The sequence below is a fragment of the Topomyia yanbarensis genome, chromosome 1 (assembly GCF_030247195.1).
Source record: "Topomyia yanbarensis strain Yona2022 chromosome 1, ASM3024719v1, whole genome shotgun sequence".
Taxonomy (NCBI): domain Eukaryota; kingdom Metazoa; phylum Arthropoda; class Insecta; order Diptera; family Culicidae; genus Topomyia; species Topomyia yanbarensis.
In genome coordinates this window covers 200,278,986-200,508,152 of record NC_080670.1, presented here as the reverse complement: position 1 = coordinate 200,508,152, position 229,167 = coordinate 200,278,986, and the positions used below count along the sequence as shown (strand labels likewise).

At 40.0% G+C, this 229,167-nt stretch overlaps 2 protein-coding genes across 3 annotated transcripts; both read right to left on the bottom strand.

The window, feature by feature from the left end:
• Positions 1-11,554: 11,554 nt before the first annotated feature.
• LOC131687645 (neurobeachin) lies at positions 11,555-198,317 on the bottom strand. Of its 2 annotated transcripts, XM_058971732.1 has the most exons (24): positions 197,321-198,317; positions 92,016-92,247; positions 91,458-91,654; positions 91,262-91,383; positions 90,917-91,163; positions 90,696-90,842; positions 90,246-90,629; positions 89,708-89,848; positions 89,500-89,636; positions 89,365-89,434; positions 89,157-89,300; positions 66,359-66,945; positions 64,067-66,290; positions 63,554-63,979; positions 63,101-63,272; positions 43,547-44,272; positions 42,862-42,971; positions 33,218-33,418; positions 30,198-32,961; positions 29,795-30,135; positions 29,643-29,739; positions 29,391-29,587; positions 29,173-29,324; positions 11,555-14,895 (listed from the first exon to the last, which is right to left on the bottom strand). In XM_058971732.1, the coding sequence occupies exons 1-24, from the start codon at positions 197,477-197,479 to the stop codon at positions 14,805-14,807; spliced, it is 10,068 nt and encodes a 3,355-aa protein (XP_058827715.1). In that variant the 5' UTR covers positions 197,480-198,317; the 3' UTR covers positions 11,555-14,804. The 2 variants fall into 2 exon arrangements, with proteins under 2 accessions (XP_058827715.1, XP_058827723.1); XM_058971740.1 differs by lacking the exon at positions 33,218-33,418 and having other exon boundaries at positions 197,321-198,316.
• A 7,899-nt stretch (positions 198,318-206,216) lies between these two features.
• LOC131687639 (protein peste-like) lies at positions 206,217-217,953 on the bottom strand. Its single transcript, XM_058971729.1, has 4 exons — positions 217,565-217,953; positions 207,636-207,801; positions 206,617-207,562; positions 206,217-206,554 (listed from the first exon to the last, which is right to left on the bottom strand). The coding sequence occupies exons 1-4, from the start codon at positions 217,673-217,675 to the stop codon at positions 206,239-206,241; spliced, it is 1,539 nt and encodes a 512-aa protein (XP_058827712.1). The 5' UTR covers positions 217,676-217,953; the 3' UTR covers positions 206,217-206,238.
• Between the last annotated feature and the right edge of the window lie 11,214 nt (positions 217,954-229,167).

Sequence of the window (229,167 nt, the reverse complement as noted above, 5' to 3'; positions counted from 1 at the left end):
TCTCATCAGAATCCGACACTAACTTAGTGACAGGACTAACGCCTAGTCCTACGTGATGTCCCGCAAGAAAGCCAAACCAAGTTTCGATTTGCTTAATTTTCATCAGCTTCATCAGGGGCCCTATTCTCACAGTCACGTCACTTAGTGACTAGAGCAAAATTTCCTTCTACTCACTAAGTGACGTGACTGTGAGAATAGGGCCCCAGAGCTCCTTTTCTTACGGAACATCACACAGGACTAGGAGTTAGTGTCCTGTCACTAGGTTAGTGTCGAATTCTGATGAGACGGTTTACACTAGTTTGACCTTGCAAGATCTGAGCTATTTTGTTGAAGCTAATAATGCTGGGTTTGCTGCTCTTGAAAACTATATAAGCACAGTAGCTACACGAATAACCTCCTAATTACCGAATTACGATATGGTAGTCGTTGCTTAGCTGTTCCAACAGAAAATTGCTAGTACAGCTAATTAGTTAATTTTTACATCAACAGCTGACAGAAAAGTGGTTGTATTCGAAACCTGTAAATTACCTGGAAATAAAGACCGCAAATAGGAAACAGCTGATATTCAGTTGATCTCGAATGAAGAAAATGCTTCTGACTACCACTTCTCGAGATGCTCCAAAGTTCACACAACGTGGGTCGTTGTCATTTGTAACGGTGTGCACATTGTCTCCCGAACTATCGCGAAAACTAGTTGAACATTCCGCAGTTAGCAGGTGTCATAGCTACGCTCCAGTTGTGGGTAAAGTGGTTCTTTCTCGTCCTCAGAACATCCTTCATGTAGGCAGTGCACGTGGATGATGCTGTAGTTGAAGAATTGTTCTTTGATCCACTCTACACACATCTTCTCGATGATCGCCTGCCATTTACTTACAAATTGGCGCATTATGCCTAACACTGTAAAGCCGTATGCTATAGTTATTTGTAAGGAAAGAAATGCTTAACTGTAACAAGTCATTGAATTTACAATTCGAGTCTGCCTCTTGGCTTAGGCACCAGATTGGCGATAATTCAAAAGAATGGTACTTGTTGTAGCACGAGAGTTATATGGGTTTCGTGTAATAGAGTTCGAATTAGTACTGAGGTTGATGTTGATAGGGGCTAGTGAGAACAACAGAAGAAAGAGGAGTGGGTATTAAATTTGGATATTATTAGCATTTCAAAAGGGGTAAGATCGCTGATGGCCTGCTGCTCATCTCAAACCCGGAGGTTGGTCTTACGGAAAACGTTAGGCTAAGATCTGGAACCAAACTATTCTGCGCACGACCAGACAACATGCTTGATGTCGCGATAACCGCCATAACAAGCGCAAAGACCGCTTTCCTTAAACTCAGTACGTTGGAGATGCGTACAAGTTCACGTACAATGATTGGAAATGAGCTATGACATCACCCGAATGGAGTCCCGACGCATATTCAACAAAAGTTTCATTGATATCTTTGGGATAGCGAAATGTACCCTTACTTTTTATTGCTTCATTAGGTTTGCCTTAGCCAATGCGTTCACCTTCTCAGTACCCGGAATGGAGCAACGTAAAGGAACTCGAACTTCTCTGATAAAGCACCCATAACACCCGTGCTGTTGTCCAATGTTCTTGCATATGCTTTTCGAACAACAAATTTAGGAAAACAAATATTTTATACTGGTTAAATTGAGTCAAAAGCCTCCCTTATATCCAAGAGTTCAATCGGCCGATACGAGTTGTGATCAAAGGCCTGGTCTCGCTGGTTTTGAAATGGGTCATAGCCTCACTTGCCTCCAGTCATGAGGGACAATATTACCCTCTATTTTGTTCAATAGTTTAGCACGGTGAACCCATTTTTTCGCTGCGATTTGCTCAATCTTTTCTTTTTAAATTTTTAAATCGAAAATCATGCGAAGTGAATTTGGTAAAAGGTAAGGTGCTTGAGGCGACAAACCTTGTCCTTTATGAGAACATCGACAGTTAAACCCGCATTGCTGGTCACACCGTCGATCTCCACGTCACGTGAAGAAATGTAGACACGATACTCAATCGTGAAGTTGATTGGACCTTTTAAACCTCAGCTCCTGCGAAACAATCCTTGTAGTTAATGGCTCATTTGTAGACCAAAAATGTTTCCCGCCCTCCCCCTCCCCCCAAGGTCAAACCGAATCATCCTGGCAGACGAGGGGGGGCATCTTCTATCATCTGATATATTGGTAATCAGACGTTCCTTATTCCCATACACATGTGTTATGGATTTCGTCTTCCGCCGTGAATAAGATTATATCTTAGGAATGATTGATAAGAATCGACAGTTGGACTGTTTTGTGGGCTATGAATTCTCTCATAAAAATCGTCAAACTGTATTTTCTAAGCTAATGCTTCGGTTCGCGAAACGGCCGTCGTTTACGATGATCTCTGCAAAAGATGAGTTGATTTGACTACTAATTGACACGTACAATGAACGTAGCCTTATCATAATTCAGCCTCACCACTCTAATGGTCAAAACCCGGGACCGTAAGCTGTATGACCACCTGACTGACGAAACTCGATGGATGTTTTATGCAGTGGCGGGCTTCAAATTTCACACGGCTTCCGCTACGGGGTGAGCTTTGCTGACCGATTCAAGTTTACTTCCGCTAAAATTTCTGATTTGGCAAGATATCCGTTCCTGTGGAAAGAAAACCAGCTTTTAGCGACGGATAAGATTCTGAATTCGGAGCTGTACAAAAAAGAAGTGTCTCAAAAACGGAGTTTACGCTTCATTTTGACGGTGAAGTGTACGGCAGCAAATTGGTATACTGTGTTGCGTTTCGGCTTCGCCTCATCAGAAACCAACACTAACTTATTGTCGGAATAGATTAGGATTCCGAACCGGTTCCGGAATAGGTTTGACGGTTAGTTGGTGTGGCGGCGCTAGTGTTTTAGCGTATATCGATTCAAATGTTTACACAAGTTTTTTTTTAATATATTTGTTCGATCATGGATGTCCGTTCTCTGTGATACAGTGGACAGTTGAGCTGAAAAGACCAAATGTTCGTGTCAATTGCTATGGGCCGTGTTCGCAGACATTGTTCCACAGTTTAATGGCAGCGTTACTGGACAAGGTTCACAGTAGGGGTAATTGTGCGTCAATTTGTCGACCGACTTCGTCTTCGTGCACAGGTTAATTAACAAAATGTAAAAGTAGAAGCCTATTAGAGGTAGTGTAGTAATAATTGTAGTTTTTATTACTAGTGCACAATTGTTATGTGCCAGTCGTATGTCTATCTGTATATGTGTTCGTCTGAGTATTTGTGATAGCTTGGGCAGGAAATAGATGCAGAACTGGCGTCTATGATGGGCAATTTATTGACTCGCGTGCATTTTTTTTCCTTCCTGGGAATCACTTTTTCCAGTGTTCAATTCGAGCATTCGATTCGATTCAGTCGAAAAGATAGAATTGGATAAATTAAGATACGATTAATTTACCGCGTACCAAAAATAATACTGGTCATTTTATACGCTTTTACTTAATCTCTTTGCATCTTTTTTCGTTCAATCGGGCGTTATTTTTCCTTTCATTACCATATCCTAAATTAGATTCATGCTAACACTCACAATCTCTCCCATTCCAAACGTACAAACGCTCGCGACCTTCACGATAACACAAACCTGGTCACAAGCGTAAACATGCAATTGAAATCATCCACACATGCTTATGGCTGCGATCTCGCCAACTTTAACACACTCCGGTAATTGAGTGAACGTTTGAGTACCTATCAATTGGTCACGTCCGGGGAAGTCTGCAACCACGGTCCTTGCAGCCTGGGTTCATGCCTTCAGTTGGACCAATCAAAAATGACGCTCATGTTCACTAGACAACACGTTCCATGGCGACATGACCGGTGATATGGGGAAACTTACTTTCTTCTAGCATCTGTACCATACACTAAAAATTTCTTTTGTACATAATAAGAGAAAATTAAAGATTTTGATATGATAAGATATGAAAAGTAAAACTTTCATTAATCTTCAGGGCATCAATCGGTTTTTGCTTAATAACTTTTTCCACAAGTATCATATCGTTTCGTGGTCTTCTAGACTTTGTATTCTTGACGAATTTCCTATAAAAATCAGGCATCGATTTATTTTTAGGAGGTAACAGGCGACTCTTGGAAGAATTAATTTGTAAAAGACGTTTTCTCCATGCGAAAGCCTATATAAACTTTAAACCGTGGGCGCAAAAATGTAGTTTCACCGATCGAACTAAAAAGTTGCAGAGTTGTTCTGGGAGCTAAATGGGATCCAAAAAGATACACGGAGCGAAATTTTATTTATTGAACGTACAGTCGGTCGAGCCATCGCGATAATACAAAACAGGCAGCAACTAGCTACGCGAACATGCAAACGAACTCATCCACACATGGCTGCATCCACGGCCTCACAAACAGTTTACCCGGGACCCGTGATCCGGGAAGTTCACGCGACAAGTTACCGACACGAGCATGCATACATACAAAAGCACAGACACGCACACATTCATTAAAATACTCGACTGGCGATCGGGCCAAATAAATTTCAAACGATGAATTTATCATTTCTACGCTGGCCTTGTTTCTGCGTTACCCATGTTCAAGGCACCATAGTCGAGTCCTTCAGGTTAAGAAATGTATGGAACACACTAACCTGCATCCTCGGCTCTAGATGCCTAGAAAGGCAAAAAACTTATTTATTGCATTGAAGGAGCTCACACTATCGCTCCTTGTTAAACGTGTAACCGCTGCAAGCATTCGGCTTCTAGCCTGGTCTTGTGTGAATTCCGCAGACCGCCAGAAAATGATCAGAGTCGACGTTCGGTTCTCAGAAGGTACTGATATCAATGACATCGGCGAAATATTGACCCCCATTCAAATCGTGACCGGTCTACTAGATGATTTGGATTTAAATCATGGTTTGTGCCTGTGATCTTAGTTGGAATTGGATAATGGATTATCGTGTTGGTCGTTTATGGGCACGTAGATGCTGATCAAGCTATAATTGAAGAACTTGCCCATTATCCTCAAAACCCATCATCTCATGTTAGTATAAAAATCTTGAAATGTCAAGCACAAGTATACCTGACCAACCACGAAATTCAGATTTCAATTCGGTATTTTGTTTGGCAATATCTCCAACGGTTGTCGAATCCCCACGGTTGCCGTACGGTAAACGCAGCTCAGATGCAGAATGTAGTTAAATTTTGGTATTTTGTCCTCGGCTGCTTTACGAGCAACCCATTAGCCTCCTGCATCTGTACCACGAAAAGTGAGAATTTTAAGGAATTTCCCTATTTACCCTGACTCAAGATTAATCCATATTTAAAAATATTCCGCGACCAATAAGATTTTTTTTTAGATTTGTTTGGGTATTCACGATGTGGATCATTTACTGAAGGTGAAAATGGAGCTTAGGCTTTCAGAAGTCGCCTCTATCTAGTTCGACCATGTTATGCATTCAGTGCTTGTAACGCTTAGCGCATTGGTCCAGGCGACAACATTCTGTAAGCATAACAACTTAAACACAAGATAGTGTGTGACAGTGCTAAAATCAATATCTCGTGTATATGGACTATGAGAAAATGGAAGTTTGACCACATGGCACCGCCTACTTGTAAAGTGACCATTAAAAAATGCATGTCGCAGGTATTTCAAATGACGTTTATATGGTGACAGTATTTCCCCACTGGGTGAAAAGTCTTCACGGGCAAATGCAAGTAGCACGCACGAGATCTGGCGGATCATAAATACTCAGTCTGGTTTCTCATCTTGCTCAATTCAGAAGCTACAAATCGCTCCGCAGCCAAAGCAGGGCATGCGATCAAATTTACCCGTGCGCAGACATTTTCAAAAGCAGAACATTTTAAAACACGTCGTCAAATGTAATGACATTTTGTACAGAATCCCAGCATATAGAGACAATGACACAATTGAAGTAAAACTACATGACTTTGGTCGGAAATGACTGGGCAGTGCGTAAGCCTCTTGTACCTGAAGGCATAAAATAGACCCCACTTGCGGTCCTTAGCTTCCTGCCTAGTAACTCCTAGCCCTGGCCTCGTCGTGGCGTCGACTGGGATACGAGTAACCTTAGTGAAGAGCGGGTAACCAACCCCGGTGGGAACTTTGGTCGTATGCTGGCAGGGAAGGGGGGGTTACCCTTCTTCGGAAGGTGTAAAGCTGTCCTGGTGCCCAGGTGGGACCTTAAGCAGTCCTGGCACGATGGCCCACCGGCGAGACAGGTGGTTGGCGTAGGCCCAATAAGCCGTCCCTTAAAAAAAACCCACATAACGAACAATACAGAAGAGAATACGACCCAGAACAATCGGCAACGACCCAGGCGACGAATAAAGGATCACGATTGGAAACTCGGAACATGGAACTGCAGATCGCTCGGCTTCGCAGGATGTGACAGGATAATCTACGACGAGCTACACCCCCGCAACTTCGATATCGTGGCGCTGCAGGAACTTTGCTGGACGGGACAGAAGGTGTGGAAAAGCGGGCATCGAGCGGCTACCTTCTACCAGAGCTGTGGTACAACCAACGAGCTGGGAACCGGCTTCATAGTGCTGGGCAAGATGCGCCAACGTGTGATCGGGTGGCAGCTGATCAACGCAAGGATGTGCAAGTTGAGGATCAAAGGCCGTTTCTTCAACTACAGCATCATCAACGTGCACTGCCCAAACGAAGGGAGACCCGACGACGAGAAAAAAGCGTTCTACATGCAGCTGGAGCAGACATACGACGGTTGCCCTCTGCGAGACGTGAAAATTGTCATCGGCGACATAAACGCATAGGTAGGAAGGGAGGCAATGTACAGACCGGTGATCGGGCCTAACAGCCTGCATTCCGTATCAAATGACAACGGCCAACGATGTGTGAACTTCGCAGCCTCCCGTGGAATGGTAATCCGAAGCACCTTCTTCCCTCGCAAAGATATCCACAAAGTCACCTGGAGATCACCGGACCAAGTAACAAAAAACCAAATCGACCACGTTCTAATCGACGGTAGATTCTTCTCGGACATCACAAACGTCCGCACTTATCGCAGTGCGAATATAGATTCGGACCACCACCTGGTTGCAGTATGCTTGCGCTCAAAACTTTCGACAGTGCATAGCTCTCGTCGAAGCCGAACGCCGCGGCTAAACATCGAGCGGCTACAAGATGGCAGAGTGGCTCAAGAATACGCGCAGCAGTTGGAAGTGGCACTACCAACGGAAGAGCAGCTAGGCGCAGTTGCCCTTGAAGATGGCTGGAGAGATATCCGATCTGCCATAGGTAGCACCGCAGCCACTGCACTAGGTACGGTGGGCCCGGACCGAAGAAGCGACTGGTACGACGGCGAATGCGAGCAGTTAGTCGAAGAGAAGAATGCAGCATGGGCGAGAATGCTGCAACACCGCACGAGGGCGAACGAGGCGCAATATAAACAGGCACGGAACAGGCAGAACTCGGTTTTCCGGACCAAAAAGCGCCAGCAGGAAGACCGAGATCGCGAAGCGATGGAGCACCTGTACCGCGCTAAAGACACACGGAAATTCTACGAGAAGTTGCACCGCTCGCGCAGGGGCCACGTACCACAGGCCGACATGTGCAGAGATACAAACGGGAATCTTCTCACGGACCAGTGTGAGGTGATCTAGAGGTGGCGGCAGCACTACGAAGAACACCTGAACGGCGATGCAGCAGACGACGAGGATGGCACGGTAACGCACCTGGGAGCACGCGCGGAAGACATTACACTACCGGCTCCGGATCTCCAAGAAATCCAGGAGGAGATCAGCCGGCTCAAAAACAATAAAGCCGCTGGGGTTGACCAAATACCAAGCGAGCTACTAAAACACGGTGGCGAGCCACTGGCTAAAGCGCTGCACTGGGTGATTACCAAGATTTGGGAGGAGGAGATTTTACCGAAGGAGTGGATGGAAGGTGTCGTGTGTCCTATCTACAAAAAGGGCGACAAGCTGGATTGCTGTAATTACCGAGCAATCACCCTGCTGAACGCCGCCTACAAGGTACTCTCCCAAATACTATGCCGTCGACTAGCACCAATTGCAAGAGAGTTCGTGGGGCAGTACCAGGCGGGTTTCATGAGCGAACGATCTACCACGGACCAGGTGTTCGCTCTTCGTCAAGTACTGCAAAAATGCCGCGAGTACAAAGTGCCCACACATCATTTGTTCATCGACTTCAAAGCCGCATACGACACTATCGATCGAGATCAGCTATGGCAGATTATGCACGAGTACGGATTCCCGGACAAATTGACGCGATTAGTGAAGGCGACGATGGATCGGGTGATGTGCGTAGTACGTGTCTCAGGGACGCTCTCGAGTCCCTTCGAATCACGCAGATGGTTACGGCAAGGCGATGGTCTCTCGTATCTGTTATTCAACATCGTGCTGGAAGGTGTAATAAGAAGAGCAGGGATCGACACGAGTGGTACGATTTTCACAAAGTCCGTTCAGCTACTTGGCTTCGCCGATGACGTTGATATTATTGCACGAAACTTTGAGAAGATGGAGGAAGCCTACATCAGACTGAAAAGAGAAGCCAAGCGCGTCGGACTTGCCATCAACACGTCGAAGACAAAGTACATGATAGGAAGAGGTTCACGAGAAGAGAATGAGAACCGCCCGCTTCGAGTTTGCATCGGTGGCGACGAAATCGAGGTGGTTGAAGAGTTCGTGTACTTGGGCTCACTGGTGACCGCCGACAATGATACCAGCAGAGAGATTCGTAGGCGCATCGTGGCAGGAAATCGTGCTTACTTTGGCCTCCGCAAGACACTTCGGTCGAACAGAGTTCGCCATCGTACGAAGTTGACCATCTACAAGACGCTGATTAGACCGGTAGTTCTCTACGGGCACGAGACCTGGACCATGCTCGTGGAGGACCAACGCGCACTTGGTGTCTTCGAACGGAAAGTGCTGCGTACCATCTACGGTGGAGTGCAGATGGAAGACGGCACATGGAGACGGCGAATGAACCATGAGTTGCATCAGCTGTTGGGGGAGCCGCCCATCTGTCATACCGCGAAAATCGGACGACTACGGTGGGCCGGGCACGTAGCCAGAATGTCGGACAATAGCCCGGTGAAAACGGTTCTCAATTGCAATCCGACCGGTACAAGAAGACGTGGCGCGCAGCGAGCACGATGGATCGACCAGGTGGAAGACGATTTGCGGACCCTTCGCAGACTGCGTGGCTGGCGACGAGCGGCCATGGACCGAGTGGAATGGAGGAATCTTTTGTATACGGCACAGGCCACTTCGGCCTTAATCTGTTAATAAATAAAAAAACATAACCTGGCACCGCGTTTTAATGCTGGCATTATCAAACAACACGAATCAAATTACGGAGAAGTGGATACCGTTAAGAAAGATACTTGGAGTAACTCCTGTCCAGGTCTTCACAATGACATTCGTGTGTGAGGAATGCGTCCGACAAAATCTATTCCCTCCTACCTGACCATACAATGCAAATCAGTTCAAGATGGTGCATATACTCAGTGAACATTGGTCACGCACTCAGGGCAGATTCCTACGTGCCTTGCTCAAAGGCTGCTAAGGAAGTTCCATCTGTTACGACCAAGACCAAGAACGATTACAGTAAAATTCCTCCAAATCAGCAACCAATACCACCAATAAAGAATCAAATGTCGATGAAGACGGATTTACAACAGCGACCCGTAAGCACAACAAATAAATAAAAACATCCGACCATGAGCAACATGATTCCAGTACTAATGACGATATGGACATGAACGAAACAGCGAGAGAAGGCAGATCGAATAACCCCCAAGTTTGCGGCAGACAACGCAACTAATGTTTCACAGCCAAGGAAGACGATCTCAAGACGCAGTAGCGTCAAAAAAATTCCGACGGACAGGAATTTTTAAAGCAAATTTGTATTTTTACATATTGAAAAAGTCATAAAAGACCCACGGCTCAGTTAGATTTCCGTAGAAAATTTCCATATATTTCATCTACGGATCCGTAGATCCGTAGAAAACCTTCTAATCTGTGGATCTACGGAGATTTCCGTAGAGCTGCCATCGCTGCAACTTATTCTCCACAGCGAGAATGGGTAGTGTTTATGGACCCTTGCCTGAAAACGTGAGATGCTTTTTCACGATTAGCATTACCCATTTGATAATTTGGCACTTTTTCACTTTGTAGAGTGCAACGATTATAGTGATAGCAAGCATACTGTCCGATAAAGGCCAAATTTTGAAGCACATTTTGATTCCAATGGAAGCCGCAAGCACGTTTTTCAAACGTTAGTAACTTTCATTGTACTGAATGGAATTACACGATAGAATGCACCCATTGCGTATTAAATTTCAAAGCATGCATGATTTTTAGAAATAAAGCAAAAGCTGTCCGTATTGTACTATTCGTTGTTTGCTTAGCGAACAAGCAACACGTGGACTCTATTTAACATGCAGAAGAAGACAATCTGACTTTTCGTCACCCGTATATAGTTGCGCATGTATTTTTGTGCTTCATTCATCGTTCGCTAGTCGAATGAGAAGCATGTGGTTACGCGGTCATATTTTTGTGAACAAATGTAATTTGCATTCTTAATAATGATAGCTAAATCAAACGGGTGTCAGATTTGATCGATCCACATTCGTTCAAAACATCAGTCCCGCGTAATGCAGAATAAGACTGATTTTTTTTTTTTTGGTGCGCTATTTTAAGATCAAATCCCAATATTTAGTATTCCAAGGGGGTTTGGTAACAAAGTAGTTTTACTGGGTCGATTACCGACGGGTTCGCTGTTCATAGCAAACTAAATCATTAAAACTTAATGTTTAGCTTCGGGCGGGTATTTTATCAATCGCTTTTTACATTATGTCATCAATAATTTGGCAATAGTATTGCTCGTTGAAGGGTGACTATTAACTTCAATTGTCAGCCCTGAGTGCAGTGTCGACGTACCGTTTCTGTCCCAGACATTACATTTTGGATTAAGCAACTATGTGATGATCAAGTCGGCCCGCCCCGATACTGATGAGACAGGGTCAAAACGCAAAATCATAGATCAAATGCCCTTCCCGTTTCAGTTTATCCATTTTCCTAATTTTCAAAAATGGTTTTTTTTTTTCATTTTTCCAACGTTTCGATTTTAAAATATCATTTTTTCATTCCATTTTTAGTTTCATGAATCAGTATTTTTCATTTTCATATTTCATTTTTCTAATCAGTCAATGTTTTTATTGTTTTGTATTCGAGTTTTCAAACTATTATTTTTTTGTTGTTTCTGGATGTCAACTTTTTTATTAATTTTTCAGTCCAACTTTTTCTAATATTTGGTTTGTTGGATTTTTGTATTTCGTTTTCTTTTATTCTCAAAGTTTCAATTTTCAATTAACTTAATTTTGCTGAAATTTAGCAATTTCTAGTTCTAGTAGTTGACTTTCCAAATTTGTCAGTTTCTTTCTGCGTTTCATAAAAGTCACAAAAGATTAAATGTAAGTGGTCGCAGTGCCAAAGTTCCCCTCTATCGTAAAAATACATCCAACTGACAAATCGGAACTTTCGGATAATTGATTTGAAGTTATAATTTAATTTACTTTATTGTACAATAAATTGGGCTTAGTAACAACGCTTCTTTGACTTGCTTTGTTATTTCTCATATCATATTCTCATCTTCTCCCGTGTTGTGTTTTGTTTTTCACTTACTGGTTTAGCTCGATCCCCGTTCTAGTGATTATTTAAATCTTAAGGTAAATTTAACTGTTTAATTTACCCCGCGCTTACTTTTTATGTTTAGCTTTTTTTTTCTTATTTTTTTTTCAACCGGCAAACACGCGCTTAGATTCCAGTAAATTGATGATGTTGCTGTATTAGTTTTCCCACTCACACACTGAGTCTAGCCGATCGATCGATTAAAGGTTAAGTTATGTTAAGGTAGCAATAATAGTTCACAAAATATATCCCCACATATTCTTGACGCGGTAGTAGGTGTGTAATAATAATTGTTAACCACTCCCCCTCTTAAGCAGGCCGCCGTTCCGAGTTAATTTCAAGTTCAGCATTTCACTACTCACTACTGGTTTTTTTTCTCGTCTTTTTTGCTTCGCTCTAATAATGCGCATATACGTGAGAACGGTTGCTTTTTGCAGGGTTTCGTGGCTTTATCTAGTTACGGAATGTTTTTTTAACACTGGCGGTTTACTATTTAGATTTATCGTCTTATTAGAAAAAAAATGTTACAGCTGGTAAACATCGCGGGATTATCTTTTTTTGTTTTGTTTGTTTGTAATTTGTATTGTTTCCTTTGCTGCTAGCGGCTTTGTTTTTAAGCGTTATTTAGGGGATGTTTTTACATTCTCTTTTAGCGATTTTCTTTTATATTTACGATACTTGTGACTGTTGTGTTAAAAATGCGCAGATTAGAAATTATTGTGAGCATATGATGATTTTCCTTCTGTCCGTCTGTGTGATTAAAATTTCAACTTTTTCTTTTAATTTTAAGCTGATAGTTGATAAAATAATGCCATTTTATTTAAAGAGGTGCTTCGGGTTTTACTTATTTTACCTACTAGCTTTTACTCTTTTACTTCTGTTTTTAATATTAACTGTAAAGTTTTATTTTTCTCATTTTGCAACGGTGCGCACTTTCAGCTACATTGCAGGATTTTACTAACGGTAGCGTGTGAAGTGTACAAAACAATCGCAGAAAAATAGCGTGCGTACTTCAAGCCTGTTTTTGATCTTTCTTCCACCATCGTCGTTTTCATCAATAAAACTAGCTAAGTTTCCACATCAAAATTGTTAATTTTTGGGATTTAATCTAAATTCACTCGTCTAAATTTACACCAACACCGACTTAAATTCTAGTGAAGTGACTAACGAATAAAACTAGTAATGCTTATCGAAAATTAAGTACTTGTTTACATGTTTTCGTGTACCACATTTCCAACATTTAACAGAAGAGGAAAAAAAACATTCTCTCTATCTCTCTCTCTATTCAGTCTAGGAAAAAAAACCATAACGTTAAGCCCCAAGAAAAAGCAGGGTGGGATTTTGAATTTTAATTCTATGCAAACCTGTGCGCGGTTATGAGCATTTCGTTTCGTTTTTTTTAATTTTAATTTTCATTCGGGGGCCGGAATGTTTCGAATTAGCACAGTAAAATTTGGACGAAATCTGGTAAAAATTAAGCAATCTTAACAAGAGGGGGGACTAGTAGTCTTTCTTTTAAGTACATAATATAGCTTCCAAGTATAAAAAAGTAAAGTCACCACAGCAGAATGATGTCAGAGCCTGCTTTGCTCGACGTAATCAAACCAACTAGCAAAGGACGATAAATTTTCGCATGGCGGCGCGTACACACAGAGAACACACTTTGAGCAACTATAATAATTGTGGTGGTGGTGGTGTCAGGTTCGTTGATGTTAGTCTTGTGTGTGTGACACAGTGAAAACCAAACTCTAGCAGATTTGGACGGAAGATTATACGCTCCCATAATTTTGAATTAAGAAAAAAACATGGATGCAAAGGCAGGGTAAACAGAAAATTCTCAAAAATGCTTGGCACGTGAATAGTTGTTCCAGGTGCGTCTTGTCTCGCTCCTATCATATGTGTATACTAGTTTATGTTGCTTTCTAGCGTATTTTCAAAAAAAAAAACAAATCCAACGAAAAATTTAGTAGCAGTGGTTTTTAAAAAGTGCTACGGTAAAGTGCTCGATTTATTTTTTGTCGTTAAATATTAAGATTAATGTAAATATTTGCGGACGGATAACCTTCAGAAGTACTTTAAACTGGTTTATTTTAATTATTTTTTTTTTGAATTTACTGTTTACAACACTGGCAAGGCTCTAAACCTCTAAAGTTCCGTTTGTTCGTCCTTTGATTATTATTCCTCCAGTTTTTAAAAATTTTACATTTGGCATACGTGGTTTTTTCAGCACTCTCCCCGTCTCTCCCTCGACTACCCCTCAATCTAGTAAAATTGTGGTGGTTTTAGCTCGATTCTCTTCGAACCGGATAAATGCGTTTAAAAAGGAATGTTCTGTGTTGACCGTCGGACAGCTGACTTTTTGAGCTGTGATCATGAATACATCGAATTTGGCATCGTTTCCAGCGCAATCGCTTCGTTTTAAGCTGTCTCTAACCGTTAAAGTATTTTTTTTTTGCGGCTCACAATGATACATGTATGTGTTTGTTTGCGTGCTCATCTGTGCGAACAATTTTCCGTTTCCGTCGATAAAGTAGATTTTGCTCTTACTGGCTAACATGTTTGCTTTATTATTTACTACTTTGTGTCGAAGCATGCCGTTTTTTTGTAGCCTACTGAACATTTGTTTCCCCTTGCCCCCTATTTATTCTCCTCTCACAACAATGCGAAAAAGCTGAGCATTTTCGCTGATTTTTTTAAACCGTTAAAAGCTTGTCTCTAGCACAATGTTACGCAGTTTGAAGCGTAGATTTTCTTTATAGATAATAAGTAACAATTTTATTCCCTCCCCTTCCCCTCATACTCTCTCTCTCGTTCCACTAACGAGGATTTGGCCACTTTTCCAACTTTGACTGATTGATTAAAAACTCTCTAACTATCTAATAGTACACGTTGTTGACACTTACCACACCGAGGACGCGGAGGCCTACTGTACCTACTTAGTACACCGTCACGTCGGAACTGCTGCTGCCGGCACTACTGCGACGACGATGATGACGAGTGGCCGACGACAAATTTCGATGCGACAACGACGATGACGACGTCGACGACTGTGGCTGTTGTCGGTATTGCAGTTCCGCTTCACCTTCGCGCGTCATCGAAACATACCGGAGGGACGAATTTCAGTAGCGCTGCTGGTACTCGTGGTGCCAGCGGTTAAAGTCGATGTGGAACACGATGATCGAACCGGTGGCTAGTCCGGCCAGAAGGTATCTACAAAACAGTAGGGAATAGTAGTTAGAGCTCGTTGGGTAATTTAGTTTTTTGCGGGGTTGAATTTGTGGTAATGGCCTAAGAATCAAGCAGAGTAGCTCCTCAATGACCAAAGAGTCGAAACCCGTATTGGAAAAACCGTCCAATCTTGTTTTCTGGAGCGAGCTATCGATATAGACCTGACAATTTTGAAGCTTTTCAATTCGGGTCTGGAGCTATGTCAGTGATGGACTGTTTGGCCAGTTCTTCAAAGCTGTAACAAAGTTCGTGGAGTAAGCTAAGTCGATTATCATCAAGAAAATAACGCTATACTGCACCGGGAGAATTGAAGTCTTCGCGGTGCCGGGAGGAGTTCCGTAATATCATAAGGTTTCCCATGTCCAACCCTGAGCCCAAGCTCTGCACTATGTTAGATCTTTGGTTAAAATATCTCACGAGATGTTTGGTGTTCCTTGAAGCACTGGACACGGCTCAAATTTCTACGACTATAGACTGTTTACTTTGGCTTCATATCAGAGGTTTCTCGAGCGGCTTATTTGGCAGCCTCTCAATGGAGAAATTTAACCCTTTAACAAGGAATCTCCTCGTCAGTAACTAACACCAACCTGATGCCAGTTAGAGAAGTCCAAACCGGCATCAAATTGGCATCTGGTAAACACTAAAATCCAAAAAGGTACACGTCTACGTCTACGCACTAAATACAGAAGATCTAGGGCCCTATTCTGCGCGGCGTGTGACGTGAGACGACTAATCTCACCTCACTTTACGTGACTTTTCTCACTCGATTCTGAGAGTCGACTCGGGCGAGGTGAGATTCCCCATTGCAGTTAAATGGGCGTCACTCGAAGTGACTCTTCAGAATTGGGTGAGAAAAGTCACGTAGAGTGAGGTGAGATTAGTCGTCTCACGTCACACGCCGCGCAGAATAGGGCCGCTAGTTTGCTGATGAGGAAGATTGAACCGAAACTATCGGCCCTATTCTGCGCGGCGTGTGACGTGAGACGACTAATCTCACCTCACTCTACGTGACTTTTCTCACCCAATTCTGAAGAGTCACTTCGGGTGACGTGAGACGCCCATTTAACCGCAATGGGGAATCTCACCTCACCCGAGTCGACTCTCAGAATAGGGTGAGAAAAGTCACGTAAAGTGAGGTGAGATTAGTCGTCTCACGTCACACGCCGCGCAGAATAGGGCCGCATGTTTTGGTATGAGAAACAAACGCCTGGAACTATGCAAAAATTCCCAAATGAGAAAATTTTGGGCAACGCCAAGTTTTGTACGTATGAACACAATACCTAACATAAAGTTTGTTTTTTTAGTGTTTAGGATACTCTTCATCAGTAACTAACACCAACTTAATGCTAGTTAGATAAGTCTAAACCAGCTCCGAATTGTCGGGTATTATCCAAAAAAATTGGTCTTGTCTAAAATGTTCACGTTTGGCAATTTTCGCAAAGTAATTTCATCTGCCTAAAATTTTTATTTTCCTATGTGAGGATCGTCATAGAGACACTCTTCTCTTGCCAAGAGAGAATACTAATTTGTGGTTGTGTGTTGCGTAGCTCATTACAGTATTTCTGCAAAAGAGTGCGTCATTTGAGGGAATACTTGAGTCCTCGGGCGCAGGAGTCATCCTACATCCAGGAGCCTTATTGCCACAATGGCACAATTGCTTGCATTTAGTGTAATGTTGTAATGTATGACGCACAGTACGTACATACTAAGCTTGTCGAAGAAGACGTAATTAGGCAAAGCAGTCGCACGCAACGGGCACCTGGAACTAATTTAAAGGGATAAACTATTTTGTCTGGTCCAGTACGACTGAAAATCTTCGCCAACTGGAACAGAGGATCTTTGAAACAGCCAACTCCATGTTTAGTAGATTCACGCATGAAAAACTCGAATCGGTGACCACACCGTCGATCTCGACTTTACGAGTGGGCATGCAGACATGGTAGGTTTCGTAAAAGGTTTATCGCCAGTAATGTCATTCGCTTGCTTTAGAAAGAATATCAGAATTCGGAGCCAATCTGGACGAAATTTCGATATATATGCCACCGAGCCAGGAGATAGTAAAGCAAAAATTTAATCTCCTATTTTCGATCGATGTTGGTTGTAACTGATACGAAGCATGTGTAAAAACTCTTACCAGCAACAGATCTTAACCCTCGAAAAGGCAAGGGGTCTCAGAGGCCCGACAGATTTAAATTGAGCTTGAACGGACTTGTAAATTGAATTGAACTTGAAGCGATCGAGCGGTATCGGGGATTCAATTCTTTCACCGATAAAACGACAAATAAGAAGCCGTCAACTTCACTGGCTCCTAGGGGCAAGACTTCTGGAAGTCACGATTTTAGCCTGTATTTTTTGAGAGATGAAAGTATCTCTGTTTACTGGTAATTCACGCGCCATAATCAATAATCCACCAACTAAACGTTTCGTCCGTCGCTTTCCAACATCTAGCTTCAACTGAATTCACCAATAGTTGTTCGATTCTTGCGAATGGAATTTACATGAAATAAACGACAGTCAAATGAACCTTCTAGTAATTGGGTTTTCAGCGTCATTACAAGCTTCCAACCATCAGAATTAAATGTAACGATTGGCGAAGATACAAATATTCCAACAAATTCCTCGGATTGTTGATGTGATATACAGCCGTTCTACGCATAAATGTCCCATAAATATAGGGAATCCCATAGAACATGGGACAATTAAGCTTGTAACGGCTGTATAGGCGGGTTGAATTTCTTCATAAATATGCTACTCAGAAAACCGGTCTGCACGTAGTCTCCCAGAAAACTTCAAGCTCCCCTAGCGTCAACTGATTTCTCAAAGTTACCGAATTTTTGTAAATGTCACATACTTTTAAATTTAATATAATTTGCTACATTTGGTCCAACTGAAGCTCCGGTATTTTGTTACATATTTTGTTACATTAGTAATCGACGCTCACTGGTCTGATGAACAAAGGTAGAACGTTGTATCTCTAATTACAACTTGATCGTCTGTAAGCAGCACCTCGAAGCACCAGTTGCCGTATGCTAAACGGGATGCAGCAAGCGGCAATTAAACGATTCTACGAAAATCTCTTCGCCTGAAGATTCTTTCGGCTTGCTTTCTAGCTTAAATTAACGCAACGCCCACCTACGGAATAATAAAGGGCGAAAACGAAATTATAATGTTTAAAATCAAACCAAAATTTTAGGGTAGTTTTATACATATAATTTACTTCAAAAAATCAAAAGAAAAGTTAATCGATGGAGCCTTGAGTGTAAAATTGAACGCATTTTCGCTTGGTGCCCTCCATCAAAGTCTTTACAGTGTCATCCGGTACCAGTTTCTCAGTTTTTTCCATTTTCTTAACATGTGCTTCTCGTCTTTGACTGTCTTCTTGCTCTTCCGAAGTTCCCGCTTCATCATTGCCCAGTACTGCTCCACCGGGCGCAGCTCCGGACAGTTTGGCGGATTCACGTCCTTTGGAACAAAATGGACAGAATTGGCCTCATACCACTCCAGGACACTTTTAGAATAGTGGCATGATGCCAAATCTGGCCAAAATAGCGGAGCTTCGTCGTACTGCTGCAAGAACGACAAAAGGCGCGAGATTTGTAGATCTCGCCATTTACTGTGCCCTTTGTCACGAAAGGCTCACTCCTCAGTCCGCAAGAGCAGATGGCCTGCCAAATGAGATATTTGGAGGCGAACTTCGACATTTTCTTCTTCTTAAATTTGTCGTCCACATAGAACTTGCTCTTGCCGGTGAAAAACTCCAACCCCGGAATTTGCTTAAAATCGGATTTTATATACGTTTCGTCGTCCATCACACAGCAGCTATATTTTGTCAGCATCTTCTCGTAGAGCTTCCGTGCCCGAGTTTTAGCCGTCGATTGTTGCCGTTAATCGCGATTTGGGAAGTTCTGTACCTTGTATGTATATAGTCCAGCTCTCTTCTTTGCATTCTGGACGTAGCTCTGCGACATGCCGATTTTTTTGCCAAATCACGGCTTGAGACGTTGGGATTTGCTTTAATCATCCGCTTCACCTTTCCCTCCGTCTTTTTGTTCTCCGGTCCCGGTTTTCTTCCAGCTCCGTTGCCGTGGTCCAACGTCAACCGCTCCTGGAACCGCTTCAACACTCTGGAGACGGTTGAATGGTGAATGTTCAACATTTTTCCCGACTGCCGGTGCGACGCGTCAGGAAATTCCAGGTGTTTGGAAAGAATTTGTTCTCTCAGTATAGGTATTCTTTATTAATGTTGAACATTCGCTTGCATTCCTTTCGTTTCGAACATTATCTATAACGTCGCAATCGTTTAACGAGAGGACTCTGTATCGCTGTACGTGGGTGTCGAAGATCTTGATACTGTTGGCTTCACTAAGATCATGCTGTTCTATGGGATTATCATTTTCAGCAACATGACGAACTACCCTCGTTTTTTACTGTGTCGGAGGACCAACCTTAGTTCGCAGTAATGTTATTCGGTTCTCCAAATATTCCATCCACGTGGGTTTGCGGAACTTGGGGCGAATACAATACACGCCAACTCCTTGCGACTGTATTCCTAGCGTTCATACAATGACCATCACTGCACAATATATAAGAAACTGCGTATTCTCCTGCTTTTCAAAGGTTTCCAAGTACTGTTGCCGAATATTCTCGTTGCAAACGTTTACTACACCTGTTAGCCAAGACTGGCGGTAGTCCGTCATTTAGTTTGTGTCGTGCATGTTGCCCTTGTTTATCCTGGAGCTGCTGGATCCACTACTGGTCTGTCGGACGCCATCGAGTCCCGTTTGTCACTCACAACTGATACAAACTCTCACTCGACATTTCAATCCATTCATCAACTTTCTTTGCACTTCTGACTTGATGCACTCCACACCTCGGCAGATGCGGGCATGTTGTGTGGCATTATCACCGTTCAACAGTTTGGCGAAAAATCTTGCCTGTGAAACTCATAATGGATCAGTACGTGATGAATAATTGTTTATTTTATCGATCAGTTCATCGGACAATTGTTGTAATATTTGAAGACTCGTTGGCGAAAATCGTTGATCCGTTAAAATCCAATAATAGAAATGCTTCGTTGAACCGAAGGCAGATCTACCGAATTATAATCCTAGTGAAGCCTGGACGAGTGTTCGCTGTCCAGGTCCAGAGATAGAATAGTTGATTTGGTTGATCTTACGATGGTAGGAAATAGAGTAACATTTGTCTATGCTTAATGACAGCCAGTTCTACGAACACCACTCAACGATGCGCTGAAGCTCCAAGCAGCACAGCATATTCTTGAATCTCTTGCATAACTTTGTATCGTCGTAAATGGCAGTATCAAAATAACACATTTATTGAAGACTGAAAACAGATTTGACCCAAATTGCTGCCCTGCGCAAATCCAGACAGATTCGAAGAAAGTTCCGAAGTAGATAATCCATTTGTTTACGCAAACAGTGCGGTTCGTTAAGTATGACCTATGTCATGCACAGATAACAGAAGACCAGCCTAATCTCAGGTATAATTCCGTGATCAACTCGAAAGCAGCTTTGAGGTCCAAGTGAGGATGGCATCGATTTTAGTACCGATGTCAAAGTGATATGAATAGTATTAAATTTACTGCGAATGATCATTTCGGGAAGAATTCGTGTTGTTCTAATACATTGATACAATTTTTACATCTCAATGAACTGTCAACTCATATTCGTAGAGAAATTCGCTTAAAGTTTCAGTGGTCGGCTCGAAATTGATTGACATTAGCAGCCTTAACAGTACCTCGGGAACGGAATGATCGGCGTCCAGGTCAATCAATGGTTCGGTTACGGTGGTGACTTATTAGTTACGAGCACGAGGTCCAACAGTCGTGCATTCCGGTTTAAACTGTGCAAGGTCGTTCAGATTAAAGCCATGTAAAAGTACACTGGATCTGGTTGTATTCAGGTTGATTAAAGTCGCCTTGAATCAGGGCACTGCCATCACAGCGCAGATCACTGAAACAATCAGTTCTTTACAGAACCACACCATTGATAATATAATCGAATATTAATGGTTGTCTAAGGCCGATGACAAGCTGAAAAGGAAAACGAAGCGTTTGCGGACGCGTCTGAGCACTTTACAGTGTTTTGCCGCGTTCGCCCTGCTTTTACTATGACAGTATTACGCGTTCTACATGCACACACAAAAGAGATAGGTCAAACGCATTCGCTTCGCTTACCGCTACCGCATCGCAAATCGTCTAAGCATGTCATCGGCCTAAGGCGGTGATAAGAAATCAGCACACGTTTGGGAACGCTTTTGGAAGGCTTATTCCATCCGCACCAATCAACGGTGATTGTCACCGGATAAAAACATCGATGGTTAGCACAGTCAAGTGCAGCTCTTGGTAATTGGCGTTTGTGGATCTACGCCCTAGGGCACGCAACAGATGAGTTTATGAAACACGACGACGTTTTCGACTCAAGCTGGACACAGAGCACTCTGTCTGTCAAATAAGATTTCAACCATTGCTCCGACCAGTAGTTCAATAATTTGTAATTGTTATCCATTTTGTCCTTTTTTCATTTTCATGATTCGCCTTTACGCTATTTTCCATGTGAGAATGTGATTTTGCAAACTGCATTCATCTATTGTTTTAATTTCTTTCCTTTTTTGATTTTCTTACTTTCCAACTCACTGCTGTTTTAACCTGTGAAGTACAATAGAATGTATTCAATGTCATCCCGATAATCAGTTTTACTCACGAATGGCTGCCAGCGACGAATCCACTGTTGATCCTTATCCGGGTTTCCAAATAAACTCTTTCGTTCCAGGATAGAGAAATTTAAATTATTGTTTCTTTTTCAATTCTATTCCTATTTCTTTTTTGACGTATTCGATTGTCTCTCTTTCCAGATCCTCAAATTGCCTGGGTTATTTCACTCGTACATGAAAAAAGAGGAAGAATACATATATTAGTACACATTATAAATTTTGTTTGTTTTCGATTGAAAACTTGGGACGTGAACCTGCTGATCTCACGAGTTCCTTGGATGTAATCGCGTGCTATCTGGCGCATGTTCGACATCGTAGTGCTGCAGGTATTCTGAAAATGATCATTTGCGTACGTTCCGGGATGCCATACACCAGCGGCTGCGGTAAAACACTCGAGCTGGGAACAGCTTTCAACGTAATGGATGAGAGGATAAGAATCAAGAGTCGGTTCTAGAACATCAGCATTGTCAACGTGCATAGCTCTCATTTCGGAAGGAGCGATGCAGGACAAATAAGAATTCTACGCGCACTTGGAGCGTGAGTACGACCGCTGCCTAAACCATGACATCAAGATCATCAATGGGGATATCAGCGATCAGGTTAGCTAGGAGGAGTAACACAAACCAGTGATTACAGTAGCTGATGGCCTTAGACTTATTGAATTCACCGCTTAGAAAAATATGGCGTATATGGATTTGCTTTCTTCAACCAAACGAAATCCAAATCCTCAACGTTTCGGTCCGACGTAAGAACCTATCGAGGCGCCTACAATCATTCGGACCATTTCCTAGTGACGATTAAGGCTCAAGTTACCTCAAGGCTTGGTAGTATGCGTAAGAAAAATTGTGTTCAGCTTTGCCACCAGATTATCCATTTAAACCTTTTCAAAACTCTAAAAGAAGAATATCAGTCGATTTATTAGATCATCACGATTCAATTCATGCAAAATACCTGCTGGAAAAACCATCGGCATAGCTGGATGGTGCTTTTGAAAAAGTGGCTGTGATTTTTTATCGCACTACCACACCGAGCTGGGGTACGCAACACAACTGCGCAATGAAAAAACCACAGCCACTTTTTCAAAAGCACCATTTAGCTAAGCCGATGGTTTTTTCAGCAGGTATTTTGCATGAATTGAATCGTGATGATCTAATAAATCGACTGATATTCTTCTTTTAGAGTTTTAAAAAGGTGTAAATGGATAATCCGGTGGCAAAGCTGAACACAAATTTTCCTACGCACACTACCAAGCGTTCAATTCTAACACATGCTTAAAAAAGGTAACTTGAACCTTAAGATACGCCCGAAATTCTCCGTAGTGAACAACTTCCGATACTGAGGCCCAGCATTGTATAATCTAGACTAAAACCGTAAGCTATGCGTAGTGGCTCGAAACTGCACTGCCGGAAGACGGCGAGCTCGACTAAACCTACCTCGAAGCTTGTTGGAGCATCGCAATAACAGCTATCGACAGCGCAGCGGAGGACTTCTTAAGCAATGTGAAAGGAAGCCGACAGAACTAGTGATTCGACGTGGAATATCAACAGGAGTTAATAGAGAAGAATACAGCACATATATTGATGCTGCGACAAGAAACCTGTCAGAATGTTGAATGATACGGACTGACGTGCTATTCAGTCGGATGTCTCTCCAGAAGATTCTCTAGAAACCGGTGTCCCTAGGATATACCCGAATCTCCCGGTATATTTTTGAAATATCGGATGAGAAAACATACTGATTCACTCGGAATCTCAATGCGATATCGAACAGTTCACTCTGCACAATTAGTACCTCAGCCAGCACGTCGTTAAGGGTTAAATTCGTATGGGATGGTTCCACACTGGCATCGAACAACCCTTTGCATTTCGTGGTTGGGCTCGTTGTCTTCTTGTTCACTTTCTTACAGTGCCCGATTATTTGGTATTCCCGAATGAAATCGGTATATTGGTTTTTGAAGTCGTAGTTTCGAATCCGTACCTACGTTCTACAGTATGTAAAATCGTTTGAATGGTTAAGGACGACAGAATCCACATAGGCGAGATATTTTTTCTCAGCGGGAGTCGAACTACAAATTTGCCGGTCGAATATCGACAATAATTAGATGCAAAATGTTTCTCACATCGTTGTTCCACCGATGTAGTGGATGCTGTGGATTAGAACTTTGATAGATTGAATCGATGCCGCTTGCGAATATTGCACAGATTCGATCTGCTGATCAAATTGGATACTTCTTGCAAACTAGCCAGACTCACGCAGCTCTGATTGGAGTGAGGTGGCCTGGAAGAAAAGAACTGCTTCGATTAGTAAATCAATACTACCCGCTCGGGAGAAGGTTGAATCGGCAGGCTGCATACCTTAAGGAACGTTCCAAATCAACCCGTGACCCCACCCCCATCTCGAACCATATCTTTCACGAAATTATATGTCGTGTCGATGTGTTTAACCTTGCGTTCGGCTCTATCTCCTCGAGTCAACACGATGCAACTCTGGTTGTCCTCATTGACCAGGATCGGGAAAACGAGTTGCTCGCCAACGTCGAACATTAGTTTCTGAATCCACTTTATCTCCTGCAGACACTCGGCAAGGGCGACGTATTCAGCCTCGGTACTAGACAATGCCACGCATTTCTGTTTATGGCAGCCCCATCCGATGAGTCCACCGCCGTACTTAAACACGAACCCAGTCAGCGTCAACAAAACACTCAAGCTTCTGTCCATCACCTCCGAGGTACAGTACCGTGTTCAGTGTACCTTTGAGGTAACGTAGTACACGCTTGGCCTCATTCTAATCCGCCTTGGATGGCTCTTTTACTCTTCTTCCAAGGATTGACGTAGCAATAGATACATCTAGTCTGGTGGTCACGGCGACGTACAACAAAGCACCAATTAGACTTTGGTACGATTTTGGTGAATCCAATCGCATATCACTCTACTCCTTTTGTTTTAAAAAGCCGGGATCCATTGGATATTTGGACGGTTTTGCATTCTGCATCCCGAACCGCTCCAAAACTCTCTTCAAATAGGCCTGCTGGTCAATACAGTATCGTTCATCATCCAGCCGACCACGTATGCCGATCGTGAAGTTTTGCTTCAGTGCTGGTACTATCTTAGCAAACTCCTCTTCCGTATAACAGATGACAATTACATCGTCAACATAGATCAGTACAAAGATAGACTTCCCGCCTTTTGGCGCATGTAAAGGAACGAGTCCGCCTTCGATTGGTAGAAACCCATGTGTTTCAGCACCTCGTCGATCTTTGTGTTCCAAACACGGGCTACCTGTTTGAGTCCGTAAATACTGCGTTTCAACCGACAGACTTCATTCGGATTGCCCGTCTCATACCCGGGAGGTTGGCGCATGAAGATCTTCTCCTGCAGCCGTTCGTGAAGATACGCAGTCTTAATGTCAACATGTTTCGTTAACATATTCCGCTTGCTTGCCACACTCAGCATCGTACGGAATGTGATCTGCTTTATTACGGGAGCGATAACTAGATCGTGATCTGTCCCATATTTTTGGCAGAAGCCTTGTGCGACCAGCCGCGCTTTGAACCGAAAGAGATTGCCATCCTCATCTGACTTACGCTTAAAGATCCATTTTGATCCGATGGCCTTTCGATGTACCGGCAATTCGACGAGTTCCTATGTTCTGTTTTCACGGTGAGATTGCATTTCTTCGTCCATCGCCGATTTCCATTCGACGCATTGTAGACCAGACACAGCTTCTTTTTACGATCTTGGTTCAGCCAAATTTCGCTTCACTGAATTCACTTCCTCGGAATACCTTGCCGGTGGAATACCTGCCGTTTCGCTCTGTGAACGACGAACATGTGGAGGTGGGACAGGCGCTTCATTCTCGGGTACCGGATCTCTAAGGTCATCATCATTCCACAGTCCGCGAAGCCAGTCGTTATCGTTGCAAAAACCTCCTGGCCAGCTACCATCGTCATCGTCCCATCCGTAGAAATCTGCTTCAAAATTTGAGTCATCCGCCACTTGCCATATTATCAAACGACCACTCAACTTCTTCGTTGTCTTTCGATTTCTTCGTTCCCTTCGGCTTGCGATGATCCAGTTGATCCTTGGATCCGTCACCGAGCTCTATAAAACGGACATTACGACTAATTTGAATTGCTCCCGTCTGTGTGTTCAGCATTGTATAAGCTTTATGCTCGGCCGAGTAGTCGACAAATGTCATTTGGACTGCCTTGACTTCCAATTTCTGTCGCCTCGCTGATGGAATCATAACGTAGCCAACGCATCCGAACAATCGTAGGTAGTTCAAATTCGGTTTCCTACCAAACCAAATTTCGTACGGCGTTCGACCCACTGCGGCTGACGGTAAACGGTTTCGCAGGTAAAAAGCAGTATTTACCGCCTCCGCCCAAAAACGCTTGTGCACGCCTGTGTCTAGAATCATACAACGACCCATTTCGCTTAGAGACCGGTTCTTCCGCTCTGAAACCCCGTTCTGTTGTGGTGAATAAGCTGCAGTGTATTCCGCTTTTATCCCTTCGTTCGCATAGAATTTTCGTAGTCTCTGGCGGGAATACTCTCCGCCCTGATCCGAGCAAATAATTCGTGGTTTCCGGCCAAACTGGTTTTGACCTAATCTCACGTATTCGCGAATTTTATTCTCGACCTCCGATTTCTTTTTCAAGAAATAGACGTAAGTGTATCGACTATGATCGTCTATCAAGGTCATATAATAGCGACAACCTAATATCTAGCACCTCAGTAGATGTCTTTTCGGCAACCTGCGGTAACGATGGCCGAGCAATTTTGCCTTCAATACAGCATTCACAGGTCCAGTGGATACCACAGTCGACGATTTTCAATCTCGTTGCCAAATCGTGTCGCTTTATTTTACCAATAACATCTGGATCCCTGTGTCCAAATCGGCGATGCCTTGTATGTTGGCAGTTTTTCGTGTGTTGTTTTGTTTCGGATTTCAACACTCGATCCTTCACATACATATCGGTTACTTTATCCGCGATCGCGACTACTGTATTTCCGTGAATGAACTTGCAACCGGTGTTGTCAAATACCGCATTGACACCTTTTGACGCGAGCTTGCCGATCGAAATCATATTTCCCTCCAATGTTGGGACAAACAATACACCGCGTAGTGTGAGTTCGATTATCTCACCGATATCATTCGCGCACCTAATTAGGCAATCACCAACGCCTTCTACACGACTTTCAGTGCCTTCCGCGACTATGACGCAGGCACGCGTACCGTGTTCAAGTTAAATGAACGCACTTTTGTCACTACAAATATGCGAGGTGGCACCCAAATCGACCAACCACAAATTAGAAACGTCAGAACTGTCATGCCGACGCACCATGAACGTGAACGATTTTGTGTCGTTTTCGCGCACTTGCTTAACTTTTTCTTCCTGCTCCGGTTTATTCTTCTTTTTCTTTTCATCACCGGTGTTCTTCCGGGCCAGAAACTGTTTGCACTCACGTTTTTTATGTCCCGCTTGACCACAGAAGAAACAAACACCTGCCGGTTTAGCTTCACTTTTCGCCTTCAACACGCGCTCCTCCTGAGATTTCCCGGCATACAGTTTCTTACTTTCGTCGATGAGCTTTGCTCGCACAATCTCCATCGTCAAATCCTGATCTGAACGGTTCTACAAAGCGGTGGTAAAATCATGGCCACCTGCATATTCGCAGACAGCTTTTCGCCCGAATTCTCCAACCGAGAATAAAGCTCCTCCATACCGTACAAAAAATCCTCCATATTCTGACCTTCTTGATAGTTTGTGCAGCAAATTTCTTTCAGCAACGAAACCTTTCCGGTGAGAGTAGCTTTATGATGGTGAGATTTAAGGGTACCCCATGTTGCTTTCGCTGTGGCTTTTGACATGATGAGGTTATGTTGGTTGTCTTCCACCACCTTGCGTCCATTCCGACGTGACCGGTGCTAGCGCGACTCCCGGATCCACGTATTTCCACGTACCTTCCCTCATCATCAGCACCTTGAAAGCCCATGCACGATAGTTCCGGTTATTCAGCCGGATGACGCCCATCTTTGAAAAATCCATTTTTGATTCGATAAGTTTTCCGGACTCGCCCACTTTGACGTCGCAAAAAAAAAACTTTTTCAACCGTACCGCGTACTTCACGCACAGAAAGAATGGAATTATTTTTCGAATCGCGTCGTGCACTCCTTCGCCACCACTTGCCCAAACGCTGAGCACATAACCTATTGGGGTTAAGAGAAAACGTGGAAAACGAGGGCTAAATAGAGAATTTAGTACACGTGTGGACGCTAGTACGCTACAGACAAGAATGAATTTTATTGTGTCCAAATTATATCTTCTGACGTAAGCAATGTTGCCTGAATGGCTTTCTGTCAGTTGTTGCGAGTTTCAACATGTTGCTTATGTTTTGTGCATACGTCTAGAAGATATCGTAGATCGTTGTGGAATTCGGACGTCATCTTTAAAATCCAAAAGACCACGTATATGGGCTTCAATAATCACTCATTTGTTCTCGTACCTCCCTGTCCATATCATCCAAGCTCGTTCATACGGAAGCAACTACTTCGATGGGTGTGCTGGCTGTTGGTTTTGAGATACTTTATGCAGCACTGTTCGTTATTGTCAATTGTAGTAGATGGTTTTCTGTAGTGCACTGTCTGGTTACATAACCAGCACGTAGTAAGTGCACAGAGTTGTTTGATAGTAAGTAATGCACTGACATGGGTAATTTGCATTCGAAAATGAGGTGTGGAGGAATATGGATCAACCGCATTCTTGCCTTTGGAAAGTGCCTGGGAACAGATTCTCCCGGTATCATTTGTAACGGATTCCACTTCTCCGCGGGTATTTCCATTATCAATATACACGGGCATCTCAAATTTATTGCTGCCAGATTGTCTTGTTTTGTCCTTACAAAGAAGCTTTCCGCCTCGGTTAAACTATTGAACGTTGTCAGTGCCAAATTATTAGATTTTCACCTGTGATATTTTCCGCACCGTATGTCTCTTCCATTTATCAATGGATACATCCACCACCTATTTTATCACTATCCAAATCCAGGAATACTTTAACACTCTCTTGATTGTCTCTGCTTGCAGTTTATACTTTCCATAATTCATGCCAAGCGGGATCTTAAAGCAAAGCAAAGTACAGGGCGTCCAATGTAGATTTTAATATACCGAAATAACTCCGCTGTTTCGCTAGTGCGATAATTAAGTGTTCCTCTAGGAACTTCATGTCACAGGATGCATTAGAGCGGAGCCTAAAAGCAAGATAACTACGGTGGCGCTTTAATGTACTAGAATTAGTAGACCGTTCGCATTTATCAATTCCAGCAATGATCGGGTGAAAAGTGCTCTGTTGTAGGCGCATTAGCACGACTATTCGGCACCAGATAGCACTTTAGGTGTTCCTTAGAGAATCGAAACAATGGCATCTTTTGCACATAGTTCCTTTAAATTAAATGGCTACAGGTCTGTTCCTCCATTGGACGTTACTAAAAGTAGTGAATCTTCATTAAAACGAACAATACTTACTTCTGATCGTGGGTAAGCGCCAGCGAACGAATTCCGCTATTGCACGCTGGGAAGGCGTACAGCGGAGCCAGATTGAAGGTTCGCCAAACCTCGACGATGCCCTTGTTTCCGGCCGTCATCAGATATTCGCCGTCTCTCGATAGTAGCATACACTAAAATGCAAAAACGAAGATATACTCCAATTTCTAAGTACGGTTCAATAGATTCTTTCACAATACCTGCAGGTTATCGTTGTGTGACTCATGTCGCAACAATTTCCCGTTGATCGTGTACGCAGCCACGTTACCATCGTCATAGTTAACCACGATGAAGCCCTCCCGGGACAGGGTAATATTCTCCGGTGAGATGAAATCTTTCGGTGCCTCCAATGAACGCAGCAAATCCCCGAAGGTGGTGTGTACCAACACAGGACCATCTGTTGGTAAGACCATGGTTATTAAACTAATTGACTTAGAACCATCTAAACTTACTAATCGATCCGGAAACGACCAAACCAAGTTCGGCACTAATCACAACCGAGGTCACCGAGGTCTCATGCCCGGTTAGCGTTGCCCGAGGAGTTGGAATCTGCAAAAAAATCCTTTAAATAGATACCCAAGAACAACCCTCCAAACCAACTCACCTCCCCCTCGCCAACGATGCTCTGCGTGCGCGCGTTCCAGTGCCACAGCAGTATCGTACAATCGGCCGACCCGGACGCGATGTAGCAATCCGAGGTGATGTTACACTCCGACCGGGACAGGCACGTCACCACGTCAAAGTGGCCGAAGATGATCTGCACGATCTTGGCCGTCTCGGTGGAGAACACCCGGAAACTGTTGTCCCAGAAACCGCACGCGATCAGAAACCGGCTGTCGACGGTCGTCACGTAGCAGTTCGATTTGATTCGTAGCTTCTGGCTGAAGTTGTCGCCCAGATGGCGACGGTTCTGCTGCTGGCTGTTGTTGTGGCCGTTGATTTGAGCTGCGAAAGAATTACAATTACTAAAAAATTGCGACGATTGCGGTTAGAAAACAGAAACGTACAAAGCAGCGGATCCATCGCCAGCGGCAGATTGGCATTGACGTTCTGCGACGATTCAGCATAACTCGGACTCTGAATACTAGCAGTGTACTGACAGTTCCAGCGGTTTACCGCGAACTGATGTCCCGCCGTTACAGTCACAACCGAAGGCAACGGCAGCTGGGGGTAGGTGTTGGCCGAGATGTGAATGATCGGCGAGTTCAGGTGGAACTTGAGCGACATGCAAACGTCATCCGGCATGGTGTTGAACATCATCGGCGAGAGATGCATTGCCGAACTCCGCGGCGGATGAGGTTCCATCAGCAGCAGACTTGGAGTTTGACCGAAGTTCTTGATCTGGTTTTCGATCGCTTCCCGGGTGACCGGATCGGTTATTGTGTCCAAATCTACACTACCCTCGTAGGTGAGGTAGTAGAACACGTTGGTGGCACGCATAGCTTCCGGACCACGCTGTTTGTAGCCGAAGATCAGATCGATCCACTGATGCAATTGACACGAAACGAACTCCGACTCCAGAGCCATACGGTTGATACGGACGAACTCTTCTGGGGTTTTTGCCCACGGCGGAAGCTCAACGTCTCCCACGTTACTACCGTCCTCACGTTGCCCCAAGCGGTAGTCCGAGGCGTTGTAGAACATTTCCGGTAGGAAATACCACTCCGGAATAAGTTCTTTCACATCCGACGTATCTCGCTGACAGTTCTTCCAGGAAAGTGCGATTGAAGAGAACAACCGATCCGCGTGATCAAATTTTCCGCCTTGTAACGCTAGGAACATTGCCGTGAACGGCTCGATGCGAATCAGCCAGTTTAGAACGAACGCTGACGTGGAGTAGTGGGTACCATAGTGAAACGGAGGAATGCCTGGAGTGTCCCAGCTTTCATATCGTTCTTCGAAGTATTCTCGTCTCGAAGGATTCAACGCACCGATCGGTTTCGATAGATCCCGATAGTTAGACGGTTGACTAAGATCCAACTCGCGCGATTCGTAGTTGGTGAGTACCCACGGAAACACCGGATACTGGTTCAAGTCATTATACGTCCGACCGGCGATCGTGTTCAGGAACATTAGATACTCAAAGTTGGAGATTTCACGACGTTGCCACTTCTGAGTCATGTTGGAGTTGCGCATCAGCTGCCGCGGGGACATCATCGAAGCTCGACGCGTTTGCGGAATGCCGTACTTGATCCCGACACCAACGCGAGGCAGTGCTTTGATCACCTTCTTAACCGTGTGCTGATCGGGAAAGGCGAACAGAATCGATGTGCGACTGGCGAGGAAAATTTCCAGGGCCACATTCTGCAGCAGGTATCGACGGGAAAAGATTGCACGAATCTCGGAGAAGTACCACTTTCCGTGCAGATGATCACAGTATTTCAGAACCTCCTGATCGACACCTTGAAATTCGGAGTTTTCCTCGTCCACCTCGAAGTACATCTCGGTGGAAGTAATTGACATTGTTCCGGACGCGACCAGCCCGGGGGCGATCAGTTTCGCCTTAGTGCTGATGTTGACTGGCCCCGTTAGGTCCAGGTCGAGTTCTCGGTCCTCGATCAGCAGTTCCGAGTCATCGAGCAGATCGGGTTGCTGTGAGCGTGGCACAGCAATTTGCGAGTAGATTCCATCTCGAGCTGCCTCGCGAGCTTCTTCGTTACCTCCGTTCTCCAGGGATGCCTTCAGAGTTGCCTGCGGATGACTGGAACCTCTCGGGTTCTGAACCATGCGTTTCCGTCTTCTAGCATCATCTTCCCAGGCGTCCAACTTCCAGAATATGTGCTTCTGGTAGCCTAAGCTACTATCACCCCAAGCACCATGCCGATTTCCCATTATGTTTCTAACTTTTTCGAGTAGCCTGCTAGCGATCACGTTATCTCTCCTTCTAGCCGCTGTAATCAGATGATCACACATTCGTTCCTCTTCCCGTCTCTCCAGCAGAGTCTGCGCACACTGTGACTCAAAGTCGGCATGTTTCAACACATCGTCGGCTCGCATCCGATTCAGAATGAACTCCGCTTCGTTGGCAACTCGAACGATGTGATCTTTCATCGCATGCGACAACAGTCGACCCTCGTTGATCAGCTCAATGAACGCCAGTCCGGCGTGCTTCTGCAAACTGTTCTGCCACTCCTGTGAACACAACAGCATAACCAGCTCCACGACCGAGTGGCTATTCTTGAACGTCGTCAGCCCCTTACCCTCCATCAGCAGCTCCTGACCGTGCGAACCGACCAGCGTTTTGGAAAGGAACGGAGCAAAGTCAACCATAATCTCGCGCAGTAGCGGACACACCGGTCCGAGGGCAATCTCCAACTTCTGCGTGAGACTTGCTTCCCGCGAGGGAAGCGCCATCGGTATCTGACCGACGAAGGGCGCTTTCAGGCTAAGATCCTCCGGACGACCCCGTCCAACCGAGGACGACGACGATTGATAGTTATCGGGAACGCGTACCACCGAAATGTCCGATTCGAGTTTGCTCGCGTGATCTCCGACTCCTCCGCTCGGAATGGACGAAGAGGAGGATAGCTGCTGTCCGACGGCAGTAACCACCGAATCGGGAGCTACGCCTCGCATAATCGATTTACTGTTCGGCACGATGACGGACGATTCGGCTGGACCGTCATCGTTTAGATTCACATCCGTCCAGCTTTCGTCGTTCGAGTTGATCGGTTTGTGATCGTCCGGCATGATTTCGCTGGACGTTTCCACCTCCGGGGCGTCATTTTCGGTCGAGTTCAGATTCAGCGAGGCGGCGTCCGAGTCTACGCTCTGGAATTGTAAAGATGTCAGTTAGAATACTGGAACATATGGGGAATGGGATGTTTGTAGGTGTGTTGGAGGAAGTGGTAGTTGGTGATGTGACACGTGGATGATCGTGTAATAGTTGGTTAGTGATATCAGTTACAAACTGCTCTGAACGAACGAATGCGTCTAGGTTAGCATTGGAAAGACTCAAGCAAGCACACAAGAAGCGAATAACACGACGGACAACATGCAAATTCAAAGCACACTTTGATCGGTTTACCTTCGACGGCCATGGCTGCGATTGTCTTCGTTCAATCGTTGACGACGGAGGCTGATCTTGGATCGTACTTATGCTAGTAGTAGTAATAGTGGTAGTTGTAGCAGGATACCTAGTGTTAGTGGTGATGTTAGTGTTGTTCTTGTTGCCACCATTCGGGCTACCGGGCGCGGTCGGTGATGATCCGTAGATGGAGGTTGTTGCCTTCTCGAAGGGAGTTTAAAAATAGTATACATACCGGCGCAACGGTTACAGTTGATATTGAAATCGGAAAAATACATGCAGTTATAGACAGTAACGGAATGTAAATATTAAGAGGGGGAGTAATTACGAAACAAGAACATTATAAAGGGGATGCAAATAAACGTTTGACAAAAAATTAATGTTTATTGTTTTATATTTGCACGGTACGAACTACGTTCGAAACAAATATTCCCACAAAGCTCTGATGATGTGGCAAGGGATCTGCAGTTGTGGCATCCCGGTGCATATTTAGATTTTTTGGGGTTTAAAGGGTAAAAGCTGTCCGCTTCGGACGAGCCAAACTTCACTCAATGTTTTTTAATAAGGCTGTATGGGGTCATTGCCACCTATCACCAGTGGGGCGACTTTCCTATACCTTGCAACACTTTAGATTGATTGGTGAATCGGCTACAGTTATCGATATGGAACCAAAGGTTGACAGCAGTTCAGTATGCGAAAAAATTGAGGGAAATGTTCGACACGACTCTCATCATTTGTGATGCCTTTGGTCACGAATGTGTCACTGTTTGCCACAAATGCATATGGCCTGCCAAATCAGGTGATTCGAAGCGTATTTCGACCGCTTCTTCCATTTCAAACGGTCATCCGAAGTAAACTTGTCTTTACTCGTGGTATATTGCTGTCCTAGCTACGGCTTGAAATTCGCGCTCGTTTTGGCAAGACTCTGGTCCTCTGGACAAAACTTTAAGAGTTGTGCTTGATCGGCGCTCTCTCGGTTTTTTGTTAACTGTTCCCTATTTTCATCCTATTCCTGGCTTGTGATTTACTATCATTGATTCGTGGAACCCTTGAGGACCTTTCCCAAGACGCGACGCGACAATCCAGGATTGTTCATGTTGTCGAGCAAAGTTCTACGGCTTCTTCCGAGTTCCCTGTTGAATGTTGTCTTCACTTGACGCCAGTTCTCACCCGGCATTCGGACCACGTGTCCAGCCCACCGCAGTCTGCCACGTTGTATCAGCTTCACACTATCCGTCCCTTTATATACTTGGTATAACTCATGGTTCATGCGACGCTGCAAGATTCCAATATCCTGCTTACCTGCTTGTTCACTGCAGACTCGAATATCCCGAACGCTCTACAATCGACTTTCTTTAGCGTCTAAGCTTCATGACCGTATAAAGCCGCCGGGAAAATCGAGGTCGTATATAGAGCGAATTTCGTCTTCGTTCGTAGACAGCAGGACTTAAGCTGGCTACGAAGTCCGTAATAAGTCCTGCTTGCAGCTGCAATAAGCCTTTTCAACTCGCGGGTAACCACGTTGTTCACGAGCGACCATGTACTTTGTTTTGCCGATATTAAAAATCAGTCCAATTCTCGCTGTATCCCTCTTAAAAGTCACAAATGCCTCTTCCAGGGATATGTGCGATCGTGTGATGATGGTATCGTTCCTCTGAACACCAGCTCTTCTAATCGATTCCACGAGCGCTATATTGAACAGTAGATTCGACAGTGCATCACCCTGCTTCAATTCATCCAATGCTACGAAGGATGTCGAAATTTCATTCGCAACCCTTACAGTCGATTTCGATCCATCCAGTGTTACACGAATCAGCCGTATTTGCTTCGTCGGAAACCCATGTTCTAGCATAATTTGCCATACTTCATTTCGTTTTACTGAATCGTACGCTGCTTTGAAATCGTGGAACAAATGATGTGTCTGCAAGTTGTACTCGGAATTTATCGAGGATTTGTCTCAGGGTAAACATTTGATCCATCGTTCATCGATCATCACGAAAACCGGCTTGGTATTCGCCGACCAAGGACTCTTCAAGCGGTCTCTATCTGTTGAACCGAATACGGAACCTGATTTTGTACGCCAAATTAAGCAGGGTTTCTCGGTAATTAGCGCTCTGCAGTCTATGCCCTTTCTGAATTCTGAAAAAGATTCGTGATACCATTATTAGATTTATAAATAGCCATTGCCGTTTCTCCTTCCTCTATTGGTCTGGTTGCGTCATCCTTGACATTAAGTACCAAATTAAGTCCTCTGCTGTCGCTTCTTGGATAGCTCCTTGTAGCACTAATGCGTCATTTATTCCATTCCAAGTTGAGAATTTTATTGTGAGGTTTGTAGTTGCTCCTACCACGTGGCGGTGGTTGGCGTACGAGTAACCATAGTGGAGAAATCCGATGGGATCTTTGGCCGTATACTGACAGAGAAGGAGGAAATTGAAGAGCATATGTTCTCCATGTTAGGAGCGGCTCTAACCAGCTTCTGTCCCGGAACGGGCGGCTAAATAAGAAATGCGGTACCTCGTCAGGTATATCCAAGATGGTAGCCCCGTTACGACGATAGTTGTCACAGCACTGGTAAGGTAGCATACCGGTAAACAACAGAACAACCCCGAAAAATGTAACAATAGGAACAGGATGGAACAATCGGCAAAGGACACGGTAATGTTTCACGTAATCTCATCGGAAACTCGATACTTGCAACGTTAGAACTTCGTTGGAACCGGCGAAAGCCGCCCTACTTGCTCGGAAGCTGCAAAAAGTAGAGATCGAAGCTCTTTGGAAGTTCAAGTTGTTCAAATACCACATCCACTACAGCGGCTGCCTCTTCAACTACAGCTGGATCAATGTCTACGCAACAACCAACGACAATCCCGTTGATGTGAGCTTGAGCTTGTGCGACAACCCCTGGCTGCTACTCCATTATCGATCGGGAAGTTGCACAGGGAATCAGTAGATAAATATGCTTGGGAGTAGCGAAACATCTTTCAATGTGCAACTCCTGGTAATCCTAGTGTTTTTAATCAATACCGGCGCCGGCCAGGCCCGAACGTTGATCGCGGAAGGTAAGGAAAGGAATGGTTAGTCCGATACTTGCTTTTGTTAGAGGCCGTATATACTACCGCGCACTCCACAAGTATCACGGGAGGAGGATATTTTTGTTAGTAATAGTATAGAAGTTGGATCTCCTTCTTCTTTACCGACGCCAGAGAGGTGATTCCACTACCTGGACTACGATCCACCAATTTCATGGACCGGGGACCAACGGCTTTACTTCCCTTCCGAAGGAAGACGTGACCACAGACTTCTTCATCTCAGAAAAATCTCAACCACCTCGGCTGGAATTGAACCCAGGCCAACTGGAATGAGTGGCGGTCACTTTGTGGTGAGGGATAGTGCTCAGATCTGTACTCGGAGAAGTTCACTGCGTATAAGGCCATATATTACGAAAGCGAATAAAGAGTTTGATGAAAGCCAAAAAATGCAGCTAATGGTGCCGGTTCGTCGACGTGTTAATGAGAGAAACATCGACGAGTACTCTTTGGGGCACGGTTCGATGTATGCGTAACCGGAACAGTACCAGCGTTCAATATTCCAACCGCTGGATAATTGATTTCGCCAAGAAGATCAGCTCGGACGCTGTCCCGTTGCAGAAAACTCATCACGATACATCGCGAACGGAAATCCCCTTTCGATGGTAATGTTATCATTTGTTCTCTTGCCATGCAACAACAACACCACCGGGTGAAACAGAATCAAATTCAACTTGTTGAAAAATCTGCCCAACGGTGGCAAAAGGCGCTTGTTGCATTTATTCAACAGGTTCCTTGAGGACGACATTGTCCCGCATGACTAGAGGCAAGTAAGGTCAACGCTACTTCAAGACCAGGAAAACCAGCCTCTGATCACAACTCGTATCGGACAATTGCAATGCTTTTCTGTATCCGGAAGCTGTTCGAGAAAATGACCTTGTTCCACGTCGACAATTGGATTGAAGCAAGTGGCTTCGTGCCAGACACACAATTTGGCTTCCGCAAAGGCTTGCGTTGCTCTCAACAGAAAACATGCCTAATATGCTGGCAATGAGCAGATGGCATCAGTTTCCTTGGATATGAAGGGGGCTCTTAAGCCTCTATCAAAGTTTTTTTTCAAAGAAGCTGCACCAGCATGGTTCTTCACCGATTTTAAATAGCTTTTTGGTAAACGTGTGTTGTCTGAAAAGCACATGCATTTTTCGCATGGAGATTTATCGTCATCACGATTGGGTCATTCTCAGGGCTCATGTCCCAACCGCCTTTTCTACATTGACGAATATTTTGTCAATTCCTGCACGCTAATGCAGCTCGCAGATGACGGTCTGACCTTTGTTGCAGGTCCCAAAGCTGTCGATTTACAAAAAAACCATTGCAATATGCCTTGGACAACACTTGGCTACTTGGGCTCTTCAGCAGGGTATCGAGTACTGCACGGAGAAAACTGATAGTCGTATTTTCAATGAAGCGTGAACCAGCGCCACTACAGCTTTTCTATCTAATTCTGATTTAAAGGGGCAACCTTAGATTTGCTACAAAGCGTGTCTACTGCTGTGCCAGTGTTATGGGTAGTACATTATCATTTTTCTAGGATTTTTAAGTGAATTATAATAGTCTTCTTTGTAATATCTTACGTCTCGAAACCAAGCATATTATCTTCATAGACCCCATAGGTATATCCTGTAAAGCCCTGCTCGTACGCTTGAGAGTCCCGTATTACTGATGAACCAGCTTCATCTGGGTTATTAGAAGTGATGATGAAGTACTATTACGAGTATTCTTCAAACGAGTCACGTTCCTATCGTAGCTCTTTCCAAAATCTTGAACTTGCCTAGAGCAAGATTTCTCATGAGTACTGACTTTGCGCCACGTTCGACTCCTTCGTGTGACGTCTAGTGTCCTCTCGTTCTTTTGCTTTTTGTTCGTTTAAGAAATCGAGATCAAGATAATCAGAGGATGGAGGTACAGCTTCAATATCGTCAATACCTGGTAACTGAGACCTTATTGTTCATAGCGTAGCAGCATAATTCCGACGATGTCTTCCCAGTTGTCAAAGGCGGAGTCGTGTATAGTACATAATCAAGTAATCCTTTAAATCCTTTCTCCAGTCTTCCGAACCCGTAGCTGATTTGAAACCTCTTCAAAAGTGACCTATTTTGGGGGTTCTACTAAACCATTCTCTTGTGGTCAATATCCCACGACCTCGTTGGCAATTGCCTGCGTCGCATTGGGGCTGAACGTTCCCACTAGTTGGCATTCTTCCCATTTCGCACAACTTTGACCCTTCTCCTGATCCATTCACGGTCACCACGCACGATCTCGCAATTATTTTCAGAATTGATTCACCCGGGAGTCTGTCGTAAGCAAGCTCTAGAATACGTTATCATAGACGCTTGGAAACAAGTCCATTTTCCCGTGGTCACTCCAATGAATCCCAAAAGATTCCGAATACGTTGAAGTAGTTTTTATAGTGGGCCTAACTGCCAAACTGGAGGCATTCGTATACGACTATTATCTCTGGATCATTGCGGGTTGCATCTTTAATTTCCTTGCGTCAACTGCCACAGATTCCGGTATTGCCAATATCACCTTTCTTGAAATTCTTAGCACCAACAGAACAAACCAATCAGGGTGAAGAGTCTGCTATACTTCCGCTTCCTTTTCGATACTTGACCATGACGTTAAAATATCGAAGAGTCATTATTTGCTGCGATTCTTAATAACGGTGTGCGTTTTTTTTAATTCGTTTATTTGGCACGGCTCAAGGCGTTAACTTCACGGAGCCGTGGGTCTTTTATATATTTACATGATGTAAACAATAAAAATAATAAACAATTAATACTAAGATCGATTCCGTACGCGCGACTTGCCATTGCGCGCAGAGATCCGTTTCCGTGACGGGGAAATATTTGCATCCACGTCAACTGTATCATGTGCGTCATTCATAACTCTGTCGTCGTCGCACATGTCCAGGACATCATCGGGGTTACTGCCTTGATGTTCGCGATCAGGTGTTGTTCCTAACTTCTTTCCCTTTCGGGTGACGAGCGTGAACCCTCCGTCATTACTAGTAGCTCCCTCATTGCTGGAATTAACTGTTGATTTTGTGGTACTTGACGCGGCTTTCGCAGCTGTCATTATTGCTTGAACAGCAGCCACAAATTTGGCAACCGTTTGTGGCTCAGGGAATGTTATTGGAGACTGAGTGTTGGTATTTCTTTCTGTAGATGAGCTTTTCTTAGCGGTTTCTGGGCAGGGTTCTCCGTAATGTGCCGTTTGTTCACAGAACTGGCACGTGTTAGTTTGTCCTTGATATGTACATAGAGTTCGCTGTATAATGGTATCACCCCCTTCTGTTGTGTACTGCAGGGTAAGGTAGCAGGGAATGGGTTGGTCTACCGCATTCTCACCACAAAAACACCATTTGAAATATCTGGAAAGTAGTTCCTCAACGTATCCTCCGTAATGGATTCCACTTCTCCGAAATACGACATGAATCTTTTAGTGGCCACTTTGCAAGTACGTGGTGCTAAATCATGTGATTTGACTTCCACGTTTCCGTTATCCATATACACGTTTGCCTAAAATGTTGTTCAGCAGATCGTGTATGTAGGGTACAGAATAGTGATTAGGCTTCTGTGGTCGCCAACAATCCACCAATTGCCTCTTATCCATGGGGACACGATTGAGCTACTGTTTCACGAACGACAAATCTCAAAACTCCATAATTGATGCGAATTCCAGCTTTGCTACTCGTGATATATCCGGACCCATTCTACAGTATTTGCAGGCTACGAAAGGACCTGGACGTGATGCGTTACGTCTTGAAGAATTTTCAAGCGCATGGTGGAAGGAGTCGTAAAACTCTGCAAGTAAATAACGATATAGATGAACGCTACTGTTGTAACACGAAATCTAGTAAAAAATTTCGTACCTTCGTCGATGAGGTGTTTGTTGCTTAAATCCACTAAAAATTCGACGAGCGCAAGGAAATCGGTACCTATTATCGCCGAAGTAACGTTGGCCAGCGAAAAGTTTCATGATACGCTACGCCGTAACCCGAGGTCGGTTGCTAGCAATCAGTTTTCCGTATGTTCGAAGTTTTGGTCCAATTGCAACGTGAGACCTAGAAGGGCGATGGTCCATGGCTCTTATCGTTTCTAGAGGCTGGATAGGTTAACACATCGGAATCTGCATCGACAATAAAATGGTGTGTTGAAAGGTCAGTCCAAAATCTGTAGCCGGCGGCTACCGTCGGTTTCGAGTAAGCGAGAAACTAGTTTTTAGACTTTCGACACTGACATAGGCTGCGGCATCGTTCGGTGGGGTTTTCGTTATTACGGTGCAACCAACAGGCTTCGATGTTCCGGTTACGAGAAGCTGAGTGCGAATGATTTGTCTCTAGATGTGCCTTGTTGTGTTTTCGGGTGCTTTTACTACGGCCGTAGTTGCTTAGATTAGTTACATTTAAAGATAGACATAAACTGAACTTCATTACTATTTCTCGTCAAGTGGAGGTCAAATACGGTGGCAGCTCTGTTGAAAAATCGGTGAAGTCCAGCAACAGCACTGTGGCGACCGTAGTTCGTTCTCCTGAAAGGTAGTCGCAGGAGAGTTACTACGCAAGGCTCAAATATGGGCTTAAAGATCTGCACGTTTGGGATGCTGAGATTAGCGAGGGGTATTAACTGGCAACGGTATTCGTAGCTCGTCGGTTAACCAATCTACCTCACCATGGGCGATATTGAAGAGCACAGCATATGAAACGTTCCGTAGTATCCGTAGAAAAATTTTCCTGTAGTCGGCGAAGAAAAAGTTTGATAGTAGCCTGTAATGCGAAATTGACGTCCTTGAACTGAAATGAGAGATACTACTGAGCCGAGGTGGTTTCCTTGCGGGGTGCCGAATGTAGCGCTGATTTGAAGTTGTCTTTCAACAAGATAGAAACGAAACCATCAAAGAAGTTATCCATGAATACCGAATTTATCTAGCCGGATGAATCGGGTTTTTGAGTTGCGAGTAAATGCTGTTCACATTTTATACTTTTTTAGACAGGTCGTAGATTAGACTGACTTTCTCACATTCCCAGAAATGTTGAGTGGTATCATGGGCGTCCTGGACGGTAACTTAATGGGCGTACACAGGATGGAATTCCTAGGATGATGGATTATATTCACCGGAAATAATGCAACCAAATAAAGTTTCTCAAAGCTCTGGAAGATGTTTGTATTGCCGGGCACCTAGAACCTCGAGGAGGTGATTAATTGGCTATTCCCAATTTATCAAATCGATGGTTTGTGGATCGTTGAAGATCGTCTAATAATTGTACGGGAGACAATGGATGAACTTGGTATGCCATCTGTTTGCGACGGCGTTTACAATGTTTAATACTGCTCCAAAAATGTTGTTTGCTCGCTGCATTTCCTTTTTTATGGTGTTTTGTCGCTGACACTAGCGATTATTACACTTATGGAGTTAAGCTTCGATACTACCGTTTTGGTATTTAGGATGACAGACTGTGTCTGGTGATTTTTATCCCTATGAGACTCTAAGGTGCAGTAATCGTGCAATTGCGTGTGTGATGTTTTTGATGACATCTCTTACATTTTCGATCAGCTAACACCTTTCTAAATCCGTGAACCAAGTTATTTGCATGAATGTTTAAATACATGCAAACATCTTTTTTCTGTAAATCACTACCAGCTAGTGGGAGATAGGATGGTTAACACACACATACACACATCTCTTACATTTTCGATCGGATAGACAGACCTTCCAACGATGTACCTTTCCGAAGACAGTCGAAGCACATACCTAAAGTGTAGGCCGATAATAGTTTTTCTCAATTTTTTCTACTTCCCAAACATTTTCTTTTCGTCCTTCGCTTTTTCTTTGGTCTTCCGAAGTTCGTGCTTCATCATGAACTAATAGGTTTCGATTGGACGGAGTTCAAGATAATTTGGTGGGCTCATGTCTTTCAGCACAAAATCCACTGAATTAATCCGCTGTGATGTAGGTCTTATCGCAGCACCGGTATTCCTTAAGTATCATCGTAGAGTTCCGAGTGGGCGTTCTGGTAACACTGTTGGCGATCGTCCCGTAACAGTTCTGCACCTTGTACGTTTTCAATCCGAATTTCTTCTTGGCAAGTTACTGCAATAGTTAAACGATCATAAATAATCTCTTCCTAAATTTATATATAGTGGGTCACATCGGTACTGTAACGGGCTAGATTCCCTTCAATATGGGTAGCAAAATTCTTGGTTTATATAAGAGTTTCTTGGACCACTATGAACTCTTTCGATGGTTTCGAAAACTCTAGGGGAATCGGTCAAAATTCAAGAAAAAAAACAAATTAAGAAGGTAAACCACCCCCGAAAAAACCGTGAACCAAACTAGTTGGTAGTACAACATAATCATGCATCTCGAGTTAGCTTAGCAACATCAATTTAATTAATCGCTACGCGGTAACATTACAACACGAAAATAGCTACTTAAGATATCAAAAAGTTAACATTCTGAATAAGAGATAAATGTTAAATTCTAACTAACATCGCGTAACGAGAATTATTATTTTTAATTTCTTAGCACCGAATAGAAATACAACCAACTCACCTTAATCGAGAGGGGTCCACTCGAGTGCGAATCATTATCGGCAATCACCGAGGAGTTGTTCTCGTCCACCACGATCACCTCGTAGTCTCCGTCCTGCAGCGAGCGGTTTCCTACAATGAATTGTCACAAAAATCAAACCATTAGTGGAAAATTGTTTTACTCTTAATCGCTAGAAAGACAGCTCAACAAAAAAAACTACGGGAACTAATAAAACAAGGCATTATCTTGTTCTAACGGAACTTAAAAAAAGAACATTAATCCGTACGGTGCGAGTGTGCATGTGTGCGTCAAGCGTGTATGACGACGGATTGTGGTGGTGTTGGTGATGGGAAGGGTCCGTGTGTTGTGGTGTGCGTGACAAGTTCGAACAAAAGATCCGAACCGAGGGGTCAACCGAACTCAATAAGCCACTGTACGAAAATCATCGAACGCAAAAAAAAACGCAAACGAACGCAAGATGGCGGCGACGGCGGCAGCCAAAAAAAAAGAACCGAAAAATCCAAATGTTGTGCAGTCCATTCGAATATGTTCACGAGCGCGGAAGGATTGGGAACCCGGATCGTGGTGGTGGTGGTGGTACAGGGAGTCACATAAATGTTCAACAACTAACTGAACGAAAACACAGAGAAACAAAACTTGAAGTAGTTCACAAAACAGTGAGAGTGCCCAGAACAGAACACGATACCTGTCATACCGTTACAATGATAAACATGACTATCACCGTTATTGAGTCCTTTGCCGAGCTTGGCCGCCGTCGCCGGGTGGCCAATCAGACCATTGTTCAGTCCACCGGCGCCGACGGTTCGACCGGATGTACGTAGATGACTTTGACCGTATTGACTGCCGACACCGCCACCGGGACTCAACGCCGCCGTAAGTGAATTGTTATTAGTAAGATTGTGCTGCTGCTGTTGCTGTTGATGGTGATGATGACCGGTCGGTCCCGGTCCGTAACAATTAACCATATCGCCTGGATAGCCATTGCCGTTGTAGGCACCGATCGGGATCATTGGCCCGTTCAAAACGGGGGCACTCATCAGCCCATTGTTGTTGCTGTTGTTATTATTGTTGTTGTTGCTGTTGCCACCGTGTATCAGTCCCGATGAGGACGACGACGAAGTCGTCTGCGAGGACGAAGAGGTTATGGTATTGTTGCTACCATGGTGCATCATTTGCAGGTTGGCAGAGTTCTGAACCGATCCGAGGGCTATCGAAGAGGATGAGCTCATCAGTTGCTGCGAGCCTTGGTTGGTGGTGGTGTTACCGGCGGCGGCGGCGGCGGCAGCAGCAGCGGCTGCAGCAACAGCCAGTGACGACGATGGCACCGTCTGGTGGCTCGGGTGGGAACCTGGTAGGAACTGTGGATAGACGTGGTGCGACCATTGCGGGAACAGCGGACGATTGCTGGAGTCTGCGCGGTCGTGTGTGATGGTGGCGGTGAGCATGTGTGTGTGTATGTGCATGTTGATCGTTTGGGTTGGTGGGTGTGTGTGATGGTGTGTTTTCCATTGGAGTTATTTTGTTAGCAATACATACACCACAAAAAACCGGAAGGAGCGTATGATGGTTTCGAGCGGTGTTTACGCGTTGATTAATAACGGTATTTTTTAACGTTTGGCATGTGTTCCCCCGCATTCACGATTACGGTGTTTTTTATTGTGTTGATGGTGAGAGGGAACAAGCGCACGCGCAGCATGAGTGAAAACAATCGGAGTAAACAATAGAGAGAAAAGAAAATGGGAAGAAAAGGTAGTTGCTTTTAATTCGGTCTGCTGGCGGTATGAGTAGCAATGAGCTTTGAGCGTTGGCGGACAGTTTTTTCTAAAGAGAGATAATACAACAACAACAAACAGACAAACACAAATACATTTAGTGTAGTGAGGAAAAACAGAAGTGAAATTAAGCTTGAACAAAGTTGACTGCAAAAACATAACACCGAGAGTGAGAGTGATAATCATTGGTTTGCCTTCGCTGGGAACACTGAAACCTTTCTTAGTCAATCCGTCAGTGCTTGATTAATATGTTTAATATCCATCCATATCCAAAATGCATTCTTCACGTTTCTACTTTTTGTTGGGCTCTTGGCCCGCGTATAAATGTCCGCTTTTGAAAAAGACCCACCTGATGGTGAAATAGATGTCGAACAAGACCTATCCTTAAAGATTCCAATTGCCCGTTTGAAGTTCTACCCATTAAACTCGGTCGTGATCTTTTTTTCCGACCAACGGATAAAGATAAAATCTTCGAAAGATTTCGAAACAGCTGGCGGAACGACATCCGGCCGTGGCCGAAATTTTCGCCCAAACAAACTCAGGGTTGTGGTTTCAATTCTAAAGAATGAAAGGAACATTTCTACAGACAAGATCCGTACGAAGGAGTACCCTGCCTACGTACCCGTCCGCAAAGTAGAGATAAATGGAGTAGTAGAGGAGTTTGACATGCTTGAATCTACGCGAGCACGGGGTTGTCTGCTTCAGTCAGTAGATTTTGGATTGCAAGTGCATCCAGAATCAATCCATTCAGACCTGTATCGGGTGACTCTCGCCATGTCTGTCTGCTTCCCACCGCTTCCAGAGAAATAAAAAAACCTTAAGTGTCTAAACAATTCTGCCAGAGATTCAACCTGGTGACGAAGTTATGAAATTATCTGGCATAATGGACTTCATATTTACATCTTTCGACATTGCTAGTCTCCTTAAAAGAATCAACCTTTCCTTCCTGTAGTGAGAACGTTTCTGCAGCAGTTGACTGCGAAATGGCCCCATGCTCTTATCATCATCATTGTGGACAATCCGGGTATTCCTAATCATGACCGGAAATATTCGGTTTTCCTGCTTACTCGATCTTGAGCCACCATTCTCCAGTTTCCTTGAGCGCCCGCTGCACGCGCATCGATTGCATACAACCGTAACTTTAACTGGTCTCTTCTGGCATTTGCGCTACATGCCCAACCCACTGTAGTCGGCCGTGAATTATAAGCCCCTATTGAACGCAAAGCTAACCGAGTAGTCGATAATCTGATTCCTTCAAGGCCTGTGTCTTATGGCAGTAGAGAACAACAGACAATATCAGCGATTTGTACTGAGCGAAATTTTGCGCGTCTGGCTACAGGACTTTAGTCGGTCACGCTAACCATAAAAACTCCTATTCGTCCTTTTTACTTTGTTATCCCATGTCACCAGTGTTCAAAGATATATGAGTTATTCGACAACATTGTAATACCATTGTACCGTAATCGTCGAACTCCACCTTGAAACTAACACCGTTTCGGCTGCCTCGTTCGCTAAGAGCTACTACCGGTCTTATGGCAATTGGCTGAAACTTTGGCCATAGTCGCTGAAAAGAAAGAACTCTCTAGTTCCCTTATTGATCGCTACGAAATTGTTGATTGCTACGATTGTACGTCACCATGAAATTGTTCGAATAAATCGCTCGTTTCAGGCTCACCAAGAAATTGGTCATTGGACACAGTTGAGGTACGTTACGGCGGTTGACGTTCTTGTGGACGAATGGAACCTTCGAGCGTCCCGTCTCCTCCAGCGACCGCTTCTTGTAATGTGTCAAGGCCAGATCCGACAAGAACATGACATCGTTCTTCGGGTGGAGTTTCATAATAAATGCAGCAACTTTCGGTAAGCACTTCATGCTAAAACACCTCCACATTAATCGCAAGTTGCGAAAAAGGGAAGACTGACTTTGACATTCCCTTCTCACTAGTCGTCAGTCTCCTGAGGACCTTCGACGACGGTTGAAGTAGAAAATGTACTTAACGTCATTGCTCATCTCCTTCCTGAGGGACGTGAAGCAGCAGGTCCCCTGTTAGTCATTACCGTCGGTCCTCAGATATCGTCCATGATCACAACCACGTAGCATTTCGCAGGGAAGACATCATTAACGAGCATCTTCAGCCAATTCCGACACGGCCAGCCTCGGCTTACGCTTCCTCATGGCGATGTCCATGCTGGCCAAATACTTCGGGTTGGTGGCACCGACCTCCCGGTCTAAGGCGCAAAACGGGTTCGCCATCTTGACTGCCGGTTTTTGCTTCAGCTCTTGCTACATCTTCCTGTATATGGGGACTCGACTGTATCCGGTCGACACAAATTGCGCTACGATAATGGACTTCTTCGCTCCGGAGTAGAGCCGATTGTACTTACAAACCATAGAACGTAATTGCTTCACTGCTTTCGCTATGGCTACCATAAACGAACTGATAGAACTGTAATTTTTTTGGATATATCCTGCTTAAATTTTTAGATTAACTAGTCAGAGTATTCAGATGAAAAATCGGTGAACTTTGTCTTTTTTAATGCAAGCGTTATATGAAACGTTTTCGTCAGCTTGATCCGGTTCCGTTTTGAGTTCAGCACAGCACCTCAGGCCGGAACGCCATGCCTTAGTTTTGAGAATGATTCGTACGGAGTGCTCGGCGATAGCCTCCCAGCTGGCCCAGAAGCACACGTTCAACAGCGCTAGATTCCCTTTCCGGAATTCAACTCTACAACAAACCGATCATCTTTCTTTCCACGTAGTTCACCAGCCTGTTGAGGAAAAGCATTTCCAGAAGCTTATCAAGAGCAATAGACATTCATATAGACCGATACGATGCTGGATCTCCTTTAGCTTCGTTAGTTTTGGCAGCAACATCAGCTTTTGGATCTTCCGTCTATTCGGGAAGTAGCCTTCGTCTAGGCATTTCTGTAGCACTATCCCGAATATCTCTTGAAACATCAGGATCGCAGACTTGAGTGCCACGTCGGAAACCGGACCGCTTCGGATCGGAAGCTCTCTTCATTTTGTCCTTTTTACCACTGAAAGGAGCTCGTCGTTGGATACCCGAATGTCTCCAACATTTATACCGTCTACATCGAAATACGGTGTAGCCGGTCATGCGGTTGAGTCGCACTTCGAGAAGAGATGATAGCTTTTTTGTTGGACCCTTGATCTTGGCCTACATAACAGGGTAAGCGTTGGCCTAGGAGTTAGCGTTTAAAAGCGGCCCTGCTCACCCGGAATGTCTTCTCTGACTGCCTCAGATCTTGCTCCCTGAACGTGTCTTCTTGCTTTTATGCAGACAGCAAGGATGGTACTGAGCCTCTCGTTCCACAAATACGCTGGATGTCGTCCCCTGTATCATCGGTATTGTTACGTTAAACACCCTCGATCGCGTTTCCAACAGCTCGGCGGCACTCGGAAATGCTGTCTGCACGAAGTGCTTCAACAAAAAGGTCTTTGTCGAGGTCCGTGCTTTTTCACATCCATTCACCAGTCTTCAATCTACGCGTTACACTACAGATCTGCCGACCAATGGTGTACTGTATTGCCTGGTGGTAGATATGTGTGTACAGCTTACCAACTCGCCAAGTCTTGTCATCCATCAGCGACGTTTTGCATAGTGTTACGTCGATGATGGATTCGCGACCGTCTTTGCGGAATGTTCTTCGTTGCACTGCCTTACATCTAGAGATGACATTGCGTATCTCAAGACGAACAAATTTTTGTAGGGCTTCCAACAAGCTGTTCCCTCTTCCGTTGATCAGCCTGCTTCTCCACTCCACGACCCAAGCGTTAAACGACTAACGAGTCGATTAGTGCGTCCAAAATCCGGTTGTACTGCTCCGGTGTCTACTTCGGGGGTGCATAACAGCTAAACACGAATACACCGGTGATCTTGTACTATCCACCACCACTTGGACAGGGAAACCAACCATGCTTTCGATTGCCGCGGTCCTTGTTACCGCGTTATCGGGAAAAGTAATGCTTTCAAAGTCGTACTTCGTTTCCGTTGTCGACTGCAACAGCAGTTGTTGTGCAATGTCGCACCGATTGAGATGGGTTACGACTTTTTATACACAGGGTTATTTGAAGCCGGTCGTTTCCGTTCTTCGGTTTATAGTACATGCCCTTTCTTCTGCATTTTAGACACAATGTAGACATGTCCGTGCCCTTGCAGTTCCTCGCCTGATGTCCGAAGTCCAAGCACCTGAAGCATCTCTCCATCTACTTGGTAACTAACATAGCAACTCTCCGACATTTTTCTTACCCGTCTTCGCCAATTTGTTGGCAACGTCAACCGATAGTCAAATCGCCGCCTTTGAGTGGTTCCATACGACTTCCTAATCCGGATCGTCGCCAGTACATCTAGGTTGCACTGCTCGGTCAGTGCACCGCTAAGTTCTTCTTCGATCGTGAGCTCGTTCAGATCATTGCCCTCGATCATGACTTCCTGTGATAGAACTCTCCACTGTCTAAAGATTTTGCAATTACCTCGTGGTAGACCGTGCGCTTTGTTTTAACGACGTTCTCTACCAACTTCTTCACCTCCAGGTCTTCTCAAACTCTCTTGAGCAAAGCCGCGTATAACGTTTTATCGTTCGCTTCGACGATCAGTGCATCGTCCTAGTACATCTTCTGGGGAGACTGGCGTTTTTCGTTCTTGTTTCTTCTCCTGTTCTTCCTTCTGCTGCCGTTTTGTTTTCGCTTCGCCTGCTGACTTTCCACGATGCGCCAGCCATGGTTCTTTCCAACGTTCCTCTGATCGTTGATGTCCTCCAGCTCGCTCTGTTGTTTCTTCGGGTTCTCTTGCTCACTCGGCGTGTCCCTCACTGTTTCCTCCGAGCGAGTATTGCGGTGACTTTTCGGTGTCTCTTCGGCCATTGTGTGCTCTGAGACTTCCATTTTTCGGCGGGATTCATCAAGGGCGCTTTGCTCAAGCGGCTGTTACGTTACGGCAGATATAAGGCTCGTCTCATGCTGCTTGATAGTGATATGCATATTGTGCTCGATTTCCCAAGTTTTGAATCATTCTGGGTGGTAGAGCGACTTCTCCTGCGGCTCACTCTTTACCATGCCGTTGCTAGTAATTTCTGCGGGTACCAGCGATCTCTGCAGCTCACCGCGATCGCGTTCCTCTTTACTCCGCTTACTTCCTTAATCAGACTGGAATTCTTGGATGTATCTATGCTAGTGGGTTCCCCCTCCAGGTCGCTCGAATGTAATCGCTTCTTCTGATCCATTGGTTATCTATGCAAGCAGTGAGCCCAATCCTGGGTTGGACACGAAATCATGCCTAGAGCGAGATCAACGTTAATCGAAACAATTACAGACATTAGGTCTGGTTATTAGGCACTAGGTCAGGTGACAAGTTTCGAACGTACCTGGAGGCCTGCCAAGGTTTTATCGGGACAGAGGTGGTCGCACTGTTGACCCACTCGCCCTTCCAAGCCGGTGACACCTTTCTTTGAACAAGAGAACAGAACAGCAGGATTGTCAGTCCGAAGTCGCCTACCAATTGGTGATCGGCACGGGATCAGTTATAGAATGTCACTTGCATCGATTCTGATGTGCCTTGAACTCCAGTTTTGGGGCCTTGAGCGGAAGAGAGACTCGCTACGACAGAGTTGCTTTCGGATTTGTATGACTTTTTATAAAGGTTCAACAGAGCCCACTGCCCAACTCCAACATATCCTACGCCGGCTCCCCAACTCGCAGAAGGTCCGAAGGGGGTAGAATGGTTCGTTGAACCCCTGGACTTCTGTTCCTGATGCCCCTTGAATGTTTTTTTCATCGAGGAGATCTCTTCAAAAGGGACCGAAGCCGACTAAGCACGTGGTACTGTCGGTTCTATACTGTTATTTCTCCAGTACACCTACTGATTAAACCTGAAGCTCTTTTTTCTTCGTATTTTCATCCTCTCGGGACCACCGTTAGGTATTACTTTGGGAGGGATTGTGCTCTTGCACCTCTTTTTCCCTGGAGTTGTTTAGATCCTCTACGTTTCATGCGCATGTTATTTTGTTAATATTTTTTCTTGCTTTTTATCCTTTTTTGCCTTTATATATTTTCCCTGTTCGTAATCGGTTCGTCCACGACCGTCGAAAACGTCGGAATCCGCCGAGATGTGAACCGATCCGGAGATGTCGAAAACTCTAGCTCGCATCTCTCAAGAGTCACCCTCATAGGGTATTTCCCCGATTCGAAACTGCTCAATAGCTACTAACTTTCCTTGTGCCCATTGATAGGGTGACCATAGTTCTTTTTCCAGGACATGTCCTGGTTTTTTACTGACTGTCCTGGTGTCCTAGGAAGTCGAGGAAAAAGTTTGTTTTGTCTGATACAATGATGACCAGAGAGGAAATGCGTAGACAAAAGGTTATTTCATTTTACTGTTCTTCCTGGTACGTCATCATAGCTCACGTATAGCTTTAGGGTTTGTGCATTGGGTCGGAGTCCCAAGGGTTGCAGGTATAAATCCTGCCTCTGGAATGATTTTATTCACATAATTCCTTTCAATTAAGCCATCATTTTGATCAGTTTTCCCCGCTGGGTACCACGAAAAAAGTCTATTTCACTATGCTTTTTGTATACTAGGGGCAGATCACTTTAGAAATGTACATCGAATTTGAAAAATGTCCATTTTTGCATCATATTTACACTTCCTCGCAGACTCCAATCGCGATCCAGTTCGTTCGATGTTTTGTTGGATGTAGAGCTAGTTTCTTGAATGCCGTTGATGTTTTACACGCAACGCAAAACATTTTCTAAATTTCTATTTTGAAGGCAAGAAAATGCATTTAATTTTTGTTGATTTTTCACAAATGCATCCCCAGTGATCTGCCCTTGGACCCAGATCGTAAGAGCTGGTGTACAGGTCTGAGTGTCCATCTAGCATTACCCACCAAATCCGATTCTTTCTGCTACTTGACCATCGATTCAGTTCTTAGCATTTTCCGTATTCCTCCGCTTATAGCCTTCCACTATAATGATGCAGATAGGACTGATTCCAGCAATATACGGACTACCTCCAATGAAATGGAACTGTTCGCTATGTCTCCAATGCCGCAAGCCAGACAGGACATCCGTAGCTCACTGTAGACAATGATACACTAGCCAGAAGATACCTCTTGCTATAGCTTGGCACAGCCTTGTCCAGCATAATTATGGATAAAGCGTTGATAACCGTGACCACCTTCTCGCAGGCATAGTCAACATGGTTCAGTCGATCATTGATCATTACACCGTGGTGCTTCAGCGCACGCTACGAAACTATGACCAAGTCCTCTGATAGTGATTTCTGCCGGCCGCAGAAATTTGAGGTTGCTGACTAGTAACATAGGAGATCAAACGGTAAGGTGCCTGCTTCGGCCATGATGGCTAAGATAGGACTGGTAACGAATGCTCCAGATGCAAATCTTACTATCCTGTTGTAGGTGGGCGCGAGAGTTTTGATGACGGCATCTCTACCCCGACTAACGAGTCCCATTCCATATAATAATCGCGAAGTGACAATGGCGGAGCCGATTTGTAGCAAGGAAGTTCGTTGACCACGTGGTAGCTTTGCTCCGATCATTTCCAGGATAGACAGCCTGGATTTACATCCCTTTTTCGTTAGCTTGCAATGCGCTTTGAAGTTCAGCGATCTGTCGATAGTGATACCAAGGGTTTTCAGTTGATTTTGTGACGGTATAGCTACTGTATCCATCCTGATGGATTGCGTGGGCTCACGGCGGGCATTCGGGCTACAGTAGATCGCGTATCTGCCACTTTCGTAATGTTCGCAGGATGCCGTATCTCCAAATGGTGTCGTACGCCTTGGCCAAGTCAAGCGATACTATCAGACAGTGCTCGTCACGGTCGGGTAATGAGCTCTCCAACTCCGCAAAATATGTGTCAGTACCCGGGCCGGATCGGAAGGCATGTTGTCGAGTGTCTAGCCGCCCGTTCGATTCAAGCTCGGTAGTTAACCGTCGATTCACCATCCGCTCGAATACCTTCGCCATACAGTTCGCTAACGTGATTGGTCGGAAAGCAGATGGACCCGTATCGCTCGAATTCGGCTTTGGGATTGGCACAATAATTCCAGTTCGCCAACAGGATGGAAATACACCACTGCGCCAAACCCTGTTAAAAAGCTCCAATAAAGCAGTTTTCACCGACAATGGTAGTCGTGGTAGCATTGGATGACCGACTGAATCCGGACCCGTAGAATTACTTCGTCCTCTGTCGAGCGCCCATGCAAGCTCATTCAAAGTGAAGTCGGAGTTATTGGTGAAAAGTTGAAACGGTTTCTTTCGGCCTTTTCCTTCTCAATTTGAAACGAAAGATGGTAGCTGCATGTTGCCGATATTGCGCTGTAATGCTCTGCTAGTTCTTCAGCCATTTCTTTTGCATTATCCGTGTAGCCAGCTGAACGTTTAATGACGGCTGGGCGATGCTGACGTTTTCCTATTAACGCGTTCACTGTCTGCCACATTTCCGATGCAGTGGTGTTTGGGGATTCTTTCGCGACGAATTCCTCCAACGATCGTTGTTTGGCATCACGGATTGATTTTCTTGTTGCTGCCTGCGCTTCCTGAAAGCTTTTCCAGTGCTTCAGGTTTTCGTGGGTCCTCCATTTCGATACGCTTGCTTTTTTTCGACTTTTTATGGCTGCTTTTACCTCCGGACACCACCAAAAAACTGCCTTAGGTCCGATCTTTTCGCTAGTTCTGGGTATTGCAGTGTTTGCTGCAAATGATCGACAAAACGGTCGATTGACATTTCGACGCCCGGTTGTATAACGTTGGCGGTCAATCGTTCGTACGCTGTCCAGTCTGCTTGGTCGTAAATCCGTTGTCGCCTTTTTGTTGGAACATGTGAGAACTCGGGGATGGAAACGGTTATGGGCAGCTGGTCACTGTTATAGGTATCGGGAAGTGTTCGCCAGGTGAATTTCGAGGCCACAGTAACGGAGCAGATTGACAGGTCGATAGCTGAAGTAGCACCGGTGGCTGAGTCGACTCGTGTATGCGTCCCATTGTTAAGTATAACTAGGTGTTCTTCCAACGTTTTTTCTGCGATGAATTGACCTAGTGCGGTCGATTTGTTGGATCCCCAGCATATGTGATGAACGTTGAAGTCACCTAGCGCTAAAATAGGACGTGGAAGCTGTTCGAGGAGGTCACATAGTTTTTCTTGGCACTGTTGGGTACTGGGAAGAGCCACGGTCCTTTGCAATGTTCCCCCGGCATGCCTCACTCTTTTCTCCGAGCAAGTATTGCGTTGTCTCCTAAGTTCCAAGTCGGTGACACCTTTCCTTAACCAGGGCACAGAACAGTGCGACTGTCAGTCCGAAATCACCGTTCAGCTCGGATCGATCACGGTATTCACCATGACCAGTATCCCGAAGCAAGTTCTCGTGGGCTCTAACACCATACAGCTTCAAGAACAGGCCATGAATATGTTCCGTGCCAAATTTCACAACCATCGAAGCACCATAAATGGTCTCAATATCCCCTAAATACACTTTATGGGGTCTTTACACGTCTTTATTCGGGATCAACCGGACCATGGTAGTAGTGTTTTCATAGGTTGAACCCATATCAAACACCCATGTCAAGCACCACGAGCATGGGGCTATTCGTTTGCTCGGGATCAGTCATAGGATGTCACTTGCATCAATCCTGATGAGCTGTTTGGCACTTCAGTTAGGCTTTGGTAGTTTAAGTGGAAGCAGTACAGACTCGCATGGACAGAGTTGCTTTACGATTTGTATGGCGTTTTATAGAGGATTAACAGAAATCACTGCCTAACACTACCACATCCTAGCCAGACTGCCTAACTCGCAGAAGGTCCGGAAGAGGGAAGAAGATGATCGTTATACCCCTGAACTCCTATCTCTGCTGCCCCTTTTGTATGTGTTTTTTGTATTGAAGGGGATTATTCTTGTTTCTACTATTCCTGAGCGCGTTGCTTTGTTTATTTTTTCCTTTTTTGCTTTCATCTACTTTTCTTGCCCATAATCGGTATATCCACGACCATCGACGACGTCGGAATCCGTCGAGATGAAAACCAATGCGGAGATGCCGAAAACTCTAACTCGCATCCCTTCATAGCCACCCTCGCAGGGGTTTTCCTCGCCTCGGGGCTGCTCAATATTGCCCATTATTGACTCATTTACATACATTCATTTACATGCGTCGAGACGTAACTCCGCTAGCGAATGACGGATCCCAATAGTAGCATGTCTGTAATAACATACGTACATGGAACTATTGAGAACCAGAGCTACAGGTCCAAAGCCCTGGTAAAGGAGGATGGTTGTGATGATCCGGGCCGAGATCACCACGTAAAGCAAGGTAGGGCATAACCCCAATTCCAAGGCGTGAAGCGACCCGTGCCGAGGGATGAGTGATCGAGGGGGTGAAAAAGATGCTCGATCGTTAACGGAGCCTGTGGGGTACCTGGGCAACCCCCACAGTAAGCGTCCCTTACCACGCTAATGCGGAGCTCTGGCGTGGCGGACATATATTTCTCGCGCTACTCGTGGGACTATACATGGAGGTAAATAAAAATAAAAATAAACAGACGGAGGTGCCAAACCCCTTCGCAAGAGGTGGTTTGGCGAGGTCTCCCCACCGTGGGGAGAGTAGTGGTGCGATGAGTGCTGCATCCGAAAGCACCAGTGACCCCCCAGCAGCGGTAGGCAATATCCCTACCAACGCATCGGAGGGGCCAATAGCTGCGATGCGCAAAGTAGCGAAGCAACTCGATTCTATAATCGACTTCGCTAGCGCAAAGCAGAACATAGCCAAGGAGTTGAAGTTGAGCCTCTTGGAGCTCCGGAAAGCTGTTCGTGTCGCAAGACAGGAACAGCAGGCATATGTTGAGAGGGTGGAATGTCGGGAGAGGCCCGACAGAGAAACCCAGACAGTGGCCTCCAATAGGGAGGAAAGAGAGAAGGTCGATAGAGGTTCACAGACAGTGGCCTTTACCTTCTACGGAGCAGCCACGTCGATCGGAGCGGCGACCGAGTTCCCCTCGAAGGGAAAGGGAAAGGGCAATCGCAAGACGGCATCGAATGCGAAGCGCCCTAGGAAGTCGCCAGGCGAGGGTGCCAAAACCGACACCACTCGGCGTGCAACCGTCAAGGTCAAACGCCGCCTGGGTGAGGTAAGCGAGGGCGAGAGTGACCTCGCTGTGGAGAGCGATGGTACCAGCAACCCGGCACGACCGGGGCAGGGGGGCTCAAACCCCTGGACGCTGGTTACCAAGAAAAAGCCGGCACCGAAACCGGAGGTACCGCGGCCTGCGAGGAAGGCCAAAGACAGAGGCGAAGCCTTGTGGTTAAAAACCGACAAGGACAAATACGCCGATGTCCTTAAATCGATGAAGGCGGCCGAAAGTCTCTCGGCCCTTGGGCAGGATGTGCGTAGCGTAAGACGCACCAACACGGGAGAGATGCTCCTGGTGCTGAAGCGAGGCGCACAATCAAGTGCAGTATATAAGGCCTTGGCCCAAGAGGTCCTTGGTGAGGGCGCTCAAATCAGGTCGCTAGGTGCGGAAACAACTCTCCAGTGCAAGCACTTGGACGAGTTCACGACCGCAGAAAACGTCGTCGCAGCCGTCAAGGAGCACTGCGGCGTCACAATCGAGCGGGCCTCTGTGCGATTGAGGGATGGACCCTCTGGCACCCAAGTAGCCTACCTCAGGCTACTGAATGCGGATGCCAAAAAGGTAACCGAGAAAGGGAAGCTGAAGATCGGCTGGTCGGTATGCCCTATTAGTATACCCCAGCCGCCTTCAGAGGACAGGTGCTATCGGTGCCTAGAATCCGGCCATAAAGCTTACGAGTGCAAAGGCATAGACAGGAGCAAGCTATGTCGTCGATGCGGCGAGGAGGGGCATAAAGAGCGGGGGTGCACTAAGGCATATAAGTGCCTTATCTGCACCGCTAAGAAGCAAGCCCATAAACATGCTATGGGCGGACCTTCGTGTCCCTTCGGCGAGTTAAATAAGAAGCCGTGAGAGTCACACAGCTAAATCTTAACCATTGTGCAGCAGCCCAACAGCTGCTGTGGCAGTCGGTCTCGGAGTCGAGGACAGATGTCGCCCTCTTATCAGACCCGTACAGCATCCCTGCCGGCAACGGCAATTGGGTGTCGGACGGGTCTGGAATGGTGGCAATCTGTACAACGGGAAGGTTCCCGGTTCAAGAGGTAATACACCCCTCCGCCGAGGGTGTGGCGATTGCCAAGATCAATGGTGTGTTCTATTGCAGCTGCTACGCCCCACCAAGGTGGCCAATAGAACAGTTCTACCAGATGATCGACAGGCTCTCGTCGGACCTCGTGGGCCGGAAACCGGTAGTAATAGCGGGAGACTTCAACGCTTGGGCAGCCGCTGTACAAATAGCAGGGGTCAAGCGCTAATGGAAGCGTTTGCGAAACTCGATACTGTGCTAGCTAATGATGGCTCCGCTAGTACATTCCGTAGAAACGGAGTGGAGGCGTGGATTGATTTGACCTTTGCCAGCCCGAGTCTGGCTCCAGGCATGGAATGGAGGGTAGACGAAGGCTACACCCATAGCGATCATCTAGCAATCCGCTTTAAGATCAACTATGGTGTGCAGCATCCGAGGGCGGGAGATCCCTGTCAGGTACGCGGGTGGAAGTCCAATCACTTCGACAGCGAAGCTTTCACCGCGGCCCTGGGACTGGAGGCCAACACCGACAGTCTAAGCGGGGATGCGCTGGTAGCTGTTCTATCACGCGCGTGCGACGCCACTATGCCGAGAAAAACACTGCCAAGAAACGGTAGATGCCCGGTATACTGGTGGAGTGCCGAGATTGCAGCTCTACGGTCAGCCTGTCTCAGAGCTAGACGTAGGATGCAAAGAGCTCGCACCGAGGATGCAAGAGAGAACCGCCGTGAAGCGTTTCGAGCTGCGAAATTAGCCCTTAACAAGGCTATTAAAAGCAGCAAGAGAGCGTGTTTCGACAACCTGTGTGAGAGTGCCAACGCGAATCCGTGGGGTGACGCCTACCGGATTGTGATGGCCAAGACCAAAGGGGGCTCCTCACCCCCAGAACGGTCTCCGGACCGGTTGGCAACGATTATCGAAGTACTCTTCCCGTCTCGAGCCACAAGCCCCTGGCCACCTGCACTACGAGACAGTGCGGGCACGGTCGAAATGGTGGCTCCAGTGACGAATGAAGAACTACTCGCAGTGGCTAAATCCCTAGCAATGAACAAAGCTCCAGGGCCGGATGGAGTTCCAAACAACGCTCTCAAGGCAGCGATCATAGCGAACCCGAACATGTTCAGGCTAGCTATGCAGAGATGCCTTGACGAGTGCCGTTTCCCCGATAGATGGAAAAGGCAGAAACTGGTGCTGTTGCCGAAGCCCGGGAAGCCGCCAGGCGACCCATCGGCGTACAGACCAATCTGTCTGATAGACACGACTGGCAAACTGCTTGAGAGGATCATCCTCAACAGGCTCACCCCGTACGCGGAAGGTACGGACGGTCTGTCAAGCAACCAGTTTGGCTTTCGGAAGGGTAAGTCCACAGTGGACGCTCTCAACTCAGTGATAAATACTGCCGAGATAGCGATCCAACGAAAAAGGCGAGGCATTCGATACTGTGCGTTAGTGACACTTGACGTGAAGAACGCATTCAACAGCGCAAGCTGGGATGCCATCGCGCTCTCGTTACACCGGCTTAGCCTACCGGTGGGTCTGTACCGGATCTTGGAAAGTTACTTCCAGAACCGCGTACTGCTATACGAGACCGATGCCGGTCAGAAAAGGGTTCCGATTACCGCCGGAGTCCCGCAGGGCTCGATTCTAGGCCCGGTTCTGAGACTGAAGTTCCCTCCTGGGGTCAAGATCGTCGGCTTTGCCGACGACGTAACCTTGGAGGTCTACGGGGAGTCAATTCCTGAGGTAGAACTAACCGCAGAACACGCGATTAGCACGGTGGAGGAATGGATGAGCGCGAGAGGCCTGGAGCTCGCTCATCATAAGACGGAGGTAGTTATCGTCAACAACCGCAAGTCGGCACAACCGCAAGTCGGCACAACATGCAGTTATCCATGTGGGAGAAGTCGTGATCACCTCACAGCGGAGTCTGATGTCTCTCGGAGTCATTATAGACGACAAGCTGACCTTCGGCAGCCATGTCGACTATACATGCAAGAGAGTGTCGACTGCTGTTGCGGGTCTATCGAGGATGATGTCCAACAGCTCAAAGGTGTGCGCCAGTAGACGTAGGTTACTGGCAGGCGATGCCGTATCTATCCTCAGGTACGGCGGCCCCGGGCCCGTCATGGTCAAGAGCACTGAGGGTAACCAGTTACCTACAGAAACTGGAGAGCACCTACCGCGTGATGTGCCTCAGAGAGATATCTACCTACCGCACGGTATCACACGATGCATCCTGCGTGATAGCGAGCATGATGCCAGTCGGGTTGGTCATTCGGGAAGATGAGGAGTGCTTCGAGCTACGTGGAAATAGAGGAGCCCGCGAGCGCACCAGGGTGACCTCTGTCGCCAGATGGCAGCGTGGGTGGGATAACTCCTCGAAAGGTAGGTGGACCCACCGGCTGATACCTAACATATTGAGCTGGGTGGGAAGGCCCCGTGGGGAAGTTCACTTCCACCTGACACAATTCCTGTCAGGCCATGGCAGCCTGCCCGGACTGCCCAGGTGTAGACGAAACTGCAGAACACATACTGTTCGTATGTCCTCGGTTCGACGTCGAAAGAAGCGCAATGCTTGACGTCTGTGGCTGGGACACAACCCCTGATACCCTTATTCAGCGGATGTGTCAATCGGTGGAGAAGTGAAACGCAGTCTCGGCTGCTACCATCTAGATTGCCTGTAGGCTAGAGGTAATCTGGCGAACCGAGCAACAGACGACGGGCACGGCTAACTAGCAATTGGTTAGTTGGAGCGAAAAAGGCCGAGCGCAAAAAAGGGAGTGAATGGTCTGTTCATGCTGAGGCAGGTTTGGCGCAGCGACTGGCAACCGCGTAAGGGGTAAACCCAGCCATCCCGAAGCAAGGCAGAAGAGCGAGTATATAGGCGTATAAGTGGACTGCCTCATGCCAAGATGGGAGGGTCGTAGCATAGTATGTTGGGACTTAGCTATCGATGCCTCGTGGCGTGGCAGAGGAGTGAAAGGGTGAGCATCCAAGTCAGTCTCACATGGTATGGGTGGGGCGAGCACAAAAGTAAGCCCAGCAAGGAATGAGTAAGGTGAGCACCCAAGTAAGCCTCATACAGGGCGTATGAATGCGTGAGAGTGAATGAGTATATTAAGTACAGCCATCCCCCAGAAGTAATACCGAGAGGTAGTTCCTGGGGGGAACGATGTCGGAGCCCAATGAAGTTTAGTCGGTATTAATGGCAGCGTCATCATTCGAGCCCGACACGCCCCCAGTACACCCCGTGTGGTAGCTTGGACACCTACCAATACCACGTGTACTGGGCTAGGACGTAAATGTCTTCTCCATCGTAAAAAAAAACACCCAGCTCGAAAGAACCGGTATAAGTCGGTGTGTTCATCTATCATTGAATACCGTCCGCAAATCTTACTCTTGCTGCCACTTGACCATCGAGTCAGCTTTTAATATTTTCCGTGTTCCACCGCTTAAAGCAATCGTTATCAACTACAATGATGCAGATAGGAACCGTTCCAGCGATAACACAGATTACCTCCGATGAAGTTGTGATGTACTCCCTAGCTCAGTATACACTAGGCAGAAGGCGGTTCTAGCTACTGCTTGGCTCAGTTTTGCTCATCATAATCCCGAAAAAAGCGCTAAATAGCCTTGGTAGCCTTCTCGCAAGCCTAGTCGACAAGGGTGTTGAAATTTAGTCGGTCATCCAGCATCACACCGAGTTGTTTCAGCACACGCTACGAAACTGTGATATGCTCCCCGATAGTGATTTCTGTCGGCCGCAGTATTTTGCGGTCGATGACTAGTAGCAAGTCCGTTTTGTGGTGGGCTATCTGCAACTTCTCTCCTTGAGTTCAGTTTTGGATCCTGTCAATGCCTTCGGACGATTCCCCCAACGCTCTTATTACGATGTCGTCCACACAACCGATGATCTCTACACCCGTAGGTAGCTTGATCGTCAGCACGCGGTTATACATTCCAGAGCATTGGAGCTAGTATGGAGCACCGTGGGATTCCTGCCAAAATTCTAACCGATAACTGTCCGGTATCCAGTTCTGGAATAACTCCTGAGCATTCTGCAAAGGTAGCTAGGGACACTCATTTTGTGCAGCGAATCAACAATGGCTTCCCAACACGAACTCGAGCACAAGCGATTCTGAAAAGTCAGGTACATTGGATTAAAATAATTTGAAAATAAGAGACAAAAGTAAGCATTGTTACAAACCAATAACTGCTAATTCAGCTATCAATAAAAGCGCCCAATAGTAGAAATTGACTATATTAAAATTAATTTGTATCTTGCCGCCCTGCACGTTTTTTCAACACACACACATTGGACCTCGAAAAGTTTTTCGCTCCGTCGTTGGGCGGAGCCTGGCGCTTGAGAACGTGATGATGGAAACTTTCACCGGATCCGTGGCGGAACAGGTTTTTTTTCGCTTTCCTCATACATTTTTTTTCTCTTCATCCCTGCACGCAAAACGGTTAATGGGAGTTGGGAAATGGCTTGTTCATTTCCAGACCGGAGCAAATTACACTGACCGGCAAACCGCGCTCTTGTAAGCTATGTGGGTAATCCTTCACATTTGGGGAGTTTTCTGCTGCCACGAATCCCATTAGCTTGAGTTATTTCGTTGTGTTTTTTTTGTTGCACGAGATCTTCAAGTTGGTTGTTCCCATTAGTTTGAGGATGTGGAAAAATAATTGTTCGACTGGCATTAGTTGGAGTGGTCCACACCTTACCGCCAAATGTGACCTACACACTGGTGGGTGGGGGTGTTCGAGTCAAAACAAGATTCAAGTTTAGCTTCGAACTAGTATCGATCCTAGGTTCCTATATCTACCATCCAAGGATACACGTCCCACCGAGAGAACTGTCTAAGGCGAGCAAAACAAATGCGAGCACAATTGCCGCTAATGGCGATTAATCGCCGGGGCTGACAGCAGCAGCAGCATCAGCACCAACAGCAACAACCAGGATTACGATGACGTGGCGGATTAGTGTGGCACGACTCACTTTCTTTCCGGATGGGGAAGGAAAGAAGCAAAAAAAATACATAATCGCATCCGCCGCCTCCACCAAATTAACATCTTTGAGGTTAGGGTGGAGCATCGGGGGAAGATAAACAGGGCTAGGCGTCGATTTTCCCAGCTCTGCAAAAAAAAACTAAAAGACAAGTTGATGGGGTGGGGAGGCGATAGCGGGTGTGTGTGTGGTTCACAGCCTACTATCGCATCGCTCCAGTCGGGCGTTAAAACACCATTAGCGGACGTTATTTGAGTGGGTCTACGACAAAATCAAAGCTACGCAATGTACCTAACCTAAATTGATGAATTGCATAGCAGCTACATAATTGATGGACTGGTTCCTTGTGTTGTTTTGATTTCATTGCTTTGATGTTGGGGAGACGGGCTTGTCGATGTTTGTTCTGTAGCTTACCCGAAACGGCACTCTATTGTGCCGGGTGTTTCGGGATCAGTGGTTCGAGCTTTGAGGGAATCAAAATGGCGTTGTGACCCTCTCCCCCAGAATTTTCGATGAAAGATAGTTCCCACGAGGGGCGTTTATATGTGGTCAACAGCCAACGACAAAGTTTGCGTGAGTCAGAAATTGTAACCCGACATTTCACAAATGATAAAGGATACTGTTTCCGTGTATACAAAAAGGATTAACTTTATAATTTCAATAACTTCGCTTATCTTGATTATTAACCTCTTCCGAATTTACCGGCAGCACAATAGATTTTAATTAATTTAAATTTTTCCTTAAAAATTGGATTTGCAAATGTTCCGTTGTATTAGTTTGTAGAACTTGTGTTTCGACTTCGTCTCATCAGAATCCGACACTAACTTAGTGACAGGGCTAAGCTAATTAGCCTCCTTGCCATATACCACTCTGCGTTTGAGTGAGATCTAGTACAAATTAATTCGATTCACTTTGAATTTAACTCTCAACTCTCGGCTTAGCTAACGGAACAAATAAAAACACAAACCTCAGAACAGGAGAAACAAATGAAAATAACAACACCAACACTACTGTACGGGGGGACCGAAATGCGACATAAAGCGGCTAACAAGGCGGCATGATTGCCATGTTTTCCCCCAACCCATCCCTAGCTTATTTTCTGGGCGTGGAAAGTTTAGCAGAACTCCCAGCAATGGGCCTTAAGAAGACAAAAATGCGGGGGTAGTAGTAGGCTCGGGGGACATAGGCCGCGCTTAGCTTCAAAGGCAGCAGTTGTAGTAGTAGTAGCGATAGTAAGTAGCATTCCAACGACCAGCCCGATGACGACTTACCTTGCGTGGGGGTGGAACGTTGCAAAACCGGCGACGAATTCCGATGAATCTGCAGCTCCGGCGGGGGCTCCAGAATGTCCCGGTACTTGGACACCATCAGCACCGAGATGAAGTACACGATGGCCAGCGAGAGGAACTGGGCCTGCTTGGTTTCCTCCTGGAACAAACGTTTCTTCAGATTAAAAATTAGCGATTCTGCCTCACTGAGGGTGTAGGCTGTTGGGGGAAAGGGGGGTTCTGGTAGGCATGGGAGGCACACAAGATTCAAACGGTACGATTTTTTATTAGCTTAAACATCCAGACTACGAATTCCTTGAGATACCTTGCTGATGTTCCGAAAACCGAAACTTATCCCTCAAAAGCAGCAAAAAAATATTCAAAAAATCCTTCAATAACCCGCCCCTCACCGCGTAACCCCGTCGTTTGAATGTTGTGTGTTTGCGCAGCACTTACCACATCCCGGTAGATAACCGCCCGCAACCGATTGATGTCCATGTCCTGCAGTAACTTCTCCGGATCCTTCACCGGGCTCATCGGCCCCGACAGCGACTCGATGATTGTCTTCGAAGTAGTCTGGGCACCTCGGATCAGAGCCTGTAGATGTGCCCCGCCCGGGATGTCCTTCAGTGACATACCGTTGTAGAGACCACGCGTTCGTTCCTTACACTCGAGACAGTTGCGAACAGCACAGGTGCAGACCAGTCGGAGACACTGACGTAGAATGCCACCGCTGGACATGTTTTTCTCCGCTTCGAGTTCACCGAAGTTTAGCGAGCTGGCGAAGATCAGTACGTCGGCCATGTTGACCAGACGCTGCAGGAAGGATACGGCTACGTCCAGTGGCATACCCTGGGTGGGTTCCAGGACGTCGAGTTCGGACTGTTTTTTTTTGTTGGGGGAGAGAGGGATAAGATAAGATAGAATGTTAGTATTCGATCGAATATGAGAAGAAGTAGGAATACTTACGTTAGGAGACGTCGCACTGGCGAGCAGCGGCAGAAGACCGCCGCAAGCGATGATCAGATTGTCGGCTAGCTGCGAGATTAGATGAACGGTGTTCACAACGAAGATTGCGTTTTCGGCAGAATTTACGAAATCTAGAACACTCTTGGTGGAGTGGGATCTCCACACCTGGATGTCGGTTTCCAGGGAGAACAGCACATCCGACAGTAGACGCTGGTGGATGTAGGACCACTTGAACTCCGGTATCCGGAACGGGGGCCGGGTTGGTCCCGGCGAGAACATTGGACGGTTTGATGTGGATTTAGAGCGGTGCTGTTTTGCGGCAGCTCCAACAACGCCGGATTCGTAGAGAACCGGCGGGGAATCGGTAGTGGTGCTAGTTGAGGCATTCACTGCCGTCTTCTTGGCGGTTGATGGGAGAATGGTTGATTGAATTGCGTTGCTTGACGCGACCGAATCTTGTTCGATTACAGTAGCTACCGTTACCGGAGTATCGGGAACTTCACTTTCCTCGTCGTCCTCTTCATCTTCCGGTTCTTCGTAGTCAAGATCTTGTTTGGGTTCGCTAGAGGATTCCGTTCGGGCGATTTCCGCCGAAACAGTATCTAGCTTCATAATCGAGAGCTGTTTCTCTGGACTGGATTCAGTACTCATCTGTTCGTTTTCGTCGATCGGTTCCGGGGTGGAGATCTGCTCCGCTCTCATCACAGCGTCGGAAATGATTGAATCAACTACCTCCTGGACATGTGCTTCAACATCGCTTCGATCAGTTTCCATCGGTTGGACGTCATTTTCGTTCGAAGCAGTTTCATCACTTCTCAAACAATTATCCACCAGTTCGTTCAATATCTCGGTCACCATTGCCCTAACCTGTTCCTCACTTTGTTCCACTTCTTCGCAACCTTCGCTATTGCTACTTAGATTAGTATTGTTTAAATTGTTGCTATTACCACTAGTTATTGCACTTGACGCTACGCTATCAGTCTTCTGCGGGACACTGTCTTCTGTACTGTTATTGTTGTTCAACGTGTCTTCGCTTTCCGTAGCTGGTGCCATGCTGGAAGTCTTCAGCGATAGCACCCCCTTGACCACTTCGTTCACTGCCAGTTCGATTTCCTCGTCCTTGATCACCGGTGACGATGTCGCCTGCTCCGAACTGGAATCCTGAATTTCCTCCGATTGATTCATCAAATTTTCCGACTTGCTAATGATCTCCTCAACTATCCCTTCCACCACCATCTCCGACACACTTTGACTATCCTTCAACGATCCAATCTCCAGTGCCCTCTTCAGCTCACTCTGCGACAGTTCTTCTTCTTCCTCCTCCAACTCCTCACCTTGTTCTTCTTCCAATTCTTCCTCCTCTTCCTCTAACTCTTCCTCTTCGTCTTCCTCACCCTCGTGACCATTTTCCAACACTCCCCTCAGTTTGCTCTTACCCTCTTCACCAGCTTCCTCCTCCTCCTCCTCCTCCGGTGCACAGATACACTTCTTCGTGGCTGCTTTTATAGCCGCAACTTCCTCCTTTCCCTGCCCTCCACCACCACCATCATCACCCCCTCCTCTATCCCCCGTCCCACCGGCACCCCGCTCCCAACCGCTGATCGTACTGATCGGCCTTTGCTGCCTCAGCGCCGGATCCGTAATGTTATCCGTCCGATGCTTCTCGTAGTGTTCATACATCTGCGCAAACTGCAACTTAAACTCCTCATACGACACCTTCGAGTGAACGATCGCCAACGTATCGACCCAAACCCTCCAACCGCCGTACTCATACTTGATCGCATGATGCAACAGCATCCGAAACAGCGAGTAAACCATATCCGACAGTTTCTGTTCCTCCGAGTTCTTCGGGTGTATGTACGCCATCGCAATCAACCACTCCTGCCAGACGCTCATCTGCAGTACCGTACGACGATTCTCCCGGTTATTGTTACACAGTAGGGTCATATCGGAAAGGAACAGTTTCTTCACCTCCAGCAACTGTTCGCTTTGTTTCGACTGACGGATCAGTGTGGCGACCACCTTCAGGATCATCGGATTTTCCAGCCGGTAGTGACTTTCCGGTTCCGGGTGTTTCGCGTACAGAATCTGCTGTGAGATGTGCTCGGTCATGATTTCGTACAGCACGTTGTAGGTCGGCAGCGAGAGCGATTCCTCGTACAGTAGCAGCCGCTCCGCCAGTAGGGTGTATAGGTTGTGAGGGGACATTACGTCGTATTTTCTTCTGTTTTGGGGAAACGAAAGGAAATTAAATACTTAAGTTGAAAGTGATTTTTATTGGAAGATACTCACTTATGGGTGCTACGGGACAGAAAGAAGCCAAGCAATTTCAGTGCCTGCAGTCGAATCAATTGACTTTCCGCCGCCAGCAACTTAAAAATCGTACGGACACCATGTTTCACATCGAAAGCCGGCACCATCGAGCTCGGGTGTTCGGACATCAGCGATATCAACATCTGCAGTACGTCGTGCAGATTTTCGTCCTCGTGCATTGTCATCAGATAGTTCAGGATACTCTGCAACTCATCATCCTTCACTCCATTACCGATCATGATCAGCTGTTTGAGGAAGAGCAGAATGTACGCCCGAATCGCTAGAATGTCCTTCTGGGCGGGTCGGGGTCCATCCAGTCCCTTCGGCGTAATACCGGACTTGGCCCGGGGGTTTACGACCCAGTAGTAGAATTTGAGCGTGTGAACCGTTTGCAGTACGGTGCTCACCCGTCGCACGTTGCTGTAGATCTGGGTGTCGCTGAGGAACTCCGTCGCCAGGTAGGCGTATAGGCGGGCCTGTACCGTGGCCGGTGTGTAGATCCAGAGCGATGGGTTGAACAGGACGTGATCTAGTAGCTGCCAGGTAAGGAAAGAGAAACAGAAGAGCTTCATTTTAACTTTGATTTTCGTCTGTCCTGCCACAGGCCGATTGTACTCTCTGGCATGCAGCAAGGATTTTGGTTACTTTTTTGTGGATTAACAATAAAACGAGTAAACGAGAAATTTTTTTGGGGGTAGGAGAGGTCGAGAGATTTTTTCGTAGATTTCTTGGGGTAGAGAAGTCAAACGAACGTGCAAAGTGTGGTAGCAGCTAAACTAGAAGCGTATATAAAAAACGAGGCACACACTAAACATGCATAAATCAAAAACCATAAAATTTACTATGCTATATTTCTCCTTCAGTAGAGAACAATTTTGATAAAAACTATTTCTTCTCCATTAAGGAGAAAATTGTTTAAAAAGATCTTTCTGCGTAAAGAGCATAAAACCAACAGTTATAAAATTTGCGTTTCGACTTCGTCTCATCAGAATTCGACATAAACTTAGTGACAGGACTTAACTAACGCCGGATTGACACTAGCTCAAAAAAAAAAACGGAGTAAAAAATTCGTGTTCCACAACATGTGTCTCCGTTTTTTAGAGAAAGCGTCAATCCGGCTTAGCCCTGTCACCAGTCTTCCCATATGCACATTGCACACAATGTTCGCTCTGGTTCTGTGCTGATATTAAACCCACACTTCGTGTACGAACTCAAACACGTTGTTTCGCACCTAAACACGTGCACATGTTCGCCTACACAACTGAACCCCATGTACGTACACGGTGTGCATACACATCGGTTCGTGGTACCAGTTTTCTCTTTCTCACTCTCATCGTCACTAGCGCTGACTCTTTTTGCCATATGCGAGTCGTTCTCGTGTATGCACCCGGTGTACGTACACGGATGTTTGAACTAGAGTTCGCTTGAGTTCGATGTTCGAGGCGAACTTGTACATCGAGACGAAGCATGCTTGAAGTTGAACGCGTGTACGAAATTTTGTACCTGTCACTAAGTTAGTGTCGGATTCTGATGAGACGAAGTCGAAACGCAAATTCCATAACTAATTTCAATAAATTTAAATCAAGGACCCTATTCTCACAGTCACGTCACCTAGTGACTAGAAAGAACTTCCCTTCTAGTCACTAGGCGACGTGACTATGAAAATAGAACCACAAATATACGACATCAATTATTGGTTCACAAATTTTTACATTAGGAGACTATTGTACCATCAAGCGGCGATCACTTTATTTTAAACATTCTATGTTTTGAACAATATTGATTTGGATAAGCTTAAACTTCGGTAGAAAAAAAGCGAAAGGAATGACAAAATGTTGGCACCAATTGATCGAAAATAGTTACAACAATTTTGCAATAAATTTTGACATATAACAATATTGTATTAAATTTCGAAAACTTGTTCGACTTTCTTGAAGTTTGTTGTTGTTACTACTAATACTCTACTAATAGTCCTTCCCAACACGAACCGTCGCTGCAAAGGACTTCTCGAAGACTCGTTGGAATAACTTCTGATAGAATAATTAATGAAGGTGAAAATTGGAGCTTTGTGTTACGTTAACTCACCTACATTCAGTTTCATGTCAGACCAAGGCGAAAGCTTTATTTTGCAGAACAATCACAATTGCATGGTTGAAAGCATTGAAATTAAGATTCCCGTGAATATGGAAAACGACACAATAGAGGTAAGACAACACGATATAGCATCACGCACCCCTCGTGAGCCAATTGCAAAATTTATGTCACAATACGGAGAAATGGGATCTATAACACACGATACTTAGAAAAACTTCTTACCGGATGTTTCTAGCGGTATTCCTGTGGTAAGGATGCGAATCGAAAGACTTATTTTCTTCCACTTCCACTTGACTATAAAATTTAGAACTCACGGAACTAAAACGCCAAACGAATCCAACACACAATCTTCAGAGCTACCAGCAGTGTTCAGAATCCACTAACGGTTGCCAAATTCTTCGCCGGTGTACAGGCCACAATTGCACCTACAAACGCAGCATCCAGCACCCCAGCATCAACTGCCAGCACCATTGGCAAGTAATACTATTGATGACCGATTTACCATGTACTATGTAAAAAAACGTGCAAAAAACCACGTTAATTGCGAAATCCGTGAAAAAACCGCGATTTTCAAAATTCAAGCCCGTTCCAAAAATATCCATATTTATTGGTTTTTCAACAATTCCGCTAAACCGTAAGACGCCACCTTGATTTTGAAAATTGCCTCAAGAATAGTTATATGGCATCTATTCGTTAATCCTGCTTCAAAACTACCTATATTGTAGAAGTGTCAGCCAAATGGATTTTCAAGATCCGCTTTTTCCATTTTTCCAAAAATTTTCTAAGTTCTTGGCATTCAAAGGGACTAGAATAGAAGCAAAACTCCAAAATTGCTCAAGTCTTTTGCCTTAGATTTTTTTTCATTTTCATTTTTTCCGAAACCGTGTGAATTGGCGAAACCGTTCAAAAAACCGTGCTAATTGCGAAAACCGTGTAAAGCCCATGTAACAGTCAACTGTTGTTATTGCAGGAGCCAACCTCACACAGCAGTTCTTTTTACTTAAGCACCATTCCGGTTACTACACCATCAATCTCTACTTCCCGGTTGGGTACGTAGACACGATACTTTTTCGTTAAAAAGCTCGCAGCGAACAATTTTGTCTGTTCAAGGCCGCTCACAGACACCCTGATGTTTACCTGGCCGAAGCTGATGACGTTAAACGGAATTAAGTTTTATTTTTTGTGTTTCGAATTCATCTCGTCAGTAACTAGCACCATCTGGGTGTCTAGTTAGACGATGTATCTAAACTAGTACCCAAATTGGCACTAGTTAGACACACAAAAATTCCAAACAGTTCACACGACACATGTGAACGTTCAAAGCAACTGACTTGTCCCGAGTGATGTCCCGGGAAGCATGCACAGAGGCTCAGGTTTGCTGACGAGAAAGCGAAAACGAACTCTTGTCTTTTGGCTCGGGAGCCAAACGCCTTGCATTATGCAATATTAGTTCCCATAAGGGTGGATTAAACCACTTTGTGCGTTAAGGGTCCAAAAATGGAATATTTTTGATCCGGAAGCCGGTTGAATTCGATGGATATAATTTCTATCGAATAGATGACATATCGGCATTAGTTTTGCTATCGATTGGATCATTCGGGGAAACGCTCGAATCGACCTGTATTGAGCATAAGGGGATGTCTGTCGGTCGGTCATGGGAGATGAATCCTTTGTCGGCGAATACCAAAGCCAGGTTTCGAGAAGGACGCTCAACGATGGATCAGATCAGATGTTTACCCTGTTCTGAACAAATTTCGAGAAAACCACTTGCGGATTCATCATCTACTTGTGAATTTCAAGGCGGTGTACGATTCAGTGAAACGAAACGAACTGTGGCTAATCATGCTTGGACATGGATTTCTGACAAACCTAAATAGGCTGATTCGTACAACGCTGAATGGGTCAAATTTAGGCGCCAAAATGACCCAGGAAACCTCCTACTCGTCTATGCCGTTAGTTAGATAGATTCAAGCAGAGTGCTGCACTTTCTAATCTGTTGTTAAACAAAACACTGCAGGAGGCTCGATACAAAGATCCGATGATTTTTATCTACGCGGATGACATCTCCATCATTGGAGTTGATCGCAGAGCAGGGGAAGAGGCATGAGTGCTTTTTAAAAGGGAGGTCGCGTGAATCGTACTGACGATAAACTCTGACAAGACAATTGGTAATTCATAAAGCTTTGAAACGGATTGAGGACTGATGGTCCAGGATCAAGTTGGAAATCTAAAATACATTCGATCATGATTCGGAGTGCCAAGAATGGTCGACACCGATGATGATCATAATGGAAAATAAACGAAAATAGAAACAAACATTTTTGAGTCTCTATCGGATCTCGTACACGAAACTTGCTATTGCGAGTGGAGACCATCTTTCGCGGCGGAAACATTTTTGTTAGCTTGTCTATTGCCTTAAGAAAACCATAGATGTTAGCTTCCTCGCTGATGGGGCTGGTTGTGGATTTGGAGGTGCTAGACGCTGCTTTTGCGTTGTCATTACGGCTCCTAAAGAACAGCCACAAATTTGGCACCCTTTTGTAGTTCGGATTACGGTATTACTTGTTTTGATCAGGCCCGAAGACCCGTCGTTTTTATCAGCCCCTTTGGTGTATTTTAGTTAGAAAAAAGTGGGGACAATGACCCAATATATTCATTTCTTTCTTATTAACCTTCCGGCTGTCCCGCTTGTGAACTGAGTGCACTCTGCTCTGAAAATCTAACGAAACTGTCCTAGGGCACCAGCGGGTGCTCGTTCAGTGAGCCATTTGCGCGACTTCCGGTGGGTTAAACCTAAGCTGGTAAAATATTCTTCTTTAGTCCCTAGATATGACCTCATAACCCTGGCTGGTTGACAAAACCTGGTCAAAAAGCTGACAAAATCGGGGCCTGATAAAATCGGGTCTTCACTGTATTTCTTATTGAGCTTAGGGTTAGTACGCGGAACCAGATCGTTTAGGCGTACCTCTAATTTATTAACTCTTATATATGAGAATATTAATTCCAACGCTGGCGCTTTGGACAATGTACATATAATTTAAAAATTTGGCTTTTTTCCAAATTCACAAATTTTACAGGTGCTTCATAATTTTGCTACCAATTACTCTGCAAATGAATATTTTTTTCCAACCATTTTTAAGCTTTTCATTTTTTGCTTGGATAACATTGGTATTTGGTTACGGCATTTTGAATGAAATGTTAGTCTGCAAAAAGAACCTTTCAGACTTTGTTTTCTTCACAGATTTTGTAATATGTTAAACAGACTCAGTCCAGCGCTTACTGACCGGCAGTGTTCACTGAAACTAAATGCTTTACTCTTTATTTATTGATAATTAAAAAGACGTTTAGCTCCTGGCGACGGAAGGTAATAGCTCTACTGTACATCCAAGGACTTATTTCCTTGGATGTACAAAAATGCATCATGAGATCGTTCTCATATACTGTAAAGTCTCGCATTAATTTACTTAAGTATCACCTGAATACGTGTAATGTACTAAAACTTCTAAGAATAAAAAATCTTTGATTTCAACACGAATTTCATTAAGCGGAGTTTTCGTTTAATATAATTCTTGAACATCTAACTTCATTCACTTATTTAACTTGTATCCCGTAGAGGGCCGTCTACCCAAGTGAAGCAATAGAGACGATGCTGGATGTTTTCCTCGTCGCAGTTTTGTCACATACTTTGTGCGAGTGAAACAAACCAGGTTTTGTGTCTGTTTCGCTAAAGGTTTTCACGCATTCTCGGTGCCAGCTGAATCGATTGCATCCAGCCTATGTTTGTGCCGAACCCTAGACTCGTGCATCCGCTTTCGAAAAAGACTTACCCGATGGTGTAATGGATAGCTAACGAGAGTACAAGTGTCTGCTCTAAATTCATTGAACTCGGTCAGGCTGCTCCTGATTCTGATTTCTAATTAGGGATTAAGCTCTATATCTTCGGAAGACATCGAAGGAGCTGACGGAGCGATATTTCTGTCATGCCCGAAACTTTAAAAGTTTGCCCAGACAAGCTCCGGGTTGTGATTTCCAGTCTCAAACATTGCTGGAGGTAAGATTTTTACGAAGAAATGCCGTGTCTACGCACCCGCCCACAATGTAGAGATAAATGGAGTAGTCCACGAATCGAGTTTAACATGATTTAATCTACTGGAGCACAAGGTTGTCTGTTTCAAAAACCCCCTGCTCCTAAACGTTTACAGAAACCTGATGGAGCCGACCGTTACCGACATTGCAAAAGTCCACCCAGATGAACTGAGAGGGGTGGTTTCCGGCCTAAAACAGGCAAATTACATTGCTGGAGTCAAAATTCTTACGAAGAAGTACCGAGTCTACGTACCCGCATACAAAGTTGAAATCGACAGTGTGGTCACAGACTAGAGTTGGATTCATAAATCTGCCGGAGGACGATGTTGGCTGTTCTAAATACTCCCTTCCTACAGACTAAAGATTTTAGATTGCAAAAGGTCGCATTCAGCAATAACTACAAGGGACAGAACAAAATTACGGGTGACCTTCGCTGGATCTGTTTTGCCAACTTACGCCCTCTTCAAATAGCTGTAAGTAAATAAACCTATTGGAAATGCTGCTTCAAAGCCGAATCAAGTTGCTCGTGGACTTGGAAATTTTAGAAGCGCTGCATGTCCAGGGACATCAACACTCGTGTTACCTCATCACAAAAGGAGATTCAGCCCAGTATTGGTCTAATAAAATTTTCTGACATCATGGACTTGATTTTTACAGCTTTCAATGTTACCGAATCTCTTAAAAGGAGAATTATGAACTTTTCTTCACGCATCGAAAACGTTTTTAATGCAGTTGAGTTGAGTGATAAATGCCCGCTCCTTTCCAGCGATCGTTTACTTCGATAGCTACTTCAACAAACGAGGTACCGGATTTGATCACAGTTGGATTATATGTGGAAGGTAATCATTGATCTCCACGGTAAAGCCTAAAGGTTCAAGTGTATCAGAAACAAAGACAACCTAGATCTCACTCAAAACCATCGAATCAACTTTTCTGAGAAAAAGTTAACGTCTCTAGCGAGCTTGTTTCTAAACGCCATGATTCAAGCTCAAACGAGACAAACCGTTGTGGGACAAAGAGTGGTCACAAGTGTCCCGGACAAATCCCCGGCGCATAAACCCTTTTTGAACATGGGATCGCCAGAAAATTTCCGGTTATGCACACCGTTAGACACTCAAATGAAAAGCTTGATGAAAGTTAAAAAAACGCGATTACTGGCGCCGGTTCGTTGGCGGATTAACGGGAGAAACATCGATGAACATTCTTTGGAACATGGTCCGGATAAATCGATGCAGTACTAACGAAAGCGTGTAACATTCTAACCGTTGGATATTTGCCAAGAAGGTTAGACTGGATTCTGAGCTGCAGCAAAAATTCCTATCGCGTTGGATTCCCTCAACGATATCGCAAACGAATCACCGTTTTCTATGGTCAAGAATCTACCAGATTCTGCCCAAAAAAAAAACGGTTGTTGAATTCATTTTATATGTTTCCTTACGTCCTTTACGATTGGAGACAAATGAGCGCCATCGTCATCTAAAAACCACGAAAGCCACCCTCCGATCACAACTCGTATTGGCCGATTTCAATACGTTCATGTAACGTCCGGAAATTGTACTTTCTGTAGTCCAGACCATTGAATTCAAGCTTCAATAGTTTCAATTCACATACACTATTTGACCTCCGCAAGGGTGAGGCCCATACGATTGCCGTGTAGCAATGCCTTCTAATGACCTAAACGTGCTCATAAAGAGCAAATAGTATCATTTTTTAAGAACATTAAGGGGTTTTTGATTCAGTATCAACGTTTTTTTCTGAGAACCCCACTAGCGTAGTGTCAGAAAAGTGCGTTACTTGCATGTTTCCTGTGTGTGGGTGGCGGGCCCCGATTTTAAAGTGTGTTGGAGGAGTCTTTGTGGACTTGCTCTATTTGCATGTTTTTTTTCATTTTTTACATTCCACCAATTTTTTTTAAATTGCGGTTTCTTCCATTTTTGCATTTTTACCATTTTGTTTCTACTTTCTATTTTCATAATCCTTAAGTTTTTAAATTTTAATTTTTTTTGCTAAGTTTTAAAAACATTCTAAGATTTTCTTTTATTTTCATTTTAATTCCTTCCTAATTCTAATTATTTTGTTTCACGCTCGGACCTTTTTTTTTGTTCTTACGGATCGGATTCCAATCTTCTTCGACATTTGCTTCTGTGTTGGTGGTGCTGGTTGTTGGTTTGGAAGCACTAGGCGCAATCGTTGTCACGTTGCTGTTGGAATTGTTAGTTTATTTCAAGATAGAACACGAAACTATCGCAAGGTCGTTGGATTGTGTTTTAGAAGCAGATATTAGAGGCCATTTTTTGGTGTTGTTAGTAGTGGATTGTTTTTTCACCGAATTTGGCGCTTGGCTGGCGTAGTAGACATGACATAGTTACAACATTGGCACGAAGGGATCTGACTGCGTTATGTGAGCAGCGTTGTTTGATTATAGATAACGCTTTCTTTAGGAGATTTGCATTCAGTTGTCAGATAAGAAGGAATAGGTTTAGGCTGTCGTATTCTTTCAACACCGTTGGAAATATCTGAAAAAAGTTTCTTCGTTTTTCGACATAATACGTTTAAGGTAGTTAGTCAAGTTTGGTTGCGTGAAGTCATTACATTACATTCCTATGGAGCACCCCAGCAAACGAAATGCCCATAATACCCCCATGCTCATGGGGTTTGACATGGGTGTTTTAAATGGGTTCAACCCATGAAAACACCATCACCATGGTCCGGTAGATCCCATATGCAGTACCATATGTTGGTGTATTTATGGGTTATTGAGGCCATTTTATGGTGTCTTGATGGTTGTGAATTTTGGCACGGACCAGGTTTAAGGTCTTTTCAAGGGGCTATGTGGTGTTTGAACCCATGAGTATTTGCTCGGGCAGTGCTGCCAGAAACAGTGTAAGTTAACGGTGTAATCTTGTCATATCTTCGATGTCTTGAAATACTTTTGAAAACTGGTAAAACCTTTCAATTTCGACTGTTTTCGACTACAATTTCCAATCAACTGAACTATTCTAAAAATTATAGAATTGTATTCAGAATCGGAAGGTAAATATAGGGCAGCTTCTATCACTTCAAGAAAAGTATCTATCTTGATCAGTTTTTGTATATCTTGGCCCAACCCAACATTTTCGAAGAAAAAAATAGTTTTGGAACCATACATAGAAAAAAGTAGGGCATGAAAGGGTTAACATTATCATTATCGACGCCGTGTTGAATATTGTTCTTCCTAAAGAAGCGCTTTGCCTTAGCTAAACTTCTAAACGTTAACAGTACAACATTACGCAAATGGTGAAGCTGTATATGGGGCACTTCCGTAAGCTTAAGCTCCATTTTCACCTTTATTAATTCGCGCACTGTAGGTCGAATGCAAGTTTCCCAGTAGAACCGTAATCTGTCTGTCGAAACAGATTAAGTTCCGCAGCGAAATGTAGTATCAAGTCCGTGCTTTGCTGGGATTGTATGCAATTTTCAGTATTATTTGATTTTTTGTTTGGTTGCACTACTTGGTGACACATTTTTAGTGACTCAAACCGTTTTTCAGCAAATTAGTAAATTTTAAATAATGAAGCTCGTTTTTTCGGTCGAATCTTTTGGGCAATATCGAATGAATTGAAGCGTGATGGAAAGATAACGGGTTCTATTGTTTTCAGTTGAACAAAGCCATCAAATTTTTGCACTACCTCCCCCAGCTTAAACACATTAACGAGTAACGTCATCAATGAAGGCAATATGTCTCACGTGGAAATTTATTTCATCATCAACATTAATACGACCATAAATCAATCCCGCAAAGTGTGTCATTGCAAATAAAATCCACCCCCGAGCCCGGTTATGTTGCTGGATCAACAACTCACAAATTAAATCAAAATAAAATTCCAACAATCTTTTCCGTAGCATATACCCAGTTCCTCTCACTTCCCTGGATGGAACCACCTCAATGGACCAAGCATTTCGCAGCAAATTATTGCCCTGAATATGGGCTTTCATGGGGTGCAGTTATTGAATTAATATGAATTAATAACGCCTCATAATTTTGATCGTGGGCGCAATAAAAACAAATGTTGAGCACGCCTGTATTTCTGAACCCCTCGTCTCCGCCCCGCCCAACCGCTCTATCCTTTTATTTGTGTGTAGCAACTCATAAACAAACTGCACAATTTCCTCACTCACCCTAACCCTAACCCTCACCGACCATCCTCGGATTTATAACTTCACCGGTCGGTTCGAAGCGAGGAAAAACTTGTTTCATTTAGCACCATGACCGTGTTCGTTCGTTGTGCAATCCAACCGGTCCGGTCCAGGGCAACACAGGCGGGGCTAGCGTACGGATGCTGCTACACCTTCCCCCTTCCCATTTTGATTCCTGTCGCTGTACGCTTGCCTAATGGGGGGAAGGTGTAGCTGATGATGAGCTTATATCAACCAATTTTGAACAGTATGCGCTACAGTAGTCGATGCAATTCCGAGTGAGGCAATCGGTAGCGGGATTCTGCTGAGGTATGCATGCAGGTGCATTCACCAACAAATTGCCACGCGAGTGACGACACACTCACGCACACGATCATTTTGTATGATGGCAATGGAGGTCATGGTGCGATACCTGCTTGGACGTTGATTATGATAAGTAATTATGGCGAAATTGTCGTGTAAAGTGCAATTTGGCGCTCGCGGTACAGGCAAATGCGCGAGTTACAATTTGTGCACGTCAAATATTCAGACGGGAGGCTATTAAATTGTGACATTAATTATCGAGAATGGGACGAATATGGGAGACATTTTCTAGTCAGATTATTTGTAGGCATGCGGTTTGACCCGATCGGGTTGGAGATAATTAGGACACCTAGTTTGATGTGAATTATGCACAAGTCGAAAATGAAATGGATTACCAGGGAATAATCCAGTACAGATTTTGTGCTGCTGAATCATGACGGGTAAAACGTCAGTTTCAGGATTTCAGCTTGGAAACCACAAGTTCCAAAATCTCATTTGAATTTCAACTTTAACCATTCAGTGCACTCCATTTGAACTGTAAACAAAAATACTCCTAGCAGACACCCCGAACCCTTTTCATCTTCTAATGAAACCACATTTTCCCCCTTTTTTATGCAAATTGTGTTGAATTTCAAGCATGCTGTATTGGAATTCAAATTCTTTACCCTCGTACCGAACTTGCCGAGAAGACCACTACCAACCAGCGGCCGGTTCTTTTGATGAACCTAGATGAAAATTCTCTATCCTCCATCTGCCCATCCCACGTGCCATCCCTAACCGCCCCTTCCCTGACCGACGAATCTAATAATCCCGTTTGTAAACTGAACTGAACGCCTACCACAAACAAACAAACAAACACACAGAGAGAGACGTCCGACCGTTATTCAAGTTTTGCATTTCTGTGGCTGTTTGTTGGCTATTTTCCTTTGACAAAGGCAAAATAAGAGGATCATTCATCCATCCCGAAGCCGAAGCCGCCGGAACAGGCCAGTCTCCGATGGATGAGAAAAAAAATAGAATAGAATAGTTCGGGCACCAGCGGTACAAAAAAAAAATCCTACGGGAATCCGGTTTATTATGTAACCGACCGACCGACTAGCGCCCGCCGTGCGCATTCGTTTGCCGCCCAATTTACCCATTTTTATCATCATCCGGGGGCGGCTGTCAGTCAGTCTGTGAGAAATCACGTCACTGGGGTTCGCTGGTTGGAAAAAGTACAGCAAGCGAAAAAAAAATCTGCGCCGGGGGGAGGGGGCCGGTATGTTTGCGTAGGATTAATTTTCACTGAAATTGCACGCTTTTTTCGCTCATCCTGTTGTACCACCGACTGTCGCGTCATCATTGAGGACACACTCATGGGAGTCAGTCAGGCGGTTCACGGGAAAAGTGCTTGACAAACAATCAGCTTGCGTTGGTTGATAACAATGCTACATTCATACAGAGACACACACTGGCACGAGAGCAGTGTTGCCAAATGGTGAGATATACAGTTTTAATAGAATGAAAGTAATTCTAGTAACTATTTAACCGAACAAAAAATTCTGTGAATTATGCCTATCGAAAAAAAAACTTCCTACAAACGAAAAGGATAAAACTGGCAACACTGTTCGGTAACGGGGCCGTACCTAATGTAATGTGAATAGCAAAGCGAGATGATTCCATTTGGAACACAATCCGGCCTAACTGGTGGTTGATGTCTTCGCTCTCGAATGGAACCATTATTCGTCCATGTGTAGTGCTCTATCAGGTGACAGGTCTGTTTACAATTCATTTAGCGTCTACCAGCGTCTGTTTTTTTTTCGGGTGTGCCGTATGTCACGAAAAAATGTTTCCCCCAAAGGAGCAATTAGACGTTTCCGTAAAGATTGCATACCCAAAGGAGCACATGCGTTTCAGTCCTTCTAACCGAAAGATGAACACTGTGTGCGGGAAACTGGATACTAGCGTAGTACCCAGCGGGTAGATGTAAACATTACTAGCTAATAGTTGAAAAGAACTCAAACATGACTATTTACTAACCTGTTACGAAAATGAAACAATCCGTACTCAGTTATCTAGGTACAATTTTCCCCAGATTGAAGAGGATAAACTATCTCACGCACCTCCTCCTCTCTTAATAATATTTTCTGTAAGCAGTGCAAAGCACGAGTAAGAAACAAAGACACCTGTGTCAAGGTTGTTAGGTTTGAATCCTGCCTAGTTACGTTTTCGTTATTTTTTCCATTTTTATTACTTTACGCACTCTTAATATTTTTCAATTGTTATATTTGTCAAGCTTTATTATTTTTAATCTTTTACTTTGTTCTTATTTATACTAACAATTTTTTTTATTATTTCCATCTTTACCATTATTTATCATGTCCATATTTTTCATTTTCCTCCAATGTTTTATATTTGTTTATCCCCTTTATTATTCTTTCCATTTGTTTAAATTTTTCCATTACTATTTAGTGCCAACCGATCAAAGTAACGAAAAGTGGAATAAAGGCTATGAACGACTGTGGACTGTGTCTTGTGACTGGGTTCAAACCTAGCATCGTTAGACTCGTTTATTATTTTGCTTCCACTGTCCTAATATGACGACAGGTTTCGACAACTTAAAGCCAGAAAAAAATAACAAAAAAAATTATTTTATTCTGTTCGATAATATACCTTTCTATTGTTTATTTTTTATATTTCATTGATCTTACTATAATTTTTTTTTCTGATTGGCATCCAATTTTTTTCGTTAAGCGTCAGGCTACAAGTTAGTGCCGGACTGTGACGAACGCAAATTCCATAATTATTTTTTATATAAAAATCATTTTTTCTTTCCAGTTTAAATTTCTGTCAATTATTTATGCTTTACGTATTTATCTTATTATTGCTTAGTTCTTTTATATTTTAACTTTGATTATGTTCTCAAAGTTATACATTATTTTATATTTTTCATTACTTTGTTTTGTTTTACAAGACATTTTTGAAAAGTTTCTTCGAGAACTACGATTATTAATTCAATATTATTGTTTTTTTTTTAAATTTCCAATGATTCATTTTTTCATATATTCAATTTTTTTTTTCTATTTTAACTATTTGCTTTTTCTTTGTTTTTTTTTTTTCTATTGTATCATTTCAACCACTTTTAATTAACTATACCCCTAGCCCTTTCAAATGCCGTGTCAAATATTCAGGCTGGAAAAAACAACTTGTTTACATATTTCAGCATTTATTTAATTTATATATTTATCAAAATAATATTTTTCTACTATTTCTGAATTGTAATATAATTTTGCTATTTTTCTATGTTCACCAAAAATTTAATTTTTCCTGCTTTTTGTAAAGGATTGACGTCACTTTAAGTTTACTTTAATGTTCTGTTATTTTAATTATATATTTTCTTTTCACACTAATATTATTTTCTTCTTTATTCAGTAACGTAATTTTCCATTGTTGTGTTTTACTGTTTCTTTTTATTTTTCCGTTATCATTATTTTCCTGTTTTGCCACTATTTATATGAATACTGTTTCTCTACATTTATTAACATGCATTTTTATATTTTTTTATTCTTTCACTCAACTTTTGGTTGATTATGTTGTAATGCAGTGAAGACACGATTTTATCAGCCCCTGACTTTATCAGCCCCCGATTTTGACAGCCTCATAAGAAAATGATGGGCTCTAGCTGACGAACCAAGTTAAATTCGAGTAAATCCATTCTTGAGCATATCTAGGGACTAAGGAAGAATGTTTTAAGAGCTTCGGTTCATTAAAAAGGATGAAAAATAAATGTCCCGATCTTGTCAATGTCCCCGTTTTATTAGTCTAAAATTCAACAAAGGTCTGATAAAAACAGATCTTCACTGTATTACCATTTCCCAAGTCCTGCTTATTTTTCTTATTTTTTATTTTCAATTTATTACATTTTTCCATTTTCTCATCTCTAATTTGCTCCGCTCTGTTAAACTTTTTATTCTCTTCACTTTAATTTCAGAATTCTTTTCTATTTTTGTATATCATGGCATGTCGTTATTTTTCCATTATTACTATACGTATTGTTTCAAATATTCCATTTTTTCATTTTCCCTCTCGCAGGTTGATGGGATTGACGGTATTGTAAACATCATCAAGCCACAATATATTCAATAGAGTTATCTAAATATAAGGACCTTCGCTCTTTTTAGTTTTTATTTGCACCAAGTTCTACTACTAGAGGTTAATTAGTTCTCATGTTAATAATCCACCAAACATTATGACTGCTGAGGATTTGATTTATATAAGAAGCCCGCTTCAAGATGTTGATTACAATACGCCTCGATAGTGGTGTGTCGAGGAGGCCGGGAGGGCTGATATGAGCCTTTTGTCTGTTCTATACCTTTCCTCTATTCACCAGCTCATAACCAACAATCAACCAGTAACAAATAGATAATTGAGAAAGGATGTGCTATGTGTGGTGATTGGCTATTCAAGTATTAGTAGTGTTTGAAGTACTAATGTATGTCTCATGTGATGATCATAACTTCAGCTGTATCTTGTACCTATCTAATCTATTACGTCTCTCATATATTGTCTTTTATTTCTTCTTTTCGAGTCCTATACTGCCATTCTACACCCGCCTTCAGCTGGGTCAACAAAGATGGTGATAGTGAACGTCTTAACACTCACACATTCTCAAACGCGGTCTCAGCGGGAACCTACAAAAATGCCATCGTGCACGCGATTACGAATCGGTCACGTCCGAAAGTCTATCCTTGCTCCTAGAAGCCTAGGTCCATGCCTTCAGCTGGACCAATTAAGAAAATACGCCCATACCTATTAGACAACACGTCTCATGGCGACATGACCGGGAACCCTATCGATATAAACGATCCCACTCTCTGCCAGAATTCAAACCGCGCACTGAAAATTTAATATCAGACTCACGGTTCGCGCAACCATTCAAGAACACACGTTACAAAATCACGTCAGCGCACAAACGTTAGAGCCCCTCGCGATTTTCCAAGCAACATACGAACTCGCAAACATGATTACACCCCGGTGATAAGGTGAAAATCTCAGCACTCATAAACTTACCAACACGATCTCAAGTGTCAACCTACAAACTCCCGCGCTCGCGCCATCATGAATCGGGATCGTCCGGAAGTATCTATCCTCGGTACAAACAATCTAGGTCCTTGTTAATTATTAAAAAAATAATAAAATTGAAAAATAACTACCATATCCACTAGACAAAACGTTCCATGGCGACATGACCGAAAACTCTAGTGATATGGGGTAACTCTCTCCCTGTCAGAATGTGATCCGTACACCGAAAACTAAAGATCAGAATGACGGTCCGCGAATATATGAATTGCCGCAGGGTTTCAAAATCGAATTTATACACGCGAGCACACGCGACAAACACGTCAACATACGAACGCTTAAGCCCTTCGCGATCATCTACGCACACCTATGCCCGCGATCGCGTAAACTTGATAACACTGCGGCAATTGTGTGAACGTTTTAGTACTTACGAAGTTACAAACGCGATCTCAAACGCCAACCCGCAAATGCGCGATCATGAATCGGTCACGTCCGGAAATCTTTAACCTTCATTCTAGCAATTTAGGTCCATACATTCAGTTGGACCAATCAAAAAAAAATAAAGCTCATATCCACTAGACCACGCGTTCTACGACGACATGATTGGGAACTCTAATGATATGGAAGAACCCACTTCCTTCTGGAATCTGAACCGTACACAAAAAATTAAGTATCAGATTCACGATCCGCGCGCGATCATTCTAGAACACACGCGAAAGGCACACGGTTATGAAATAGAATTTATGCACGCGAAGTTACACGTTAGCACACGCGACATGCAAACGCACACGCGATCGAGCACATTAACGTACAAATGTTCGAGACCTTTGCGATGATACACGCGATTCCGAGTCCCTACGCCCGCACATGCCTGAACCGTACAATGAATATCACATTCAGAATCACGGCCCGCTACAATTGGCCTATTGCAGTGTTTTATTGGGCGACATTGCCTGTCTCGTCTGCAAATTGTAGTATGTGATTCTGACGGGGAGCCCTTCCGAGAACCTAGCTCTACAGCTCCAGTAGGACAACTCTCGGAAAAAAAAAAATATTCCATTTTTTCATTTTCATTACATTTTTTCTTCTTCATTTCTTCTTTTATTTTTTTCTATGTTCAGTAATATTATTTTATAATTTTGCTACTAATATTTCTTTCCCCATTATTTATAAATATTTTCATTATTTTTTCCATCCTTCTTACAATTCATTTTCGATATCTTCTCAATTTTGTTATTCGTGAAATGTTCTCACTTTCCCATTTCACGTTGATTTTATTCTTATTATTAATGATTTTTTTCTGGTTTCGACGCATTTTTATCTCTTCAATATTTTGTATTTTTTAGCTTATCATATTTTTCTACTTTTTATTTATTCTATTCTATGAAAATTTTCATTTTCATGGTTTCACGCTCATTATTTTAATTTTTTGTTTTCTTCACTTTCATTCCTATTTTTCTTTTCCTTATTTGCTTTTATTTTTAGTGCATCATTGCCTCTCTTTTTCATATTTCACATTATTTTTTGAATTGTTACCTTTTTGAGCATTTTCGTGTTTTCTTTTTTTATATTCATGTTTTTGTTCATTTTTCAATATTTTTTCCATTGTTTTCATTTTCTCTATTTTGCCACTATTTTCATGTTTCTTAATTTAATAAGGGAAAATGATTTAAATTATATTTGTTTATCACTTCTTACAAATGCAATTTTTTCACCGTTATTTTACTTCTCGATGTTTATTATTTCTTCGTTTCCATTATTTATTTCTACAGTGAAAGCTCGATGTTTATTATTTCTTCGTTTCCATTATTTATTTCTACAGTGAAAGCTCGAGAAAGATTTTATCAGTTCTTAATTTCAATTTAACAATTTATTTCTATTATCATATTACTTAAATATTAAGTATTATGTTGAATTAATGTTTTTTTTTCAATTCCATATCAACTTTTGAATAGGGCCAATAAGATTTGTAAACAAACTTTTGTTTTGCTGATTTCTCTTATTTTGTTATAATTTCAACACAGAAAATATTTGAAATTGATTCTACCAAGGGTAAATATGTTGATTCAAGTGTATTTTTCAAGAAATTCAACTCGGCAGCGGAGTAATGAGCGAAAAAAAAATTGTTTGCAAAAATCTCATTAGCCCTTTTGAAGAATTAATATTGAATTCTTCTTTTTCCATATTTTATTTTCATTTTTATATTTTATTACTGTTCCACTGTTTTATCTGTTATTTTGTTCATTATTCTTATTTTTTGCATTCTTACCATATTTTTTAAGTTCTATTTAGTCCATTCCTATATTATTTTTTCTATCATTATCTTTTTTTTTATTTGCCATTTTTTGAATTTCTCATAAATTCATTTCATTAATTTAAATATATTAACTGTCCCTTATTATTTTTTTATTTTTTCAGCTCGATTTATAAAATTGTCCGTTTTTTGCATTTTTGTTTATTTTTTTTATGAAGCGTCTAAGTGGTGTCAATTCAATGCTAGTGGCTAATTAGAGAAATTCAAAATACTATAAACAGGTCTTCCCAAATGAACATTGCACACATTGTTCGCTCTGGTTCTGGTTTTGCAGGTGAACATCTGCAAAACCGAGCACCATATACGTACACGGTGTGCGTGCACCTGGAGTCTGCTATAAACTATAAACTTTAAATCATTCATTGAATTATTTTCCATTTTTATTTTCTAGTATTGCTTTCCATTATATTATTTTGTCCACTTCTGTATATTTATCCTTTTGTATATTTTTCCACTTTCATAAAAATAGTTCTTCTTTTTTCTGTTTTACTATTTAATGATATTTATGTTCCATTCATTCGTTCTATTCTACTTTATTATTTTATTTCTTGCATTCTTTACATTTTTCATATTCATTTCGTTCGATATTTCTTCCGTTTTCCACATGTATCAATTTCCTTCTATTATTCCTATATATTTTATTTTTATATTTTTTATTATTCATTGTTTCCTTTATTTATATATTTTATTTTTCAATAGCTTAGTTTCTTTAAATTATTTTCTATTTTCCAAAAGAATATTATTGTTATTATTTTATTCCTGCTATTTCTATTGCTTTGTTATTTATTGTTTGTGAGCAATTAGATTCCATTTGCATCATTTTATATATTTTGAACGATTTTTAATTTACAATATTTTTTCCATTTGATCTTTTTTGTTTTTTTAGTAATGATATTTTGTTTATTGTGTCATTGTGAAATTTAAAATTGTTTGGATTCTTTGTTGCTGTTTTATTTTTATAATTTTTCTATTTTATTTTTTATGTGTTATTATTTTCTCGTTATTCAATTTTTTTGTTCATTTTTAATGTTTCTTTCTTATTCTTTCGTGTAATGTTTCATTACCTTCACTGTTCATTTTGTCTTATGCTCTTCATATTTTCCATTTTTTTTAAATTTTTTTCGATTTTTTTCGTTTAATTTGATATTTTTCTATATTTTTCCGGTTTTTTTTTAATTTATTCCAATATTTCCAATTGTAGTACTTTTCATTTTTACTCATGTTTCTAAGCTCACTGGGTCGCCAGTTAGACACTTGATCCAAAAAATGACACAAAACTTATGTGTACAGTAAACGACTGCTCGAGACTGATGTCCCGGTTTGCACAGAAGTTCTTATTTTACTAACGAGGACCAAACTGAATCGAAACTGTGTGTGGCTTACACGCCAATGTGACGAGGAGAATCCGAAACACAAAAAAATGACATAATTTAAGTTAGGTTTTATGCACCTATGTATAAATGCAGCGGTTTATCCCAATTTAAATTCTGCATTAATTTTTTAAGCTTGCGGAAGTCTCCCAAGCCACTACATTTAAGCGATCGTTATAAACTTTTTTGAGATGTGTATCTAGGGTGTGTGCATGGCTGGTACTAGAATGAAGACAAATATAAGTCCTTTTTAAAATGGATTTAAAAAAATCAAGAAGCAAGCTCCCCGCCTCCCCTCATCATAACTGATGCTACAAAAACAAACTACAAATCTCCCTTAATTATTTCTATTTTCATATCTTCTGATTCTATATTTTTCGTATATTTTGTGATTCGTTGAGTTTCATTTTTTATATTTTTTAATGTTATTATTCCTTCTTCTTGCTACTATTTTATTATTTATATTTTTTCCGGTGTGTGTACACATAGGTTTCTCTTTATTTGCTTTAAGATTTCCCATTTCCTTTTTTTTTCATTTTCATATTATTTTTTTTATATTTTAATTATTGTTTTTTTTTGTAAAAATTTTAGCTCCCTTTTTCCATTCTTTTTTATTCCATTATTTAGTTCATCATTTCCACTTTCTATAATTTCTCTTTTTTTTTTAAATTCTATATTATTTTCCTTTACTGAATGTTTTGTTTTCGCATTCTCTATTAGATTATTTCATTACTGTCCATTGTTTTTCATTTAATTGTTTCCATATTCAGTTTTCCCTTTTTCATTCCTATGTCAGTTCTATTAATAGTACCATTTCTGTTAATTCTCCAAACGATATATTTTTTTTCTGCCATTCATAATTATTTTTCGATATTCCATTGCACAATTTTTCCTTTCTTTTTCCATTATTATTATTAATCTGTATTATTTATTATTCATGTTAATAATTTTGTCCATTTTCATTACTATCATTTTTTTATGTTTTTACTCTCCTACATTTTCATTTTTTATTTGCATTTAATTTTTTCATTTCGTCATTTTTTATTTGCTTCTCTGTTTCAACAGATCAATTTTCTTTATTATTGCATTTTTTAGTTTCTCTGTTTCATTTGTTTCTATCTTGTTCATGTTATTTTCTCATTTTCTCTCTTTTCTCTTTTTTCCATTAATTTTCAATATTTTTAATCATCTTGAATCACATTTTTTTGTTACTTTCATTTTCAATCATTCTGAACATACTAACGACAAATTAAATAATAAATGCCGCAATATTTTTCACTCTGAAAACGGCACAGATAAATCACAAATCATGATCGAAACAAGTGTATTTTACGATAAAAGTGTTAATTTTACGTCTAACCTGTCGGCCCAGTTAGTTGTTAGCTATTGACGGGGTGAATCCGAACCACGACATAAACAGTTGTTTTTCTTTGTTTCTACTCTACGTTTTACTCTTAGGATAAGTAGCCCTCTTTTTAGGTCAAAAAATCCCACCGTCCCAAAAATGTATTGAGATTAAAAAAGATTGAAAAAGGGAATTTACTTTCATTGATTCGACATATTAGAAATAGTTCAAAGATCGTCCGACTGGCTACAGATAAAAAAAAGAAACAAAAAAGACAACTGAACCAATAAAAGATCCGAAAATAGTAAAAATGGTAAGAGACTACCGAAATCTTATATTCAGAAAATAAAAAAATGTACTGCGTTGAAGAGTTTTTGGTAAATGAAGAACTCCTCAAAATTATATTGTTCGGCAGGCAATTTGTAGTTGCGATCGGAAACACGATTTTGTCAGTACTGGAACCAAATATCAAAACATTTTCGCTTCGGAAAGTGACATGCGAAGCGAAATCACCTAATGATGTTTTCCAACCATAATGGACCAGTAGTAAATGGTCACAGGGGCAAAGTTTCACTTCTCTCGAAAAATAATTAGTCCTCAGTTTCAACCGGGGATCTAGCTAGAAATTTAGCGTCAAAATTTCAGTCCGCGCTTCTACGGAAAACGACGAAAATGAATCATTATAACCACACAAAATGGATGCCGTTTTTTCTTCGTTCACATGCAAATTTTGAAATTGAACAGAAGTCAACAAAAATTAAAATTGGTTGATTTTTCATGCATTAGTGCAAAACGTAATGATGCTCAGGAAACCAAACATTGTTCTATTGGTGATCTAACGTCGGTAATGCAGATGTGCTCGTTGTTCGGAATGAGGCTATGTTTGTCAAATGTCGGCCTTTCTTTACAAAAACTAGATGGACGTATGAGAAATGTTCAGCGCAATTTGTGGTGTCTGTGGGAAAATTTTGACACATTTGTTACCGACATTAAATCGTCAATCGACTATATAGTTTGAAAACACAGGACAACAACTAAACAACAGTAAGTAAAACATTTTTCATAGGTGTATAGAGTTATATAAATATTAATATACAACTGAGACAACTCTATTTCAGCTGTCTGATACAAATCTTACAAAAACTAGCCCATTCGGTTTACTGTATGCGTGTGTGTTGAAGTGCTCTACTGTATCGACGAACGAGGCCCTATAATTTCGAATCAAGGTAGTAAATCTGAACAGCCTGTGCGATTTAAATAGAGTTCAACGGAAAAATATATTTTTGACGTTTCGGCTCTTTTTCAGGATGATCATATCCAGGAAGGAATAAGCCAAAAGAAGTTTGAAATAAACAGACTATTTGATTACTTCTTGGAATTTAAAAAAAAAATAGCTCGCTTTCCACTACCTACACGCATTTGTGCCTGTGTGAGTGACGTATGTGTCGGTCTAGCTGCAATGTTGCTAGGTTCATACGCATACAAACCATAACAACCAGAAGCGATAGTGAAACTATTTACAGCGTGTGTGCAAGCTTCTGTGCGTGTGTTTTTCGTCTGCTTCGATTGCCTGGACGGGAATAGGTATTTTCATATTTCTTTACTTTTGTTTTTGATGTGAAGCCCGTTTAGTTCCAAGAACGTTTCCGGGAAGCTCCATCTTATCCTGTGCTAATTTGGAACTTTTCAAGAAGAATGTTAAAAAATAATCGCAAGGAAGCATCGACTACTGAACATTTTCCTTCGTACTGTTGTCCCTACAAGCAAGCTACCCTAACAGAGTGTGTGTGTTTCATCGCGTTTCAAGTGTGCGTGTGCCACGTGTAGCTTCGCTCTAATCGCACAGTGAGATAGATCAGCGCTCTAACCGCGTGCTAGTAGACAGTGCAAACCGAATACGGTGTTCCGAATTTTCTTTTTTTGGGGAGTGTGTCGATGGGTTGGTTTCTCTACTGATCATCCGATAGCGATCGATAGCTATTTTGAGAGAAAAATCGTAAACGACCAAACTGGGCCATAAGCGACACGTACCTGTTTCAGCAGAAGATCCGAGTTGGCCGATAGGCAGGTCACCAGATACTTGGTGAGACTCAGAAACGAGCCCAGTACCTCCGAGGTCAGATGATCGCGGGAGGAACGTTGCAGCATGAATGAGATCACTAGGAAGCCACGGTTCTAAATAGGAAGAAACGAAGATCCGTTACTTAGTTCATAGTGGGTCAGAAGAAAAAAGACATACCTGAATCATGTGTTGTTGAACGGTTTGCGAACTTTCCACCAATTCGCAGATGAATCCGAGTAGTTTGGCGCTGAAACATATATTATATAATTTTTATAAACGATCAAGTGAGGCCAAAACAAGAGCACCACTTACCACAGCGTGGGATCCTTCTTGACGTCGGTACCTTCGTACGGCATGTCCAGTTGGGAGAACAGTGGAAACAGCACCTGAATGCCACCGATCGAGTTGAGCGTGCAGTGAATCGAGTGGGTGACCACCGCTTTGACGTCCTGGTGGTGGAAGGAAACGAACCGATTCGTAGTTTTTTAGAAATAAATAGCATTTGATAAACAAAACTTACCTGAAGCATCAGCGAATGCGGCGTGTGAACAAAGTAGGACAGGTTGCCTTTCGGGGCTGATTGTAGACACAGTTGGCCATCCGTTGCGACGGGATTGTACATGAACACGATCGCACTGGATAGTTTGCCATCATACAGGACCTGATGCGAGTAGGAGACGGATTAATGAGGTTGGAATAGTACCCTTTTTGGTAGGATTATCAACTGATAGGGCACATTATAGTATAATTTCTAAACTACTGAATTATGGTATTTTAGCAATCTTCTTTCATCCAAATTGATTGTTTCGAATCTAAAGAAAATCGCTAACACAAATAATACTGAACATTAACTTAAACGAATAAGATATTCCATGCAATATCACAAACAATTCCAACAGATCGAAATGCGATCCCCTCACTAGCCGCGACACAAACCTTTCCAACACCACCTAGCTATTCGACGCGCATTCGGAAGCTTACACGTTTACCGGGGAAAGGACGAGAAAACTAAACTTAAAACCTAAGAAACCCAAAAAGAACACAAAAAGCATGCTTACAGATGCAAAATCAAACATTTCGCCGGCAGCATCGAGCGCTGTGCCGTCGCTGCCAGCACTGCCACCGGAAGCAGCAGCACTGGCCGCGATGGCAGCACTGCTAACCAGCGAAGAGGAACTAGCGGAACTAGAACTAGCGTTGGCGGAGGTGGATCCGGAGGCGTTGGCACTGGCACTTGCAACATTGGCGGCCAGATTCCGATGGATGTTGGATTCGATCGGAGCCGGTGGCGTTGGCGACAGGGAAGAGGATGCGCTAGCAGCACCCCCCACCGCCGACGACGACGAAGACGAGGATAGCAGCAACGAGAAGGACTCGTGACTCACCCGCTTGTGGTTGTCCGGTAGGTTCAGGTAGCACTCGTTGTCGAACCGGAACTGGGACTGTTTTGACAAAAGAACGGTTTTAATTAGTGGGTGATGGTTGTCGAAACGGAGATACTGGGTTACCTTATAGCCGGGCCCGAGTCGATGCATGGCGCAGATCTGCTGCGTCGTCAGTGCTTCGCTGAACAGATAGATGGCGGCCATCTGGCCGCAGAACACTCGTTCCTCGTCCAGTTCCGGGGTGGCACCGATGTAGCACTTGTCGAATGGCTGGTTTGTTATGAGGTGGATAAAATGGAAGAATTAGATGATCATTGACAACTTCATGAAGGAGGGCTACTTACATCGTTGGTCGAAACGAACCAGGCCATTTCGGTGCTGGAGGCAAGCTGACCGTTGACCAGGCACTTGATCTCACTCTTGGTCCAGCGGTTGTAGATGTACACGATCGCGATCATGTACCACTTGCGCGGCTGGAACTCGTACTTGACGCAGTGCTGGAAACCCTTGCCTTTGACCTTCATCGAGGTTAGCACCAGACAGTTGCCGACGAAGTGAGCCGTATAGCCGACGCCTTTGGACGTTTTGAAGCTGGACGGATTGAGACAGAGAAAAAGAAACAATATTAGAGTATGAACGATCAAGGTTTACCTTTTCTCAGGGACCTCGAGAGTATAGTTCGTACTTACCAGTACAGATAAGGCTTCTCCCGTTCAATATTGACCGAATTGATCGGATCTAGCCGGAACCAGGTGGTGAAGGTGAACCCACTTTCGTATGGCCACTTCGCCAAGGGCGGCAGTACGATTGCCTGATGGAAAGGGGGGAAACGATTCAAAATGTGTCACTCAATTTGAGACAGCGTTATTTTTTTCAGCAACTCACCGATCCCTTTCGTCCCGGGAAACTGAAAAACACATCCGGTCCGTTCCGATGCGGCATCTGCTTGAGCACGTTGAGCAACTTGGCCGAATGGCGAGGCCACTTACCGTTGAGTGCCTTCATGGCACCGAACAGCAGCTTCAGTTCCTTCACCGTGATGCTATAGCTGGCCAGGACCCCTAGCATTTCGATGAGCAGATCTGTGGAGGAAGGCAATAAACTCGGTTACAGAATCAATTTTACGGAGATTACAATAGTCACTAGGTTATATTTCTCCCTAAGGAGAAAATTAGTCATGGAAATTGCGTTTCGATTTCGTCTTATCAGAAACCGACACCAACTTAGAACCAGACAAAAACAGTGATACTAGAACTCCTTTTCTTACAGGACATCACTCTTGACTAGGTGTTTGATCAGGAAAACAATTTGTGAGTCCGTGTTTGTAATTGACGTCAACCCGGCGCTAGCTTAGTCCAGCATTAAGTTGCTAACGGATACTGATGAGACCAATTCGAAACACGAATTCTAGCACTATAATAGCATTTTTGTTCCAACACTCACCGGCAACGATCGGTTCCGCTTTGGCCAACCTCGCCAGCACGTGTTCGATCAGTCCGATCTCGGTGCAAGCCTGCAGATTCCGGACGCTCTTCTTCAGGATAGCGATGAACACGCTCCACACCTCGGCCTGCAGATTAGCCGGACAGTGGTCCAGCAGTTCGAGCATGTGTTTCACGTTCTGTGCATCCTGGACGACAAAGTTCAGCTCCATGTCGAATTCGCCGCCGACCAGCTACAGCAAAGAGAAACAAAAGAAAAAATTATATATTTGATGAATGGAAAAAATCACCTCACGATCCGCCCGGAAAGGATGCTGGAGAGTTACTGTTAAGGCGGTCGCGTTCAAAATGGTACAGAACTGTGGGGTTTTGACTCGAGTCGTTATTGTCACTGTCATTAGTGATGTGGTAGAGCCTAGATCATAGTCGGCATTTTGCCTTTACCAGAAGCTGCAATTTATGTAAAACTGAAGCGATTCCCGGAACAGTTGGTTCCCGAAGTGGATTTTGTAGGACATAATTGAGGAAGTATTTTTTTCAGCCTGCAGTTTCTAATCATTAAAATATATCATTGACTTTACCCTCCCCAGTCGGTGTCACGAAGCAGTTTCCCGCTGGGAACCGCGCACAAGCCAAAGCGGTTCTGCAATTAAACTTCCACTTTCGACAGATGGTGAGCAAACTACTACACGCTCCCCCCTTAACCGCTTCCTTCTCACGCGGATGCTCTTTCCATGCGTAAATGTGTGCATGTGTTTGAAACGGGAAAGGTCGTGGTCGCGAAGCGCTTTCTCTATGCAAAACAAATGAATGTGACACATCGCATAGCAAGTGCTCTAGTTAAGAGAGCACTACAAGCACTCACATTTACGCCACCCACCACCCATCCACCAATCCTCCTACTTTATAATCCCGCAAATTCGAAAAGAGTAATTTGAACTAGACACAGTGAAGTGGATGTCGAAATAATAACAACGCGCCCGGGGTCTTAAACATAGATTAAATTTCAGTTGAAAAGTAGGTTTATGACACCTTCCCCCTTCTTGGACAGCCTTTCGAAAAGGCTAAAAATCACCCCTTTAGGAAGATATATGTAGAGATGCTATATGTGATAATACGGGTTCGGATACTGGGAAAGATAGCTTATCAGACTTCCCATCGGTATTGCGAAACTAGGTCAGCCTGGAGCTACAATTTTCCCCATTAACCGGTCGTACGTGATGAGAATGGTAAGCTCCGGTAGGTTTCAAACAATGACGTGATCAGAATCGATAGTCATCAGTAACAGATGGGTATTTTTAAATTCAGGCTGAACGATTTAAAATAAAAAATCACATTTTTTTTGAATGCCGTTTGTCATTCATGCTGGTCGATAAGGTCGTTAGACCAAGTGAATCATTTAACTGTAAAAGGCTGTTGCACTAAATAGTACTAAATGCGAATGCCATTCTTTCGATACGATTATTTGACCGAATAGCTGTAACTGACCAATGAAATATGATCTACTTAGAATCGAATGCGACTTATTTGTCTTAATACCTGTTGATTTATTCTCTATTAAACTACTTGTAATTATTATTCTAAGCAATCTCTGAAAAAATTTCCTTCTTTCCAACATGAGCTGTTCTGGGGTTCTGGGTAATACACGTATGTGTACAAGAAAAATGTTCATTTTACAAAAAACAATCGAAAACGGTACATTTAAATTCGTACACCCTGCGCTCGAACTCTTTTTTGTTTCAAAACTTTAGGGCTCTTCGAAAACAGTGATAGTTTTTTCTATTAAGCGGATGAAAAAATAAATTCATTTTCCATATAGAGCTTCAATCAATTTAGGACACGTGTTAAATGTCATTCACAGCTAAGAGGAAACGTGGCACAGACCCCGAAATCGTCATACACGTTAAAATCGACTGCGAGACCTTCCGAGAAAGAAGGTTCAATTTTGAATCGAATGAGTAATATAGAAATATTGGTATGACTCCAATAAACATTACCACAATTATATGATGCTAATATAATCATTTTAGCAAGCTTTTCCATCAATCTTTATTAATTTTATTTATTTAAAAGATAATCCTGTCATCTATTATATAAACAATAAAGCAATACGTTTTCTTCCCTTATTTGCAGCATGAACTGTTCCTCATAGGACAAAGAATTAATTATTAAAGTATTTTTGTTGTTCGACTGTGATGATTTTTGCTTAATGATTGGCTTTCTGAGTCTTACATATATAAACCAAACGACTTGGTTTTGATTTATCCGACGTTTCGGCCGTTTTGGCGGTCTTTTTCATGGAAAATACAGTCAGATATTTTCCTCGAAAAAAGCCGCCAAAAAGGGCCGAAACGTCGGATAATTCAAAACCAAGTCGTTTGATTTATATATAAAAGACTTAGAAAGCAAATCATAAAGCAATAATTATTAAATACATTGTTCGAGAAAGAGCCTAAGTCTGGCGTTTCAGGGAGTAAGGCGGCATTCTTTGTGTTCAGTTAGATTCATTGTGAAAGATTCTTCGTGTTCAGTAGTGTCGTGGCTCAAGCCCTGAGCACTAAGAATTGACTGCGAAATCTATCCATACAGAAGGTCAAGTTTCGCTACGGAATGCACACCAAATTCAGGCTGACGTTAAAATTATCATTTAACACTACATTTCAATGCATATTTCATCCACGTAAACGAGACATTCTTTATACCATGGGGTACTGGCCGACTGCCGGTTGACCGAATACTGTTTGGACGACTTCCATTTGGCTGAAAAGATCAACTGGCCGAATGCTACTTGGCCAAACGAGTTAGTTGATCGACCGTAATTCGGTCGAAAGCGCCATCGATTGAATCTCATTTAGCCTAACGGGTCGTTAGGCCAACGTAATCGTTTGGTCGAAAAAGGCTGTTGAACCGAATGCTACTTGTAAGAATGCTTTTCTGTCGATACTATTGTTTTACCGAATAACAATAATAGACATATGAATATGATTTAATTACAATCGAATGCCATTAACTTGTCTTAAATTGAGTTTCTGTATAATTATTCTTGTATTTTAAACATTTGTTGTCATTGTTATAAAAATCTGTGGAAATTTTCCTTCTTTCTAACATGAGCTGTGTTTCTTTCTTACAAATTAACGATATATAAATCTCGGCTGTATAAGCGTAATATTCTAAATTGGGCTTCATTTATTTTTATACGTTCCATAAATTTAATATTCTCCATCTGCAAACTATTTTTTTTCTTAACGATATGCTAGGGTTCTTTAAAATTTACCTTTTTAGGCAATTTCCTTCCGTGAAATTGTTCTAGCCCCATCACAGACCGACTTAGCTTTGACATCGACTTTGTCTGCTGTGTTTTTTAACTCAATATATCGTATGCATGAAAATGATCAGCACATCTTCGAATGTCTACATTTTTTGGGTAGCTCTGATGTGACCACTATTTTCACAAAACAAAATTAAATTTTAAAATCAGTTCCACCATTGAGCAACGTTGAAGGAATCATAAAATCATAGAGTTGTCGTCTCGGGCACAAACGTTTCAAAGACGATTTGCTGTGGCATTGGGAATTAGGTAATTTTTTGTGATCTACGACGACAATTTTGCTTTCAAGGATTCACATTGAAAAATACAACAAATATATTAAATGTTCGTATTCTCCTATAAACTGGCATTTCACGCTCTGGTTGAAAAACAAACATTTTATTTATAAGTTAATATTTAGACCGAAAATCCTATATGCAATTAGGGTACCGACATTTTTTTTGTCGAGTGCCGATTCTGCGGCACTGAAGGTAAAATATAGGTACTGGATTATTTTTGTCAAAAAAGAACATCGGAGTCAACTTAAATATTCAAAAATACACTTTCATCGGTAAGCTATCGTATGCTTCAGTTTACCTTCTAATCTAGCCCATACTAGAAGGACAAAAAATGCTGATATAGCTATCAACAAAGTAAGCAATCAATTTCTACTGCTTTGTTACTTATCCACTGCACAAACAGTACAGCGTCGCTCACCCGACCGCACAGGAAGCTAAGAAAGCTACAGAAGAGAAAAGAGCCTCTACTACGACAATTACCACTGCGACTGGCTTTAAACAAACTCCAAAATTAAACCAAACATGTGCTAGGTGGAACAGTTGCTAAAGGTGAAAACGGAGTGTATTCTCACGAAAGTGGTCACATAATGGGCGTAATACAGTACTAATAACGTTCAGAAGTTTAGCCGAGGCTAAAAGCATCACATTGTGAAGAACATCATGTAACACAATACGCATATAACACAATATTTGACCAAAGGTGCCCGTATACATGGGATGATGAGGAAATCGAGGTACGTCGATTAGCAGCATACACTAACTTAAACGAAGTACGTTGAAATACGGAAAAGTGAAATTTATTATTTGAAGAATGTTGTTCATTTCCTTCTTCCCTAACTTTGAATCTTAATTCCATATATTCAAACAACGTTGATTACTAGCGCAGTTCAGATCCCTTCGTGCTCTTATCGGATCGAGGCCAGGTACTAAGTCGGTGTTCGTTTTTTTTATAGATTAACTTTTAACAATAAAATGAATACAGGTGTGATTTAGGTTACATACTAATACTAATAATTATTTTATTCGTGCTAGTTCTAAACACAAAATTTTTTATAAAAGGTAGTTGTCATTATTTTTGAACCAATAGGTTAAATTTTCAGCCACGTTTAACGGGAGTTATATTTATTAATCTTCTAATGCCACCTTGCTGATGTGCTGAAAGGTTAGAATGGCTATATTCCTCCATCAAAAGTTTTGCTTAGTAAGTACCGAAACTATCGGTACTAATATTTATTCAGTACCGGTATTTCGGTACCAACAATAAGTCGGTATACACGGATTTTTTTCTGTAACGATAGTACCGGTACCACAAGCCCATTCACGATTTTAGGTTCTTTATTATCTCTTGTTCTTGTAAGTCACTATTGTATAACCGTCTTCACCGTTCGTTTTCTTCTTCGATTGCGGGGCTGGTTGTTGATTTGGAGGCACTAGGCGCAATCGTTGTTACTTCACGGTTGATACTGGCAGTTGGTTCCGGGATACAAAACGCATCATTGTGTTGGTTCTTTTTTTATTCGATTATAGAGGTTTTAACCTTAAAGTCATTCGCCTCTTCGGGTTAGAAAAATCTCTTATGAAAAATTTCTAACCCCGGGGTTGGGGCTCGAACCCAGGTGCGCTGCGTACAAAGCAATCGAATTGCCCACTACGCTAGGCTCACCCCCTGTGTGTTGGTTCTAACAAGTTAATCTTTTTAGCGGCTTCATTGCTGTGCCGCCTGGTTACAGAACTGACACGTCTTGCTCTCCTTTGAATTGATCACAGGAACGCCGCGAAAATTTTTCTCCAGGTAACAGATTTCGCTTCTTCGTATTTCGATTGGAATTTTTCAATATTGCCTAATTTAGTATTCGATGGTAGATCACGCAGACGTACTTCGATATTAGCATCATCCATGGACATTTTTGTTTGAACGATGCCATACTTGACGCCGTCTTGCATGTCATTTTCCGCAACCAACTTTCCGCCTGTTCTAAAATCAGAACACAATTACGAACGTGATGCAGCTGTATTGGGGTTCCGCCAATAGGTAAAAGATGAGTTTTACAACCGGACAAACACCTTAAAAGTTTTAGCAACTCGAAACAATCTCAACACTGAATTTGAGCTCAATCGAACATGATGGTAACGCAAAACAGGCATAGTTCAAAAATTTTCACTCGTTAACAACACCAAAAATCGAATTCGGATTTTTAAAGCCAAATGTATTAGAAATGCATGAATGATACGTTTTTTTTAGAATTTTAAAACAGATTCTCAGGAAGAAAAAAGTAAAGGAAAATTCAACGGGGAAAACCGATCGGAAATGGTGAGTGAAGCTAAGCAATCATGTGAAAAAAATTCCCCCCAGGGGCGAGATTTGAACTTGCAACCTTTGAGACTGAGACGCTATCCCTGGGTATGGTGACATAAGCAGTAAGGGTTAGTGCATTGGGCGGGAGTCTCAAAGGTTGCGAGTTCGAATCTCGGCTCTGGGGGGAATTTTTTTCACATGACCGCTTAGCTTCACTCACCATTTCCGATCGGTTTTCCCCGTTGAATACCACCAGTCCTAAATAAGGTATTGGCACTTAAGTCGAAAGACCAAAAATTGAATTATTAGTTTAAAGGAAAGTTGTCAAGAAATCCCAAATAAACATTGTTCCATGACCCAGAAAGGCAAATATAAAATTATTGTTCCTGCAGTTCACTACGAACCACGACTTGTTCCAAACGATTATCTCCCAAGACTGAGATGTGTGGCATAGTTTGAGGATAATTCTACGTTATAAATGAAAATTTTCGAAGCCAGGTTTCGGTTAGCGCAATTACATCATAAACGCACGAGTTAAGGGAAAGCAGCAAGTGGATCTTCCGTTAACCACAGAATGATTTAGAGGATTGCGCAGTACTGAAAATACCGGTAACTAGATTTATACAGTACCGGTATTTCGATACCAACAATGGATCTTCATCGACATTTACTTCTTTATTTGTGGTGCTGGCTGTTGATTTGGAGGCACTAGACTTATCGGCTTCGAAGTACGACTTCCCATCAGGCACCGTCTAGTTACACAAGTGACACATAGGAATCTGTCCTGGGTAGGGGCACAACGCTATTTGTTTGAACTTATTCCCATCACTGACTTGCTGCACTTCTCCGTACATCGATCTGGATTTTTCAATTTAGTTTAATGTAGTGCGCGGTGCTAAATCGTGTAAACGTACTTCGATGTTAGCCATATCCATATCGACACGGATCTTGGTTTCAGCGTTGCTATAACTCGATGCCGTATAGCATGTTGTTGTTCGCAATCAATTCTCTGTTTGTTTTAAAAGTGATCATGACACAATTACGAACATGATGCAGCTGTATTACGGTGCCGCCAATAGTATGTATGAGCTATGAGGGTGATTATCGAATGTTACAACCGGAAACACCTAAAAAGCTTTAGCAAATCGAAAAAGTATATGCAAAATTTGAGTTTATTCAGAGACGAGATAAGAGTCAAGTGGTCAAAGATGAAAGATTTCTACGCATGAAAACACATTTTGAAGGTTGCCTTTACAGGACTTTTTTGAGCTGAATTGGAAATTGGGTTTGGAAAGGCAGGTTTTAATTTTTTTGGCCGAAATGCACGAAACGTCTAGGCCATGTATCATCATCTCGGAATTTCCTTTTTAGAAAAATGGATAGATATTTTGTGAGAACTTTAATTGCGTGGTCTTTCATCCCTGCTTTTGCTAAAAAAGTTTGCCCTGTGGGACATTTAAATATTCAAAATTAGCTTTTTTGGCCGTATCCATCAGGGAAAACAGATAGGAATGGTGAGTTAAGCGAAAGTATTTATGTGGAAAAATCCCCCCAAAGACAGGGTTCGAACCTGCAACCCTTGGGACTCTGGTCCAATGCACAAACCCTTACGCTATCTCTGGGATATGATGACGTCCCAGAACGAACACATGATTATCGCATTGGCGACAGTGATCGTACCCTACCTATAAATCGAGATCACAACCGCAGCTGCCACCCAGCACATTTGATCAAAATAAATTTTTCCGCTAGATACCGAGGCGTAAGGGATTTTATTAGCGTCTGGTGTCTAACTCTAGCTCATTACACATCGTACTTGAGAGGATGACAGAGCTAATGAAGACTGTCGATTTCTGTTCACTTGCCCAGTTAACAGACGTGACGGAAGCGAACACGCTGTTCGACTTAAACAATTTTTTTCTGGTTTTTAGGCGTGAATGATAATACCATATACAAGTCTTTTTTTGGTGGTATCCAAGGGGGGAAAAACAGATCGAAAGGTAAGTTAAGCGAAAGCAATTATGTTGAACAAAATTCCCCCAGAGGCAGGAATCGAACCTGCAACCTTTGGGACTCTGGCACCAGGTTAAAGGAAATCTAGATTTTTTTTAATTTCCGACATTACACCAGATCTCGACGTTTCGTAACATTTTAATACATTTTTCATAAAAAATACGTATTTTTTTTTTAAATTTCAAAGAATATTTTTTCGTGGGTGGAATTTTTTGAGCTACGACCAAATCAAGTTCGATTGAGCTCAAAATTTGCATAGGAACTTTTTTCGACGTGTTAAAACTTTTTTGGAGCGTTCGATTTGAAAATTGGCAGATTATTGGCAACTTTGCTGTACGTAAATCACCTTCATGAGATCAATTTTTTCCTCCAAAAAAACGATCAAAATTATAAAAGCGATCAAAATCGATCGAATAAAAATTTAAATAACATAAAAATTATAATTTTTTGTGCAAAATGACACACTTGATAGACCTAGCTTTCATTTTAATACCCAATCATTGTTATATTACGACGCAATGAATAATTAAAAAATGTTTGTTCGCCCTTTGAGTAGTATTCGATTAAATAAAAAAATAAGCTACCCTCTCTATGGTCGGTTATACGAAATTTAATTTACATATTTCGCTTATGGTGGTAACACAGCAAACGACATATCTCATAAATTCTCGGCAGCTGGCTGCCCAGAGCAATTATTACATGATGAAGGAAAAAATTATAACAATTAGTTTCAAAAATTACATGAGGATAGTATTTCTTCTGGGTCGTTCAAAATAGATTCGATGTATATAATAAAAAATGATAATGATAAAAATAAAAATGGAGTGGGCATAGCGTAGTTGGTTAGTCGATTACTTTACCTACATTACCTACAGCCTGCGCACTTATGATTAGAAATTTTTCTTATCCAGAAAAAAATTACCCAAACGTTGAAACCTCTATTATCGAAACAAAAAACAAATATATGTTACACCGACCCCCTGACAGTTAATATTAGACTAACTCTTTATTTTTTATTTCCTTTTTCAGGTAAGCAACTATTCTGTGACTTCTTCGCTTTCGATCCTCCTCTGCGGGCTACGTCGTTTTAACGCTACAAAATGGTGAGACTACAACAAACTACTGACGACTATTCGTGAACCAATCGACTACTTTGGTGGAACTCATCTGAATGAAAGCATTCTTGTTTTTCTGTGATTTTTAATTCTCGATATCGTAATGACATATAATTACAAAAAAAAACGAGTGAAGGGTGGAATTCTGAAAAATATGATTTTTTCGTTTGTATATTTTTTACTTTAACAACGTGAAATGATAGTATCTTGTCATCGCAAGGTGGCCACCTGGGACCGACTATTTTTCTTTGCTACTTGAAAGATGCGAATCTTCTCTGAAAAGCTTAATTTTCCCTGAGTAGATGATCTAAATTTTTGTTTTCGAAAAGAATTAATTCAGCTCCGATTTTGATCAATCAATTTTGACTAGCAGCAACCAAAATTTAAAACTGTGGAAAAAACATTTAGCAGAGTTTCCAACTTTGTATTATTTTTATAAAAATAAGATCGTTTTTTAAGGCCGTGTGGGATTAAAATCTGTTCAAAAGTTTTTTTTTACATTTTTTAGGTAATAATCTTTTTGCTCCAGCTTAAATTCGATTATTTTTTTACATTAATCAATGTGAAAAATTAAGGTAGTAATTTGGTCATCGGAAGGCGGCCACCTGGGACCGACTATTTTTCTTCCCTACTTGAAAGATATAAATCTTCTTTGAAAAGCTCCAGGTTTTCGTTTCGAAATCGAATTGCATTCAGAGATCTTCCGATAATACCAGCATCAGTTAATCCTCTATTCATGAGCATTCCTGACGGCGCCACAAGTTCGAGTTTGAAATATTTTACGCTTACAGTACTGCGTTCTAGTTTTGGAAACAAATGTTTCTACATACGTAAACACACATCTTCAATCATCATCCTCTCGGTTCGAAGGGAGCAAGAAGAGCAGCGCTTCCGATGAAGCATGTTTCAAAGCAGACAGCAGTGTCTTCATCGTCGCTGTTGGAACATCCGTTTCGTTGCTATCGAAACGAATGTAAGTAATCTTCCACACTCACGAGAATCCAATATTAAATCTGTTCAATGTTCGACATGCTGTACCGATGATGGAGCAGGGGTGGAGGGAGAAAATTCGACAGGAATCTAACAACGTACGTTCATCATTACACCCCTAACAGCATCTCCAAATATCCATCGGGGAGAAATGTGATGAAATATTCCATCCAACACGTGAGGCTGCTACACCTTCCCCCTTCCCGAATCGAATGTATATATTTTTAGGAGTTGAACAGCGTTAGGTTTTTTGTTTTCTGAAAAAATTAACATCATTCGAATAATTTAATTACAACCACTAAGTTAAAACACATTTCAACGGAAAATCTTCGTGAAATTTCAACGCCCACGAAAAACAAACTTAAGCATTAACATCCCGTGTTTCACCCTCCAAAAACCACGTCAGTCAGTTCTATTTCTGTCGCAGGCAGGCAGCCTGCCAGCCTTATTCTGATGCAACCTTTCTGCTCTCGGGGAAACTTTAGCAAAGTAGTCCTTTCCTCTCCATCCCCGGACTCCATACTCAAGATTTGCTTGGTTTCAATCGCCCCCTTTCCTTGACTTTTAACGGTAGCGCGGCATCAGTAACCAGTAGCAGCTTATTCTCCCGTTTGAAACCACCTGTCTGTTGCTGTCTTCGTGCTGTTACTGATTAAGCTGCTGATTATAACGATGATGATGATGCTGATACTGATGAGGATGATGGGGGTTTTGAACAATCGCCCGAAGCGGCGACAGATGAATCTTGTTGTTGCCGGGAACTTGCTCTTGTGCTACCAAATTCATAAATTGGCTTCCTCGTGGGTGGAAAACTGGTGGAGGGGTTTGTTAAAGGTTATGGAAGCAGAAATCAGTTTTGCGTCTAGTTGTTCACCGGGAAGGTTTTGCAAAGGCAGCATTCTCAGCCAGACACGCTGGTTAACACGGTTGCTAATTACCTTTCCCGGTCGCCATGTGCGAGTGTGCGTTTGTGTGTTCTATGTTGAATGTCTAAGGGGGAAGGTGTAGCAGTAACTAACCAACCAAGCTTGCTAGCTTCATTCGGAGACCGTAAAAGTGCACCTGCAATAGCGCAATCCCATTCGTCGGCTGTTTGAGCTGTTAACAAACCATTTTGAGGCCCAAGAACATTTTTCAGGTGTGTATTTTGACCAAAATGAAATACCATCGAATCAGATTGGACGGATACGAAACTAAGTTGTACCATAGAATGGTGAGATCTTCTATGCAGCTCTGTCTAGTGACCTAGTGATCATCAAAACCCAATTATTGTTTGACACCCTCGAAACGGACAGTGGCAACACCAGTGTAGGTAACTTCCCCTAGGTCGTGAAAAAATATTTGGGATTTGGGTCTCTGAAGAAAAATGCCGTCGAAGTAGGATAGATTCGCTGCCGCGGCTATCCGAATAAATCACGTTAACGCTAGAAACTGAATGAGAGCCAGATCTAATAATTCGGGACAGTGCTATCACAATCTCCAAACTTGAGATTGGTTTTCGTTTTTAATTAACTCGGTGTTATCCACCATGACACCAGTACACGAAAGTTATCGAAATCTGTCGTCTAAATTCATCGTACCTGCTTCTGTACCCACCAGCTCCCCAACTGCTACCTCCATCGAAAGTAATTAGTGACCATCTCTCACAGTCTCCATCTGCTTCTTGCTAATCCTGTAGTTTACAGTTGTTCACCTGTAATTCCACCTCCAGCCTCCTTAGCAACAACTCATCTCTGCTTGCGAACGAACTTTATTCATTCCACATTTCCGGTGTAGTAGATGGTACCTACTTCAAAAAGTTCAACCCGCGTGATTCCCTTTCATCAGCCCGGAACCGGAGGCTGGTAATTAACGCTGATTAACGCAGGGAAAGTGACGGAATGATGCTACACCTTCCCCCTCCCTGCTTTTATTTTTGATCTGCTACACCTTCCCCCTTTTTCCGCTTTGCGGATGTCTGATTCTTTTCCGGTATCTCCAACCGGGCGGCGGGTAATGGTATATACTTACCGAGTGGCATTGCGTGCCAGCTGACGTGCGATGATGCCGTCATTTGCAGACGATTCGTTTAACCTCCAATCATTAGTGGTTGCTGCGGGGATTGGTTTAGAGACACTACTCGGAAGTGAGTAGAAAGTGGTTGGGTTGGGGGAAAGTTGTGTCTGTTTGATGAAATTGAAAACTGCCACCGTCAAGCACGAAGTGGTTCGAACGGCGAGCCTTTTTTTTTCTTCTCTCTTCTGCATCGCTGCACATTCAAATACTTTTCGCTGACTGAAAGATCTATCATCAAAGTCCGAAAAAGGCCGAACGTCCCCCGGTCGAGATGGTTCCCTCATCTCTTTAATTAAAGTCAGTGCCGAGTGCTTACGTTTTTCTGCCCCTTATGAACCTCCGCTATTCATTTGGTGCACGGGAGAGAGAGAGAGAGGGGGAGAGTGGTCAAACACCAGAAGGCAGAGGAGGTCATTAAAACGTTATTCGACTTTTCGCTTTGGAGTGAAGTTTCAACTTAATGAGTGAGTGAGGATACTTCTGAAAAATAAATGCTTCCTTAACGGCAGCTGCTTCTGTTTTCATCTCATTATATCCTATTTGCGACCGGACACTAGAAACGAAATTTTCTGCTCTATTTTCTGATGGAGTGAGTCGAAACGTAGTTCAATTTATTTGATTTTCAGAAGTGTTTTTACTGGGAAAATATAAAATTGTCATAATTGTCGCAATGGAATTGGTTGTTCTGAACATGTTGAATCTTCTTGCTGAATAGTCTAGAATAAGCACGTCCGTACAAAAAAATGCAGTGCTTTTATTCAGCTCCAACATGTACGAAATGTGGTACTGTTACGATTCCGAAATCTACTCACACTAGATGAGTTTTTATCGACAAGAACAATACAATGAACTTTATGAAATATAAGATCCCCGTGTATATGGTGCAACCATCATGAGTCTAATACTGTTTTCGGTGTTGGAATCGAGTCGCCATAGGTTCGCTCTAATGTTTACAGTTTCCATACAAAAGTGACAGCTCCGAGCGAACCTAGAGCAACTCTGATCTAAAAACGAAATCAGCATAAACAATGCGTCTTCTGACATAACTGATAGCGTAATTCGTCGATTCATGTCGCAATACGGTGAACTGGTTTCCATTAAAGAAGATCCTTGGAAAAAAATTTCCGCAGCAATTCCAACGGCGTTCCGGTGATAATAATACAGCTAAAATGCTTTCTTTTCTTCATTCGTCACCTTTAAACAGGGAATCTCCTACGCACAGACAACACTGTGCCTCTATGACCAACAAATCACAACGTGTCAGTTCTGCCAACGATCTGCAAACTTTGGAAGACCGTGCATGCAAATCCCTAGAAAAAAAATACATCAACTATAACCAAAGCAAACATCAAGGCTCCAACTCCAATTGTTCAACTAGCAGCGACGCTAAAGGTTCAAGTGAGAAGCGGGCAAGTTTGGAAACGAAAAAAACTCTTTTTTCGTTACTCTTACAAAATCGATAAAAAAAGATAAAGAAATTTTGAAACGTCTCTCATTTTTGGGGGGATTACTTATAAAAATATATTATAAAAAGAACCAGACCGCTTTGGCGTTTATAATTAAGCATGGATCTTGCTTGAATTTCTTCAATCGGATTTTTCCTTCTTTTGAACATGAGCAGCTCGGTGTTAATAAAAGTGGTGCGACTTTTTTGTATTTAGCGTCTAACTGGACCCGCATTTGGGGCTATTTACTGAAAAGGTAAATTCGAAAAACTAAACTGCAGCTCTTTTGGAAAATATTCCTTTGTTTTGACTAATTTCGTTCCAAACTTATGTTGTTCACAATTTACACGCGAACGGAGCTCTTAGTGGCTATTGACACAGCCGCTTTACACAGGTTTTCTACCATTTAATTCCACTAACATGGTGGAGTTTTTCAATCATTTTTCATCAGTATTGGATATTTTTGTCATAGGTAATTTTGAGCGATCTGATTTGAAAATGCATCCGCCTGATGACTCCAATCGAACTGAACTTCTTTGAACAGGGCAATTCCATTTTTTAGTTTGCCTAGTATTTTGTTGATCAACTAGGGAACTGCTCCATATGGACTTTAGAAATTTTTAGTGCGTGAGAAATACGCATTGTGTCGTCTGAGTGGAATAATTGCTGTCGAATTCTGGTAATTGAAACGTCCCTAGAAGGATCGAAAATCAGTTACCAATTACAGAATTAATATGTTGGTTCTTTTTTCTGAACCGCAAAAAAAACGAATAATTTCACCACAAGATGGCGGCTGTGAAGCATTTTCCCCCATGCGCGTTTTTTTGGAAGGTGTTGCGTCAGAATTGACAATTTCAACATTTATGTAGTGTTTTCGTCTTCGTGAAGCATAATCGATTTTTTTCAAAATTCTACTGTGGTGTAACCCCCTAATCAAATGATGAAGCATAACTCCAAAGTTAAAAAAAATTACATGCTTTCAGTAATTACAAATTACCGGATTACACAAATGTACATTTCAAATGTAATTTTCCTTGAATAATTTTTGAATGTTTTTTTTCCATGAAATTTTTCCTTCTTTTAAACATGAGCAGCCTTTAAGAATTATGACGTCGTTTTTTTTCTTGTTATATGCACAAAAGGGCTATTAGGCTATCGTGCACAATAATTACGGTTCTTGAAGGGCACAGCTTCAATTGGTTGTCATTATCCGCAATGATGTTGCATCACTTTCTTACGTTTCCTTTTCAGAATGATTATAAAAAATTAAAATAACTTAGAACTGTAATAGACTCTCTTATAATGATATGAGATGAATATTTTAATTTCAACAGAATTTGTTTTTCACATGATACCAGTAATGTTTAACGAAAAGTAGAACAGAGTGGGATCAAGTAGATCAGTTTTTTTGCGAGCTCGTGCGGTGGTGTTGCACTGATTTTGACAAACAAGCATTCGTAGGAAAGATTATACATCTGGAAATAACGATTTTATGGCTGGCTAAATATTTTTCAAGCTAAATCCAATAAGGGATCATTCATAAATTACGTAACGCTTTTAGGGGGGAGGGGGTACAGCAAGTTGTGACATGCTGTGACATAGGGGGGAGGGGGAGTTAGCTAGATCGTTACGTAACATGTTTTCACCGAAGAAATTTTTTCTCTAGGAATTTGTTACGTAACAGGGGAGGATGCAGAAATTTGTTACAATTTGTTACATGGGGGAAGGGGGAGTCAATTTTGGGCAATTGTTGCGTTACGCAATTTATGATTGGTCCCTAAGGCGAAGGAAGGTATTTTTTTAAGTTTTTAAAATCTTGGGGGTACGATAGGTCGTCCAAGGAATGCGAATATTCGAGGTTAAATATAACAATGCACACGCTCAGAAAATCAGCGGTATAACTTTTATTTGAAAAGGATGAATACTGCAGATTTTGTAAAAAATAATAACACAAATAATACTTTGACATCATTCAGGTAAGAAAATGAAGAATTGGCAATTGATGTGAAAATCATGAAACCGCAATAGAAAATGTTGAAAAACGTATTTTCAGCAGCTGCGTCTGATTTGGAACTTTCAAATAACTTCTTCGATGACCTCGTCGTCGCCAGAGTGTGGAATAGAAGTTGTGCATTCCGGCTCACGTAGTTGCTTATCTGTGGGATGGCCCCCCGTTTGCGCTTCGGACCATTTTTTTGGATTCTTTCTCGATCATATTTTTGTCGATTATTTATTTCAACAATTCTTTATATTATTATATTGTTAACACACGCGAAATATCTGACGCGCTTTCATTAATGACGAGTACTTTTTTCACACGAGCACGTAATATTTCGAACGAAACCTTAAGTTGTTCAGAGGCTGATCGAATACTGGCGCGATCTTGAACAGATGGAATTGCGTTCCTTATGGCCTCTTTGCTTCAATTCAGCGTTTTTCACACGAAATTACGCTTCATTTTTTGCCAAAATAATTTAGATTTTTTATTGTAGTGGTGACTGGTAGGGCCCCCAAAAGGTTGACCTATCGTGCCCCCAAGCGTATGTTTTATGTTGTCCGCATTTTTTTCAAAACCAAAAATAGCGAAGAACTAAAACAAAACTCGTGTTTAACATTAATTTTTATGTTAGAAAACACTCACTTGACTTGTAACCGCTGTCAGTTCAAACATTTTTACTGAAGAAATACAAGGTTGCTCAAAATAATTTTTTACGACCGAGATCACATAATTTTGAAACCATTTGCTTTGTAGGTTTAATGTCTTAGAAAAAGTTTCATAACGTAATACAGTGGGTTCTTGGAAAAAATAATTTCGGTGATTAATCCCCCTCAAAGTAATTACGAGGAATTAACTCTTCAAGCTTATTTATAAACTCGGTGCCTTCAGTAAAGTTGTATCAAATAATATTAGAAACAAGTTTGTTGAAGGCATGAAAACCTCATGTATTCAGGGTATCGAGATATATTAGGTTGCTTACGAAAAATAACGTTCAAAACAAATTTCTCGTATATTGATATTTATGATAACTCTTACATTTGTTCGGCCTTCTTCAAAGTTGTTTAGAACAATATGAAATACATATTTTTGTTTGGGGTATGAAAAATACCAAAAATGTTGAAGAAATCGGATTTAGTAGAATTTCTTCAATATTACTCTATATCCAAATATGTCGCAGGCATAGAGTTCATGAGTCTTCAACAAAGTTGTTTCGAATATTAATCTCAACAACTTTACAGAAGGTTCCGAATCTCAGCATACAATAATACAGCATTGCCAAGCCCACGAATTTTCGGTTCCCTCTGTTTCTCTCTGTATGACCATGAGACATGGTCGTTGAAGGAAACAGTCAATTGTGTGCTCGTGTGTGTGTATTTGAGAGAAGACTTCTGCGCAGACACATAAGCCACAAACTGTAAAAAGTGTACAAACTTGCTGTCGTTGAAAGGCTGATAAAGTACGGCAACTATGCCAGGCTGGGCATGTTGCAGTACTGCCGGAAGAGAATCCAGCTATTACTTGTTGGGAACCTAGCAAAGGTCGTCAATTTTAGGGAGCGATGCACAGGTAGCGAGAGTACAAGGAGACTAGTGACTGACGGCCCAAAATCGAGCAAATTGGATGTTCATGGTTAGGAACACCTGGACTATGAGACCATGATGATGATGTAGTTCGGGAGATGATCTGTTTGGTCTATTTTCGTGGACTTTGGATAAACGAGTCTACGAATAAATCGATCCAACCTGCAATTTCCTAATGGACTTGACGATCTACTCGGAACTTTATGCCTGGCGCTATATCCTACAACAGTAGTTAACGGTGGTTCTACAACTTTTTCCGAAGTTCATATCTCGATGTTTTGCAATCTCAATGGCGGTCTACGCGATGTCCCAATATACTGCCCGTATTCGTAAAGCTTCATGGAACTTCATAACACTGTTACGACCCCATTTCCTACGAACTCCGAATAGTTCTGAAGTTTATATCCCTACGTTCCTACCCCTATAAACCGCCCGAATCCATCGATTTAAGTAGAATTTCATTACCAAGGCAGGAAATCGTATCAATCTTGAAACATCCCGTAGAATCGGAAAGGTTCAACAGCAATCGAAAAATCCGTTTGTTGACAAAAACCGAACATTAAATATTCCATCTCCATAAATGTCGTAAATCCCGCCCCAGTTCCCGATACCGAAATGTGAATCGGAAAAAAGCCCCAACGTACTCCCGCAAATCCAGCTGGCCCAACATCTCGGTTAACTCGGTTCGGGGGGATTGCTACTGCCGCCCGGATTCACAGCCGCCGATGATTGGCAGCCAAATTTACGACCGTGCGTGTGCTACGTACCACCCCTTTTCCGATCCCTTTCGGATGTTAGCCAGCCAGCCCCAGCCAGTTGTTGTTGTTGTTGCTACTATACCACAAGCATGAATAAATATTTTTATTCGATCCCCATGTGGGTATAAACCCCGGTATGCCGGACCGGCCCGCCACGTTATTCACGCGGAAATTGGCGACTCGGGAGGCAATAAAAGATGATTTGTTACCAATCGCAAGTTCCGAGTAACGTTCTCTGTGTAGGTTCCCTCCGAGTAGGACTTCGCCCATCGTGTCCGGACAACGGGTTGCACACAGTTTGACGGTCGATTTGGGGGGGGGGGGCGGCGGGGAAAAGACGTCGGAGAGATCGTTATACTTTTATTGCCCACCGTACTCAATCTTCACCAGCCGAAGTGATTTTCCGTGCGTGCTTTCGTGCGATGAAGGATGATGAGCGGAAAAGGTTCTTTGGGAAGGAAAGATTCACTTTTATGCTTAAACTCACCAGACACCCGGACCCCTGCCAGCGTGGATTCGCTGCTCAAAGCTTAGTTTTGCTATGGTTGCGAAAATTTACAATTTCTAATTGTTGTCAGAATATGTCCACGTTCGAGATTTATTGTTTTGCTGCGTTAGCGGGACGGCGATGCTGCTCCCGGCCCGCGCTTTCGATATGGAAGAGGGAATTTTGCTATGGGGAAGTCGTAAATTATCACTAAATGGCCCATGAATACGGAGAACCGAACCACAATAATTTCGTCTCAACAGTGATAAAGAAACTGGCTGCTGAAACGCACGGCTTGACTCGTTCGCATAAACCACAACAGTTCCTTCACAATCAATTTTCACGTGACGGAAAGTCTGACACTAAGCGGATTAAAATTCAATTTGACGAAGGTTGTGTGGAGATAACGAAAATACTCATAGCAAAGGGGTCTCCTTGTCGGAACTTTTTCGACTGGAACATGAAAGTAAAAGAGTACTACCTTTAGCAGATGAGGAATCCTTCTGCAGAAAAATATCGTCATCACACTTTATAAAAGTAATTTTGCCGACATCCAAATCCTCAATTTTAGTTAGTTTGTTGGAGCCAAATGACCACACGTATTAGTCATAAATGACAGTCAAAAAACTCCAGAATCCATCCTAGGAAAACAAGACACTAAAACCAAACATCTCCGAGCACATCTGCGGTGGGACATCCCATCATCACCTGCTGCTAAGCAGGCGATAAATTTCCTACCTCATTCATTCTTTACGACCGACCAACCCGAACTACTTGTAGTAGCACCACGGAAGCTCCCGCGATGTACTACACGAGCCATTAGCCAACGAAAGAGTAATAACCACCAGACTACACGCCGCCGCCAGCTGCCACTCGGCCGGGGCGGCCGTGTCACTGTGTAGATTGTAAACTCATCTACCGTGAGACACCTCCTCGGGGATATAATGTTCCTTACCGGGGTTAACATTCCGGCCCCCGTTCGCGTGAAGAAGCCGTCCCACCCACCCACATGTGAAGGGGTGTACCAATGCTGCCATATGCGAGGAGGGCCAGACCTCGTCGGGAGTGAAATTGAAATTTATGGTGAAAGTTAGGTTAAAGTTACAATTCAATTTTGGTACGAGGAGGGTGTGGGAGGGGGCGGGAAAAGGGAGGTGTGAGTGAGAAACTGTCGCCTGGAGTTGTGAACGACCGTTCCGCACGAGCTGATATTAGGTTCACTGTTCTACGCCGGAGGATACTATTCGTCATATGTGGGTTAGTTCGGGAAATGAGTTTATTTGGTTACTGTTGACACTGTTTGAGCTGACGCTTGCTAAAATTTGGGACGATATTGATTTTATATTCAAACATTAAGCTAGTGTCGAAAAATTGGTTTAGTTTATGCTTGACCAAATTCCTGTTCTATAAAGGCACAAATAGAAAGGTTTAACGCAAACTCGAACGGTAGTTGGAAGCATCCTCTTGGAAATCAAAAGTGACCGTAAAGTTTTTGACTAATTAAGCAATTTTTAATACGTTTTCATTAATAAACAATTTTTTTAACAGTAATAATTATGTAACTGAAAAGATACGCCTACAAAAATGAGGCCAACCAGTGTCCTTTGGAATTTATCAATTTTTTTATTTAAAAATGTAAACAAAAAAAATTGAAAAATTAAATTTCAAGAAGAAACCCATTTTTGGTGCTACCGAACCCAGTTTTGGTAGTTAAAATTAGTAGATTAGCTTTTAGCTACTAATGAACCATCGAAATTATTTGGAACGTCTTATTTTCGATAGTGTTGCGGACAAAAATTGCTCTTAGTCCTTAGTGTCAGATGCCTTGCCAAATCAGAAATTTTTATCTGAACAAATTGTTGGTTGGAAAAAAAATCAGCAACAAAATAAACAACGATGCCCGATCAACTATCAGACATAATCGTATCAGATTCGTAGAATCGTGCAATTCTACTTTAAAAAAGTTTGTTATGGGGTACACGGAAATAGAATTTTCAGTTAACCGTTTAGTATGAATACGGAGGTACTACTTGAAGAATCTCGACTGGACCGTGGTCCATTCTGAGCGAAACCGCAAGCTCCAGCGAAGACATGTAAATCTAGAAATCAAAGCCAGCTGATGAAAAAACATTGGCCTCGTAGAGCAACAGGGAGTATCAGCGATTTGTGCGCGTCTGTAGGCTGCGGAACTTAAGCTGACTAAGTAAATCATAGAAAGGCCAATTGGCAGAGCCGCAACACGCATTTCTACCTCGCGATCAACATCCTAATCACATGTCACCAGTGTTACAAGATATATGAATTTGACAACCCTGTACCCTATCGATTGCCACTTCGGAACCAACACCGTTCGGACTGCCAAGCTATCTACCATGTGGCTTGTCTTGTAAAAATTTATAGTCAGTACGATTCTCACAATTTCCGCTTTTAAAAGACACGAATTCCTCGTTCACTGCACTGCGATCAGCGCCACTGATGTTCATGTCATCCCAAAGCCAAGAAGCATGTGAGATTCCGTGATGAGGGTTTCGTTTTTTTGTACCTCAGGTCTTCGTATCGCATCTTCGAGTGCCATGTGTAACAATAGATCTGCTTCAATCCATCTAGCGTTACAAACGAGTCGGACCCATGCAGGGCAATACGAATCATCCTAGACAATTTTATCGGAAATCCATGTTCATGCATTGTCTCGTTTCGTTTCACTGAATCGTACGCCAGTTTGAAATCAAAACAAACAGATAGTGTGTACACAAGTCGCCTCTCCAGAATTTATCGTAGTGTTAACATCTTATCGAAACCCGTTTTTACATTCGCCGATTCAGCCAACGCGGGCAGTTTGCTAAACAGAACATGGGGGAGTACCTCTCGATTTTTGAAAAATCGTCCGGGAGCCCGTCCTTCCCGACGGCCTTACCGTTTTTCAGTTTACGAGTACTAGATTCTAATAATAGGTTTTCAAATACATCGACTGGCCTTCGGAGTCCAGAATGCAGTTTTTTTCGTTTTTTTATATTTTTTTTCAGAATTGATCTTGATGTAAACAATAATCCAGATCTAGTGGAAGGTTTTTATAAAATCGGCATTCTGAGCCATGATCTGCAATCCGATCCACAATCCAAAGTTCGAAGCCCTTAGTGGAGAGTACAGCATCGAGAGATCAGGGCCCAATAGAGAGAGCCTAGAGTCCTGAGTTCAAGCCCAGAAACCTGAATCAAGTGCACTGAGCCAGAGAGCTCAGCGTTCAGAGCCAAGAGTCGAGAGTTGGAAGTTGAGAGTCATAGTCAGAGTAACAAAGAACCTCGAGTTCACAGTCCAAAATCCACAGAAACGTTCCAGGATGTAAAGTTTAGAGTCCAATGGCCATTAGTCATGTTCTAGGGAGTCAGAAGACAGGGTCAAGAGTTCAGAGTTCAAAAACCGGAGTGCAGAATCCATAGTCCAGAATCTACAGAGACGATCCAGAAGCGAGAGATCAGAGTCTAAAATTCAGAGAGCAGAGTCCAGATCCCAAGTTCAAAGTTCTGAATCCAGAACCCTGAATCACGATCTACAGAGCACCGAGCTCATAGTTCATAGTCAAGTGCTCATAATCCAGAGTCTTAACTCCAGAGTACAGAGATGTAAGACGAATAGCGATCCACGGAGCTCAGAGTCAAAAGTCCACAGCTCAGGATTCAGAGCCTACAGAAACAAGTTAAGAATTGAGACGTCCGAGTCCAGACGTCAGCGTCAAGAGTACAAAATTCCGGAGCATAGAGTTTAGAGTTCTGAATCGAGAACCCTGAATCACGATCAACAAAGAGTAGCACGCTGAGACATAGTCCAGTGCTCAGAGTCCAGAGTATAGAGTCTAGGGCACAGAACTCTGTGCATTGAGCCCGAACTTCCCGAGCTTAGAGCATAGATCTCTGAATCCTGAATCCGGTGTCCAACGTTCAGGACACAGTCATTTAGACTCGTCAATTCAAAGTTCATAGTCCAAAGATCCGAGATCCAGAATTAAGAATCCAGAGTTCAGAGATACAAGTCTTGAGACAAAAAACCAAAGTCCACAATCCAGAGTTCTGAGATGCGATTTCTGTGTCCAAAGTTCAGTTTCATGAGTCCAGAGTTGAATGCCGGGATTCCAGAGCTCAGAACTGCGAGTTCTGAGTCCAAAATTCAGAGTCTACAGTTCCGAGTTTTGAGTCCAGAGTTCGGAGTCCACGGTTCAGAGTTCAGAGATACGATTGCTGAGTCCAGAGTGGAGTTCAGAGATATGAGTCCAAAACCCACAGTTCAAAGTTTGAATCCAGAACCTTGCGTCACGATCTACAGAGCGCTGAACTCATAGCCCTGAATCACGACCAACGAGAAGCAGAGCACTGAGACAAGGTCCGATGCTCAGAGTTTATAGTACAGAACATAGTACAGTACAGATTCCCGAAACCACCGCCAGAGCACCGGGCCCTGAATGCAGAGTACGAGGTTCAAAGTCCAGAACACAGAGCTTAGACTTCTCGATCCAGAGCCTAGACTTCAGAGTCCAGAGAGGAAAGTTCGAAGACCAGAATTAAGAGTCCAGAGTTCAGAGATATGAGTCCTGAGCCCAGAGTCCGTAGTTCAGAGATACGATTTCTAAGTACAGAGTCTAGTGTCCAAAGTCCGGGGTGGAGAGTCCGAAATCCAGAGTTCAGATATACGAGTTATGAGTCCAGTACACTGAGCCCTGAGTCCAGAACCCTGAATCCTAGGTCAGCAGTCCAAAGTCCAGAACACAGAGTTAAAACTCATCAATTCAGAGTTTAGAGGTCAGAGTCCAGAGTTGGCGATGCGATTTCTGAGTCCAAAGTCTAGAGTCCAGAGTACAAACTTGAGTGTCCGGAATCCTGACTTCAGGGATAAGAGTCCAGAGTTCTGAAGGCAAAGTCAAGGGTCCGGAATTCAGAGTGTGGAGTGCATAGTCCAGAGTTCAAAGATACGAGTCCTGAGTTCACAGTCCAGTGTTCAGAGTCCTAAATCTAGAATCGAGATCAGAAACCAGAATCCGGAGTGCAGAGTCCAGATTCCATAACCTAGAGCACAGAGCTCTGAGTCCTGAGTTCAGATGCTCGAGTCCAGTGCACAGAGTCCTGGATCCAGACTCCTAAGTCTAAAGTTCTAAAGTCTAAAGTTCTAAAGGCAGAGTCAAGAGTCCAGAATCCAGAGTTTGGAATCCATAGTCCAGAGTTCAAAGATACCAATCCTCAGTCCAGAGTTCAGAGTCTAGAATCCAGAGTGAAGCGTCCAGAGATTCCATAGCTCAGAATCTAGAGTCCAGAATTCATAATCCAAAGTTTAGAGTCCATTGTCCGGAGCTCCGAGATGCGAGTTCTGAGTTCACAGTCCAGTGTTCAGAGTCCTAAATCTAGAATCGAGATCAGAAACCAGAATCCGGAGTGCAGAGTCCAGATTCCATAACCCAGAGCACAGAGCTCTGAGTCCTGAGTTCAGATGCTCGAATCCAGTGCACAGAGTCCTGGATCTAGACTCCTAAGTCTAAAGTTCTGAAGTCTAAAGTTCTGAAGTCTAAAGTTCTAAAGGCAGAGTCAAGAGTCCAGAATCCAGAGTTTGGAGTCCATAGTCCAGAGTTCAAAGATACCAATCCTCAGTCCAGAGTTCAGAGTGAAGCGTCCAGAGATTCCATAGCTTAGAATCTAGAGTCCAGAATTCATAATCCAAAGTTTAGAGTCCATTGTCCGGAGCTCCGAGATGCGAGTTCTGAGTTCACAGTCCAGTGTTCAGAGTCGCAAATCTAGAATCGAGACTAGAAACCAGAATCCGGAGCGCAGAGTCCAGATCCCATAACCCAGAGCACAGAGCTCTGAGTCCTGAGTTCAGATGCTCGAATCCAGTGCACAAAGTCCTGGATCCAGACTCCTAAGTCTAAAGTTCTAAAGTCTAAAGTTCTAAAGGCAGAGTCAAGAGTCCAGAGACCAGAGTCCTTAGTGCAAAGTCCATAACCCAATACACAGAGCTCTGAGCCCTGAGTCCCGAGTCCAGAACACAGAACCTTGAATCCAGAATCCGGCACTCAAAGTCCAGAACACACAGCTCAGACTGCTCAATCCAGAGTTTAGAGTTCAGCGTCCATAGTGGTAAGTTCGAACTCCACAGTCAAGAGTCCAGTGTCCAGAGTTCAAGGAAACGATGTCTAAATCCAGAGGAAAGAGTCCGGAATTCAGAGTTTAGAGATAAGAGTCGTGTTCAGAGTCTGTAGTTCAGAATTCAGAGTTCAGAAATACGAGTTCTGAGTTCAGAGTCTAGAGTTCACAGCCTACAATAAAGAGTTCGGAGTCAGAGTTCAGAGTGTAGAGTCCAGAGATCAGAATCCAGAGTCCTGAGTGTAGTGTCCAGAGTCCATAACCCAGACCACAGAGCTCTTAACCCTTTGTCCAGATTCCCGAACCCAGAGCACAGAGTCCTGAATCCAGAATTCAAAGTCCAGAGCACACAATTTATAGTTCTGAATCCAGAGTTTAGAATTCACAGTCCAGTGTGGAGAACCTGAAGATCTGAGTCAAGAGTTAGAGACCATACTCCAGAGCTCAAATTTCTGAGTCCAGAGTTCAGTTTCTAGAGTGCCATAGTTCAGACTGGAGAGTCCGGAATCCAGAGTTTAGAGGCAATAGTCAGGGATACCGGTCCTGAGTTCAGAGTCTTGTGTCAAAAGAGACTAGAGTTCTGTGTGCCGAGTTCAGAATGCAGAGTGCACTGTCCAGAGTTCTGTGCCCAGAGTCTAGAGTTGAGAGTCCAGAGTGTAGAGGCCATATTCGAGTTTTCAGAGATACAATACGGAGTCAAGAGTTCACAATTGAGAGTTCTGTGTCCAGAGCCTAGGTTCCAAATTTTTTATTTCATTGTCCAGAGTTCTGGGCCTAGAGCTTAAAATCAAGTGTTCAGAGATCATAGTCCAGAGTTTAGAGATATGAGTCCCGTGGTCCGAAATCCAGAATGCATAGTTTTGAGTTCAGCCTCCATAGATGCGAGTCCACAATTCATCCAGATTTCTGAATCTAAAGCCATGAGTCACGATCTACAATCTTCAGAAAACATAATCAAAGTCCAGCATTACTAATCCAAGAGTCAAGAGTCCATAGTTTAAAGCCACAGAACAATTTACAGATTGTAGAGCTTAGCGTCCAGAATTTCGAGTTTTTGTGCTTGCGGACATTATCCGTGATTAGCTTTTCGATTGTGAACACAAGAATTGTTACTATTTTATTCAATTCCTATCTAAGTTGCCAAGTCGGCCTGCCAGCTACTGATGAGACAAAGCCCAAACGTAAATCCCTGTCTAACAATATTCTCAAAGGCAAACTTGTACTCATATTTTCATCCATCTCTATCTACTTTGCCTGCGTTCATTTTGGCCAACTTGTCTAGAAGCTTCAGCTACCGCTGCTGCTACCGGAAGCCAAAGGAAAACTTTTAGACGTCATCATCTGGCTTCATACAACGGGGTATTACCATTACTGTGCCATTTTTCAAGCTCCTTCAACAGTTTTTTTTTATTTTCAAAAGTTGACTACGCCTTCCCGCCTTTCACCGTCGAAATGGCTTCGACTTAAGTTTTAGTTTTCGCACTTAAGGTTTTATCGGACCTGACGACTGGGTCGTCAAGCAGAGCTGCATTCAGGGGTAAATTGTGTGAAATTGGACTCTCCACAAACCCAAAAATTCTGACATTGACTCATTTTTAATCAATGTTTCCACTTTTATCTTGATTTATTTTCCAGTCTATCAAACATCGGATCAGACTTCAACCCGGAACCGACCGCGGCGGAGAATACCCATACCGGAACAAATGACCCTTGGAAGGACTATATTTTCTCCGCCCGCTTTAGTGCTTGTATCGGCGAAAAATTGCACCGCAGAAAAAAACAAGAAGGTGTCCTTTTTCCGTCCTTTTTTCCGCGGAAGAGAAAACTGAGTCAACCAGCGCGCTCGTGGAGAGGACGGGGGGAGTAGCTGTTTCGAGTAGATTGTTTGTCTCATAAATTGTGAATATTTGCACAAAGCGTCTCAACTTTCCGTTCGGGCATTATCATCCCTCTACCTTTGTAGCCTTCAAATAGCACCACTGCAGTCATTCCAGTCGTCCACCGAATGCTTCCTTCGGGGGTCCCGTCGGTTCCATTCGCTTGTTTTGGAGATTTTTCGGGAACGGAAAGTACGCCATCGAAAAGGAACGGACCAGCGAGCAGCAGCAGAAGAGGAATTAAATTTTCGCTGCTACACTGCTCACCTTACACCGCTGCCAAGAGCATCGTGTTGTAATTTATTTCGGATCCTGGTTGGGTTTTTTCTTCTGTTTTTATGCTGCTCTTCAGTTTGTGGTCGGTTGTGGGAGGCGTGGGGGGGGGGGGGGGGGTCGGTTTCAAGTACGGGTAGGATCCCATTAGACACCGTCGGCACTGCACGGTGAAATTGAAGTAACTGTAGTAGGGGGAAGGTGTAGCATGTAGGGTTGTTGATTTACCTTAAAGCACCGGTTTTTTGTCATTTAAGATGGGATAGCAATTTGTTTTTTAAATATTGCCGCTTTTTGAGTCGCTATAAATAATTTTTACTTAAAAATGGTATTACAGTTTATTCACCATTAGTTTGACCTGAGAGTATTTGTTTCGAATATCTACGAGTCTATCTACAAATTCACATTACCATGCAGCAACAACAGAACGCAAATTTATGTTTTATTTCCCCGACCTTTCGCAACAATTGTCATGGTCACTCACAGCTTGGAAGGCCAGTAGTGACCTCATAAATCCAATAAAGCTTACAGGGATATAGGATCGCAAAGCTGGCAAGGCAAAGGCTTCGACGCTTGCTGCGCTGGCTGCAGTTCCGTAAAATAGAAGCCGCCATCATTTGCGCTAACATAAATTGGTGTGACCACGACTTGCGACCAAAAAGCAAGGTGAGGTGAAGGTTTAGTTCTAGGTTGAGGCAGGTCACTTTTTGGTTGAAGATTTCAAGAGCATTTTTTTTTCGAGAGGCTTTCTGGCAAAATACTGCAGTGGTGAACCGGCTGATGTGTAAGTCGCCAAGCGAGAGGTTTACTTCAGTGACTAACGGGTTATGAGTAAGAGTTCGCGAAGATTTGAAGTAAAGGTCGATTCGGGTATTTTTTTTTAATTAGGAGGAGATAGGAAATGTCTTGATATTTAATATTTCCGCGACCGAACTTAGAACAGAACAACGAAAGTAAAGTAGTGATTCACAAAAAACGCTATAATTTGCAATAGAAATCTAGGAAACCTACATGGGACGTTTTTGCTTGTTTCAGCAACTGAAAAACATCAAAACTGTAAAATGATTACGTAACATTTGCAAGACAGTTTAGCAGCAACCTAAAATGGTAGATTATAGCTTAGAAACCACTTTTCCAGTACTTTAATATTCTGTGCACGTCTACCTATACCTCAAGGAAGTCAAACGAAACAGTATATCTTTACATTGTTTTCTAACGACTTTGCGTTCAACTGATCGGTTAAATCACCTGTTTAGCATCGTATTTAGTTTGTTCGCGGATTTATTAGCGGAAAAGAAAACGAAGCGTTTTTTTCTTTCTTCGCCATACTGAATGGATTCGAACTAAGCATCCTTAGCGATTCCTGCGTTAATGCATTAGCCTATGGTACAGTACAGCTCTGGATACAGTACGTGTATGACGTGTGAGTGGTGCGAGTATTGAAACCTCTGAAATGGCCAACCCGAATGCGTGCCTCAGGTCTTTTGCAGTCAATCTTCGTCATCCACCCGCTCAGAGGTAGTTTCCAAATTATTCGACTTATTCCATAGTGTTCCCTTGTTTATTCCATTCATTATATTAGTTCTATAATTTTTCGCCCAAATTTATATATCTAGTGACACGTGAAAACGCAGTTAGTCGCAAGGTGAAAGTGGTGTGTCGCGGTTACGAAAACGACTTTCTATGATTTACGTAGTCAGCAAAAGTCCCGCAGCCTACAGATGCTCATCAAACTTACTCTATATAAATCGCTGATATTCCCTGTTGCTCCGTACGGTCATGAGGCATGGACGTTTAAGAAAGCAGATTACCGAGTGCTCGGGTGTATTTGAGAGAATAATTCTGCGTTCAATACTCGGCGGTACAGTAAAAAATGGCGCGAATGCTATACCAGGTAGACAAACAGGCTGCTAACATCGGACGGCCGATAAAACACAGTGGATTGCAGTTCAAGTAGACTGAAGACTGGCGGCGACCCAATATCGAGTAACCTTGGAATCTACATTCGGTCATGAGATAGGGTACCCGCGATGTTCGGCTACGATGACGGTTTCTTTACATTTTATATTTTTTTGCATATCGTCCGTTTAATTATATTTCTTATTTGCTTCATTTTATTTACTTCTTAATGCATTTAATTTTATTTTTTTTGTTGAATTATTAAATTCAATTTATTTCATTTATTTATTTTATTGTCACTTAATTTATTTTGCACATTTCTGGATTTTAATAATTCCAGTGCTTTTTATTTTATTATTAGGATAAATTTCGTTTATTTTAATTATTTAATTATTATTTTTAATTATTCCATGCATTTGAAAAATTTGAAGCAGTCTCGATAATCGGCTTTTCTGAGTTCCTGTAGCACACACTTTGCAAACCTTCAAACTAATATTATCAAACTTTAAATCTTAAGTCAAATTTCGGCAGCCGGCTGCCTAGAACTAATAGTATATGATAATACAGTTGGCACTGTTCCTAACACCATTTTTCCGACCCATGATTCATATGAAGATACTTAACATTGCTCGGTCATTAACGATGATATATATTCGACCAACCCTTATTTCCTAGCAGAACTGCATTCCCGGGCAAATATTCATGGGTTCAAACACCACATAGCCCTTTGAAAAGACCTTAAACATGGTCCTTGCCAAAATTCACAATCAATCAAGACACCCTAAAATGGTCTCAATAACCCATAAATACACCAACATATGGTATTTTATATGGGATCCATCGGACCATGGTGATGGTGTTTTCATGGGTTGAACCCATTTCAAACACCCATGTCAAACCCCATGAGCATGGGTGTATTATGGGCTTTTCGTTTGCTCGGGTTAGCAGGTGGCCGGCTGCAGCATTGATCAGTACGCACAGATCCATAGTTATTTACAAGCGTGTTGTTTCAAATGACCATTTTTTAATCTTGATTGGTACTGATCTCATGATTAATTTAGTCATTTTATTTATTTATTTCGTTTCATACATTTTAATCATTTAATTTTGTATATTTTTGCTTTGGTTCAAATTGCTTAGTTAATTTAATTTTCCTATCAATTTTATTTATTTAATTTATTCTATTAACGATATTTATTTAATTAATTTTATTTATGCTAAATATTATTTTGATTAATTGATTTCATTTAGTTTATTGATTTGACTTAACTCTTCTATTTTATTATTTTATTTTTCATTTATTTTATTTTTTCTTTATAAATTTACTTAGTGTATTTTATTGATTTAAATAATTTTATTTAGCTCATCTATTTTATGGTTTTCATGTAGTTCATTTATTTCATTCGTTTATTTATTTAATTTAATTTATTGTAATTTCTTCATTTAATTAATTTTATTTATGCATCATCACATTTTAATTTGAACATAAGTTTTTCTTTCTTACTAATAAACCGAAGTTGCTAAAATGCTTTAGTCCCTAAACATAACCTCAAAACTCTTTCTGATTATTAATCATAAATTTCCCGTAAGGGGGTCTTCCAGTGCAAAATTTGAAAAAAATATTAATTTTAGTTTTGCTTTTTTGTATATTTAACCCTTAATGGCGCAAACCGTTTAATTTTCTCAATATTGTCTCACAACTTTAATACGTTACTATGCTAATTTTGAGATGGTTTTCGCTGTTTTTTTATTATTTATTTAGATTATAGTTGTTTTAATCTTAAGGTCATTCGCCTCGTCGGGTTAGAAAAATCTCTTATGAAAAATTTCTAATCCTATGTGCGGGGTCGGGACTCGAACCCAGGTGCGTTGCGTACAAGGCAATCGATTTACCAACTACGCTATGCTCACTCCCCCCCCCCCCATTTCGCTGATGTTTTAAAACAACATTGCAAATTTAAGGGTTACGTGAGGAAAATTATATTCTAGAAAAGAACTTACTCGAATTTGAATTGGACTGTTAAATCGGATCTTCATGGGGCTGATGAAATTGGGTTTAAAAAAAATATTTTTATTTCGCTTCTAGAGCTTTTAACCTTAGGGTCATTCGCCTCTTCGGATTAGAAAAATCTCTTATGATTTTTTTTTAACCCTATGTGCGGGGTCGGGACTTGAACCCCCAGGTGCGCTGCGTACAAGGGTAATCGATTTACCAACTACGCTACGCCCACCAATTTGTTCTATTTATTTAAGTTACTTTTTTATTTTTTTAAAGATTCCATTTATTTTCATTATTCTGTTTACCTCATTTATTTTGTTTATGTTATTCACTTCCTTTATTGTATTTATTCCATTGACTTTAATTATTTTTTGTTTATTTTAATTATTTTATTTACAGTGTTTGTTTCATCTATTTATTTAATTTATCCTTGTTATTATGTTCTCGAGTTTTATTTATTTCATTTATTCAATTATTTTTTAATTGATTTGATCTATTGATTACAATTGATTATTGAATTCATTTATTTAATGTAATTATTTGTGTTACATAGTTTATTTCATTATTAAATGTTTATTTATTATTGTTTCTTTTTTTTCTATTGTGGTTTCTTAAGTTATTGAATTTGTTTTTCCTATTTTACATTATTTATGTATTTTATTAATATATTGATCCCAACATTTTATAAATTTTGTTTATTCAATTAATTTCATGAAATTTATAAATGTGTTAAATTATTTTGCTTTATTTTTTAGATATTTTGTTCATTTTATTTAGTGTCTCAGATTTTTTAACTAATTTGGATCATTTCATGAACACTATATTTACCAAATTATTCAGTTTAACAATTCATCTTCGATCAATTTAAATAATTTAATCTTTTACTAATTTCTAATTGATTTTGTCCACTTCATTTATTTTATTCTTATTCTTTTCATTCATCAAAATTCATTCATATTTGTTTATTATTCAATTTATTTATTAATTTAATAATTGTTTTCAAATTTTTAGTTAGTCACTTGTATTCGCTTATGCATTTGAAATTTTGAGTCCTGTATAACTAATTTCATCCTTTTTATTAACCCTTTCATGCCCAACTTTTTTCTAGTGCATGTTGGGGTTCAAACCTATTTTTTCTTGAAAACGGTGGGGTCAAGAAACTCGAAAAAACTTTTTTCATAAAGGTAGGTGCTTCTCTTGCAGTGCTAGAAGCTGCGAAATTTTTACCTTCCAATGCTCACTACAATTCTCCTAGAATATTCACAATAGTCCAATGGCTTGAAAATTGTAGCTAAAATAGTCTAAATTGGTAAGTTTTATCAGTTTTCACTAATATTGCAACATAACGAAGATATATGAAAAATCAATTTTCCGTCGTCAACGTAAACTGTCCATGGCAACACTGCTCCATCGGAATTTAATCAGACTAATTGCACTAACTTCAGTTCCAGAGCTGATCCTTGTAACTGTTAATACTCAAATGAAAGCCAATAGTCACATTTATTAGCATTACTTGTTTTTGCGAGCAAATCTTGCCTCAACCAAAAGTTATCGCTGTTTAACCCTTAAATGCGCAATGTTGTTTTAAAACAACATTGCGAAAACCATCTCAAAATTATCATAGTGGTGTATTAAAACTGTGTGACAATTTTCAGAAACTTTGAAAAAAAAGGTTTGCGCCGGGTTAAAAACGTTGATATCCACAAACAACATGGGCATGAATGGGTTAAGGTGTTTTTTTTATTTGATCTATTTTATAAATATTATTAAGAAAAATAATTTTTTCATTCATTATATTCTTATTATACCATTTATTTGTTTGTTTATTTGTGCTTTGGCTGGGTCATCTGCCTTACTTTCTTTTAAATTTAAATTTTGTTTTTTTGGCAATTTTAATATTTCGATATTTCGACTTGTGCCATGTTCACACTTTTTTCAATTTTTCGGTGATTTATGGTTTTTTAAACTTCTTGCACAGATCAATTTAATTTGTTTACTATCATTGTTTCAAGTATTTGAACATAATTTAATAAAGTGATATTATTTGCTGTATAAATTGTTATTTAGTCATTTACTTTCATTATCTATTTAATTAATTATATCCACTTCTACATTTTAATTTTCAATTTAATCGCGTTATAAATTTTATTTTATATTGCCATTTATAACCGGAATAAAAAACAATTAGAAATTATTATTTTCCTGTTGTTGAAATATGTTCGAATCAATCAAATACACTCCCGGCAATCTGCTGTCGGAGTTCCTGTAGCGCACTTTGAAAACCGAAACTCCTCAGATGAAATTTCGGCAACCGGTTGCCCAGAACAATTAATATATGATATAAACACAGTTAGCAACAGTTACTAACAAAAAAAATTCCCGCTCTTAGATAAATATGCATAAGATTCCTCGGTCTGTTTTAAATGATATGTATCCGACTATCATTTTTTTTTCTTAGCAGATCTGCATTCGCAGGTAACCAGCGGAAGCATCGATCAGTACGCACAGATCCATAATAATTGCACTAAGCCAAACATCATGGTATTTCCAAGTGGTTTTTTTTTCAATATTACTTGATCCTGATGTTATGATTAATTGTAATTTATTAATTTATTCGATTGATTTGATGCAATTACTTGATTAAATTAATTTGTTATATTATTTGTTGCATTCATTTCAAGTTTTAATTTCATATTTATATTTATCCCATGTACTTTATTTATTTTAAATATTTTATTTATTTAACTTTTTTTGTTCAGTAAGATTATTTAATTTAATGCATTTTCTTCATTCCTTTTATCTACTTAACTTACTTTATGTATTTCATATATTTTATTCATTTCATTCAATTAATGTATTTTATTCATTCTACTTATTCCATTTATTCAGTTTATTGGACTTATTTTATTAAAGTCATTATCAAAAAATTTTATATCATTTATATTATTTCATTTATTTTATTATATTCATTTCATTTTCTTATGTGTTTAATATATTTTCTATATTTGTTCTATTTTTTTGATTAACTTAATTTATTTATTTCATTTTATGTATTCTATTTATTCTAACGCAATTTATTAATATATTTTTTATTTATTTAATGTTTTTTATTGATTTTAATTATTGTTAGGTTCATTTAGTTTATTTAATTTAATAAATTTATATCATTCGTTTCTTTTTTTCAACCTTATTTTATATATTTGATTCAGTTTATATAATTTGTGTTTTCTTCATTTTACTTAGTTCAATTATTTCATTCATATAATTTATTTTATTTCATTCATCTTATTTTTTATTTACTTTATATAAATTATTTAATCCATCTATATTATTTTATTTACTTTAATTATCATGTTATTTATTTTATGCATTTTCTTCTTTTAAATTGTTTTATTTATTCTAATTATTCAATTTACTCTATTTTATTTAATTAATTTGTTTTATATATTCTATTTTTTTATTACACTACACTGAAGTCCCGTTTCCTCAGTTTCTTATATTTTGGTTTGCCAAAACGGTGATATTGACAAAAATGAGTATTTTTGTTTATTTTTAATTAACCGAAGCCGTTAAAATATTCTGTTTTGGTAACGTAGCCTCCTGATCGTTTTTGATTACCCGTGTAAATTTCCCGTAAGGGGGTCTTTCAGTATAAAACTAAAAAAATGATATTTTTACTTTGGCATTTTTTGCATCAAAATTAAATTTGCATGTGAGGCTGATTAAAAACGGGTCAAAAAGCTGACACAATCGGGGCAGACCGTATCAGGTTTTCACTGTATTTACTTCAATTATTTTATGAACCTTAGTTATTTTGGTTATTTTGATCTACATTGTTTATTTCATTTAATTTATTCTATATTTTTTTTTTTAATTTTATGTGTTTCATATATTTAATTCACTGGATTAATTTGTTTTATTTTTTTATTTAGTTTATTTTTTTTATTTAACCATTTCAATAATTTTCTTAATTTTAATTGATTTAATTTATTCCATTTGTTCCATCTACTTTATTAATTTAGTTTTTCTCGTTTTATTTCATTTAATGACCTCATTTAATTATTTAGGTTATTTAGTTTATTTTTTTTTAATTCATAAATGGTAGTTCCTCATTGTTCATTTCGCTTATTTTTCATTGCAATTATTTAATATGTAGGTTGCTCTTTCTATATATTATAACAAATTATATATATTTTGTTTACTATTTTATTTAATTGTCTTATGTATTTTCTTATTTTGGTAAATTTATTTTATTTTTAACTAGTTTGTTTACCTAATGTATTTTATTTATTTTAACCTTATTTTCATTTTATTTATTTCATTTAGTTGATGTATTTGATTGTTGTGCTAGTTTTAATTAATTTACTTATTTCTTATTAATTGTTTTATTATTTTTTGTATGATTCTTTTTATAATATAGATTTATTTTTTTGCTCTTTATTTTATTTTATTTTTGATTTGGTTTTTAATTTATTGGCTCAGATATTTAAATAACTTGGATCACCTTATTTATTGAATTAATGTATTTAGTATAATAATTTACCTTCCAAATTAATTTTTTGCTGACTTAGTTTATTTTATTTATTTTATGCATTTCATTATATTCTTTTAATTTATAAAATTTTATTCTTTATGATAACTTACTCTAACTAATAAAATCAAATTAATAAAATGGATGAACTCTATTAATTTTATTTATTAATGGCATCCATTTTATTCACATTAATTTCATTTTTCTTCATCATTGTATTTTTTATTTGTTGGCTTATTTGAGCGTTGGCTATTCCATTCGCCTTAAATCTTTTTAAATTCCATTTTTTCTAGCAATTTTTTAATTGTTCGCAAAAATACCAAAAACATTTGTTATTTTTAACGCGAAGGTGATTTATGGCTTTTCGAAATTTGCTGCAAATTTTGGATAGTTAAAAGCGGCCGATTTTTTAGTTTTTTGTTTTAATAAACATCGCACATCGTCAAAATATTTTTTGTAGGTTTTTCCAGGACTGTTGGTATCCAACAGGGAAAAACGATCGAAAATGGTGAGTGAAGCTAAGCAATCATGTGAGAAAAAAAATTCCCCAAGAGGCGAGATTCGAACTCGCAACCTTTGAGACTCCGGCGCCAAGGTACTAACCCTTATGCTATCCTTGGGTATGCTGACATCCTAGAAAGAACATATGATTATCCCACTGGCTAGGGTGATCGTACCTTGCCTGCAAAGCGAGAATCACATACAACGGCAGCTGACCACCCCAACACTGGTGACTAGAAGGAAATTTCCTTCTAGTCACTAGGTGACGTGACTGTGAGAATAGGGCCCTTGATCTATTTAATTTCCTCGCTAGATACCAAGGCATAAGGGTTAGTACATTAGGCCGGAGTCTCAACGGTTGCGAGTTTGAATCTCGCCTCTAGGGGAATTTTTTCTCACATGTTCTAAATAAGGTATTGGCACTTAAGTCAAAAACCAAAAAAATTAATTATTAGGTTTTTCCAGCCAAAAAATACCCAAACATGTCTGTTTCAAGTTATTTTTTAATTATTGGAAAGTTTCGCAATTTTTTTTTAAATTTTTATTGAAGTTTTTAGTCATATTTTCTGTCAGTTCAATATTTTTGAAATATATGGAATTACAAGACTTTTTTCTTAATTCAATTTTTTTTACTATTTTTATATTCTAATTTATATATATATATATATATATATATATATATATATATATATATATATATATATATATATATATATATATATTATATATATATATATATATATATATATATATATATATATATATATATATATATATATATATATATATATATATATATATATATATATATATATATATATATATATTATATTCTAATTAATTTATATTCTAATTCATGCAAAAAAAATCGTAGAGCTAAATCATCTGAAACGAAAATCCAGCGGACTTTACTAAAGAGAACTAGTTTATTACATGACAGTCATAGTACCGAAAACAGAATAGCTGCAATATACAATTCTACCCCCTCCAGTTAAGTCCCCTTAAATAACATCCTCGCCCACCCGAGCTGTGCTGCCTTCACCGAATCTCATCGTACATTTAGCTCCTCCCTGCATCCCGGATAACGGTGGTGACCTACTTCGGACAAATTACCCACCGGCACTGTCTGAGTGTTCCGAGTTACCGAACCTTTCTTCCACGATAGTGCTGCACCGAGAGAAAGATGATAGCTAGCTAGACACACGGTCGTAAAAGTCCCGGGGCCTAAAATTGAATGCTCTATGTAAGTCTGTGTGGGTGTATGTGTGTGCGAATTTTAGAAGACACATATCACAGCAGAGCAGGTGGACTAATAAATAATTCACTTGGTCGTTGCTTGTTTCGCTCGCTTCGCGTCGGACGGCTGGCTTTCCAATGTCCTAGGTCCTAGCTTAGAGGTCTGCTCGGTCGCGACCCCAGCCCAAAAAATGATAGCGGATGCTGATGCCGGTGGTGACACAAACTCTGACACACACACAGCACGTACCCCGACCGTAGCAGTTTTTCATCTTTCACAGAGTCACCTCTGCTTTCGTGATGAGTTGGGTCGCAGCATCATACAACGGATTGGGAGTTCATTTTCTTCAAACAATGTCTGAATCGAGGGACCAAGCACAAGCGTCATTAATAATTCAGTTTTGAATCAGCTTTTATGCCACAAGAGATGAGTCAATTCAACCCATTTACAGGGTTTATGGTTTGTGATGTTTATGGTGCTATGAATCGAGTTTGGATGGTAATCCTGGGTGGGTGGAGAAACATTCCGGCCCCCGCGACAAGCAGTAGCTGGAGTAACAATCGTTAATAACGAGGTTTGTGAGTCGAGCCTAACCATGGTCACTCATAAAGCTAATTAGAAACGTCTTCAATTCGTCGTTAAAGTGTTGAATAATTTTTCCAAGGATCTCATTTTCTTACTTTTTCTATTTACACCCACCCACTGCTGCCGGAGGCAAATTAACCCATCACTTGGTTCATTCCTTCTTTTATTTATCCTCTTTTAGAGCTCTATTCATGTCTTCAAACAAGCAATATAGCGAACAAAAAAACCCTTTCAACATGGCCAAGCGAAAAGGAAACTTTCGAAGCTTGGCATCACGTAAATTCTCGAGAACGGCAGAACACTTGCGAAGCTCATCCAGCTGCTTTTATGCTTTTTTTTTCCAACTACCAGTCGGGTGTTCAGCTTTATTCCCCAACCACTGCAGTGTAATTAAATACTATTTTCATTTCATCTACCGTTGCTCATCTCGCTAGACTGATTCGTACGCTGCCGTAAAATCCACGGGTGAACCATTCCAAATTCGAAGTATCATCCAAAATGAGCCACCCTAAAAAGGCTCATGTATGCTCGCTCTGACAGAAAAGAAACCCAGCCTTTGAAATGTGATCTTTTGAATGTGCTTCTTTTCTTCGGCCGCTCTCTTTCTTCACCCTCAACCGTGTTCTTACTGTGGCCCAGGCCCCAGCAGTTCTCAAGAAAAGACTAAAACGTCAACCACGAACCTTACCACCGCTCCAGTTTCGGGTGCAGTGTGTTGTTTTCCCACCCAGCCCATCATCCAGTGGGAGAATATAAAAAGGAATGAAATATGTTGCAACATTCTTGCGGTTTGGACCACCTTCTTCTTTTTTTTCGCCTGGCATCCATCCCTCACCCATCAAATAGCGCAACCGACGGAACGGTTGTATCGATGTGGAGTGGTTGGGGGTGAGATGGGATCCGGGACGTCCATTTGGCCGATTGCCCACCGCTTCCTACTGCGACTGGTGGCTACTTCTTTTCCCGGAATCAGGTTGACCTTTCCAGTTCTTCTTCGGGCGACAAACGACGGGTAGAGCTACTACGAATAGGCTACGGGCGGCCGGCATCTCTTCTTTGGCTCCCAGCTGTGTTTGTTTATCGAATATGCGCCAGCAAAATAGCAAAAAACCCTCTTCGGATGGGTGGGTTCTCTTTGGAGTCCATCGTTGCCACAGTTGCCGCCTGCCACTACTACTGCGCGCTGGAGCGCCCTGGAAAATGTTGTTTGCACTTCAGGAGTGCCTTTTCGATATTGAAACACGCCTTATTCGCCTATAACTGTCCCAATTCCCCTCTCCTCGAGGAGATGATGGGAAGTATCGAATGGATGAAAATTACCTGGAGATTATCGTTTGGATGGAGTTGGTTTGAAATCGAATAGGTCTGTTTTGTTGATCCTTCGAATAGGTTGAACGTTTCCCGCAATATAGTCGTTTCATAATTGTTTTTAAATTTTTTATGTCGCTATAACATTTATTCAAAGAATTGTCGGAATTGGAATATTTTAAAAAAGAGAAGCGCTGGACAAATACGATTAATAGTCGCGTGAGCTCGAGCGTTTGTATGTTGGCTTGACATTATATTTTCAACTAAAAACGACCAACTTAAATTTACCATCGAAAGACAAAGACATCTATGCTCAAACTGAATTAGAAGATGACTCGGCATCCATGGACACATACACCTCCCAACGAATATATTGACTAACATCGACGGGGAAAAATTAGAAATTGTTCAAATCCGTGGAAAACGCGCCAAAAAAATCGAATTCATCATTCATTGCAGGGATTACCCAGTCGTCGGTAGCTTCGGATTCAGCTGATTACATTTCGGCTCTCATTTCGACGGTTGAGATTGATGATGACGCGAAGCGGATTTGGATGTGCGATACTCTGAGCACGTTGTCGATTGGATGGAAAAGGGGGAAAGGGTATCTTATTTTTCGATTTATTCTTCCAATTTCGTATCAACGTGGGATGAGATTTTTTTTGGAAAATGAAAGAAAAACAGTATCTGAAACGAATTGTCTTCCGTACCGGGTAGAGGGATTTGTTTCCGTTCTTATTTGTTCGTTTGGTGCTTAAATGATAATCTGTAAATGTATTGGAAGGTAGTTAACGACTGTCGGGAAGGTCTTTCACTTTCCGGCAGTCGCGCTAGTGCACGAGTGCACGCTGCTCTGAAAATCTAGCGAAATCGTCTTAAGGCACCAGCGGCTGCTCGTTCAGTGACCCATAAGCGCGACATCCAGAAGGTTAAAGGTTTTTAGTCTTACGAAAGAATCGATTTTAATTCCCTGAAAAAGGCACAATACATGTCAGCGAAACGTCAGCAAAAGAGTAGATTCTAAATTATTTATGTCGATTAACATCCGAAACAAGCTTAAACTGGACAAAGAAAGGCAAAAGGTAGCACGACCGTTACTATCCAGAATCGAACAGTTTTTCATATAAGACTGACAAAAATTTAGTCTTAGCTGTTTTAATAAATTTGAGCTACAAATCAAAGCCTAACTTCAAAAGTCGAAATTCACTGAAAAAAACAAGCGATTCGTGATACGAAATTGGTTTGTGTCTTTCTGTACGTATACATATACAAACATGGATGTACGTGTATCCAACTTTCGAATCCTATCCTTAAAAGTACCCGACACCTTCCCCCCGGTTAACCTATTCCCATCTCTGTTGGCACGTGTCACGGTACAAAAATTCTTCTGCAAATTTTTGTTTTTCGTCAACCGACCCCAACAAAGGCATAAGAACAACAACAACAACAATGCTGTTGCCGCCACATGATTGTCGTGTGTCTGAATCGTCCCTACCACCATGTGTACTATTTATGAGACCCTCCGCCAATCCTCTTTAAGAGTACACAATCGCATTTCCCAGCTACCACCGCTGGAGATGGGGCACACGTGTGTGTCAGAAAAAGAAGCGATTATTGCTTTTGGAAAACACACAGACACACAATAGACGACGACGACGGGTTGCACAAAGAAGAAGGCGCCCGCCAGTGCTGGGAAAGACCTGGCTGCTGCAGTAGCTAGAAACTGACGCTAGCAATTCTTTTTTTTCCATTCCCTTCCAGTCTGTTGTCGGTTGTGCTTTTGCTAATGAATGGAGATGTCTCCGGGAGAGCTTTCACCGGGGCTCCGACTGAAACTGTAGCGCTTTCGCTGGTTTTGCTTTTGAGAGTGGAAGGGTGTTTTTGGTGACTGTAGTCTTCCATTTTTGTTTCGTTCCTACAATACTTAAGTAGCCAATTTTATTGTCGCAACTAGTTCATAGCCAGGTTGCAACAAAAATGCATACATTTTTGTTGCAAACTGGTTCCAAACTAGTTGCGGCAACAGAAATTTTCTATTTGGGTGGTCATAGAAAAAGCGGCCGGGCAAATTAAAATTTATTATTTTTTATTTGAGTACCCATTCAAAGATAAATAAAGTTTGAAGATCAAAAATTGAAAAAAAAATCAATTTTTTAAAATTATCAAAAATTTATTGAACAATTTTTAATTATTAAAATTTCAGCGACATTTTTTTTTAATCTCAGATAAATCGGAATACTTTGGGTCTGTTTTGATGCAAATTTGAGATCATTTTTGCATTATTCCGCAAAAATTGGGACCAATTTAAAGATTTAAAGTAAATCGATGCAAATTTGCGATAAGTGGAGGCACATTTGAAATAAACTTGAGGATTGTAAGACAAATAAAAAAGAAACAAATTTTAGATAAGAAATCAACAAATTCGCGATATTTCAAACAAATTCCAGGTCAATGTGAACCGATTGTGGGAAATACGAGGCAATTATATTTTTAATTCTTCTATAACATTGTCCAGAGTTAATTTTATTTGACAATGTGAAATTTTTTTTTCCTATTTTTAGTTCTTTGTTCATAATTATGTTTTAATGTTAACAATCTTTTTTTGTTTATTTTCATTTTCATTTCTCAATCTCTATATTTAGCCATTTGTGCTATTTTTTATAGTTAGCACTTTTGCCAGTTTTCCTTTTATATTTTATCTTGCTTTAGTATTTTTGTACATTTTGAAGCATTTTCTTGCCCTTTCGGAAATTTGGTTTGGACTATTGCCTTTTCGCCTATATATGCGTTTTTATTGTGTGTTACCATGTGCTTACTTGGTATTAATAGTATGTTATATAGACGACTCTTTACTAAAAAACTGTCAAAAGAAAAGAAAAATGAGAATTGTTAAAAATAATTCGAACTTACAAAAAAAAAGAAACGAAAAACACTTCCAGGTTTTTACAATCATTAGCTTTTTGCTTTTTTTTGTTTTATTTATTTTATTTATTTATTTGGGAGCAGAGAAAAGCCCGCTGGAGTTGAATTTAGTTTTAACTCTCTCTCCAGCAGGCATAAAACCTCCTCATCTTTTATACCAACAGATAACAAATATCCAAATGATACAATTTTCTGTACGATTTTGGTTTTTGTTTCATCTTTTGCGTTTTGTTTTGTTTGTTATTTAGTGTATTTTTTTACTCATTATTATAGTTATTTTTAGTGTTTTTGTAATTTTTGTCACAATGTCAATTATTTGAATTTTTGTTTGTTTTTGATATGCTTTTTTGTTATTTTTCTGTTTTTTACTATTCTTCATTATTATGTCTACTGCTTTAGTATGATCCTTGGTATTTTTTTATATTCTTGCCGTTTGTTATTTTTTCACACTTCCTCATTGTTCGTTCTAATTTGGCTAATTTTTACTTTTGCGATACATTTTGTTTGTGTTATTTTTAGTTATAGTTGTCTTTTTTTCTTATTTGCAATCTTGGTTACAATATTGCTTTCTTTTATGTTTATTCATTCCTTACGCTTGACATTATTATTTTAATTTAAAATTATTTGAAGGATTCTGAGCAAATATATATTTGTTGCTTTGTTGAATTGCGTTTCTTATTTCTCTTTTAATATTCATTACCATTTTGTACAATTTCGAATTTTGTTATTTTTTGTATAATAAACTTCTATTTGGTGGTGTTGATATGTTAGTTACAAGTACCATTTTTGCTATATTGTACTATTTGAGTTGTTTATCCTATTTTTACCATTATCTATTTTAGTTTCTATTTCACATATTTTTGCATTATTTTTACTCCAAAGTTTTGTTCTTTTCTGTTTTCTGTGTTTTTTTTCGGTCGCCATCTAATCTTTTTCTATTTTTGCCTTTTGCATTTTCTCAATCGCATTTCACCATTATTCAACCATTGCTAGCCTTTTCTTTTGTTATTTGACATATGCTAGTCATTTTCTATTCATTATTTTTCTTGTTTCTTTAAAATATGTCGCTAATTTTCCTTCTTACTTGGTTTGATTCTGATATTTCTATTTTCTTTGCCATTTTGCTCAGTTCAACTGTTCTGCAACATTAAGCCATTTTTTTTAGAATTACGTATTTGGTTGATTTTTTTCAGCAGTTTCAGCTTTCAGTGCTATTTTTGATACTTCACTGTTATCTTTGGTGTCTTAGTTACTGTTTGTATTTTTTTATTTTCTGTTTTCGCCAATTTCGTTATTTTTGGCAATTTTGCACTTCTTTTTTTGTTTTTTTTTTGCTTTGGTGTTCTGCTGTTCGGATTCTTTTCTTTCTTCGCTATTTCGGGTTTTGCTTCCTATCATCGCTATTTTGGCCAAAAGATGACTTAATTTTTTTTTTTAATTCGTTTTCAATTTCGCATTTTTTGTTTGATATTTTTGTATGCATTTCATTCTTAATTCCTAATTTCAATATTAATTATTTTAGTTAGTGGCATGCTTTAGATTTTTTTGTATTTCTGTTATTTTTTTCAATTCTGTAATAATTTGCTGTTTGTAATTATTTACTTGGCTTTGCTGTTGTTGATATCTGAGTTACTTCTGTCATTTCTGCTACTTTTTATTCTTGTTTAGAAATTTTGTTTCTTATTTAGTTTTAACCACCTTCCTTGCTTTGTTATTATCGTCTCAATTTCATTATTTTCTAACTTTACATTTTTGCCGTTTCTTAACTTGTATTTATTTTTATCCTTTTCTGTATTATTGTTTGCTACTGTTACTAATTTGGGTTTTTAGTCGTAGAGCTATATTTTTATCTCCTACTAAGCTTCCATTGTCATTGTTGTTTTTATTTTGTTTTTTTACTTTTTTTTGCAACATTTTGTCAATCATTTGCATTGTTTTGTTATTTACATTTAAGCTACTTGTGTGTTCGTTTTTGTTTCGTTCCTACAATACCTAAGTAGCTAATTTTGTTGCCGCAACTAGTTCATAACCAGGTTGCAACAAAAATGCATACATTTTTGTTGCAAACTCGTTATAAACTAGTTACGGCAACAGAAATTTTCTATTTGGGTCGTCATAGAAAAACAGGACGACAAATTTAAAATTATTATTTTAAATTTGAATATTTTTTCAATGATAAATAATGCTTGAGGATTTAGAATTGTGCTATCGCAAGAGTGTTTGTCATTTTTAGGTATTTTATTTATCTTTAATTGGTTGCCTTTTCTTTCTCTAGCTATATATGCCGATTTTAATTTTTTCACTTTTCTATTGTTTTTATTTTTCCTTTCATTTTCATTTCATTTCCTTTTCATTCTATTTTTACGTTATTGTTGTTTTTATTTATTTTCAATTCTCTGCTATTTTAAGGTATATTTGTTATTGTATTATAGTCAGCTTTACTATTTACCATTTTTCGTTATTTGTTTTTTTTGCATTGTTAACTTTTGCTTTTAAAATGTCTTACTATTGGTAGTTTTTGTAACTATTTATTTTGTTTCGCTGTTGTTGATGATTTAACTACTTGTACCAATTTTCTATTTTTTTTCATTGCTATTTTTTACATTCTTCCTTTAATTACTATTGTTTGTTTTGGTGAATATTTTGGACATTCAGCAATTTTGCTTATTTTATCCATTTTTGCCATATAATTTATTGCCAGTTTTACTTTATTTTTGCTATTTGCTTTAGTTTGATTGTTTTTTTATATTTTTAACAATATTTAACTTTTTTTCTACTATTTACATTGTTTAGTACCTAGTATCGATCATGCTGCAATTTTTTTTTGGTTTCGATTATAGAGGTTTTAACCTTAAGGTCATTCGCCTCTTCGGGTTAGAAAAATCTCTTATGAAAAATTTCTAACCCTATGTGCGGGGTCGGGACTCGAACCCAGGTGCGCTGCGTACAAGGCAATCGATTTACCAATACGCTACGCTCACCCCTAATTTTTTTGTTATTTTCTGTTAACATTTTCGATTTTTTATTATAGTCTTTTGTGTTGTTTTTGCCCTTTTCTATTATTTTTGCTACTTTTGTTTATTTTTGCTATTTTACTCTCACTATTATACTTTCTTTTTTGTTGTTTTAGTGATTTTTTGCATTTCTTTTTTTGTGCTTTTGAGTTATTATTTCTATGTTTTGATATTTCTATATTTTGCTTCAATAATAATATTTGCAAACTTTGCTCTAATTTATAATTGTGAATACTTTTGATAGCTTTGCTAGCTCATTTATTTTCACTGTTTGAGTTGTTTTACGTAATTTGTTTTTTTTTTTTCATTTTTCTTGTTCTTTTTGGTGTCTTCAGCAGTTAATTGGTCTATTTATTGATGCTCTACTACTTTATCTACGCCTGTCATTATTGCTATTTGTAGAGTAGAGTGAGGTCAAGTAGATCAATTTTATTTGGCGAGCTCGTGCGATGGTATTTTGCACTGATTTTGACAAACAAGCACTCGTTGGAAAGGTTATACATCTGGCAACATTTTGGCAGTAATGGTTTTATGCCATGCCAGATGTTTTTCAAGCTAAATCTAATAAGACGAAGGTGCTTTTATCGATGTTTTTAAAATCTGTGGTCGATGTTAAATTAAACAATGCACACACTTGGAAAATTACCGCGTTATCTTTTATTTGAAGAGTATCTGCAGATCATTTAAAAATTAAATTGACGTCATTCAGGTAAGAAAATGAGAAGTGGCAAATGATGTGAAAAATCATGAAATGTTGAAAAAAAAATGTTGTTTCGGTAGCTGCGTTTGGTTTTGTACTTGCGAATTACTTCTTCGGTGTCCTCGTCGTCGCCAGAGTGTGGAATTGAAGTTATCCATTCCGGCTCACGTGGTTTCTTAACTGGTAGACGATCAGTAGTGACCTATAGTGTCCCCAAACGGCTGACCTTTCGTTCCCCAAGCGTATGTTTCATGTCGATGTCCGTATTTTTTTTCAAAATCAAAAATATCGAAAAAACCAACACAAAACTTGTGTTTAGCATTAATTTTTACGAAGAAAAAACTCACCTGACATTTTTTACATTGATTGAATGTACTGTGCAGAGGACGAAAGACAATACGTTTTCGCAGAACAGCACGCGTAAACGTTAATGACGCCGTAACTAATACAGCTGATCCGCGGTAGCAGTCGAAATGGCAGTCGTCAACGATATTCTCTACCGTGTGTCTAATTCACGCAACACGAGCGACCTCTGCAATTGTACCACAATACCTATTTGACTCCATTCTACTCTAATTATTACCATTTTCTTTGCTGCTATTTTTGGTAATATGGTATTGTCCTCTGTGATATTTGCAATTATTCACTTAATTTTATTATTTTCTTATGTTCTAGCTACTTGTGCCATTTTTGTTTATTACTTTTTCAATTATTTTTCCTATTTTTATTATTTTCGTTTTATTACTATTTTAGCTCACTTTTGCTTCTTTTTTAGCCTTCGCTTGACATTTGGGACGTTTTAGTTAATTGGACATTTTTTCTTTTTTTCCTTTTACCATTTTAGCCCTTATTTTGTTTTATCCTTATTTTGTTCATTTTTTCTTCATCTTTTCTATTTTTCTCAGTCCAAGTGTTCTGCGGTTATTAATGCAATTAATTTACTGTTTTCCTTCTTTTTTTGATAATTCAGATTGTTGTGCCATTTTTGCTACACTAAAAAAACTTGCGTGCACAACGTTCTGCAATTCAAGCGAAATCGTCCTAGAGTCTGCGCCGGTCGCCTATATGTAAGCTATTGCCGCGACTACCGTAGGGTTAGGGTTTATTTTATTTTTTTTTTCCTTTTTCATTTTTATTGTTTTTTCAATTTTTTTTTTGATAGGTTCTCTGCAGACTTCCCAACTGAACATCGAACACCATGTTCGCTCTAGTTCTGTGATCATCTTGAACCCACATTTAGTGTGGAAACTCGAACGCGCTAATGCGTACCAAAACACGTACACATGTTCGTCTGCACAACCGAACCCCATGTACGTACGCGGTGTTCGTACACACAGGTTCTTGACACTAGTTTTCTCTTTCTCTCACTCATCATCACTAGTGTTGACTCATTCTATTTTGTGTGTGTGCCTTTCTTGTGTACGCACACGGTGTACGTACACGGTGTTTAAACCTAGCTTTGCACATCGTTCGCTGTTCGAGGCGAACCTGTACACAAAGGCAAAAAAAAGTTTGAGGTTGAACGCGTGCACGAAATGTTGTACACAGGTGCAAACTTATCGATGTTCATGGGAAGACTGGTTCTCTGTCCTTTTTATTGTTTTTTTCTTGTTTTTTGGGCATAATTCTTTTTATATTTGCCTTTTTTGTTTTTTATATAGTTATATATATACTTCTTACATTTTATTTGTTGGTTTGTTGGTTTGGATATATCAGTCATTAAGACACTTTGGCTATTTATTCCATTTTTAGCCGTTATTTGTTTTTTTGATAGTTTTGCCTCTATTTTTGTTTATTTATTTAGATTGGTTATTTTCCACTATGATCTACTTTGTTTTATCCCCATTTCAATGCCATCCTGTTTGTATACTTTGTATAGTTCGTGGTTCATGCGTCTGCGCTTTCTCTATTTTGTACTGCGCCGCCCAGTATGGAATGTAAAATTCTTCTCTCAAACACACATACACTGAGCACTCGATAGTCTGATTTATTCAACATCCATTTTTCATGGCCGCCCGAGCATATGAAGAACCCATAATACTCCTATGCTCATGGTCAAAATTTACTCCAAATTGTATGAAGTTTTGATGGTGTCTGGAATGGGTTCAACACATGAAAACACCATCACCATGGTCCGGAAGATCCCATTTAAAAACTATATTCTGGTGTATTTATGGGTTTTTGATGGTTGTATGGTGTTTGAACCCATGAGAATTTGCTCATGCGTACAGAGCAACAGGGAGTATCAGCGATTTACATAGAGTAAGCTGGGTGCGTATATCTTTAGGTTACGGTACTTAAGCTGGCTTCGTAGACCATACAAAGTTTTATCTGTTCGGCGAACGTCGCTCTCTATCAGCTAACATGTACTTTGTCTTGTCAGAGATTTTAGCTTAAAATGCCTCTTCAACTGCTCTGCGATCAACACCAACGATGTCGATGTCTCACGCGAAGTCAAGAAGCCTGTGAACAATAGGTTAGAAAGTACATCGCCCTGGTTACATCTATCTAACGTCACAAACGAATCAGATGACTCTGTCACTACTTTGACGCTTGATTTTGACCCATCCAGCGTTATACGAATCAGCTTAATGAAGCGTGTCGAAAAGTCATGTTCAAGCATTATCTACCACAGTTCGTTTTGTTTCACTGAATCGCACGCTGCCTTAAAATGCACATACAAATAGGTGATGAGTGCGCAAGTTGTATCCTCGGAATTTCTCGAAACCCACTTTTGTATTCGCCAACAAAGGATTCAGTAAACGCGGCCGGATTCTGCTAAACAAAAGAATAATATGGCCCTTTGTAAAACTAGCAAGAAACTCGATCGTAGACAGTCAATAAAGAAAATAATTTTTTTTTAAACGCTCAAAAAGATTGAAAGTTTTGAAGCTTGGTACATTTCCAGCCTATGATGAAACCTACTACATACGATGTTCCATATTTTGGCTGAACATTTACAGTTCAAGATTCCACTGGATAGAGGGCGCCAGCACTATCTTTTTAACGAATTGAGATAAAATGTTAATATATTAACAAGAATTACTGCAAAAAGCCTTCCATACAATTTTTCAGAAGACACGATTTTTCCATCTTGCTTCGTTCAAAAGTTAGTTTGGGCGTCCTCTTAGTGGCGAAATTTAGAACTACAATTTTACGATCTAAAGACGACTGATCTTTTTAAATACCATATTTTATCAAAATAAATAATTTTGGTATATCCGAACTACAACCATGCGCTGATAGGACCTGTTCAAAGCCAGCTCAGGCACTAAAATTGTTTGCACTTCCAAAACAAAAATCATCAATTTGAGAGCTCGTTTTCTTACAGGACATCAAGCATCTTTTCCTGCAGGACATCACGTTTGACATGACTAGGATTTTGCTCAGGATCACAAATAGTGTCTCCGTATTTGGGTAGCTAGCATCAATCCGGCGCTAGCTTAGTCCTATCACTAAGTTAGTGTCGGATTCTGATGAGGCGAACTCGAAACGCAAATTCCATAACTAATTTAGGTTTTGTACTCTTCACGCCCAAAGATGGTTTTATGCAATTTGGTCCTTAATGGAGAAAAAATTGATTTTACCAAAATTGTTGTTGGATACAGCATAACGCAATTTGAGAAGCTTCTTGCAGTTTGCTTGATCGCTGCCAAAAGTGGTTTATCAGTAACCGCTTCTACCCTAGCTTCAAGTGACTCCCATTCAGCTCCCGGTCGAGATACCAGTTTCGCAGCAGCAGCAGTACCAACAGCAGCAGCAACAGCAAAATGGAAACATTGTGAGCCCCATTACGCGTGAACAATAGCGACCACTCTCCACTCTTCTTTGACAATCCTGATGAATATGGGAGCGACTGCGGATTCAGTTCAGTCCATGGCTGTCCGTGTGGAAGGGGGAAGGTGTAGTAGTATTCCTTGTATGTTGTGCCTTGCCGCCGACACAATTACTCCCGTCCCCCCATACGCTGGTCTGTGTTAGCACATTCACATCCTACACGGTGCACCACCACTCCGGAGACGTAAGCTGAGCTGAAAGAATGTATTAAGTAGCATTTCTGTTTTTTTTTTCTCTCCGTGTTATTCGCTAGTTACGGAGTAACGCGGACCGAGATTGGCAATTGCAGTACCGCGTAGTGCTGGTTTCTATCTCGGTTGCAAGTTGCTTGACAGATCGGGTAAGGAAGGTGTGAGTGTGTGGGTGAAGGTCGGAGACAATGGAAACTGTTTTTATGACATTGTGTGGCATTTTATCGTCGTTGATTATGGCGACGTTTTTAGTTCAGTGGCACTTGTTTTTAATGTTCAACTGGCGCTGACGGACTGGTTTAGAAGGTTTAAGTGGCTTTTTAACCTAATTAGGATTTTTAGAGACTACTACATCTAATTTGAAAAGGAAAAACCACAAGTATGTTAGAATCCAACTTGAATGGATAATACAAAAATCAACAAGAGTTATTCAAAATCCAGATTCTGTCCAGATAAGTTATTTTGCAGTCATTATTTAAAAGCACAGAGAGCACATCGGTCTGTCGCAATATGCTAAATGGAAAATCAGCACCTGTCGTAATTCACGTTTAATAAATAAAAATAAAGCACTTCTGTCAAGCATCCAGGATAGTTGAGCAGAACTATGAAAAGCGGTCCGTATGAGGCACTGCACGTACGTCGAGTGGTTTTTCATTAATGCTGTTAAATAAAAGAGACGAAGTTGTGCACAGTTCCTGACAAAAAGATGAAAATGCAGCTGTTGTAATGAGGAAAATACGTCGATTGAGAAGGGGAAAGACGCAAGCGCTGCATTAAAAATGCTTTTTGCAACACACAGACCAGATGCCAGACGAAATGCACTTTCTTCTGACTACGAGGGTTTTGTTAGGCAGCTGGGTTTTTCTATAGTTTCTGTCAGACAGCTCAACAAATTTGAAAACAAAGCACAAGTACTACTTAAAACTCTTTGACGCACATCGTACGTACTCAGGAAAAGCATCCCAGGAGAACGCAACTCAGCTGAACTAATTTCGGCAAATTATTTGACGCGAAACTCCTTGAGTAGTCACCGACTGTAACTGCGTCAGCTAGATCCTCCAAACCCGGCTAGACAAAGTCTGTCCGTTCATCCACCCAACCAAAAGCCCACCAAGGGCATATCTAATTCCCATCTACGAGATTTCCACACTCCCAAAGCGCTGCACAACGCGACGGATGCCGGAACCAATCTACACAGCAACCGAAGCACTTGTGAAAAAAAAATCAGCCAGAAAAAAACAACGAAAAGCAGAAGCAGGAAACACACTAATTACACAAGCTGCTTTCTCTTCCGAGCCGAAGAAGTCTCGTTCGGTCGGTCACCAGGGAGGGAGGGGGGAGGTGTAGCAGCCATTATACGCCGGGACATGAAATCCGATGCTAAATATGACGTTAACACCGTGTCCACCCAAGTCCAGCTCGACTGAGAAATGTGACTATGTGGGAGTTGATAACCGGAACGGGGGTGCCGGTCTGTGTTTTTTTCTGCATCTGCAGAGGATCACTGTCTGACGCTGGACGTCTGGACACAGTTGCTCTGATCGGACCATGACCCATGTTGTGCTAGACGACAACACAAAATCCGCATATCAATTAGAGCTAATTACTCACGGTTTGTTTTTTTTTTTTAGTGAAATTCTAGCTGAAACGGCGGATGCTTACCTGAAACGAGATAGAAATAAAATGGGTGGTTAATTTTGAACAAAAACAAAAATAGCCAACAAAAATTGGCAACACTGATGCTGCTGTTTAGGATGCGAACTGAACGAACCTTTCCATTGCAACGAAAAAAAAGTTTCATCCCTGCACTGATTAGCGACACCTTTTTCCAACTTTCCTGAAAATTACTTTTCGATTGTAAGCATTTGACCTAGCACGCTTTGACCGGGGGAGGTACAGAAAAACTTTCTAAAAAAAGCAATCAATCGGCCATAAAAGGCGCAGGACTTTCACTGCTAAATAAGTCAATAATTTTATGCGTCGGTCGAAAAAATACGACGTTGGTGGAACCCTCGTCAGTGTAAAGTTTTGGTTGGCAGGTTTGTTTTTGCCGGGAAAGTGGCGGATTCAGCTAAGAAGGAATTTTTTTTTCGGGGGTTCATTATGCTCGATGGAAACGTCATGGAACCGTAAAGTTCGGAACATAGTTGAATTGTTAGGGTGAAAGAAGTTGGGATTGGGAACAGATGAAAAGGTCAAAATAATTAAACAATAGGGACAGAGCGGTACCAAGGGAAATATTTTAAAAGTAAAAGGATTAAAAAATGCAAATGTAAGAAAATTTAGAATAAAAAATACAACCAGATTAATTGTAACAAGTTACAAAGATAATAGTAAAGGAATATAGAATGGTAAAAAGAAATTTAAATGGATAAAAGATGCAAAGATCAAAAAGTAACGTACAAACGCTTGAGCCCTTCGCGATGATACACGCGATCATGAAGTGCCTCCGCCCGCACATATCTGAACCGTACAAATGAATATCCCATTCAGAATCACGGCCCGCTGCAATTGGCCTTAAACAGTGTTCTAGTGGGTAATATTTCCCGTTTCGTCTGCCATTGTAGTGAGTGAATCTGACAGATCTTTTAACAGATTTTATCAGCTTCATATGAAAATAAATTGATAGTTGCTGGTTTGATGGGCTCTAGCAGAACAACCAAGTTGAACTCGAGCAAATCCTTTCTTGAGCATATATTTCTTATCTTTGAGATCCGATATACGCAAAAATAAAAAATTCAATTATTTTTAAATTTTGCGCTGATTTCCTTAAGTGACTTTTAAGCTAGATAATCAGGAAAGGTTATGAGGCTATATCTAGGGACTGAGGAAGAATATTTTAAGAGCTTCTGTTTTTTAAAGGAAAGAAAAATATATGACCCGATTTTGTCAATGTTCCCGTTTTATCAGCCTAAAATTCACCAAGGGGCTGATAAAAACATGCTAAAAAATAACTTTCAAATTTAATAAAAAAATAATGCAAAAATTCAAAAAAATTATAAAGATGTCAAAGTTGAAAAAATACTAAAAATTTCAAAAATAAAATGAAATTGAAAAAAAAAACGAATTCTCTAGTGCCCCTGCCACCGACATAGTCTTGGGGCGTGGTAGGTGTTAGCTCTACCAGTTTGAAAGGTGCGTGTAGTACTACCGTGATTTTAGCTTCGAGTGTATAAATTCGAAATTATAATCGTTTGACGATTCGCATATTCCCGTGTGTTCGTGAATGCTCGCGCGGACCCAAAATCCAATACTTAATTTTTAGGGTACGGTTCAGATGCTGGAAAAAATGACTTTCCCAATTCTGCGATTTTCACTTTTCAATTTTTAAATTCTGCTTTTTAAATTCTATCTTTTAATTTTCAATTTCTAATTTCCCATTTGTGATTTCTAATTTTCAATTTCTAAATTCTAATTTCTAATTTTCAATTTCTAATTTTTAATTTCAAATTTTAATTTTCTAATTTCTAGTTTCTAATTTCAAATTTCTAATTTCCAGTTTCACATTTCTAATGTCTAATTTCTGATTTCTAATTTCTAATCTCTGATTTCTAATTTCTAATTTCTGATTTCTAATTTCTAATTTCTAATTTCTAATTTCTAATTTCTAATTTCTAATTTCTAATTTCTAATTTCTAATTTCTAATTTCTAATTTCTAATTTCTAATTTCTAATTTCTAATTTCTAATTTCTAATTTCTAATTTCTAATTTCTAATTTCTAATTTCTAATTTCTAATTTCTAATTTCTAATTTCTAATTTCTAATTTCTAATTTCTAATTTCTAATTTCTAATTTCTAATTTCTAATTTCTAATTTCTAATTTCTAATTTCTAATTTCTAATGTCTAATTTCTAATTTCTGATTTCTAATTTCTAATTTCTAATTTCTAATTTCTAATTTCTAATTTCTAATTTCTAATTTCTAATTTCTAATTTCTAATTTCTAATTTCTAATTTCTAATTTCTAATTTCTAATTTCTAATTTCTAATTTCTAATTTCTAATTTCTAATTTCTAATTTCTAATTTCTAATTTCTAATTTCTAATTTCTAATGTCTAATTTCTAATTTCTAATTTCTGATTTCTAATTTCTAATTTCTAATTTCTAATTTCTAATTTCTAATTTCTAATTTCTAATTTCTAATTTCTAATTTCTAATTTCTAATTTCTAATTTCTAATTTCTAATTTCTAATTTCTAATTTCTAATTTCTAATTTCTAATTTCTAATTTCTAATTTCTAATTTCTAATTTCTAATTTCTAATTTCTAATTTCTAATTTCTAATTTCTGATTTCTAATTTCTAATTTCTAATTTCTAATTTCTAATTTTCAAATTTCTAATTCCGAATTTCTGATTTCTAATTTCAAATTTCTGATTTCTAATTTCTAATTCCTAATTTCTAATTTCTGATTTTTAATTTCTGATTTTTAATTTCTAATTTCTGATTTCTAATTTCTAATTTCTAATTTCTAATTTCTAATTTCTAATTTCTAATTTCTAATTTCTAATTTCTAATTTCTAATTTCTAATTTCTAATTTCTAATCTCTAATTTCTAATTTCTAATTTCTAATTTCTAATTTCTAATTTCTAATTTCTAATTTCTAATTTCTAATTTCTAATTTCTAATTTCTAATTTCTAATTTCTAATTTCTAATTTCTAATTTCTAATTTCTAATTTCTAATTTCTAATTTCTAATTTCTAATTTCTAATTTCTAATTTCTAATTTCTAATTTCTAATTTCTAATTTCTAATTTCTAATTTCTAATTTCTAATTTCTAATTTCTAATTTCTAATTTCAAATTTCTGATTTCTAATTTCTAATTCCTAATTCCTAATTTCTGAATTCTAATTTCAAATTTCTGATTTCTAATTTCTAATTCCTAATTTCTAATTTCCCATTTCTAATTTTTAATTTAAAATTCAAAATTTCAATTTTCTAATTTCAAATTTCTAACTTCTGATATCTAATTTCTAATTTTAAATTTCTAGTTCTTAATTTTTTAATATTAAAATTTAAATTTGAAGCTGTTAGATTTTTGAACACCAATTTCTAATTTCTGATTTCTAATTTTTAATTTCTAGTTCTTAATGTTTTAATTTTAAAATTTTTTTTTTTTATTTTTGAGCACTAAATTTTTTAAATTTTTAATTTTTGTTTTTTAAATATTTAAATTTTTAAATTCCTGAATTTTCAAATTGTTTTATTTTATTTTTTTTAGATTTTTAAATCTTTAAATTTTTAAATTTTTAAATTATTAAATTTTCGAACAGCGAAATTTTTTAATTTTAAAATTAATAAATATTTGAGTTCTCTATCTTTTTAATTTTTTAGTTTATAAATTCTTAAGTTTTAAATTTTTTAAATGTTTTAAATTTTAAAGTTAAAATTTTAAATTTCTGATTTAATTTTTTTTATTTTAATTATATCAAATTTCTAATTTCTCATTCTGAAGTTCCAATCATTAATTTTTATCCTGATTTAAAATTTTTTTATTTAAATTTTCGTTTTTAGATTTTAACTTTTAAATCTCTAATTTCTAATTTTTCATCTCTAATTTACGAATTTACGAATTTTTGAATTTATAATTATCAATTCCTAATTTTCAATTTTCTATTTTCAATGTTCAAAATTCAATGTTTGATTTCCAGTTTTCTACAGGCAACTTAAAGCTTTCAATTTTAAAACTAATTTGGCATTTGTAGGTTGAATTTGGTTTGATACTTAGTCTTAGAGTAATCCTCTACTAGCGTCTGATCTGGCAAGGAATTCGCAGATGTGGTTTCACAATCTACGAAAAAGTCGTTCCTGTGAGCAATTTTGCTTCAATTCAACAACATTTTCACCTGACACAATTGTTAGCGTAGTAACAATAATCACTGCAAAAAGCGTTTTATACAGCTTTGTGGACGGACGCGTTTCTGATTTAGAATGTTGAAAGAAGAATTTTGAAATATGAAATTTGAATTTCATTTATTAAATCTCAATTAATTTTTAATGCCAAATTTCTTATTCCCAATTTTCATCTATTAATTTAATTAATAATAAAACGCTTACTAGCTCACAAGGGCGTTCTTATGTTAGTCAGAGCGGTCGTAGTTTCACATGGATGATCGTAATTGCATACTTGCGTTTTTGACCAGGACCGTATTATCGCGTAGTACCCGAGCGTTTGTATGTTAACGGGTTTTGTCACGTAGGCGTATGTGTCACGTGTAGGTAACTTGTGCATGTATAAATTCGCCCGTGTAGTCGTGTAACCGCTTATGTATTCGGGTTCGAGTAACAAATTTCAATGTACGGTCTTGAGTTCTCCCATATCATTAGACTATCCGGCCTTGGCACCCTGAGACTTCCAGTGTATATGAGTTTGTGTCAGTGCTTACATATTGACTGGATCACTGAAGCGTTTCTACGGATGCGAGATCCTTTGTTGTAGGTGTGCTCAGCTGACCGCGATTACATAATCGCATGCGTGATCAGATATGTATTATCGTGAAGGATACAAGCGTTTCTATGTTTAGGTGTTTGATCCTGTGTGCGTTTTAATGTCGCGTGGTTATACCTTCGTGGGTTTGAGTTCGTTAATATAACCATGTAGCAGGTTGCACAATTGTGAACTGTTTCTCCTTTATCATCGACTACGAGTGATTTTTTTTCATTTTTATGTTGTATCGGCATTGAATTAGCAAGGGACTGGGAAGTAGTTCAAGAGTTATAGTACTCAAGAAATAGGAAAGAAATGAAGAAAGTTTGGAAAAGCGTAGGATAGGGTCATTTGAGTGAGCTTAGTTTCCCGATAACGTAACCCTTTGTCTTCTACCGTAGAAGTCAGTATGTTTAGGCATTTTTATCAAATGCAAATCACCTGAGTCTTTAGCATGCCTGTACAAGTGCAAAAGCACCTTATGCTGTCAGAAACGACAAAAAGTTTAGGCACGGGAAGCTTCAACATCAAGCATTTTTGCGACGTAGAAACTTTTTAATGAACTAAAAAATTTTAAGAGCTCCCCCATCTCACTGGGGTCTACACTTATGGAGCCCTGAGACTTATTGTCTAGTGTATAAAAAAATCCGTATTTTAGAGTGTGAGCTCCTGGACGCATTTGATTCATGATCGCGCGAGAACGGGCGTTTGCTTGTTGGCGCATGGGAACGTTTTTAAATTCGTGAGTGCTACTGCTATGATTGCGAGATCGTAGGCGTAGGTATGCGCAAATGATTGCGTCTCAACCCGGTTTGTATTATCGCGAAAAGCTCGAACGTTTGTATGTTATTCTGCGCGTTTTTTATTCGCGTGTGCATTTGCATTGTATTCCGTTTGCATATTGCATGTCGCTGGGATAGAATATATATCTTATATATAATAGCAGCACTGAACTTTGGTTTGGGTAGGTGAGAGTAGGAAAAAGGATGCAACATAAAAAGACCCACTACGCCCTAACGGCCTCCTCGATGCACCACTATCGAGGTATTTTGAAATCAACATCTTGAGATATCTTTCTGTTAGAGATCAAAATGAAATTCTTCGTTATATTACAAAATACTTTCCTAGTTTTCACTTTAAATAGAGATTATGAAAAAAATTTGATTTAATTTTTGATAATTGATGAACTAATATTATTAAAATTGATACATGTAATATTGCCGGAAAATGTTTGCAATGCCGTCAATCCAATCAGCCTAGGGAACAGTATTTTTAAATGATTACTTTTAATACACAATTTCAATTTGAAAATTCAATTTTTGAATTCTCAATTCTAAATTTTATATTTTGTATTTCGCATTTTGTATTTTCCATTTTGCATTTTGTATTTTGTATTTTGTATTTTGCATTTTGTATTTTGTATTTTGTATTTTGTATTTTGTATTTTGTATTTTGTATTTTGTATTTTGTATTTTGTATTTTGTATTTTGTATTTTGTATTTTGTATTTTGTATTTTGTATTTTGTATTTTGTATTTTGTATTTTGTATTTTGTATTATGTATTTTGTATTTTGTATTTTGTATTTTGTATTTTGTATTTTGTATTTTGTATTTTGTATTTTGTATTTTGTATTTTGTATTTTGTATTTTGTATTTTGTATTTTGTATTTTGTATTTTGTATTTTGTATTTTGTATTTTGTATTTTGTATTTTGCATTTTGCATTTTGTATTTTGTATTTTGTATTTTGTATTTTGTATTTTGTATTTTGTATTTTGTATTTTGTATTTTGTATTTTGTATTTTGTATTTTGTATTTTGTATTTTGTATTTTGTATTTTGTATTTTGTATTTTGTATTTTGTATTTTGTATTTTGTATATTGTATTTTGCATTTTGTATTTTTTATTTTACACTTTGTCTTTAGTTTGTCATTTGTCTTTTATCTTTTGTATTTTGTATTTATATGTGGTATTTTGTTTTTGTCTTTTGTCCGTTGTTTTCTGTGCTTGGTCTGTTGTCTTATCTTTTGCATTTTGGATTTCAATTTTTATACTTTATATTTTGCATTTTGTATCTCGAATTTCGACAATAAAATTGTACATTTCGAGTTTCATATTTCGAATCTTTTATTTCGAATGTAAAATTTTGTATGTTGAATCGTCAATCGTCAATGTTCAATTTTTAATTTTATATCTCCAATCATACAAAGTTCTTAATAGTTTATTCCTAATTGCTCATTCTTAAAGACAGTCGAAGCTTGGGTTATTCGTGAATCCTTGTAGAACCCACGGTTAGGCCACGTAAAGAAAATTGCACATTTCATCACTTCGTATAAATTTTCTGTTTTGTTACTCAAAGAAAGACGACAAAATTCGCTAGTACTGACTGATTTGGCAAGGTATTTGTAGATATGGTTCCACAACATACCGAAAAGCCGTTCCTGGGAACATTTCTCCTACAATTTAACAACATTTCCGCCTGACAATTTCGCCTTCCCGCTCAAATTCAGTATCCGTTTCAAAATTATTCGGGCTACGTTCATTTAGTCTACCGTCCACCAAATTCGTTATTAGTTAACTGCCTGAAATTTACCGGGGAAATATTTGCGCTCGCTTTCGATAATAACAATTGGTGCTGGAGGCAATATCAATCAGCAAGTATATTGAAAATCTACACCCGTTCAAACCCAGCGCAAATGGGGGTTCGTTCGCGAGCCAGCCGAATGTAGAAATTCCGAATGCACTAGCTGCTAACTGTGCTGAATGCGAAATTCGGGAGGGGAAGCCGCGTTCCAATTCGATTCGGAAAAACAAATCGAATCCGGGTGCGAGATTCTGGTGGAACCAACCCGAAACGCAGGAGCAGGAAATGCACCACACAGCGTAGTTTTGGTGCACAGGAGCCGATTTGGTTGGGTGCCCCGCCGGAAGAAAATCGATAGAATCAGTGAGGCGTAAAATTGAAATATTTATCTGTCCCGCTCTTAGTCCTGAGATAGTACCCGATGTAGTACCCTGTTTCAAAGAATCTTTTCGATTCGGTGGAAAAGTTGCCTGTACCAGGATAGCACTCGAGCGACGAACAGCTCTTTCGCTTCCAATCCACACACCTCATTCATTCAGCCTGGAGGGTAGCTTCAACACTGACTCAGTGCTTGGAATGCGCATTTTGGTGGTACAGGGGGAATGAGATCTTTTTTCGACGATGCCGAGGACATCGGATCCGTATGGCGGCCGAATTTGCTAACGCGGCATGTTTTGGCACTGCTCGGGGGTACGCTCGCTTTTTATGTTGATACCCATGGAACCGACACATGCTCGCACAGATATATGGCAAGAATGTTTGGATATCCTAATTTGACACCTAATGAGGTGAGACTGATTAGGGTTGGGTAAAGGATGGAAAAATGCGTGTGCCTACGCGTAACGTAAAAGGTGTGAATTTTACCATCAGTAACTGCTACGTGAATCGATCCGTATTTTTGCCAATCCCTAACACCACGTCGGAATCAAACGAGTTCGAATCAGTCCGTGACGTGCGTCGTTTATTCGAGACGGGTCTTCCGCGCCTAAAATCATTATCGCTTCTGACATTAGAAGATATTTAATTCAAGGGATGAAATTATCCTCCACAATTTTAGTAGGACGTTTTGGTTCAGTGTAGTGTGAGGAGCGAAATAAGAAACAAGCGAACACGTTCAAACATGTCACGACTTCTGGCATAGCCAGAAAAGTTTTTGTTGTCCCCCCCTTCCCTCCACTCGTGTCACACGTATACGCTCGCTCTCTTTTGGCGCTACAGCAAGGATAAAGAGGACAACGACGACGACGACAACCGACGCCACTACCCTTACGCATATGTACAACAAGGTGGCCTTGGGGGGATGGTGACGTGTTGTCATGAAATCGATTATTGGACGTCGGAATGGTTTTAGCTTAACCATTCCATCAGCTTCCGCATGTTAACCTTCGTTTGGGGTTCGGTCAATCAGTCGGGATGTGTTGGCGTTGTCGCGACATCGGTCGGAGAAATCGAGATGGTTGTGTAAAGCCAGAAATCATCGAAATGGCCTTCGGTTAGAGACATTGTCCGATTTATCGTTTATTAGGGCTTCGAAGAACAATAGTAATAAAACATTAATTTTTAGTCTGAAACTGCACATTGCTTGCCAAACAAAGAAGTTATAATAAGTTATAATTAATAATGTTTCCTGTTTGGAACCAGTCGGACCTCACCAATTATGCTGAAACTGTTAAAAAACGTGTATATTATATTGTACTGTTCACCTGTTAGGCTAAATTTGATTCAAAATATGAAATTGAATCTAAAATTTAAAACATAAAATTTCAAGCCAAAAATTTGAAATTTCATTTTATTTTTTTAAATAAGACTTCAAATTTAAAATTCAAATTTTAAAATATAGAACATAACATTCCAAAAATCTAATACAAAACATAAAGTGTGAAATGCGAAATAGAAAATTTGTAATTCAAAATTTTAAATATGAAATTGAATATTTTAAACCTTATATTGAAAATTAAAAATTCAAAATGCAAGATTTAAGATTTAAAATTTCCTATTTCTTATTTCATATTTCGTATTTTACATTTCCTAGTTCCTATTTTCTATTTCCTTATTCCTATTTCATATTTTATATTTCCTTTTCCTATTTTCTATTTCCTATATTTAATATTTAATATTTAATATTTAATATTTAATATTTAATATTTAATATTTAATATTTAATATTTAATATTTAATATTTAATATTTAATATTTAATATTTAATATTTAATATTTAATATTTAATATTTAATATTTAATATTTAATATTTAATATTTAATATTTAATATTTAATATTTAATATTTAATATTTAATATTTAATATTTAATATTTAATATTTAATATTTAATATTTAATATTTAATATTTAATATTTAATATTTAATATTTAATATTTAATATTTAATATTTAATATTTAATATTTAATATTTAATATTTAATATTTAATATTTAATATTTAATATTTAATATTTAATATTTAATATTTAATATTTAATATTTAATATTTAATATTTAATATTTAATATTTAATATTTAATATTTAAAATTTAATATTTATTATTTATTATTTATTATTTCATATTTCATATACAGTGAAGATTTTATCTACCCCCCGTTTTATCAGCTTTTTTACCCGATTTCATCAGCTTCATATGAAAATTGATAGTTGGTAGTTTGATTGGCTCTAGCAGATGAACCAAGTTGAATTTGAGCAAATCCTTTCTTGAGCATATTTCGCTTATCCTAGAGGTCCGAAATATGCAAAATTTTTTTTTGTGTTTTACGCTGTCAGACCCCGGAATTTTAAGCTAAATAATCAGGAAAGGTTATGAGGCTAGATCTAGGGACTAAAGAGAAATATTTTGAGATCTCCGGTTTCTTAAAAAATATATGTCCCCGTTTTATCAGCCTAAAATTCACCAAGAGGCTGATAAAAACGGGTCTTCACTGTATTTCTAAGTAATTCTCTATTTTGTATTACTTTATATTATTTTACATCCTTCATTTGTCTTATTTTTCGCTTTAGTACTTTAGTATATTTACTACAGCATGTCGTCACATTTTCTATTTCTTTTTGACCTAGTTTTGAAAATTCTTGAATTTTATACTTGTGGGTCAGTTTTGAATGTTTTGCATTTCACTACTTTTTCGTTTCTTCTTTATCCCATTTTCCACTTTCACTTTTCCTTTTTTGTGATTTTAAATATTTGTTTTCCCATTTCGTAGATTTATAATTTTTTTTCCATTCGCATTTTCTTATATTTCCCCTTTTCCATTTCTTTTGTTTTCGTTTTTGTTCTATTTCTCTTGCGGCATATGATTTCTATTTTTTGTTTTATTCCTTTCATTCTTTTAAATTCTCTTTTCATTTGTTTATTTGCCTTGTTTTTATTTCGTTTGTTTTTTATCAGTATCTCTTCCACACTTTTCCCTTCAATTGTACTTAGTTATTTTCCTAGTTGTAGTTTTATGCATTTTTGTAGTTTCCATTATTTTAGTACCATGTGTTTTTTCATTTTTCTATTTTATAATATATTTTAAAAACTCTTTTCCATTTGCCTTTTGAAATATTTTCTGTTTTTGTTTTATTTTTGTGTTTTAGATGTCCTACAGTATTTCTATTTTTATTTATTTTTTATATATTTTCACAATAACATTGTTTAATTTTTTTCAATTGGGCCTTTTTGTTTAAATTATTTTTCTTCTATCCGTATTACCTTTATTCCACCATCAATGGTAAATTTGATTTAATTTCAGCTTTTTGAATTTTGCTAGCCTTTTTTTGCTTTCTTGTCTATTTTTTTTGACTATTACTATTTTTATTCACTTTGTTTTTTGTTTGTACGTCTTACCTTATCTTTCATTTTTCGTCTTTTTTTCTCGTTATATTTATTTCCTGTTTATATCTTAATTTATTTTTCTGCTTTCTTCTTTTCAAATTACAGTTTGATTTTTTCAATGTGCATTGAATTTTCTATTTTCTCTTTCTTGTTTTTTGGACATTTTGTTTTATTTTGCATCCTCCGCTTATCTTTTTTCTACCTTAGCACCTTTTTATTTTTTTATTGGTATTTTCTACACTTTAGCATATTTACTACGTCAAATCGTCGAATTTTCTATTTATTTTGGCTTAGTTTCGAATGTTCTTGTATTTTTTTTGTTTAGTTTTGAATATCCTACGTTTTACTTCTTTTTCATTTTCGATGCATTGGGAATGCTTGAATTTCATTTTACATAGAATATTTATCAAGTATTTGGATTTTTATCTATATATACAATGATGTATTTTTTACACAATTTTACATGATTCAATTTCACTAATTCGCATCATTTTTAAAGAGACCGTAAATTAATCAACTTTAACAAATTTCAAAGAATGTTGTCGCCTTCAAGCTCTCGGGACACCAGAAACAGGCATTGGGGAACCCGCGTTTATTTTTCGCGCCTGACATCCTCCGGAAGCGGTCCGACACACCGTGTCGGGGGGCCTTCTTCGTTTGGTTGGATCCGATTTGATCGAAAACACAGCACCGAAAATTTACCCCAAAGATTGCTTTCGGTTTTTGGGGTTCGCTTTTTATTCGAGCTTGTTTTTTTCGAATGTTCCTGCATCAACCGGAAAGCAGAATTTCCACTCCAGGATACCGACCCGACGACTACGGACAGACGAATGAACGGGTTTTTCGTCGAAGTGCGAATCGATTCCGGAGCTGTGTGTGTGTTTGAGTGCGTTCCCGAGGGGCGAGAGACGACGATGGTCTAAATTCGATTGAATATTCAAATTTATTGCGGCAAACTCCGACCGACGAGCAGCTTGTGTCGGTGTGACTGATAACCGGTTGCAGATAGCGCACAAGAAGATACTCAATTCAAGTCCGATTCATCTGCCGAGCCCCGGGGAGGATGGTTGATGAAACGGACTAGCCATCCGAGCGAGGTTTTGCTAGAAACGGGATTCCAACTTGAGTTGATTTTCATACATGAATCGCATTATAAATCAAAAGCATCTTCAAAACTTTATTTCACTTCGCATTAGCATAGACGTCGAATGCGAGCATTTTTTTTCTGTTGATTTGTGATTGCGTTTCCCCGTTCAGGCTCGTTTTTTTTTTGTATTTTCCAAAGGTGAACCAAGGTAGGTTGATGAACAAAAATGAACTCTTTCGCTACGGCCCCCTCCCAGAGGATGCTGAAAGAAGCTCGAGATTGCTTCGTTTCGTATCAGAACTTGGCTCGTTCCACTCAACTCACCGTCCCTTGTGTGAGTGGGGGTACGTGCTGTATACACGATCGCACATAATACACGAAGAGCTCAGCCGTGTCAGTCAGTGCCAGTGCCGGAGAAGACAGGCCCGTGAGATGGGTATCAGCGCTCAGATTAATCGTTGCATGAAGATTAAAGTTGTGTAGATAATTTCGTTCGTCGAGCTGAATAGTTCAACTTTTCTTTTTTTTTTGCCTTGGGTTAAATCCTTTGATCCCCTAAGCGTAGCGAGTTTTTCCACCGTCAGCAGATGAGTGATGGTGAACTATTTGTAGCTCCACGTCACTTCTTTGAGTCTGATTTTTTCGCGTGTATCATGATTAAAAATCTCGTCCAGGATTTGAAGAGTGCTCCCGTTATAAAACTACCCATCCGTTAGGAAGATTAATTTTAATTATAACAATTTTTCTTCTCACTAATCCAGGACATTTTTCCCCCGGAATTTAGCCTGTCGCAAAAAGAAAACAAACGTTTCGTTTCATCGTCGAGGACAGATTGCCGCCCGGAAAAGATAAATGAATGCCTTTATCTTCTCACCGCTGCGCGCAGGGCTGGTTGACGATGAGTGACCCCCTTTTAGAAAGTGTTTCTGTATGTGTGTGTGTTTGTGTGTTCAAGACTATCCTTTGCCACGATAAGACGCAGAAAACCCGCTGGATATACTTCCTCCTCTTCTTCGAGTGTCGAGAGTCATGGAAGATGATATGTACTTCTTCCGTCTGGTCCGGTGTTTAACCGGAAAAGAGAGCCGCAGTGGTGTGTATACGTACGTACACGCTTTGAAGGATCCTGCATGTCACGTCCTCTGCGTGGGCGGCGAGCTTATGCTGTTCGAGCTGATGAAGTGTGCACGATTTTGCGCCGGCAGGGAAAAATAGCAAGGCTAAATATAATCACAATCAGATTATAGTCACGGTTCGGTCGATTCTAATGCAATCTACGCCCCCGCAGGATCTTGTCTCGTTGTAGCAGTGTTGCCAACCCGTGGGGGCGGGGGGGGGGGGGGTGGTTTTTCTATCTCTGTTCATGGTTCATTGAACGATTGGATCGATAGGAATAGCCGAAAAAAGTGGGATGGCAGCAAACAACGACACACAGTCGCCACCGAACAGAAGGTACCTGGCAGAAAGCAGCTTTCGTGGGTGGAGGAAGATTTATCCAATGCGAGCTCTCATCCCGTTAGAGTCTTCAGCCAGTCAATGGGCTAGTTCCTGGGATCGGAGGGCGACTGTTGGTTGACAAGAGGTCAACACACGCAACTGATGATGCTATCGGGGGTGGTACTGTACGTGAGCGACCTGTAGGTTGTTTCGAGTGGGAAAAAGTCGACGGTTGAAGCTCACCTGAACGTAGAAATGCGATTCGCATCTGGTCTGAAAGTCAACACAGTTGATTTGATTAGGCTGCGGTGAAATGGATGCAGCCATTAGGATATTAGTGTACGTTGAGAAGAGTAGATAATCATATCACAGCTGGTCCTCCACATGGCAGCACTCTCGGATTGCCTTTCAACGCACTGTATGTCACTGACCTCAAGGAGCGTCCTACCTCTGCCGTAACAACGATTCAGATCTAATTTGAAGTCAGTGGTACTCATTAGTCTTAGAATGCTAGTTACAATCAGACGCTTCCCTGTTCATGCCTTCAGAGGAATCTGGTCCTGTTGTCTCTCAACTTTCAAAACTAAGGCAAAACAAGCAGAAAGAAATAAAAATACGAAATCGGAAAATGAAAATAATAAACGAAGGATTTGAAAAGATGAGCACATAAAAATAATGCGAAAAGACCAAATAAAACAATACAGAAAGTAAAAATAAAAAAGGGGTGGCTCAATGAAGAAGATAATAAACGAAAATAGTAAGAAACAAACAGAACAAAAAATGAGTGGAAAAAACATAATGCAAGGAAGATTACAAATAAAGGAATACTTACGAAGAAAAAATGCTTAAAACTAAATAATAGAAAAGGAGAAAATAGAAAAAACATAAAGAAAATAATCAACAAAGTAAAAATTAAACATCTAAAGAGAAAAAATATAAGTAAAAAAAACAAAAAAATTATATACCGAACACAAAAAAGGAATTAAAAAATAATTAAAATGAGAAATGAGGAGAGCAATGTTAAAGGAGAAAATGAATTGAAAAGTACAAAACGAAAAAAAGAAGACAATAACTATATCAATAGTAAAAATTTAAAAGGAAAGGAAATCGAAACGCAAAATCCCTTGATGTATTATATAAAAGTCTTGACATCCACCACCGAGTGGCGCTATTTTGCCTTTCTGATTTATGCAAGCTATTATTCATCGGCAGCATAGCAGGGTTCGTAAAAAAGTGCTCAAAGCGGACCTAATAATCAGCTATATGTCGACGCTAAATTAGAACTTACTTGAATATCAACTCTCTCTCGCTAACCTTAGTCGGGTAATTGACTTCCGTAAAAAATATAGTCAGATTTACGGTTGTCGAAATTTCAAAGTGACTGTATGTTTATCTTTCTATGTGAGAAAGGCTAGCAAAACAAATTACAAGGAAATAAATAAAAATGAATGGAAACAATGAAAAAATATCAAAATATTGACAGGAAAAGGTAGAAGCTAAAAAATATAATCACAATAAAAAGAACTATTGGCGAAAAATATGGAACACTAAAATAAAAAATTGAAAACAGAAAGTAAAGTAATACAGATAAATAAAATACAAAAGGGAAAGTAAGGTAATGCTGATAAAGAAATACAAGAAATGTTCAATACATAATTTAAAAGCAAACAACACAAAGAGGACATTTAAAAAAAATGCGGGAATAGAAGGGTGATGTAAAATATCAAGGTACATGATAAACCAACAGAATACTAAATATATATAAAAGTGAAAAAATGCATCGGTAAAATATAAAATAAAACAAATGTTGGTTGTAAAAAATACTTTTTATCCATTAACAAAAAGCGAAAACCGAAAAATAATTAAGAAAATAAAAAATAATGATAGAGGAAACTAAAATTATGTAAAAGATAGAAAGTAAATAAAACAAGTTGACTAAAATGGCGAATTTGAATAATACAAAAGGGGAAAAATGTATTACAGAAAACCTCTGAATAAAATGCGAAAAAAAGATGCAAAAAACATTAAAAATGAAAAATATGGAAGATTAAAACACACACAAAAATAAAGAAATTCAAGGAGATAAAAAATGAAACAGGGAAAATAAAAAAAACATAAACGAAGTATGATATTAAGTATATAAGTATGATATTGAAAAATTTAAATACAAAATGGAAAAGGGTTAAAAATTGGGAATGAGCAAATGCAATTCTAAATTACACAAAAAGAGGAAATTGAAAAAAGGCAAAGAGAAAAAAATAAAAGAAACATTGAAGGGAGAAAATAAGAAATAAATCAATTGGGAAAAATTAAAAATATATCGTGTCAAGAAAGCATATAAAAGGATTGATCAACACAATACTTTAAAAAAATTGAGCAAAATATACAAAAGTAAAAAATAAGATTTCAAAAAGACAAAATAAAGTTAAGCAAAAGAACAAAAAAATACTATGGGGGACAACAAAAATTACAAACGCAGAACATATTTGAAAACAATAAAAAGGGAACATGAAAAATAAGAATCCCAAAATGCAAACGAAGCGATTTAAAAAAAATATTAAACGTACATAGAGGAAGAAGGATTCAAAAAGAGGAAAAAACTAAATATAAGGAAGATATAAAAACATACAAAAAAATAAAAAAGATGAACATCATAGCAAAAATTGAAAAAAAATTGAGGAAGTGTTTTAAATAAATTAGAAGAAGGGAATGCAAAGAACAAAAGAAATGTAGAAAAATGCGAAGGATTAAAAACAATAAGGGCATAAAAAAAGAGAAAATAAAAACGCAAAGGAAGAGGGAAATAATCAAGAAGATATAATACGGTAACACAGAAGGAAGAATGCATAGGAAGAAAACAACAGGGGAGGGGAGTTAAAGTAGAATAAAAAAATGAGAGAGATAAAATGTATAAAAATGACAAAAAATGAGAAAACGAAGGAGTCAAAATTGAATAATATGGAAGAAAAAAGTAAAAATCATAAGAACAGAAAATTGGAAAAAGTTAACTGGTTAGAGCCAACACACAGGGGGTGGGCGTAGCGTAGTTGGTAAATCGATTGCCTTGTACGCAGCGCACCTGGGTTCGAGTCCCAACCCATAGGGTTAGAAATTTTTCATAAGAGATTTTTCTAACCCGAAGAGGCGAGTGACCTTAAGGATAAAACCTATATAATCAAAATAAAAAAAAATTGGAATATGCAAAAACCGAAGTAGAAAACTAACCATATATCAAAATATAAGATACTAAAGGAGAATATAAAAAAATAAAAAATGAAAACTGAAAGAGATAATATAATATTCGAAAAGAAGACATTCAAACAAAACAAAATTTAAGAAACTCAGGAAGGGAAAATCAAAAATGAATCAAAAAGAGAATAAACAAAAATCAAGAAAAAATAAATAAATTAGAGAAAATCAAAAACGTCAAGAAAAAATAGAAAAATCAGATGGAGAAAAAAACATACGCACAAAACATTTTTTCTTGACTAAAAATAATTAGAAGGTGAAAAAAAAATCAAATAAAGAAAACGAACTAGATGAGAAAAAAAAACGCAAGGAGAAAAAAAAAGTTAAAATAAAAACAGATCAAGTAAGTAATAAAATCGAACGGAGGAAAACAATTAATAAGAGAAAATAAAAAAAATCAGAAAGGAAAAAGCAACCAGTAAGAGAAAATAAAAAAATCAAATAAGGAAAATAAACACATCAAAAAGGAAAAATCAAAATGAGAAATAAACTCATCCGGAGAAAATAGGAAGCAGGCACAGCGTAGCCGGTAAGTCGATTGCCTTGCACGCAGCTCACCTGGGTTCGATTCTCAACTGCGCGTGTATGGTTAAAAAAATTCAAATGAGATTTTTCAAACCCGTAAATACCACTATAATGGATGCAAAAAAAAATTAAAAAGGGAATAACAGAAATGAAAATAAAAATAAAAAATGTCAAAAGGGAAGATGTAATAAAATTATGAAACGTGATAAAAAATTAAGAAGATTACAAATGAAAATGCAAAAATGAAAAAAAATCATTAAAAGAAAATAATGACAAAAAAATATCAACAAAACAAGCCAAAACGAACAGAAAGCAAATAGTGAAGAAACATAAAATTCAAAAACAGAAAATGAAATACAAAAGAAGAAAATAAAAATATCCATAGTGACAAAATAAACACATTCAAAATTGAAATTTATGGCAGGAAGACATAAAAAAAAACAAATGGAAACCAAGGAGTGTGAAAATTTACAACAGGACAAGCGGAAAATATTGAATGAATCATATAAATAAAAAAGTCATAAAAAATTCAAAAGTTAGATATCAAAAATGCTACAGAAGTTATTAAAACAGAAGAAAATGCCTAATAAGAATTAATAAAAAAATTATGAAAGAATTTATAAAAAAAATATAAAAGACAAAAGTGAAGAGAAAAGTGTAAATAGAAAAATTACGGTTTGTAAATGTTGTTAACAAAAATTACTAAACCAGAGTATAAGAAAAGAATGAAATAGATTTACAAAGGAGGAAATTTTAAAAAAAATAACGGGGACATTCAAATGAAAGAAAACTATTTAAAGAATTAGAAAAGTACATGACGGAAGAAATAAAAAAGGAAGGACAAATTAAAAAAGAAAAAGAGAAAATATAAAAAAATACAAAAGGAGAAAGCCCAAAACACAAAGAGAAAAAAATCAATGTGGTGTGAAGAAACTTCAAAAGAAAAAAATAAAGGATGTAAAAAATGACTGGAAAGAAAAAGAAAATTAAAAAAAAAGCTTGAGTAGAACGGAAATTAGAAAAAAAATAAAAATAGAAAAAGGAAAGTACAAAATAATGTAAATCATTATTAAATTTTTTTAAATCGGTTGTCTTGTAAACAGCTCACCAAGCTTTGAATCCCAATTCCACACATAGGATTAGAGATTTTTCAACCCAAAACAAAGGGGCGTAAAACTCAAAGGTTAAAACCACTATCATCGAAAAAAGAAACACGAAACAAAAATATAAACAGTTAATGAAAAATATGAAAACGAAAAATAAAAAAATAAATGCAAGAAAATAAAAAAATAAAAGCTATCTAAAAGGGAGAAAACGCGAATTTATAAACAGAGATAAACATACTACAGAATCGAACAAAGAAAACAACAGAATGAGAAAATTATGAATACAATGGAAAAGTAAGAAAGACAAAAAGAGAAATTGGAAAAGACCAAAGAATAAAAAACGAGTAAATAAAGGAAAAATATATAAATTCAAAAGTAGAAAATATTTTAACACGGAAGTAAAAAATGTAGCACGCTGGAATGAAAAAAATGACGAATTGTGGAAAAGGCGTCACCCCAATAAAAAAAGAACATCAAAAATACAAAATGAAAAAATATTAAATGCAGAATGATAAATGGACTACATAGTAGGAGAAAAATAATATAATATAATGCACGAAGAAATTAAAAACTACAAGGGGCAGCCCTATGGGGTTGCACGAACTGTAGACGTAGGACTATACTACTTAATGTAAAATATTTATTTTCTTAGTACTTAGTGTGTGGGAAAAACACCCGGACCGGTGAAGAAAAATCAAATTTTAGACAATATAATCACATCTCATGTATAGAACAAGCTTTCTAAATGCTCTCAAACAGATCCTAAAAGTTCAAACACCCATGGATAACCCCAAGTTTGTAGATGTGTTTCGATGCCGCAGGATTGTAAAATGGTTAATATTACGTCATGAAAACTCAATTCTTCCGTGACAATTTTTTTTGCCTGCAAAATGCCCTGTGTGTATGCAAAGCTCATGATTTGTTGGAATATTAGCATTGATCGGAAAATGCTTTCCAACGCTGCGCATTGCATACATACAGAACATTTTGCAGGTCACCAGAAGCTGCTCATTTTACCACCGCCACATGTTCATTTTACCCACTCGCTATAAACATGTCTCATTTTTGGGCATGTTTAGAAATCAAGAATCATGTTTGAAAAAATGTTTATGACGAAGTATTTTTACCAGATATGTACAAAACATGTCTAGCAAGAAACATAAGGAGATTGTAATATCTCATTCACTTATTAGTTAGTAAATAATGACTTTGCTTAACGTGTTCATTTTACCGCCAGTTCCCCTACCTACCAACACATTCGCACCAAACATTGAACCCAAGCGTACAATGCAATATGAGTCAACGCTGATGATGATGGGTAGAGCGAAAGAGACAACTAGTACCACCACGACACTATCAGCGCATTTTACCAAAATTCCACGCGGCCTTTCCCGATTGAAAGGAACGGCCGCGCTTAGCCCATCTGTCATAATATCGTGATTTTGCATAGCGAAGGGCTGAATGATAACACATTTTGTTCCAAAAACAGCCCTGCGTTATGCAACACTTTGTGCAGGTTGATTATACCAGTTGCAAGTGGGGCCAAATTCACCAAGTTCCGTAAAATTCCTTTTAATTTACAGAATTGATAAAATTGCTTAGATGAGCTAAACTAATTAATCAAATCCTGTTTTAAAAACTGCCCTTGCGTTTAAACCAAAATGGAAAGCTTATTACTACCACTACATTACTTAATTTCAAGCGCAAATAGCAAATACATGTGCTAGTTAAACCAAAAATTTACTGGCAACATTACAGCGGAATTTAGGAAGCAGTTGGAGCGGTCGCCTGTTGGACGACACAGAGTAGCGTCCCTCCACAGCCAGTGTAACGGACTTCTAGCTCAGCTACACTGGCTGTAAAAAACACAGCGCAGTGATCTGCTTCACCAGCCGTTCAACAGGGAACTGAGCGTGTCTGGCCAAGTCCGTTCTTTAAATAGTCGATGATGACGTCATTCATAGAAGCGTTGCGCGCTAGGTACACCAATCCGTCGTACAGGGCTTGGGAAGCGCTGTCTTCTGTGTGTAAATGCGCGATATTTTGACAAGGTTGTATATTATTTAATTTTTTAATGTTATGATATCAAAAATCTTTGGGTTTATCTATTGGAATCTATTCTTAGAAGTATTTCGGGGCGATTTGTGCAAAAAATTTGAAAATTTATCGTGAGATGGCTGAATTATATGCGTTTAAAATTGGACCACTTTTCGTTACATATCATGTTTTGTAGAATTTGCAGAGTGCACCCCCATATCGAAAACAAAGACGTAGTCCTACGTCAAAAAAACGATAAGAGTTAAAATAGAAAATAAAACAGACCAATAGAACGTTCAAAATTAAAAAAGAAAGTAAAATTGTAAAAAAAGGAAATAAAAAACCATGGGCAAAAATTAAAAAATCGAAAAGAAAAAAAAATAAAAACAGAAGGAAAAAAATGAAAAAGAAAAAAGAAAAAAATGGAAAGGGAAAAAATAAAGAAAATGGAAAAGAAAAAATAAAAAAATAAAAAGGAAAAAAAATTAAAAAAATGAAAAATTAATAAAATGATGCGAAGGTAAAAAATCTGCGAATGACCTCAAAGGTTAAAGCGACAATAAACAAACAAACAAAAAACATACGAAAGTACAAAATGCAATTGAAGAAAATGTAATATAAAGGAGTAAACAAATATAAGGAAATTAATAAGATGATCACAAATAAGGGCCATTCAGTACATGAACTGCAACCAACGAAGGAAGGGGGGATCAACGATTTTTCGTCTCAGAAAATCTTTGCGGCTGAGTTTGAACTTAGACCAACCGGGACAAGAAGTAGCCGCCATTACAATTTTTTTTAATTTCGCGCCATATTTTTAAATTCTTGATTTTTTTTTTCAATTTTGCATTTATTCCAATTAATTTTATTTTAGAATTACTTTAAACCGGTTCTCTTTTTCATTTATTTTCAAACTGTTTGAAAAAATATAGGAATCTTACGAAAAATTCATAGAAATTCAAAGATTGCCTAAAATTCTGGTAATTACTGTAATTACTCAATAATTACTTTTGGATTGAAACTAACGGGTGGTGTAAAAATAGAAAAAAAAGGATTCTTTAAACATTATCACACCTGGTTTAGGCTTACAGCTTTACAGATAAATTATTCCTTCAAACCACATAACGAGTATTGTTCCTTACAATGAAAACAGAGTGAGCTGCTATGGTTTACCAACTCTTTAATCGATCCAGACTGGTCCTTGTCAAGTGGGTACGCATCGGGCCGACCAGAAGCAATTTCGATACGGTTGGTTGCCCGTTACTACGAGTGCCTCTCGGATCTGCTCTTGTTTCATTATTCCGACAAACGAAATATTCCATAGGGTTACGAAAAACCAATACGAACCAAGCAGCATCAGCTTTTGTCGCCAATGTGCGTGTGTGTGTGCTGATGCCTTTCCAAATATGGTCAAAGTCCCCCGGGAACGACCCGGTTTTCGTGCTAGATACAAGTAGCATTCAGATGGCCCTAGAAAAGAGGTTGGCTCGAACATAACCCAAAAATCTGTTCGGTCCGAAAAATAAAATAACTATTTATCAACTTGTCGCAAGAATACCACACAAAGCTCACCTCATTCGTACGCAGCAGGGAACCCAAGCGCCTTCATCCTTTTAATTAAATTTAATCACAAAAATTAACTAAACCACTTTCCATGGATGAACAAAAACGCCTTCCGTTGCGGAACGGGGGCCGGAATGTTACAGATAAGTTGTATAACGAAAGCAACATGACACAAACCTGTACCTTTTTCCAAAGCTGCTTCTGGTAGTTTTTTGTGTGTTTGTGTTTGGCATCTGTTTCACGCTTCTCCTGTAAATATATTAGCTCAAAACACGGCAAAGGATTTTGATTCGAACAACGAACACCCACACACAAACACACGAAGTGAAACAGATAAGAACAGATGGCAGCCGGGTGGAATTGGCTCATAATTTTAATTATGTTTATCAACTTGTTTTACCACACGAAATGGATACGTTTCACTGCTGGGCTCGCTCGGTGCGGTTAGACTGTGTGCTAGAGAGACGCCACCTGGACGCTTGCCTGTAATTGTTTTGAACCGACCCGTGCCGGATGCGATGAAGTGGGTACTGGAATTAGTAGCATCCGATTGTGTACATTGGTTTTTGTGGGCGTATTACCAGAGCTCGATATGGTCAGTTTAGAATTACATTGCAACAAGCACCAGGACTTGTAGTTGATCAGACGATTTGATCTAGATAGTAATTGGCAGATGAATTCTGTTGGCCACAGGGAAGCATTCTATGACCTTATTTTTTTTCTTTAATTAAAAAATGTATCTGAGATCGATCGCACGAAAAATCACAAAGGCGGACTAAGAATGTATTCCATGAATGAATTTCAGGAAATTCTATCTCTCTCTCTCTACGAAATCAACTAAATAAGTACAAAATGTGTAGCTTGAAGCTAACCTCGATTGGGATTTTTTTACTACCAACGATTCCACGCCGCAAAAATCAGAGCTAGCTTCAAAGGTCCTCAAGCCACGTTTCCAATTAACTAACAGAATTGGCCACTCCTGATCGAACGAATAGCACCACCACCACTGCCACCATCACCCAGCAGTGAACCTACTTATCGATGACTACTAATTGGTACTCAGCAGCACAAGCTGCGGTGGTGCCGTCGTGCGGTCTTCTGCCTATTGAAAAGCTCTCTATCTCTCTCTTTCTCGCTCTCTCCCTTCTGTTATCACAGCCGCACCCTGCCGCGCTACCGCGCTATTGATTGGATAGGATATTAGCCAGTGCCGGTTAATCCCTGTGAAACTCGGCTCGCCACCCTCGTATTGTAAAAATCCTATTAATTTTAGTTTTTCCTTTGACATCGAAGCTCTTCAAAATTCAATTATTTCTGCTGCGTGAGAATCGATGCGTGCGGCGTTTCCTGGTGGGGGAGGGGTGGTTCGAATAAATTCCAATTTCATCCGAAGGAGAAGTATCTCAATTTAAGCTCGAAGGAGTGGATCAAATTTGCTCTTCAATTCTAACGAAAAATAAGACGAAGCGAAAAAAAAAATCGAATCCATTCATAACCACGGTCGCAATCATCGTCGCAGCCTAAAGTTCGTTAATTTCATTGAACTGTACGATAGCGGAAAGAGAATTTTCCTTTCCGTTTCCAGTTTCCATGAATCTTTTTTTCGTTTTTTGTTCTCACACCTTATTTCTTCAAGCGACGAAAAAAAAGGATACGATCAACAACGCGAAGCGAACAATTTCCTCTGCTGTAAGCTTTCTTTCAATTTACCAAAAATCGAACAAAAGGCGGCCAGATTCTCAGTGCGCCCCAGGAAATTTTGCCTCATCCCATCCCCCGGTGGGGGGGTGAAGAGTGTGAAGGAAACAGATGCAACGGGAAAATAAAGTTTTCTTTTTATTTCCTCTGTTTTTTGTTCACAGCTAGTCGACGGCAAAAAATGGCCTCTTTTTGCTTTGTAATTGTGTATGGGTCTTTTTCTCTCTGTCTGTGTCTGTTCCTCATGAGGAAAATTTTCGGTTATTGAATATTCATTGCCTTTTTGTTGGCTCTTGGCGGACGGAATTCGAAATGCTTGGTGGTGTTGCGAATTTCGAGTTTACGGTTCTAGCTAAGGCATGGCGTACTCCGTGCTGCGATCATTTTGTCGACGTTCAGAACGTAATTCGAAAACGATTTTAACTAAAGGGGGGTAAAGTATAAACGAGATGATGAGGGGGTTGAAATTGTTTGTTTGAAACACTGCAATGTTGCCGAAAAGATGACAAGCAATCAGTCTCAATTATTTTATTGGTTGGGGTTCTAAGAGGAGCAGCATTTTGCTAGGAAAATAGAAAAGAACCTTTCGCAGTGGACTGCATAGGGAGAGTGTGAATGCCAAATTCTTTCTGATAACAATTTTGGGATAAAAGGTGGTTTTTCTCTACAATGATTGCGACACTTCTGCGTGGAAAAAGATTTTCTTATAACAAGAAAAAATTCTATTATTCCTCAAGAATGACAATGGAAAGTCATATCAAGAAAACAATAAAAAAAAATATTATGCCGGCCTCTGATACTTTGACTTATTTAATGCGCATAAATGTATTAATTTACGGATCCTAACCTCATCTTAAGCTTTTGCTCCTCACATATTACAACTTGTTGATATCACCCATTTTAAAAAGTAATTAATCAAAACATAATTCATATTACAGTTTACTAGGTGTTTTTTTATATTGATTTTATGCTGGATATACTTCCCTTTTTAATTATCGTACACACAGAAAAAAAAATATTGGTAAAAGTAAGAGTGTTCTGCTCTTAGCAAAAGAGGGATTCCATGAGAAACCGGCCGACCGCAAAATATGACCATCGTCGATTCGAACGAAACTTTGCAGGTGTGTTCGCTGTATGAGTCTCCATGATATTCTCTGGCAATCGGAATATTTTGATACAAGAGTAATTTTTCAAAAGGGCGTAAACGTTTCTAGCGCATGAATTTCAAATTTTTTTTGTTCGATTACTGTATTTTATACAGCAAAACTATCTGAGAACGAGTTACAGGGAATGAATACTTCTGACCGAAAAAATATGCACTGAAAAAAATGTTGTGTCATTTTTCAAAAAAACAAAAATTTATGATAAAAATTTAAATTGCGAAAAAACCCATTTCTTAAAATTTTTTATATTTTTTTACCAAAAACCTAAAGAGAAAAGACCTAAAGGGTCTGTTGATTAAACTATATAGCTGAATCATATGTTGGTTGTTTTCATGTAACTTTAAAATGTTTCACAATATCGCCTTGATGTCAAAGAGAAAGTTGCAGGAAAGTTTACGGGCCTTTTGAAAAACCTATTATTATTGATGGAGAAACGCGACTAACTTATGGAAAGGTCGTAATAAAACAAAATAATTGTGTTGTTAAAACAAAAGTTAAAATATCTCGAAAACTACTACATTTTAGAAATTTTTTGTGAAGAGCATTTCGATTTAAAATGGCGTTTAGAATCGTATTCAAAAAGAAAATTGTATTTTTGACTGCAAATAGTAAGAATTTTAGGTAGGTAGGTAGGTAGGTATTTTTTTACGCGGTTTTTTTTCGCGGATTTTGAAATTTACGCGGTTTTCATTTACGCGGTTTTTGAAATTTACGCGGTTTTAATTTACGCGGATTTTGGAATTTACGCGGTATCCATCAACGAGGTTCCCTTTTTTTTTTTTTTCAATTCGTTTATTTGATAAGGCAGGTTTGCGTTAGCTTAAAGGTGCCAATTTTTTTTTGTTTTACATTTTAAATTACTTAAAACTAGGGGCTTACATATTGATTTTTGAAATTAAACTAAGGCTAATTTATAGCTATACATATACACAAGGGGGTAGTATAATTTTCGTAAGATTAGAGGGGTCATTTAGTTTTTATGGCAATATGGTTTGACATTTTTAGCAATGAGATTATTGGAGCAAATAATGTTTAACTAAGGGGGAAAATTTTTACGACTATCTTAAAAGTAGAAATAATTAGAGGGCGTGATTAAATTTTGTAAAGATTCGGAGACATTAATTAGAGTTATTTTATGTGGTAGTAGAGTTGGGCATTTTCAACGAGATCATATAATATAATGGTTAAAACTAGAAAAGGGAAGAAGAGCTAAATGCTTCATGAAGATATTTGGGGGGGGGGGGGGGGAAGGGGTGTTACTTCTGTGTATAAGAGTCAGGGGAAGTAGGGTGGACAAACATGGCAGGGGGAGAACATTATTTCAGTTTCAGACTTCGGGAGATCAACGGATGGATTACAGAATCAGGGTGGTCTTCATCAGGAAGAATTATGTACTGGGACGCCGGGTGGTCGTTCTCGAGATGGCAGCGGTTTTTCCAGACGATTTCGTAGTGCGGCTCAGATGTTGATCGGCTACATTTCGAGTTGTGCGTGTGATGTTCGTGCTTTAGGTCCCGTGTTTGTTGGCTCATTCGACAGGGATGTTTTGTGTCGCCTTGGAGTCGCATCAAACCATCGTGGGTGTATGGTACAGGTGGAAGAGAGCGCTTCTGAGAATGATAAGGAAAAGGGGCAGTTAAAGTTGGATATTGATGGTTTTTATGAAGGTGTATATAAGGGACATATAGAGGACATCGCGGCTTGCCAACACATCTCGAACCGGGACGTTGGGTGGTCTTCCTCGGGCCCGGAGGGTGTCCATAAGCCGAGACCTGGCGGAACTGTACTCGGTGCACGCCCAGACTATGTGCTCTATATCGTGATAACCGTCGCCACAAGCGCAGATACCACTCTCCACGAGCCCAATACGTCGGAGATGTGCATCCAGCGTGTAATGGTTTGCCATGAGTCGGGACATCACACGAATGAAGTCACGACCCACATCCATCCCCTTGAACCAAGGTTTCGTCGATACCTTAGGGACTATCGAATGTAGCCACCTTCCTAGCTCCCCATTGCTCCACGAGGTTTGCCAACTTTCGAGGGTTCTCTGATGAGTAATACTGAAAAATTCGTGGAAGCAAATTGGTCTTTCAAAAACGTCACCTTCAATGGCACCCACCTTAGCTAAGGAGTCCGCCTTCTCATTGCCCGGAATGGAGCAATGAGAAGGGACCCACACCAAGGTAATCTGGAAAGATTTGTCAGATAAAGCACTCAGTAGCTCCCGTATTTTCCCCAAAAAATACGAGGAATGCTTTCCATGTTTCATCGAGCGAATAGCGTCAATAGAACTCAGACTATCCGAGACGATGAAGTAATGGTCTGCGGGTAATGTGTCAATGACTCCAAGGGTATACTGAATAGCAGCTAGTTCTGCGGCGTAAACTGAAGCAGGGTCACTGAGTTTGTAGGAGGCGGTGAACTTTTGATTGAAAATACCGAAGCCAGTGGACCCTTCGAGGTTTGATCCGTCAGTATAAAACATCTTAGAACAGTCGACTTCTCGGAATTTATTATAAAAAATATTTGGAACCACTTGTGGGCGTATATGGTCCGGAATTCCAATAATCTCATCTTTCATGGATGTGTCGAAGAAAACAGTAGATTCAGAAGTATTTATGAAATGCACACGGTTGGGATTGTAAGAAGAAGGATTAATATTTTGCGCCATGTAGTCAAAGTACAGGGACATAAAACGGGTCTGAGAATTGAGCTCAACAAGCCTTTCGAAATTTTCAATCACCAACGGGTTCAAGATATCGCATCGAATGAGCAATCGATATGAGAGTTCCCAAAATCGATTTTTCAGCGGGAGAACGCCCGACAGGACTTCGAGACTCATCGTATGGGTCGACTGCATGCACCCTAAGGCGATACGCAAACAACGATACTGAATTCTTTCGAGTTTGATGAAATGTATGTTCGCGGCGGATCGAAAGCAGAAGCATCCGTATTCCAGTACCGACAGTATCGTTGTTTGATACAACCTAATTAGGTCTCCTGGGTGGGCACCCCACCACGTTCCGGTTATTGTACGAAGAAAGTTGATCCTTTGCTGGCATTTCTGTTTCAGATACCGAATATGGCATCCCCAAGTACCTTTCGAGTCGAACCAGACCCCTAGATATTTTACTGTGAAGACCTGAGCTATAGTTTGACCCATTAATAGAAGCTGTAGTTGTGCTGGTTCACGCTTCCTAGAAAATACAACTAGCTCAGTTTTCTCCGTGGAGAATTCGATACCCAGCTTAATAGCCCATGCAGACAAATTGTCCAAGGTATTCTGTAATGGTCCTTGTAGATCGACAGCTTTGGGTCCCGTAACAGACACCACGCCATCGTCTGCAAGTTGTCTTAACGTGCAGGAATTGTCAAGACATTCATCAATGTCGTTGACGTAGAAATTGTATAACAGGGGGCTTAGACATGAGCCCTGGGGAAGGCCCATGTAGCTAAATCGTGATGTCGATAAGTCACCATGCGAAAAATGCATGTGCTTTTCAGACAACAAGTTTAGTAAAAAGTTGTTTAAAGTCGCTGAAAGACCATGCTGGTGCAGCTTCTCTGAAAGAATGTTGATAGAAACTGAATCAAAAGCCCCCTTTATATCTAGGAACACTGATGCCATCTGCTCTTTACTAGCATAGGCCATTTGAATTTCGGTTGAGAGCAACGCAAGACAATCATTCGTCCCTTTGCCTTTGCGAAAGCCAAATTGTGTATCTGACAGTAAGCCGTTTGCTTCGACCCAATTGTCGAGGCGGGATAGGATCATTTTCTCGAACAACTTCCGGATACAAGATAGCATTGCGATCGGTCGATACGAATTGTGGTCGGAGGCTGGTTTTCCTGGTTTTTGGATGGCGATGACCTTCACTTGCCTCCAATCGTGTGGGACAATGTTAGCCTCAAGAAACTTATTAAATAAGTTCAACAAGCGTCTCTTGGCAGAGTCTGGCAGATTCTTCAACAAGTTGAATTTGATTCTGTCTGGCCCCGGAGCTTTATTGTTACACGACAAGAGAGCAAGTGAGAACTCCACCATCGAAAAAGGTGTTTCGTTCGCGTTATCGTGACGGGACGCGGCGCGGTAGATCTTCTGTGCCGGGGCGGAATCCGGACAAACCTTCTTGGCGAAATCGAATATCCAACGGTTTGAATATTCCACGCTCTCATTAGTACTGTTTCGATTTCGCATACGTCGGGCTGTTCCCCAAAGAGTGCTCATCGATGTTTCTCTCGTTAATCCGTCGACGAACCGGCGCCAATAACCGCGTTTTTTGGCTTTCATCAAACTCTTCATTCGCTTGTCTAACGTCGCGTACTGTCGAAAACTAGCGGGTAACCCGTCGTTCCGGAAGGTCTTAAACGCGGCGGCCTTCTCTGCGTACACGTCTGAGCACTCTTTATCCCACCAGGGATTAGGAGAACGTTTTTGTATGTTCGCGCCGGGTACTGGCTTAGTCTGAGCTTGATTCGCGCTGTCGAGAATCAAGCCAGCCAAAAAGCTGTACTCTTCCTCCGGAGGAAGTTCTTGAGTAGATTCGATGTTGTCGGATATCGCGGCAGCATAGCTCTTCCAATCGATATTTCGTGTGAGGTCATACGAAATATTGATTGTTTCCAATGGCCTTGAGCCGTTATTGATTGAGACTACGATCGGCAGATGGTCGCTACCGTGGGGATCAGGGATTACCTTCCACGCGCATTCTAACTTTAGCGAGGTCGAGCAAAGGGATAAATCTAATGCGCTTGGGCGCGCTGGTGGGGGAGGAATCCGTGTCATTTCACCCGTGTTTAGAATTGTCATGTTGAAGTTGTCGCAAATATTGTGAATTAAAGAGGAACGGTTATCATCATAAAGGCAACCCCATTCCGCACCGTGAGAGTTAAAGTCGCCTAAAACTAGTCGCGGTGCAGGCAGGGATTCTATGATGTCATGTAGCCGGCGATGCCCAATCGCGGTGTTGGGGGGAATATATATGGAAGCTATGCAAAGATCTTTGCCTTTGATTGTTACTTGACAAGCGACAACTTCAATACCTGTTATCGAGGGAAGGTTAATTCTGTAGAAGGAATAGCGCTTTTTGATCCCCAAAAGCACTCCTCCATAGGGGGTGTCTCGATCCAGGCGAATAATATTAAAGTCGTGGAAGTTGAGATCTATGTCGGAAGTTAACCAAGTTTCACATAATGCAAATGCATCGCAACTCAAATTATTTATTAAAATTTTGAAGGAATCGATTTTCGGGATGATACTTCTGCAATTCCACTGTAGAACAGTGATCAAATCCGTGACCTCGTTCGATGAGTTAGCCATCGAAGGATACAATCGCTGAAAGGAGGGGCCATTTAGCAGTCAACTGCTTCAAAAATGTTCTTACTGTAGGGAGAAAAGCTAACAACAGACTTTTAATAGGATCAGTTATATTGAAAGTTTTTATTATCCAGTCCACAATGTCCGAGAGTTTGATAATTCCAGTGCCGCGATTATTCTCGAACTGAAACAGAGGAACACTTGGGATTTTTGATGTTCCGGGAAGTGCTGGGAACTCCTTCTCTGAGTTTAATCCTCCGAGACCAGGAGCTAATTGCTTCGGTTTGGTTGCAACACTTCCAATAGATGTGACTTTCTGAGTCCCGTCAAGGGATACCTTCTGGCCTTTACAACGAACTTTAGGAGAGGAAATGTTCCTCCTCTTCCTATAACTTCTAGGCGCCCTAGTAGATGTTCCCTCTTGTGGGTCATCAGCCTCGCCCTCGTTAGGAGGCAAGTGAGCATAGATGTTTGTTGAGGTTGGTGGTGTAGCTTTCTTTAGCATTTCTGCAAAAGAACGTTCGGATCGTCCAGCAAGGGAACGTTTTAGTTTATCCCCGCGTAGTTTGTACGCGGGACATGCCGAGATATCATGCAGATTCTCTGCACAGTAAGGACACTTCTCAGCATTCTTACTGCACGAATCATCTAGATGATTCTCCCCGCATTTTCCACAGCGGGCCTTATTGCTACAATGGGTGGCTGTGTGACCCAATTGTTTACACTTTGTGCAATTCATGACCCGCGGCACAAACAGACGCACAGGCAGACGAACCTTGTGCAAGAGGACGTAATTTGGCAAAGCGGTACCAGCGAAAGTCAACCGATAAGAGTTTGATTGGGGGTACGTTTTTGAACCATCCCCCGCAACTACTACTGAGTGCAAACGCTTGCACTCGAGTATTTTCACTGGCTGAAGTAAGCGGTCTCTGAAACGGCCAACCCCGTACTGCAGCAGATCCTCGCATGTCAAACTGTCATCGGTGACAACGCCTTCAGACTGTACTTTCACAGCTGGAATATACACGTGATAGTCCTTCGTAAAGTGCTCGCAGCAAGCAATATCGTTTGCCTGCTTTGAGTTAGTCAGCACGACCCTCAGCCTGTCTGAGCGGACCTTTTTTATTTCGATCACAGCCGAGAACCGTTCCGTCAGGTCTTTTGAAATCTGTAATAGATTCAGCGATTTTGTTTTGGGCCGAAAGAAGACCACAAAGGGACCGGTCGAGAGCTCTGGATATTGTTTGGGTCGGGGGAGAGCCTTAGGAGTCGACTCGATCTCCATTTGGCCATCCGGGGAGGAAGCCATCGACACCGTCAACGCACGGGGTCAGCACCCGCGCAGACGGGAAAAAGCCGTAAATGTATCAAAAAGGTAGATTTCACTTATCTGTATACTCGTTTCCCACGACGATAGCTGGTTATTGTTCAATCCTCGCTTTACGAACAAAAGGTTGAGGAATGTGGCCTAACGGTTAACACACGCACAAAAGAAAATAAAAGTCCAAACCTCGAAGAGGCAGAGAATGGCAAAATAACCTTGAACGCGGATTACTGCACTGTTCTTTTTCCAACAGACCGAAAACAAAACACTTCTATCTCGATCGAGCGATGCGTAGAGACTGAGGTTCCCTTTATCGCGGATTCTTAAATTTAAGTGGTTTTCATTTACGCGGATTTTGAAATTTACGCGGTTTTCATTTACGCGGCCTGTATCCCCCGCGTAAAAAAAACCTGAGTGTATGTCTATTAGTATGAAAATTAAAAACATGTACGAAGCTATTGTTAGGAAAACTTTTTTACCGATTTTTTCTCCATCATGAAATCACATTCAAAATGTTTCTTTTCTCTTTAGGTTTTTGGTAACAAAATATAAATTTTTTTTAAAAAATTTGAAATTCATACACGTAGAAACGTTTACGCCCTTTTGAAAAGTTGCTCTTTAGTCAAAATAATCTTATTACCTATGGAAAATATTTAGTCTTGCATGACGGTGAAACGTGTAAAGTTTCATTGAAATCTAAGATGGTCGGTCACGATTTTAAAGATTTTCGAACGGATTTTCGTGGAATTCCTCAAAAAACAACCAACGCCAACTATTAAGTTGAAAGTAAAACTTTTAAGATAATCAAGAATAATAATCAAAGCAAAAGTTTTCCATTTAAGCAAATGAAGAATAGTACTCAAAACAAAAATTTTATTTTTAAACTAAGAGTATGCGTTGGTTGTTTTTTACTAAGAGTAAAAAACTCTTATTATCACCGACATTTTTTTTTTCTGTGTGAATTAATATCTAATTTTTGTTTTTCTAGAATTTTATCGTTGGTTTCGCCGGTTCCTATTCCTTCTTTCGTAAAACTGTGCAATGGCACTTCTAGAGCTCAGACCACGCTGTGTACTCGTGATAAACGGATTGCCACGTGTCAGTTTTGTAAACAAAGTCCACACTACGAAATGCCGCACCCGGAATCTACTGTACTGAAAAACACATAGTATACTAACCAAAACCACTGTTTTTTAAACTGTACTAAAAAAGTAGAAATAATCGTGGTGCCTTATTAGTAATAAAATATCAAATCTCAATATCAATATGTTTCTGTTGTTATCATTACAGAACCATTTCTCTTTTTTATTATTTAATTTTTATAAAGGTTTTGATTCATTTTCCAAGATCTTATTTCGAACATAGTTTGGCCAAATTATATTCTTTCTTTCGTGACACTATCATGGCGCGTTTTATGCTCAGACCACGCTTTGTACTTACGGCAAACGAATTGGCACGTGTCAGTTCTGTGGACAAACCCCTCACCATGGAATGTACTGTCTGGAATCTAATGCAAAGAAGAACGCAGCAATCGTCAAAAAATATCGACACAATGATCCAATATCTTCAACAAATTCATGAACAATGTTGGAGAAAATGAAAGATTCATTGTATTTACTTTCGCTTCCGTTAATAGCGGGGTCAGTTTTACATTTCCTGTTAAACTTTTTACATAATATACTCGCTAAAGCTGTTGTCTTTTGTACGAAACTGACAAGCCGGTGTAACATTTACTAATTTCATGGCATAATTACTCGGAAAAGGAATAAATGAAAGCGTATTGGAAAGCAAAAGAAAGCGTATTGCAAAACAGCGTGCGTAGAATCTAACAGTTCAACAATAACCGGGAGTGAGCGGCTATACGAAGCAATCCACAGCGTGATCAGGATGATCTCGATGGAAAAAAGAAATTTGGGTTAGTTGCGCGGCTTTATATGCCCTATCTTCAAGAAGATGCATGGCCGCAAAGCTGAATGGTCATTAATAAGAAGCTGACCAACCTTGACGAAAAAATCCATACACCAAACCGCAACGAAGCGTAATCGTTCACTACGCTCAGGCAGACAGTTCGCAAAATGTGAGGATTTTTTCGTCAGATTTGGTCAGCTTAGTCATTAGGTAGAAGCGCACACGGCCCAATGGACCATAGAGAGTTAGAACTAAAAAACTAGATTTAAAACCATGGTCAGTACTTAATGACTTAATCTGTCTAAATACCCAGAATAATAATATTTAGCATATTTACGACGGCTACAACAGAAGTACTGCGACCGCGGATTGTCTCGGAGCAGCTGTAAAACTGTCGCGTCGTTGCATTTGAATCGCCTCCCCGAAACTGAGGCGAAATTTTAACCGCAGAATATTGAAGTTGCGGTGCGAAGGGACTAACGGAAGCCCCTGTTTTGTATGGTACAGCGCAAGCGGACACGATCGGGTTTGAAAGCAAAAAGTCATCGAGTTTTCACGTCAGATTCGCAAAAGTTTGGCACGTTTGGTAATGAGCCCGGTGACAAATACAATTTTAATAACATTATATTTCCATAAACATTCTACGTGCAGTCTAAGTTCGAAAAGAAAAACTGCTCATGATGAAAAGAAGGATAGCTACAGATAATTAAAATTATTTTAAATTTTCAAGCAATAACAATAAGAATTTTTTTTATTGAACTACAAAAATTTATGGTAAATCGAAAAGTCCTAGAAGCTGAGCAAGACTAACTTGAGCCTCTCTTTCCCACTCGGTTTTCAAGAAGGCCTATCAACAACGCACCAGATGTTTACCCTGTGACAAATTGATAGGATACCACATGCCCATTCATCATATGTTCGTTAAATTCAAGGCGGCGTACGAATCAGTGAAACGTAACTAACTGTAACGGATAGTACACTAAAAATTAAGTGTCATATTCACGGACACGTGCGAATATGCAAATGGCCGCACGGTTATAAATTTGAATTTATAGACACGTTACACACACGCGACATAAAAGTCCGCGCAATCGAACACGTTAGCATACAAACGCTCGAGCCCTTCGCGATGATACGCAAAGACGAACATGCAATCGCGATGATCCGCGCAGAACTACGTCAAAGATTTCGCTAATACAAAACCGTCCCAACGATATATCGAACGCCACTGCACTTACAATCTGATCAACGCTGTCTCAAGCGTAAACAAATGTACCATATAACAAAAGTCCAGTGTAAATGTTTTTTTTTTTTCACTTTTTAACGACATTCAATTAGAGATTACTAAGTAGGGAAAGTTATGAAAATTTAGAGCCATAGTACTCAAGTGAGAGCAAGGATGTGAAATATACAGATCGGAAAACTAGAAGTGGCAGGGTTATTAGAAACAGGCTTAAAATCTCACGGACTAATCGTTTGTCTTCTGCTGGCAGGAGTCGAGCTTAGGCAGTATTACTACGAATCGCTCAAGTCTACCAACTTGTCCCTATTTACAAATTTTGTTTACGGTGGTCTTCGTTTATACTGTCTAAGTCAATTTGTCACTTCGTTAAACAAATATATTGACACGAATCTGCTCAATAATTGGTTTTTTTAATGAAAGTAATTTTCTCTATTTTTTCCACAATAACCACAAAGATTGCAAGATGTTCGACTACTTGATCAAAGCTGTAGTGCCTGTTTGATTACAGCTTCATTTTATCCCAATGTGAGAAACAGTTTCAATTAAATCTTTTGAACCTAACACATCACAGTCCTACGGATGACGAAGACGTAAGCGTCTTTCGAAAATGAGATGATCAGAGCGCAATTCCGGAAGCACTGGAGTAAAAGATCGAAAAAGTGCTCTTGATTCGGTTTCAATTAATTGATTATTTTTTCTCTTTTTACTCCGTGATTTTTCATCATCACTCTTATTTGATTCCTTAGCGAATAAAAATAAAACGAAAGACTATCACATCAAGACAACCAGTTACAACATTTTAGCCTCCCTCCGTGAAAGCCTATTGTTGTCTGTTCGCTGTATCGTCACGTTATTTTCAAACTTACACAGACATTAATTGGAAATCATCGAAAGCGACTAAAATGACTAATATGTGGTTTGGCATACATTGAGATCCGATGGAAAGAAATGATAAAATCACGACAGTTAGTCTTACGCCTACTGTGTACGTTACTGTATATCAGCGAGGTTAGTAGTATACGAGTGTATATAATTCGTGGGTATGTAAACATCGCCGTAAAACCTCTTTTGTTTTTTTTTTGTCTAACAGATCTCATGCGAGCAACTAGCAATTGCGCGTGGATACATGTTTACTAGGCTGGGTAATATTTTTCCTAACCTACTGCGTTTGGTGACCGTTCTTTTCTATCTCGTACAATTCCATGTCATCATCGTGGTTGTTGCCATTTTCATGTTCGCGAACGTCTGATTTCATACTTATTTCATATCGTAACGGGCCACAAATGCAGACTTCCTCAATGATGGTGCTGTCTGTTAATTTTGAGATACTTGACGCAGCTTTTGCCGTCAATATTAAGTGAGCAGCAGCCACAAATTTGGGAATTGTTTGTGGTTCAGGTATTGGAGAGTATGGGTATGCAAAGATTAATTACTATCGCATATTGTTTTGTACGTGTGGGGCCAGCTAGTAGGTAATATGTTGGTCCACCTAGATTCTCATCACAAAAACACAATTTGAAATATGGATAATTACTTCACTGATTTATAATGAATTTCATTTCTTCTAAATGTGATATGCATCTTTTAATGGTCCCGGTGCAAGTTGAAGCCGAGCATTGATTTTCTCGTCGTCCATATATATATGAGGAACTTAATTATAGCGGCATCACAGAAACCACATGCTACAAGTTATTATGAAAAATGACGGATTTCGCCTGGACTAATTTGTTGAACGCTATCAGCACTGAATGCCAACTCGATAAAGGCGACTTCGGTCAGCGTAACTTCCATCTTTAACAAATGTTTCGCATCAAGAATGCCGCACCTTATGCAAAAAGGCCGAAAGTTGATAACCTTCGCGTTTGGTTGGAGCACCACTTCCTGCTTCTGCGACTCACTCATCTCGACAGATCACCTCAGCAAGAATGAAAGTAACAGTTTGTCCTTCCGACGAGTCACACAACATGAAAGGAATCGTTTTTGTCACACTCAGCATACTGGGTAGGTATCGTGACCAGTGTCTTTGGTTGTTATAAATAGAAATCTTCCACAATATTCTCGCATTAATTTGTTCAAACCGAACAAGATACATATTTGTTAAAAGTCGGCGAAAAACATTTTTTTCTTAAATTTATTTTTTTTAATTTCAGGAGGGGGAGGTGGGCTACTTTTGCTATGCTATACTATGTCGCGAAGAGTTCTGTAACAAAACTGTTTTACTGGGTAGATTACCAACCGGTCGACTGTTCATAACTTTAGCAAACCCAGTTATAAAAACTTCGCTTCGGTCTGATGTTTTAGTAATCGTTTTGTTACATTGTACTATCTACAATCTCAAGTATTGACCCTTTAATTGGCAGCCTTAAATACAGTCACGACTCCATCTTTTTTTTATTTTATATATTAAATAAATTTTTGGGCGTATTTTGTAGGCAATGAAAGAAGGCAAACTTGTCATCGATCGGCCTCGATTCTTCCAAACGACTACGTCGCTTGGTATAACTGACAACCTGATAAGTGATGCTTGCAATAGTAAGAACATAATCTACTTGTAAAATTTGCTTAAATGGACGTCTGTCATCAGCACTTGCAATCCAGCTTTGCATGCGTCAGGGGGATCCATTATGTATGCAGCTCTTCGTAATATATGTATAACCCTTACTTAGCAGTTTGTGTTCTATTCTTTGCATTTTTCTTCTTATAACTGTAAATTTAGATAATTCCTGTTTTGATCTTTGGTTCTTTTAATTGATTCGGTGAAATCGTTGGATCTTAACCTGCTTTGGTACCGGAATTCATTTCACAATTCCACAGATCCTTATCGTATGGAGTTCGCCTCTCCAACAGAATACGCTTCACTGTCATCACAACGTATTTTAGTTTAAACTTAACGATAACATTTGAATAACAGTGAGACAGATGATTTTACCCTCCTTATATGCTGTGCTCTACATTCTCGAGTTATCTTAGTAGCAAATCGAGATCCACCATTTACCATTTGATAATACTCACAACAAAGTAATAACTTCCTTTTTTCTTCTTTTTCATCATTTTAGGTAAGTGAACTATTTTCTAAGATCTGGATAAAAGCAACTCGTAAGTAAATCCTCTCTCTAAAACACAATTAAATACCAAAAACGACCGGTCTGTTTCTTATCGTTCCGCTACGATGCACTACGTTGTCAGCTTACGGTAGAAGCAAAAAATCCTGCTCCGTTTTCAACAACCTGAAGCAAGGTACAGAAAATGATACCCATGTAAATGATATAAATTTAGTTTATAATAAACAAGAGGATACAAATTTACATAACAAACATCGCCCGCGTCTAATCCTCACTCCCTTCCTCAGTCGGTCTCTCTCTCTCTCACCATTATTCCATGTTCCGCCATAAATTATCCCCTTGAAAAGGGCTCCAACCAACCATGGTTGAACCTGTCCTCGGCAGTTCATCACACATTGTTGCGGATTTTGCGTTACGAGAGATGGAGTTGTGCTTATGGGAGGACACGCTTTTGTATGTCCTTCATCGGCTACATATGTTACTGATTTAAAGTTCTCGCAAAGATGCATGTCACCATTCCATAGGAATAAAATGCAGCAAAACAAGGTTCAATAAACAATTTAATCAATTCCAACTCGATGTTCGCGAAGCTCCTACCAAGGATGCCATTTTCCCCCTATTTCAATTTGAAAGTAAAATAAAAGAAACTGCATTATTTGCAAGATCTGACATTCGATCAGCAAAATAGTTTTGCCTCGCAGCGATTGTTCCAAGCTTGGGCGGAACTTGCTCCAAACAATGCAAAACCACGAAACATTCCCCCATAACATTTCCTTTTTAGCAGCAGAAAAGCTTCACTACATTTCAAACTGTTTTTCGCCAGAATTTAGGATGATGTGCTCTGCTCCTTCCCGCGGGCAGAGAGCGAACGAAAGAAAGAATCTGCGGTCGATGATTTGTACGAAGAGGAAAAAGTTTCGCCGTTCCACCACCCCATTCCTGGGCAAACACTCTCCCAGTCCCGGTTTCTCGACGACGACTTTGTGCATGCTCATCCTTGTTTAAATATTTGCAATTTTTCTTATCCTAGCACACCCCTTCGCGCTTTCCTAGTCCACTCAACGTCGCGTGCGGTAGACAATGGGGGAAACGATAGTAGTGCGAATAAGCTTTGCTGGTGCTTCACTTCGTGCCCGATTTCCCTCGTTCTCATGACGAAAGACAGGAAACAAGGCCCGGAAACTGACGCGCTATGAGTTGACGGAAGGATTTTCTGCGAGCTGACCGACTTGGGAGAAATAAGTCACCTCTTCGTTTCTATAAGTTTGCTGGTGGTTTGGGATTTTTAGGGAATCTTGTCAGTTCTTAGTGAAGAATAAATGTGCAGCAAATTGGTAAAAACGTGATGTTCTGTGATTCAGAAAACCGTTTCGTAGGTTTTTCTTAAAAAAAAAGCTCAAAATTTGCTGAAAAAACATATGGTTTGGCAGGCGATTCGTCCATGCGGTCTGTCATTTCTGATGCTAATACTAATCTGCCGACTGAAACTGTCCAAAAGCAACACTTTTAATCGATTAAAGCTGAAATTCACCTTCAGCATCATCGTCCATTTCATCCCATGACACTTGAGAATCCACCAAACCCACGGGAGCTTATCACTATTGAAGAATAAATGTGTGGTGTGAAGCTTTCCCGACCAACATCAAACATCGCCCACTACATAAACATCCGTTTTCCCTGCTGTAGTCTCCGATTATGCAATTTATTGGCACACTAACCGGAGAAGCCATCTGCCTGCCAGCCAACCAACGCCTCTGTGCAGGACGACAGGATTGAACTGATGCGATGTCGAAACGGAACGTCGACTGGATTTAACTTTCAACCCCGTCTGGCACCCTGGAAACTCTTTTTTTGCATCACCAACAGTGTTCCCATCCCCCCGCCGCTTCGAACATCAATCGACTTGGTTGGCCGCTGCTTCTGTTACTTCTTCTTCTCTGGTCTGTTGTGTTTGGTTGGTTGGTGAGTGTTCTATCCTTTGAAGGTTTCTCCTGTTCCGATGGGTGTTGCTTCCAACCGCCGCGCCGCTTCGGAAAAAGCTCGGAAGAAATTTTAATCAAACATTTTACGGTTTTCAATTTCCTTCCAATGAAACGGTTTGGGCGGGGTCAGCATGCAGAGTAGTGTCCGTTCGTGCTTTCTTCCTTCCTATCAGCACTACCACACTTCATTTCAGCGCACAGCTCAGACGGCAGCTCGGAGATAAGCTCTTGATCTCCTTTTTTTCCCTAGAAAAAGGATGCAGCTTTATAGTGTTTGAGTTGGCCTTTCCCTTCGATTGGACCCGGGGAATAAAGCACCCGGGAAAATCAAATAGTTAATATGTATGTCAGTCAATTTTACTTCGCTCACTGGCTTCTGGCTGTCTCTGTCTTTCAGGATTGAGCACAAACTGTGTGCACCAGCAGCTCGGAAAGAAGTTCAGGTATTAATCGTAGGGATCCATGATAGGGAATTACCTTCTGAGACTTAGTCGTTAGCCTTGCGATAAGCTTTGACTTGTTGGACGAAGGATAGAGATGGGATTACGTTCGGCGATGGACTGGGGTAGGGCTGGTAGTAACTTTAAAGTTGATTTCTGAGTGACGCAGGCAATTCTCTGGTGACTTTTCTTTTGTGTTACGATACCTTCTCTATGGCTTACACACAATTGTAGTTCGAATTTTCCAGTTTGGTGCTCTAAGTTGAACCGTACGCTGCTTTATAATCAATCCCCTGCGACGCACTGAAGCTTTAAATTTTTTCGTTATTTGAAATTCAGTTTTGAACTTATCTGAAAAAACTTAAATTATAAATCATAAATTATTGATTGAATTCTAAGTTTTAAGTTTTAAGTTTTAGGTTTTAAGTTTCAAGTTTCAAGTTTCAAGTTTCAAGTTTCAAGTTTCAAGTTTTAAGTTTTAAGTTTTAAGTTTTAAGTTTTAAGTTTTAAGTTTTAAGTTTTAAGTTTTAAGTTTTAAGTTTTAAGTTTTAAGTTTTAAGTTTTAAGTTTTAAGTTTTAAGTTTTAAGTTTTAAGTTTTAAGTTTTAAGTTTTAAGTTTTAAGTTTTAAGTTTTAAGTTTTAAGTTTTAAGTTTTAAGTTTTAAGTTTTAAGTTTTAAGTTTTAAGTTTTAAGTTTTAAGTTTTAAGTTTTAAGTTTTAAGTTTTAAGTTTTAAGTTTTAAGTTTTAAGTTTTAAGTTTTAAGTTTTAAGTTTTAAGTTTTAAGTTTTAAGTTTTAAGTTTTAAGTTTTAAGTTTTAAGTTTTAAGTTTTAAGTTTTAAGTTTTAAGTTTTAAGTTTTAAGTTTTAAGTTTTAAGTTTTAAGTTTTAAGTTTTAAGTTTTAAGTTTTAAGTTTTAAGTTTTAAGTTTTAAGTTTTAAGTTTTAAGTTTTAAGTTTTAAGTTTTAAGTTTTAAGTTTTAAGTTTTAAGTTTTAAGTTTTAAGTTTTAAGTTTTAAGTTTTAAGTTTTAAGTTTTAAGTTTTAAGTTTTAAGTTTTAAGTTTTAAGTTTTAAGTTTTAAGTTTTAAGTTTTAAGTTTTAAGTTTTAAGTTTTAAGTTTTAAGTTTTAAGTTTTAAGTTTTAAGTTTTAAGTTTTAAGTTTTAAGTTTTAAGTTTTAAGTTTTAAGTTTTAAGTTTTAAGTTTTAAGTTTTAAGTTTTAAGTTTTAAGTTTTAAGTTTTAAGTTTTAAGTTTTAAGTTTTAAGTTTTAAGTTTTAAGTTTTAAGTTTTAAGTTTTAAGTTTTAAGTTTTAAGATTTAAGTTTTAAGTTTTAAGTTTTAAGATTTAAGTTTTAAGTTTTAAGTTTAAGGTTTTAAGTTTTAAGTTTTAAGTTTCAGTTTTAAGTTTTAAGTTCTAAGTTCTAAGTTCTAAGTTCTAAGCTCTAAGTTCTAAGTTCAAAGTCTTAGTTCTAAGTTCTAAGTTCAAAGTCTTAGTTCTAAGTTCTAAATTAAAAATTGTAAATTGTGAATTGTAAATTGTAAATTATAAATCATAAATTATAAATTATAAATTATAAATTATAAATTATAAATTATAAATTATAAATTATAAATTATAAATTATAAATTATAAATTATAAATTATAAATTATAAATTATAAATTATAAATTATAAATTATAAATTATAAATTATAAATTATAAATTATAAATTATAAATTATAAATTATAAATTATAAATTATAAATTATAAATTATAAATTATAAATTATAAATTATAAATTATAAATTATAAATTATAAATTATAAATTATAAATTATAAATTATAAATTATAAATTATAAATTATAAATTATAAATTATAAATTATAAATTATAAATTATAAATTATAAATTATAAATTATAAATTATAAATTATAAATTATAAATTATAAATTATAAATTATAAATTATAAATTATAAATTATAAATTATAAATTATAAATTATAAATTATAAATTATAAATTATAAATTATAAATTATAAATTATAAATTATAAATTATAAATTATAAATTATAAATTATAAATTATAAATTATAAATTATAAATTATAAATTATAAATTATAAATTATAAATTATAAATTATAAATTATAAATTATAAATTATAAATTATAAATTATAAATTATAAATTATAAATTATAAATTATAAATTATAAATTATAAATTATAAATTATAAATTATAAATTATAAATTATAAATTATAAATTATAAATTATAAATTATAAATTATAAATTATAAATTATAAATTATAAATTATAAATTATAAATTATAAATTATAAATTATAAATTATAAATTATAAATTATAAATTATAAATTATAAATTATAAATTATAAATTATAAATTATAAATTATAAATTATAAATTATAAATTATAAATTATAAATTATAAATTATAAATTATAAATTATAAATTATAAATTATAAATTATAAATTATAAATTATAAATTATAAATTATAAATTATAAATTATAAATTATAAATTATAAATTATAAATTATAAATTATAAATTATAAATTATAAATTATAAATTATAAATTATAAATTATAAATTATAAATTATAAATTATAAATTGTGAATTATAAATTATAAATTATGAATTATAAATTATTAATTATTAATTATGAATTAGAAATTAGAGATTAGAAATTATAAAGTATAACTCAGAAATTAGAGAATAGAAATTAAAAATTCAAAAATAAAAATTTAATACAGTGAAGATCCGTTTTTATCAGCCCCTTCATGAATTTTAGGCTGATAAAACGGGGATATTGATAAAATCGGGACACATAATTTTCTTTCTTTATAGGAAACCGAAAATCTTAAAATATTCATCTTTAGTCCCTAGATATAGCCACATAACCTTTCCTGATTATTTAGCTAAAATTTCTCTTAGGGGGGCTGACAGCTCAAAATTTAAAAAAATATTTTTTTGCATGTTTGGGATCTCTAGGATAAGGAAAATATGCTCAAGAAAGGATTTACTTGAATTCAACTTGGTTCGACTGCTAGAGCTCATCAAACTGCCAACTATCAATTTTCATATGAAGCAGATAAAATCGGGTCGAACAGCTGATAAAATGGGGGGCTGATAAAATCGGGTGCTGATAGAATCAGAAATTAGAAATTAAAAGTTAAAAATTAAAAACTGAAAATTCAAAAAAAAATTGAAAATTAGTAATTAATAATTAACTATTAATAATTAATTAATCAGAATTCAAAATTCAATTATTTAAAATTAAAGATTAAAATTTCAGCTTTAAAAATTAAAAATAATTAAAAATTAAATCTCGAAAATTAAAAATTACTAACTGAAAACAAAAATTAAAAATAAAAATTATTAATTGTAAATTAAAGATGGTAAATCAAAAATTAATATTTCAAAATTAAAGATTAAAAAATAAGATAAAAGAATTAAAAAATTTAATATTCAGAACTTAAAATTTAAAATTCAGGGATGCGAAATAAAGTTAAATAATCAATAAAATTAAAAATTAAATTAAGAACTAAAAATAAAAATTAAAAATTATGAATTAAAATTTTTAAATTAATAATTCACAATTCAAAATTCAGAATTAAAGATTAAAAATGCAACTTTTAAAATTAAAAATTAAATATTGAAAATCAAAAATTAAAAATTGAAAGTTAAAAATTGAAAATCAAAAACTGATAACTAAAAAGTCAAAATTGATAATAAAAATTATTAATTGTAAATTAAAGATGGTAAATTGATAATCAATAAATAATAATTCAGAATTCGAAATTAAAGATTAAAAATTAAGAATTCGGAATTCAAAAATTTAAAATTTAAGACTTAAAATTTGATATTAGAAATTTTTAAATTTGGAAATAAAGTCAAAATTAAAAATTGAAAATTATTAATTAAAAATCTAAAAACAATAATTGAAAATTAAAAACTGGAAATAAAAAATAAAAATTTTAAATAAAAATTAATAATACAATAATTCATAAACAATGATCAAACATAAAAAATAAAAATTGCAAATGAAAATTAAGAATTGCAAAAACTAAAAATTAATAATTTACGATTCACAATTAAAAATTCAAAATAAAGATTAAAGATTAAAAATTAAGGAATTGAAAATAAAAAAAATCAAGATTCAAAATTCGAAGTTCGAAATTCAAAATTCGAAATTCAACATTCAAGAGCTTGAAAATTGTATACTGAAAATAAAAATTAAAAATTGTAAAAACTAAAAATTAATACTTAACAATTCAAAATAAAGATTAAAGATTAAACATTAAGAATTAATAAATTCGAAATTGAAAATTTAAAATCAAAATTAAAGGTATATAAGTAATCTCATAGAACATGGGACAAATATGCTTTTAACGGCAGTTTAGGAAATGCTGAAAATTTCCACTTAAAATTTAAAAAAATGAATATTCGCATGATCGGAATCTGATTCGTTGTTAGATGTAACTTTCTGCTCCGACAACGAAAGTATTCTTCCCAGTCACTATGCTGCCGTTCTACGCATAATTGTCCCATGTATATAGGGAATCCCATAGAACATGGGACAAATATGCTTATAACGGCAGTATGACTGTGAAAAATCAGTTTGCCATGTACTATTACTGTTAGCGGCCATCCTATTGCGAAACGCCGACGCCGTCGGCAGTTTTTTGTCCATCAGATTAGGCACAGGCTCATGTAAGGTCGTCTACACGATCTGTGGACTTCATCATGTAACACTTAAAAATATTCATCGCCCACCATTGCACACAATGACCGCTCCGACTGATAAGAAGGTGAATGACTCGCAAAATCTCCCTGTCTCTTGATGTTTGCTTAAATATCAGATCTTATCGGACAAAGTTACCCTCTGTGAAGCTAACTTTGTAGCCGTTTATAATAAGCAGCAACAGCAGCATCCAAACGAGAAACTCGATCCATAAATCCCATTTCACATTTCACCAACGCTTGGATGAGATGGACCACCACCACCAGCACCAGGGAAAATCGAGAGCCCATAATTAGTGAAACCATAGAGCCCTATTGTCCGTTTGCCGCAAATCACGGAACGGAACGGGAGGGATGAAAGCTATTAATATTCTGTAATCCGAGCGCTTTTTGCCGTTCTACCAACCAACAACCATCAGCATCATCATCATCACCACCATAATCATCAGCAGCAGCAGCTGCAGCAGCAATGTGTAACACACTACTCGCCAATAGCCCCCGCACAATGGGGCACTGTAATTGCTACTCTTTGCTGAAGGTCAGCTTTTGTGCAGATTTTGCTTGGTGTACTAGCTCGGTATCGAAACGTCGGTTCTGTTCCCCAGCGGGCAACGACATCGTCGTTCTGGTGGTGCGAATTGGCCAAATGTGTCATTGCTATTTGTTGGATACGACACTTTACCCATGTACAGAATTGGATGAATACACTGGAACGGTCCAGAACGGCGATGGGTTGATCTCATTTGGATGCTCAGCTAATCCCAAATTCTTTTCAAAATCTTAATTACTTTTTTTTTCTCCGCCCCGGGCTCGGTGCAATTATCTGATTTATCGTTCTCGTTCTGTCAACGCAAAGAAAATCCAAAACCACAGCTTCAACGACTGCTGTGAGTGAAGTTGAATGTAACCTAAATCCCCCTAGAGGGTCGGTTGGTCGGTAACACCTTCCCCCCTTAGCAACAATGCGATACTTTTACCATTGAGAAAGCACAACTGAAGCCACCTGGGTAAGTCGAACCGAACTGAACTGAACTGATGGTGAATCGTTACAGTTAGAACTAAAAGCACACACAAAAGTCAACGGAGCTGCTATGTTGTGGCTGCTGATGCTACACCTCCCCCCTTCTATCGCTCTCTATCCTCCCGCCTTTCGAATCGACTGTGTGTCGCATTTGTAATCAGTGGGATGTTGTTTTTTTGTTTTGTTTTTGATACGTCACTCCCGAGTCCCCGTGGTTGCTGCTGCTTTTGATTGTGATTTCAGTGGGCAATGCTTTCGGGTGTTAGAGAGCTGATACCACCCCCCATCACCATTGATTCAGGCGCACATCAGGTCAGCTTTCTGTTGACACATACGGGCGGAGAGGGATTCACAGCGGATTTGTTCGGAATGTGTGGAACCCTTTTAGCGCTGCAGATATAATACTCTAATATTGATGATGAAGGTGTTGATTTAGACTTTCAGTAGCCATGGTTCAATCATCATGTTCCAGTTCACTATGCTATATTTCTCCTTGGTGGAGAAAAAATTATTTTTGCTCCATTAGGGAAACTTGTTTAAAACTATCTTTGCGCGTGATGTGAGTAAAACCTATAGCTAAATTAGTTATGGAACTTGCGTTGCGACTTCGTTTCATCAGAATCCGACACTAACTTAGTGACAGGACTACGCGAGCGTCGGATTGACGCTAGCTCGAAAACCAGAGACACAATTTGTGTTTTTGAGCAAACCTCTAGTCGAGTTTGATGTCCCGCAGGAAAAGGAGCTCCTTTTAAGCTGATGAGAATTATTTAAATCGAAACATTTGATTTGGCTTAGTCTCGATTTCATTAGTTCTCATTAGCGTAAAATAAATACTCTTTTCTTGCGGGACATCACGCTTAACTAGAAGTTTGATTAGGATTTTTAGAACTATCTTTCGTTACGATATCGTGATTGAAAAGTATGAATACACAAAAGGATTTTTCAACAACGCGCACATCATATAACGATCCAATTATCGTCAACAGATTGATTGTGCATATGACAAGTGCGCACTTCTCCACGTCCAAAGATACTATCCCGCACCTCAAGAAGCTGATGCTGATACTACTCCCGCGGGCAACACCCGGCAATCAACCATATTTCGTTCGTTCCAAAAACCCAACCAGCAACGCATTCAATTTGGTGATTGATGATTTGATTGACTGACAGTTCGGAAGAACGGAATTTCCTCGCTCCGGTCGAGCCGGGAGCAACCATCCCCACTCACCTGACGATTGTATTCTCAATCATTTTTGTTGGAGGTTAGAGGGCACCACGTGCTCTGCCATCCGGCCGACCGACCGATGACAACTTTCATCTGAGGTAATCTAGGGGGGAGGGGAGAGCTATCTGGTGATAAGTGATTCGACACGGGCTCACGCCATACAATACAGAGTACTATGGTTGCCGTGATTTATCGAGGTCGTCCGATTCGGAGAGGGAATAGTCTAGCAGAGTGACGTTCGTTCGTCTGTTATAACTAAATAAAAAAACCGATTCAGTAACCTGTTGGAATTTGGGATACAATCGTAGCAATAATTTTCGAAAACAAAAAAAACGATGACCACGAAATGTCCAGTTTCAGATAAGGGATACAGCTACTAAAGGGTTACGAAAGCTACTCCGGGTAAATTAGGTATAGAGTTTGCGTTTCGACTTTGTCTCATCAGTATCCGTCACCAACTTAGTGACAGGACTAAGCTAGCGCCGGATTGACGCTAGCTTCAAAAAAACGGAGATAAAAATTGTGTTCCTGAGAAAAACTTCTAGTCAAACGTGAAGTCCCGTAAGAAAAGGAGCTCATTGTAAACTATGTTTCCCCATTAAGGAGAAAATTGTCTAAAACCATCTGTGCGCGTGAGGGGCAAAAACCCCTTAACTAAATTAGTTATGGTATTTGCGTTTCGACTTCGTCCCGGGTAAACATCGATTGACTGTTTCGAACTCTGCTAGTACTTATTTACCCACGCAAATAAATCGACTAGGATACCGATGGAATTCCTGATCGATGCCCACGCTGCGACAAAAGTACAAACCAACACTAGCGACGTCATTCGGACATCTCTGTATGCTATCACTCATCCACCCCCCTCAAATATAGTAACCTACACGCAGTTGGTCATAAATTGATGTAATAAGTCAAAATGAATCGAACGGCCCTATTCTGCGCGGCGTGTGACGTGAGACGACTAATCTCATCTCACTTTACGTGACTTTTTTCACCTTATTCTGAGAGTCGACTCGGGTGATGTGAGATTCCCCATTGCGGGTAAATGGGTGTCTCACGTCACCCGAAGTGACTTTTCAGAATTGGGTGAGAAAAGTCACTTAGAGTGAGGTGAGATTAGTCGTCTCACCTCACACGCCGCGCAGAATAGGGCCGGAATACTCATCACGTGTGATCAATTCAGGATCAACTCTGGGGGTGGGTGACGTGGGAGAAAATATGGGATTGAAAATATTCGATCGAACGGGGGCTGAATTCTGCGAAGCAGTAGTATTTGGCAAATTTCGTTATTGGCGATGAAAATATGATGAATCGAGTTAAGGTGTTTTCAGAGGATGTGGGTAGGCTTATTACGGTATTGACATAATAGTTTGATTCGACTCAATGTAGCTTAATTCCACGGAACCAATGAATCCAGTTTTGCATATTGAGCAAGGGTATAACATTTTTTTTGAAACGATTACTAGCTGTAACAAATCAAACCATTTATTTTTATTCTTGCATTCAAATGTTTTCCTTCTTTTTAACATGAGCTGTTATTCCAATGCATTCAAATTTGGAATTTTGAATTCTAAATTATGAATTGAAAATAATAAATTATGAATCATAAATTTTAAATTGTAAATAATAAATTATAAATCATGAAATATAAATTTAAATAATAAATATTTAATTATAAATAATAAATTATAACTTATAAATTATAAGTAATAAATTACAGTAGAGACCCGATTTTATCAGCTTCATATGAAAATTGATAGTTGGTAGTTTGATGGGCTTTAGCAGACGAGCCAAGTTGAATTCGAGTAAATCCTTTCTTGGGCATATATTTCTTATCTTAGAGATCTGAAAAATGCGAAAATAGGAATCTTTTTTTTAAATTTTGCTGGCAGGCCCGCTTAAGAGGAACTTAAAGTAATTTGTCAGAAAAGGTTGTAGGGTTGTTTCTAAGGACCAAATATATTTTAAGAGCGTCGGTTTATTAAAAAGGCAGAAAAATACATGTCCCGATTTTATCAATGCCCCTGTTTTATCAGTTTAAAAATCGCCATGGAGCTGATAAAAACAGGTCTTCACTGTACATGTATTCTAAAACTAACAGGGAAAAATAAAATAATGCATAGGAAAAACAAGCAATTCAAGAGCTAACAGAAGACGCAGAGACGATGATTATAAAATATAAAAGAAAAATAATAAATTCGAAAAAATTGCAGATCGTAAAAAAAGTTAAGTAAAACTCAGATATGCAAAAAAAAGTAAAACACAATCAACGAAAATAAATAAACGAAAGGAGATAGTAAAAAAACAAAAGAAAAAGAATGTAATAATGGAGTTAAAATTAAGTAACACAGAAGTAAAAAATAAGGAGGAAGGGAAAATGCTAAATCAGAATATCTTAAATAAGAAATTACAGAAAATATGGACAGTGATGCAAAAAGAGAAAAATAAAAAACAAAAAGAAATAAAATAACAGGGCAGAAATTAAAAAAAAGCAGTCAAAAGGGGATCATAGAAAAAAAAAACAAAGAGGAGGTAAACAATATATAAGAAAACTAGAAAGTAAAATAATAAAATAAAAATAAAAGACTCAAAAAGAAATAGAGCTGGCAAAAAATTAGAAAAGGTTCGAAGTTAAAATATAAATAGAGCATAATACTAAAAAATGTAAATATAATTAGAAAAATTAAATATAAAAAAACTGAGGAAGCACCATAAGAGAAAACAAAGCAGTGTGCATGTGAAAATCTGAAATACAGATAATAGGGAGATTGAAAATCAGAAATAAAAAAAAAACAAAAGGGGATGAGAGATGGAAACAAAGGTAATAAAAAATACTAAAAATCAGATGAAACAGCACAAAAAAGGAGACAAGATGAAAAAAACTTGTTATAAGGCAATATAGAAGGAAAATGCAAAATGATATGGTAAAACGAAAAAGATGACTAAAAATTGAAGAACATAAATAATAGAAAAGACATCTTTTGAAAAACATAAAAAGGTTTGTACCTTGTTTGGCTACAGCGTTATCTTGCAGGGCGTATCGTAGAGCTCCATCTATGTCGGTCTTGGGCGACGCTTTTCCAATTTCCTCCGCACGTTTAAGTATCACAGGTTCTCTTCCCCTGCGTCCACGTGTTCGTGGCCTCCTCTTCCTGGTTTTCTGCTGACTATTATTTTCTCAATTCTTTCTTCTAACATTCGTACCACATGGCCAGCCCACTGCAGTCTTCCGTATTTTATCTGTTTGACAATATCCGTAGTTTTGTTAATCTGGTACAACTCATGATTCAAGCGTCTGCGCCACAGTCCATTTTCACATATTCCGCCGAGTATCGTCCGCAGCACTATACGCTCCTCAGGCTCCGAATGGTTTCCTATTTGCCTCCTTTAACGTCCCCGCTTCGTCGCCACGAAGAGCGACAGGGAGGATCAGTGTCTTGCATAACGCGAATTTTGTTGACGTTTGCAGGTTGCGGGACCTAAGCTCGTTACGTAGACCGTAAGAGATGTTTCCCGTTAGGTAAAAAGGCGGCCGCCATACGCCTTTTTACCTTAACCAACAACACTAGACCTGCCTTCCTCTTTACCTGCGACCATGTGCTTTCTCTTGGCTGAGTTGATGACTAAGCTTATCCTCGCTGTCTCCTTCTTAAAAGGCACGCGAAGGCCTCTTCCACTGCTCTGTGATCGACTCCAATTACATCAATATCGTCCGCAAAATGAAGGAGCATATGCGACCTTGTGATAGTTCCGTTTCTTTGCACGCCAGCTCTGATAGTCAAGAGCAATATCTGATAGTCAAGAGCAATATTGAACAGCAAATTTGAAAGTGCGAAATCCTATCTAAAATCACAAATAAATATATAAAGTCCAATAAAAAAATGAACAAAGTGGTCGTAATTGTTGGAAACCGTCAAGATCCATATAACGGCTGAAATTAAAACAAGCTGTCGAATTCTAAATTGTACTAAATCGACGACATCTAGAAAGATGAATGTCGATTTTTTTAAACCCTACAAATCACCGAAATCAAGATGATTGCTTCGGTATTGAAAAATGGTCGAAGGTCTAAACTGAATTAAATCGACAAAAAAAATCCACCAATACTCAATTAGCTTTACTGAAATTGAGAAAATTGTCGAAATTTTCAACCGTGTTAAATTGACAAAATGAAGCAAAAAAAAATGATTTAATTTTTTTCATCGTCAAAATGCAAGGAATAGCTGATAAAAAAAAACTTCTTCAAAATCGTAAAAATTGTAAAAAATTTCAAATTGTTCTAAATCGACGAACATGAAAAACAGAAAAATACAAATTCAGAATATTTAACTATCTCTACAGGAATTTAAAAAAATAACTTCCTCCAATGAAAAATACTTAAGATTTCGAACTGTACTAAATCGGCCAAATCGGAAAAGTGGAAAATAAAAACTCAAATATTAGTTAAAATCGACAGAACTAATTGACGAAACACAAATTGTACTAAACTGACCAAATCTAGAGAATAGCAGAAAGAGAATAATCGAAGTATTCAAAATCGTCGATGCTCAAATAACAGCTGGAATAAATAAACCTTCGAGGAAAAGTGTGAAAATTGTCTAAACCAATTTGAAATTGTTCTAAACCAACAAAATTGCAAAAACAGCCGAAATATTAAAGCCTTAAAGCCAAAACGTAGAAATTAGCCGAAAAAATTCGTGAATATAAAAATGGAAAAATTCTCATTGTACTAAATCGAGCAAAAAAAATGGCGGTGAAGAAAATTTTCAAACTTTTAATTGTACTAAACCGACAGACGACGAAGAAACTGCCCAAAACATCAAAAATGTTGAAATAAGAGCTGAAATCAAGAGAAATGCGTAGAAATTGTCAAACATTAAGGTTGTACTAAAATATGTGAAAACCCAGAAACCCGAATAATAGCTGATATCCAAGTAGCGTGGTCGAAATTGAGAAATTAGTCAAATTTGCAGATTGTACTAAATCGACGTCTTTGTTCATAAGCAAACAGAAAAGAAAACGAAAAATTTCAAGTTTTTAACTCTTCAAAATCCAAAAAATAGTCAAAAGAATTGTCAGACTTGTATTAATAGTTAGAGTTGTACTAAATCGATAACATTTTGAAAAGGCAGAAAAATTCTGATTCTGAGTTTTTTTTTGAAATGCTTGAAAACCAGCTAGCAGCTCAACTTAAACAAACTTCATCAAAATGTTAGGCGTAAAAATCGATTTGTACTAATTTTACAAAATAGAGGAAGAGCTGGAAAAATCAAGTTTTCATGAACACTAAAATCAAAATAACAGAAATCAGAAGAACGTCGAACTTGTAGAATAAATCTAAATTTCACGTTGTGCTAAATCGACAAAATCAAGAGCAAAGAGGGAAATGTTGGAGATTTTTTTTAGATGCATCAAAATAAAAAGGTTAACCCCAAAAAACTCGTTGAAATTACAATTGCGGACAAAATTTCAAATTGTGCTATATTGATATAAAACCAATAAAAAAAAGAATCCGTTTTTTTAATTTCGATTAATAACTGAAATCAAAAGAACTTCGTCGAAATGATGAAAAATGATCAAAATTTTGATTTGTGCTAAATTGACTAAATAAATTAAAAACCAGAAAAAAAAAACAAATTTCCAGATTTACGAGAACGGTAATGTCCAAATAACAACTGAAATCAGAAGAACTTCGTCAAAAATTTGAAAGTTAAAATTTCGAATTGTGCTAAATTGACAAAAATGATAGAATAGAAACAAACAGTTGTTTTTTGTGAACGTGAGTCAAACTAACAACTGAAATTAAAAACCCCTGTCTAAATGTAAAAATAGCCGAAATTTAACATTGTACTAAATTGACAAAAAAATAGATTTTTTTTTTAAATTGTATTTTAATCTCATAAAATAGTTCCTTTACAAATAGTAATCAACCTCAAAAAAACTACCTTTAATATATGAAAGTGGTCAAAATTCCAATGTGTACTAAATTGTACAAAATACAGGAAAAAAGCAGAAAAAATTACAAAAAAATCAACTTTAGGAACGTAAGTTATAAACAATAGCTAAAATATCGCCGTAACAGTGCAATTTTTCTAAATTTAAAATTGTGCTGAATCCAAATAATCGAAGAACTAAAATACAAAGTTTGCGATGTCATTGAAATTTAAATAATTGCTGAAATTAACAAAATGTTTTCGAAAATTGTCAATATCCAAAAAACAGGCTAACTAAAAAAACTTCTTCGAAGATTTGAAAATGGTCGTAATATCAATTTGTACTAAATTCTCAATATCGAGAAAACACAGAAAAAGTGGAAGAATTTCGCCAAAATCCCTCGAATCAAAGGATTGAAATAGTAAAAAAAATTGAATTTGATTGTACGAGTCGGGCAAATCGAGAAAGAACAGAAAAACGTAAATTCTTTGAGACATTCGTCAAATTTGCGAATTTTAAATTTTAATTATTCAACAAACGCATTTGGTCCCACTGCCATCAATTCAAAAATGATAGAAAGTGTTGCCTGCCCTCTATGGTCGTTCCATTGTTTACCGAAACAGATTCCAATTGGAATCAATCTCCTTTCAATATATCGTAAAAGGTTACATAATTACTGACAGGTACCTTTTTTCGGACTACCTGCGTCCGGCCCCCGCCGCCCGGCACTAGGTAAGTTAATTAGAGCTTCCGTTCTAATTGGCACCAATGAATATCATAATGGAAAAAAAATCCTTCCATCGGAATTGGCGCCCCATTTAGGCACCTACCTACCCTTCCCTTCGGGAACCAGCCAGAACCTCAGCAGTAATCGTCTTTGTCTGTGTGTACCATACAATACTTTCAGCCGAGCACACGGTCGCTAATGATAACACCTCATCGAACAGGTACTTCACCGCACCTCCCATTTCACCCAGCGAACCTACCCACTGGTTCGTTTTCCCTTTTGCCTATCAATTTCAACGAGAAAAAGAAAAACCCGTTTTTTCGCTTACCAGATGCAGAACGGTGTTCAGCACCTCCCGGTTCGAGACCTGGCCGACCTCGATGAGCCCGATCAGGACGGCGAACTTGAGATTGTCCGTCATCGTCATTTTCACCACTTCCTCCGGTCGTTTGATGTCGCAATAGGGCGGCCTCGTAAGGTCCGCCATTCTGACTACCGGCAGCTCGATGTTGTCCGCTGCCACACTAGAAGATATCGTCGTTGCTCGGAATGCAACACGCCCCGAACAAACCACAACGGAGACGGGGTCGGGTCCCGAAGGTTACACAAAACCGTGCCCCAATGTTTTCCAGGTGAGCTCCGCACGGGGTCTTTTTCTAACTCCACTAGCCGAATGGACACACGTGTACAGAGCCACAAAACACGGCTTCTTCTCACATTCTACAACCTACACCATATTCACTGCCTTTCCTTTCCGCAGCAGACTTCCGCTGCGGGAGGAACTATCCACTTGATTTCACTTCCTCCGGAACAGCACCTTTGCATTATTTTTCCACGCAAATTTCAAGATTTTTTCTTCATCGTAATACTATGGCTTCATTTTCGAGATTATGCTACTTTGCTTCGATCAAATCAGGGGACCACTTTTTTCCTCCCCATCCCGATTTCACTCGGGTCAGCAGAAAAGACGGATTTTTCACGGGGAACACGAATCTTCTCCAGTGCGAAAATGATTCACATTTTTTCACACTCACACACACACTCACTGCTAGCTGCTGCTGCGGCAGCAGCGACCAATTTTTCCTTTGCCTGGAATTCTTATCCGATTTCAATTTTAATTTCTCACCGACCGAGGATGCGATTAGCTATCAAGCTTTTCCGCAAGCACCCGTAAACTATTTAGCACTATTGTATCCACGATTCCGGAGTTTTCCCGTAACGTCGTTTGCCACCTCTATCCGCGGATCGAACCGAAACGAGACAGCACAGTAGAGTAGACCGTAGACGACGACCGTCGTGCGTGGTTACCAGCAGCGAAATCGACGCGAGCAAAATCATCGATTTTCGCTTTTTTCCTGATTCTGACAGTACGTTCGAGTATTGCTTTCTCGCTTCGACACCTTTTGTTCGTGGTCTTGGATAAGTAGGACGGGTAATATGATTCCAGTACTATTTCGCATCGACCGCACACCACCATACTAGCAGCAACCGAGGGACTGCCCGGTTGCGTGACGATTGTTGACAGAAGTGGATGCAAACATCGAGTCAGCGCCAGCGATTGAATGAAGACGTGTTCGTGTGCGTGTGTTTCGGGTTTTATGAATGACAATCAACCTGATGTCTGGAGGCTGGCTGGTATAAAACTGAAACTGGGGGCGTTTCGTTTTGTGGTATAAACGGGTGCAGTGATGGCAGGTAGGTAAAAACATAAAAAAAATATTTTGGCTTAGACGAAATGATAGCGAAATTGAATTAAAATTTTCAGAAAAATTGAAACTTAATACTGTTAGGTTTAATCAAAGACAAATAATGCTGTGTTCGTTTGTGGATCCGGATCAGCCGTAAAAACAACCAAATAGTTATTTGTAGCAACTAGGCATGCATTATCATTTAAATTAATGAAACAATGAGAATTATTTGATTATTGTTCAAATGTAAGCTTCTTTGTATACTTCATTCAAAATGATTCAATCATTTATTCTCTAAATCAGCATGTAATGGTGAATATCATCATTCATGTGATTATAATTTGTTATTTTATTGTCCTTCGTATATCCTTTGATATATTTTAACAATGTCGGTTAGACGAAATGGAATTATATAGTGCATCTCGATCACCAGTAGAACGGTGGTGGATTTTACGTATTAGAGATACCTGAATATTCTGAAGCTATGAGAAAATCTGAGTGAGCCATCAACGTGAAGTAAAATGCACCGTTTTTTGCCGTCCGAAAAAATAAAAGTTGTTTCTGATCCGTTCCGGATGTTTTCCTTGCATTGACTGTTCTATGCGAATTTGGGGAATACAATGCCAAAAACGAAATGTCGGTTGCTGTTCATCTACTTAACTATTCCGGATAGTTGTATTTCGACTATGACGAGTCGATCGCTGCGCTACCTACAAACGTTTGCTAAACATGTTTTAATTGTTCGCTTTATTCAAAATGGCATTTGTGGGTGTCTATATACATTATTAAATTGTGCCAAAACGTCTGTTTTCTACGGTTTTAGATACTTTTCCGTAACCGCTTCGCGAAACGTCTTGCTTGGAAGTTTCAAAATCCTCAAATGATAGTCTTTCGCAGGACTAGCTGTTGGACTCTGAAATAAGTTTTGGGCTTCTCTTTCTCCATCCACAGGCTGCCACGACGCTATATTTCTCAACCTTCTTTACAACACTAACTCATCAGGATGTGCACAAGCATCCCCAATAAATCCCAGTTCATTTCCGAAAGGTTCGATTTATTTGACTACTAAATTGAGCAATTACTCTACCCCAAACTCTAACGGTAAGCATTTCGAGATCATAGCGGCCTCTATGTCCTTGATGTCTATTTCCACCGATTCTTGATTTTCCAATATTAAAAAAACAACGACAGAAAATCACTCCTTTCCTTTGGAATGTTGCTAGACCCCTTCCGATATTTGGCAGTAATCTTAAGCAATTGTAATCGTAAAACCCAGCGCCCGATTCGTGCGCTTGATGTTGTCAGTGCAAATATCACTTCGAATGGCGCTTCAAGTTCGAACTCTCTGGCAATGAGGTATACTGCAAATTTTTCGTGGTTTGGTAGGTATTTCCTTAACCTGATATAAAGCTTCTGCTAACAGGTTGTCGTTGCAAATAAACATACAAAATACAAATACAAAATAGCTTTTCAGTGGGTTCAAGGGTTTCTTGAAAACGGCACTAAAACTGCTCCAAAGACAACAGCAGAAGCGTCTGCAATGACTCTAGTAGGTAAAATACTGTCGAAAAAAGAAAGCATTGTAACTTTTCTTTTGATAGTCTTGCTCTAAAGTACTTGCAACTAGAAAATCAGCTTTTTTTGAGAAGGACAAAGTTTATGCACAAACTATGCCTTAGTCTGTGGCTTATGTGCAAAATACAACGAGCGAAACTGTATCTTTCTTGTTAAAATTTCACTGTCCTTTTCTCCATACATACAATGATAGTGATTTTTTTTCATGAGCGACACTTAGTTTTTCTTATTTCTGATCTTTTCCAAGCTGCTATTAGCTGTAAGTAGTAATAATGCTAAAGCTACTGAGAAAAACCTGTTCGGATCCGGAAGTTATGCAGGAAAACGCATCAAATTAAGAAAAATGCATTCAATTTCCATTTTTGCATCAACTTTACACTCCATCGCAGAAAAGTTTGTTTAACAAACGTCTTACGCTGATCCACTTTGCTCGTTGTTTTGTTGAATGTAGGGCTAGTTTTTCTATTTTGATTGAAAGAAATGCATTTAATTTCGCTGATTTTTAAAAATACATCACAAGTGATCTGCCCCTAGGTGATGCATCTATCGTGATAATTAAAACAAAAGAAGGAACCAAACCCCAAATTTGGAATATATTAATTTTTGCTTTGCTTCGATGGACATAACTGCTAGTTTCGCCAAATTACTTACTTAGGGTGACCATAGCAAGCGAGTAAAAACCCAAGACACGGTCGAAAGGGTTCCCCATTGGTGAAATTTTCCCCAGATTTTCGACAGTAATAAAGAATCGCAGATACATGGGGAGACGAGTGATTCGTAGTAATGCTGCCTAAGCTCGACTTCTGCTAGCAGAAGACAAAAGATTAGTCCGTAAGTTTTTAAGACTGTTTCTAATGACTTTGCCACTAGTTTTCCGGTCTATATATTTCATACCCTTCCTCCCTCTGGAGTACCATGGCTCTAAATCTTTAGCTAATTGAATGTCTTTAAAAAGTAAAAAAAAATAATAAAGAATCTCTGGGAGTCTGGCCGGTAGAGCTCTACCAGAATGTGTTTCGTGAGAATTCAATCACGGAGCACACACACGCGATTCTAGCTACATCACAATCAGTGAAGATTTCAACCTGTAAGTTGTTGAAGAAAGTGCAATCAAAGTCTCTTGTGCAGTTCTCATTTGAGGTAATGAAACGAAATATTTTGAGATCGTGTACGAAGAAGCGTATAGCAGTCTTCAGTCTCTAAAACCCATACGACATTTCGGCAAATTCCATACGCGATGTGGAAATATTATTTGATTCTTTCTCGACGTGAATCGTCAGCGATAAAACGGGTGACGTAGAGCCATCCGGAGGTAGTTACGTGTTTTATTCTTCTAGCGATTTCAAGGCAACCGGTTTCCACATAAAGATGATCTGCAAAACGAGAAGAAACCGGTCGTTGAGCGAATGTGCTATCTGGGAAGAATTGAAACAGGGAATCAGCCCTGTTTAGTGAGGGAAAAGGTGCCACAGACTAGATAGAAACCATCGATCATTACCAGGAAACCTACGTTTGAAACGAGAAGACAACGTAACTTTTTGCGGCGTGCCGGTTGGCTGGAAGTAGTACGCCAGTGGTTTTTAAGTGTGAACATGAAAGTTGGCAAAATGCGTAAAGGACTTAAACGATTCATGCGAAACTTAGGTTCTTCATTTTAATGGACTTAGACAACGAGGCAAGTTGAGGGTGCCAGTGGTTTTTAAAATACATCAGGAAAAATCGAAACGATAACGAGATGCTAGAGACAAAGACAAAGGAAACCATAAGAGAATAATGGGGATTTCAAGTAACTCTACTCAGAACTTTGACGTTATCTAGCTCACGGAATACTACTCAAAAATCTCATGACATTTTTATCAGTATTCTGATGGTACTCGTGATCAGTATCATTAGCAGTATTCCATCAAAATCCTTAGAGGGATTACGCTGAAATTCTGAAGAAAATTCCGTCAAAATTATGTGCGGATTTTTTATCACAATTCTTGGCAGAATGTTATCAAACCCCCCAATTAGGAATCCACTTGAAAGATGAGCAGGATCCTCCAGAATACCGTGATCGAACTGTGTCAAATGACATTATATTTGTCAAAGGAGGTTGTAGTTTTTATTTAAATAAAAATAATATGTCGTCTAATCAGTCAATATTAACTTGTTTCGTATGTCATTGCAGAAGTAACCGGAATCTGTACCAGAATCTAGGAGCAGATCACTCTAGAAATGTATAACAAATTTGCATCAAATTAGAAAAAAATGCATTTAATTTCCATTTTTGCATCAACTTTGCACTCCCCCGCAGAAAATTTTGTTTAACAAACGTCCTACGGTGATTCACTTTGTTCGACGTTTTGTTGAATGTAGGGCTGATTTTTTTGTAGGGTTTTGATGTCTTACACGCAACGCAAAATACGTTACGAATTTCTATTTTGATGGAAAGAAATGCATTTAATTTAGCTGATTTTTAAAAAGTGATCTGCCACTAGACCAGAATAGATGATAAAAGCTATGCAATGAGGGCACCGGTAGTACTTTTCACTCAGTTTTTCACAGGTATCTTTCTGTGGAAGTGCTAGAAAATCAGTAAACAAGTGTCACTTTGCTGAGATATCAGCTTCTAAATTTTCTGACTACACGTCTGTGCGCAAATTGCCGAACAACATTGAATGAGTACGCAATGAATAACGATAGACATCAAGAGCGTATCTATCTGTGCAGAAATTTGAGTTGTTATTTGCAGAAGCGAGTTCCGATCTTTCTACGTGACAAGGAGGATACTGAACTCAGTTACAATCATGTCGAAAAGTCCCACAATACTCTATTCTGAGGCTAACACTCCATAATGGGATGTACAGCGGAATACTGGCGCTTAAGCTACCTAGGGTTGTTGAGACCGTTGGGATTGCAGAAGACATCATAATAATGGCATTTAGATAGATACCAGAAGATATTGGCGTGTTAGTAATGGATGCGTTCGATATGGAGAGAAGTTTCAGAAAGACTCCACAAAATTGAGGTGTGACCAACACGATTGTAGCTGTTAAAAGACGGCTATCAATGCATTGTAATGCTATAGCTAAGAATATGTTGCCGAGTCGAGCGGTCTTCTAGATAGTACAAAACGGGAGACGCTGCTCAATTGGGTGCAACTGAACAGTACCTTTAGACTGAAAAGGATGTGAGTCGCAATTGCGTACAGAACCATCTCTTCAGAAGCAGTTTACGTCATCGCTGGAATGTTGCTACAAGTGGAAGGCGACCAGGGCGATAAGTTATTTGTCCTGGATCATTTTTACAATGTTCAAAATAACCGATTGTGGGCTGTCACTTCCAGGAATTTATCAGTGATGGTTTGGGGAGCAATTTGCAAGTGTGGCGAATTGCCGCTTGTTTCCATCGATAAGGGCCTTAAAATTAGCGCTGTATATTATAAAACGGAGGTTTTGGAGAAAGTTTCAAAGCCAAGTGTTCTAACAATGTTTGGAGATAATCATTACGTGCGTCTTTTCACGCAGCAAATGTCTGGTGCCGGAACAATATGAACGGTTTTTTTGGAGAAGGAGGAATGGCCTTTCAGTTTCCCGGATCTTATTCCTTTGGATTATTTTGTGTGATCAAACATGTTGTCGAATATCCAGAGTATTCAATATGACCCGATTCAGAACAGTAATTTACTGGATTTGGTACGAAATACCGATGGAAGCCTTGCGTGCTGCTTGTGATGGGTTTGAGCTGGTGATGGAAGTAAAAGTTGGGGTTATTCTAAAACATATGCTGTAAATGATCAGTATTATATAACAATGGAATATAAAAATTTCAATATAGCTTCGTTTACCACTACAGAAAAAATTAAGTTTTAATTTGTATGAGAATTTATTTAGAAATACAGTAACACAATGAAGATAGATCAAAAAGCTGGCAAATCATCGAAGTCGGGGAAGAATCCTTACGAGGGTGGCCATGAATGAATGCGAGGCAAGGTGGACGGCATATCCCGATCAGTTAACGTCTGGTCAGGTGCCGACATTTTGCAGCAGACCTGAGCAGGTGATCTATCCCGTAAGACCAGTTCTGGTCTGGCTGTTCAGAGAGCCAGTCGCCAGCTAGGGGCAGATCACTCTAGAAATGTATAACAAATTTGCATCGAGCTCGAAAAAATACATACAACTTTGTACTCCCATTGCAGAAAAGTCTTTACGTTATTTTGGATGTAGACCTATGTTTTTGTAGGACTTTGATGGCCTACACGCAATGCAAAATACAATCTAAATTAGTATTTTGATGGAATGAAATAAATTTTATTTCGTTAATTTACTAAAATGCATCACAAGTGATCTACCGTGAGGTCACCATATGTGCGACTTCTAATCAAGAAGGATTCTTAATGTCAGTAGGATCGTAACACTAGCCCCGTAATGTCCTGTACACTATAAATGGACTGCGAAGTCTGTCAAAAATGTTTTGCTACGGAAGGTAGTTTAAAAATCAAATCTCCGTCATTCTGCGCACGGATCTGCGAACAGGCATTTTGAAGAGATTCTCGACTTATTTAAAATGCGACTTTACAGGAAGAAAAGTGATGAAGAGGCTGGTGATTTTTCTGATTCCGACAAGTGCCATTCGGAGGTACCTGCCTAAAAATCGCTATTGCATCCAATGTAGAACTAGAAACACCTACATCGTGTTATTTCTGAGAACTCAAATAGCAATCGAAAGCAAATAAGTACCCTTAAATCAACGAAAAATAAATTTTGGTGTTAAAAATACCTAGAAAAAATAATGGCGCTCACTGCGGTTTCGCTTAACGCAGGTCTAATAGAATTCGAAGATGTAGAGTTCTTGGACGAGTAACTTTAATTGAAAGTAAATGCTACAAGAACTTTATATCTTCGGTATTTGTATAATTATTAAGTTTCTTTTAATCTAATTAACCAAAATTTGACGCAAATTGAATTTTTTTAGAAGTTTTTGTTCCGCGATGCTAAATAAAATTATTCATTATCTGGCATCCCTGGACTCGCACGCAAAAGTGGTATAAAATGTGTGTCGCGTCGCGTTCAAGTGAAAATAGCGGCGGAAAACACTCAACGTCGATCGTTCCAACTATTCTGCGAAAACGATTATTAAAATTTTTAAAATAGCGTGTTTTGAAATAGAATTACCATTGGAAGTGAATGTTAAGACAGGGAAAAGTGAAATGAAAAATTAGAACTAACGAAGAAAATAGCTATCCGGTGATGTGTGAGTAAATTGTTTCCTGGTTCATGGTAGCTGTAAGGAAAATTATTATGTAAGGAAAAACTCAGCTGGTCTTTCGGGGCTGCCATAAGGTAGGTACCTAATCTGTATGTGTAGTTGTATACATTTTGTAGAGTTGTGATTCGCTGGTTGAACCGCTTTTTAGTTGGATTTCCGCTAGTTGGCCCATTGTCCAACAAAAAAGCGTTTTAATTCCACCTTTTCATGTCAAATTTACTTTGAATCAATCTGACAATAGTTAGAGATGTGAACAGATGTATTTGCACTACTAACGTTTCCTTCGGAATGCTTTTGACATAGTCGTTCAACTAGCGAAACAAATTCATTTGTTGGGTAGAGGGTGCGGTCCAACCAGCGAATCACGGCTGTATTTCTAGGAGAATATTGACTTTAGTATTATGAATTTAAAGTTTCACGGTCTTCGTCCACGTTGATTTGTAATTTATTAATTAAACGAGAGCCTGGCGGATTAGCTTTTTGTCAGCACAGTGCACTTGGTGGGGAAATTTTACGATAGTAATTTGTTCAATAAACGTCAAACATTCATAACCAGACGTTACTGTCACGCTGACGTAAGTGAAATAATTTCCAATACTGCAAACCCAACAGAAACAGTATTATGGCAGTACCGTCTAAGTTCTCCATAAACATTGTTAAAGAGATTTGGACTTTTCAGACTCATGCAGAACAAAAATTCAAACAGCCCCGTACACTTATTCACAACCCTCCATCAAAGCTTTATTCGCTCCTTATTCTGATTCCCATTCTGCACCGCCTGATAATCTCCGCGGGCGTCCCCGTTAGCCTGCACCGTCGTTCGTTCTGCTTTGCCTCTCGCATCCGGCGGACTTTTGAAAATGCAACTCAGTCCCAACGATAGCAAACCAATCAATAATCCTACCCCCACCGCCACAAAACCCCCTATGTATCCGAGTTGGGACACATTAAGCAGTCCCTTCAGCTTCAGCACATCCTCCTCGGGCATCTGAAAACTGCGGGTGAACCAAAACACCGGAATGTACGATCGGGGAGCATCCTGGTACAATCTGTGTAATCGAAAGAGTGAATCAGTTTGCGGTAAAATATAAAATTTAACAAACCAACTCACGCAATCGCCGAGTACTGCTGCAACAAAACGTTAACCTGGAATCGAATCGAAGCGTTCAGCACTACCCCGGTAGTGGGTTCGATGGTGAAGAAAAACTGGTGCCGCTCCCTGTTCGGTTTCATCCCTTCCATCTGGTCCCGATAGAACGGATCCGCTAGATAAAAGTGCGGAAACGACATGTAGAATGGAGCCCCCAGTCGGCACTCGGTAATGTTAATCATGCCGGAAGGCATGAACTCGCCTCCGAAATTGCACTGATTCTCGGCATACAGTGAACCGTTGTCCACGGTTCGTTCACTTCCCACGAACCGGTAACCCACCACTCCGTAGACGTCCTCCTCCCGTTCGAACTCGAACGAAACCATTCGGCACATTTCCGGCGTAAAAATCCCCAGCGGTCGATCTTTCCGGATCTTCGTGGGAAATATATCCCCCGTAAAGCCCCGAAACTTGCCACAGTCCCCATCGGCGAAATCCGCTTTAGTCTTATAATTCCACGCCCGAATCAGTCCGTACTGACTGGAATCATCCTTGCCCGAGTCCATATTGAACACCCCGTACGCTTTCTTCGACGCATTGATCGTGTGAAACCAGCTGAACCGTCCCTCGAACGGTATATCCTCCCCGATAAAGTTCAGTATTTCCTGTGCCCGATCAATCATCGGTTCCGGATAACCCTCGAAGAGCAGCTCGCTCGCCGTCCGGGTAACGAATATACCCTGCCGGTAGGTGAACAGAGCGAACGAAATCGCCCGCTGAGCTGCGTAACCCCAAAAGCGAGCCCGATTGGCAGCGGACAGGGCTACCATGTTGATGCTGGTAACGATGTCATCCGGCTGGGCGGCGGCGGTTCGATTGTCCGTAACCGGGGTGAAGTAGCTTCGCTTCCGGAAGCTGATGGTGGAATTTTTCGGGTTAAACCGGACGTCCACTTTCTCGGAGGATTCTGGAGGAGGGGAAATAAGTTTTAATGGATTTAGTAACAGGAGTTTGTCAGAGGTGGTTTAGGGAATGCATACCTGAGAAAATGTACGGTCCCACCTCCGAAAAGCTTGGCTTGGTGGCTTTGTTTTCCAGGAAGGCGTCCGCATTGGTCCAGTTGAAGAAGGTGATTTCCCAGGTCAGCTGGAAGGGTGGACGTTTCCATAGCTTGAAGCCTTTCGATGTTGGGGTGATGGATTTTTCCTACGGGAGAATAGAGGTTATCTTTTTGATTGTATGTTTTTGTGAATATTTTAGTTATTGTGTTCACAAAATAATGAGTTTAAAAAATTTATGAGTAATTGTATTAATTGGTTTCTCTTTCGTTTCAGGTATTTCTGAATCAATCTTTTTCGGGAATGTTGTGAACCATATGTAAGTATACAATTTTTTGCAGGAACAAAAAATATAAATAAAACTCGAAAAGAAATTTTGTAGGCGATGATCGCAACTAAATCAATAAAGTCACGTTGATACGAACCCTTCAATGCATAAGATCACCGGTGAGTAGTTTGCTTGTAAAACATTGTAATCAATTTCAAATAAAATATTCTTTTATTCCCAGCGATTCCAAGCGAGCTGCTAAAGCTTATTTTATTCGAAAGCGTGCACCAGAGATTAGATCAGGACACTTGTTAAAAATCGCCATTTTTTAATATGAGTACTAATTCAAAATAATCGGGGTTTCGAGGAATCATTTATCTCGAAATACTCAAGGTTAACCGTCGCGTCTTTGCCATCTGTGATCGAGTTCTATCGTAGACACGTAAACAACATTTGGCTACGATCACAAGCCAATGACTTGAGACAAGGTACCTATCGTAAAATGCAAATTCAATGTAAAATTATGCGACAATTCACGTGACGCGACAAATTATCTTTGCATATCATTAGAAACCAATAAGAAACGGTCAATCGGCTGGGCGAGTAGCGATCGCGTTATGAACATGAAATTTTCATTCAGTTATCTACACTGGACTATGTGAGTCGCTGGGTGGAGTATTTCGCCATTGCACTGACGCGTTCACGTAAGGAGTAGCAATTATTGGCGCGATCGCGACCAACCGGAAGAGCGGCGGTTAGCGTGTGATTTTCTGTGGTTAACCCCCGATGCCCTCGCGGGAGCTCGATCGGCTTTTGTTTGCCGACGGGGAGCGTTCAGTGGGGTTATCGTTTTTCAATTTTTACTAGTCTTTAAGAATCGTTCATTCTACGAGAATCGATTCGGAACGGTAGCGAGAACACTGACTTCTCGTGTGACATTTTCTGACCTCATCGGTCATATAGCCTATGAATAAGAAAAACGAGTGAGCCTTTGCTCGATCACAAAAAGGCCAAATAGTATTTTTGGCAATTTGTAGTCTGCCAGTTCAAGCATTTTCTACAATTTCGAATTCTCAAATTTGTTGGACCCTGTAAAATTTCACCCCATCCGATCGGATGGAAAACTTCAGATATTGATAGCCTATAACGCTACAATATATTGTAAGCGAAATTTCCAAGTATTTTATTCCTAATATTTGCGCAACTAAGCTTCGCTCATTAGTTCAGATTTCCACGCAAAACCATTACCGAGAACTACAACTAATGATCCTAAATGCCCAACTATTTTCGCCCAACACATTCCCCCGGGGGTGGAACACAAACACTATGTCAAATTAGAGCACTCACTCGAAGCTTTCGAATCTGCATAAGTGCGAGATCACAAAACAATTGACTACGACGATGATGATGATGATGTCGGTTGCCACCTCTGTGCTGCGCTCCAGTCAGATTAGTGCTGCTAATCACTCTGGAACTCGTTGCATTTAATTAGGCGCATTCTTTCTAGTGAATGATCTGATAGCAAAAACAAACTTTATCCTAGCCGCACAATCATCATCTGCATTCGTACTGCAGCAGGGGACCGACTCATCGTTAGTTAGGACGGCTGAGGTTAACTAGGTCTGCGCGATCTAGATGATCATTAGCGGGATCTTAATTGCGCACGTCACGTTAGAATGAGGGTTGGGGTGGGGCGGAATGGAGTTTGTAGTAGGAGTTCACCGTCGGAATATTGACGCGTGTCGAGCGGAGATTTTAGGTTTTTTTCCGTTAACGAAATTGGACGGACTCGATTTCGTTTACTAAAAGTGAAAATTTCACGTAACATTAGATAGGAACCTATTTTGCTCATATTAATAATAATGAAAGCAATTCTATTATTAACTATTCCCGCAGAAAACACGGAAGCGGTTTGGTGGTCTTGCAATATGGTAAACAGCAGGTCAACTGATTTCTATGCGTCAGTTAAAATCCCGGTTGCTGTGCGTCTGTTTCTGACGAGAGTTAGCTGAGCTCGTCGTATCTGAAGATCCGCGAAGAGATGATAAATTGGTCATTGGCCAATTCACTGCATTGTAACAGCTACGTTACGTACAATGAAGAAGGAGATACAGATCGGATTAACGCGACGTAAAAGGTCTGCAAACTCCCAACTTCAAAGCCGTAGCATCTAGTCAGCTGGGCAGGATGCGCCAATGCTTGATCATGTGGCCGGCGATCAGCAAAAGGTAGTGTTGTAGTGTAGTGAGGATCAAAGGCCGTTTCTTCAACTACAGCATCTTCAACGTGCATTGCCCTCCTGGAGCGAGACCAGATGACTAGAAAAATATATTTTACGCGCAGCTGAAGTGTGTCTTTGATCCTGTAGCGGGATGTTAACGTCGTCCTCGAAAAATATATCACCAAGACCACCTGGAGATTAGCTGGTCAACAAACGGTGATCCAAATTGACTACGTTCTAATCAATACAAAAGTCTTCTCCGACATCTCAAGTATTCGCACTAATCGGCATAGGTATAACTGCCGATGTCGTACTGGATACGAGAGCTCCGAATCGAGACAACGACTGATTTGGCGGCGAGTAGCAGCAGTTGGGTGAGAAGAATACAGCAAAGGCAAAGGCGCAACGGCATTGCACGATAGCAGAGCGAACAAGGAACGATACAGAAAAGCGCGGAATAAAAAAAACTAACTCGTCACCTGTTGACAGATTTCCAAGCCGCATATGATATAATCGATCGAGTAGTGCGCTACTTCTGAGTATCAGGGGCACTCTCGACTGCTTCTGAAACTTGGAAATGGTTGCGGCAAGCTGATGAGTTCTCTTGGCTGCTGTTCAATAGGGAGGTGCGATAAGAAGAGAAAGGATTGATACGGGTGGTACGATTCTTCGGAAGTTGCCACCGATAACACGTAATCTTAAGACAATGGTGGAAACATATGTATAATTAACGGAAACAATGGGTTATCCACACCATGATTGGTCTGTACTGCTATAGGTTTTGTATGGAGGTCAGCTGCAAAACTGGTCGGCGCGGACCGTTACCAGTATACCAGCTCGAAATAACTTCTGCTGTCTATCGCACCAGGAACAAATACAATTACGATTTCTTACGAACTTCATTTCACATTTTATGCTTGCTTAAATTCTACGAATGTGTAAAAAATTCCTCCGAGAAACAGGATTCGAACCTGCAACCCTTGGGACTCCGACCTAATGCACATGTTTCTTCTAGCTTATATGTCTGTTCACTGTGATTTAGTGAACATTCTCGAAGTGCAGTTCGACTTCCGAAGAGGCTATTTAACTGTACATCAGCTCCATGTCACAAAAGATGTCCAAAACATATCAGTCCATAAATCGACATCTGAAGTTAGTTATATCAATGCAATTCTCGAGTCTCTACACAGTGCAATATCCGACATTTTCGATATCGCCACCTTCGATATCCCACTTCTTCCGGGTGGTGGAAAATTGTCTTCCTACAACGGTAGAGTCATCAACTTGTCGCTATTCTCCAGAATGATCTAGACTGCTATATCGACTACCCCACCTAAGCGTGAATGCATCAAATACTATGTCATAATCTTCGCTCATCGAAGCTCCCAACGACTGCTAAATGCATCAAACCAGGAGCGATCTTTACCAGATCACTTGAGTTTATCGACGCGCCATTTGTACGTTGGCCATGTCGAAAGCGCATTCGGATTCTCCCCACAGTATGCACACTGCTGAGCAGTCTTCCAGCAAACATCGACCGAATGACTTTCTTCACATTTACCGCACCGCGGCTTATTGCTACAGCAGGTGGCCGTATGGTGTAGCTGCTTGCAATTGGTACAATTTATAACCCTTGGTACAAACAGGCCTAGAGGAAGACGAGCCCCTCCCGCTTCAACTAAGTTTAGTAGGGTAGCTAGATTTGGTGAAAGGGTTAATATTTCTCATCTTCGTTTGACATAAAGTGCTACTGATTCTACTCCAATATAATAAATTGGATTGGAGGACAAGGTGTTTGAAGTGATACAACCCGTCTATCATCGAAACATTTAGCAATTGAAACCGGCATCGCTAACCACACCGTCGATCTCTACATTGCGAGAAGGGACGTAGACGCGATACTCTACCGTAAAGAGACTACTGCTAGGGATATCATTGGCCTATTTCATTGGCTCAGACTCGCTTAGATATTCCCCATCTGCTTACATATTATCATCTTTGGTTGAAATGACAAATGAAGTTTTTTGTGTCCCTGAAAGCGCTGGAAATTCTATGTTTGGTCTCTAATTTCTAGGCTTTGTTTCGGAGCTATTTTGATCTGTTAATTTTGACTCTCAAAAGAAAAGTTTTCCTAATCCAGGAGATCATAAAGATTTGTTGTGATGAGTTGCGTAGTTTTTTTTCTGGTATTTCTGGAAAAAGTGCGGACGCTGTTTGTGCGCGGAGCATGATAACTAAACATGTGGACAATATGCACACTTTTCAGCATTCCCAATGCAAGAGTCATCCTCATGATCCTCTGTGCAGTTGTCACACCGAGCCTTATTGTTACAATGGCCCAGTTGCTTATATTTAGGCAGATGATCCTTGTCGAATATGACGTTGGATTAAACATAAAGCGGTTTCCCAAAGGTCACCCGATTGCCATTCAAAATTTTCGCTCACTGGAGCAAGGGTTTCTTTAAACAGCCAGCCAGTGGATCCACGCACGACAAACTCGAATCGATGCTCACACCGTCGATCTCTACATTGTACGCGGGCATGTAGACATGGTAGTCGTTTATCTATCTTCACGCGTTGTAAGACATGGGCACCGATTTTCTGAGCAACTGGCAACTGATGTGTTAAAAATATATATTTGCTATATGTGAAGACAGAAGGTGGCTTGTTTCACATTTTTGAGCATAAAGGAACTGCGATGTCTATGTCGGGTGCAGTTTGCTACTAAAGTTGAAGCTAAACGGAAAATGCTTGAATGACTGCGCTGCACCGAACGAATGAATGACGAGGCAAACGAACGAAACATTCCATTCAGCGTGGCGGGCATGAAATGAATGTCGTTCCTCTTTCCAACTTACACGAGGCCGTCAATTTTTTCTGATCTCTGGCCAAGAATCGCAGCCAGTCACATATTCTCACAGTCACATCACCTTGTTGGAATTAGATGGACCCCCAATTTTTTACTATTTTTTTGTGATGAAGAATAACATGCAACACGATGTTGAATATGGAAGCGTTAAAATCTAAATCTTCGTGTATATGGACAACGATATGACGGGAATTGGTCTACACGATTTGGCACCGTGCACTAGCTAAGACCACATTAAAAGATTCATGCCGAAATACGGAGAAGTAGAATCCATTACGAATGATACTTGGAGAAAATTTTCCCCTGGCATTTTCAACGGTGTTGAGAATTCGGCTGAATCAACCTATCCCTTCTTGCTTAACTTTCGAAGGCAAATCACCTCACCGTAAAGCAGATGTCCACATGATAGTTCTGTACCTAAACGGCACACTACGGAAAGACATGTACCGAAATCACTAAGGAGTATTCATCTACTACAATCAACACTAACAAACAACCTTCAACATACGCTGCTAAAACACAATCAAATGATTGTTGTCGGTCAACCGGTAATCTACGTTTCCACCAAACGATCGACCAGTTCACCTCGCGATGTAATAAACCAAAAAGAAGACGGCTTACCAGAGTCACTGAAAAACACAATAAGCATCGAACAACCAACAGCGAAAACCAAAACTGCTCTAACGAAGACTATCTGGTCGTAAAGAACGCGCGAAGGAGAGGGTAGACTCAACGATCTACAACTAACGAATGAGCCCCCAACGAGAAAGAAAATTCACACACCTAGCGGTAAGGAGTTTGCCCAGAACATACGGCAATAGTCTTCATAATGCTACGTCGCTACTCTACGTTAATCCTAAATGATTTAACCCTTAAATGCGCAATGTTGTTTTAAAACAACATTGCGAAAACCATCTCAAAATTATCATAGTAACGTATTAAAGTTGTGAGATAATTTTCAGGAAATTTGAAAAAAATTGGTTTGCGCCTTTAAGGGTTAACGCTGTAATATGTTCGTTCCCGATCGAATAGTACAGACCAATCTAAATCTGATAACATTTTTGCTTTTTGGCATCGTGCCTTTCGAATCCATTGTGGAAGCAGCATGAGATCATGGAGTACCTTCATATATCACGAACTGAATATACGCAATGCTTAGCAACCGATATCTGTGCCCAAGCAGAGATATGGAAATTGAAACAGTAAATAGTGTTGTTCTCAAATGAAAACTGGATAAATGAATAAGCGAATAGCTCCCAAAAATTGTCTTCTCAGTATACTGGTCTAGTTAGAGTGAGTAGATATTTATGGTCATCCTAAATTTTCAAATCGGATACGTCTTTAAAATGTTAGCACCTCGAAAAAATGTCTCTCTGCAAAGGTTGAGCTCCGTCGAAAAAAAATGCCATGAAACGTCGAGATCTGGGGTAATCTCGAACGAAATTGCCTTTCGGTTCAAGAGAAGGCATCTTATAACGCTTGATCCGACTTAACATTTCTCGGTTGTGACTGTGACCTTGGCGAAGACCGACCAGTCACACTACCGGTATCTGTGAGCAACTTTGAACAGGCAAACACGGATTGCTCGCTGCGAGTTTCCTACGAAGAAGTGTCGTGTCTACGTACCTGCCAGGGAAGTAGAGATTGACGGCGTAGTTTCCGACATGAGACTGAGATGCTAACATCTGTCGAAGTATATGGGGTTAACTCCATCAATAAGTCTTTGCTTCAGTAAGTGAAAATTGTAGATTTCAAGCAATTGCCTTTAGCAAAAATCACAGAGGAAAAGGAAAAAAACTTATCCTTTCGTTTCGGATGACTTTCGCCGGGTCGGCACTTCCAAACTGTGTCCTATTGGGCCCGGCTTTTTGCGCCGCCTTTGTAAACAATTAGACCACACTGCAACCCATTGTGGCAAAAAGACACTGTCAGTGTGGATAATACGGAGAGAATTATGAGGATGATTCTTGCAATTGGGATTGCTAAAAAAGGCTCTTACTGTGAGGAGACTCCGCATGATATCTCGACATACTCCGTGTACAAATTGCGCGAGCGAATCTCAGAGTGTTCCCTTAAGAAAAATACTAAAAAGAACTACGCCACCAACCACGAATTTCTTCGTTCTCTTGTTCTTACTAAAGAGAGAGAGAGTCTGATGATTCCATTGATATTTTTTTCCAATGTGCCTAAACGTTTGCGAAAGAGAAATATCTTTTCCTCGTCAAATATAATAACGCAGGGAAGCGTTGTTACAAAACCGAAGCAAGCAGTTTCTAGTCTCGGAAATCTACGGATACGAAAGTCGTATGTAGCAACGGAGACTTGGAAAATTATTCCGATGGTATCGATGAAATCTTTGTCTTTGAAAGCGATGTTCGTAAAGCGCGGTCTTTGCACTTGTGGCGACGGTTACCACGACATCGAACATGTTGTCTGGTCGTGCCCCTCATTATTGTGACTCCAGATCTCAGCTAAACGATTCCCTTTGGGTACCGGGTTCGTGATAGGTGTCCGCTATCTCTTACCTATGCTTAAAAACTATTGATATGCAATTTGAATTATCTCTGCCATTTTTTCTTTCCGTTTTTTGACTGATTTCCTCAGAGCAATGCAGACAATCTTCTGGCATGGCTAAATCTAATGCTGCAAAACTGGAAGTTAGATTCGAGATTTCAGATGTGCAAAGAATTCTCTGTGCAGTGGTACTATCGTGTTATATTTTGTACTGCAGGGTCAGGTAAGAGGAAACGGGTTGGTTCACTCGGATTCTCACCACAAAACCACAATTTGAAATAACGGGAAGTAAGGAATTCCATTTCTTCCAAATGAGACATGAAATTTTGAATGGCCGCGGTGCAAGTAAGTGCTGTCAGATCTTGTAGCCGGACATTAATATTCTCATCGTCCGTGTCTATATGAGAATTTAGCTTACAGCTTTGTCATACACAGCCACCTGGTTCAAGCTATTATGCTAAATGCCTGGCTTCATTTGGGCCAGTTTATTGAACACTATCGGCACTGAATGCCAGATAGAACTCGATAAAGGTGACTTCCGTAATCCTAACCTTAATTTTCTCCTTCAGTTTCACATCAGGAATGCTTGGTCGTATACGAAAAGGCCGGAAGTCAATAGCCTCCGTATTTAGCCGGAGCACCATTTCTTTCTTCTGTGGCTCACTCATCTCGACAGCTCACCACAGCGAGAATTGCTGTAAAAGTTTCTTTTGTTCTTCAGACGAGGCACGTCGAAAGGAACTGTTTTTGTCATTCGCTTCGCGCTGGCTCGGGCAGAAACGGAAAGCACACTGAGTATCGTGACCGTTTGTTTTTGGTGGTTCGGAATAGTAATCTTCTTCAACATTTTCTAATTAATTTGTTCAAATCGAACGAGATACAAATTTGTTAGGAGTCGCCGAAAAACATGTTTTTCTTTAATCTATTTTTTTTAAACAAAAATCGGGCCCTGCCCTGGCTACGTGCATGTCGAGGCTATCAATGTCGTTTTCAATCTCAAATCGGAAACGAATGTGCTGAGAAATAATGAAAGCACTCTGTTTGGAATTTGCACACATGCTTTGTCCTAGACCGTGGTCTCATTTTCGTTTTTGCAAGGATAAAACCTTGGATATGGAAAGTAGCGTCGTTCGCTCGACATTTTCGCCTGATCCTGGTAAAGCTACAAGAATGAATAGTTCGCAGTTCTGATGTTCTTGGTTTTCGAATGCCTAAATAGAATTTGCCATTGCTTAAAAACCTGACAAAATTGGATCTCTTCACGGCCGGTGAAATATTTTCATTACTTGTTAAAATAAATCGACGAATTGACAGCCAGAAGATTAAATTTCATTACTGTTCCCAGTAAGTTCAGCCGGATTATAAGCCTGAATTCCGACTCATTTTCCGGATGGACTTACTGGGGTATGTGTGGCATTATCTACTAACTTCTTTTCAATAACGTTCTATTGAGAAACTCAAACAACATGGGTAATGATTTTTATGTCGAGTCTGTCTATATCTGTTGAAAAAATAATGAAAATCCTCAGAGATGATGAAGTGTAAATGATCAAAGTAGGGATTCGAGTTGATGACGTCGACTGACTACCAAATTTTAGCTTATCACAACTAGTCTCAAATAGCAATATAATGGCATTTTCGATGCTTAGAAAATAAATTCAAATCATTCGATTAACGTTGTATCCCGCAGACACACTATCTGTCCAAGAATTGTGCACGTTGACTGCCATCGATAACCCATCGTAGTAAGCCGCCGCCGTTGTTTTACTTGTTGACATTTCGCATGGCCTACTTTTGATTTATCGCAGTCTGGATATAAACATGTTTCCCGATTTCAATTCCACTGAATGTCGCCCTGCGGTAGCAAGTTCTCGACTAATGCATCCTCATTAGCACACTTTTATTCTCCCAAGTACATACTTCAATGCTCCCGCCAACAATAGCTACAAGATGCACTTTTAATAACTTCACACTTTATCTTCCTCGATTTTAAACACGCAAATGCAAACACCCCCATAAACACAGCCACATACACACACCTTAATGATGATCGCATCCAAGATGTCGCCCCAGAACAGTGCAAAGATTGCACCGATCACCGCCAGGATGCCGCCCGAGGCGGCGAAACAGTAGAATCGGTTCAACCGCATTCCGAGCCAAAAAAACAGAAACACTATTTTTCGTCAATGGCACGAGCGCGCGCGTGCGCCGTTCTTCACCTTATTGATTGGACTATACGCACGATCGCCGCCGCTCGCCGCCGTTGGGAAGTTCAAGACCGAAAACACGCGCGCAAACGCACTTTCCCCGGTGCTATTCTGAGTAGAACTGAAAAAAAAACTAGCGCGATTTTTTCGTTTTTGTTGCTGTTATTGTTATTTGCCTTTGAATGCTTGCCGGAGGCTACTAGCTGAGCGTCCGATCGGGGTCGACTTTGTCGAGAGAATAAGCGGCGAACCGTGTGATTCGGCTGCTACATACTGTACTAAGGACCAACAACACGGTCGGGGACGGGGGACGCGGTAGCGACTGGGGGGGGCAACGCATCCACCAGCTCTCGCTCTCGGTATTTATTTTTTTTTTTGCTGCATCGCTCAGTCAGCCGGCTAGAACACGCTCAAGATCGTCGCGGTGGTGCGCTGTTTACTAACGTAGCAGGCGGTGTTCGGTGTTGCTTGGAAAAGCTGTTTTCTTTGCTTTGGAGGGTGGTTCACGCGGGATCCGGTCTGTCTGACTGCTGATTCGATAAGCGTGAATCGGTTGCTATTATATGCATGGAAATTGAAGCGCGCGATTCGATCTTGAAACTCGTGACGAATAGACAACCAAGGGTTGCTGGGTATAGGAATACGTGCGGTTAATAATCTTACGCTAGTAATAGGGTGTAAATAGTGTTGAATACATTAAAGCCTGGTCGGTCGTCATTAGGCGCACTGATCGGACATAGATTGTAACGAACGGCTGAGCTACTGTGCATAGAAGCGGAAATTCCCCTATAAATACCAATTAGCAGTTGGTGTTTAAAAAAGATCATCCACAAAAAAGACGAACGTCGCAAAAATATATACCTGATCCGGGACTATAAAATTTCCCAATTTAGGCTTGACCTTGCCCGCATGACGACATTCGACAGCCAATTTCTTGCCGATAGTGCGCATTATACTGTCTCACGATGAGCCGGATCATCGGGAACCGGTCATAATTACATTGAAAAGCGAAAACCCAAAACAAAAACTGACCGCGAATAATTGCTTCAGTTGCTTCATCAATGAAATGACCGATCAACCGACCGATCGACCGACTGACGACCACACACTGTAATAAAATGTGTGATGACGGGCGCCGTGAGCCCGTTGATTGGCGGATCGCGCGGGAGGTGTGAAACGTTTCTGAGGCTCGACTCGATCTACTGACGGCCGTTGACGGCAGCGTTGCTTGGAAATCGCTCGATAACAACCCTCCCATGTATGTAACTATAGTAGCAGTACTTACGCCGTGGAGCTGCGGGGCAAAGGCCTTCGATTCTGCACTATCGAACCGGAGTAGTTCTGCTATAGCTATATATATTTTAGTACCACTACGGAGTTGTTGATAGTCACTGCCCTCTCCGGTTAAGTCGGAGTGCACTGCGGAGAACAACTAGTCATCCTTGGCAGTTTTGCGGCAGTGGTGAAGCAATTACAATCTCTCGTGAGTTCTAGTTTCTAAATGTTGCCGTGCGCTCAGTTCCTTAATAAGTGTGATCGATGAGAGTTATTGCGTTCGAATCCGTTAGGTAGATCCGAACGGATGTTCGGTCAGGTTATGAATGGGTAAATTACTAAGTGTCACAGATAACTGGACGCTGAAGATAATCGAACTGCTTGGACTGGATGTAATTCTATACTCCAAAATTGAGTCTCGTTTTGGCATTAATCTTTTGAAAATTCATAGCTATGTTATCAATAGTTTGACCACCAATCGATTCGGCAACATTAATTTTAAATTAGTTACGGAATTTGCGGTTTGACTTCGTCTCATCAGAATGCGACACTAACTTAGTGACAGGACTAAGCTAGCGCCGGATTGGCGCTAGGTCAAAAAAGAAACCGGAGACGCAATTTGTGTTCCTGAGCAAACTCCTAGCCAAACGTGATGTCCCGCAAGAACTCAGGAAATTTTTCTGAGAAGCAGATGTGAGCTGAATTCAGAAACTTTCCCACTTTCCCGAAGCTTCCTGTTCCGATGAAAGTGTCAGTGAGCTAAAACTATAAATCCAAGCAATTTAGAACACATTTTATAAAGTTTTGCATCTTTTAGACAAAATGCTGATTCCGATTTATTTGGGAATTTTATGCGTGACCGCACTCTTCAAACCGTAACTCCGGAATCAGAAGTCGGAATTAAATAAAATACAATAGCAGACCGTTGTACCTTTCTTTTGAGACAAAGTTTGATGAAATCAGTTCGGCCTTCTCCTACTAACCAATGTGCAATTGTTAGTCATATACATACATACACACACGCACATAAATCCGGAACCAAAAGTCAGATCTGGATAAAATTCAATAGCAGTCAATGGGTGTATCATATCTTACTTCTAAAATCCAGTTTGTAAAAATTAGTCGAGAATTAGTCGCTGAGAAATAGGTGTGATATTAGCTCGGAAGTTGGCACCGCACTCTTCAACCCGTAATTCTGGAACCGGCAGTCCGATCAATAAAAAAAAATCAATTTGCAGCCTATGGAAACGTTTTATCTTTCATTTGAGATTAAGTTTGGTAAAACCGGCTCGGCCATCTGCGAGTAAACTATATGGTCACATACATACACACACATACGCACACACAAACATTTATCGAACTCGACGAACTGAGTCGAATGGTATAAAAAACTCAGCCCTCCGGGCCTCGGTTAAGCAGTCGGAGGTATGCAAAAAGGATACGGATCTGCTACGTTTCTGACGAATCTAGTCTGTTGGATCACATACCATTACAAACTTTTTATCAGTTACAAACAAACAAACAGATCTTCATTTTCGTAGTCGTATTAGCACCGCAACTACAGACTGCTAGTTTGATTTCATATGTGTGTATGTGTAAACCTTCTAAATCCCACTGCCCGTCAGTGGCATTATGAAAAAAAAGTTTTCTGCATTGGACTCTGCGTCTGTGATCTGCATCTGTGATTGGACCATACCCCGTGCAAACAACTTAATCTCGGGATGTACTAGGTGTTAGCTCTACCGTATCACAATTATACCAGTATTAGAATCAAACTAATCGCTAGCTAGATTTTATATCTATCCAAAAAACTGGGCAGCCAAACCCCTTGAGAATGGGCAAATGGGATTTTTAATTTTGAAATAGTATCTCACTTTTTCATATGCGGGTGTCCTTAGGCCCAAGCTCATGTTATTAGGTTAGTTATTTTTTATTTGTCCTTTAACCACGAGGTCACCCATTAGTAAAAGAAAGCTATGTTACATTCCCTGTGTCGCATCTCGTTGCGGAAAGCTTCCATGCGTTCCATGAGTGGTAGGTCCGGAAAGTTTCGGATGTTATTTCTTCCTGGGGATTGGCTCCGGGAGTCGGTGTGTAGCGAAAGTATACGGCCACGAAGAACCTCCCCTACACCCGCTAAGGTTGAAGCGGAGGACCCACGGTTTGTATGCTCTGTGTCCGCAGTTATTATGGTTGTTTGGTTCGAGTAGTCGTGGTTATTTGGTGCTTGTGAGCCGCAGATAACCTCCTCTTCACCCTGTCCGAGTGAGGCTGAGGGCCCGTACCGTTGAACAGATCAGTTCGTCTGCCACAGGTGTTCGGCGCGTTCGGTGTTCGTGGTAGTGTTCTAGATACGTTCGAGGAGCCTCACATCGCTCAAAAGGAGGATAACGGTTTCTTAGTTCACTGGATTGTTTGCTAGGATGCCCCGGTTGGAGTGTGGGAGCCGGTGGAGGGGACGTAGGTTGGCAAATTCAGGGAAGTTCAAGTTCAAGAGGTGTTCTACGGTGAGCCTTGTTTGGCATATTGGACACACCGGTGGATCAGCCCTGGTGATTGTGCATTCGTGTGTGATCTTTGGCCAGTTCGCAATCAGGAGAGAGCTCTCTGCTACAGTCATGGGGTGGGCAATCCAGTATCACAGCTCCACTGTGTGTTCCTGGGGGTGACCGAATTAGTTCCTCCAGTAGGTGGTAAAATGTTTTCTTATTTTACTTCGAAATTCAGTGATTATATCCGCGGAAGGTATCAATTTGATAAGCAGCTTCACGGCAAGTCTCTTGTGCAATGCCAAGGTATCCACTTCTTCATTTCTATTAATCTCACAATGACCAGAAACCTAACAAATTGTTATCAGCGACTCGCAGTGGTTCTTGATAGCCTGTATCGTACATATGCCATCCGTACGGTGGCGGGTGGTACCCGTTTCTGTTTTGTTGGCCAGCGCTAGGCTAAACGCTGCGGCTTACGCTGAGAAAAGAGAACAGGTTGAAGGAAGAAAGCTCCAACACAGTCGTCTGGCTTGGAAAGATCTGTGAAGATGCGTGGTAGAACTTAGCTCGGGCTACCTCTGGAGAAGATCCTGCACCAAATGACCTAGACAAACTGATGCATGGCCGACTTTCGTACCAGAGGGTGGTTCCGGATGCTGTGGAGACGTTTCAGTTGAGGAAGTCGTTATCCGATGTTCATTCCCAATATCTTAGGGCGCATCGAAACATAATGTTGATGGCTGCCCACCGGAAGGGGAGCAGACCGGCCTCGACATAGGCTGCCTCTCCGCTAGCGAATGACGGATCTCAATAGTAGCATGTCTGTAATAATATAACTATTGAGAACCAGAGCTACTGGTCCAAAGCCCTGGTAAAGGAGGATGGTTGTGATAATCTGGGCCGCGATCACCACGTAAAGCAAAAAAGGTCACAACCCCAAGTCCAAGGCGTAAAGCGACCCTTGCCGAGGGACGAGTGATCGAGGGGGTGAAAAAGATGCTCGATCGTTAACGGAGCCTGTGGGGTACCTGGGCAACCCCTACAGTAAGCGTCCCTTACCACGTTACTGCGGAGCTCTGGCGTGGAGGACCTTTCTTTCTCGCGCTACTCGTGGGTACAAACATGGAGATAAACAAAAACAAAACAAATAAACTAACGGATGTGCCAAACCCCTTTGCTAGAGGTGGTTTGGCGAGGTCTAACACCCCCCCCCCCCTCCCCCGTGGGGAGAATAGTGGAGCGACGAGTGCTGCATCTGCTAGCACCGGTGACCCCCCAGCAGTGGTAGGAAATAGCCCTACCAACGCACTGGACGGGCCACTATCTATGGAGCAGCCATGTCGCTCGAAGCGGCGGCCGAGTTCCCCTTGAAGGGAAAAGGCAAGGGCAATCGCAAGACGGCGTCGAACGTGAAGCGCCCTAGGAAGTCGCCAGGCGAGGGTGCAAAAACCGACACCAAACGGCGTGCAACCGTAAAGGCCAAACGCCGTTTGGCCGAGGTAAGCGAAGGCGAGAGTGACCTTGCTGGGCAAAGCGATGGTACCAGCAACCCGGCGCAACCGGGGCAGGGGGGCGTAAACCCCTGGACGCTGGTCACCAAGAAGAAGCCGGCACCGACACCGAACAGGACCAAGGACAGAGGTGAGGCCTTGTGGTTAAAAACCGACAAGGACAAATACGCCAACGTCCTAAAGTCGATGAGGGCGGCCGAAAGCCTCTCGGCCCTTGGGCAAGATGTGCGTAGCGTGAGACGCACCAACACGGGAGAAATGCTTCTGGTGCTGAAGCGAGGCGCACAATCTAGTGCGGTGTACAAGGCCTTGGCCCAAGAGGTCCTTGGTGAAGGTGCCCAGGTCAGGTCGCTAGGGGCGGAAATGACTCTCCAGTGCAAGCATCTGGACGAGTTCACGACCGTAGAAGATGTCGTCGCAGCCGTTAAGGAGCAATGTGACGTGACAATCGAACGGGCCTCTGTGCGTTTTAGAGAGGGACCCTCTGGCACCCAAGTAGCCTACCTCAGGCTACTGAAGGCGGATGCCAAAAAGGTAACCGAGAAAGGTAAGCTGAAGATCGGCTGGTCGGTATGCCCAATTAGCATACCCCAGCCGCCTTCAGTGGATAGGTGCTATCGGTGCCTTGAGTCCGGCCACAAATCCTACGAGTGCAAGGGCATAGACAGGAGCAAACTATGTCGTCGCTGCGGCGAGGAGGGGCATAAGGAGCGGGGTTGCACTAAGGCGCACAAGTGCCTTATCTGCACCGCTAAGAAGCAAGCCCATAAACATGCTATGGGCGGACCTTCGTGTCCCTTCGGTGACGTAAATAAGAAGAAACCGTGAACGTCACACAACTAAATCTTAACCACTGCGCACGCGCTCAGCAGCTGCTGTGGCAGTCGGTATCGGAGTCGAGGACAGATGTTGCCCTCCTATCCGACCCGTACAACGTCCCTGTCGATAACGGCAACTGGGTGGCGGACGGGTCTAGGATGGCGGCAATCTGTACAACGGGAAGGTTCCCGGTTCAGGAGGTAGTACAGTCCTCTGCGGAGGGTGTCGCGATCGCCAAGATCAACGGTGTGTCCTATTGTAGCTGCTATGCCCCACCTATGTGGCCAATAGAACAGTTCAACCAGATGATCGATAGGCTTTCGTCTTATATGGTAGGTCGGAAGCCGTTTGTCATAGCGGGTGACTTCAACACTTGGGCAGTGGAGTGGGGCTGCCGCTGTACAAATAGTAGGGGCCAAGCGCTACTGGAGGCGCTTGCGAAACTCGACGCAGTGCTAGTCAGTGATGGCTCCGCTAGCACATTCCGTAGGAATAGGGTCGAGTCGTGGATTGATGTAACTTTTGCCAGTCCGAGTCTGGTTCCAGACATGGACTGGAAGGTAGACGAGAGCTACACCCATAGCGATCATTTAGCAATCCGCTTTAGGATCAACTATGATGTGCAGCATCCGAGGGCGGGTGATCCCTGTCAGGTACGCGGGTGGAAGTCCAATCACTTCGACAGCGAAGCTTTCACCGCAGCCCTGGGACTGGAAGCCAACACCGACAGTCTAAGCGGGTATGCGCGGGCGCATCACGCGCGTGCGACGCTACTATGCCGAGGAAAACCCTGCCAAGAAACGGCAGATGCCCGGTATACTGGTGGAGTGCCGAGATTGTAGCTCTACGATCAGCCTGCCTCAGAGCTAGACGTAGGATGCAAAGAGTCCGCACCGAGGATGCAAGAGAGAACCGCCGTGAAGTGTGTCGAGCTGCGAATTTGGCCCTTAACAAGGCCATTAAAAGCAGCAAGAGAGCGTGTTTCGACAACCTGTGTAAGTGGGCCAACGTGATTTCCGGGGGATGACGCCCACAGAATCGGGATGGCCAACGACCAAAGGGGGCTCTTCACCCCCCGACGGAGACCGCTCCGGACCGGTTGGCGAAGATTATCGAAGCACTCTTCCCGTCTCGAGCCACATGCCCCTGGCCACCTGCACTACAAGACAGTGCGGGCACGGCCGAAATGGTGGCTCCGGTGACGAATGAAGAACTACTCGCAGTGGCTAATGATCTAGGAGACCTGCATCGATTAAAGTTTCTTCGTTCACTACATCGTTTGCTGGGATATCCCGGTTGGAGAGTGGGAGCCGGTGGAGGGTACGGAGGTTGATGAATTCCGAGAAGATCAAGTTCAAGAAGGGTTCTACTGTGAGCCTTGTTTGGCATATTAAGAATACCGGTGGATCGGCCCTGGTGATTATATATTCGTGTGTGTGATTTTCGTGCTACCAGTTCGCAATCGGGAGAAAGCTCTCTGCTAGAGTCTTTTGGGGCGATCAAGCCGGCATTCAAACCTCCAGGGGGTGCCCGAATTGGTTCCTAGATTACGTTTCATGCTTTCACAATCTCGCTGGGAAATGGAAAGTGTGGCATGAAGGTGATGGTTCCACCCATCGACCGACGACGTTCATCGCAGTCTTCAATTCTCTCTTTAGGGTCGTTGACTACCCTGCCACTACGGCAATGATGTCGTCGGTGTAGATGAAAGTATGGAGCCCCTCTGAAAGGGTGGCGAAAAGCGAGATCACGCGGATCAGAAAGAGTGAAACAGCCAGTACGGATCCTTGGGGGACCCCGTTTTCTTCAGTGAAGATTCCGGATTGTTGACCGCTGAATTCTCCAGGGAATGTGCGATTGTGGAGATAGTCTTTTATGAAGCAGCCCGTGGCTAACGGATTTGCTCACGAATGGCAGGAATTGCACCAGAAGCTTCCGGCACTAATAAGTTTCTCGCCATGTGTTACATCCGTGTTACGATCGCTTGCAGATTCACGGGTGCAGCGACGCTTCGGAGTCTGCATATGGCGCATGCATCTATCTCCGGTCTAAATCCGATGGTCCTTGTATAGTTCGCCTGTTGATTTCCAAATCCTGGGCCACTCCGACAGAAACTCAAACCAGTCAACGCCTTGAGCTATAGGCAGCTCAACTCCTGTTCAGACTTCGGAGACCAGCTCAGGACAGTATCGACATCGCCACCACCACATATCTGTGAACCGATTCTCCCATCGCCTTGAACTCGCAACTCCAACAACATGGAAGACGTTTACGGTCAACAAAGTGGCTGAAATCCAAGTGCACTGTGGTCGAATGGACCGCAGTGACTGAAATCAAGAGTCGCTCTTTGACCAGTAAAGTATATAGTTGTATCGAAGTCAAGCTCAGACCAACCTGAGGTCCGACAGACCATTTCCCTTCCGGTCGTGAGTGAAGAACCGCCAGATATCATCGATCGGTATTCCAATCTCCGTCAGCTACTACGTATCGGCACAATTCTTTGACGTTTCACCGATAACTGTCTCCACCACAAGAACCACCAACCAATTGATTGCACTCTGCTCAATTATGTCCGTCGCATATACCCGGTCAAACCATTCGGAATTTGATTCGGAATCCTGAATGGAGTCATTATGGATTCCAAATCAAATGCAACAACCGATTCTGAGTCGGAATCGGTTGTTGCATTTGATTTGGAATCCATAATGACTCCATTCAGAAATCCGAACCGGTTCCGGAATGAGTTTAACTGGGTAATAGCAGTACTTTTCCAAAGAGATACGTCAACTTGAAGCTGGTGGAAAAGTTCACCCTAAATCCAAACTATGGTATCTGCAATCGCAACTCTCGTGGACGGCATTATTCGTGTCGATGACCGGGTTCACAATGCTGGAATACCTGTCAACGGAAGACACCCGATCGCACAGTGGCACGACTCAGAACACAATGTGGACTAAAGTCCAAACTTTTCCGTATCGGTTCATATAGGACATTTTTATATAATTTTGGTACGCTGAATTCGTTTTCGATATCAAAGCATTTCAAAAATAAACATTTACTATTCATTAGGGTGTCTCAAAAATATTTTTTTTTCTAAATCGTTCTAAAAATTTGTGTATATTAATTTTCGTGTGCTAAATCGTTTTTTATATTTGTAAAAAAAAATCATTATACATTAGGGTGGCTCAAAAATAATTATTTTGTTGTGAAGGTTCAAAAAAAATTTAAACACATTTTTGTGCGCTGAATTCCTATGTTGGTTATAAAATAGAAATTAACTTTATTTCTTATTAGAGTGGCTCAAAAGTAAATATTTTGTCTTCTATAATGATTTATTTCAATTGTAATTTTGGAATTTTTTTTCCGTATTGAAACGAATTGATTGACATCTCATTATGGGGCTTCAGAAATGACTATATTATTTTTAAGGATCAAATAAGATGTGATTGACTAATTTTGGAACGTTTAATTCATTATTGGGTTACTTGGTATGAAAACCAAATTTTCTTTCGTTTTCAAAATAAACATTTTGAGCGTCTTAGTGGAATACTGATTTACATTCACTAATCAACAAGATGGTTAACGATTTTGTTTTCGCAGGTGTGTTTTAAGTTACTTAGATTGCTTATTTCATATCTTAAATAAAAATAAATCCAAAATCCTTTTTTCGCGTATATGGTTCATTTAAAAATGGTCTTATTTTATTTGGATAATATCGCATACCCTTAAGGTTGCACAGAGAATGCGCAAAATTCGCAAACGAAAAAAGCAGTTATTTTCCACACTGTATGTCAGATCTTCATAAAAATCAATCAGCAGTACTGTAACAACATTCTATATACGCTGATTGATTTTTATGAAGATCTGACATACGGTGTGGAAAAAAACTGCTTTTTTCGTTTGCGAATTTTGCGCATTCTCTGTGCAACCTTAAGCTATATGAGTGATATGCAAACTCGGATAAAATAGTCTCACCAATGACTAGAACTCTACTGTGTTCACTCAATTTGACAGTTATTGCGTAAGTTAGCAAAAATAGTTTATGAAACATTTTATGACACATATCAGATGGTTGAAAATATTTACTGAATTTTAAACATTCTTAATTCCTTTACCACTTAAAAACCATACTTCCCACTCGGCTCCTTACTCTTGATCACTACTAAAACCCTGGTAGATCATGCTCTAAATGCTATTTGAAAGTTGTGCATAAATTAGTGTCATTATTCTAGTTATAAAGTGAATATTCAAATTAAATGTCAGTAATAACCATGCGTCTCCATTCACAGTTTTTTCAAATTTTGACTACTTATCGCAAGTTTTCGCAAAACTAGCATAGGTTCATTTTAAAGAGAAAATGAAAAGCTTTCAAATGAGCATAGTGTGATCGCGGGCATTCATGGGCGTCGTTGTTGTTTTCGCTTTAGAAGTTCGAATTTAATAAAAATTCATGACAAACAGTTATCTAAACACTAACTAAACCAACTAGTGACTTATTTTTAGCGATTTTACGATGTAATTTTAACACATGGATAATTTTGGTGAAGTAATGCAATTCATAAAATCAACGGTTTCTTTGAAAAACGAGAATAACCGTATGTAGTACCTATGGTCAAATAATGCAAAAAACACTTGAGTTATGCCCTTCAAAAAGCTGTCAAAAATTCATTTTGCATTCAAATCACCTAAAATCTCGCGAAAATGTCTCTGATGGCTCAGCTGATACGAGAAAAATACTAATGAGAATATCGCATAACCTTCATATATGGACTTAGGTCCGGGCTCGTCCCACTGTGGATCGTCTTCTCCAAACATCGTCTCCCGCATCGAGATCGCCACGAGAAGACGCTCCATGCCGGTCCTAGTCTGCTATTGCCCTTGCTGCGCCAAAGAAGCTGGCCTCTCGGTGGACGGAACTTAGTTCGCAACATTGTGCACAGCTGGATGGTCTGCGCACTTGCCATACCAAACCGTTGCAGTAGCCGATGGGGGATCTACCATCTGTTCGGGTCAACCAGGATGTTGGCGTTGAATTTGATGGGCTAATGGACGTGAGAACGTCACTCCGAAATAAGAGACTGCCATTCTTCAAAGCCTACATCACCGTCTACGTATGTATTACGTATGTAACACCGCCGTTGAAATGGCCACTGGGATGTGTGCTAAGGGTTTATCCCAGCCCCGATGGTCTCGCTCGTGTCGCCACCGCGAAGCGGACCTACGGCATCGTTCAACGCGCCATCCCGAAGCTCTGCTTACTTCCGGTTGAAGTGGCCCCACCCAGCATAACACAAAACCCTGCACCGACTAGTAGATGAAGACTCTTGCTCGGAGAACA

What these genes read in the sequence shown, in the direction of transcription:
- LOC131687645 (XM_058971732.1), bottom strand. Translation starts at nt 197,479, where the DNA reads ATGGCGGACCTTACGAGGCCGCCCTATTGCGACATCAAACGACCGGAG. An exon ending in CGGTTATCTACCGGGATGTG is followed by an intron (nt 63,273 to 63,553) that starts GTAAGTGCTGCG and finishes TTTAATCTGAAG; the next exon opens with AAACGTTTGTTCCAGGAGGA. An exon ending in GGTCGTTTCCGGATCGATTA is followed by an intron (nt 29,588 to 29,642) that starts GTAAGTTTAGAT and finishes TCTTACCAACAG; the next exon opens with ATGGTCCTGTGTTGGTACAC.
- LOC131687639 (XM_058971729.1), bottom strand. Translation starts at nt 217,675, where the DNA reads ATGCGGTTGAACCGATTCTACTGTTTCGCCGCCTCGGGCGGCATCCTG. An exon ending in TGGATGCGATCATCATTAAG is followed by an intron (nt 207,802 to 217,564) that starts GTGTGTGTATGT and finishes ATTCTCCCGTAG; the next exon opens with GAAAAATCCATCACCCCAAC. An exon ending in CAGCAGTACTCGGCGATTGC is followed by an intron (nt 206,555 to 206,616) that starts GTGAGTTGGTTT and finishes TCGATTACACAG; the next exon opens with ATTGTACCAGGATGCTCCCC.